Source organism: Orcinus orca, chromosome 5 (genome assembly GCF_937001465.1).
Source record: "Orcinus orca chromosome 5, mOrcOrc1.1, whole genome shotgun sequence".
Lineage (NCBI taxonomy): Eukaryota > Metazoa > Chordata > Mammalia > Artiodactyla > Delphinidae > Orcinus > Orcinus orca.
In genome coordinates, this window is record NC_064563.1 from 53,360,534 (window position 1) to 53,648,891 (window position 288,358).

Below are 288,358 nucleotides of genomic sequence, written 5' to 3' on the forward strand. Positions count from 1 at the left end.
TGTCACCTTTGGTAAAGTGAACTCAGTTTAAGATTAAGAAACTATTTTCAAACTGACCCTTCGGGCTCTGGAGCAAATTCAAATGTAACTCTCCCCTAACCCCCTTCTCTTCCAGATTAATTAAAAGAAGAATGAACAGTAATCCTGAAGATAACTGGGCAGTTTTTCTTTAGGTTTCATTTTTAATTGTAGAAGTTCAAGTGGAGTCAGAGACTCTTCTTAACTGGTGTGAGGATTTATACAAGCCTTCATTTTGTCCACACAGACCAACAGATCATCATTTTTAGAGAAGATACTTTTTTCCCTCCTTTTTTGGTGTCCTTGGTGCCAAATACTAAATTTGGGTGCATAATTTTGACTCAAGTAATTGCATAAACTTTTTGCGTGTTGTGCTTAAAACCAAACCAAACTATTGCGTTGAACTTGGACATCTTGAATTGAGAGAACTGGTAACTTTATTTTAATACGTATATCTGAAGAACTTAAGAAAACAAAGGCTTCCTTGGAAGTGTGCCTCTTAAAATTATTTTCTGTGTTATTAGACAATAAGAAATTTTATAGCACTTGAAGTGAAATTATACTTGGAGTATAAGCAGAACCAAAACAAAGTTGCAAAATCTATTGAGTAGTTTAGGGAGATCTCTTTGGAAATTTAAATTTTCTGTTTGAATAAGTTACCATAAGTATTGGTATACATTGTGTTTCTTCAAATAAGCAACTAGTTAACAATGCAAATCTCAGACTTACTTATTTAACACAATAGTTTTTAGCAATGGAAAACCTACAGACAAATTTTTCCTTGGTTCAGGGCTCAAATAAAAAACTGAACGGGATGGGAGATGATGGCAGCCCTCCAGTGAAAAAAATGATGACAGACATTCATGCAAATGGAAAAATGATGGTAAACAAGATGCCAACTGTAAAGAAGGAACACTTGGACGACTATGAAGCGCCAATGGAAACTGATGAAGAGCATGTCAAGAGAACCTGTGCCTCTGTGCCTGAACCTTTACATTTAAATCCCAGTTTGAAACACACTTTGGCACAATTCCATTTAAGTAGCCAGAGCTCTCTGGGTGGACCAGCAGCATTTTCCGCTCGGTATTCCCAAGAAAGCATGTCACCTACTGTGTTTCTGCCTCTTCCATCTCCTCAAGTTCTTCCTGGTCCACTGCTCATCCCTTCTGATAGCTCGACAGAACTCACCCAGACTGTGTTGGAAGGGGAGTCTATTTCTTGTTTTCAGGTTGGAGGAGAAAAGAGACTCTGTTTGCCCCAAGTCCTAAATTCTGTTCTCAGAGAATTTTCACTCCAACAGATAAATACAGTATGTGATGAATTGTACATCTATTGTTCAAGGTGTACATCAGACCAGCTTCATATCTTAAAGGTCCTGGGAATACTTCCATTCAATGCCCCGTCCTGTGGGCTGATCACATTAACTGATGCACAAAGACTGTGTAATGCTTTATTGCGGCCACGCACTTTTCCTCAAAATGGTAGTATACTTCCTGCTAAGAACTCATTGGCCCAGTTGAAGGAAACTGGCAGTGCCTTTGAAGTGGAACATGAATGCTTAGGCAAATGTCAGGGTTTATTTGCACCCCAATTTTATGTTCAGCCAGATGCCCCGTGTATTCAGTGTCTGGAGTGCTGTGGAATGTTTGCGCCTCAGACATTTGTGATGCATTCTCACAGATCACCCGACAAAAGGACTTGCCACTGGGGCTTTGAATCAGCCAAATGGCATTGCTATCTTCACGTGAACCAAAAATACTTAGGGACACCTGAAGAAAAGAAACTGAAGGTAATTTTAGAAGAAATGAAGGAGAAATTTAGCATGAGAAATGGGAAGAGGACTCAATCCAAGGCAAGTTTTTTTTTTTAAATAGCAATTTTGAATAACGGTAATGGTTTACTTTGAAATTAAAAGTCTATTTAGAATATAACTGTTAAACTATTACTGCTCATGCAACAACAGGAAAAACTCATCTAAATAATATGTTATGTTTGTATTACACGTTTTAGGCTATAAAGTGCTTTCCTGTATGTGTTCTCATTTGATCTTCCAAACAACCTACTGAGAGAAGTGGGATTATTCCCATTTTACAGATAAAGAGAATGAGGCTCAGAGAGATCAAGTGGCTTTCCCAAGATTATATAGCCAGGGAGTGGAGGATCTGGGGCTTCTTTTTCAAGCCATGTCCTTGTTTTCACACATCTTGCTTTTTGATGACTAAATCAGTTGTTTTCCTAGGACTCAAGATAATTTACACTTTGGTGTTATCTCTATTTGCAAATGATATAATAGGTAGCCCATACAACTCTGGTGGTGGGCTCCAAACAGCGTTTTTTCAAAGGTGTATTTAGGATTTCTGACATTGTTTCTGTAATTGAATATTCAGACTTGATCAGTACTGGAGACAAATGCAAATGACAGATTTATCTGAAAATTTCGTGATTCTAGTCACCAAGAATTTTTTTTAAAGAGAGGAATAATTAAAAAAATTATGGCAGCTAGAATAAAGATGATTTTATTTTTTAAATTAAAAAAAATTATTTTATTTATTTATTTTTGGCTGCATTGGGTCTTCATTGCTGCACTCAGGCTTTCTCTAGTTGCAGCGAGCGGAGGCTACTCTTCCTTGCGGTGCACAGGCTTATCATTGCAGTTGATTCTCTTGTTGCAGAGTGCGGGCTCTAGGTGCCCGGACTTCAGTAGTTGTGGTGCGCGGGCTCAGTAGTTGCGGTTCATGGGCTCTAGCGCGCAGGCTCAGTAGTTGTGGCGCACGGGCTTAGCTGCTCGGCGGCATGTAGGATCTTCCCGGACCAGGGCTCGAATCTGTATCCCTGCATTGGCAGGCGGATTCTTAACCACTGCACCACCAGGGAAGCCCAACATTATTTTAGATTAAATAAACATTAATATAAAAACGTCTCAGCAAAGAGATTTTAAACTTATTTTCCCACTGCATTATCTGGTAGGCTACACTAGTTCATTCTAAGAGTTTGAATGGCTGGCTAATAGATAAGATTTAGGCTATTAAATATTCAGTTTGTTGATCTGGTTTTTAAATATTTGCCTACTCGATTAAAATCAGTATAATAGCTAACACTAAGTGTTTAAAATGTGGCAAGCATTGCTTTTGAACAGTTTTACACGTACAATTTTATTTGATTGGTACCACAAAAGATTGGCCGTGCTTCATCTTAAGAATCTAATATTTCCACTATTAATTAGTTTTTATTCCTTGAAATATCTCTGCCCTTTCTGCTTCACAGAAGTATTAAATGACTGAAGTTTATTTACAGCAAGATTAGAGCTTGGGCAAGAAACTTAAGGTTTCATGGCCTGTGCTTTAAACCTTTCAGGTTTTGAGGGAAATTTAGTTACAGTGTAGTTTTAAGACAGTGATTTGCTTCAGAAGCCCAATGAAGATAATTTCAGACTTGAATTCAGGGTAGTTTGCTACTTGCTGATTCCAAACCGGTCAGTACTTCTTGGAAATTCCTTGCCTGTGGCTACTAGGTAAGTTTATATTGTTTAACTGATTTTAAAGCAGAATTGAGTTCAAGCCAGTTCTCACATGGTTGGACACGCTTACAGCTGGCTTGGTCCCATGCTGAAAATAGTGTTTAGAATTGTCTGTATTCTCAAAATGTGGAATGCCCCTTTTGACATTTATGATATCTTGCCCTAACGTAACTAGGACTCTCACATGTCCATAAGTGGCCACATTATTTGCCAGATATTCTTGGTCCAATCTTGGTTGCTCTGACGTAAGCATTTTGGGGATAAATTACTTTGCCTAATATTCCTGCTCTGTGTTTGTGAGAAAAAATATCTGAGAACCATGATAAAGGTTAAAAAAAAAAAGGTGATGAATTTACTTAACTGAAACTGAATTTGTTAGGGTTTGGTTAAAATTGAAACTGTCCTTCATCAGGATGTAGTCATTTATTGTCTCAGAATTTATTAATTTGAATTCAGTTTTTATTTGGGGAAGCCGTGAGATTTTTTTCCCCATATTTTTACTATGTTATGTTTTGCAGTATTTGCCAGTGTTTCTGGTGTGTTCTGTTATTTTTTCCAATTTTATGTGAATTTTAAGCAATTTAAGGGAATTTGAAAATTTCCAGTAATCAAACCTTTAAGAAAGAAGTGTTTGGGGAGTTCATGTGTAGTAATACATGCTTGCCACTTCACATTTTGAAAATTTACTCCTCAAAACTTGGCGAAGTAGTTCTCTTTTGAAGTTGAGATGAGAAACCGGTGGGTTCAGATGGGTCACATGCTTCTGGTTGTATAACTGGTAAGTGGTAGAATCAGGAGTTGAATGCAGTTCTTCTGACTTCAAGTCTAGTAATTTTCACTACTTTTCCCAGAAGCAAACTCAGTAGCAGAAACTGAATTTTGAGAAACATTAACTTTTCTTATCAACTTACCTTAGTATAATGGTTCCTAAGCTCTCTGTTAACTTGTATGTAGACTAAGGTATTTTACTGGGAAGGGGGCACGGAGATAGTCCTTGGCTGGGGAACATTTTTCATTATCTTCTGTGAGTCACTGAATTGGTTGCCCAACAAACCAAATACATCCAGAGGAAGCTCATTTAAAAAACTCAAAACAGGATTTTTTTAAAAAAATTAAAGCATATGCTAAATATATTAACCTCTTATCTAAAGGTCCTTATGTTTAGTGTGAACACTGATGTAATTGGGTATGTTTAGTTAATGTAGTCAGAGTAGGTTTTTGAATTTTAAAAATCCCCTCAAACTCAGTAGGCAATTGTTTGAAATGTAGCAACTGTTGAATTATTTCTAAGGATGGAAATTATATTAGTGATGGTCACCAAACTATTTGCATAACTAAAAACTATATTTACTTTGCATAATTAGGAGCTATATTTAGATGGGAGAAATAAGTGGTAGAAGGTCAGTGTTCTAAGTGAAGAGCTGACTATTCTTTGCAGACACCAGAGGTATAGTATTTTGAACTCTTTCTCACTCAGGTCACCACAAGAAATAATACTTGATTTTTAGATTTGCCTAGGTTGCTTTGCAAAATGGTGTTATCAAAACTGTCTCTTCATATCATTTGAGTTTTTTATGTTTTTATTAGAAAAATGATTATTGTATTTTATAGTGCACAAACATATGGAAGAATATCATATTCTTGATTCTTTTCCATATCTCCAGTGGGTATTGTTTATTTGATCTAATTCTGATTTTGTTGAATCTTAGTTCCTATCTGTGGAAAAAAGATTTGCCAAGCAAACTGATCATTTGTAAGTAAAATTTGAAGGGTGATGTTTCCTTGAGATTATTTTCAAGCACATTAGAAAAACCTATTTGTAGTCAACTGATAAGATCATTATAGGTGATTCTTTGCTGTTACAGCATGTGGCTGACATTCTCCAGTTCACTAAGTAAAGATGGTTTATGCCTTTATAAATTTTTAGGGGTTAAAATTTAGATTTCTAACATTTAGACTTGAGTACTGTTAGGTAAGTAAAATAATACAGTTCTTACTTTGCTTAGGGAAAAAATCCTATGGATTATCTGTGATGCAAATAGATTACCTAAAGATATCAACTTAAAAGTTTTCCTCTTAAAGCCTATTAATTAAACATTTCACTTTTTTTAGTTTTGCATTTTTCTTACAGTTCATTTCTGCGAGGTCATTGGCAATAATGATAATCCTCCAAAAAATTTCTCCCCTCTTGTAAGCTATTATACTTCTGTTTAGGAAGTGTGTTTCTTAGTACCAACCTAAGTGAGGTAAAGAAATACACTAGAGAGGATGGGTAACTTGCAGAGTAGTGTTGGGACAAAATGTGTACCAGTAATAATTGTGATAGATTTGATGGTAATTTGTTACATCAGAGGCAGAGTTTGCATTTTATGATTAGCATAAATTTTTATTAAGTGGCTATAAGGTCAGAATCAAATGAAGTATTTGTGCTCATATAAAGGACGAGTATGAATATTTTTTTCTAACTTTATAAAATTAACAACTGTCTTAATGAGTTTTGAGACGATCTTTTTCCTGGTTTCCCAGAATTTAGTTTACTGCTTGGCAGGTCAAAGTTACTCAGTGAAAAAGAAAAAATTTTTTAAACTGAATAAATTTTGGGGAGACAATGCTCCATTGTATTTTAGAATATTGGGGATTTTTTTGGAAAAATTATGGTTTAACCCTTAATAAACTTATATAATTTGCAAATAAACTGTTGAATAAGACAACTGGTCAAATGAGAGAATGGATTTAAAAGTACTTTGGAAGTTGAGTCTAGAAATATCAGATGGTACTTCAAACTATTATTGAAATATTTACTAATATGTATTTCGGGATTTTTCCTTTCCCCAAACATTTTCTTGATTTATCTAGAATTATCTGAAGATATTTCAAAGTAAGATAACTGAGTGTTGGGCTCAGCTGTATCTCACTTTTAGTTGTTTGTACACAGTAATTATACTAGTTGGATATTTGTTTATTTATCAGAATGAAGTATGCAAGAAGAAAGTACAAAACACGTTTGTTATAAAATATAAGAAGGAAATTTCAGTGAAAACACATTTGTTATAAAAAATAAGGAAATTTCAGTGAAATCTTTAGAATGGCTTTGGGAATAGTGCCCCCTTATGGTTTAGGAAATATAGAGTCTATATTCATTTTATCATTAAAAAATTTTAATTTTTTAAACATTTTAAAATGTTAATATTTTAAAAAAGGCTTCTGATAAAACGCTTTATCCTTTTGGTCTGAGAAATGGGAAAAAATTAAGAAACTTCAAGGAAGAAAAGAAAAAGGATAGGCCTGAATCGGTACATAGTTAGCCAGTAGTGTTCTCATACCTATGCATATGTTATAATTTATACCACTTGGAGAACAAGGAAGAAAGCAAGAATTGGATTAATTTCAATGCCTTTAGAATTCTGGTAGTAGAGAGTGTGGAGCCAGAACTCAATTTGTTCAAGTAAAGAGGTAGAACTAGTTTGGGAATAGTTTTAGTAATGGCTTGAACCTTTATTTTGTCAATGCATAAAATTTGGTCTGTTGAGGTTTCATATACGTTACATGTACATTAAAATAATGTAAGGATTTTATTTGACTAAAAAGGCATGAAGAATATATAATTTAAGGTGTGGTTTGGTTCCATCACTAAATAAAGTATTACAGCACCATGCTAGGCAGAAAGAGAAATGAATAGGAAAGATTTAAAGTTAGTTTAAAACTCATTTTGATTCCTAGACTTAGAAATGGGTCACAGAAATATGTATGTAAAGACTAGTTGGAGGCTCCCTAGGGCAGGAATTCATCTCGTAGTTTCTAAACCTAGAATGTGATGTATGCTTAACAAAAGTTTGGATGCAACTGAATGAAAAGTCTTAGTAGCCCTAGAAAGCTACCAGTGATTTTCAAGGAGGAAAAGAGTTTCGTTTTAAAGCGAAACAGCATTTTGTTTTTATTTGTGGTATTGAATTTATTTTGAGATTTCTAATAGCCTTAAAAGTGCCTATTTTGTTTATCTTATGGGGACAAGGAATACAAAAGTTAAAATTACTAAAGACCATTTTGGTACATAATACTACGGCTTTCCATTTTGAAAAAAAAAAATTTTTTTTTTTTGAAAGCAATATAGGCCCATTAGAGTAAATCCTAAAAAAAGTACAAAGAAGAAAACAGAATTTCCTCATAATTTCACCATGGAGTGATAACCACCGTTGGAATTTATTCCTTTACGTACATAATGCTTTGTAAATCTGTGCAAAAGCATCTGTAGAGTGCACAGGTTATTAACTTAAGACCTAATTGTTGAAATAATACATTTGGACAAACTTTAGGACATGTACTTAGAGCAGTGTTTATCAAATTGCAATTTGTCACCCATGCAGCCTTTCTCATCTGGGGTTCTATGAGAGGAGAATTAAGCCATAGAAAGGATGGTATATAGTACCTTTCTAAGTCCTTTGGAGAGAAGTTAATTTAATGCATACAGTGGAAGCTTTGCAGAGTTTTGGCTTAATTTTCTTGAGAACCTCAGTTGAGAAGGGTGAGGGGGATATCAAAAAAGTCAATTTACTGGGTCACCAGCATTTTAAAAATACATGAAATAGAGTAAAATTTAAAAAAATGCAATATATTGCACATAGTAAAATTAACTAATTTACATTTTGATATTGTCAATTGACATTATTTGAAGGCCAAAATCTGAGATAATTTTTAAAAAGCATCTATGCTGAAATGGGATAGAAAAGCAAAGCCTAACATGTATATAGATTAAAACTTTTTTAAAAAATTAATTTATTTTTGGCTGCATTGGATCTTTGTTGCTGGGCACAGGCATTCTCTAGTTGCGGTGAGCGTGGGCTACTCTTCGTTGCAGTGTGCGGGCTTCTCATTGTGGTGGCTTCTCTTGTTGCAGAGGACGGGCTCTAGGCGTGCAGGCTTCAGTAGCTGTGGCTCGTGGGCTCTAGAGCACAGGCTCAGTAGTTGTGGCGCACGGGCTTAGTTGCTCCACGGCACGTGGGATCCTCCTGGACCAGGGCTTGAACCCGTGTGTCCTGCGTTGGCAGGCGGATTCTTAACCACTGCACCACCAGGGAAGCCCTAGATTAAAACTTTTTATAACAGATATTTTAGTGAAAAGATGTATATGACATGGAAATTTTCAAATAATTGCAATATTAAGTGGATTGGACACCATAGAATTCCAGTGTAAAGAAATTATTTTTCAAGTTCAAGAAATTAACAGGATTTTTATCAGTTTGTTTCCTTTAAGTTTTTTTTAAAATAAATTTATTTATTTTTGGCTTCATTGGGTCTTCGTTGCTGCACACGGGCTTTCTCTAGTTGCGGCGAGTTCACAGTGTGCGGGCTTCTCATTGCAGTGGCTTGTCCTTGCGGAGCACGGGCTCTAGGCATGCGGGCTTCAGTAGTTGTGGCACACGGGCTCAGTAGTTGTGGCTTGCGGGCTCTAGAGTGCAGACTCAGTAGTTGTGGCTCATGGGCTTAGTTGCTCTACAGCATATGGGATCTTCCCGGACCAGGGCTCCAACCCTTGTCCCCTACATTGGCAGATGGATTCCTAACCACTGTGCCACCAGGGAAGCCCTGTTTCCTTTAAGTTTAAGGGAGGAATATCGTACTACTGACTTTTACATGGCTTTGTTTCCATGAAGGATTTAAGAAGAGAGTTGCACATTATAAGAATGTGACCTTGCTTTTCCTTTGAGAGTTTTTAAGCACTTTAAACCTAAAATTGGCTTTATGAGGTAGATATGATTCTGTAGTGTGGAGGAGCAACAGACATTGTGATTTCTGCAGATCCATCTTTGATAAGTTAGTGGAAGTGCTTAGACCTTATTGTTCCGGTTTTGCATTAGGTTGATTAATTCTAATAATTACAATGAAATGAGGCACAAAACTAAGCCTTAAAATCTCTTAAGTAGCTATTTGCTACCTTGTAACACTATTCCTGTTTCAGTTGTTGAAACACTCATTCACAGCCTGTTGGAAGTATTGAGAAAACCTGATCCTATTCTGAGAGATTCAGTTTCTTTCAGTAGGAGTTGTTGGCAGCTGTCTGGTAGGGTGTCTTTTGTGTCCTTCTGAAATCATTTATGGACCACTTGAATGTCTTAGTATTATACACAGTAAAAGGAACCTGGCAGGTATATTGGCTTTATAGCTAAGGAGTTGTTGCTTAACTATGTGTTTGGTCATGTGTTTACTAAGGTTGCTAACGATTTATGTTTGGCTTGTACAAAGTAATGTGTATTTAATATGCATTATCTTTTACTTTTTATGTAAGCACACCATTATAGGAGGATAGACTATGAAATTTATCAGTCTACTAGTCCTTCATATGCTTACTGGCTTATAAATACCAAACTGTAAACATTAATCTTTGTCTTTCTAAATTCTATTTTAAAAAATATTTTCCACATATTTTAAAAAGATTTAATTCTGATTTTTTGAGGGGAATTTTTGAAATCCCATCAATACTTTGAGATATTGTCTTGATTTCTTTAGTTCATCAGTGTTTGTCATTAGGACTTAAAGATCATAATATTAATCTGACACTGTAATTAGAAACTAAAGTGCCACCTCAAATCAAAGTTTATTATTGAAGATAAATCTGGGAATTTTAAAGCATTTTGATTTTTGTTTTTTGGGGTTTTTTTTTAGTGCAAATTGGAATGTTAGTATACAAAGGGTGCTGAGTGGGTGGAATTGCTTTTGTAACTAGAAAGTGGTGACAAATGCTTATTGGTCTTTTTGTAAATGAAATCAAGTTCTCTAAACTATTTGTCATTGTGAGGCTAATAAGCATGGTACCAAAATACAATGATTCTTTATTAGGAAACCTGATTATTAAAGGGTCATGTGTACATAACACAGTAAGTTGAAATTTAGAGAAACTTGCATAAAGCATTTCCTAATTTTTACTTATTTAAAGTTAACTTCTATACATTTTGGGCTTATTTAAATTTTGCTTTCATAGACGTTATTTGTTGTTTTACGACTTAGAGAAAGAACTTTTGGAATGAAATCATATGTCTGAAATTTTTCTTATATGTTTCAGATGAGGATGCCATCTGTTCATTTTGTGGTAGATAATTATGGGGAAGTTGGGCAATAGAAGTATTTTAAAATCTTAAGGCTCTAACTTAAGCTACTAAGTGATCTACTTCTCTTCTTTGCCAAGTAATGTAATGTATTCTATTTTAATGTTTAAGTACACGATGGGAATGAAATTATTCTCATATTGAAAGGTAAAAGGAAAGGCAATAGATGTGTGTATCTTGGTGTCTCATTTTTATTCCTGATCAGTAGTAGCATTATTGCTGTGCCATTTAATTATATTGTTATTTTTTTTGAAGACCTAATTTGTATGTTGCCACAAATGCATAATAGATGAGAAAATCTGGCATGCCCGTGAATGTTCTGTTGTATAATATGTGCTTTTCATAATTGTTTTTAACATGCAGTTAGGATAATTTGTTATAAATGTGTTTATGGCTTACCACAGCATATTAGGTAAAATTAACTCCCAACATTTTATCATGGTTAGTGTTGTGCATTTCCCCATCATTTATATTATTTAATTTGTAGATCTGATCTCTCAAAATACAACCCAGAGACTTAGGATTGTTGGTACTTCATTGAACAGAAGGGTATTAAATGTGAAAGAGACTATCTTGTGAGTTTCCTGGTAGCAGATTAACCTTAAAAAAGGCTACCCTGGGAATTAATGAGCTACACTGTCATTCAGAATTCATTCAACAAATATTTATTGAGTCCCTACTACATGCCATGCATGGTGCTAGGAACTGAAAATACAAAAGTGATTAAGACAGTACTTGACCTCAAGCTGCTGTTTAAGCAGAGGCGGAATAGCCACTCATCAGGGATTTTGTATAGGGAGTTCAGACATTACCTAGAGGACTGCACTAGGTGATCTTTAAGGAAGGTTTTTTTTAGTAACCCCTCCTCTGTGACTCTCTTCATGTGTTGGTGCAAGAATAGGAAACAAAATAAAGGTCAGAAACTAGAGAGGGATGGATGTTTAAATAGAAAGAATGTGCTAGCAGTTATTTAAGGTGGCATTTGAAGTTTAGAGACATCATGGAAACAAAGCTATACTGAGTTTGGATCATGAATAAAGGTAAAACTTATACAAATCAAGCTGTAGAGTTTTAAAATGAACTTGATCAAAATTGAATCAGATTTGAAGTCAAGATCTCTGGCTGAAGAAGTTTAGAATTTGTTATTCTGAAATTTGACATTCCAGTTATCTGTAATAGAGGGAAAACTTTAAAATATATAAATCAATTTTAGTAATTTTAATTTAAAACATCTGGAAACAGTTGATTTCTTGGGCAGTACATCCAGAATTGTCTCAGATATAAAACTGATTTAAAGTGGAGCTTTCCATATTTTCTAAATAATGAGTTTAACAGATAACTTCTAAAAATGAAATTCTCATTTAATTTGAGCCAATCTTATACGTCACTGATTTGTTAGAGTGAGCTTACCCCTGCTCATTAACACCTTTTTTATCACAGTGTTGGGGTGAAAAATGTTCTGCCTAAGTGAGTTTTCTAGATGATGAAACTACTCTTCTCAGCACTGTGTCTTTTTAAAAACTTTAACCTTTTTTTAAATGAATTCTAAAATGTCTTAAATAGTTTTCAGTCTTTCTAAATGGTATGTGTATGGTATATATATATGTATATGGTATACTATAAATGTAAGTATAAATATCGACTATAAGCATGTCATGTTGACTCAAGACTTCTTAAACATCAGTTACTCTGTTGTGATAAGGGTAGGGAACAATTGAGATACATTAAATTATTTGCCCTGGCCTATGTGTGATAAAGCCCTCAGATTGTGTTGCTTTTTGAATCAGTTTTTGTGTTTGTGTCTTGTAATTTTCCTCTCTCCCTAGGTTGTCAGCTGGCACCTGGTATCTATCATTTAGTATTTCTGTTGCCAGCAGTCAGTTCCCTTTCTAATTTATGGTAGAACTAAGCTATAGGCTGAGAAACTGTGTAAACAAATGATTGATTTATTTTATAAATAAGCAGTTGCTTTTGCCCCAGATTCTGAACTTTAGAATACTTGATCAGGATTGTGAGGTTTAGAAACAAATTCTACTCTTACAGAGTCTAGAGGCCCTCACTGAATACTCACCTCTTAAATCCTTTCGAAATGCTCTTCTTTTCGCTATAACCTTGTGCTCTTGTTAGTCTTTCAAATTCCTTGCCCAGTAATTCTTAACAAAACATTGATCTCCTACCAATATGTGTGTGTGTCGGGGGAGGGGAGACAAAATATAAAACAAACCAAATGAGGAAGTTAGTAACCACAGGTTATTTATTCTTTTCTATCTAAGTTTCTGAACCTCAGTTTTCTTAGCTGTAAAATGGAGATAAGTATACCTACTTAATCAGGTATTCGTTAGAAATAAGCAGGATATAAAGTTCTTATCGTGAACTTTGAGGTGGCCAGTTACCTTCTCCTCTTACTTTATTTACAGGTAGAGTTCATCCTTCAGGGCTAAAAAGAACTTTTCATATTTATGAGAAAATGTGGTTTACTGATAAGTGTTAGCAGACACAGTGGTTTTAAAGTTTGGCAAAATATTGCTGTAGAATGTTATCTAATATAATATGCTAAGAAATACTATAGGGATGGGGGGGTATATTCTAGGTAATTGTAACAATGAGAAGAATCAGAACTTAGCAATGCTGCACATTTGCAGAGTACTATTATTTAAAATGGATTTTTAAAATAGATTCCATAAGTATGATATTTGATGAAATCATTCTGGTAGTCCATGTTAACATACATGCTAAAACTGTTCTTGTGATGGGACAGTTCATGTCTCTTTCGGTTTTAAGTGACTATACATGGTACTTTAAGGAAAGACTGCCTTATTAGAAGATGATTCTTAAATAACATAATTCTTTACTAGTCAGTGTTTTCCGGAGGCAGCCTATGGCTCTGTCAAGTAGATACATAAAATTACCCATCACATCCTCTTTCAATAAACTTTTCCCCTTCCACATTTTTCTACAGATAGATACACCACCAGGAATGGAATTACAGTCATGGTATCCAGTTATAAAGCAGGAAGGTGACCATGTTTCTCAGACACATTCATTTCTACACCCCAGGTGAGTGGGTATTGGCTCATTCATTCATTCATTCAACATCTATACATCAGGTACTATTCTAGGCCCTGGGAATTCATTTTATAGTTTCAGGGTTTTTTGCTAATCAATGAAATGAATTATAAATAGTGTTGAATATTTGAATTAACCTTTCCTGTGTGTTTCTATGTTTTTTTTTTTCCCCTAGAAATAGGTCATTTCTTTTTTGCCGTAAAGTGAAAAAAATGGAAGTTTTCTTTTTATTTCCTTACTTCCCTTCAACAAGTAAACCAACTCTTCAAGAGTGTGGTGTGCAACTTTGATATTTTATTTTATTTTTATTTATTATTATTATTTTTTTACATCTTTATTGGAGTGTAATTGCTTTACAATGGTGTGTTAGTTTCTGCTTTATAACAAAGTGAATCAGTTATACATATACATATGTTCCCATATCTCTTCCCTCTTGCGTCTCCCTCCCTCCCACCCTCCCTATCCCACCCCTCCAGGCGGTCACAAAGCACCAAGCTGATCTCCCTGTGCTATGTGGCTGCTTCCCACTAGCTATCTACCTTACGTTTGGTAGTGTATATATGTCCATGCCTCTCTCTCGCTTTGTCACAGCTCACCCTTCCCTCTCCCCATATCCTCAAGTCCGTTCTCTAGTATGTCTGTGTCTTTATTCCTGTCTTACCCCTAGGTTCTTCATGACATTTTAAAATTTTTCTTAAATTCCATATATATGTGTTAGCATACGGTATTTGTCTTTCTCTTTCTGACTTACTTCACTCTGTATGACAGACTCTAGGTCTATCCACCTCATTACAAGTAGCTCAATTTCGTTTCTTTTTATGGCTGAGTAATATCCCATTGTACATATGTGCCACATCTTCTTTATCCATTCATCCAATGATGGACACTTAGGTTGTTTCCACCTCTGGGCTATTGTAAATAGAGCTGCAATGAACATTTTGGTACATGACTCTTTTTGAATTATGGTTTTCTCAGGGTATATGCCCAGTAGTGGGATTGCTGGGTCATATGGTAGTTCTGTTTGTAGTTTTTTAAGGAACCTCCATACTGTTCTCCATAGTGGCTGTACCAATTCACATTCCCACCAGCAGTGCAAGAGTGTTCCCTTTTCTCCACACCCTCTCCAGCATTTATTGTTTCTAGATTTTTTGATGATGGCCATTCTGACTGGTGTGAGATAATATCTCATTGTAGTTTTGATTTGCATTTCTCTAATGATTAATGATGTTGAGCATTCTTTCATGTGTTTGTTGGCAGTCTGTATATCTTCTTTGGAGAAATGTCTATTTAGGTCTTCTGCCCATTTTTGGTTTGGGTTGTTTCTTTTTTTGTTATTGAGCTCCATGAGCTGCTTGTAAATTTTGGAAATTAATCCTTTGTCAGTTGCTTCATTTGCAAATATTTTCTCCCATTCTGAGGGTTGTCTTTCGGTCTTGTTTATGGTTTCCTTTGCTGTGCAAAAGCTTTGAAGTTTCATTAGGTCCCATTTGTTTATTTTTATTTCCATTTCTCTAGGAGGTGGGTCAAAAAGGATCTTGCTGTGATTTATGTCATAGAGTGTTCTGCCTGTGTTTTCCTCTAAGAGTTTTATAGTTTCTGGCCTTACATTTAGGTCTTTAATCCATTTTGAGCTTATTTTTGTATATGGTGTTAGGGAGTGATCTACTATTACATGTACCTGTCCAGTTTTCCCAGCACCACTTATTGAAGAGGCTGTCCTTCCTCCACTGTACATTCCTGCCTCCTTTATCAAAGATAAGGTGACCACATGTGCGTGGGTTTATCTCTGGGCTTTCTATCCTGTTCCATCGATCTATATTTCTGTTTTTGTGCCGGTACCATACTGTCTTGATTACTGTAGCTTTGTAGTATAGTCTGAAGTCAGGGAGCCTGATTCCTCCAGCTCCGTTTTTTGTTCTCAAGATTGCTTTGGCTATTCAGAGTCTTTTGTGTTTCCATACAAATTGTGAAATTTTTTGTTCTAGTTCTGTGAAAAATGCCGGTGGTAGTTTGATAGGGATTGCATTGAATCTGTAGATTGCTTTGGGCAGTAGAGTCATTTGCACAGCGTTGATTCTTCCAATCCAAGAACATGGTATATCTCTCCATCTATCTGTATCATCCTTAATTTCTTTCATCAGTGTCTTATAATTTTCTGCATACAGGTCTTTTGTCTCCTTAGGTAGGTTTATTCCTAGGTATTTTATTCTTTTTGTTGCAATGGTAAATGGGAGTGTTTTCTTCATTTCACTTTCAGATTTTTCATCATTAGTGTATAGGAATGCCAGAGATTTCTGAGCATTAATTTTGTATCCGGCTACTTTACCAAATTCATTGATTAGCTCTAGTAGTTTTCTGGTTGCATCTTTAGGATTCTCTATGTATAGTATCATGTCATCTGCAAACAGTGACAGCTTTACTTGTTCTTTTCCGATTTGGATTTCTTTTATTTTCCTTTTCTTCTCTGATTGCTGTGGCTAAAACTTCCAAAACTATGTTGAATAAGAGTGGTGAGAGTGGGCAACCTTGTCTTGTTCCTGATCTTAGTGGAAATGCTTTCAGTTTTTCACCATTGAGGATGATATTGGCTGTGGGTTTGTCATATATGGCCTTTATTATGTTGAGGAAAGTTCCCTCTATGCCTACTTTCTGGAGGGTTTTTATCATAAATGGGTGTTGAATTTGTTTTTGCGGTACACGGGCCTCTCACTGTTGTGGCCTCTCCCGTTGCGGAGCACAGGCTCCGGATGCGCAGGCTCAGTGGCCATGGCTCATGGGCCCCAGCCTCTACGCGGCACGTGGGATCCTCCCAGATCGGGGCACAAACCCGTGTTCCCTGCATCGGCAGGTGGACTCTCAACCACTGTGCCACCAGGGAAGCCCATGGGTGTTGTATTTTGTCGAAAGCTTTCTCTGCTTCTATTGAGATGACAGTATGGTTTTTTCCTTCAATTTGTTAATATGGTGTATCACACTGATTGATTTGTGTGTATTGAAGAATCCTTGCATTCCTGGAATAAACCCCACTTGGTCATGGTGAATGATCCTTTTAATGTGCTGTTGGATTCTGTTTGCTAGTATTTTGTTAAGGATTTTTGCATCTATGTTCATCAGTGATACTGGCCTGTAGTTTTCTTTCTTTGTGACATCCTTGTCTGGTTTTGGTATCAGGGTGATGGTGGCCTCGTAGAATGAGTTTGGGAGTGTTCCTCCCTCTGCTATATTTTGGAAGAGTTTGAGAAGGATAGGTGTTAGCGCTCTCTAAATGTTTGATAGAATTCACCTGTGAAGCCAACTGGTCCTGGGCTTTTGTTTGTTGGAAGATTTTTAATCACATTTTCAATTTGAGTGCTTGTGACTGGTCTGTTCATGTTTTCTATTTCTTCCTGATTCATTCTTGGCAGGTTGTGCCTTTCTAAGAATTTGTCCATTTCTTCCACGTTGTCCATTTTATTGGCATAGAGTTGCTTGTAGTAATCTCTCATGATCTTTGTATTTCTGCAGTGTCAGTTGTTACTTCTCCTTTTTCATTTCTAATTCCATTGATTTGAGTCTTCTCACTTTTTTTCTTGATGAGTCTGGCTAATGGTTTATCAATTTTGTTTATCTTCTCAAAGAACCAATTTTTAGTTTTATTGATCTTTGCTATCATTTCCTTCACTTCTTTTTCATTTATTTATGATTTCTTTCCTTCTGCTAACTTTGGGGTGTTTTTGTTCTTCTTTCTCTAGTTGCTTTAGGTGCAAGGTTAGGTTGTTTATTCAAAATGTTTCCTGTTTCTTAAGGTAGGATTGTATTGCTATAAACTTCCATCTTAGAACTGCTTTTGCTGCATCCCATAGGTATTGGGTTGTCGTGTCTCCATTGTCATTAGTTTCTAGGTATTTTTTGATTTCCTCTTTGATTTCTTCAGTGATTGCTTCGTTATTAAGTACTGTATTGTTTAGCCTCCATGTGTTTGTAGTTTTTACAGATCTTTTCCTGTAATTGATATCTAGTCTCATAGCGTTGTGGTCGGAAAAGATACTTGATACAATTTCAATTTTCTTAAATTTACCAAGGCTTGATTTGTGACCCAAGATATGATCTATCCTGGTGAATGTCCCATGAGCACTTGAGAAAAATGTGTATTCTGTTGTTTCTGGATGGAATGTCCTATAAATATCAATTAAGTCCATCTTGTTTAATGTATCATTTAAAGCTTGTGTTTCCTTATTTATTTTCATTTTGGATGATCTGTCCGTTGGTGAAAGTGGGGTGTTAAAGTCCCCTACTATGAATGTGTTACTGTCAATTTCCCCTTTTACGGCTGTTAGTATTTGCCTTATTTATTGAGGTGCTCCTATGTTGGGTGCATAAATATTTACAATTGTTATATCTTCTTGGATCGATCCCTTGATCATTATGTAATGTCCTTCTTTGTCTCTTCTAATAGTCTTTATTTTAAAGTCTATTTTGTCTGATACGAGCATTGCTACTCCAGCTTTCTTTTGGTTTCCATTTACATGGAATATCTTTTTCCATCCCCTCACTTTCAGTCTGTAGGTGTCTCTAGGTCTGAAGTGGGTCTCTTGTAGACAGCATATATATGGGTCTTGTTTTGGTATCCATTCAGCCAGTCTGTGTCTTTTGGTGGGAGCATTTAATCCATTTACATTTAAGGTAATTATCGATATGTATGTTCCTATTCCCATTTTCTTAATTGTTTTGGGTTTGTTATTATAGGTCTTTTCCTTCTCTTGTGTTTCTTGCCTAGAGAAGATCCTTTAGCATTTGTTGTAAAGCTGGTTTGGTGGTGCTGAACTCTCTCAGCTTTTGCTTGTCTGTAAAGGTTTTAATTTCTCCATCAAATCTGAATGAGATCCTTGCTGGGTAGAGTAATCTTGGTTGTAGGTTTTTCTCCTTCATCACTTTAAATATGTCCTGCCAGTCCCTTCTGGCTTGCAGAGTTTCTGTTGAAAGATCAGCTGTTAACCTTATGGGGATTCCCTTGTGTGTTATTTGTTGTTTTTCCCTTGCTGCTTTTAATATGTTTTCTTTGTATTTAATTTTTGACAGTTTGATTAATATGTGTCTTGGCATGTTTCTCCTTGGATTTATCCTGTATGGGACTCTCTGTGCTTCCTGGACTTGATTAACTATTTCCTTTACCATATTAGGGAAGTTTTCAACTATAATCTCTTCAAATATTTTCTCAGTCCCTTTCTTTTTCTCTTCTTCTTCTGGAACCCCTATAATTCGAACGTTGGTGCGTTTAATGCTGTCCGACAGGTCTCTGAGACTTTCCTCAGTTCTTCTCATTCTTTTTTCTTTATTCCGCTCTGCAGTAGTTATTTCCACTATTTTATCTTCCAGGTCACTTATCCGTTCTTCTGCCTCAGTTATTCTGCTATTGATCCCTTCTAGAGTATTTTTAATTTCATTTATTGTGTTGTTCATCATTGCTTGTTTCATCTTTAGTTCTTCTAGATCCTTGTTAAATGTTTCTTGCATTTTCTCTATTCTATTTCCAAGATTTTGGATCATCTTTACTATCATTATTCTGAATTCTTTTTCAGGTAGACTGCCTATTTCCTCTTCATTTGTTAGGTCTGGTGGGTTTTTATCTTGCTCCTTCATCTGCTGTGTGTTTTTCTGTCTTCTCATTTTGCTTATCTTACTGTGTTTCGGGTCTCCTTTTTGCAGGCTGAAGGTTCGTAGTTCCTGTTGTTTTTTGTGTCTGTTCCCAGTGGCTAAGGTTGGTTCAGTGGGTTGTGTAGGCTTCCTGGTGGAGGGTACTAGTGCCTGTGTTCTGGTGGATGAGGCTGGATCTTGTCTTTCTGGTGGGCAGGTCCACGTCTGGTGGTGTGTTTTGGGGGGTCTGTGGCCTTATGATTTTAGGCAGCCTCTCTGCTAATGGGTGGGGTTGTGTTCCTGTCTTGCTAGTTGTTTGGCATAGGGTGTCCAGCACTGTAGCTTGCTGGTCGTTGAGTGAAGCTGGGTGTTGGTGTTGAGATGGAGATCTCTGGGAGATTTTCTCCGTTTGATATTATGTGGAGCTGGGAGGTCTCTTGTGGACCAGGGTCCTGAAGTTGGCTCTCCCACCTCAGAGGCACAGCAATGACTGCTGGCCGCAGCACCAAGAACCTTTCATCCACACGGCTCAGAATAAAAGGGAGAAAAAGTAAAAAGAAAGAGGATAAAAGAAAATAAAATAAAGTAAGGTAAAATAAAATAAAAGTATTAAAATAAAAAAATAATTATTAAGAAAAGAAAAATTTTTTAAAGTAAAAAACAAAAGCAACAACAAAAAAAACGGACGGCTAGAACCCTAGGGCAAATGGTGAAAGCAAAGCTATACAGACAAAATTCACACAGAAACATACACACTCACAAAAAGGAAAAGCGGAAAAAATAATAAATCTTGCTCTCAGAGTCCACCTCCTCAATTTGGGATGATTCGTTGTCTATTCAGGTATTCCACAGACACAGGGTACATCAAGTTGATTGTGGAGATTTAATCCGCTGCTCGTGAGGCTGCTGGGAGAGATTTCCATTTCTCTTCTTTGTTCTCACAACTCCCGGGGTGTAGGTCCTCTGCGTGTAGGTCACCGGAGGGTGTCTGTTCTTCACTCAGACAGGACGGGGTTAAAGGAGCCGCTGATTCCGGGGCTCCGGCTCCCTGAGGCCGGGGGGAGGGAGGGGCTCGGAGTGTGGGGCAAGCCGCTCGGCAGAGGCCAGCGTGACATTGCAGCAGCCTGAGGTGTGCTGTGCGTTCTCCCGGGGAAGTTGTCCCTGGATCCTGGGACCCTGGCAGTGGCGGGCTGCACAGGCTCCCCGGAAGGGAGGTGTGGATAGTGACCTGTGCTCACACACAGGCTTCTTGGTGGCGGCAGCAGCAGCCTTAGCGTCTCATGCCCGTCTCTGGGGTTCATGCTTTTAGCCGCGGCTCGCGCCCGTCTCTGGAGCTCCTTTAAGCAACGCTCTTAATCCCCTCTCCTCGCGCACCAGGAAACAAAGAGGGAAGAAAAAGTCTCTTGCCTCTTCGGCAGGTCCAGACTTTTCCCCGGACTCCCTCCCGGCTACCCGTGGCGCACTAGCCCCCTTTAGGCTGTGTTCACACCGCCAGTCCTCTCCCTGCGATCCGACAGAAGCCCGAGCCTCCGCTCCCAGCCCCCGCCCGCCCTGGCGGGTGAGCAGACAAGCCTCTCGGGCTGGTGAGTGGCGGTCGGCACCGATCCTCTGTGGGGGAACCTCTCCGCTTTGCCCTCCACACCCCTGTTTGCTGTGCTCTCCTCCGTGTCTCCGAAGCTCCCCGCCTCGCCACCTGCAGTCTCCGCCCGCGAAGGAAGGGGCTGCTAGTGTGTGGAAGCCTTTCCTCAACACGGCTCCCTCCCACTGGTGCAGGTCCCGTCCCTATTCTTTTGTCTCTGTTTGTTCTTTTTTCTTTTGCCCTACCCAGGTACATGGGGAGTTTCTTGTCTTTTGGGAGGTCTGAGGCCTTCTGTCAGTGTTCAGTAGGTGTTCTGTAGGAGTTGTTCCACGTGTAGATGTATTTCTGATGTATCTGTGGGGAGGAGGGTGATCTCTGCATCTTACTCTTCCTCCATCTTCCCCTCTCTGTCAACTTTGATATTTTAAAACGAAACTTTTTTGAAAGTTAGAGGATTTCATAGTAGCCACACCCTCAAAATCAATTTTCATATTTTCAATAAAAATGCACCTTAGATTACAGTTTATATTTATAAAACCTAGATTTTTATCTGCTACTGTACATATTTATCTCCCCAAGCACAGTGATAAAGAATCTCAATCTTACTTACATTTATATAGTTCCTTCTATTCCTATTACATTTGAAGTAAGTTTTTGGGCAGTAATAAACCTGTCAGTTTTCTTAGCAGAATACTGAGTTTTCATTCTCAGAATTCATGTGATTGGTAAAGAGGGACTACATAGATGTCCTGTACAAGGAAAATGATATGAGACGAGATTATTTAGAGTTCAGAAGATGAAGTGTTTGGTCAGTTAAATGGTTGCATCTAGAGGTTTTTTTGGCTAGAGGTTAAGCAGATTATAGTTAATCATGTGGCACTTAAATATGTAGCTCAAATTTTGTTCCATGAGTCTCTCAGATAATCTCCTGAACAATTTTATATGAGCTTTGAGTAAAATTGGTAGTTATCCCTTTGATCTTAGTTTTGCACAATTTATTATTGCTGTTTTATCAAATAAGTAAGAAATGCTAAAGTATTTTCAGAAGATTGCTCTGTGGGGTTTGATCCAAGGAGGACTGCCCAGTAGCTGGGCAGCATTCAGAATGCTGGTTCTCTCCCTGAGAAGGGAGAAGGACCCTGGGAGCTCTTTGTTGGGGCTGTGATGAGTCAGGCCATAGCCTTGCAGTGTGGGACTGAATCAGTCTCACCACAATAAAGAGCAAGGATTCCTTGCTTTGGAGGGGTGGCAGGCACGGAAATAGTCCTCCAGAGTAGTGTATAGTCTGTTTTCTTTCGGCATAAACCTTACCTACTCAGGGCTGTTGAACTGCTCTGTAAAGTACTTCATGGTTTTAGTTCTCGTGATTTTGAGGGAAGGAGAAGAGACTGATTTTCCATTATCTTTTTAAGTGCTTAGAAGCTACTTTTTGTAAAATAACAAAAATAACCTGATAATTTTACTCTTTCTGCCTCAACTACTTACTTTTTCAAGAATTCCTTTCTATGACCCTTATTTTCTGAGTTGTTCTGTTATCTGTTTTGATTTAAAGAAAATTGTTTAACCATAGAAATTGATGTAATATATTTTGCTTTTTACCTAAATGTAATATGTATCTTCTTTTGCCATTCTTTGTTTTCAGCTACTACTTATACATGTGTGATAAAGTGGTTGCCCCAAATGTGTCACTTACTTCGGCTGTATCCCAGCCTAAAGAGGTCACAAAGACAGAGGCAAGTAGATCTATACCAAGACACTCAGAGAAGCCTCACAGTAGTGGGAAACATCAAAAAATAGTGTCTTATCCAGATGTTTCACTGGAGGAACAGGAGAAAATGGATCTAAAAACAAGTCGAGAATTATATAGCCGCTTAGGTAAGTATTCAGAAATTATCTTTTTAAAATCAAATATCTAATAAACATATTCAGCATTTTCAAAGAGGATTTCTATTTAAGAGAATTTTCCGGATAATGGAAACTTTTATCTTAAAAAAAAATACCACCTTTCAAAACTCTTGAGTGACTACATAGACCCTCAGTTGTTCTGCTTATCTAGAATGGTGATATATATAGAGAGGCTAATGAGCTAGAAAATAGACTATATGGCTGCATATTGCAAGTGACTTTTGTCTAATTATTTTTCCTTCTTCCTGCCTTTTCTTTACTGTCAGATTTCTTAAAAGGTCCTTATTTTTCTTTCTAATTTGCTGTGAACTGAGAAACCTTTTAACTAATAATGTGAAAAGTATATGATAATCTATAAAAATATTGAATCAACTTTGTTTACACCTGAAACTAATATAATATGGTAAATCAACTATAATTTTTTTAAAAAGTGTATGTAAGAGTAGTTAGGTATAGGACTCAGAGACACTTAGTCATGGAATAAGCAAGGTTTGAAAACTCATAGCTGTGGGGGCCAGGCAGATGGCATAAATGCAGAATGCCGGCTGGACATTAAAAAAATACTGCATAGTTACAGTGCCTTTTAAAATACTGTGGACCAGACAAGACATGTCTGCTCACATGCTGCCTGTGTTACCCTCTTCATAGATGCAGAGCTTTGCTAACAGCTTAGGCAAGTGCAACAGTTCTTTTCAGCTTTCTCAGAGCAGTCTAAGAGTCCTCTAGTTACCTGTTTTCATAGATAATTGAGATTCTTCAGGAGTTTTTTTACTTTAATTTTGAGATTTTTAAAACTCAGTTTTCCTTGGATTTAAAGATGGCAAACAATAATTAGTAATGTATTAATACCATTATACCATGTTTGCATTATATTTCCTAAATTATTTAATTCTAGAGACTTTAAAAAAATTGTTGAGATGTAATTCATATTGCTTAAAATGTACGCTTTTAGAGTATATGATTCAGTGGCTTTTAGTAAATTCACAAAGTTGTGCAATGATTACAACTATTTAATTTCAGGACATTTCATCACCCTAAAAAGGAACCCTGTCATCCAGTAGAAGTTACTCTTCCTTCTTCCCTTTTACCAGGCTCTGTCAGCCATAAATCTATTTTCTGTTTTTATGGATTTGCCTATTCTGGACATTTCATATAAAAGGGATCCTACAACATATGGCCTTTCGTTGTCTAGCTTCTTCCACCAAGGATATTTTCTCAGTCCATATTATAGCATGTATTAGTACTTCTTCCTTTTTTATGGCTTAATAACATTCTATCATATGGATGGATAATACCCCATTTTGTTTATTCATTCATCTGTTGATGGACATTTGGATGTGTCCACTTTTTGGCTATTATGACTAACGCTGTTATGAACGCTTATGCACAAGTTTTAATGTGAACGTACGTTTTCATTTCTCTTGGCTATATATTTTGGAGTGGAATTGCTGGGTCAAATGGTAACTCTACGTTTAATATCTTGAGGGACTGCCAAACTTTTCAAAGCAGCTGCACCATTTTCATTTCCTGCAGCGGCTTCTGAGGACTCCGATTTCTGCACATCTTTGCCAACACTTGTTATTGTTTGTCTTTTGATTATAGCCATCCTAGTGGTTGTGAAATGATATCTCATAGTTTTGATTTGTAATTCTCCAATGACTAATGATACTGAGTATCTTTTCATGTTTTTATTGGACATTGCAAATCTTTGGAGAAGTGCCTGTTGAGATCCTTTGCCTATTTTTAAATTGGGTTGTCTCTTTACAACTGAATTGTAAGAGTTCTTTGTACATTATGGTACTAGAATTTGCCATTCTGTCATTTGTCTTTTTACTTTCTTGGTAGTGTCCTTTGAAACACAAGTTTTAAATTCTGATGAAGTCCAATTTATTGTTTCTTTCGTTGCTTACTTTAGGTGTCATGTCTAAGAAACCATTGCCTAATCCAGTTAAGAATTTTAGCTCTTACATTTAAGTCCATGATCCATTTTGAGTTAATTTTTATGTAAGGTGTGACGTTCAACCTCATTCTTTGTATATGGATACAGTTGTCCCAACACTGTTGAAAAGAATACTCTTTCCTGATTGAATTGTTTTGGCACCCTTGTTGAAAACCAGTTGCCCGTAAAAGTACGGGTTTGTTTCTGGGCTCAGTCTTTATGCCAGTACTACACACAATTTTGATTTCTGTAGCTTTGTAATAAGCTTTGAAATTGGGGATTGTGAGTCCTCCAACTTTGTTATTCTTTTTCAAGATTGTTTTGGCTATTTTGGTTTCCTTTTATTTCCACATGAATTTTAGAATCAGCTTGTCAGTTTCTGCCACAAAGCCAGTTGAAGTTTTGATAGGGGTTGCATTGAAAAAATAGATCATTTGGGGAAGTATTATCGTTTATTGTAGTCCATTTGGGCTGCTGTAACAAAAATAACATAGACTGGGTGGCTTATACCACAAACATTTACTTTTCAACGTTCTAGAGGCTGGGAAATCCAAGATCAAGGCACTAGCAGATTTGGTCTGGCAAGGGCTTGCTTGCTTCCTGGTTCATAGATGGCCATTTTCTCATGTGTACTCAAATGGTGGGAGAGCTCTCCGGAGTCTCTTTTATAAGGGCATAAATCCCATCAATGGGGGCTCTACCGTTATGACCTAATTACCTCCTGAAAGCCCCATTTCCCAATACCATTGCATTGGGGGGCTAGGATTTCAACATATGAATTTTGGAGGTCACTGACATTCAGATCATGATATCATCTTAACAATATTAAGTCTTCAATCCATAAACATGGGATGGCTTTCCATTTATTTGGGTCTTTTATTTCTTTCAATAATGTTTTGTAGTTTTCATTTTACAAGTTTTATACTATTTTGTTAAGTTTATCCCTAAGTATCTTGTTATTTTTTATTTCATTTGTAAATGAAATTGTTTTCTTAATTTCATTTATGGATTGTTCTAGTGACATTTTAACAGAGTGATATTCATACTCTGTTACTTCATTTTTGCCTTTCAAAGATCCATCAGTCTCGAATAATTCTACAAGCAAAAAGAAACCTGAGCCTACCACTTGCAACTTAGCCAGAGACACAGGCAAGGCAGGAATTGACCGTGATGCTGCAGCTTCGTCTCCACTTCTTGTCAAAGATGTTATTTGTGAGGATGATAAGGGAAAAATCATGGAAGAAGTAATGAGAACTTATGTAAAACAACAGGAAAAACTGAACTCAATTTTGCAGAAGAAGCAACAACTTCAGATGGTAAAATTGTTATCTAAATGATAGTCCATTGTGAAAAGATACTTTTGCATATTCTTAAGGAAAGTCAAGATGAGATGCTATAAATGTATTTAAGATTATTCAGTTTTACATTTATAAGAAAGATTAATATACTTTAAAATTCTTAGAGAAGATAGTTTTCAAGATAATTACTTATGTATAGAATTGATATGACAGCTGAATTTTAGATATTTTCTGTCCTGTTTTTTCCTGAATTGAAAATTCTAATGTGATGGAAATAAAGTAAAAATTATATTGTGATTCTTTAAATTACAGGAAGTTGAAATGTTGAGTAGTTCAAAAGCTATGAAGGAACTCACTGAAGAACAGCAGAATTTACAGAAAGAGCTTGAATCTTTGCAGAATGAACATGCTCAAAGAATGGAAGAATTTTATGTTGAACAGAAAGACTTAGAGAAAAAATTAGAGCAGGTAATGAAGCAAAAATGTACCTGTGACTCAAATTTAGAGAAAGATAAAGAGGCTGAATATGCAGCACAGGTAAGAATTACAGTTTGTATAGTGTTGCCCTTTCAATGTGGAAATTGAAGCCGTTATTTTAATTTCATTAAAGAAATTACTTTATGTTAAGCTCATTTCATTTAGACTAGATTTCAAAATAGACAGTTCTGTTAAACACAACTTTATATCATCCAAGATGATTTTTTGACCTTGATTACTTTATTACTTTAAACTTGTCAGGTTTCTGTAGTTTAGTTGTCCAAATTGCTAATCTCTAGCTATCTGAATATCAGAGGTTGTGTTATTTTAATGTAGTATATGGGCTTTCAAATCAATGAATTAACAAACATGAACTGTTGCCCACTATGTTCGCAGCACTCGGGCAAAAATGAATAGTAGCTCACAACTTGGGGAAGATGAACAAATAACTCTTAACCTGAGCCAGCTGTGATGAGAGGTATACTGAAGTGTAGGGCATAATGAAAGTGTTCTAGGTGTTCAGTTCTCTTGACCTTTTGTTTCACCCTCATTTCAACGTCATGTCAAAGTCTGATTAATAGTATTAGGTATTCAAGAGATGCATGCATGAAATAGTTCATTTTTGTAATAAGTAATTTGAAAGTAGGTCTTTGCCATGATGTGAGGAGTAAGTGGAAAAACAACACTGAATGAAAACTGACACAGTCTTCTAAATCACACAGCTGGCAGAACTGAGACAGAGATTGGACCATGCCGAGGCTGATAGGCAAGAACTCCAGGATGAACTCAGACAGGAACGAGAGGCAAGACAGAAGTTAGAGATGATGATAAAAGAGCTAAAGCTGCAAATTTTGAAATCATCGAAGACTGCTAAAGAATAGAAACCTTTAAATAGATTCATCTGTGTGTTCCCAACAGGGTTTATTTTTGTTTGTTTATTTGCTTTGGTAATTGAATTCTGAACAATTTATCTGCATGAAAATAACTAGGCATTGTATCCATTTGTAGATCAGAGAAAGTGAAGAGATTATATATTAGTATATAAATTTTTACATTTTCCAAATGAATGAAAATGTATGTTTCTTTGTACTTTTTTTTCAACCAGCTTAGTAACAATACTTTACGGTTTCAACTATTACATAATCTGCCTATATTTCTAATGCAATTTAGCAGTTGCATACTTTTTAAAAGCTGCATTGTGTGATGGAAAATAGTTTTGATCAATTTTGTTATCCATATTTTAGATTCAATTTTAGATACAATGGTGGCTTCATATTTCATATATAGAGCTACTCAAGGGGTTGAATCTCCATTTTTTTTCATGAACACAATCTCCTTTCTAAGTTAATATAGTATACTCATTATTATAATCAAAATTTGCTTTTATTTTGTTCATATTGTTGAATTTCCACCAGTTCTCCTCTATTTAATATCTCCTAAGAGACATTTTGTCAATAGAGGAATTTCATTGTTGAGGTTATAGCACACCCCATGGGGAAGGATAACATGCTTTCTTATACACTGCTGCTAAACACAAGAAGCGGTTATAATTAGATTTTCTGTTTAAATGTGGTTATATTTAGAAAAAAAATTTTATGCAGCAACTTTAGAAGAGGGAATAAAATGTAATAATTTTTGAACTTTTGTTTATGTTGTTAATAGTGGTGTGAAAATATTAATGTACTTGAGAAAAATTGATGTACATCAGTTCCCATACAATCCATAATCCTCCTGTACAGTTTTTATATGTAGTTGTGGGTCTTCCTGAAACTTATATAATGGATTTGTCTTCCTTTAAATTGTAAAATATTAAACACTTTGAAGGTTATTTTGGACTTTTGTATGTTTAAATGTTAAGTCTTACCAAAATGTGCACGAATGGACCATTTTCAGTTACTATTTAATATCAAAATCAGGAATTTACAGTCAACTGGTAGTGTGTGATAGGTTAATATAGGGAAGTTTAGTTATCTGCTACTAAAAGGTTTTTAGATAATTTTTAGAAGACAGGAATTCCATAGTTTGGGGGAGGGGCAACTTCTTCTGCACTTTTCTTTTTTTTTTTTGCACAGAAAATCCTGTCATTCTTTAATGGCAAATTTCATATTAGTTAATTCTTGGCTTAAAAGATACTAGGTAAAATTCTTAGTATGCATTTTTTAAAGAAAGTTTCCTGAAGCTACCATTAATTGACATTATTATCCCATGAGTTTTATGTTTATGTTCTCGTGTAAGGTACTGTATGAAATTAACTTGAGAGCTAAGTTTATTTTTTAAATATATCAGCTAAGGTTAAGGTTATTTACTATTCCCATCTTAGATGATAGATCCTTGGTATAGAACTTCAAAAAAATAAGTAGGTTATCATTTAACCAGTTATTTTCATATTTTGCTTAATGGTACTTATATATCCTAAAAGAATTTTTGTACTTCCCAAATACTAGAGTATGGTCTAAATGTGTATTTTCTATTTTCCATTTAACTTCGACTATATTAGACCTGCAATTAATTTGTTGATTCTTGTTCCTCCTTAAGGAGGAACACATGTTAAAATGACATATAGGAACAAATATTAAAAATGACATACCCTCCTAATACCTTTTCTTTATCTGGAGAAAGAAAAATCACAAATACATTTTATGATACCGTTTCATTTTAGTTGTGTGTTAGTTGTGTCACAGCTAAGCTTTTTGGGACATATAATTCAGGCCCCTATAATTTCATTTATTTTTCTAATTCACTCAATCTACTTATGTTACTTAGTTAAATGGTAAGCTTACTTAACGTTTCAACTCAAAACTTCTAAAACAAATTGCTTAATCTTTGAAATATGTTATTTAAAAATTCTAAGCAATGCTGAATCACCTTTAAATTATCATAAACTCTTAATGTAGAGTTGAGTAAACAACTATTTTTTCTAGTTCTTCACATAAGGGAAACTTGCCACATGAAATTGTAGTCTTCATTTTCCAGAAGATACACTGATGTGCCATCAGTTTCTGTCTAACTTCTTTGAAAACATTTTTTTTAGTCAATTGTAAATAGTATGCCTATTATAGTTAAAAGTAATTTCAAGTTAAACTGTACAACGTAGCTTGAAAATATAGAGACTTTGTAATACTCTACAAGTGGCCTCTGCTAAAATATCCATATAATTATTCTATTTTTGCATGCTCATTTTGTGTGTTGGTTGCTAGCTTAAAGTTTGTTTCAGTGTTAGTTTTTGTGTGCCAATTCATCAGGCAAGCGGATTTTCCCTCAGACGTCATAATATTTTTCTTTTTAGGAAAAATATAAAAATATTTACTTTAAAAAGCTGCATTAAAGGAACAGCCTATCAAAAGTGCTAGAGCATCTTTAAAAGGAAGAAAAGATAGAATGTTAGTTTACTGGGTGATGAGTAATGTTTAATTTGGGTGATGATAGTTTCTATACTCTAAACTTTGTGAGAAAAAGGTACCAAATCTATAGTAAATGTAAAACCTGCTGTCATTGAGGAAGCTCTAAACAACCCTTATTTCACAAATGCAACTTTTAACACTAGGAAAGGCTTTGACCAACAATGTAAGTTTGGCTTGTGCTTTAGTTTTGTAAAGCATATTCTTTTGCTTGAATTTCTGTGTCCAGGAGAGTCAGGATGTTTTATGGTTCTTGAACTAATTTTATAACATATTTAATATATTACCAGTTGAGCTATAAAATCATTTGTACATATTGAATTGAAAACCAGTTACTAAAGTAGGTGTAATAGACTGAGTACAATGATACTTGCAGGTTATCCATATATTTTAGAAGACATGACAGAACAACCATTTTATTTGCACATCTATGGCTTCTGTTTGAAGGAAAGTAAAATGATAAAGAAACTTGAGTAATATGAAACATGCTCAAGGTTATTTCCCTAAATGTAATACGAAAGCTGGTGCTGAAGGTTTTTGATCAGTTTCTAAAATTTTCTTCTCAATGACTTATTTTTGATTGCTTAGGGAAGAATCCTCATTTTTATTTGCTCTTACACATTTAATCTGCACGACAGGATATTAAAAATTAATGGAATGAAAAGTTGTGCTCATACTGTACATCTGTTTCTGTGCTTGAAACTACTTGTTAGTTTTTATTGAGCTGCCAGCAATAAGGGACACATTACTGCTGTATTATACATTGTGGGGTTGAATAACTTAAACAGCTTAAAATTTTTTTCTAGTGTAAGACACTTAAGAATTTCCATTATTGGAAGAAATTTGTATGGGTATTCAATATTGCGTCTTGTTTAAAAGGACAGTCTTTTTTTTTATTTTGTAAAATCTTTCCATTTTAATTGGCTTCTAAACTATAATACATAATGCAATTTTGAGCCTGTTTTTTAGTGATAGAATTAAATGTCTTATATAGTGCTACTGTGTTTGAATTAAAGTGAACAAATGTAAAAACCGAAATTTTAAAAATTAAGCCCAGAAAACAAAATAGTGTATTAAGTTAGTTGAATGTAAGAGAAATTCGTAAGATTTTTTTTTCTTCAATATAAATACCTCACTTGAAAATAAAGCACAGCATACTTAAAGTAGTTCTAGTAAAAAAAAAAAAATCCTACTAAAAGAATTGCTAAATCTTGAATAACTCTTGGGGAATTATAGTTTGGGAGAAATAAAATATACTTGCTTTTAACCACCCTGTTAGAAGTATTTATTTGTCCTGATAATTTTAAGCCAACACAGTAGTCTTAAAGTATTTCTGAAGTTCTAATCTGTGAAGGCAGTAAATGAAAGATCTGTTGTGCAACTGTTGAAACAAATTGTTGACTACATTGACCATAATTCAATTTAAAATCTTGCCAATGATGTACAGTTTTATGGTTAAAATTGCTGTGGTTGGTTGTATTACATGACACACAAAACTGTCCTCTACCTCACGTGAAATAAATATTTTATATGGTTTTACTATAAAACAAGACTCATCTATCTGGTCACTTAGTTTACAAATTTTGAATTATATTTATTGAAACATGACATACTGTGCTCTTAGCTTATACCTCAACTGTATTTTGTGCTGTTCTCCATTTTCATGCCTTGTAAATAACTTGTATAGATTGTGGATTAAATTCCAAATAAAAACTTTTAATGCCAATGAAATTGATCCAAGCTTTCTTGGTATCCTGTGTGAGTTCAATGTTCTTGTTTCTTAAAATTGACATTTTCTCCTTTTGTTTCTTTAAAGTCTATTCATTACATAGCAAATAACTAACTTGAGAAACTTTTTTTTTAAAATTGTAAAATGTGAAATTTTATGTAATATGTGATGAACATAGCATTTTGTGATTATTCTCTTTCAAGATACTTGGACTCTTGCTTTAACATCTTTTCCTCACCTCCATTTCTGGTATTAGTTGTCAATTACTGCATAACAAACTATTCTAAAATCTAGCAGCTTAAAACAACATATCTCACACAGTATCTGAGGGTCAGAAATCCAAGAGCAATTTAGTTGAATGTGATGGCTCGAGAGCTGTTAGAAAGGTGCTTTTATGATGTTACCTGTGGGTGAAGTCATATGAGAGCTTGACAGCTGTTGGATCTGCTTCCCAGCTCACTCAGGGCTATTGACAGGCAGTCAGTTCCCCACTTCATGGAGCTCTTCACAGCATGGTGGATGGCTTCCCCCAGATGAGTGATCCAAAGGAGAGAGTGATGCCACAATTTGTTTGATGACCTGCATGGCTTCCCCCAAATGAGTGATCCAAAGGAGAGAGAGATGCCACAATTTGTTTGATGACCTGCATGGCTTCCCCCAAATGAGTGATCCAAAGGAGAGAGTGATGTCACAATTTGTTTGATGACCTGGACTCTAAGTCATATACTGTTACTTTTGCCTTGTACTATTGGTTAGAAGTCAGTCACTAAGTCCAGCCCATACTCAGTCGGAGGAGATTATACAAGGGAATGAATCCCAGGAGGCAAGGATTACTGGGGGATATCTTAGAGTCTGGTTACCATATCCTCCAAACTTTTTTTGTGTGTGGCAAAATGTACATATAAAATTAACCATTTTAACCATTTAAGGTGTGTGTATAATTCAGTGGCATTAAGTATATTCAAAATGTTGTGTAATTATCACCACTAGATCCAGAACTTTTTCACTATCCCAAACAGAAGCTCTGTGCCTATTAAACAATAACTCCCTATTCCCCCTCCCTTCCTCCCTCCCTCCCTCCAGCCTTTGATATCTTCTATTCTACTTCCTATCTCTATGAATTTGCCTATTCTAGGTACCTCATATAAGTGGAATCAAAATATTTGTCCTGTGTCTGATTTAGCATTGTATTTCAATTAGCATAATGTTTTCAAGGTACATCCATGTTGTAGCATGTATCAATTTCATTCCTTTTTATGGCTGAATAATATGCCATTTGGTATGTATAAAACTGGAGAAATGCCTATCCAAGTTCTTTGCCCATTTTTAAATTGGGTTGTTTGTTTTTTGTTGTTGAGTGGTAGTGTTCTAGATATTAATCCCTTATCAGGTATATGATTTGCAAATATTTTCTCCCATTCTTTAGGTTGTCTTTACACTCTTAATAATGTCCTTTGATACACAAAAGTTTTAAGTTTTGATCAAGTCCAGCTTTTCTATTTTTTCTTTTGTTGTCTGTACTTTTAGTGTTATATCCAAGAAATGATTGCCAAATCCAATGTCATGAAGATTTCCCCCTGTATTTTCTTCTACGAGTTTTATAGTTTTAGCTCTTACTGGAATTGTTTTCTTAGTTTCCATTTCAGATTGTTCATTGCCAGTGTGTAGAAAATGCAGTTGATTTTTGGTGTTGATTTTGTATCCTGGGACTTTGCTAAATTTATTTATTAGCTCTAACAGTTTTTGTGCGTGGAATCTAGGGTTTTCTGTGTATAAGATCACATCACTTGTGAATAGAGATAATTTTACTTCTTCCTTTCCAATTTGGATGCCTTTGTTTCTTTTTCTTGCCTAATTGCTCTAGCTAGAACCTCCAATGCTATGCTGAATAGAAGTGGTTAAAGCAGGCGTCCTTGTTTTGTTCTCAGAGGGAAAGCTTTCAGTCTTTTATCTTTGAGTATGATATTAGCTGTGGTTTTTTCATATATGGCCTATTTATTATGTTTAAGAAGTTCTCTTTTATACCTAGTTTACCGAGTGTTTTTTTTTTTATCATGAAAGGGTGTTGAATTTTGTCAGATGCCTTTTCTGTATCAGTTGAGATGATAATGTAGTTTTTTCCCTTCATTTTATTGCTGTGATATATTACATTGCTTAGTTTTCATAAGTTGAAATTTCTTTTGCATTCCAAGAATAAATCTCACTTGCTCATGGTGTATAATCCTTTTCATATGCTGTTGTTTATTTATTTGAAATAATTTGACATATAACATTCTATAAATTTAAGGTGTACGTGTTCATTTCATACATTTATATATAGTCTAATATGCTGAATTTGATTTGCTAGGGTTTTGTTGAGGATGTTTGCAGCAATATTCATAAGGGATACTGGTCTGTAGTTTTTTGTTTTTTGTTATTTTGTAGTGTCTTTGTTGTTGTTATTAGGTTAATCCTGCTTCTTAGAATGAGCTAGAAAGTGTTCTTTCTTGGTTTGATTGTTTTGGAAGAGTTTGAGAAGGATTGGTGTTAATTCTTTCAACATTTGGTAGAATTCACCACTGAAACCATCTAGTTCTGGGCTTTGCTCTGTTGGGAGGTTTTTGATTGCTGATTTAATCTCCGTACTAGTTATAGGTTTACCTATTCCCTATTTCTTCATGAGTTGCTTTTCGTAGATTGTATATTTCTAGGAATTTATCAATTTCATGTAGGTTATCTAATTTGATGGCATACAATTGTTCACAGTATTCTCAAAATCCTTTTTATTTCTTTTTTTTTTTTTTTTTTTTTTTTGCTGTACACGGGCCTCTCACTGTTGTGGCCTCTCACTGTTGTGGCCTCTCCTGTTGCGGAACACAGGCTCCAGACGCACAGGCTCAGCGGCCATGGCTCACGGGCCCAGCCGCTCTGCGGCATGTGGGATCCTCCCAGACTGGGACACGAACCCGTGTCCCTTGCATCGGCAGGCGGACCCTCAACCACTGCGCCACCAGGGAAGCCCGAGATCTTTTTTAATGGATGCCTTTAAAGCTATAAATTTCCATCTTAGAAAATAAAAAGTAGTTACAAACCAAAACTGCAATAATTCTGGCTTTTATATTTGCCTATGTATTCACCTTTACTGGAGATCTTTATTTCTTCTTACTTCTTCAAGTTATTGTCTAGTGTCCTTTTGTTTCAATCTAAAGGATTCCTTTTAACATTTCTTGTAGGGCTGGTCTAGCGGTAGTCAGCTTTTGTTGATCTGGGAATGTCCTAACTTCTCCCTCATTTTGGAAGGACAGATTTGCCAGATATAAATTTGTTGGTTGAAAGTTTTTTCTTCTGACATTTTACATCATTCCACTGACTTCTAGTGTCCAAGGTTTCTTCTGAGTAGTCAGCTAGTAAATCTTATTGAGGATTCCTTATTTGTGGTGTCACTTTTCTCTTGCTGCTTTCAAGATTCTCTCTTTGATTTTGTCTCTCAACAGTTTGATTATAATGTGTCAGTTTATCTTATGTGCAATACATTAAGCTTCTTAGATTTGTAGATTTAAGCATTTCATCATATCTGCAAGGTTTTCAGACATTATTTCTTCAAATAATCTCTTTTCCCCTTTCTTTCTCCTTCTAGGACACCCCCATAATGCTTCAGAATTTCTTTGGTTTATTTTTATAATTTCTATCTCTTTATTAATATTCTTATTTTGTTCATAAAATGTTTTCCTGATTTCTTTGTCCAGATTTTCCTTTAGCTTTTTGAGTATATTTAATACAGTTGTTTTGAAGTTTTTCTCTAGCAAGTCCAATGTCTGCTTTTTCAACGGTGGTTTCTATCAATTTGATCTTTGGATGGATTATATTTTTCACTTTTTTTTGTATGCCTTGTGATTTTTTTGTTGTTGAAAGTTGAGCATCTGGCAATTATAATGCGGTAATTCTGGAAATCAGATTTTCCTTCTTCCCCAAGGTTTGCTTTTTCTTTTTTTAAATTATTACTGCTGTAGGCTGTGGTAGTCCACGTGCTTTGAGATTTTTCCACACTATTTTGCAAAGACTATTCCTTATTGTGTGTGGTCATGGACGTGTCTGTTCCTTTAGCTCATGTTCAGCTAATGTTTTGACAGATTTCCTTGAATGTCAGGAGTTAAAAAACAAGACAATAACAAAAACTCACAAAAAATTTTAAAAAGCAGAAAAACAAAAAAATCCAACTACTTCTCACAGTCTCTGCATCTTGACTCTATGTTAAAACACTCCTTCAAATACTCCAGTAGGCTTTCTCTGATCCTAGGAATCAGCCCAAAGTGAAAACTTAAGGCCTTTTCAGGTCTTCCAGGGTATGCAGCTTGCCTGGGCATGTGTGTAGCTTTCTAAATTCCCCCTATAGACAGCTGCTTTTGAATGTCCTAATTTCCCAAAGAATCTCATCCTAACTCATCCTCCAGTTCTTAGACAATCTATCAGTTGTTTACACCTGTAATCTTTTTTCTTCTTCTTCTATTTTTTTGGCCATGTGGCATGTGGGATCTTAGTTCCCTGACCAGGGATGAACCCACACTCCCCGCAATGGAAGTGCATTTTCTTAACCACTGGACCGCCAGGAAAGTTCCTATACCTGTAATCTTTTGTCCCAGGCATCTGTGAGTCTGTAGTCCACCTGGCATCTTTTACAAGCAGTGCCCACTGCTTTTTCCAAGTTCCAAGTTAGGCAAATTGAAGATGAGAGTCTTGTGTCGGTAGTTCATGTATACTCCAGAGATGTCAGAATAGATGTACATGATGCTTTTCAAATAAAGTCTCCTCTGTTCCCTGTTCAAGGGAGGGAACTGGGAACTGGGCTGCTGCTGCTTCAAGATGAAGACTGCTGCTGCACTGGGGTGGGAAGGCGAAAGGGTGAATAAAAATGCCCCCAAACTTTCCTATCATTTTGAAGACGGCTTTTTCTTGATTGGGTATTTGTTTTGTTGCTATAAACCTTTGACTATTTTTCAGAGCATCAACAAAGTTGGTCCTGACATTTTCTTCTCTCTCTCTCTTTTTGGATGTTTCTGTGGAAACATTATCAGTGTTTATCCAATATCAAACATAATGGAGGTTCCTAGTTCATCATTTGTCTTACCACTCTTTTATTTAGCCCCAGTCTTTTTATAACCTGACCTTGCAAGTGATATACCGTCACTTCTGTCATGTGCTATTGCTCATTCAGACTCACCCTGGAACAATATGGGAGGAACTACACAAGAGTGTGAATACCAGGAGGTGGGGATCACTGGGAGTCACCTTAGAGATTGCTTACCACAGCATAGGACAAGAACTTTCCTCTAAAGTGATGTTGGTTGAAACCACAGTGTTTATTTTATTTATTTTTTCCCTTTTTTTTTGGCCATGCAGCTTGTGGGATCTTAGTTCCCCGACCAGGGATTGAACCCAGGACCCGGCAGTGAAAATTCAGAGTCCTAACCACTGAACTGATAGGGAATTCCCTACCACAGCATTTTAGACATTAAGCTAGAACTTTAGTTTGGAAAGCATTAAGAGAAGGTGTTTAGCTCAGATAACAATGATTACTGTTTGCCCTGGCCTGACACTGATACTCTACTAGATATTGGACTTAGGGGAATGAGTCAGACACAGCTTCTGCCTTTGAGGAACTCCCAGACAGCTGAACAGCTAATCTGAAAGCAGCATGACTCAGTCCTATACAGAGGGCTAGGGGAACCTGAGGGGTAGACTTCGCTCACCCTGGAGGGTGAGGGATGTTCCTGTTCCAAATGACACCTGGATGGAACTTAGAGAGATGTGAGCTGTGGCTGTGCTGGAAGGCATTCTAGGTAGAAGGATCTGCATGAGGATAAGTTGGAGGCTAGTAATGAATGCAATATTATTCTTGCTGAGAAAACAATCCACATGGTTAAATTAGAAACTAGACAGCATAGTATGGGTAATTTATGTTTTGATAAAAGCATGCACAAGGTCTTATGGGACCCTTCAGAACTTCATAGGAAGAGGTAGGAAAGTCCTGTCGTAGGAGGTTCTTGGGCTAATTTTGGGTGACTGCTAAGTAGCTGGGTGGAGAGGTCACTTCTTGCAGAATGAAGGTGTAAAGCATAGGGGACCAGAAGGTGTGGTGTTCCGCTACGAGGAAAGTCCAAGGAGTTCATTATGATTGGTGTGGACATAGCGTGGGGTAGGGAGCTGCACAGTGGAGGGGATTTCACTTAATTGAAATGTAAGGGTTGTTGAGGGGTTTGTGTCATAAAGGGCCTGTGTGAGCCTATATCCTAAAGGGCTTGAACTACGTTCTGAAGGTAAAGAGGACTGCTGGTGAGGTAGTCACATAATTATCAGGAGGGTCACATAGTGTATAGGGACTTGAGTACTCTTCGTAGACCCTTATAATAATGAATATTTAAAATTTTAAAAATATTTTATTTTATTTATTTATTTTTTGGCTATGCTGTGTGGCTTGTGGGATCTTAGTTCCCAGACCAGGGATTGAACCCGTGCCCTGCTGCAGTGCAATGTGGAGTCCTAATCACTGGACCACCAGGGAATTCTCCCAAAATATTTTAAATTAAAAAATTAAACATTTTTTTCTCATCATAAAATCAACTCATGTTCATTATGGAAAATTGGAAAATGCCTAAAGAATAAAAGAGAGTAAAACCCCTCAATCTCACTACTCCAAGGAACGCTTGTTAATATTTCAGTGTATATTTTCCAAATATATTTATTTATATTTAAAAACTAGTCTCCAACTGTACAGGTATTTTGAAATAAAATTTAGCCATTTCCATTTTGAAATTAATATTTTATAACGTTATCATCTAGTTCTTAGTTGAACACTTAATTGAAATGTAAATTGAAAAAGTTAATTGAACACTTTCATAATAATTATTTTATTTTTTGTAGGTAACTAATACTGAATTTTATTTTTTAAAATTTTATTGAAGTATAGTTGATTTACAGTGTTTTGTTAGTTTCTGCTGTATAGCAAAGTGACTCAGTTAATACATATATATATTCTTTTCCATTATGGTTTATCACAGGATATTGAATATAGTTCCCTGTGCCATACAGTAGGACCTTGTTGTTAATTCATCCTATATATACTAGTTTGCATCTGCTAATCCCAAACTCCCAACCCGTTCCTCTCCTAATACCCTCCCCCTTGGCAACCACAAGTCTGTTCTCTATGTCTGAGAGTCTGTTTCTCTTTTGTAGACAGGTTCATTTGTGTTGTATTTTAGATTCCACGTATAAGTGATATCATCATCATAATTTTTTAGATAGACTTTTAGAAGCTGGATCAAAGAACATGCATATTTTATTCTATTTGATATATATTGCTGAATTACTTTTGAAACGGGATTTATCAGTTGTGTTATTGGTATTTGGTGATGTTCATTCTTTGTGTTAGTTATTTTTATTGAATCACTTTTAAATAGCATTAATGAGAGCCTGTGAGAGCCCCCCAGTGGCCAAGCTAATTTCTGCAAAAATATTATCAGTTGATTAAAAAGGAATTGTATCTAGTTGTTAAATCTTAATGGCAAAAAGAGGGGAGTGGCTAGAAATATCTTAGCTGTTTTAAAAGCCTTATCCTATAGTTAGAGAAGAGGTGCAATTTGCTTTCCTTTCAAATTCTTGTTCATCAGACTACGAAATGTTTTGAATTTCACTGCTGTGTAATATGAAGGGTAAGATTATGTTAATTTCAGGGTTTCCCTGGTAGTGCAGTGGTTAAGAATCCGCCTGCCAATGCAGGGGACACGGGCTTGAGCCCCAGTCTGGGAAGATCCCATATGTCGTGGAGCAACTACTTAGCGCCACAGTTACTAAGCCTGTGATCTAGAGCCCATGAGCCACAACTACTGAACCTGAGTGCCACAACTACTGAAGCCCGCACCCCTAGAGCCTGTGCTCCACAACAAGAGAAGCCGCCACAATGAGAAGCTTGCGCACCTCAACGAAGAGTGGCCCCCCTCTCTGCAACTAGAGAAAAGTCCGTGAGCAGCAATGAAGACCCAATGCAGCAAAAAATAAAATAAAAAATTTAAAGAAGATTATGCAATTTCAAACAGGTTTAATATCAACTGATTATTTTTTGGTGTTAAAGCTAATATTTATTGAGTACTTACTATGTGTTAGTGCTCCAAGCATTTTACATGTAGCAATGCATTTAATTCTCATGGCTATTATGAAATAATTACTATTTTAAATACCATTTTACTGGCAGGAAATAGAATATTAGTTTCTAACCAGAGTTACTTATCAGAAAGTTTAAATAACTTGCCCAAGGCCACACAGCTAGTAAGTATTGGAGCCAAGATTCCAACCAGGGCCCTTAACCTCCCTGCTCTAATGTCTCCCTGGGACTTTGGTGTCCAAGAATGTTCCCATTCAGAATAATTTCATAAAATAGGATCTTTATTTATGTAAGAAACAAACAACAAAAACTATTAGTAAGATTGAGACATAAGCTTCTCTTCTAGCCATTTTTTTAATTGGAACAGTATAGTATTGATAACATAATCGATGACTTTATATTATATATTAAATGAGTAATGACACATGATAGTTTTGATCACTTTATAGTTCATACATTTTCAGTAAAAGACAAAGTTTGACAAATTGCTCTGTACTTTGTTGCCTTAGGTAGCTAAATGCAAACACCTGCTCTTTTTTTTTTTTTCTTTTTTTCTTTTTTTTTTTTTTTTTGCAGTACGCAGGCCTCTCACTGTTGTGGCCTCTCCCGTTGCGGAGCACAAGTCGGACACGCAGGCTCAGTGGCCATGGCTCACGGGCCCAGCCACTCCGCGGCATGTGGGATCTTCGCAGACCGGGGCACAAACCCGTGTACCCTGCATCGGCAGGCGGACTCTCAACCACTGCACCACCAGGGAAGTCCCCTGCTCTTAATTTCTAAGCAAATTTAATAGTGTGGCTTTCTAGTTAATTTTCTTATTTTCCCTTTCCATACTTCCATACTTTATTACTATTATATTTTAGTAAGTGTGATCCCCAGTTAGAGCTAAAACAAAGGACTTTCACTGCTCTTCAGGAAGTATGATCTCATTGGTTGAATTAGAAGTGATTTCATCCAATGTATTCTGAAACTTCTGGTAGAGAAGCAGATAAATAGAATTGGCTGTTAGAAAGCAGAAGAGAGAAAACATTTTGGAAAGGACTCAAACCTTATACTCCAGGTACAAGCTTTTCATTATTTTGCTTTATCTCCAAGTGGACAAAGGGGAAATTTGGAATAAAATGGCTTCTGAAGGAACAGTATTTTAATTGCACCACGAAGGCCAAGAAATGGGACCCTGAAAATGCAAATTTTTCCTTAGTTGAATTTGAAATTCTAGATGGAAGTAATTTGTGAAGGTGCTGCTCTTCTCTTGATGGAGAAACCTTGACTGAGGCCAGCATCTCTCGATAATCAGAGATTTTCCTGCTTGAGACATGAGTAGCACACATCCCGTCCTCCTATTGGAGAGAGTTCCACTTTAGGCCTTCACTCTGCCTCTTGCCCACTCCCTAGACCAGTTATAATCCCCATCTCCTGATTTCTTCTGCGCTGTCTTCAGATTCCCATCTGTCATGGACTGCATATTTGTGTCCTACCAAAATTCATATGTTGAAACCTAATCTCCAATGTGATGATGTTTGGAGTTGGGGTCTTTGGGAGGTGATTAAGTCATGAGGACGGAGCCTTCATTAATGGGATTAGTGCCCTTATAAAAAGAGACCCCAGAGAACTCCCTTGTGCCTTCCACCTTAAGAGGACACAGTGAGAAGACTGCTATCGGTGAACCAGGAGGAGGACTCTCACCTGACACGAATCTGCTAGTTGGTGTCCTGATCTTGGATTTATATAAGTTTCATGTGTATGACATCATATTTCTATTTCTGTATACCCTACAGCATGCTCCCCACCAAAAATTTAGTTTCTATCCGTCACTACACAGTTGATTCCCTTTACCCATTTTGCCTTCCTTCTGCTTCTTCCCCTCTGATAATCACTATTCTCTACATGTTTGTTTTTGTTTGGTTTGTTCATTTATTTTGTTTGTTTGTTATATTCCACATATGAGGGAAATAATACAGTATTTTTCTCTCTGTCTGACGTATTTCACTTAGCATAATACCCTCAAGGTCCATTCATGTCACAAATGGCAAGGTGTCATCTTCTTTTATGGCTGAGTAGTATTTCACTGTATATATATCACATCTTTATCCATTCACCTGCTGATGGACACTTAGCTTGTTTCCATATCTTAGCTATTGTAAATGGCATTTCATTTTTTAAAGCTTATGTCTGACACATTATTTTACACTATGAATTGGTACTACAGTGTTTCTAAAAATGTGTGTGTATGTGGAATTTTTGCATTACCAAATAGCGAAATCCACCAGAGAAATTTCTCCTTTTAAAAAGGGGTCTTATTAAAAGTATTTTTAAATGAATAATCTCACTTAAGTAATTTCATATATGTCCTATGTTTTCATGTTTGGTTTCCTAAAGAGATACATTTTAATATATGAGGAAAGCTTTCACAAATAAGTGTACATTCCACTTGGATCTAATGATCACACATTTGGAATTTGCGGTTAATCATGTTTCCCTACGAGTCATAGGCTCCTTTACACAGAAAATGTTTTTACCAGCTATGCAATGATAAAAGACAACCACTAGTAGGCGCCGCGAGCCCACTCCTTTGGCCCAAGCTTTGCTTTCAATGTGGGCTTTCGATGCTTGTCAACAAATACATTTGCCAGTACGATATGCATTTGTACTCTAACTGAATCACACTTAGTTTGATTAACTACTTTTAGGTATAAATGACAGAAGAACAGTTAACCAGGCTGCTTCCTTTGTTCAGTACACATCTGGGGTTTAGGGCACTGACCGTCTCTTCAATCCTCCCCTTTAAATATCTTCGAATAAGTTGAGGAACTTATGCTCAGACCATAGGAAAGACTCTTACGTTTTTCATAATGGATAGAATATTGGACTTAGGGTCAGAAGACCTGGAATCAGATTTCAGCTATACCTTACCAGTTCTGTTACATACTATAGAAATGTGAAGAGATGGCATGGCAAAATTTTCTGGGAGAAAATTAACTGGAAAAACCTCCATCTGGGAGGTCTGGGGATCCATTGTTCTCACTTATCTGGGGTGACTGGACCCTGAGAGACTGCTTCTCACAACTCAAAGGGTACCTGGGACTGTGGTAGACCTGGAATGTCAGTTTATTAAGTTATGCTATGTAGGAAGGCAGATTCTAATGAAGAGGAGGGCTTGGGGAGTAGAGTCACAGCCAAAGAATGCAGATGATTTTAGGAAAAGTACCTTGGCCAAGATAGCTTGAGGGACTTCCCCACTTTACAGAGAGCCTTGCCAAAGGGACTGTACCCTCGGATTCTGCGGCCACCATGCCATTTCCATCTCCTGTGGATAGTGGAGGATTCTCACGGCCCTCTCTCTGCCTCTTGGTTCCCAGGTCTCTATTCTTCCATGGCTGCCCAACTTTCTTTTCAAGGGACACACTCTTTATTTATGGCTAATTCGTTCAAATAGGTTATATTTTGCTGGCCTCCCTTGAGTGGCCTTTTGTACATCTGTGCTGTGATCATTTAAACATTCATTTTAAGATTTTTTTCTCCCATTAATAGATAACAATAGCAATAACCTAATTATTTTAGTTTTAGTCTTTATCAAAGGCAACTCATATTTCCAATCGATCAATATTGCCTGTGAATAATACCAAAAGTAGCTAACATTTATGAGTGCCCATCAGTGCCGGGCACTGTGCTATGTACTTCGTAAAAGTTATCTCACTTAATCCTCACAATAACTGTATCGGGGCATCTGCTGGTCTCACTTTATAGATGAAAAACCTGAGAGTCGCATAGGATAAGGGACAGCTCAAGTAATCAAGTTGGAATATGAACTCAGGAAGTTCCATTCCAAGATCTTAACTTCACAACTCCGTCTACCAGTTAGAGCCTGAGTTCTGAAATCTGCCTTTACAGGTGCCTCTGTGTGTCTGTGAGAACTTTGGGTGATCTGGGCATTGTTGAATTATGATTGGTTGAATTTTTATTGTTAGAATGTCAAATGCTCATGGAGTCGCAAGAGTGCAGATTGCATAACTTCTTTTTTAATGAATTGATGTTGCTTGGGTTTTATGTTTTACTTCTTACAAAAGCTCTTTTTTATGTTATAAGGAAATATCTGAAAACATCCAGGTCAGTAGACCCTGGTGATGAAATGCCCCAAACACAATGACTCACTCAAAAAACGGACATATTCCTATAATATAGTATTTCCTACAAACAAAACTTGTATGAGTTCAAGGAGAACACATAAGAGTACAAAAGCAAGGGTTCTGAATTATATATAAATATATGTGTATGTATGTATATATATATAAAATCATATTATGTATATCATATATAATAGCAGCCCAGGTTCCCTGAGGCCTTACCTTGTACCAGACATTGGTTAAAGCTCAGTATGTATATTAACTCACATAATCATCAAGAAACCTATGAGTTAGGCACTATTTTAACCCTCATTTTACACATGAGAAAACTGAGGCCCGGAGAAGTGAGGTAACTTGAATCCACAGCTAGGAAATGGTGGAGACAGGATTCGAGGCCAGGCAGCCTGCATTCTTACCCACTGTGCTCTCCTGGGTGGTTATTGCAGCTTTTTAATTGACACTCATCTCTTACAGAGCCTTTTCTGTCTTGCAGTTGATTCCTTTGGGGTCTCCTTGAGGCAAGTCTTCTCTAGAAGACATGGTGATTTGCCCAGCAGAGATATGGGAAAGCTTACTACCTGTGACTTATGATCTATATCTTGGAGTGTTGAGTAGGAAGTCTTGTGCTTACTGAAATCCTTCTCATCTTTAAATCTCATGATTGTTGATAGAGGAATATAATAAGCCAAATGTATCAAAGGGAGTTAAAACTGTTTAATGTAAATATAGCCCAAGGACAACTTCTCTACATGATAGAAAAGTACATATAATAGGTCTTACTTGAATGCATGGAGAGAAGGTGGCTTGATGATGTTGATGACGGTGGTGATGATGATGATGATGATGATGACAGCTTACACTTGCAGAACACTCACTCTAGGCTAGGCAGTGTTCTCAGTGGAGTGCAGATACTAACTTATCTACAGTGAGCAGGAGCTGTCAGCCTAGCTTTTAATGTCAAAAATGAGACACGAGGGCTTCCCTGGTGGCGCAGTGGTTGAGAGTCCGCCTGCCGATGCAGGGGACACGGGTTCGTGCCCTGGTCTGGGAGGATCCCACATGCCGCGGAGCGGCTGGGCCCGTGAGCCATGGCCGCTGAGCCTGCGTGTCTGGAGCCTGTGCTCCGCAACGGGAGAGGCCACAACAGTGAGACGCCTGCGTACCGCAAAAAAAAAAAAAAAGAGAGAGAGACACGAGCCCTTTAGGAATTTTCAGAAAGTGACAATCAGGACAGGTTCCCAGGAATGGTTAGTGAGGTGGGATGCAGGCTACCCCTTCCTTGTTATGTGAACTTGGGCAACTTAGCCTCTCTCATGCTGTTTCTTCGTGAGTATTATGTGTAAAGAATCATTCCTACCATAAAGGGCTGCTAAGAGAATTAAATGAGATAATTTATAAAATATAAACGTATGCACATGGTACATGACAGCTGCATAAATGTGAGTTGCTACTGGTGTTGTTATCATTACTCTGGCCATGGCCACCTCTGATGATTTTTGACCACTGGCAAAGGATCATTTTCTTTCTACCAGTAACTATGGTATGCTGAATGCTTCAAGTCTGTTTCTTAGGGCAATTCTCAGCTCATCAGTTGCCATCCTGGGCTGACAATGGAATATTACTCAGCCATAGAAAGAAACGAAATTGAGTTATTTGTAGTGAGGTAGATGGACCTAGAGTCTGTCATACAGAGTGAAGTAAGTCCGAAAGAGAAAAACAAATACCGTATGCTAACACATATATATGGAATCTAAAAAAAAAAAAAAAGGTACTGATGAACCTAGTGGCAGGGCAGGAATAAAGACACAGACATAGAGAATGGACTTGGGGGGGGAGGGGGAAGCTGGGGTGAAGTGAGAGTAGCATCGACACACACACACACACACACATATATATATATATAGCTAGTGGGAAGCAGCCGCATAGCACAGGGAGATCAGCTCCGTGCTTTGGGAAACCTAGAGGGGTGGGATAGGGAGGGCGGAGGGAGGCTAAAGAGGGAGGGGATATGGGGATTTATGTATGCGTGTGGCTGATTCACTTTGTTGTACAACAGAAACTAACACAGTACTGTGAAGCAGTTATACTCCAATAAAGATGTATTAAAACACAAAAACAAAAAACAATCCTGGGCCAAGGAGGAACTGTACTGGGCACTCTTGGGAGTACCACGGTCCTTGCTCTCAGCTGGGAAGGAACAGGGAGAAGCTGAGGAGGGATGGAGCGAGAGACCCAGAGATAGGATGAGAGAGGGGCAGCAAGAAGAGAAAGAATTCGCAGCAAAATAGAACTCGCGCCTGACGCAGGCCCTCTTGTCACTGTCCATTACTTGGACCTGGATCGAATTATTTTCTTTCGAAATTTTATTATTTCCAACACTAACCGTGCGACGCTCGCCGGCGGGGCGGCGGGATCACCCCCTCCCTAACTCTGCTTCCCTCCACATCCCACTCCTGACCCCGCCCGGCGATTGGTCTGCTGGACCCGGGGCCGTCGCGGATTGGAGCTCGCCGGCCGGGTCTGCGGGGTTTAAAGAGGGGGGCGGGGGCGCGCTGCCCAGCCGCGCTGCTGTCCTCGCCGCGCGCCCGTCGTGCAGCTGGGCTCGCTGCGTCTCGTGGCTTCCCGCCTCCTCCAGCATCCCGCATCTCGCCGTCGCAGGCCAACGGCTCGCCAGCGCGGGAGAAGGAGGACCGGGTCAGGCGCCGTCGAGCCCGGGCGCGGGCCCAGCTAGTGAGGGGAGAGGCGCAGGGACTCCAGGGCGGCCACGATGGTGGCCACATTCCTGCAGATAGTGGGTTTCGTCACGAGCTTCGTGGGTTGGATCGGCATCATCGTCACCACGTCCACCAATGACTGGGTGGTGACCTGCGGCTACACTATCCCCACCTGCCGCAAGCTGGACGAGCTGGGCTCCAAGGGGCTGTGGGCCGACTGCGTCCTGGCCACGGGGCTGTACCACTGCAAGCCCCTGGTGGACATCCTCATCCTGCCGGGTAAGGACCCTGCCTTGCAAGTGGCTGTCCTAAATAAACCCTTTCCTTCCGGGCAGACGGGGGAGGGGAGCATTAGGCAGCGTTCACAGAATCATCTGGGGGCTTGAAGACTTTGGGGCATCTTTTGACACCTTCAGTCCTACTTTGTTGAGGAGGAATTAGGTAGCCCTGAACTTAACCTCTCTCAGCCTCAGTTTTCTTATCTGGAATTTGGGATGACAGTGGTGTCCACTGGCCGAGTCACCCTGAGAAGGTAATGAACTGAGACATAGACACATAGTTGGAACTCCCTACATATTAATTACCGTAGCCTCACCTGCCGCGTGCTCCCACTGTGGGTGGATCAGAAGTACTTCATCCCCTGGCCTCCTCCTTCAGGCGCCCCGCTTTCCCTGTTAGAATCCACCCGCAGAGGCTGGAGGAGGAAAGAGAGAAACAAAAGCATTCCAGCTATCCGAACAGGCGCAGGCTGAGTTTCCCAGTCCTTGTGGGACGGCCGAGGTGACCTGGCCAAGTTAGGGCCCTCCTACCTGCGCCCAGTCTGTTCCCACAGGCCCCGGGGCCTGTCCCATTTCCCCTACCCCTTGCCCCCGCAGTGAAGGGCGTCGGTCCTCGGGCCTGCCGAGATTCCCCTCCCAGTCTTCGCACCCTGGGGTCAGAGAGGGAAGAACGGGCGCCCCTGGGAGGGCCCACTCACCTTGGGAAAAGAAGCAACTCCGCGGGTCGCCCCCTCCCCTACGGCTGTGCCTCAGAGTGGGGAGGGGAGGGAAGAGTTGCCTAGTTTCCACCTTCCCCGATGCCAGCCGGTGCCGAATCTTAACTTGCTGCCCTGTTGAAAAATTCTGGGCAAGTTTCAATTCAGATTTAAACCTCGAGCCAGTTGGATGATTGACAAGGTCTTCGGAGACCCTTCAGGTTTTCTGCTCGGAATCTTGGCTTATCCCGGCCCAGGCCTAAGCACGACTGTCTCGCTAGCCTTTGAGGATGGTGCGCCTTTAAAGGCCTATCCCGGTTTCCTTAACAAGTGGAGTAACTGGGCGGTAGGCCGGAGTAACTGGCCCCCGAGGCCGCCAGTCTGGGAGACTTTGGCTTTGGCCTTCTCCTGGATGAGCTTTTCTCTCCCGAAGACTGTCCCTCTTTAAGCCTCACCTCAAGTGCTTCCTATTTCCAGGTCCTTGTAGTCGGAATCTATCGCCCTTCCTCCTTGCCACCCTGGTATTTGACCCCTATCCCCGTCAGTGCACGTTTTGACTTTTCTGTTCCTTGTTTGTGAGTCAAGTTCTCCTAGCACATTTTAAATTCCTCAGAGATATAGATAGCATCCTACCCTCTTTGCATCTTCCCCTGCACCTGGCACTGCCCCTGACACACAGCAGGTACGCACAGTGCGTGCCAGTCCTGCCCTCCATTTTGGACTTTCAGAATGACAGAGGTCTGGGGAACCCAGATGTGGACCCACCTCCAGTTAAAGCTGCCGTTGGTCGACCTGGATCAGACTCTGGGATGCAGTGCTTACAATCCGAGTGCTTTGCGACAAGTTCCTAACCTCTATGAACCCCGGTCATCTTCTTTTAAAAATTAAAATGAAACCAACCCCCTATCTTTCAGAGTTGTTTTGGGGATTAAATGAGATGAGAAATGTAAGCCTCCTTAGATGGAGTAGAGGCTCCGTAAATGGTAGCTATATTTTTTATTAAAAGCCGGGCATGGTATTTTTAAGAATCTGACTTGAAGCATAAAATTACTCTCTGCTTCCTTCCTCCTGAAATTAAATTTGCTGAGCATTCGGTGACAAGTGGTTTATTTTTAGAGAACATAGACCATCCTACAGACGGAGTACACTTTAGGGAGGGCCTAATCCTTCCTGTGGTCCCCTCCCTCACACTGTAGGTGGGGACAGGGACAGATCTCAGTCTCCATCTTTAGATTCTCAAATGTGGCCTGGACACCTAGCATGTTCACAGACCGTGCCATGAATTTCAGAATCCGGGTGGCTAGCTGACTCTCCTTTATGTCAGCCCTGGTTCTCTGACCAGTCTCAGGGGCTTAGGGCTGAGGTCAGAGGTCTTGCCTCAGACGTCCTGTGGCTCCTATCTGGGGGTCTTCAAGTCAACAGATACTTGATTGATTTATTACCCTTAATTCAGAAGAAACTGAGTTGGGCAATTGTTGGGAGCGTGCCCTTGTGGAGTCTGAATTCTCGCAAAACACAACTTGCTAAGAGGCAATCTTGCAGTCGGGTCTTGGTGCACGGGTAGGCTGGCCACATTTGGTGTGAGGGTCCTGCCACAGGAGGCAGAAGCTGGGGCTTGTTTTTGGGTTTGCCATTAACTCTGCTTCCCCCAGGTCATTAGCTCTACTTTCCTCTGAGTCAAGAGGGAGAGTTACAACTCCCCGACCCCCTTTTTTGAAGGAGGGAGAGTGTTTTAGTGAGAAACGATACATTTAAGTGTGTCATATTCTCCCAGCATCTTGTCAGATTTATTTTACATAAATATTGCACATATTATAATCTGTTTCTTAATAAAGTAGCTACCTGGCATTTTATTTGACAGTATAAAGTTCAGGTAGCTTTGCTCCACTCTTATTATTCAACTCGTTAATTCCTTCATTCATAATTGTATGTTTACATCATCTGTTGTGGGCACTGTGTTAACTCCATGAAGACCAAGGCAGGTGTCTGTCTTCTAGGAATCCATGGGGCTGGAGAGATGCCTTTATGGAAAATGGACCATTGTGGAAGCATGCCCAGGGCACAGTCGGGGAGGCAGGAGATGGAGCCTGACCATCTATAGGGGACAGGATTCATGAGCAAGCAGTATCTGGGGAGATATCAAGAGAGGAAGCCTGAGTCTTAGTTTAGTCTAGTTAGGGCCACATACTGTTTATATACAATGTGAATTAAAAGCACATGATTAAGGGACAAAATCACCTAGTACACCTGGAGATAAAAGTACTGCCTTGACACAGAGTAAAATTAGGAATACCAGTAATAATAGCTGACCCTTTTTGCAGTACTTAGCATGCGCTAGGCACTGTTCTGAGCACTTCATGAATTAATGAATTTAATCTTAGTTGAGTTCCATTGGAGAGATGTAGGTACTATTATTATTTTTACTCTGTAGGTGAGGAAAGTGTCAAGACACTTGCCCAAGGTCACACAGGTAGAACATATCAACAGCAGGCTGGGATCAACACAGACCATCACAGAAGAATTCTTCAAAAATTTGAATTTTAATCTGAATTTTTCACAAGGTGATGTAACAGTGTAATTGTACTCTTGGCCTCTTCATCTCGGAAGCTTGGATGAGTGGTCTAAACCAGGGATCCCCATTCAGTCTCTCCAGCCCCCAACCTTCCTTTTTTTTTGTCACTGAGTCACGTTAAAAATTGAACATGCAAAGTGATCTTGGACAATATTTAACATATTATAAGTCCTGGAGTGGGACAAGAGGGAGGGAGAGGTAGATGGTGCTGGATTCCCGTGAGGCAGGATTGAGGATCCACGGGGACCCATGGCCTAACCCACCCTGTCTGCACTCTTGTTCCCAGGCTACGTGCAGGCTTGCCGAGCCCTGATGATCGCTGCCTCGGTCCTGGGTCTGCCGGCCATTCTCCTGCTGCTGACCGTTCTCCCCTGCATCCGAACGGGCCATGAGCCTGGCGTGGCCAAGTACAGGCGGGCCCAGCTGGCTGGCGTCATGCTCATTCTTGTGGGTAAGACAGCTTTCTGTAGAGCACCCCAACTCCCAGCGAACCTGAAGAATCTCGGGTCTTGCTGCTGCTTCATTGAGTTCAAGAGACGTGTGCAAGGAAGGCATGTGAATCCACTGGGGGAAAAGCCCCCCACAATGTGTATCCCTTTATGTTTCTTGGGCGGTTGATGCAGAGGGATAAGTAATGTCTGTGGGAATCACTGAACATAAAAGTAAGTTAAGGGACTTCCTTGGCTGTCCAGTGTTTAGGGCTCTGCACGTCCACTGCAGGGAGTGCAGGTTCGATCCCTGGTCCGGGAACTGAGATCCCACAGGCCGTTCGGCGCTGCCAAGGAAAAAAAAAGTTAAAGAAAACAAACAAAAAGGATTTTGAGGGTGTGCCTAAGAGAGAGAACAGAAGGCAGAAGAGTTACAGGGCAGCTCTCCACTCAGGCCTCATGATAAAAATCCCTTTTTGGAAACACCTGTGTCCAGGTCCCACTGCAGGTCCATTGAGTCAGAATTTCTGGGCGTTAGACCAGGCAAAGATATTTTTTGAAAGCTTCCCAGGTGACTCTTGAGTGCAACCAGGGTTGAGAACTTCAGTTAACATATAAAGAAAGACCAGAGAAAGAGGAGGGCAAGATAAAAGTAAGATGCTGAGGGTGGTAGATCACCAGGTGATGATTCCGTCTTTTATTCAGTAAGCATTCACTGAGCACCCGCTGAGTGCTGGGCAGTATGGTAGGCACTGGGGATACTGGAGAAAAGAAGGTAGTCTGTGCTTTGAGTGTACTTGGACATCTTGATGTACTTGGTATACTTGCTCATCTAAAAAAGGTACACAGGCTGTGCACACACATAGGAAGGCACCTGATCCAGACTGGAGGAGTTTTCCAGAGCAGAGGACCCTAGCGATGAATTTTGAGAGCTGGATAGAAGGTGATCAGGTCATGGATTGGAGAGAGGGACAGCTCAGGCCGAGGACACGACATGTGCTTGTTCAGTGTTCCTGATTACACCTGCACACGGGGGTCTTGATTTAACAGCCTAGGGAGGGTCCTTCTAGCTCTACTCTCTGACATGCATTTTAAGAACAGCAGCTCTTGTTGCCAAGTGTCCCGAGACATTGTGAGGAGACATTGGTTTGGATATGAGTTTGATATAAATCATGTTCTCCTGGGACAGGAAATTCCCATCCCCAAACTGGTATCAGACCACGTGTTTGAGGGGGAAAGGTAAGGAGCCAGGGTTCTGTGTGGATCAGTGCCACTTAGTGATGGTCACCCACAGTGACACCGGTGAGGTGAGGAGTCATGAGGCATAGGGGTGAGGTTTCCCTTGATTGCAAAGGGTTGGAGGTTTTTAGAGGCTTGTGAAGGCACGGAGAATGCAGAGGAGGGGCTTGCGTGTGCATGTGTGTGTGTGTGTGTGTGTGTGCGTGTGCGTGGGTGTGTGTTAATAGGAGTGAAAAGACCAGAAACCCTCTGTCATTTCCAGAGAAGAATTTGGGCATGGCCATTTTGGTTCCCGCCACAAAGAATTTGTGTGGGAGTGCCACACGGAACACAAAATCAGCATCATGTGCTTCAGTCAACTCACAGGGTCCTTCCTTGTAGTGCTTTTCGATGGCCAGATCTTTGCATCTGAACTCCCTTTCCAGTAGGTTGACAAAAGCTCTACAATTAAACTGGTTTGCAGAATCCAGGTGAAACCCTTCTCATCCTAGATATTTGCGGTTGTTTGTAACTTTCCTCACATTCTTACAGAAGCCCCAGAAGGCTTTCTCGTTAGCTCTGAGGATCCCCAAACCAAAGGATGGGTCCGTTGTGTTGAGTGTTCATCTTTAGAAATCCTAGCCTTCCATATGAGAGTCACAGAATATCCACAAGTAAGAGAATACATGAGAAAACCCCAAACCCAAACCCTGTAGAAAATAAAGATACAAAAGCAAAGTCACAGAGACAAATTGGTATTTTAAAAACCCCTGAAAACAACTTAATTGTCCAGTTGAATATAATGATTATTAAAAAATAACAGCCCGTCGTTTGAAACTTCCTAGACGAATTAAATACTGTTTTTCTTCATCTTTTTCAAGTGGGTTGGTGGATGCAGACAGAATCATAGAGAGGAGAGTGAGAGGGGTGGGCAGGTATGGGTGTGAGCTCCTCAGTCCTTGTTTGCTGCCCAGAGGGAGACGATGGAGGGGGCATTGGGTGATCTGACACCCCTTCCCCCAGGGAGGCTGCCCCTTGCCCTCTTGTAGCCTTGCATCTCCAGTGGTACTTGCGTCCTCTTTGATGGCTCCTGTCCGGATTTGTTTCTCAGTGGGTCGCGGCTTGCCTTTGGGTTGGATGTTGTTTAGACTGGAACAAGCTCCCTTGCTTGCTAGATCTGGAAATGTAAAGCTCATTGTCTCAAGTGTGGCACCTGCTGGCCTCCCCTAGGTCTTCTCGGCAGGGAGCCCGTGTGCCTTGTTTCCCCTGCCTTGTTTCCCCTGCTGGGCAGTGGGTGGGAGGAACAAGAGAGAGTGAAGCCTCCCTTTGTGTGGCTCAGGATGGGCTTCTGTCCTAGGGGTCACCAGAGGTGCTCCAGTTGAGGTGTGGTCCCCTTCCAACGGGGGCCAGGCACACTGGGGTGTGGGAGCCTGGGAACCGGAAACAGTGTCAAAGCTAATCTTGGGATGAAAACTGTAAGCACTTTTAATGAAAATCAGTTCTTCCTGACTCTGAAAACCTTTATTTTTCAGAAAGCTTAAAAAAAATTATGTCTGTGGTACAACAGCTTATCTTCTCAGGAGTCTGAGTTCAGTGTTGTAAGGATTTGGTTCCTGCTGTGGGGGAAGGAATGGGAGCCTGAAGCTGCCGACTTCTTAAGCTAGATGAGTAGTTCAAGGCGCAGTGGGCGCCTCAGATCCAGGATGGAGCAGAGGCAAATCTAATTCTAACCTATGGCTTTTCAAGAACCCCCGCTGAGGCAGGAGGTATCTATGCCCTGAGATGCTTCATCCTATCATGTGGAGTCAGACCAACTGTATTAAATCTTGGACCTACCGCTTTCTAGCTGTGTGAATGGGGCCAGTTACTTAATGTCTCTGAGGCTTTATATAAAATGGGGACAATACTGCCTACTTCTGAGGTTGGTAAGAATAGTGAAATGATGTATGCAAGTTATTTAACGTGCACGGTGTCTGGCGCCCAGTAGGTGCTCAACAACTGGTTGCTACCTTATAGATGTTGTTGTTTAGAGGAAATAGAGAGCTAACCTAGAAGGTAACTGGGTATTCCTTCCATCACATCTAATTTCTGCAGGGTCATCTCCACACGTGAAACTGGTAAGGAGAGATGATGAGCTGTTCCTGGAAACACCAGGTCACATCCTGGTCTAATGGAAATATTTTCTTTGCTTACTTTGTAAAAACCAGAGTGTAGGGATCAATAGTTTGAGTTTTGGACTTATTCCATTATGAAAAGTCATGATAAGCTACCCAACTGAAAATGCTCAAGCTTAGTTCTGATTCAGTCTACTTCTCATCTCACTGTAAGTTACAAAGTCCTTGATTTGGGTGTTTCTTGGGGAGATGGGGTAGGGAATGGAAGGAAAGGAAATGTATTTTCCTTCCTAAGTGGAATCCTTCGTCTTCTCTCCTCCTTTTCAAAAGTATGGCCTCAGGAATCCAATATTTGTATTGGAAAAAAGGTTTCAAAAGTATGGCCTCAGGAATCCAATATTTGTATTGGAAAAAAGTTTGCAACTTGGAACTTATAGGCTAATAATGAAAATGCCGTAAAATAAAGGGTATATGCAAATGTGGGAAAAATTGAGCTTGTCACACACAGAGAATCGGATGTCCTAGGGGGATTGGGAATCCTTGGGTGTGAAATAAACAGTGATGCCCTTAATCCCGGAGTACTGAGATAATAGAAAAAGTCTTCTTTCAAACTCATTGACTTTACACAAAGTTCCTAATCTAAATCAAATTTCATGTGGGTAGAAGAAAGGATGTAGCATCTTAGTATGGTTGTGGCTTAAAATGACCTTATTAGTAAAATTGGAGGAATTAACTGCTTTATGGGGTCTTTCCTGTCTCTAACTTCAGTGTTTTTTAAAAACTTAACAAATAACCACGAAGCTGGCTTTTAAAAAAGGTTGTAGGAAAAAAGAGATAACGATGTGTGGAATAGAAATAAAGGCGAAAAAGGGCTGAAAGCAGGCCAGGAAAATAATGTACTCAGATATTCCATTGACTTGATGATTGTTGTAAACATTAGATCTTCATAAAAGTCATTGCACAGAGGCCTGTGTCCTCTGGCGGCTGTTTTCTTAAGTCAAACTTTAGACAGTGACAAATGGAAAAAGGAAAGACGAAACATTTTGTGGTTTCAAATTATAAGGAAACAACAAATACGTATGACTCCAACCAACAGCTGGTTAGAAATCTGATTACTTGCTGTCTTGAGTTAACCGGCTTCTTTGTGAAAAGCTAAAGTGAATTGCTAGTTAGATCATATGAGATAATAGCATCAATTGCGGAAGATGGCGTTCGGTGCACTGTAAAATGTTAAATGGAAGGGGATTTTAAAAAAAGGTGTTGTGGAAAATTTGAAGCATACGCAAAAGTAGAGGCTAGTGTAATGAACCCAAACTCATTCCCAATAATGATCAACTCACCTTCAATCTGCTTCGTCTCTGTACGTCTACTTTTCTCCCAGTCCCCAGATTTTTTTGAAGCAAATCTCAGATATCAGATCAAGGGAGATTTTTTCCAGTATTACTAATGTAAGTCAGAGTAATTTAAGTTATTTTAATGAAAATATTGCTTTGTGCTGGAAACGATGCCTTTAAAAGTTGTTTCAATGCTTAGTACTGAAAGTGACGAAGCCTGAAAACAGAGGTGCTCATTGGAGGAAGGAAGAAATGTCAGGGTCTGCTGCTCTTCTGTCTTTCTGGGCTTCTTTGTCTGTCTGTCCTTCTCTCTCTGTCTCTAAGTTGTTACCTCCAAAGCCAAACACACCTGTACCAATTTTATTTAACTTCATCACATTTATTTAACTCCATGTATTACCCTGTGTCATCTAATCCCTAAAGAGATGAAAAGCTACACTTACATTTCATTTTTGCTCTTAAACTGCCTTCCCAAGTATTTTCTGTGTTTGGCTACATCAAGATCATTGCTAACTTTTAATAAGGGTATTTCCTATCAACTAAAGAACTGATTGTATTAAATTATTTGAAATTTATCCAAAAGGGCACACAATTTTATTCTATGAGGAGCAAGGATTTCTGCTTGTGAGAGGACCAAGTCCAGATGAATCTATATCTATACAGTGAAGCTTTCTTCTCCCCTTCTCCTTCTTTTGTTTTTTCAGATGAAGATATCCCTAATTTTCACTTTCTAGTCCCCCACAAGTGGCAGAATTTTTTTCCTCTTGTGCAGTTAGTTATTGCATCTTCTGAAGTTAGAAGAGGAGGAACAAATTGAAAAATCTAAGTGTTAAAATTCCCCGTCCTGGGCTTCCCTGGTGGTGCAGTGGTTGAGAGTTCGCCTGCCGATGCAGGGGACGCGGGCTCGTGCCTGGTCCGGGAGGATCCCACATGCCACGGAGCGGCTGGGCCCGTGAGCCATGGCCGCTGGGCCTGCGCGTCCGGAGCCTGTGCTCCGCAACGGGAGAGGCCACAACAGTGAGAGGCCCGCGTACCGAAAAAAAAAAAAAAAAAAAAAAAAAAAAAAAAAAAAAATTCCCCCGTCCTATTTTTAAGACTTAATTTAAAAATGAATTCTGATGACATAAAAAGAAATGAAAATTCCCTTTACCTTCCTTCAATGTTCTTTACCTTATGGGTAACTGTGACTTTTTAAGAAAAACATTTTCTTTATTTTCCCCAAATATGGAGAGAATCATTACAAACTCTTTGTATGTGTGTGTGTGTCTGCAAATAGCAATAATTCTAGCAGGCCTCCTATGTCTTTAAGAAAGCCAAAAATTACTGCCAGTTCTATTAATGTGTCACATCTTTCAGCTGAGTATGATATGACTTGCATTTTTAACTTTACTGATTAAAACTAGTAAATCAGTAAATCTCCTTTCCCTTCAAACCATGCTGAAATTGAGTAAACTCCTTTTTTTAGTTTTTAAACATTCTTCGTTGTGAGTTCAGTTGAAGGTCACAGTGAACCTCTCATTCCCTTTATGTTGTGTGGCAGTCTGTCATCTTCTAGTGGTTTTTGATGTGGTCCATCTTTGAGAGCCACAGGAATTCCACCCAGGGTTCAATTATCTACTAGGAAATAAAGAGCCTGCTGGTGCTCATTTGCTTTGTTTTGCATGGACTGTAAAAGAAGGACATCTTTAATGAGGTAAATCATGAGCTTGTAGCTTTGAGTGTGTTAAAGTCACATTCAAGTTTTATAATTTTAGAAGTCAGTTTTGGTGTGGATGAGGTGGAGAATAGACTGGAAATGAATCTACCTCTCATCTCTCCATCTGTCTGTCCATCCATCCACCCATTCACTCACCCAGTCCTATAAGTTCATTATTTAAATGTTCAGACATTTTAATGATTTTTCCTTTTTCTGGTGAATTATATAGGAATGAAATCTAACAAAATCTCTAAAACATTCAAAATCAAGAGTGATAATTACTTTTGAATAGCGAGGCTGATTCTTTCCCTACGTGAAGATAACCTTTGCTTAGGAAAAGGGAAAGAATTCAGTGAAATTAGAGGCAAACTTTAAATCTTATTCTATAAAATCTAAACCAACCTGCAAGTTAAGTGAGGTTTAAATGAAATGTGGAGAATGCTTTTGTTTGTGTGTGTGTGTGTGTGTGTGTGGTATATATAAATACAAAGTAATTGAAAAACATAAAACTTAATTTGAACCATAACCTGTTTTGAATCCAGTTAATAGTTTATAGGAAAGATCAATTGGATTGAACCAAATCAACTGGGAATCAAATCTTTTTTTTTTCCCTATGGAATTCGGCTTTTCCCTCCCCACCTTTCCCTCTGATCAAGCTTGGGTGTTTGGAAGCCCTTGCTAGGTTGCTGTTTTTGCCCATATCAGAACGAATGCCCCTTTTTGGCATCTAGGGGTGTGTAGCTGGATCGTGTCTTTATATGAAGAATCTAGAGCAATTCTTTCCGGCTCAAACACTCTAGAAAAAGCTTGTGCCCCTTTCATGATAGAGAAAAGGCTTTTCTCTGTGCCTCACTGAGAGTATAACTATGACAATAGCCAAGCAGTTCTCCAAGAGTGCCAGATTTGGAATCTGTGGCCAGAGGAAGAGAAAGAAAAAAATTGTATCTTAAGTATTCAAAGCCCTGCATTGGAAAGGGAAGGTTCCATCAACCAGATCAACTGGTGTTCTTGAGAATACTCTATTCACAGAAGGAAAATACATCTTCTTATGGTATCGCATATAAAACTATTACAGAAGCTGGCATGATGGTGCTTTACTCTTTAAGTGAAGCTATTAACATATGGACAGATTTTAGCTTCTTAGATAATCTATCAATATATAAACTGCTTAAATATATGAATAGTTCACAGTTAACGGAATGAATTTAGGCTGTTAGAAAGCCAGTTGGAGCAATTCAAAGCCCCCAAGTTCACTTTCTTACTTCTGACTTCCACTTGGGATCTATACTTTTTTAGGACAGGAATCACATCTATTTATATATATCTATACACACCTTGTGGGGATGGGCTTACAGTGTTGTCAACAAAACCCTATGTTACAATCTACACAAGTGCAATGAGATAGTCTAAAAGGTCTTTCAAAACGCGTAAGACTTAAATCTTTTCTTCAGTTTAGAACTAATGTACAGGGCTGTTAGATTTGAGTGCTATGTTAAAGAAAAATTACATTGTTTTCTCTGTGGGCATAGAAGTAAGTTAGAAAATTACTCTGTATAAGCAGGAAAAAGCTTGCTGAGTTGAAAGTGACAAGGGTACCCCTTGTAGCAAACAGTGCAATGCCCTGCCGTGAACGTATCAAAGGCTTTATGACTAACAATTAGAAACATTATTATTATTATTACTTTTTGGTCTGTCAACTTTCATGTGCCATCTCAACCTACATCTTTAACTAAAATTTCTGTGCTGCTGTAGTTGTGAGAGATCAGATGATACCAAAAGAAGAATGGAGTTACTTTGTCTAGAGCATTGTTATGTAGTACATTAGCCACTAGCTACATGTGTTCATTTAAACTAATTAAAATTCAAAATTTGGTTTTCAGTCTCACTACCCTCATAAGAAATGTTCAATAGCCCATGTAGCTTGTAGCTACCCTATTTGACTTGCTAGTGTAGAGGTTTAAAATGTTTTTTCAAGTCTTTATAGGCTCCTGCCTGCCCTGTTTTGTTACTTGGCTTGGGAGGAGGGGAAGCACTAAATGATGTAGAGGCTATTTCTTATGGTGATGACATTTGTTGTGATGGGTCACAACCCTTGAATGGGTAGCTTCTTTTACTCTGAGAAGTGTTCATGTGTGTATGGAGATTTTGTGACTGTGAAACAGCACAATACAAACTCAGACTCTTAGCCGATACTCCACTGAGGTCTGGCAGTATTCACCACAGCAAGAGAATTTTCATAGCTTCTTCCGGTCTTTGTACTATGAATTGACCAAACTGAAAGAACAGAGTGGAAATTGGAGTGGGCACTGTCTTGTTTCTCATTTTTGAATAGCTCAGGTCATCCAGTCATTCAACTGGTATACACTGAGCACATACTCTGTGCTTTGTACTGAGCTAAACTCTGACTTTACAAACATAAGACATGGGCCCTGCCTTCAAGGAACTCAGAACCTGGAATGGGAAGTAGACATGTAAAGAGATAATTATAATGCAATTAGGCAAGTGTAAGAGTAGAATTATAATTATAGGTATATAAAGTCAAGATATATAAATAAATACAAATACATATTTTTTGGACTTAAATGATTTATTTCTAGGTTTTTACATCAGAGTTCTTTTGTCTCCACCACCTGTTGAAAAAATTAGGACCTAGCAGTTTGGTACAAGCTTTTGATCAGCTTATTCCATAGATTCAAACCTTTAAGTTCTGATTGCCCCTGCGGGAGCAGAGCTGAGTGTATTGAGTTTTTGGAGTTGGTTGGAAGCCAGGGGGGTGTGTATGTGGAGTGAAGGGGAGCCTGCCCGCTGCTGGTGTGTGATGGGGATGCCCAGTCACAGCTCTCTCCATGTCTCCCCAGCTCTCTGTGCCATGGTCGCCACCATCTGGTTTCCTGTGTGCGCCCACCGTGAGACCACCATCGTGAGCTTTGGCTACTCCCTGTACGCGGGCTGGATCGGTGCTGTGCTGTGCCTTGTGGGTGGCTGTGTCATCATCTGCTGCGCCGGAGATGCCCAGTCGTTTGGTGAAAACCGTTTCTACTACTCTTCGGGCTCCAGTTCCCCCACTCATGCCAAGAGCGCCCATGTATAAGAGAGCTACCAGCCTGCCCATGGAGGTGCTATAGATGCTGGGCCCATGCCCTAGGTTTGCTTGCCAGAGTGAGGGGGTGGGAAGCCCACTCCTCTGCCAGGCTCCAAAGCCAACGGTCTAGAAAAGCATCCTGTCTGGCATTTTGTAGTCTTAACACCTCCTCTCCTTTTGTTGCCTTAAGAGAAATCTTTAGCTCAGATGCGACACATTTTTTCCATGGTTTTGCCCACTATTAGCTCTTTTCTGGGCATTCCTTTGTCATATATATATATATATATATATATATATATATATATACACACACACACACACACACATATATATGGGAAAAAAATTTCCCCCTCTCTTTAACTTTTAAATGTCTTGCAAACATTGCTGAGTTGGGTGTGGGGAGAGAAATAAAAGACACTTTCAAACTGTTACAGATGACAATGGGAGCCTCATAAACATGCCTCTGTTCCCTCCCTCCTCTCTCAGCTCCAAGGTCACTTAGTTATAACCAATAGAAAAAGATAGAATTGGGAACATGGGGTGGGGAAGGGAGGGGAATTGTGGCACTTTCCCTCCATGGGAAAGTTTCCCTTTTGTAAGTTGAGGGCAAGGGGTGGAGATATTTTTTAGTTTGTGATTTTACATTTATCTGTACATACTTTTTCAAGATTGCTCATTTTTATAACCATGGTTTTCCTGAAATTCTCAATTCATCAGTATGAAGGAAATGAACCAGGTAGACTTTAATGATACCATAAATAACAGTACAAGTGAGTATAACTCGAACTGACATTCCACAAAACGTTTTTGATTTCCAGGTTTGTATGATGTAGTTTTGAATCCTACACCTGCATGTGCTTCCATTTAACACATTTTAGAAGCTTTTCCCCATTTCTCTCTATTTTCATTCTGTTAGCTGCCTTGAAGCAATATTGTTTAACATAAATTGTACTGTTGAATTTGGCTTTATGGGTGCAAATACTGATGGTGTATCAGTATCTGGACCCCAAACTCTCCAAACATTGATGGTGCATTTTATTCTTTAAATGAAATCTGTGCAATAAAATAATGGACTGTCTGCAAAACTGGCCTTTAATATTCTGTTGTATCCAGAGGTATTCATCCATCAATTGAAAAATTTTTCATTAATCTCTGCTAGTAGTTTATAGGGAACCTGGTCAGGGATTCAAGAACCAGTCATTCTGCACTGCCATGAATAATTGAAAAGTTATATTTTATTCACTGTATCGTGGTGGTAATGTGTGGTAGTAAAAATGTAACCTAGATGATCTCTAGGTCTCTTAAGTGGGGATGTTATGGCTTCTTTAAGTCATATATAAATAGGCAGCCATCAGATATCAAGTGCCAAGTATCACACAGTTAAACTCCTTTATCTACGTTGAGTGCTTAGTAAAGGAATTGGCTAGGTATAAAGGGAACTATAAAACAATCCCATTTTATTGGATCTCTAGGTCATAATATCTAAATGTATTTCATTCAAACATATGAATGTATATATTTGGTAATTTTGAACAAAGACAAATACATTGAATTGATTTATGTGTGTTTTCTATACCAGAAACTCTGTCAAGTTACAAGTCTGCTCTAAAAAAACAGATTACAGTCTATTTTGGCCGTATTTTTCCAAAAATACTAATTTCATTAGCTGATAGTATAATGATTGGCAAACATTTCCTCTTTGGAAATATCCACTTGGGCTATTCATTTTTGTAGAGATCTGTGTACATCAGATTATAACCTGGTGGAAACTATTTCTAAATTACCTATGGAGAAAAGATTATCTTCTTGTTGACCAAAATATTTGCTTAGTTATGATACAGTCTTTTTTTTTTTTTTTGTGGTACGTGGGCCTCTCACTGTTGTGGCCTCTCCCGTTGCGGAGCACAGGCTCCGGACGTGCAGGCTCAGCGGCCATGGCTCACGGGCCCAGCCGCTCCGCGGCATGTGGGATCTTCCCGGACCGGGGCACGAACCCGTGTCCCCTGCATCAGCAGATGGACTCTCAACCACTGCGCCACCAGGGAAGCCCTGTGATACAGTCTCGTAAGGACACAAGTGGTGTGATTGTATTGGAGGATGCTCCCTACCTCATGAAAACTTGCCAGGGAGTAATGATTGGGAACATGGATAGAGCAGGATGCTCTCAGGGGGCGTGGACAAGGAAGGCCCTTGTCCCCCTCGCCACAACCACCGGCTTGAGTCAGAAGTGTCCTCTTATGGGTGCATGCGCTCACTGACCCACACCCCTCCCTGAGACTGCTGCTTGCTTTCTCTCGTGAGGGGGTATGCTTTAGGAGCCCCCCTTTTCCCTACAGCAGGAGAAGAGATACCCCAGTCTCTCCAAGGTGATCGTTGCCCGCCTAGTTAGGGAATCCCATATTGTAGGTCATAACTCCGGTGTTGGGTTTTATTATCAGTGTGAGGGAGGGGGGGGGGTATAGCTGTTCCTCCAGAACAACACTGTCCAGTAGAAATGTAATATGAGCCACGTGTGTAATTTAAAATTTTCTAGGGGCCACATTAAAAAGCTAAAAGTAAACAAGCAAAATTAATTTTAATATATTCTATTTTAATCCAATGCCTCAAAAATATTATCATTTCATTATGTAATCCATTATTATTATTATTATTATCCGTGGCTGTGCCACACGGCTGGTGGGATCTTAGTTCCCCGACAAGGGATTGAACCCGGGCCCTTGGCAGTGTGAGAGCACGGAGTCCTAACTACTGGACCACCAGGGGATTCCCTGTAATCAGTTATTAATGGGATATCTTATGCTCTTCTTTTTGTGTTAAGTCTTGGATTCCAGTGTGGCTTTTATACTTACAGCACCTCTCCATTTGTCCCGGCCATACTGCAAGTGCTAATTATGGCTAATGGCTATTGGATTGGACAGCACAGCTAGAGAACAGCAGTTCTCCCTTAGCAACAAAAGGGGATTCAGTCTTGATGATTTTAGCTGCCTTCGTTAGAGCTCTGTTAGAACCTGGCACATGTAGTAATTGTCACTCAGGGGAAGACAGTGACCCCTGTTCACAGGTAAAAAGGCAGACCCAAAGAGCTCTACCTGAATAACAGGGAAAAGGGGAGTCCTGCTCCTGAGACCTGTTTGTGCCAGGAACTTCACACACTCAATCCTTCCCTGTTGTATAGATGAGTAAAAGAACATGTAGAGAGTTTAGGTTATTTGTCAAGGTCAGATCGCCCCTGTAGAGCACTGAAATTGGATTAAGTCTAGCTCTAAAGCCCTTGTTCTCCAAGATAAGGATCACTACAGGAGGTCAGGTAAATTGCACTCACCTTGGACACCGACTCAATAGATACGGGTTGTTTCCCAAGAAGCTGCATTTTTATTGTACATCCCCAGTGATTCTGAAGAGGTGGTTCCCACGCCACACTTTGTTAACAGTGAAGGGAAGGACCTGTTCCTCATGCCTTTTTGTAGTGCAGCTAATCCCATCCTTCATCCCTCTTAGATGGTCCTTGGAGGCAACATTACTCTAACAGTTATATGCAGCTTCCCTCCAACTCTTTGGCCTGTTCTGAAGGGACCACATGCAGGGGACCTTTGGTTTGAAATGAACCAGTTCTGCTCAAGCTTTCCAAGAATTTGATAGAAACCACATTAGAGAAAGAATGTTTCAAGGAAATCTCTGAATCTACAGATGCTAGTTACAATGACAGAAAAAAAAAGAAAAGAGAGAGAGAGAGAAGATTGTCTACTTTAAGAATACAAGTTACATATTTGTGCTGAACTGGTGGTTAGGGATAACAATAGAACAAGGTTTGGTTGTATCTTGCCCTGTAGTTTTGTTTTTGTTTAATTTCAGATCTGCGTTTCAGTGTTTCTCTATACAATGTACACAATGTGAACTGCAACATCTTAAATGTTTGGCAGGACATTCATGCTCATGACATCACATGCTGGGAGGACAGGGAGGCCACTGTAGGGCTGGCTTTGGGCAAAGGCAGCATCAGTGCTGCCATTGAGATGTCCCCACAAAAGAGTGTGTGACAGCCAGATGTGCAGCTTAAAGGAGACTAAACGAGAATTGTGGGTGGAACATTGGCACATGCTGCTTATGGCTTGAATAGCAGCTCTTGAGGAATCTATATTTCTTTACCTCACGCAGAATCTCAGAGCTCAGGCTTTGTGGCCCTGGGGCTGGGGGAGGGTGTGGAGATGGAGGGACTTGTCACTGCTCCATGCCACATTGTTGAAATGAAAAACATGGAAACCGTAAGCCATTTCTAGAGGATTGTGGAAGGTAAGAATTGCTTCTGCTTTATAGCAAAATTACCTTCCAAATGGCAAAGAGCACCTAGTTGTCACAGTCTCGGGCTTTCTTTAATTAAAACGTTATGTCAAGTTACGTTCAACTTTGCTTTTCAAACTGTGGTGTTCATACCTATCACCTAGGGGTCTGGTTAAAATGCAGCTTCTGATTCAGCAGGTCTGGGGTGGGGCCTGGGACTCTGCATCTCTAACCAGCTCTCAGGGGATGCTGATGCTTTTGGTCTAGACTCACACCTGGAGTCGTATACACTCATTAAAGAAAATTTGAACACTAGAAAAAGACAAGTCACAAGCTCTTAGAACTTTAGTCATTCTAAAATGGATTTTAAGAGCATCTGTTAAAAGTATTTATTTATTCATTAATTGATTCATTTGTTAATTAATTAAGCAAACATTTGATGAGTACTTGTTATGTGCCAGCCATGCATTAGCCACCAGATATGAAAAAGAATCTCAAAGTCAATCCCAGCCCTCAGTTAACTCACAACCTAGTGGTGTAGTCAGGAACGTCATGATGCCATTGGCTTCTTATCATTGCCATCTTTGATCTACTTTGGAAATTTACACCCTGACTGAGAGGAGAAAATAAAATACCAGCAGAAGCACATTAGTGCACAGATTAAAGATAAGAGTTTACAGAATATTTGATATATAAAGGCATATTGACTAGATCTTCTCCCAACTTTGCACCTTTTTTATGGGTGTTGAAAGTCAGCCAATCCCCAAACTCTGTTGATTTAATTACGCACAGAAGACTGAGGAATGGGCAGAGAAGGCCTTCTCCAGGTTTCTGCGCCGTGTCCTGCTGAGACCTTCCACAGAGGAGCGTGCTGTTTTTTAGGGGTGGAATTTAGTTGAAGGTGTCAATCTTTTCTTGTTTGAATGATATATGAACTTCCTCTCCAGGTGCCAGAGCTCAGCTTTTATTACGATAGGTGCAACAAGAACAGTGAAGTCAGCTGCCACTGACTTGTCGTAGAAGGCTTGGCCAGGTATAGTGAGCAAAGTGGAAACTTGAAGCAGTGACCCCTTGCTGGGGATTGTAGATGATCCAAGGGTGCTGAACTGTTCCCAAGAAAAATATGAAGAATAATATTTCTTTTTTTAGCTGACTAGAAAACAAACAATAAGAATAAAAATCTAGGCATTCACCGAGTGACTAATACAGGCACACACTATTACCAAGTCATTTCATGAAATCCATTCTACACACGGTAAAAGTTGAGCAACTCACAGTCTTGGCCTATTAGATGGTTCTTCTTCACAAAGCCCTCAGGAACCCTGGCTCCTTCCAACTCACTGCTTTGCTAGCCCCAGGGGGTGACTCTTGAACTCATGGTGCAAGATGGCAGCATCTACATTGCAGCTGGAGAAAGGATCAAAGAGAAGGGCCAAAGGCTCATGCCCACCATCTCCTAAGATAGTTCCCTGAAGCTGCTGCAGGAATCTGCTTGCAGTAAGTCACACGGCCACATGTAGCTGCAAGAGAGGCTGGGAAGTATGGTCTTTATCAAGATTGGCTACATAATCTGCAGTGCCCAGGATAAAATGGAAATATGTAGCTCCTTTTACAAAAAGCAGGGAAAAAGTGTGGTTAAAAATACTTAAAACATAAAGCTTTTTCCTTTTTTTTGTGGTCTCTCTCTTGAGTTGTCATGGTGGATTTTTTTTTTTTTTTTTTTTTTTTTTTTTTTGCTATTTAATGTTGTTCTAAGTAAAGAAAAATTAAAATTTTAAATTAAAAGCCTGAATTTTACCATTCTTATTTCTGTTGTGCAACGTCTGTTTTAAATGCAAATAAAAGAACAGGTCACTTTTACATGGAAACACTAAAATTCCACAATTTCTATTTGGTAGCATGTACACATATTAATATTTCTTATTAGAACGGTGGAAACATTGCACAGAAGTAACTCATTTTTAACTTTACTTTTTGATATGCACACATTCTGCCAACATGCTCTACCTTCAGCTTACTGATGAGTAAGGAAGGATTGAAATGAATATGACCCATAAGTTGCCCTATCTTTCCCTTTCCTTCTTTTTTTTTTTTTTTCTCCCTTTCCTTCTATGTCATCATTTTCAGTGTAAAGTGGTTGGTGAATACAGGGAATTAATACAAAGATAATGTTCCTTGGTCATTCATGTTTCTTAGAATTTCATTGTCTTCTTTCTCTATTTGAAGAAAGTTGTTGTTTGAATGGTAAGTGTGGCCTCTGGGGACTGTCCGTGTACCTGTTTACCTAGTTTTAGTCTGTTCAGGCTGCTATAATAAAATACCACAGACTGGAAGCTTATAAACAACAGAAATTTATTTCTCACAGTTCTGGGAAGTCCAAGATCAAGACACCAGCATGGTCACCTAATGAGGACCCTCTTCCTGCTTCATAGCTAGCACCCTCTCCCTGTGTCCTCACATGGTAGAAGGGGTGAGGGTGCTCTGTGGGGCCTCCTTTATAAAATCACTAATCCCATTCATGAGTGCTCCACTCTCATGACCTAAGTACCTCCCAAAGGCCCCACCTCCTAATACCATCATTTGTGGGTGTTGGGATTTCAACATATGAATTTTGGGAGGATACAAACATTCAAACCATGGCACTCAGTCATAGGCATAACAAACACTTACCTCTGAACTTGCTTTGAGTCCTGCTGAGCTCCCATACATCATGGGTCCATCAGAAATCTGTGCTCGTGGGAATCACGAACACAGATAAGGTGGCAAGAAGTGATGCACACATGCATTGCACATATTTTCTCAGCTCACACGCATGCTCCATGGTCCCATTAGACTTCACTTACAAAACACAAGTTCAATGATAAAATTATTAAGAATCCGAGATGCCAACAGCAGAGAATTAAGCCAGGGTTTAATGGTCCTTCTGCTTGTGGGGCTTGTGAGACTATACAGGTGGCATGTCCGTGAAGCTGGACGTGGCCTTTGTTCTATCTGGCTGTGTGCCTGGCTAATTGTTTAAGTCTGTAAGAAGAAAAGAGTGGATTTTGAGGGAAACTTGTAGCCTATGTCATACCTTCTGACATTCTATGAAGAGGGCATCTGTTTTAGTCAGTTCAGACTGCTATAACAAAATACCATAGATTGGGTGGCTTAAACAGTCAACATTTATTTGTCATGGTTCTGGAGGCTGGGAAGTCCAAGATCAAGGTGTCGGCAGAGCTGGTGTCTGGGGAGGACTCTTCCTGGTTTGCAGACAGCTGCCTTCTTGTGTCCTCACTTGGTGGGGAGAGAAAGAGCGGGGGGGAGCTCTAGTCTTTCTTCTTCCTCTTACAAGGAACCAAATTCCATCACAGGGGCTCCCACCCTCATGACCTCATCTAAACTTATTACTTCCTAAAGGGCCCACCTCCAAATATCATCACATTGAGGATTAGGGCTTCAGCATATGAATTTTGGGGAGCACACAAGCATTCAGTCCATTCAGCCGTCAGTATCATCCCTTTTATCTATGTGAAGAAACTGGGGCTCAGGGAGGTGAAGTAATGAGTCTAGGCCACAAGCTAGTAAGTATCAGGTCAAGATTTGAACCCATGTCTTTCAATGCTAAGGCCAGTTCTCATACTGCTACAGCATACTTGCAATTTATGAAATGAAACTAAATTACGTTTAACAAAATACAGTAGAATAAAAATGTCAGAAGTATGCCTCTTTCTCATAGGCTATTAAAGATAAGCATAAATTTTACTTGAAATGTCGATAGTAGCATAGAGTGCACCATACATGTATTTGTTCATTTAATTCTTACAACAATTTCATGAGTTAATGGCTATCGTATACCCATTTTACAGATGAGAAAACAGAGGCATGGAGAGGTTAAGTAGATTGCCTAAGGTTCCACAGCCTTGCAAGCCTGACTGTAAAGCCTGAAGTACTGACCACTGCTCTAGCCTTCAAGTGGAATTTATTCCCTAAGAAAGGGGAATGGGACTTCCCTGGCGGTGCAGTAGTTAAGAATCTGGCTGCCACTGCAGGGGACACGGGTTCGAGCCCCGGTCCAGGAAGATCCCACATGCCACAGAGCAACTAAACCATGCGCCCCAACTACTGAAGCCTGCGTGCCTAAAGGCCATGTTCTGCAACAAGAGAAGCCACTGCAATGAGCCCATGCACTGCAATGAAGAGTAACCCCCGCTTGCCGCAGCTAGATAAAGCCCGCTCTCAGCAACGAAAACCCAATGCAGCCAAAAACAAATAAAAATAAGTAAATTAAAAAAAAAAAAAGAAAGGGGAATGAATTACTACAGAAAGCCATTTAATGAAAGGACAGATTCAAAATTAGCTTAAGATTCTTTAACATAAATATTCTCCCAATTGAAAATGTTAGTTTAGGGGTAGGTTTAAATTCTGGACCTGTTAGTCTTCAAAACAAATGTTCTTAGAAATGGATCATTTATCTGTGGACACCTGGAAAGTAGAGGAAGCTCAAATTTCTCTATAGTATAAGGGCTAGTGAATATTTATATCTGTGAAAGAGGAAATGTAGACTCATATTCTCCGCAAACAGATTTTCAGGACATAAGGGGAATTAGCTATTGAAGGGAGTATAGTCTCTCGTAGGCTTTGAAGTTCCAATGAAGGACAGAGATTATAATCTGTATGTAAAAAGCAAAGTCACAGGGGAGCACCTTTTGCTAGGCATGGGCCACTGTGATCACTACTTGTTAGCAGCTCCAGTGTTGGGGGTTGATAAACAGAGTTCAGACTGTGGGTTTTGTTTGCAAACAAATGCCGAGATGAGTCAGTACATGCTGTTTTTAGCAAAGAGATCATTGGGCTGGAAAACCCTAAAAATATCAATCATTCAATAAGGCCTCCTTAGGAAAACAATGCTGCGATTTGTGCACAGAGCCTCTTTGAAGTTAACCAATTTTGGCTTAAAATTTGAAAATAAAATTAAAAAAAGAGCACTGTTGGTCAGGAGGTCTTTCTGAGCTACTTTCAATTCCAAAAGGCCCCTTGAAGGGAAGTAGGGCCTTGATTTTGCTTAAAAAGTGTATTTGGCTTCAGGATGGGAAAAAGAGAGCAACAGTTCTGATTTCTTAGTCACGTACTTTCCTCCCCAGCCCAAGGAGGGTGGGCAGTGCCAAGACCTGGGAGGCTATCAAAGACGCCCTCTGTGTAATAGGATCTGGGATTTATTTCTGATGTCATGGTAAGAACAAAAGAACTTTGCTCTGTGTCAGGCCGGAGTAGCCGCAGTGCTTTTGATGGACAGAGGAGCGGGATTCATGTTCTCCTTGAGGTCCATCTCCAGAGCATGGAGTTCTCCCCGAACAAACTTAATTTTCATTTAATAACCCTTTGGAGAGTTATTCTCTCAGAATGCATCTGAACCCTCCTTGAACCCATTTATGCTTGAGTTAGCACTGTCACTTGGAGTTAACAAGTTCCATATGTTTACCACCCATGGTGAAAGTAGTCATTCCTTTTATTTGTCCTCAAATTGTCTCCAGTAAGCTGGCTGCTTTTGTCTCAACAAGAGTTCATTTGGTTGCCACTAAGTTTGCTCACCTCCTTTCATAGATCAATAAGCTGATCTCAGCAACTGAGCAGCTTTTGAGATGCAACTTTGGGGAGGAAGAGGGGGTAAATATTCTGTAGCAATTGAAGATCTGGGCACAGCAATAAGTGAATTAGCTTCAAATGCAGGCATCTTCTAATCTGTTAAATGGAACCAAAACTCCACAGAGTTTAAGAAAAGAAAACAAAACATGTTTGAATCTCATTTTCAAAGCACTATATTGCTATATAATGATAAGTGATAAAAATGCCTCTTATTTCCCTCTGGGCATTTTCTGGAAACAGACTTTCATTATATTCATGAATTCAAATTAGTGTGCTCTGAGGAAAGATACTAGAATGTGTCTTTGTTTGGTCAAGTGAATTTATTTAATGATGAGATCTTGAGAGTTTGTCAGAAAATGCCACTAAACTTCAATATTTAATTCCTCTCTGATACATTTTCTTAGCTGAATATACGGTTTCACATTCTTGTACACAGTGCTGTAGTTTACATTCTAATCTTTTACTCAGTGCTATAGTTTAAATTCTAGGACACCCAAATTTTCAGAGAGGATTTCTCTCCTCTTGATCATTACAAAGTAAATAGACCATGGCCTACCTAAAAGTATTCCCCCCCCATTTTATGTTTTTTTCACATTTTATGCACAGGCTCCATGGGCACTTTTTATGTCTCTGCTATTAAATCTTAGAAGATTTGCACTCTGCAAACTTTTATTAACTATCTCTTCTGTCTCTAGGTATACCTATGTATGTTTATTTACTTATCTCTATAGATGAACAACTGTATTAATGTATTATGTACAGTACAAAATGTACAAAAAGTTGAAAGAATGGGAAAAATGAAACATTTTAATTTGATTTCACATTATTTATTAATTTATTAATGATACAAACTCTTTTTCTTTTTACTAGTAATAATATTTTAATGAGAGCCATGAGTTTGAAGCTACTTCATTATTTAATACTGGGATAAAAATATTCAGAAGTCTGATTCTTAGTTCAGTTAATTATACTACTTGGTTTTAATAGCTGCTTTGGCTGAAAAAAGATACTTCATATGAATACATAGAACCATATAGAAGAAGTACATCATTGACTGTCTTCCTCAATCATTATACTCTCGTGTCAACCTCCTCCACAAAGTTTGCAAAGATTTGTATTAAAATTCGGCTGTTCTCCATCTTCCTTGATGCCTTTCAGTTGTTTTTTCAAACTAATCAGGTAGGTTGCATGTTTTTATTTCTAAAAAATTGTTTGAAAACCCATAGAGACTCTCCGTAAAATTTCTTAATCAGATTTTAAAATTAAAAATTTTCTGTACATACAGTAGACCTGTTTTTATATTTGTTACATATTATTTTCAGTAAGAAAATCACACACATGTCCAAACATCTTTTTTCAAAATGACTTCTCCATTGCACTCATTTCCTTCAAAAAGAAATTGCTTTCTCATGAATTGTATAAGATCATAGATTAACAATGTCTATTTTGTTTTAAATCCTTGTCAGATAGCAAACTTTTGTACTTTTTAGCTTCACTGTTTTTGCTGCAAAGGCTGTTTTATGGTTTCTTGGCAGGAGTCTTTTTAGATGACTAGCTCTTTTTGTGAGGTTAGTTTGGTAAAAACAGATAATGCAATCTATAAATCCACTTAAATAGGTATTTGTATGATACAAACTATAATAACTTGAATGAAATAGTAAGGCTGGTGCTGTCTACCCTCCCTCTTTTTTTTTTTTTTGCTGTACGCGGGCCTCTCACTGCTGTGGCCTCTCCTGTTGCGGAGCACAGGCTCCGGACGCGCAGGCTCAGCGGCCATGGCTCACGGGCCCAGCCGCTCCGCGGCATGTGGGATCTTCCCGGACTGGGGCACGAACCCGTGTCCGCTGCATCGGCAGGCGGACTCTCAACCACTGCGCCACCGGGGAAGCCCTACCCTCCCTCACTAAAGAGTGTCCTCTGGCCTCAGGAGCTCTTGAAGACCCAGATGATCATTAGACCCTCAGAGGAATGGTCTGATGAATATGTGGCTCAATAGATCCATAATAAACTCCATAATACAATACAATACAATACAAATCAAATTATGCATTGTACTTAACACTGAAAATATTATTATAACAATGTTAATATATTTTAATGAACATATTATATTAATACTTTAATATATACTATAATCAATACATTATACTATATATTAATATTATATAATATACTGAATATAAGGCTTAACTTTGTTCTTAATTTTTAGACTAAAAATATTTTAGAAAAATAGTTCTAATATTTTTTTTTTGTATTTTTTGGAGGCTTCTGATCTATAGCAGGAGAGAGACATATAAACAAATAACTGTATTCAACACGTAAATGAAATAATAAAAATGCTATGGGATCATGTGGTCGGGGCGGAGAGGGTAGGGCAGAGGTTAAATTCCAGAAACTCAGAGAGGAGATACATTTGAGAGGAACTTGAAGGATGAATGGGAGATTGCTGAGTGGACAAGGGGGTAAAGGACATTCAAGAAGATACACGAAGACAGGAGAGTGTGCCCAGGAAACCCCGAGGAGTCTGCTGTGGTCTGAAAATCGGACGTGGGGGAGAGTTAGACATGCGACTGGAGAGATGGACGGGGCTCAGGCAGCGAAGGGTTTCGTTCTGTTGGCGAGTGGGAGCCACTGGAGATTTGAAGTAGAGGAATGACCTCAGTGAAGGATGTGTTTCATTTATAAATCATGAACAATATGCACATTTTGAAAATAATTACACTTTTGGCAGATGTGGGTGAAATTCTGTTCAATCTAATTTAACAAATACTTATTGACCATATTCTGTGTGACAGGCAGTATCCCCAAGGCAACACAAAGGTATAATGGTGCATAGTTTACTTGGTAGAAGGATTAAACTGAATATTTACAACTAAATACACACGTATCTGCATTTATCCTTTAGCATGGTGATGTCTCTTTGATACCCTTGACCTTTGGAACCAAATAACACTGGTATTTAAAACTTAACAATGCATATGTGAGCCAAGTATCCAAGCTTATGAGCTCCACTTGAGTATGGATTCCTTCTGCTGAAGAAATGTAAGCATCCTACATTTACACGTGCCAATATAGAGAGAGAAATCTGTCTACGGTATGGCTTTGAGATTCTATTTTTTGTGTCGTTGGTTGGGAAGACATGCCAAGGTGCCTTGTTGGTTTGCCATTTAGGATGTGGAAAATATTTGACAAGGCCCTTATGTCATAAGGAATAAACATTAATTACATTGTATCTTTGAAAATAAAAGTAAATATATTTTGAAGAACATTTGCAAAAAACAGAAAATCATAAAGAAGAATATGCAAAGCCACCCCAAGTCAGACTTCTCAGAGGTAACAATGGTTAATACTTTATATAATCTCCTAAATATTTTTTCTATGCATATATAAAATATATACATTCTCAAAACGAAAGACATTGTATGTAATCTTTGCATCTTACTTTAAAAATTTAATGTAATTAGTGAATATTTTCATGGCATGAAACATTCTTTGAAGACATTTTTATATGACTGCGCAGTACTGAGTTCTAAAGTTACACTATAATTTATTTAAACAACTTGCCGTTTGAGACATGAGGTTGATTCCAATTTTTTGTTATTTTTTCTTGTAATTACAGAGGTATTCTTTGGCATAGATCTTTGACCGTATCTCTGATTATTTATTTTTGTGGGCTCAATTTCTGAAAAGATCTGAAATCTGTCAGAGAAGTGAACTGTCGAATATTTAAACAGGGTGATTGAAATTGTTTTCTACTTTGGCAAAATCATAGGGAGGGCCTCTGAATGATGAGAGAATACTTCTATTCATCCATTCCTTCAACAAGTATTCATTGAATGCCTCCTAATCCCAGGCTCTGCACTAGGTGCCAAGGTGCAGCAGGAAGCAAGAAAGATGTGTTCACTGCGCTCATGGCAGCGATCTGGAAAGTTAGAAATCGCGGGTCAACTTCTTGTTTTACGGATGAGGAAACAGGGGAAGCAGCTTGCCCAGTTTTACCTAGCCGGCTGTGGAGAGCCAGGATTGGAATATAGGTTTCTCTCTTGAAGTTCAAGCCTCTTTGCCCCACACCAGCCATCTCTCCCCTCAGTGTGATCTTGAGGGCATCAGATCAGGGCTGGTTTATGGTATCTTCTGTATTTAGATCTAACTCTTGGCAAGGTTGTCAAGTGAATGGGGCCATGTGTGTCTTTGGGGCCCTGGCCTCCCCCTTCTGTGCCATTTCCCTTCCCTGCCCTTTCTCAGGCATCCAGAGACCTCATAATCTTTTCTTATGACTTGTGAAAACCTGCTTTCTGGGAAGGAACGGATATCAGTCACTCATATGTCAATGTGGATGAATTAAGACACTGTGTTTTTTCTTGCAAGGGGCGTTAACTCTGAAGGCATCTGAAGATCTCTTTCTTCTTGAGGAATGCCAGACTTGGTTTCCAGTGGAGCATTTTGGGCAATCAGGGAGCACACAGGGTCCTCCGCTGGTCCTCAAAGCTCACAGCGCACCTTCCTGCACACCATTTCCTCCATAGCTGCTTAGCCCAATCTCCTCCTCCTTAAGTACAAGGTCAACGGGGCTGGGCAAGAAAGCTGAGGACATTGTATCCACACCTTGAATTTATTTCCAGCATATTAGAGGGGCTGCTTCGAACACAGAGCTTCAGAGAACAGGGAAACTCATTGCTAGGAAACCCCCTTCCCCCTCCCCACCTGCCCTGTGAGGAGTGTCTCCTCTAGGAAGGAAATTCAATTACAGTCTTCCAGTCACCAGAATTGAATTTGGATGGACTATTTCCTCTTTGGATTCTGTTCCAAATTGTATTCCTGTTGCTGGGTTTGAAGTTAATTAGTGGCACAAATCATCTGTATTTCCCTTCTCTGGAGGAAAGCCTGCCACAGTGCTTATCCTGTCCAGTTAATTGACTTCCAGAGGGCTCATCCCTTCCTGAAAGCACCCTAAATGGCTCTGATGGGTAAGCATCAGGCTTACACATATATGAAATAAAAGCTTGGAGAATTCAAATTTCTAGGTCATAGAAATGTGGATGTGCGTTTTTTTTTTCTCTCTGAGCATCATAGCTTAGAGTTTTTCTCAATTTGATTGAGGTCAATATGAGAATGCAAGGAACTTATCCTCAGGTAGATGCATGTGGGCTAAGGGGAGGAAGATACTCTCATTGCCAGTCAGTGAACTGCTAATAGTTGGAAATAACATGTGGAAAATCTGTCAATTTAATGTTTGTCAACTTAATGTTTGGGATATAGGGATTTCTTAAATTTCTAATGGGGTATTTAATTTTTAAAATGGTTTTGAGTTACAGACTAAGGAGAAGATGCCTCTAGAATAACCTTTTAATTTTTTTTTCAATTTTTAGAATTATGGTAAAATATACATAACATAAAATTTACTGTATTAGCCATTTTTAGGAGTACAGTTCAGTGGTATTAAGTACGTTCATATTGTTGTGCAAATATCAACCCCCTCCTCTCCCAAACTCAAACAGAAACTCTATATCCATTAAACAATAACTTTGCACTCTCCCCTCCCCCAGCCCCTGGCAACCTCCATTCTTCTTACTGTCTCTATGATTTTGGCTACTCTAGGTACCTCATATAAGTGGAGTCATATAGTATCTGTCTCTTTGTGACCGGTTCACTTCACTTAGCATAATGTCCTCCATGTTGCAGCATGTGTCAGAACTGTATTCCTTTTTAAGGCTGAATAATATTCTATAGTATGTAGAGACCACATTTTCTTTATTCATTCATTCATTGATGGACATTTGGGTTCCCTTCATGTTTTAGCCATGGTGAGTAATGCTGCTATGAACAAATACCTTCGAGAATCTACTTTCATTATTTTTGGATATATGCCTAGAAGTGGAATTGTTGGATCATATGGTAGTTCTATCTTTAATACTTTGGGGAATTGCCAAGCTGTTTTCCACAGCAGCTGCATCATTTTACTTTCTCACTAACAGTACACAAGTGTTCCGTTTTCCCCACATAGTCGCCAGTAGTTGTTATTAAATAACATTTCAACTTTAAGACCCATGTAATGAGGTTGTATTTTGGTATATCAACTCAATTATTTTTTTTTTTTGCGGTACGCGGGCCTCTCGCTGTCGTGGCCTCTCCCGTTGCGGAGCACAGGTTCCGGACGCGTAGGCTCAGCGGCCATGGCTCACGGGCCCAGCCGCTCCGCAGCATGTGGGATCTTCCCGGACTGGGACACGAACCCGCGTCCCCTGCATCGGCAGGCGGACTCTCAACCACTGCGCCACCAGGGAAGCCCAACTCAATTATTTTTGATCCTGATAATCCCTAGTTCCGGGTTGCCCTGTGGCTCTTCTTGGATACTATTTGTAAACAGGCAAATGAACAACCCTCCCACGGGTAAGAGTAAATTACAAGGCTTATTCCCCCCAGGAAGGAGGATAATATGTAGGGGAATCCTTGTCAGATGGAAAAAAGAGTGGAAAGCCAGCCCCTGAGGGTCTTGCTGGATGGTGGAGAGAGGAGGAGAAATAGAGATAAGACAGAGAGGGAAAAATACCTGTGCAGGCTTTCCCCGCTCTGTGTGCAGGGGTGTGATAGGAGTGAGAACACCTGAAAACATCAGAAGGGTTATGGTATACTTAGCTGGAAAGGATATAAGCCATGGTGTGCTTATAAATGTTTAACAGCTCTCTGGAAAAACAAAAACAAAAACAAAACCAACCCTGATTTTGCAGCATGTGCCAATTTGCACAGTGTAAGTACTTCCACCGTGGCTGATTTCAATCTATCAATGTGAACTCATTGAACATGGAGCTGGGAAGAAATGTGTAATAGCATATCATTATATAGTCTTTCCCCCATACACATGTAACAGTTGTAAATAACCTCAAGAGCATAGATAATGGTTACATGTAATAAAATAATTAGTTTTGAGTATTTATCACATTTATTTTTAATATAACTAATTGTAAGTTTGTAGAAGTTAAGTGTTAATAATGGTTGTTTCAGAGAGGAAAACATAGGAAGAACACTTTTTGACATAAATCACAGCAAGATCTTTTTTGACCCACTTCCTAGAGTAATGGAAATAAAAACAAAAATAAACAAATGGGACATAATGAAACTTAAAAGCTTTTGCACAGCAAAGGAAACTACAAACAAGATGAAAAGACAACCCACAGAATGGGAGAAAATATTTGTAAACGAATCAACAAAGGATTAATCTCCAAAATATATAAACAGCTCATGCAGCTCAATATTAAAAAAGCAAACAACCCAATCCAAAAATGGGCAGAAGACCTAAATAGACATTTCTCCAAAGAACACATACAGATGGCCAAGAGGCACATGAAAAGCTGCTCAGCATCACTAATTATTAGAGAAATGCAAATCAAAACTACAGTGAGGTATCACCTCACACCGGTTAGAATGGGCATCATCAAAAAATCTGCAAACAATAAATGCTGGAGAGGGTGTGGAGAAAAGGGAACACTCTTGCACTGCTGGTGGGAATGTAAATTGATACAGCCACTATGGAGAACAGTATGGAGGTTTCTTAAAAAACTAAAAATAGAATTACCATACGACCCAGCAATCCCACTACTGGGCATATACCCAGAGAAACCCATAATTCAAGAAGACACATGCACCCCAATGTTCATTGCAGCACTATTTACAATAGCCAGGACATGGAAGCAACCTAAATGCCCATCAACAGGTGAATGGATAAAGAAGATGTGGCACATATATATACAATGAAATATTACATATATATACAATGGAATATTACTCAGCCATATAAAGGAATGAAATTGAGACATTTGTAGAGACGTGGATGGATCTAGAGACCGTCATACAGAGTGAAGTAAGTCAGAAAGAGAAAAACAAATATCGTATATTAATGCATATACGTGGAACCTAGAAAAATGGTACAGATGAACCGGTTTTCAGGGCAGCAATAGAGACACAGATGTAGAGAACAAACGTATGGACACCAAGGGGGAAAGCGCAGGCGGGGCTGGGGTGGTGGTGGTGGGATGAATTGGGAGATTGGGATTGACATATATACACTAATATGTATAAAATGGATAACTAATAAGAACCTGCTGTATAAAAAAATAAATAAAATAAAATTCAAAATAAAAAAATAATGGTTGTTTCAGGAACTGACTCACAAAAGTCATGGAAAGTTAATCATTCGTATGTGCAGGCTGCTGCTGTAAGCCTCCGTGAACACAGCCCAGAAATGATAGTGCGTCATTAGTGAAGGGAGTGGCTGCTACTTGAGCCCCAGGTCGTGCTCCTGGTTCCCCAGGCCCAGAGGGTATGTGGAGTGCGATGCAGCGGGTTCTAATGTGGAAATGCTGAGGCTTCAGTGGACCAGCAAAGGCCTGGAGTCCGTATGAAGAGGCATCAATGTGCAGGAACTTTTCTGGAGTTAAACGCCAGGCCTATGGACTTTGGAAATGAATGCCATCATGAACCCCCCCTGGCCAGTCGTTCTTCAGTGGTCATCTGTCCAGGGAGCCATCCTGGTAACCATTCTTCAGCAGCGTCCATTAAGGGTCCAGAACACCCTAGTTCTCATCTGTACCCCAACTCCCCCCCTCTTAGGAGATCTCATAAGCTCTGTTCCCAGATGCCATTTTGGAGAGAAGCAAGGGGGAGGAAGGGAGGGAATCCAGAAGATGGAGAATTTATCCCAAAGAGACTAGGTCATCTAAAAAGAGGCCAAACTGGAAGGCAACTGTGATTCCATAAATTAATATATTTAAAGTTTGTTTTTCTCTCCCTTGCCACCCAGGGGGGTGAACCTTTGCAAGGGAGATTAAGGAGTTGTAGGATAAAGACATGGCAGGTTCTTCGCATCTCATGTGGTGTGGGCAATATGTGACCCTGATACGCCCCTCTACCTTTTCTCCAGGTGTCACTACCTGTACCAGCAAAAAGTAAAATAAATGAATGCTACTGTCATGAATTGGGTTTGAGACTATAGGCAGGTAATGTTCCTGCAATTTGTCCAAAAAATGAAGGAGGGCAATGACTCGAATGTTCCATGGTGCTGAGGGTGGAGTGGTGTGCGGCTGTGACTGGGAGTTGGAACTGGGAATGGGGTAACTCATGAGGCAGCGTAGTGAGCAGGGTCCCAGGGAGAGAGCCCTGTACCTTGTTGGAGGAAAACGGTGAGAGGGAGATGGAATCACGTCACGTTCTCCCAAGAGTCTGCTAAAGCGGAATTTTAGTTTCTTCACAGAAGTAAAGTGAACTTTATAAGGTAGGATGGCATTTTCTTCTAATTTAAGTTTTAATAGTCGATTAGCTGTAATTTTTAAAATATTTTTATTCTGAAAACGAATTTTCCACAATAATGCAATTAGTTCCAAAAAATGAGCTCATTTATCTGGCTTTTCTACAAAGGACAATTGAAACATTTAAGGCAAGATTCACTTATTCATCTCCATTTTAGGATGGAAAGAAAGTAGCAGACTTCAGATACTGGTCAAGGTAACAAACTATGGGAAAGCTCCTTTTTCTTTTCTTTTTTCTATTGGTCATCTCCTGTGTAAGAGCTTTACATTATTATGAATATTTTATAGTAAGACACTTGTTTCTGACTTTCTTTATAAATGCATTTTTAAATTTAAAGGCACACAATAAAGCTTTATGCATTTATTAAAATATACACATTTTGGTAAATTTAGAATTTTCCCTTAGTGTCTTGATAAATCAATATATTGTCAACATCACAGTCATTTAAAAATAAAACACACTTCATAACATAGCTGCATATTATTTCTTTCTTCATGACACTACACACCCCATTGTACAGTGCACCAATGGGAATTAGAAACCACAAGACAAACTTTAACAAATACAGCAAGTTCATACCAGAAAAAAAAAAAAAAAAAAAAGCAGAGAACAACACCAGAAGTTACCATCTGCAAAAAAGCAAGTTGTAGCTCTCAAGGACCAAACAAAAATGAAACACGTTAGTAAAATTTACAAGCTGTATGTATAACTTTGGATATGAATTAAACAGTAACGTTTCTTTTCCACAGTGAGAAAAGCTAGAATGGGAGTCCTGGTTAGATGGTGTGCCTATATGGGATGAGGACTATAGCTGCTCTTTAAAAGACCTGCAGCCCCTTCTATCAGCCCAGATGGTTGAGGTATTTATGCGCCATCATAGCATTAACTGTGTTTTTGCTTTGGAAGGTGGGTGTTTGATTTCCAGGGTAGAGTCTAGCCTCTGGAAGCGTGAGTGAGTGAGACAAAGTAACTGCAACTGCCACGACCAATTAGTAGGAGATGTACAAGGAGCAGCCTTCTCAGAATGAATACAGTCCTTCATAGTCTGCACTTCCTGGGAAATTCACATGACACACAATTCCTGTTACTCAATGCCACCAATGTCAATGTCAGGAAAAAGGGAAAACAGAGCACAGAGGGAGTCCCTAATGAAAAAATCCAGGCTGCCCCTGTTTCCTAGTTCTAATATCAAGCCATTTTCTTTCCTTATTGTATCAAAATGCACTAAACGTTCTCACAGAATAAGAAATTACAGCTACCTGCCTTCAGAAGACTTCAAGCCCAAAGCTGTCTTTGTGAAGGTCCTATGTGAATTTTGTAACTCCATGCACGTAGCATACTGTTTAATGATTTCTAACACTATTTTAGTTGATGCTACAGAATATATGTTCACTTTTGATGGTCTTCAAAACTTCCACTAATCCTTTTTGGGCGTTAAGTCCTAAAAAACGAAAACATTTTCTCAGAGAAGTAGTTATGGCACAAGGCAAGTGCCTAGGTATTTCAGAACGACGAGTGAGTTACTCAAGCCGGGCAAGAAAAGGAAAGCCTTTAAGAAAGAAAGTTGCTCCTGAGGGGGGAAAAATTACAAGAGCCTCTCCTCAAAAGTCTTAGAGACAATAAAAGTAGACACAGGACTAACAAATTTGTACACGAAAGGGGCTTTCTGCTAGCCATCACCACTCCAGTTGAGAAACGCAAACTCCTTTGCGGAAACAGCATCCAAGTTCCCGCTTGCGGCGGGACCTGCGGGTTGGGACGCTGTCCTGCGCTTGCGCGTTGTTTACTTACACATTATTGGCTGTCTCAAGGCGGCGCCATCACTGGTTACCAGTTGGCGCCTGTCTTTGCCAGTAGGCCAGGGGGTCCTCAGCGTGCGGGAGGTGCGTGCATATGGGAGAAACTGAGGCTCCGTGGAAATCTGAGATAGAAAAACCTTCCTGGACAAGTCTTGTTCTAAACACCATGGAGTGCGAATTCGACGTGGCGAATTTGGAGGGCGGCGAATTTGCTCCGCCCTTTCCTCCAGCATAAGAAATTAAGCTGGCCTTCGGAGTGCGCACTAGCCCGAGGGCTTAAATCCCAGCGTGGACTGTTAACCGCCGCCAGGACTCGGTGAGTTGACCCCAACTGTGGCTTCAGACACATTCTGACATCTCCACCCAGCAAGACATTTTAATCTGAGACACAGAATTAGTAAACGTGCGGCTGACCCTCAGTGGGCTTCCACTGACAATTCGGCCCTCCTAAAATCTAGTGCGAAAGGGGACAGCAATTTCCTCCAGTGTTTTAGACAGATTCTCAAACTCCTGTGGCTTCTCTTTATAATGCGGAGAAGAGGTAGCCCCTTGTAAAGTAGATTCACAAGTGGGATGTAAAGGAGTTCAGGTTCATCAACTCTTTTCAGAATGGGGGAAAGACATTTCTTTGAAGGAGTTTGTGCTTTGTTTCCCCGATATTACTAGGTTTATATCCTGACCAACCACAGGTTCTAGAGAAAGATGGATCATTAAATTCAACAACCTTTCCCCCCCTTTTTATTAAACAGGCACATCATGACCATTATGTTGACATTTGATTAGCTATTAGTTTGTTACTAAGAAGGAGAACTGGATTCTTGACCTAATTCTGTCATTCCTTTCCTTTCACAAAGTGGCTTTACACTCGAGTAAAATCTTGAGCTGCACTTTTACTGTTCAGGTTAGATAGATATAAAATGTTGTTAGGTTTGGTTGTTTAAATTTACTGTTGAAAATTTTAAAGTGGCTGGGAAATAACTTTGTGTTGTCTGTCCACATGTTAAATGACTATACGTCTCCTAAGTTGATGAAATCAGACAGGATTTCAAAGGAAGAATCATACGTTGTTTTAAGTATGGGTATTTTCCCCCTTTAGGTATGTTAAATCAACTTGGAGTGTGTATGTAATTTCTCAGCCCCTTGCTAGGCAGATGAAGCCACTGCCCCAGCTTCTTGAAGTCCAGCCTTCCCTGATTCATACTTTCATCATTTCCTCATTGCCGCCCCACCCAAGGAGAGCCAGCCAGCTCAGTTCAACATTCACATCTATCTGTGCGTGAGCCCTGACTTGCCTTCTCAGCATTATTTTCTACAGTTCTAAATACAAATCATGTGCTCCTGTCAAACTAGCTTCTTGCTTTCCTTGAAGGAGGCACGGTACAAATGATTAGTCAGGAGACAGCTGTTAGCCACAGTCTACACCTTACTCATGCTGATCCCCCAGCTGGCGAGCATCTCCTTCATTTCTACCTGGCAAAAGTCTCCCCACCCCACAAGCCTCAACACAAGGGCTGCATTCTCTATGATCTTTCCGATGGAGGGAGGTCTTTTCGATATTTGAACCCCTACAGCACATAATAAGCTCTCCACAAAAAATTGTTGAATAAATGATATTTCCTTTTCCCTTCATTCATCCATCCACCCATCCATCTGATCAGATATTTATTGAACATCCACTATATGCCAAGCACATGCAGTTGGTAAAATCTGGCTCTGAAGCTTATTATGGTATTGCAGTTCTCTGCCCTCGTGGGGAAGGATATATTCTTATCATCCAGGAACACTTCTTGTTGTCATTACCAACAATTCCATTATGTCTTAAGTTGCCTCCTCATTGGCAAATCTAGCAGTGCATGTCAAAGTTCTGCATTTGTGCACTAAATACACGTCTAGCCTTGTCTTATCCTTTCTATTTCTATTTTTATTTGCCTCAGTTCCTCACTTAATCTTTCTGTATTGTATGTATTTTTATAGCCACCTGAAGTCCTCTTGAAATGAAGCAGAGTGCTAATAAAGAGCATACAATTAAAAAAAATCAAGTACTTGCCTCCAAATCATAAATCCACATGATGAAATCTCACTGAAAGAGCTCTTGCTACAGAGGAGTCAGTAAAATAGAGGTCTTTCTTGGACTCTGTTCAAGGGGCTAAGTTTCTGAGGTAACTATAGGGTGATCTTACTTATAACGTGGTCCCACAAATATGGTCTTAAGAAAATTAATTAGGAAACGCTACTATAATCATTCTGGTGGCTTCTGGTATTTGAAAACTGCATTGTGAAATCTAGGAGTGTTTCACAGAGGCTGGGAAACATGAGGGAAAAACATGTCTATTTATCTTGAAAAACTTTTTCTATCATATTGACTAACTTTTTTTAAAAGCCAAGGTCACTGGTGAAATGACTAATCAACTTTAGAGCAATAAGGAGAGCAAAGCTTAAAAAAATATAGAGGTGCTACTGGTGAGAAATGACTCCTGAAATGAGAATGATTTAGAGAAGGCCTTCAAGAAATCAGTACCAACGGGGTTTACCAAAGCATGCCTTCTCTCTTCTCATGCTGCAGAAACTGCATACATCTGCCACCAGACAATGGTTACGCTAGTACCTACACCTTACTAGCAAAAGGAAGCTCTTTCACTCACGTTAGGATTTTGTTATTTTTGTATTCATATTTCTCTTTGAACGCTTTTAAGGAATACAGCCCCATCCCATCTGTCTGGATGTGTCTCAGGTTTAACAGGTTATGTTTAAATTAGGCAGATTTGTTGAGTCCTAAGACCAGTTCGAAACTTTGTTTTCACAAAAATTACTGATAGCGAATTTAATCCCCAAGGATGTATTTCACACACCAGGCACTGTATCTTTATGGTTAATCTTAGGCGAGAGAAAAATGGCATTGCCAAGCCTTAAATTAAAATGAAAAAATGACCTCAGGAAACCAGAGCTCTAAACACTTAATATAGAGGAATGAAAAAGAAGATCTGGAAACAGTAATTATTTGAATTTAAATGGCATACATTGGCTATGGGTGGGATATGCAGTTTATTTAAAAAAAAAAAACTAGTTTCAGTTGATCTTTTAAAAAATATTCTGTTAAAGCCCAGGGCATCAACCAAGAGGACTTGTCAGGTTCGGTTGTTTTATCTACATTTATCAGGCTCTGGTGCTGCTTGTTCCCTGGGCTGTGAGCCTCCAAGGACAGATGTTACATTTCTTTTTATTCGCATTGCTTAAGACTTGATACATTCTTGATCAGTGTTAGTTTTGCATAAAAATGTGCTTTTGCCTCCTGTTTATAATCCTGAAACATGCCAAGGTGGCACAAACCTCAACCTTTAAGAAAGAATAGACTTAAACATTAGTTGATGTTCTGGAAAACTTTTGGCATAACTCTAGATCCAGGAGACAGAGAGAGCAAAGAATTTGCTATTGCGCCTCCCTTTCGGGAAATTCTCACAAAGATTTTAGCTTGATCCAAATTGTGCCTTCACATACATGCGTGCACATCTCAAGGCAGTGTTGGAATCCCTGTAACCCAGGACTAGAATGCATAGACCATGTGTTTTTTTTCTTGTTGCAAATGTTCTCTTCCAGCTTGTTTCAGAGAAAATACCTTTAAGAGCCCCCTCTATGGCCCAGATTTAGACCTTACCAGATTTTTCTCTGGGCCTCAGTGAAACTACTTTGGGAAATAACAGGAAAAATACACATCTAAAAGTGAGCTACTCCAGAGGAATAAGGTTCAGAAGTGAAATGTGACCTCATGGAATGCAGTTACTAAGTAGCTGTGCTTCAATATTTTTGTTTTCAGAGCAGCACCCACCAATCAAGTGGTTGCATATCTCACAAAACTACAGAATTTATAATTTTAGAAATCTGAAGTAGAGTTTGCAATGTGATCTCAGTGGCTGGGTCACTTTGCCTTGTAAAGCTTTTTTATCTGATCGTAAGACAAACAGCCTACTTCTTCAAGGCATACTAGTGCCATGAAATCATGCTCCTACTTTGCCCTCTTTCATCATATCACCAGGAGCTTAGAGTCTGGTATAAGAGAAGGCATGACAGAGAGTTAATTTTTGCCAATGCCCTTCTGGCCTTCACTGCAAGAGATGGTTATTCAGTTTTTTTTTTTTTCCCTGGGCATTTAAGTAGAGCTTTGATGGTGCTTCTCACCATATTATTGGGTCTGCATGACTGCTTTATGGTGCGTCTGAAATCTTTGGGGTCATGGTCTCAGAGTCCCTGACCTTTGCTGTGTCCTAAAGTTCTAGTTGGGAGATTGTGAGAACCTTGGCGAAGGACAAGAGGCATGCATCTCCATGAATTTGTTTTTGTGAGATTGCAGGACACAATGTGGCTTGCTGAGGAAGTGCCACGTGCCACCTGGCCTCAGGGAGCAGCTCTCAGCCCAGCACGCTGAAACAGAGCTTTGCCCTTGTGGTCTCAGGTGGTTGAAATGCTGCCTTGTGCCCACCCCTGCCTGCTTTGGCACATCTCCAGGAGGAGCTGCAGCCTCAGTGTGGTCCAAGAAGTTTACTCCCTGCTTCCTGGGGCCTTAGTAAGAAGCGAAAAGATTCAACCAGCAAAGCGAAGGCCTGGGAAACGTTTGCTGCCATCAGCTCTGATGGTTGCACCTAAGGTAGAACTTCTTGTAGCTTCTTGTTTAGCTTTTTTGTTTTTGTTTCTTACAAGGGGACCAGCTATGGGACCTGGGTTAAGCCCTTCGACAGAACCATCCTGAAGAGCAGAAGTGGCAAATGACAGGCTATGACTGGGGACTGACTTTGGGGAAGGCTGGGTTTTTGCAATGAGAGCCAAAGACGTTTCCACCTTCTAGCCCACAGGTTAAGTTACTGAAAATAAATCACCATCATTTCTACACATTTCTTGCGTGTTTGCTCCTACTCTGGAGAGTAATCTAACTCATCATTGGCAATCAGGGCCTCTGAGTTCTGTTTGTGTTTGCTTTTGCTCTTCGCCTTGCTGCTCGTCTGGGTGTTTGCCTGTGCATCTGACATCTGCTGGTAATAGAAGCCTTTGTCTTCGGCAGGCCCGCCCCAGTTCTCCTGGCTCTCGCCCTCTGTGGCATAGGAGAAACCTTCTTCCACCGAGAAGGGGTCGTCCACGTCGTAACGCTGGTACGTGCTTTGGTGCAGGGCTTCTTCTCGGGCGCTGATTTCCAGGGTGCTGTTCCAGATGCCGTACCCAAAATAAATGAGCATACCTGTAGGTGGGAGGTGGGGGGAAGCACAAGTGGGATAAGCAGTTGCTTTGGGATCTGTGGGTCAAGCAGGGAGCTCACTCTCAATCGTGAAAGCAGAGCTGGTGCTGGTTGTGTTTTCTTTGGTCTGTACAGTGTACTGAAAAGACTCGAATTAGATGCTGTTTAAAAATTGGGAGATCTTGCATTAAGCAACCCATATTTACAGCTTCCCCTAAAAAAGTCAGAAGGACTGACAACACTGTACCCACATTCCGATATGGAAACGTTTGGCTGAGGTGAGAACTGGCTGCCTCTTTAGTTAGGATATGGGCTCTTGAGGTCACCTCAGTCCCCCCTCCCCTGTTGACATCTAGCTCACTGTACTCATGTAGGTGCTCGCCAGGAAATGTGCATTTTCTACTCTGGATTAAATAGTTATAGATCACCAGCAGTGTATTCCCAACCTTCTCATAGCATCTTATTATCCCATACCTGCACTTAGGGACTCCATCTTTTATTTCACCACGTAGCAACATGCATATATGATCCTACGATTTACTTTGCCATTTTTCACTCACCAAAGTCATAATACATTACTGCCACTCAGCTGTCCACTTTCATCTGTGGACTCTCACAGTGTCTAGTGCATGCCACTGTTTCGGCCCTTAGGGTATCTGTTGTGTGCTTATCTGCACAGGGTGGTTCTGTTTTATAGACTCTGCAGAAAACTGGCACTTAATGTTTGTTGAAGGAATGAATGAGAACTCCTGATACGCATGCAGTGTCCAGTGCAACCTTCTCATTCCAAGCGAAGGAAAGAAACCTGCCTTCCTAGTTAATACGTAGCATTAATATGGGCTAATGTTTCATTTCTATTAGAATTTTTAGGAAAAGATATATGAAAATAGTTTGAGAGACCCCATTTTCTACCTTGAAAAGCCCATGAAGGCTCAGGGCCTGGAGCGCTGAGAACTGTAGCCTTGGAGGCCATGGGGCATGATGGTTAAGCGTGCGAGGTCTGGGTTCAAATCATGCCTCTATCACTATTAGCTGTGTAACCCTGGACCAGTTACTGAGCCTCTTTGCGCCTCAGCTTTCTCTTCTAGGAAACCATGAGAGTACTGTACCTATACCTTGGGGTTGCTGTGAGGAGGAAACGAGATAAGCAGTGGTTCTCAACCCTGGCTGCACCTGGAGGGTCACCTGGGGAGTTTTTGCATAATCCTGATACCTGAGCCTCATCCTCTATAGAGATTCTGATTTAATTGGTCTGCAGTGTGACCCAAGCATAGGTGTTTTTAAAGCTTCACAGGTGATTCCAGTGGTCAGCCAAGGCTGAGAACCCCTGAGATCAGGAACATTAAAGCTCGTGACGTGGGAATTCCCTGGCGGTCCAGTGGTTAGGACTCGTCACTTTCACTGTCATGGGCCCGGGTTCGATCCCTGGTCAGGGAACTAAGATCCCACAAACTGCATGGTGTGGCCAGAAAACGAACAAACAAAAAAACAACTCCTGATGCACATGCTTCACTGCCAACTTTGGCCATTTTGTGGCCTGGCCGCTGGGGGCCCCTCGGTTATGCACCCTCCTTCCAGGCCCCAACACCCTCTTCTCAGTGGCACTAGCCTCTTTGACTTTGCTAACCCTGTGGGCATCTGCTGGGCTGTTTGCTTAGAACCACAAGGTGAGGCCTGCTTTCCGCTCTGGTGCTTGAGGTATCCTGCTTCCTTTTGAATTTGCAGTGTGTATTTTTAAGCTTGGATCCCCCCCTCCACCCCCCCCCCCCCCCCCCCCCCCGCCATCCCCCAGTGAAATCAACTTTCCAGGAGCCAAAGTAAGCAGAGATTTATAGTCCTAATTGGTAATAAATCCTGGAGTTAATCATTTGCAGACGTAGCTATTCTGAAATAGCCACTTCATTTGTTCTGAGCATGGCTCTTTACTCTTTCTTGTCTGGGGTGGGTGTGGCCATGGGGGATAGTTATTATCCTTGTGTAGAACAAGGCACCAAACTGAGGCCTCTCTTAAAAGGACCAGCATGCTGCTTCTTGGAGAATGCCTCTGTTGGAAGCATGTTTGTTTCAGGAGACTAGGTTTATCGTCAGGCACACACCTCCTTATGCCCAGTTTTTTTTTCTTGCTACCTTTTCTCTTAGACATACAGACAGGTGCCAAAGCTTGTCTTCTCCTTCAGCTTGGTATCTATTACATCAATTCTTTCCTCTTTGATCCCCTTCTCGGATCCTATTTATAAGCATGTTATTTCCCTACTAAACTTAATACCATTTTTTCTTTCCCCCTTTGCCCCTAGCTTCTCTCTTCTGTACTATACGGGTCATCATTTGAGCACTGGTTTGACATCTATTCTGACAAACCTTCCCCTGTCCCCACCAAGTATTGGGGTGTCAGGTAGATCGGTTAATGGGAATTCTCTGGGAGCCTTGGCGTGATTACTCATAGGATCATAGATATTTAGAGCTGGAAAAGAGTCTATGTCATTTACCTATTTGAATACCTTCATTTTACAGACGAAGAAATGGAGGCTGGGAAAGACTGAGTCACAGCAGTAGCATTCCATGAGGATAGAGAGAAGGCTCTAGCTTATTCAGCCCTTCACACCCCCTCCACTGCTGCGTTATAGACTGTGCCTAGCGCAAAAATATTTGGTACAAGTTAGGTTCTATCTGGGGAGTGGCTGGGTCTGGAAGGAACATGAGTGTGTGTGTGTGTGTGTGTGTGTGTGTGTGTGTCTGTACACAAATGTGTCGACTGTGATTACTTTGGGAAAGCAATGCATGGACACCTACCACATAAATATTTATGGGCCTTCTAATGTTTGCTCTGAGCCCCCTACAGTTTCAAAGGTGTGTCACTCTGTCTTCAAAAATACATTTCAAATATGAGTGCTGTGAACCAAGAATCGACTGTGTGTATCGGCCTGACAGCATGAACAGCCGGCTTGGGCACATGCGTTCTCCTAGGGCTTGGCGTTCTGTCTGCCTTTATCCTTCTCCCTGGCCCTTGAATCAGTTCAGGAAAAGTGGTGTGAGGCAGAGAAGGACTGGAGAAAAGGAAGAATGGAGGAGGACAAAGGAACAGAGGGGAACAAATGAGCGGGGGCGGAGAGAAGAGAGAAACATGTATTACCATCTGTCACACATAAACAAGGGCTTTGTGTTGGAGGAGTAAACAGAGCTGCTAAAAGCCTCCTGTGTAGAAGCAGGGTGTTTTGTTTCTGCTCCTTTTTTCAGTTGGCCTAGAGAGGGAAGCATGAGGTCGTTTCTGAAAAATCTGTGGGGAGCTTCTGGGAATCCTGAATCATCTGAACAAAACTTCACACAACCCCTCTGGGTGCTGAGGTCCTACAGTGATGCATCCTTTATGTCACACCTTTCTCCCAAGGAACACAAAATGTTTTACAAATGTTGTCTTGTTTAGACTCCTCCTGGCCTGTTTCAGAATGGTGTGTGTGTGTGTGGGGGGTTAAGGTTATGTGCGTTTCACAGGCTGGAAACTGCGGCCCAAGGCGAAATACAGGACTTTCCACAGCTACACAGTCAGTGTTTAGGTAGTGTTCAGACTGTGGATCCTTCCGGGTCCTCCATGTCATAATCCAGGCTGCTTTCAATTGTTATTTCTCCCACCTACCAGGGGTGGCTGGGAGGTATAGACTAATTGGAAGCAATTTTGCTGAACTTTACTTTTGAAGAATTTAAAACATACAGAAGTGGAGAGAATAGTATAAAAAAGCCTATGTATTCATTGCTAGCCCGCTCCCTCCCCCCTACTACTTTGTCTTTAGATTATTTTGAAACAAATCCCTTTCATCCTGTTTCATCTGTAAATGTTTCAGTATGTATCTGTAAAATAGACTCCTTTAAAAACCTTAACTTAGTATCATTATCACATCTAAAAACTGATAATAATTTCTTAATATGGAGCTTCCCTGGTGGTGCAGTGGTTGAGAATCTGCCTACCAATTCAGGGGACACGGGGCCCTGGTCTGGGAAAATCCCACACGCTGTGGAGCAACTAAGCACGTACGCCACAGCTACTGAGCCTGCGCTCTAGAGCCCGCGAGCCACAGCTACTGAAGCCCTCGCGCCACAACTACTGAAGCCCGTGTGCCTAGAGCCCATGCTCTGCAACGAGAAGCCACCGCAATGTGAAGCCCATGCACCACAGCAAAGAGTGGCCCCCGCTCGCCACAACTAAAAAGAAAGCCCGCGTGCAGCAACGAAGACCCAATGCAGCCAAAAATACATAAAGAAATAAATTTATTAAAAAAAAAGAAATTTATTTTAAAAATTCCTTAATATCATCTGATATCCAGCAGCATTAAAATTTCCCCAAATTATTATGTTTGGATAAACTCTTCACTTATTGAAACTATACACTTACTTCAATGATGCCATCATTGCTTGAAATAGTTTTTGGGTCCTGTCATTTAGGTTGTCACTGGGATTGGGTTTACTCTTTTGTAAACCCTTACAGATGGCAAAGTTTTATCTTTTGAAAGTAGGTTTGCTTTTAGCGTAAGCCAGAAGTCATTTGGAACCAAGCCTCAAGAAGAAGATGGCTGATTGATAAATAATATTACTTATTCTATTTGGGTACTTAATTCTCCAGTTCCATAAAAACTTAGATCCACTGCTTTGTAGTTATACATCTGATACCTGAATGAATGAAAGGCAGGCGTGATGTTAAAAATCAGAAGGGAATCAGCTTTTGTGTTGCAGCAGGGTCTTGGAGGCCCCCCTGCTGGGCTGGAGTTATTTTTTTAGTTGCTGGATCGTGGAGGGGAGGGACCACTCAAGGCAGTGACTAGTTAGCAGCAGGCACAGACGTGTTTCAGTATTTTAACAGCAGACACGGCTGTACTGGGCACCCAGTAATGGCAGTGAGTCCCGTGAGAGGCTGTTTGCGCTGAAGGGACATATTCAAAGGGAGGCTCTGGCTTCTTTTCTGGACAGAAGTTCCCGGGTGGAGAATACGCCTGCCATGTTGTGTTCATCTTGTCTAGCCTGAGAGGTTCGGGCTAGATAAGATGAGGAATCATGCCTTCAGCAATTGAACGGGCTTTCTTTATGTAACAGTACCTTGTGATCAGAAGGCCCTTTATACAAACACACTTCCTTGTCCATCATCCAGAGGAGCTAAGAAGTGTGCAATATGCAGGGATTGAACTGGCACCAGAACTCACATCTCTTGCGTCTAAATGGAGGGCCGCCCCCATCCTACCCCGGGGCCTCCAGAGAGCTTTTCGGGATGCCAGGTTGCCTTCACGAGATCGGGGCACCTCAGTGTCAGCTGGCGAAACACCTACTTACTCCACTAGTCTCAGTCCATCCTGTGCAAATTAAGCAAATGACCTCAAACCTACAAGTGAGAGGGGTAGGGGTAGGGGGTCCTCTGAATCATATGGGAGAAATCCAGAACAAAAGCTCAATGCTGAAAAGAGCCCGGGTGACCTGGGTCTAGACAGATTTCCAGTCCTGCAGGAACAAGCTCAGGTTATGAAGAAGGTCCCTGACCTCTGGGGTCCCCCAGGAGCTGCCTGTCCTCTGAACATGGCTCCACGCTCAGGGCCAAAAGAGGCGGGCCACCTGACCTCAGGCTGGGTGGAACAGCCTCTTCCTGGGGCACGTTTTCCAGCAGGAAGCCCTGCCCGCTGAAGGTAACGAGGCGCTTTGTTATGCCAGGAGGCTTTTTTATTTTTACTACTCTGGGATCAACTTTCCAAAACAGACACTTGCCAATGCAGAAATGAAGATGGTAATGAGAAGGTGGCCTCCCATCCAGCACAGTCCCCGCCAGCTCCCACTTTGCTGGTTATTTTTTAAATACTCACAAGCCCTGTTGATTATAATAACAGTAAGGTTTGTTTAACATGGTGTGGCCAGGAAGAGCAGGCTCAGGATGGAATGGGGACCGGGGGAGCTTCTCTTCTGGCCCTGCAGCTGATCTAACGTAAAGTCACATTCTTTATGCCTCAGTTTCCCACCTGCAAAATGGAGCTGGAGACCCTCATGTTATTTGTTGAGTATAATGGCTGTGAGACAGAATGCAATCTTGTCTAAAGACATATTAAGAAGCCCAGTAATCCAAGCCAACAGTTCCACCTCTAACTCAACAGAAGCCCAAGGGAAACGTGTCTGAGTGTCCACTGAAAACATGTACAAGAATGTTCGTAGCAGCTCTGCTCCTAATGGCCCTGACTGGAAACACGCTAAATATCCATGGACACCAGGATGGATAAATACATTGTGGTGTATCAACACAGTGGAATGCTAGACAGCAAGGAGCATGAACAAACTAAAACTAGAAGCACGAGTCGGATGCATCTCACAAATGGAATGCTGAGGGAAAGAAGCCCATCACCACTCTTTCACAGCGCTGTCTGTTAAGGGTGCACGGCACACACCCGCTCCAGGGCCTTCCACTGCCATGGTCTCCTCTGCCTTCATTCTCAGCCAGGTGTCTCCCTGTGTATCCCAGCACCTCTGCCAGCAGGCAGCGTCAGCTGCTGAACGATTCACCTCCTCCCTCCCTCCCTCTTGGAATCGCCCTGGCCTTGTGGCCATCCTCACTCTGGCCTCCGTGATTTTTCTTGCTCTTCTGAGCATGATTTTGATGTTGAAGCTGCCAGTTGTTTTCTTGTTTCCTTCAAGGAGAATGTCAAACTTATTTATGGGACATATCATCAGGAATTTGTTTATCTTGGTGCCCTGTCAGGTCGAATTCATGGCCCCCTTCTCTCCCTCCTCTTCCCTTCATCACAGTGGCTGCTTTGGATCAGTTTCCAATAGGATTTCAGATGAGAGCTCAGGCGAAGACCGTAAAGTATGCCTTCTCTTTGGGATAGTGATGGTTTAGTACAGGATTTATGAAGGCCATTGCGCAAATCACAAGTCCTATCTGTTCTCTAAAGCTATAGACGGTAATTTGTTTTCCTCAGAGGGACTGAAAAAATTCCAGATGAAAACTTGACAGACTCCAGAGTAAGGGCGCCCACAGCTGGTCTAACAGATGATTCATTTACAGTAAAGGCCCACAGGGACCAGTAGACCTGACACATGCCTGGAAAATACCATTGTATAGTGTTCTTACTGGTCCCTCCTAGTTTCATATTCCCTGAGCCCCTGCCCAACCCCTGAGGTATTCCTTTACAAAACTGCATCATCGAAGAGAAAAGGTATATGAAGGCCGCTTTGTGGTCATTTTGTTGGGGATTATTAAACATTTGCTATTTGTGTTATTTCTCTTGTCAAAAGGAAAATAAACAAGTGCTGGGTGTCTAGTTAGGACCGTGCCTCGTTTCTCGCTGTGAGTTGTGCTCTCAAAAGCTTAGCAAAACGTTGTTACAAAAATGCTGTAATTAAGATTCATTTAGAGAAATTTGGGTAAAAAAAATGTGTTTAAGAAGATTATCAAGTTATGACTCAGCCTAACCATGTAAATCTTTTAAAAAAGTATCAGAAGTTTCATAAGAAGCTCCATTTAGAAACCTCTCTACTGTTCTCCCCAGGAAACTTATATTATGAATAGAGAGATTAAGAAGAATAATCTGACATTTTGGAGGCTCAGATGTTTAGAGATAGGATATTTATCCTACAAGATAGGATATTTATTCTACAAGATAGTTAAAAATTTTACAAGCCAATTTGGGGTTGTGGTATGGATATATTTTATATATCCCAAAATAGGGAGTTTTGTAATTAAATTATCTGCCCTTCTTGCTAATATCTTCTTATTCTTCTCTCTAGATCAGTGGCTCTCAAATTTGAGCATGCATCAGAATTACCTGGGGGGCTTGTTAAAATCTAAATTGCCCTCAGAGATTCTGATTCTATCTGTAGGTCTGGGATGGGCTCTGAAATCGCATTTCTAACTAGTTTCCACATAATATTGATGCTGCTGGTCTGGGACCACACTTTGAGAACCACTGTTCTAGATCATTGTAAACCTGGCTGCACATTAAAATTACCTAAGAGAGTTTTAAAAATACCCAATAGTTGGCCATACCAGACCAATTGAATCAGAACATCTCTGTGAGGGGATCCTGGTCATAGAATGTTTCAGAAGCAACTCTCACGATTCTGTTGTGTAGTCAAGGTTGAGAATCATTGTTCTAGGCGAAACTTACTTATATTCCAGCCTTCAAAGATCATGATACCAAAGCAGTTAATAGCTAGCAGTTGGGTGCTTCTTAAACTGCAGGCTTCATTGCCCTCTGTCTGGCCAGCCCAAGCTGCAGGGTGGCATCCTCCCATGCCAAGGAGTATCAGTTCCTGGAGCTAGTTTGAAGTTTGTGCTATCAGCAAGATTACAGAAGGTTCTCTGGGAGTTTTCTTCTGCTTGATAACTGGGAAGGCAGCCTGAGTCAGAACACGTTCATGTTGTACTTTGGCATGTGATAGCTAGTCTGGGAGACAATGAATCATTCTAGCTTTTTAAAAGAAAGGCAGCAAAACAATATTTCTTACTGCTTTCTCTGATATTTTCTTATTTAAGCCCCAAACAGCAACTAGATCAAGGCTAAAAGAATTATCTGCATTTTTACAGATGAGAAAACTGAGGCCCAAAGGAGTTAAGTGAACTTCCCAAGGTCACAAGGAAGTGGCAGAGCTGTGAGTGAACTTGGGGCTGTCTGACTCCAAAGGCAATATACACAAATCAATAGATGTGATACACCATATTAACAAATTGAAGAATAAAAGCCATAAGATCATCTCAATAGATGCAGAACAAGCTTTTGATAAAATTCAACACCAATTTACGATAAAAACTCTCCAGAAAGTGGGCATAGAGGGAACCTACCTCAACATAATATAGGCCATGTATGACGAACCTACAGCAAACATTACTCTCAATGGTGAAAAACTGAAAGCATTTCCTCTAAAATTAGGAACAAGACAAGGATATCCACTCTCACCACTATTATTCAACATAGTTTTGGAAGTCCTAGCCATGGCAGTCAGAGAAGAAAAAGAAATAAAAGGAATCCAAACTGGCAAAGAAGAAGTAAAACTGTCACTGTTTGCAGATGACGTTATACTATACATAGAAAATCCTAAAGATGCCACCAGAAAACTACTAGAGCTAATCAATGAACTTAGTAAACTCACAGGATACAAAATTAACACACAGAAATCCTCTTGCACTCCTATACATTAAAAATGAAAATTCAGAAGGAGAAATTAAGGAAACAATCCCATTTACCACTGCAACAAAAGAATAAAATACCTAGGAATAAACCTACCTAAGGAAGCAAAAGACCTGTATGCAGAAAACTATGATACTGATGAAAGAAATCAAAGATGACACAAACAGATGGAGAGATATACCATGTTCTAGGACTGGAAGAATCAACATTGTGAAAGTGACTGTAGTACCCAAAGCAATCTACGGATTCAATGCAATTGCTATCAAATTACCAATGGCATTTTTCACAGAACTAGAGCAAAAATTTTTACAATTTGAATGGAAACACAAAAGACCTCAAATAGCAAAAGCAATCTTGAGGAAAAAAAGAAAAAAAAACAGAGCTGGAGGAATCAGGCTCCCTGATTTCAGACTCTACTACAGGGCTACAGTAATCAAGACAGTATGGTACTGGCACAAAAACAGAAATATAGATCAGTGGAACAAGCTAGAAAGCCCAGAGATAAACCCACACACATATGGTTACCTTATCTTTGACAAAGGAGGCTAGAATATACAATGGAGCAAAGACAGCCTCTTCAATAAGTGGAGCTGGGAAAACTGGACAGCTACATGTAAAAGAATGAAATTAGAACACTTCCTAACACCATTCACAAAAATAAACTCAAAATGGATTAAAGACCTAAACGTAAGGCCAGACACTATAAAACTCTTCGAGGAAAACATAGGCAGAACACTCTTTGACATAAATCGCAGCAAGATCTTTTTTGACCCACCTCCTAGAGTAATGGGAATAAAATCAAAAATAAACAAATGGGACCTAATGAAATTTGAAAGCTTTTGCACAGCAAAGGAAACCATAAATGAGACGAAAAGACAACCCTCAGAATGGGACAAAATATTTGCAAATGAAGCAATGGACAAAGGATTAATCTCCAAAATATATAAGCAGCTCATGCAGCTCAATATCAAAAAAATAACCCAATCCCAAAATGGGCAGAAGACCTAAATAGACACTTCTCCAAAGAAGACATACAGATTGCCAACAAACACATGAAAAGATGCTCAACGTCACTAATTAGTAGAGAAATGCAAATCAAAACTACCATGAAGCATCACCTCACACCAGTCAGAAAGGCCATCATCACAAAATCTACAAACAATAAATGATGGAGAGGGTGTGGAGAAAAGGGAACCCTCTTGCACCGCTGGTGGGAATGTAAATTGATACAGCCACTGTGGAAAACAGTACGGAGGTTCCTTAAAAAACTAAAAATAGAAGTACCATATGACCCAGCAATCCCACTACTGGGCATATACCCTGAGAAAACCATAATTCAAAAAGATACATGTACCACAATGTTCACTGCAGCACTTTTTACAATTTCCAGGACATGGAGGCAACCTAAATGTCCAAAGACAGATGAATGGATAAAGAAGATATTGCACATATATACAATGGAATATTACTCAGCCATAAAAAGGAACGAAATTGGGTCATTTATAGAGATGTGGGTGGACCTAGAGACTGTCATTCAGAGTGAAGTAAGAAGGAAAAACAAGTATGGTATATTAATGCATATGTGTGGAATCTGAAAAAATTGGCATAAATGATCTTATTTACAAAGCAGAAATAGAGACACAGATGTAGAGAGCAAACATGCATACCAAGGGGGAAAGGGGGAGGTGGGATGAATTGTAAGATTGGTATTGACATATATACACTATTGATACTATGTATAAATTAGATAACTAATGAAGCTACTGTATAGTACAGGGAACTCTACTCAGTGCTCTGTGGTGACCTAAATGGGAAGGAAATCCAAAAAAGAGGGGATATATGTATACATATAGCTGATTCACTTTGCTGTACAGTAGAAACTAATACAACATTGTAAAGCAACTATGCTTTAATAAAAATTAAAACAAAAACTGTAAACCAATTACATATATGAATTTAGATATGCTAACATTAAAAAAATTTTCAAGTAAAATCTAGCTTTGTATCAAAAAAACAAAACCATAAGCAGGGGGTTCCTGTCACCTCATCACTTTTGCAAAATTCCTCTGGTTGTCCAGAAACATAGATATTATGCAGGACTGGCTACATAATTTGTAGGTCCCAGTGCAAAATGAAACCATGGAGCCTCTTGTTAAAAAATTGTTAAGAATTCAAGAAGACAGCAGCAGAGCATTAAGCCAAGTGCAGAGCCCTGTGTGACTGCACAGAGCATCCACCCATGGAGCCACCCCTGATGTTATGTGTTAATCTGCACAGACTACATATCAAACATTCGGAGCAAATAAGGTCTGTTCAGAGGCACCCTGGTGGGGAGGTAGGAGCCCCAGATCTGAGCATGGAGATTCTGGATCGTAGTAATAGCTCTATGAATAACTTCCTGTTATTCCTGTTGACCTTGAGCATGTTATTTAACCTCATGGAGGTTCAGTTTGCTTATCTGTAAGGTTGAGAGAGGGAGAAGTGGGGAAGTGGTGGACCATGTCAGTGTTTCTCAAACTTTATTTATATGTTATTTATATTCATATACTACATTTTTAGTATAGTGGTTATGATCATGGACTCTGGACCCACACACCTGAGTTCTAATTTGGCTTTGCTGTATTCTAACTGTGTGACCTCAGTCAAGTGCCCCAGTTTCCTCATCTGTGAAATGCAGGTGGCTGTGCAGATTAAATAAGTTAACATAAGTAAAGTCCTTGGAATGATGGCTAATATGTAGCAAGAGCTATATAAGTGTTAATTATTACTTTGAATCATATGGCACATGTACTAGTACTAATTTTTTCTTCAATTTGACTCTTTAAAAAACTTTTATTGCAGTATAATTGCTTTACAAGGTTGTGTTAGTTTCTGTTGTACAACAAGTGAATCAGCTATATGTATACATATATCCCCATATCCCCTCCCTCATGAGCCCCCCTCCCATCCTCCCTATCCCACCCCTCTAGATCGTCACAAAGCATGGAGCTGATCGCCCTGTGCTATGCTGCAGCTTCCCACTAGCCATCCATTTTACATGTGGTAGTGTATATATGTCACTGCTACTCTCTCACTTCGTCCCAGCTTCCCCTTCCCTGCCTGTGTCCTCATGTCTGTTCTCTATGTCTGCGTCTTTATTCCTGCCCTGCCACTAGGTTCATCAGTACCGTTTTTTAGATTACATATATGTGCGTTAGCATGGTACTTGTTTTTCTCTTTCTGACTTACTTCACTCTGTATGATAGACTCTAGGTCCATCCACCTCATTATAAATAACTCAATTTTGTTCTTTTTTACGGCTGAGTAATATTCCATTGTATATATAGACCACATATTCTTTACCATTCATCTGTCGATGGACATTTAGGTTGCTTTCATGTCCTGGAAATTGTAAATAGTGCTGCAGTGAACATTGTGGTACATGTATCTTTTTGAATTATAGTTGCCTCAGGGTATATGCCCAGTAGTGGGATTGCTGGATCATATGGTAGTTCTATTTTTAGTTTTTTAAGGAACCTCCATACTGTTTTCCATAGTGGCTGTATCAATTTACATTCCCACCAGCGGTACAAGAGGGTTCCCTTTTCTCCACACCCTCTCCATCATTTATTGTTTGTAGATTTTGTGATGATGGCCATTCTGACCGGTGTGAGGTGATACCTCACTGTGGTTTTGATTTGCATTTCTCTAATGATTAGTGACGTTGAGCATCTTTTCATGTGTTTGTTGGCAATCTGTATGTCTTCCTTGGAGAAATGTCTATTTAGGTCTTCTGCCCATTTTTGGATTGGGTTGTTTGTTTTTTTTGATATTGAGCTACATGAGCTGCTTGTATATTTTGGAGGTTAATCCTTTGTCCGTTGCTTCATTTGCAAATACTTTGTCCCATTCTGAGGGTTGTCTTTTCATCTCATTTATGGTTTCCTTTGCTGTGCAAAAGCTTTTAAGTTTCATTAGGTCCCATTTGTTTATTTTTGATTTTATTCCCATTACTCTAGGAGGTGGGTCAAAAAAGATCTTGCTGCGATTTATGTCAAAGAGTGTTCTGCCTATGTTTTCCTCGAAGAGTTTTATAGTGTCTGGCCTTACGTTTAGGTCTTTAATCCATTTTGAGTTTATTTTTGTGAATGGTGTTAGGAAGTGTTCTAATTTCATTCTTTTACATGTAGCTGTCCAGTTTTCCCAGCTCCACTTATTGAAGAGGCTGTCTTTGCTCCATTGTATATTCTAGCCTCCTTTGTCAAAGATAAGGTAACCATATGTGTGTGGGTTTATCTCTGGGCTTTCTAGCTTGTTCCACTGATCTATATTTCTGTTTTTGTGCCAGTACTATACTGTCTTGATTACTGTAGCTTTGTAGTATAGTCTGAAGTCACGGAGCCTGATTCCTCCAGCTCCGTTTTTCGTTCTCAAGATTGCTTTGGCTATTCGGGGTCTTCTGTGTTCCATACAAATTGTCAATTTTTTTGTTCTAGTTCTGTGAAAATGCCATTGGTATTTTGATAGGGATTGCATTGAATCTGTAGATTGCTTTGGGTAGTATAGTCACTTTCACAATGTTGATTCTTCCAGTCCTAGAACATGGTATATCTTTCCATGTGTTTGTATCGTCTTTGATTTCTTTTGTAAGTGTCTTATAGTTTTCTGCATACAGGTCTTTTGCCTCCTTAGGTAGGTTTATTCCTAGATATTTTATTCTTTTTGTTGCAGTGGTAAATGGGAGTGTTTCCTTGATTTCTCTTTCTGAGTTTTCATTGTTAGTGTATAGGAATGCAAGAGATTTCTGTGCACAAATTTTGTATCCTGCTACTTTACCAAGTTCACTGATTAGCTCTAGTAGTTTTCTGGTGGCATCTTTAGGGTTATATATGTAGAGTATCATGTCATCTCCAAACAGTGACAGTTTTACTTCTTCTTTTCCAATTTGGATTCATTTTATTTCTTTTTCTTCTCCAATTGCCATGGCTAAAACTTCCAAACTATGTTGAATAATAGTGCTGAGAGTGGGTACCCTTGTCTTGTTCCTGATCTTAGAGGAAATGCTTTCAGTTTTTTACCATTGAGAATGATGTTGGCTGTGGGTTTGTCATATATGGAGTTTATTATATTGAGGTAGGTTTCCTCTATTCCCTGTTTCTGGAGAGTTTTTATCATAAATGTGTGTTGAAGTTTATCAAAAGCTTGTTCTGCATCTATTGAGATTATCATATAGTTTTTATTCTTCAGTTTGTTAATGTGGTGTGTCACATTGATTGATTTGCATATATTGAAGAATCCTTGCATTCCTGGGATAAACCCCACTTGATCATGGTGTATGATCCTTTTAATGTGCTGTTGGATTCTGTTTGCTAGTATTTGTTGAGGATTTTTTCATCTATGTTCATCAGTGATATTGGCCTGTAATTTTCTTTTTTTGGTGACATCCTCATCTGGTTTTGGTATCAGGGTGATGGTGGCCTCGTAGGATGAGTTTGGGAGTGTTTTTCCTTCTGCTATATTTTGGAAGAGTTTGAGAAGGAAAGATGTTAGCTCTTTTCTAAATGTTTGATAGAATTCACCTGTGAAGCCATCTGGCCCTGGGCTTTTATTTGTTGGAAGATATTTATTCACAGTTTCAATTTCAGACTTGTGATTGGTCTGTTCATGTTTTCTATTTCCTCCTGGTTCAGTCTTGGAAGGTTGTAGTTTTCTAAGAATTTGTCCATTTCTTCCAGGTTGTCCATTTTATTGGCATAGAGTTGCTTGTAGTAATCTCTCATGACCCTTTGTATTTCTGCGGTGTCAGTTGTTACTTCTCCTTTTTCATTTCTAATTCTGTTGCTTTGAGTCTTCTCCCTTTTTCTCCTGATGAGTCTGGAAAAATGTTTTATCAATTTTATCTTCCCAAAGAATCAGCTTTTAGTTTTATTGATCTTTGGTATTGTTTCTTTCATTTCTTTTTCATTTATTTCTGATCTGATCTTTATGATTTCTTTCCTTCTGCTGACTTTGGGGTTTTTTGTTCTTTCTCTAATTGCTTTCGGTGTCAGGTTAGGTTGTTTATTTGAGTTTTTTCTTGAGGTAGGATTGTATTGCTATAAACTTCCTTTTTAGAACTGCTTTTGCTGCATCCCATAGGTTTTGGGTCGTCGTGTTTTCATTGTCATTTGTTTCTAGGTATTTTTTGATTTCCTCTGTGATTTCCTCTGTGATCCCTTGGTTGTTTAGTAGTGTATTGTTTAGCCTCCATGTGTTGTAATTTTTACAGTTTTTTTTCCTGTAATTGATATCTAGTCTCATAGTGTTGTGGTTGGAAAAGATGCTTGATACAATTTCAATTTTCTTAAATTTACGGAGGCTTGATTTGTGACCCAAGGTGTGATCTATCCTGGAGAATGTTCCGTGTGCACTTGAGAAGAAAGTGTATTCTGTTGTTTTTGGATGGAATGTCCTAGAAATATCAATTAAGTCCATCTGGTCTAATGTGTCATTTAAAGCTTGTGTTTTCTTATTTATTTTCTCTTTGGATGATCTGTCCATTGGTGTAAGTGGAGTGTTAAAGTCACCTACTATTATTGTGTTACTGTTCATTTCCCTGTTTATGGCTGTTAGCATTTGCCTTATGTATTGAGGTGCTCCTGTGTTGGGTGAATAGATATTTACAATTGTTATATCTTCTTGGATTGATCCCTTGATCATTATATAGTGTCCTTCCTTGTCTCTTGTAATAGTCTTTATTTTATTTTATTTTATTTATTTTATTTTATTTTGCGGTACGTGGGCCTCTCACTGTCGTGGCCTCTCCCGTTGCGGAGCACAGGCTCTGGACATGCAAGCTCAGCGGCCATGGCTCACGGGCCCAGCCACTCCGCGGCATGTGGGATCCTCCCAGACCGGGCCATGAACCCGTGTCCCCTGCATCGGCAGGCAGACTCTCAACCACTGCGCCACCAGGGAAGCCCTAGTCTTTATTTTAAAGTGTATTTTATCTGATATGCATATTGCTACTCCAGCTTTCTTTTGATTTCCATTTGCATGGAATTTCTTTCTCCATCCCCTCACTTTCAGTCTGTATGTGTCCCTAGGTCTGAAGGTGGTCTCTTGTAGACAACATATATATGGGTCTTGTTTTTGTATCCATTCAGCCAGTCTGTGTCTTTTGGCTGGGGCATTTAATCCATTTTCATTTGAGGAAATTATTGATATGTATGTTTCTGTTACTGTTTTCTTAACTGTTTTGGATTTGTTTTTGTAAGTCTTTTCCTTCTCTTGCATTTCCTGCCTAGAGAAGTTCCTTTAGCATTTTTTTGTAAAGCTGGTGTGGTGGTGCTGAATTCTCTTAACTTTTGCTTGTCTGTAAAACTTTTGATTTCTCCATCAAATCTGAATGAGATCCTTGCTGGGTAGAGTAATCTTGGTTGTAGGTTTTTCCCTTTCATCAGTTTAAATATATCTTGCCACTCCCTTCTGGCCTGTAGAGTTTCTGCTGAAAGATCAGCTGTTAACCTTATGGGAATTCCCTTGTATGTTATTTGTTGTTTTTCCCTTGCTGCTTTTAATATTTTTTCATTGTGTTTAATTTCTATTAGTTTGATTAATATGTGTCTCGGCATGTTTCTCCTTGGGTTTATCCTGTATGGGACTCTCTGCATGTCTTGGACTTGATTGACTATTTCCTTTCCCATGTTGGGGAAGTTTTCAACTATAATCTCTTCAAATATTTTCTCCGACCCTTTCTTTTTTCTTCTTCTTCTGGGATGCCTATAATTCATTGTTCGTACGCTTAATGTTGTTCCAGAGGTCTCTGAGACTGTCCTTAATTCTTTTCATTCTTTTTTCTGTATTCTTCTCCCTGGAAGTTATTTCCACCTTTCTATCTTCCAGCTCACTTATCCATTCTTCTGCCTCAGTTTTCCGCTATTTTTTATTTAATTAAAAAAATTAAAGTATTTTTAATTTCAGTTATTGTGTTGTTCATTACTGTTTGTTGGCTCTTTAGTCCTTCTAAGTCCTTGTTAAACGTTTCTTGTATTTTCTCTATTCTCTTTCCAAGATTTTTGATCATCTTTACTATCATTACTCTGAATTCTTTTTCAGGTAGTTTGCCTATTTCCTCTTCATTTATTTGGCCTTGTGGGTTTTTATCTTGCTCCTTTGCCTATAAGATATTTCTCTGTCTTCTCATTTTGTCTAATTTACAGTATTTGAGGTCTTCTTTCCCTCGGCTGCAGGCTCATAGTTCCTCTTGCTTCTGTTCTCTGCCCCCGGTGGTGGGGTTGGTCCAGTGCCTTGTGTAGGCTTCCTGATGGGAGGGACTGGTGCCTGCATTCTGGTGGGTGGAACTGAGTATTTTCCCTCTGATGAGCAGGGCCATGTCATGTGGTATGTTTTGGGGTGTCTGTGAGCTTACTATCACTTTAAGTAGTCTGTGTGCTGATGAATGGGTTTTTGTTCTTGTCTTGTTTGTTGTTTAGTGTGAGGCGTCCAGCGTTGTTAGCTGCTGGCAGTTGGGTGGAGCTGGGTCTTGGATTCAGATAGAGGCCTCCAAGAGAGCCCTTGGTGATTAATCTTCCCCGGGGCCAGGAATTCTCTAGTGGTCCAGCATCCCGGGCTCAGTGCTCCCACTCCAGAGCCTCAGGCTTGACTTCTGGTTGAGGGACCATGACCCCGCAAGTCGCTCGTCCCAGACAAATGGTAAAAAGTAAAATCATACAAACAGAAACAAGGAAACATGCACACACACAAAGAAACAAAAACAGAACAAAATAAATCAAATAGCAAAACAACCAGACAAACAAAAGAACCCAAGAAGAAAATCAAACAATTAAGAAGAAAGCTGACAAAAACCCCGAACCAAAAAACAAAACCAAAGCAGAGTGCCAGCTGGAGAATGAAGCAAAGAAACAAAGCAAACCAACAAAAATCATATTAAAGAAAAGAGAAAAAGAGAAAGGGGAAAGAAGACAGAAGAGCAGAAAAGCAACATAAAACAAATATTTAAAAAAATAGAAAATATATTAAAGAAAAAAAAGACAAACAAAATCCCAGAGAAATGGTGAAAACAAAATCAAACAGAAACAGAAACAAGGAAACACACACACACATAAAAGAAACAAAAACAGAGCCAAATAAAACAAAAAGCCAGAGAACAACAAGACAAATAGAATTCAAAAATGAAATCAAACAATTAGGATTAAAAGTAACAAAAACACATAACCTAAAAACAAAACCAAAGCAGTGTGCCAACTGAAGAAGAAAGCAAGGAGACAACAAAGTGATAAAAATGATTAGAAAGATAATAAAATAAAATAAAAAGGGAAAAAACACAGGACAACAGAAAAGCAAAGTATAAATAGAAATGTATAAAAAAATTTTTAAAAAGTTATACAGCAGAGATCCCAAAAGACTAAATAAACAAAACAAGAAAACCCCCCAAAACAACAAGAAACAAAAAAAGAAAAAGAAACCAAAAAAAAAGCTAGAACCAACAACAGAATGAATCAAAACATAATAAAGTCGATAGTAATAATTATGTTTCCATGGGGTGTCTGCTGTAAGTGTCCTTGCACACGCCGTGAGCCACAGCCCCCCTCTGCCTCCCCAGGAGGCTCTCCTCTGCCTCTGGGCTGGTCTCTGGACCTGCTGTGAGCACTGTGGGGACCACTCAGGCTCTGATCTGGCCCAGTTCCTGCATGTGCTGCCCCCAAAGTCCACAGCTGCCAGAGCTAGACTGTTTTTTTTTTTTAAATAAATTTATTTATTTATTTTTGGCTGTGTTGGGTCTTCGTTTCTGTGTGAGGGCTTTCTCTAGTTGCGGCGAGCGGGGGCCACTCTTCATCATGGTGCACGGGCCTCTCACTGTCGCGGCCTTCTCTTGTTGCGGAGCACAGGCTCCAGACGTGCAGGCTCAGTAGCTGTGGCGCACGGGCTTAGTTGCTCCACGGCATGTGGGATCTTCCCAGACCAGGGCTCGAACCCGTGTCCCCTGCATTGGCAGGCAGATTCTCAACTACTGTGCCACCAGGGAAGCCCTAGACTGTTTTCATTTGTGGGAACACTCAGTGTCTACTCAGATATTCCATAGATGCAGGGTCTACCTAACTGATTGTGGGGATTTAATCTGCAGCTTGTACAGCTGGTGGAAAGATTTTCCATCTTCTTCCTTAGTCACCCCATCCCTGGGGTTCAGCTTTGGTTTTATCCCCACCTCTACATGTGGTCCACCCACAGGAGTCTTGTCCTGAGTCTGCCTTGGAGCTCTTGGGTCTGCCCCTGTGAGGACCAGGCGCAGAGGTGGTATGACTGCTTGGATCATGGGAGCCCCAGGGGCGCCAAATGTGCAGGGAAGCCGGCGGCCACGGGTGCAAGAGATATGGCCCTAGCGAGGGCCTTTTCTGCCTCCCGGCGTAAGGCACATGAGGGCCAGCCCTGAGGGGGCTTTTTTTATTGTCACTGGCAGGTGCTGGCATGTAGGTAGAGAGAGGCTACAGTAATGGCTTCTCCCCCTGTGTGTGACTGATCAATAGCACCCTGCTTCCATGGCAGTCCAGTCTTCCTCCCTAGGCATTCCCTGCTGCAGATTTCCTCCCTCCCATCCCCTCAGTCCGTCTCCCCACAGCCAACAGCATTTCTCGCTCTGAGCCTGTTCTCCAGTCCTCATGCACCAGCTCCCAGCCCCTTTGCACACCTGTGAATACATGTCCCAGTCCCAGGCACGTATGTCCACAGTATGGACCGTCTGTGTGTTTCTCACTCGGCCCTGTCTGCCACAGACTGGCCACTTCACCGTCTTCCGACAGCCTCTAATGCTTCCCCTCTGTCCCAGTCTATTTCCCCGTCAGAGAGGGGTTTTCCCCCAATTCAGGTCTCTCTCCTCTGTTTCAGCTTCCTCTCCTTGGGGTGCAGGTCCTGTCCTGCTTCCTCTCCTCCTCCTTCTCCCTTCTTTTTTTCCATCCTACCCAGTTATGCAGGGATCTTTATAGTCCTTTCCAGTGTCCAAGGTCTTCTGCTAGTTTTCAGCTGGTGTTCTGTGAGAATTGTTGCATCTACAGATGTATTCCTGATGCATCCGTGGAGAGAGATGAACTCCATGTCCACCTACTCTCCACCATCTTGAATCTCCTTGACTCACTGTTAGAATTTAAAAATAATCACCAGATTCATGGGAATGTATATATTTTTCTAGTATTTGTGAAAGTGAATCATAATCATATAATATTTTTTAAAGTTCATTCATATACTCTCTAAAATCGGTCCAAATATTAACAATGGAATAGTCACCACATTGTGGGTAACACTGTACTAGATGTTGGAGGCTTCTTCTAGCTTAAATAGTCCAGGAAAAGATGAATAAATTCATGTGTATTTGTGTTTGTGCCTTCATTCACTTGACAAATACATGACTCTAATACTCTACCCACTGCATTCATTTCTACCCATAATAGCATCTTTCCATTGGTTAGCTTCTTGTTCCAGTGGAAAAATGTTTAAACAGAAAAGAGAGATTGTGAATGAATCATATAAATGCTTAGAATTTTCATGAGTCGGTGGGGTCCTCTCAAGAGATCCCTTAAAGTCTAACAAGGGATGAGGCTTAGGGTAGTGAAAAATTGGTACAAAATGCTTACAGGAAGGCATAGGATGGCCTTCGGATGTGAGGAGTCTTCTGGGAGACATATGTTCTTTCCTTTGAATCCTGTGTTTTCCCCCCACTTCCCTCTACCGAAATCCTATCTTATAGGCCCAGTTCAAATTCTATCTCCTAAGTCCTTTCCAGCTATTCTGACTGGAAGTTTCCTTTTTCTCATCTGAAGAGTGCTTTACAATCATAGGTATTTATTAAGCACGAACTATGTTCCGGCACAGAGGTCACCGGGTTGAACACCCATATCCCTGACCTCAAGGAGTGGATGGGCTACAACTCAATGACTCTCTATGCTGCCTTGCCCAGGCTGGTTGATTCACACATATTTGTCTTGCCTCCCTTAAGGCTGAGTTACTTATTCTTTACTTTCCTATTCCTCAGAGCACCTAAGGACTCTCCTTAGCTAAGTATTTGTTGCCAGAGACCCCAGGGTTACCAAGTTGTATAGGAAATATAAAAATAATAACTAAGGAACTTTAAAATTAGTCTTCACTTAAACATCCCTCTCAAGTTATCATGAGCACCAATCCCCAGCAATTTCGTAAACATCGGTGATGGTCATATAGGATAAACATGTAATGTGAATATAATATAAATTGATCCCAAAGGAAAACTAGAAATCTTAGGAATGATACAGGACTTCCTGAAGGCAGTGAAAGTGAGTTTAGAGAGAGCAATAGTAATTCACTCAAAGCTGTGGACGTTGATGACCCAGCAGAGTCCTATCAGTTATCAATAGAAGGAGAGAAAGCAACAAGGATGATGGTATGATGGGTACTTCCCAAGAGAATGATCGGAATATCAAAGGATGAAGAAAGATCTTGGGGAAAAAATGAAAAACTTGAATATTTTGCAAAGTCAACAAAAAGTGAGGGCTGTTAAATGGTGCCATGATACAATTTTGTCAAAAAACTGCCTAAAACCCCATACTTAATTCATAGTTTGCTCATTTAAAAAACATGGCATGATTGATTGCCATTTTAATTTTGTTGAACGTAAGGTAAATAAAATTTTTCATAATTTTTAGTTTCTAAGAATTCCAATCAGCCTTTCCCACCCTCATTTTTATATGTTATTTTTGTCCTTTTTAAAAATGTGGATTCATTTTAAGTGGACTTTCTATGATACTAATTATCCACCAGAAGAACATCCAGTAATAGGATTCAGTGAAGTGATGGATTGATCAGTATCTTTCTTCAAAACTCACAACCAAGATCATAACAGGCAGAAAGGGCACAACTGGCTTTTTTGACTCTAAAGCAGGAAGTAGGGATCCACAGAACCAGCCAGATTTCTCTGGAATAGTGATGCCCAGCCCAGCTAGGAGGTAATTTTGAGATAAGCCTGATCAAGGTCTTAGAAGGGAACTCTCAAGGCTTCAAAGGAAGTTGCTTACCCACAAAGCACCAGACCGCAAACCGGATCCACGTGATGGTGGAGAGCTTTAGCATGAGATAGATGTTCACCAGCATGGCAAAGGCAGGCACAAAGGGGAGACAGGGAGCCATATAGGGCAGCTTCTTGGGGTTCTCTGGCTGCTGCAGGATCACAAACACCAGGATGCTGATCAGCAGCACCATCAGAATGACCAGAAGGATGGCCCACCAGCTCTGCTTTGAGATGTAGTCGGAACCAAAGATGATGAAGGAGCAGAAGATGAACATGAGGATGAAGAGCAGAAGCACGCAGATGGTCACCGTGTGCCCTGTAGCTGCTGTGGGCCGGTCCATTTTGCCTGGAAGGCCCAGCCGGATCCTCATGGTGTAGTAACGGGGCCCAATCAGCTTCTTTAACTTGATGAGATAAATGTTTTCAGTTTCATCAGCTTCTATGCCTGTGGTCATGTCCACGGTGCCGTAGTTTGGGTGGTTGACGTTGTAGGTCGACTTGTCTGATTTCCCTATGAGCATCTCGTTGTCTCCCAAGGATGGTAAGTTCTTAGCCCCACATGTGTTGGTGGTTGGGCCGGAAAACTCTTCCCCTTCACTCACAGGAGAGCCAACTTCCTTCTCACAGTCAGCCAGAATGCCCTCCTTCTTCTTTGTGTGCTCCTGAGACAAAAACTTGACAAACCCGTCGATGTCACTTTCTGGTTGGTATCGAAGGAGCAAGACGCAGACAGAGACCAAGGTGTAGGCGAGGAGGGTGCCGATGGACATCATCTCAATCAGATCTCTCAGGCTGACTAATAGGGAGAGGAGAGCCGCCAGGAACCCCGACACAATGCAGGCCACCACTGGGGTCTCTGTGTAGGAGCTCACGTGAGCCAGGAACCTGAAGGGAGGGGCAAGCAGAGGGTTCACGGTGAGCTACACGTGGGGATTGATTCAGCATGGTTTAACACCTCCTGGTCCTGTTTCTCCAGCTTCTGGATTCACTGCTTTAAATACAGCTGCTATTCCCTACCCCAGGATTTGGTTCCCGGAGTAGAATTTAAACAGAATTTACTTTAATTCCTTGAGTTTGAGCCGAACTTCTCTATTAAAGTTCCTACTTCATTATGTGATGTGATGGGTTGATTGAATCTAGGGGATTCTCAGAAATCCAAATTGAAGCATAGGCTTTGCTATGAAGAAGGGATACTTGGCAAAGTCATACATCTGCTTGGGGGTCCTCTACACCTGTGTTACCCAAAGTGTGGTCCATGGATCAACAGCATCAGCATCACCTTGGAACTCGTTAGAAATATGTATTCTGAGGTTTTACCTGAGACCTACCATGTCAGACTCTCTGGGAGTGGGGCCCAACAAAGTCTACACTTTAAAAAACCTCCAGAGGATTCGGATTTATGCCAGAGCTTGAGAAGCACTTGCTCTACAACAGAAGTACAGGGATTTGGTTGGCAAAGTAGTACAGTCGTTGAGAACATGTGCTCCTGAATGAAACCTAAATCCGGCCACTTACTAACTGGAGAAGATAGAGAAGACCAACAAGGGTGACTGAGTGGCACCCTTCTTTAGCAGTTCCTGGAGGCTTAGGTAGGTTCCCGCCTTCCTCCTCTCTCATTCTGGCACTCCCTGCTCCCTCCTCTTCCATTCCTCCCTTATTTCCATGTTTCAGTCCATGAAACAGGAATATAAACTGTGCTTGGAGCGCCAGCATCTTTCCTCTCGGTTTTCTTTGACAGCTGAAAAACGTTTTGGGTGTGTGAAGTTGTCACACCTCCACTATGGTCAGCCTTTTCTTTTTTTTTAACATCTTTTTTTACATCTTTATTGGAGCATAATTGCTTTACAATGGTGTGTTAGTTTCTGCTTTAAAACAAAGTGAATCAGTTATACATATACATATATCCCCATATCAACTCCCTCTTGCGTCTCCCTCCCTCCCACCCTACCTATCCCACCGCTCTAGGTGGTCACAAAGCATGGAGCTGATCTCCCTGTGCTATGCGGCTGCGGGGAGGGGAAGGGTAAGCTGGGATGAAGTGAGAGAGCGGCATGGACATATGTACACTACCAAATATAAAATAGATAGCTAGTCAGCCTTTTCTTGATCTTTCCAGCTCCCCCAAGGTCACAGCTCGGTGGTGACCTCAGGGGGTATGCGGAGGAAAGGGTGCAGAATGTGACAGCCGATGGCAGGGATAAAGTCCCTGAGCTGGATCCCTCTGCACTCCTGAGAGATCCTTGGAGGTTTACTCCTTGTTTTGTGCGCTTGAAGAATGCCTTCCCTGCAAGCTCTTCACACAGTAGACGCTAGGAACCAAGAGATGGGGCCACATCCCCTTTGTACCATGGGCAGATAGGCTACTTCATAGCCAGCTTAGGGGGCTGGAAGTGTCAGTGTACTGGTGTGGTTAAAAGTCTGGTTGTCGGGATCAGACAGTCCTGGGTTCAAATCCTGACCCCGCCACCCAGCAGCTGGGGGATTTGGGGCAAGTTTTTTTTTTTAACCTCTCTGAGTATATTCATCTAGTATACTCTTCTGTAAAATAGAGTTATTGTGCTGACTAAATGGGATACTATATACCTGGGATACACAAATGTTCAATAAGTGGTAGCGATTGTTGCTACTATTATTAGGCTCTGTTCAGAGGGTCTTATCCTCTCTTTGATTGTAACTGTGAACTTTTTCAGCTTCAGAGAGGGCAGTCATCAGGCCTCAATGTGAGGGCAAGCCTCAGATGCCCCTGGGATGGGTTCTTCCTTCTGGAGGCCACCCAGTGTAGCATTTTGGCACTCATCATCTTTATACAATGTCAAATAAGAGGGGAGTGGGCCATTGGGGGGACATATTAGTTTGTTGCTAGATTGAACATGTGGACCCAGAGTCAAACGGAGGGGCTGTTTTAGGACCTAAACTAATTTCACTCAAACCCTTTGCCAAGATACATGAAAAGTTCCATTGTCTATGTGACAGGCACTCACATCAGAATTACAGTCAGGCTGACAGTGGGTGACAGTCTCCCTGGGTAGGCATGGAAGAATAGAATAAATGCCACCGAGCATAGCCCTTACCTGAAAAGGAGCCCGTCGCCAGCCATGGCATAAATGATCCTCGGCATTGGGAAGAGGGAGCCCAGCAAGCTGACTGTCAGTCCTGCAACCGACCCGATGGCCACTATGAATTTTGCAGCATAGAACCCACGAGCCACAAACATCTCCATGAGCGGGGATTCCGTGTCAATCGCATAATATGGCACCATCAGAGTTAAGATCATGCTCACCTGTTAAAACAAGAGGAAACATGGCTGGAGGTAGAGGGGTCTGTCTGAAGCATGGATGGAGGTCCCATAGGAGAGGAAAGAGGCCTGGTCCTGCATGGGAGCTGGGATCTGCCACTTCGTGGCATGTGCCTTTACTGTAGACCAGTTATTTGGCCTTTGGAACGCTCGGTCTCAGTATTTTCTCCCCACATGTGAATTTAGTGGACTAGACCAAATCATTTGGATCAGGATTCAGGATCCTCCAGTGAAGCCATGCGCCACTAGGGAGGACAGCAGGATGAATGACCACAGCCCAGCAATTTGACTTTTTCCTGGTGGTAGAATGGGTGCCTGCTGACCAACACAAGACCAAACAACCCCTGAGGCATGGTTAGGGCCCACACATTCTAAAAGGGAATCTTTCCCAGCAACATTGGGGTAGACCTGAGGAGAGAGGGATAGATTCTTACAGCAACTCTCAGAGTGTGTCCTGCCCACATTAGATTAGGATAGGCAAAAGTTGGTAGATGCGTAGACATATTCTGTAGTCTATAAAGCACTCTTCTAAGGAAGGAGCTGTGATTATTAACTTTACTGCGTGTGCTACAACGGTTGACTACTGGAAGAGGGGAGGTATGAGGGAGGGGGAATGCAGAGCAGAGTGTCTCTGCTGCTACCCCTGCCTGCTTCCCCCACCCCCAGCTACTCCTGAACATTCTGTCTGCAGGGCTAATCAGGGTTGGATAAGATGAAGCCAGTTGCATGTGTGTGCATGGGGCGGGGCGGGGGGGTTGATAACTGACCTATCCATAAAGGTTTGGGTGGGCAAACCACATCCAGTGCTGCTCTCATGTTTTCCTTTGGCTTCCAGGACAGTCCTGTTTTGCAGCTTGCCTTAATGATCCCTTGGCCTGGTTTCTTCAGGTTGTTGCTAAAGGTGTCTTTCTGGTTTTTTTGGTAGGGGTTGTGAAGAGGTTCTTGTCGCATGCCGTGGCAGCAGGAGCAGCAGGGCTGACGCATGCACCCTGGCTGCTGGCTCTTTCTATGATAATTGTGGTGGCTGAAGTGAGTTGGACCTCCAGGACTTGGGGGGATTTGTGTAATCACACATCTGTCGGCTTACCAGCTGGTCCTCTCCACTGCCAGGGGCTGAGGGGGATGTTGCATGTGGCTGAACTATTTCTGTGATAGAAATTCTGGGATGGGAGCTGAGAGATGACGCATCAGAAGTGTGAGGAGTGTCTGAGGGACGTGATCCTCAGGAGACAGCCTGAAGGCTTCATTCTAAGGACTTCCCTTGGCAGGGAAACCTGAAGAGGCGAACTTGAGCCAGTGTAAAAAGAGGGAGCAACTGGCAGAAAGAAATTACCTCTCCTCCCACTCTGCACCCCCCAACCCCCCAGATTTAAGGGAGAAGCATTTCTAGAGGATGATGAATTCTCTTTCCCCACCCTTGGAGAGCCTTGTCTCTTTGCTGCCGGGAAGCTCCCAGAAGACAGAAGGGCATTGAGGAGGGAGCGCAGAGGCCCACAGTGCCTCTGCTTGCACACCCACCCGTTACTGCCAGCCTGTGATCTGAGCTCCTTGGACGGCAGCCCACTCCCTGCACACTATCCCCTGGGCAGCAGCGGACACCAAGAGCCTGTGCATAGGACGGAGCAGGGATGGGGGCCATGGCTGAAGTGAGGACCTGGGGCTTCTCCCGGCTCCAGTTTGGAGCCCTGATTTTCTCCTTGTCATTGGTGGGTGGGGTGAGCTTGAGCCAGTGTAAAAAGAGGGAGCAACATGAAACATATGTGTACAAACACCTAGAAGGCACAAGTGAAGGATTACTTCCTGACAGAAGGACACCCAGTCCCAGAGCCACATTTTAAGGTCAAATATGAAAAGGCCATGAGGAGGGTCACATAAGCATTTGGTACTTACGGATACATATGCTGTCAGGCAGATGACCAGGGAGGCAGTGATAGCATAAGGGATGGATGTGTTGGGATTCTTGGCTTCCTCTCCAGTGGTGGCGATGATGTCAAAGCCAATGAACGCATAGAAACATGTGGCTGCTCCTTGCAGCACCTGTAGGGATGAAGACATTTATCAGACTCAAAGTGTCAGGGCAGCACCAGGACCTGACGTGGTCCCCAGAGTTGCCTGGTGCCCGGCAAACAGTACTGAGTGGTAGAAGGAGTAACGTGGTAGAACTTGTGCTCAACGCTTGAGTTCTGATCTCTACTTTCTAGCTGTGTGACACTGGGAAATTCCCCCATGTGTAACATGAAGATAAGAAGGATTATATCCAAATAAAAACGAGGTCATTCAACACATTCAAATAATTTTTGGAAGTAAGTGGGGTTACAAATAAATCAGTGAGTTGGCTATCCCTATGTCTTGGGGAACTCATTAACTTCTTTGTGCTCTGTTTTCATTCAGTGGCTCTCAATCACAACCAGGGTCCGTATGACTGCCCTTAGGAGATGTTTGGAAATGTAGGGAGGTACTTGTGACCGACAGAGACATGGGGCGGGCGCTTCTGGCATTTAGTGTAGGGGCGCAGATGCTTTTGCACATATTGTCCTGCGCAGATTACCATTAGTGACCCTGGCAGATCATTTCCAGGGCATCTTCCAGATGTGAAACGATATAAAAGATTTTAAGATCTTCAAATCGTGTAGTGTCTTTCATGGGAAGACAGGTAGAGACAATTTGATTTTACTGTTCCTTTTGGGGGCTTGAGTGGCCTTGTTGGGCTACAGGGCAGGGGCAGGAGGAGGAGGGAGGCAGTGTGAAGCTGAGGAGGTGGTACCCAGTGACATCTGCTGGATGCCTGTCTGACAGGGGCCTGTGTGATCCCAAGGATGGCTGTGACTTGATGAGTCAAGCAGTGAAAATCTTCCATTGAGGAGTGTGTGACTTTCTTCCAAAGAACCTCTCGAAGTTTAAATTATGTTTTCCCACCTTAGCATTCTCATTATCAGCTGAAAGTAAGAAATGTGCCTCTTTGAATGCTTGGGGGTGTCCCATTTGGGGAAGATGAAAGAGATTTTTCTGGGCTTTTGTGTATGGGGTGAGGGCATTTGGCAACCTGCAAGCTCTAGCCAGGGGGCCAGGAGTGAGGCTCATTGTGGACTGACCATTTTTTCCTTTTCTCCATATTCGGTTTATAAATGATGAAATTCTAAACACGTGCCAGGCAGACACCTGTCCCTAAATTTTCACTCTTACCTTTCCTACTGACTTCTCAATAGGTAAAAGACAAAATACTGAGACCTGGAACCCACAAGGAACATCACAAAATAGAAGATTGTGTCAAACTTTCAAAAGCAACCTTTGCTCATCTGTAAAATGAGTTGGTCTCTTCTACAGTCTCTCCTGTCAGGACTTTAATGCTTCAGTTCTCTAACTGGAAGTTCTTATTCTGGGGTCCATGCAATTCGCATGGGGGAGGGTCTGAGAATTTTTCAGAGAAAAAAATACATCTTTCTTTTCACTACCCTTCAACTGAATGTTATCATTTCTTTCAATTATGAGTGTAGGTGACTAACAGTACCTGTGACTTTGTCACCAATAGCAATCAGCTGTTTTCCCATCGTATTAGTTGTTGCAGAGATCTTGAAATACCACTTGTGCTCATTGTGACTTCCAATTTATGTCAGTTATTAGACATAGATATTAATATTTAAAGCACTGATAACAAAGCACATTGTTATATCACAATTTAAAAATATTTTTATAACTATATTTCAATATACAATTGACCCTTGAACAACATGGGGGTTCGGGGTGCCAACCACAGCACAGCTGAAAATTTGAGTATAACTTACACTGGCCCTCTGTATCTGTGGCTCCCCCATGTACTCGGTTCCTTCATATCTGTGGTTCTGTATCTGCAGATTCAACTGACCACTGACCAGCGTAGTACTGTAGTATTTACTTTTGAAAAAAAATCCACCTAAGTGGAACCGCTTGGTTCAAACTCGTGTTGTTCATAGGTTAACTGTAATTGATTTCTTTCGAACTCCTATGTAATTAGGTTATTCATTTATAAACACAATTTATACATAGTATAAACATAATTCAAAAGGGGTCCATCGGCTTCACCAGACTGCCAAGGAGTCCACTGCACACAAAAAAATCTAAGAACTCCTGATCTATTCTAATAGAAAGAACTTCTCAAACAAGCAGTTGTCACCAGAGGGGTACTTTCTGAGAGAGGAGATAACTCCCAATTTCACACCAGCGAAGTCCTCCATTTGAGGACGTGGAAAGTGTCTTTGGCATTCAGACAAGAAGGTCAAACAGATCTCACCTCATCGTACGTGGAGGTTCACAGGTTTGGAAACGTGCTTGTTTTCATTTGTCTAAAAAATGTCTCTGGTGTTCAGGGATGAATGATTACTGGGACTGTAGGCTCGCTAAGCTGCTCCAATCAAGGAAAGCCTTGCTTTAAGACAGCTTCCAGAAAACAGTCCTGTCTTCTCTTCCTTTAACATCTTTCTTCCCGTACACACACACACACACACACACACACGCACGCACATACACACACACACCCCTCTTGTAAATCATACAGTGACCTTCTCTGACAATCAGTCTAAAGATGCATTGCTCCCGATTAGGATGTCCCACGGCTATGGTGCTATGCCCACTTGGTGTGATCAGTGCTGGATGGAAAGGTCATAGATACTGCAAGAGCTCCCTGCTGAGGATAGGTGGGTAGGAAGGTCCTAAATAAGAACTATAGGGCCAATCTACCCTGGAAAAGGTGAGAGGTCTGTAAACCATGCCATATGAAGATTAACTGAGGACCAGGGGATGTCTAACTGAAAAATGGAAGATACCTCCAGACAGAATTGGAGGGACACCTTCCAATTTTGAAGGCTTCAGAGGGAATCACAGAGCCATGCAAATGGGTGGCATAGGACTTGGTTAGGAGTGCAGATTCTGTAGACTGTCAGACCTAGGTTGATTCTGCCAGGTACTAGCTTGGTGACCTAGAACAAGTTCCTAACCCCTTGGGGTCTCATTTTCTTTATCACTTAAATGGAAATAAAAATTGTGTTTAGCTCGTTGGATTGTTCCAGGGATTAAATGAGATAATACAGTCAACCACAGTCATAGAATACAATAGGTACTTAATAAATATTCCTCTTATCAGTAGTATTTTTATTACTTTTATAAGTTTTTCTAGAACAGATGAAACCAAGGGCACAAATTCCTCCTCCTCTTCCTCGTCCTCCTTATTTTTTCTTTTAGAACTTGACACATTTTATTAACTGCTCCCAAGAACCAGGAACTGTGCTTGGTGATGTGGATGCAGTTATGTGCAGAAAGCACTCTGAGCTTGACTTCCTGGGGCTTGGAGTCTAGAGGACACTGCACGACCCGAAATGCTACCTTGACTGTGGTAACAAACTGAACAAGATTAATAAATATCTATATTGTTTGTAAAACACGGATGCTACTATTTCCCAGATGAATGAAAGAATGGATGGCAATTACTGATAATGATTAGATACCAGAAAATTAACTATGATCAAGCTGGGAAGAGAGAGAATAAGTTTGCAAAGAGAATATCTGTTAGCCTGAACTTGCATGTGTAGAACTAGAAAGAAATTATGGTTGAAGAAAGACTAAACAGATCAAAGGTAGGACATCTGGAGGTTCTACTGCGATAGGCAGGACATGGAATTTAACTCAGATGGTTCAAATGAATGATTTCAGTGAAGGCACTCTAGGGGTCAGGGCTGGGAAGAAGTGAGGAAGAAATACCCTGGCCTTGTTCTCTTCTCACCTTCTGATCTGATGATATCTCCCATTGGCTAAACCCAACAGGAAGCAACCAGCAGGGGGTCTTCTGGAGCACAGAACAGAGCATGAGGGGTAGAGAATGGATCTGGGGACTGTGGGCAAATAGGGAAAAATCAGCGCACCTGCCAAGATCAAACAGACTCTGGCCTAACAAGATATAGATTAAATAACAGATTATGTAAGAAAAGATAACACAATTAGCAAATAGGGTCACCTTTTTACCTGAGTTAGTTTGAATAAGTTTTTCTTCCTTGTAAGCAAATAATTTCTGGTAAATACAAAAGAACCACGAAATGAAACTGTGTATGGGTGTCTCTACCCAAATACCCACTAAAACTGCTTTCCACTTCACTCTACCCAGATCTCAGATCCGGCCTCTAGTATTTACGATTAGGATACACTTCCATGCATGAAAGAATGTGTGTGGTACCTAGGGGTGAGCATCTGTGAATTAAATGTGTGTGTTAATTAAGTGTGTGTGTGTGTGTGTGTGTGTGTTTCTGGGTTCATCTGTACTTTATCCTAACTTTCCTTTAATGTTTTATATAAATAAAAAAAACCAATATTGATTTTTATTTGATGACATTAATGGAAATTGTCTTCCAAAGTCCACCTGGTGTAGCTGCTCAGCCAGGCGATCCAGATGGCTCCTTCCCTCTACAGAGGTTTGTGGGGAAACAGCACGTCCCTCAGTTGCTGGTGGGCCGCTGCTTAATTAGTTGACAAAAGAATGTCATTGCTGGCCTGCTACTCAGCGTCTGGGATCCCTAAACGCTGGCCCTCGTGCCTTGCTGATATTTGAGAGGCATTAGGATGCGGCAGCTCTCTGTATTCTGCCTTGGCGTGTCTGCCAGATGTGCCTAGGAGATAATTAGGCACATTTTTATAATTCACTCTCAAGGTCACAAGACAAAACTCCAACTTTAACAGCATTTCCTTCCACCCTCATGCTCCAGATCTATTAGCAGCCTGTCCACAGCGACAGTGGAATGTGCTAATACGTTCCAACAAGTGGATTCAGATGTGGAGACATGGGAAACAGGTTTTCCTTTGTTTGGAGGCTGTCAGCATTCCCCACAAATACTTGCTCTTAACCATTTTCCTGGGAGCTATTTGTGCTGGTAGAGTGTCTTATTTGGTTAAAGAGAAACCATAAGATAGCATCGAGAACAAATAACACATAGCGAATACGCATCCAACAATGTTCAAGAGCTGAGGAATTGCAGATGGAAGCAGGGGTTCAGCTGAGGGCCAGCAGTTACTTGATATAGGGAAAAAAAGTGTTTGTTGTTCTTAAACTCTTCAAGACCAAAGAAGCATTTGACCCAGAACCTGTAAGTGAGTAAACCATTCCTTATGCTATTTTCTTTGGAAGGAAGTGGTTGGAGCAGGGAAAGAGGAGGCTTCTGAGGGGTCCATGGCCAGAGGATGGATTGCTCTTTAACTCTTTCAGAGTCCTTGAAAATTGTGTTTCAAGTCATGTAATGGTATCCTTATAAACCACTCTGTCCACAGTGGTTTCCTCCATCCCGTCCTACCTAAAAGGATTGAAGAAGAAAGTGGACTGGAACTCTGCACTAGTTCCCTTGTCGGGGTGGGTCAGAATTTCCTTAAGGAGTGAAGAAGTTCATGAAGCTGCCAAGTAGGCAGCTCGATTTTGTTGACAATTGTCAGATGACAGAGTAGGGAGTGTGTTTATTCACTTGGTAGATGACATGCTCATGAGAAGGTGTCAGATCTTAAAAAATAGCCTCCATATTCAGACTGGCCTTGCTGGACTGGAAAAGCAACCTGAAACCAAAGTCAAGAAAGAACAGGTCTAGGCAGTCGGCTGTGGAGGAAATGTACAACGCAGAAATCCAAGGCCAGGCAGACAGCAGAGAGGATGAGTCAGCATCATCTTCACACTGGGCTGTCCTTTGTGCTCAGATGATGTTTTTAGGCACAGCCACTAGGACATACATTTGAATTTCTTGCAGGGAATATGGATTTGCAGTGAAAAATCCAAAATCCCAGCCAAGCTTTTTTGGTGACCAATGACAAGGCTACTCCAGGTAGCACGTTTGGGTTGGAGTGAGGTCAGTGGCCAAAGGTGCCAAAAAAGACAGTTGGTTAGATGCGCGCAAACCTGGGTGTAATGGAGTAAATAAGGGCTTTGGCTCATCTAGGACTGGGATTGAATTTCAACTCTATAACAGTCTAGATCTGTGATCTTAACTTTTCTAAACTTCAGTTATTTTGATGTAAACGTGGAGATCATTGTACTTATCTTGCAAGGCTGTGGTGAAGATTAAATGAAAAGTGTGTATGAAAGAGTATGTCATAAGGAAAGAATTGTTAGGGATGGCATCCTTCCTTTCTTTTTTATGCCTTGATTTCCAATTTTCTTTTCTTGCTGTAGAAGCTAGTGAGACCTGGGATTGGGTAAATGGGAAGCCCCTAAGCCTAGCTTGCTTAGCTCCTTCCGTGATGAGGCAGCTCCTGACTGAGGAAGGATGTGGAGCCCCTGAGCAGGGAGAGGAGATCCCCCCAAAAAGAATAAAGACTCCAGAACAAAGCACAAAAGGAAGAACTAAAAGACTGGTTCATCTTCTTCAGCATGGGCAAAGGGTATTTACACAGAAGATATTGACTATTTCCAGTCTTCACATGGGGCCTAGACTACAGTGTGTGCCGTTTAGATAAGTTCTTAGGGAGATTTTGAAAATTAAACATGATCTGAGTAATTAAGAAGAGTTTTCAAATTGCTTTGATATGATGTCTTAGTAAAAATGCACATTTGGCCTGGGCCGGCTTAACTATACCTCCATCTTAATGCTCCTTCTAGCTCCAAGACCCCAGGACTTTGTGAAGGCTTAAAGGAAATGAAAATGTGACATGTCAGATTAATTACATTCTTACTTTTTTTTTAAAGAAGGCTCAGAAGGGAGGGGTCATCATACATAAGGCACTCAGTGTAGTGGAAGGGACTTTGGAGCCACACACCTGGGTGGGAATTTCAGTCCTGGCACCGACTAGCTAAATGACTTTAGGCAAGTTACCCAGCTTCTCTGAGCCTTGAATTCTCTATTTGTAAGTTGGGGATAGCAGCACCTGCTTTAAAGTTTTGTTTTAAGAGTGAGATAATATTCATAGAGCAGAATGCTGGGCACCCAGCAGGTAGTGGGTAAATTCTAACTCCTTCCTCCTGTCATGATCGCTGTTGCTAACCACACAATGTGCACATAAAAACATCTAAGATTTTATTCTTTTTTGGCAAACATTTGGTTGTCATTAGTTTTACCACTTGATAGATGAGAAAACCTGAAAGCACAGAAGTTAACTGTTGGCCAAAGTCTTGTAGTAGGTCCATGACCCAGTAATTTCTTACATTGTTAAGAAAATGGTGAGAACACTTTCATGTGCTATGATGAAAATGCAATTGAGTTCTGGGAAAACATTCTTTCTTTTTCATTATTACAATTTGTTGTTTTCTTATTTGATAGGAAGGGAACGATTTGTATCATAAGAAAATATAGACTTGGGAATCCAGAATGGGGTTAACAGTGTTTCTTTGTCTCTTCTTCTGGTTTTAAGCAGTTTTAGGATTCATTCACTTCAAGAGGGAGGGATGAACTCCGCAGAATTCTTACTGATAAGCAGAAGGCTAGAAGTCTCGGCTTGGATCGCTTCCTTGCTTGTTTCTCTGCACTGAACAGCGTGGCATGGTTTAGAATACACACAAGTTATTTTGAGTGTTCTCCAAGAGCTGTTTCTGGTCCCTGGACCTCTTGGAGGAAAACCAGTGTAAGCAAAATCTACAAAAGCAAAACTGGTGGAATCCCGGACTCGCTTCTGTCACTGATTCTGGGTGGGTGTGCCTCTCCCAGCCTCAGTTTATTTACCTGTTAAGTGAGGGGATGGGACCAGGTGACCTCTGTGATCCCTTCTAACTCAAAATTCTCTGATTTATATTCTACTATTTGAAAAAAAGAAGAATGAGCTGGTGAATTTTACCAGTAAATCCATAAAGTAAGCATTTTTAGTCGTGCTAGAGAAAGAATCCAGGTGCGACTTAGAACTAGTACTTCTCAGTATAAAGAATTTGCCACTCGGACCGTCCCATCTTTCTTTAGCATAAACCACACCATCAGGTCACAGGGATGAGATCTGAAAATGTCCTTTTGGTCCAGCGCACTCTCTTGCCAACCCACAGACCACACCAGGTGGGCTTCTCTGCTCTCAGACCCCAGCAGAACTCTCCACCTTGGGTCAAATGTTGGGATTAGATTTGAAAACTGTTCTTTTCTTTTTCCATACCCAGGCAACACTCATGCTTTCCTCACCTGCCCACTCTCCCGGCCTCCTTTACTGCCTTGTGTATTTACGGACTGTCTGAATAGACTGTAGAGAGATTCTGTAGGACTGAGCTGTTCATGTACAGGCTATGGAGTCAGACAGTCCTGGCTTTGGGTCCTGACTTGGGCACTTACACTGTGTGCTTAATAGCAAGTCATTTGACCTCTCTGAGTGTGAGTTTTTTTCATCTGTAAGACCAGAATGTAAATATCCTCCTTGCAAGGTTATTAGGAAGGTTAAATGAGATATTACATGCAGAGCACTTAGCGTAATATTAGGTATATTGCAAGTGACCAAAACTTCAAGTCTATTATTGTTTTCCACATAAAATAGGATCTCAAATGTTTGTGAAACAAATAAATAAAAAAGAACCTCTTCTTCAGAGCATTCCAATTAAATTCAGATAAAAGGTGATGAAAAGAGTGCCATGAAGGTTATGAGACAAGCAGCATTTTCTTGAAAGTATGTCTCAGACTGTCACAGGGTGGAAGGCAGAGCGTGCAACAGGTACACTGGGATTTAGGAATGAACTCACCCCTGACCAGCCGTGGGGCAAGAACTGGCCCTCAGACCAGTATTTCCCATTGATGAAGAAGAAGCCTGCAATCATGATGAACACCCACACTGCCAGGTTCAGCACATTGAGTACGTTGTTGAAGCCCACAGAATTCTTCACCCCCAGTGCGACAATGATGGTGACGATGACTGCGATCACCAAAGCCAGAAGGTCCGGGTATGATTGTTTTCCTTTCCCTAGAGTGGAAAGACATGAGCTAATATTGTCCAGGGAGAAAAAATCCCAGGCCTACCCCGGTGCATCTGCACTCAGCTCAGAGAAAGGTGGTCAGTTTGTTACGGAGGGAGAAGGAACTCTGTGTGTGTGTGTGTGTGTTTGTGTGTGTGTGTTCACGTCCACTGTGGTCCACAGGTGTCTATTTGCGAATGGGAAGGTTTTGGTATATAGGTGAGGCGGCCTAATATCCTGGACCAAAAATTGGGACACATGATACGACAATTACAGCAGTGCCTATGGAACCATCGCATGAAACATCCAAAGTCAGGACTGTCCCAGGACATTCAGATGTATATATGGATCTGACATGTTATTTGAACTGTTTTATCTTCATTGTTGTTTAGTTTATAGTCCATAAATTTCTCTTTGTTAGCAAATTTAGAAATACGTGTCTTTGAAAATTATTGGAAGAAGGGTGTTCTTTCCATTTGAGTGAATGTGGTTGCGGAGAAGATGGCCGGGGAACATGCCCCGCCTTTTTTGGTCTTGTCTGTTGGCCAGTGGACTCCTGCCCTCTATAGAATGGAGACGGCACTGCCTCCGCAGTCACGCTCCTGGATTTCAGCTGAACTCTTGCCTGTGACCAGCTGTGTGGCCTTGGGCAAGTGCCTCCTTTCTCCGGACCTCATCTGTAAAGTGAAAGGGCGGGCTACCTGATTTTGGAGGACACTTTCAGACCTAAGATTCTATGAAATCATTATACTGAGAAAATGTGGTCTTCATATTTTTTATCTTCTCATGGTATCTAGGTGCTCAGCATTTTGGTCAGTTCTTCTGAGATAGGGGCGCCAAAGTCAAATGACTTGCGTGCAGCCCCTGAATTAGTCCCTGGAAGTTCTGGGGCAAGACCCCAAAGCCTCCTCAACTACTGTTTAGCTTCCCTTGAATGTAAAGGGATAGTCAGACATCAGGATGGAAAGTGGGTGGTAAGTGAGGCTCAGAGCCTGAAGTGTCAAGGTATTTGTTACATGAGCTTCTGATTATTTAGTATTCACTCATTTCGGTTACTCATCCATTCTGTTTCTTTTAGAAATATATTTTCTTATTTAAAAATTAATGCCTGCTTATTTATGAAAAATTTTTTAAATGTTCTAAGGAAACCACTGGAGAAGTTCCTTATAGTTCTTTTTCCTGTATTAGTTTTATTTTTATATAGTTATCAACATGATGCATGTCCAGTTTGTATCCTTTGTCATACAGCATCGCATCAAAAACATACTCCATGCTATTACAGCAGTCTTCCTGGTCTTCCTTTTAATTGCTAGCTCTATAATATGCTGCCCTAGTTTATGTAATCACTGTAGAATATTTAAGCTATTTCTAATGTTTTGTTATTATAAATAAGGCTGTGATGAACATCTTTTCATATAAAGCTTTTATGGAAACTAGAATAATTTCCTTAGGATAGATTCAGAGGGGAATTACTTGGCAAAAGATGTATTAAGGCCCTGGATACATTTTGCCAAATTGCATCCTGAAAGAGGAACCCATTTATTTGGCTCAGCAAGTTTGCATGTTGGGGTTAGAGTCTGTGGCAGTCTCACCCAGGCCGTTGAGGGTCCCCACGCTGTCCGCCATCCGGCGGCTGACCGTGTGGTTGGCCAGTGAGTCAAACATGCTGCTCAGAGCACTGGCGCCGGCCGCGGTGCCAATCAGGTACTCCAGGATCAGGTTCCAGCCGATGAAAAACGCCACAAACTCCCCGACGGTGACATAGCTGTAGGTGTAGGCCGACCCGGTGGTCTTGGGGACGCGGACTCCAAACTCTGCATAGCAGACACCTGCATGGGACACACACATGGATGATGGATTTCAGGAGATGAGCTAAACTTCTGGTGGTTAACCATCTTGGGTAGAGAATACTGGAAATCTCTGGGATCTTAGAACAAATAGGCAAAGTTTTATATAAATGAATCAATTCAAAGTTCTAATGTGTTCCAGCTTCACTTCTGGAAAACTTTTTAACCTGAATGAATGCCAGAACTAATTCTAAGGAACTATTAGAAGCTGATCTTTTTCATTAGGAAAACTCCCGGTTATTGTATGTGTTCTGTCACTGTTCCTTAGGTGTCAAGATATCCCGAGTGAACATGGATCTAACTCATTATGACCCCACAATTGATGGCAGCAGGGTTAGGTTATGCTCGCATTCTTCTCTTTTATTTTTACCTGTTACAAAAGGTGTTCCTCATTTGAGAGTGATGCCTCAAGCGACCCTCGAAAATCCTGTACTATACTGGCGGGTGGGTGGGTGATAACAATGCAAATATAAATAACTGACTAGTTATTAGCTAGGAAATTTAGCACATACAAAAGATAATTTAATGAACACTTTTAGAGTGCCTGCTGTGTGCTTGGGAAGGTGCCAAGTGCTGGGACTAAAAAAGGACAAGTAAGGCAGGGCCCTGCCTTCAAGGGGAGCTATACCAGGAAATCAGCTCACGTCGTAGGCTGTATAAGCTCAATAATCCAGAGACGTACAGGAACAAGGGGAGCAGAGATACATGTGCCTCAGCTGTTCTTGAGGTATACGGAGGAATTAACTGCACTCAGAAGGTGGAACATGAGGCAAAGACATGGTGGGGAGAGACAGTATGAAGCTTTGGGTGGAGTGGGATGTGCCTGGGGGGACTGGGAGGGTCCGAGGCTGGAGAGGCAAGCAGAAGTCATGTGTTTTCCAAAGTGGGTCAGGGCCGCCTTCCACCAGAGTCATCTGTTGAATTGTAGTTTCGGGAGATGGAGACCAGGAATCTGCATTTTAACAAGCTCCCCACTTACATTTGAGAAACACTGGTATATTGCCTCATTTTTTTGTTTTATAGAATTAGAGATCAAATTAGAAAGAGACAGGGAATACACCAAACTTCTGGAAGTTGGGAGAATATTCTACACTGTACTAGGAATTCTGGATTTGGGGCCAGTGGGTGGGGTACCAAGTGGAAGGACAGACATAAGACAGCTTGGAGGAAACACACCAGGAATGGGATATAGGAGGAGGTAGAAGGGAACTCAAAGTAAACTTTACTTTCAGTCCCAAATTTGTTAAGAGCCAACCTTGAGGTTCTCTCATCACAAATCAGGGAAAAGTTGTTCACTCTTTTGTGACTTAAGAGAACAAGTTTCTTCTCCTTTTTTTTTTTTTTTTTGGCGGCACGCGGGCCTCTCACTGCTGTGGCCTCTCCCGTTGCAGAGCACAGGCTCCGGACGCGCAGGCTCAGCGGCCATGGCTTACGGGCCCAGCCGCTGCGTGGCATGTGGGATCTTCCCGGACCGGGGCACGAACCCGCGTCCCCTGCATCGGCAGGCGGACTCTCAACCACTGCGCCACCAGGGAAGCCCTCTTCTCCTTTTGAAGGGAGTAAAATCAATGCAAGGAAGCAAAAAGAGAGATGTCAAAAACATGGACACGATGAATGATTAAATGTGATGCACTGTCTCTTTTCCTTCCACTCAGTGGCATCAGTGTCAGGGCGTCCATGTGGAAGGAGCACTGGACCAGCTGGGCTGCCCTCTTGTCTTGACTCTACCTTGGACCTGTGTACCCCTGTACGTTGTTTCCTTCCTTGTAAAGTAAAGGAATTAGGCTGGGATGCTGTCTTAAGTGTCTTTCTACTCTGACAATCTAAGATTCTATTGTTATATGGAATTTTGCTACAAAATATATTGAACATAATTTTCTTTTACATTAGTTACTGTATTGTCCTGTATTATGGAGATGCTCTCAAGGCTAGCAAAGCTGTTTGTCCCTACCTTGAATGGCCTAGGCTGCTACTTATTTTGAGTTTCTATGTCATCCCCCTTCCCTCCACTTTGTAAAATAGTTTTCATCCACTTCCTGGAGGTCAGACTGTCAGTTGTTTCTTCTTGTTGCTGTCACAAGGCTTACATGGAGCAGTCTGACCTCCTCCTATTCTAAATTGCTGCCTCCAACACCTGATGTTTAAATTGTTAGGGTGAGTCTAAAATTAAGAGGAAGTGGTGTCAGAAGGAAGGCTTGGGGAACTCTATAAGGAAAGTATAGAGTGTGTAAGTGCTGAGTGTGAGACCTGGTGATATTTTCTTGGATGCTTGGCGGACTTGTGTAACTTAAGTGTTCTTTTCTCCTGAAGGGAGTTGAGTTTGCACATAGAGTAGGTTTCTTTTTAAGTGCAGTGTAAGGAAGGGCTTAGGAGGTAACTAAGTTATTCTCTGTAGTGCAGGATCCACATCTTTACCCAATAATTCTTTTTCTTATGTTTATTTATTTTTTTCTTATTAGTCATCCATTTTATACACATCAGTGTATACATGTCAATCCCAATCTCCCATTCAGCACACCCCCCCACCCCCCCACCCCCGCCACATTCCCCCCTTGGTGTCCATACGTTTGTTCTCTACATCTCTGTCTCTATTTCTGCCCTGCAAACCGGTTCATCTGTACCATTTTCTAGGTTCCACATATATGCGTTAATATACGATATTTATTTTTCTCTTTCTCACTTACTTCACTCTGTATGACAGTCTCTAGATCCATCCACATCTCTACAAATGACCCAATTTTGTTCCTTTTTATGGCTGAGTAATATTCCATTGTATATATGTAGCACATCTTCTTTATCCATTCGTCTGTCGATGGGCATTTAGGTTGCTTCCACGACCTGGCTATTGTAAATAGTGCTGCAATGAACATTGGGGTGCATATGTCTTTTTGAATTATGGTTTTCTCTGGGTATATGCCCAGTAGTGGGATTGCTGGGTCATATGGTAATTCTATTTTTAGTTCTTTAAGGAACCTCCATGCTGTTCTCCATAGTGGCTGTATCAATTTACATTCCCACCAACAGTGCAAGAGGGTTCCCTTTTCTCCACACCCTCTCCAGCATTTGTTGTTTGTAGATTTTCCGATGATGCCCATTCTAACTGGTGTGAGGTGATACCTCACTGTAGTTTTGATTTGCATTCCTCTAATAATTAGTGATGTTTAGCAGCTTTTCATGTGCCTCTTGGCCATCTGTATGTCTTCTTTGGAGACATGTCTGTTTAGGTCTTCTGCCCATTTTTGGATTGGGTTGTTTGCTTTTTTAATATTGAGCTGCATGAGCTGTTTATATATTTTGGAGATTAATTCTTTGTCCATTGATTCGTTTGCAAATATTTTCTCCCATTCTGAGGGTTGTCTTTTCGTCTTGTTTGCAGTTTCCTTTGCTTTGCAAAAGCTTTTAAATTTCATTAGGTCCCATTTGTTTATTTTTGTTTTTATTTCCATTACTCTAGGAGGTGGATCAAAAAATATCTTGCTGTGATTTATGTCAAAGGGTGTTCTTCCTATGTCTTCCTCTAATAGTTTTATAGTGCCCAGTCTTACATTTAGGTCTCTAATCCATTTTGAGTTTATTTTTGTGTATGGTGTTAGGGAGTGTTCTAATTTCATTCTTTTACATGTAGCCCTCCAGTTTTCCCAGCACAACTTATTGAAGAGACTGTCTTTTCTCCATTGTATATCCTTGCCTCCTTTGTCATAGATTAGTTGACCATAGGTGCATGGGTTTATCTCTGGGCTTTCTATCCTGTTCCATTGATCTATATTTCTGTTTTTGTGCCAGTACCATATTGTCTTGATTACTGTAGCTCTGTAGTATAGTCTGAAGTCAGGGAGTCTGATTCCTCCCGCTCCGTTTTTTTTCCCTCAAGACTGCTTTGGCTATTCGGGGTCTTTTGTGTCTCCATACAAATTTTAAGATTTTTTGTTCTAGTTCCATAAAAAATGCCATTGGTAATTTGATAGGGATTGCATTGACTCTGTAGATTGCTTTGGGTAGTATAGTCAGTTCACAATATTGATTCTTCCAATCCAAAAACATGGTATATCTCTCCATTTGTTGGTATCATCTTTAATTTCTTTCACCAGTGTCCTATAGTTTTCTGCATACAGGTCTTTTGTCTCCCTAGGTAGGTTTATTCCTAGGTATTTTATTTTGGTTTCAGTGGTAAATGGGAGTGTTTCCTTGATTTCTCTTTCTGAGTTTTCATTGTTAGTGTATAGGAATGCAAGTGATTTCTGTGCATTAATTTTGTATCCTGAAACTTTACCATATTCATTGATTAGCTCTAGTAGTTTTCTGGTGACATCTTTAGGATTCTCTATGTATAGTATCATGTGATCTGCAAACAGTGACAGTTTTACTTCTTCTTTTCCAATTTGTATTCCTTTTATTTCTTTTTCTTCTCTGATTGCTGTGGCTAGGACTTCCAAAACTATGTTGAATAACGGTGGTGAGAGTGAACAGCCTTGTCTTGTTCCTGATCTTAGAGGAAATGCTTTCAGTTTTTCACCATTGAGAATGATGTTTGCTGTGGGTTTGTTGTATATGGCCTTTATTATGTTGAAGTAGGTTCCTTCTATGCCCACTTTCTGGAGAGTGTTTATCATAAATCGGTGTTGAATTTTGTCAAAAGCTTTTTCTGCATCTATTGAGATGATCATATGGTTTTCCTTCTTCAATTTGTTAATATGGTGTATCACATTGTTTGATTTGCGTATATTGAAGAATCCTTGCATCTCTGGGATAAATCCCACTTGATCATGGTGTATGATCCTTTTAATGTGTTGTTGGATTCTGTTTGATAGTAGTTTGTTGAGGATTTTTGCATCTATATTCATCAGTGATATTGGTCTGTAATTTTCTTTTTTTGTAGTATCTTTGTCTTGTTTTGGTATCAGGGTGATGGTGGCCTCATAGAATGAGTTTGGGAGTGTTCCTTCCGCCGCAGTTTTTTGGAAGAGTTTGAGAAGGATGGGTGTTAGCTCTTCTCTAAATGTTTGATAGAATTCACCTGTGAAGCCATCTGGTCCTGGACTTTTGTTTGTTAGAAGATTTTCAATCACGGTTTCAATTTCATTACTTGTGATGGGTCTGTTCATATTTTCTGTTTCTTCCTGGTTCAGTCTTGGAAGGTTGTAGTTTTCTAAGAATTTGTCCATTTCTTCCAGGTTGTCCATTTTATTGGCATAGAGTTGCTTGTAGTAGTCTCTTAGGATGCTTTATATTTCTGTGGTGTCTGTTGTCACTTCTCCTTTTTCATTTCTAATTTTATTGATTTGAGTCCTCTCCCTCTTTTTCTTGATGAGTCTGGCTAATGGTTTATCAATTTTGTTTGTCTTCTCAAAGAACCAGCTTTTAGTTTTATTGTTCTTGCTATTGTTTTCTTTGTTTCTATTTCATTTATTTCTGCTGTGATCTTTATGATTTCTTTCCTTCTACTAACTTTGGGTTTTGTTTGTTCTTGTTTCTCTAGTTCCTTTAGGTGTAAGGTTAGATTGTTTATTTGAGATTTTTCTTATTTCTTGAGGTAGACTTGTATAGCTATAAACTTCCCTCTTAGAACTGCTTTTGCTGCATGTCATAGGTTTTGGATCATTGTGTTTTCATTGTCATTTGTCTCTAGGTATTTTTTGATTTCTTCTCTGATTTCTTCAGTGATGTCTTGGTTATTTAGTAACGTGTTGTTTAGCCTCCACGTGCTTGCGTTTTTTACAGTTTTTTCCCTGTAATTGATTTCTAATCTCATAGCGTTTTGGTCAGAAAAGATGATTGATATGATTTCAATTTTCTTATATTTACTGTGGCTTGATTTGTGACCCAAGATGTGATCTGTTCTGGAGAATGTTCTGTGCGCACTTGAGAAGAAAGTGTAATCTGCTGTTTTGGATGGAATGTCCTATAAATAGCAATTAAACCTATCTGGTCTATTGTGTCATTTAAAGCTTGTGTTTCCTTATTTTCCATTGGTGTAAGTGAGGTGTTAAAGTCCCCCACTATTATTGTGTTACTGTCGATTTCCTCTTTTATAGCTGTTAGCAGTTGCCTTCTGTATTGAGGTGCTCCTATGTTGGATGCATATATATTTATAATTGTTATATCTTCTTCCTGGATTGATCCCTTGATCATTACGTAGTGTCCTTCCTTGTCTCTTGTAACATTCTTTATTTTAAAGTCTATTTTATTGGATAGGAGAATTGCTACTCCAGCTTTCTTTTGATTTCCATTTGCATGGAATATCTTTTTCCATCCCTTCACTTTCAGTCTGTATGTGTCCCTAGGTCTGAAATGGGTCTCTGTAGACAGCATATATATGGGTCTTGTTTTTGTATCCATCCAGCAAGCCTGTGTCTTTTGGTTGGAGCATTTAATCTCTTCACATTTAAGGTAATTATCGATATGTATGTTCCTATTACCATTTTCTTAATTTGGGTTGTTTTTTTTTTGTAGGTCCTTTTCTTCTCTTGTGTTTCCCACTTAGAGAAGTTCCTTTAGCGTTTGTTGTAGAGCTGGTTTGGTGGTGCTGAATTCTCTTAGCTTTTGCTTGTCTGTAAAGCTTTTGATTTCTCCATCAAATCTGAATGAGATCCTTGCTGGATAGAGTAATCTTGGTTGTAGGTTCTTCCCTTTCATCACTTTAAGCATATCATGTCAATCTCTTCTGGTTTGTAGAGCTTCTGCTGAGAAATCAGCTGTTAACCTTATGGGAGTTCCCTTGTATGTTATTTGTCGTTTTTCCCTTGCTGCTTTCAATAATTTTTCTTTGTCTTTAATTTTTGCCAGTTTGATTACTATGTGTCTCGACATGTTTCTCTTTGGGTTTGTCCTGTATGGGACTCTCTGCGCTTCCTGGACTTGGGTGGCTATTTCCTTTCCCATGTTAGGGAAGTTTTTGACTATAATGTTTTCAAATATTTTCTCGGGTCCTTTCTCTCTCTCTTCTCCTTCTGGGACCCCTATAATGTGAATGTTGTTGTGTTTAATGTTGTCCCAGAGGTCTCTTAGGCTGTCTTCATTTCTTTTCATTCTTTTTTCTTTATTCTGTTCTGCAGCAGTGAATTCCACCATTCTGTCTTCCAGGTCACTTATCTGTTCTTCTGCCTGAGTTATTCTGCAGTTGATTCCTTCTAGTGTATTTTTCTTTTCAGTTATTGTATTGTTCATCTCTGTTTGTTTCTTCTTTAATTCTTCTAGATCTTTGTTAAAGAATTCTTGCATCTTCTCAATCTTTGCCTCCATTCTTTTTCCGAGGTCCTGGATCATCTTCACTATCATTATTCTGAATTCTTTTTCTGGAAGGTTGCCTACTTCCATTTCATTTAGTTCTTTTTCTGGGGTTTTATCTTGTCCTTTCATCTGGTACATAGCCCTCTGCCTTTTCATCTTGTCTGTCTTTCTGTGAATGTGATTTTTGTTCCACAGGCTGCAGGATTGTAGTTCTTCTTGCTTCTGCTGTCTGCCCTCTGGTGGATGAGGCTATCTAAGAAGCTTGTGCAAGTTTCCTTGGGAGGGACTTGTGGTGGGTAGAGCTGGCTGTTGCTCTGGTGGGCAGAGCTCAGTAAAACTTTAATCCGCTTGTCTGCTGATGGGTGGGGCTGGGTTCCCTCCCTGTTGGTTGTTTGGCCTGAGGCGACCCAACACTGGAGCCTACCCGGCTCTTTGGTGGGGCTAATGGTGGACTCTGGGAGGGCTCACGCTAAGGAGTACTTCCCAGAACTTCTGCTGCCAGTGTCCTTGTCCCTTGGTGAGCCACAGCTGCCCCCTGCCTCTGCAGGAGACCCTCCAACACTAGCAGGTAGGTCTGGTTCAGTCTCCTTTGGGGTCACTGCTCCTTCCTCTGGGTCCCGATATGCACGCTACTTTGTGTGTGCCCTCCAAGAGTAGAGTCTCTGTTTGCACCAGTCCTGCCGAAGTCCCACAGTCAAATCCCAGTAGCCTTCAAAGTCTGATTCTCTAGGAATTTCTCCTCCCGTTGCCAGGCCCCCAGGTTGGGAAGCCTGACGTGTGGCTCAGAACCTTCACTCTAGTGGGTGGACTTCTGTGGTATAAGTGTTCTCCAGTTTGTGAGTCACCCACCCGGCGGTTATGGGATTTGATTTTATTGTGATAGTGCCCCTCCTACTGTCTCATTGCAGCTTCTCCTTTGTCTTTGCATGTAGGGTATCTTCTCTGGTGAGTTCCAGTGTCTTCCTGTCGATGATTGTTCAGCAGTTAGTTGTGATTCCGGTGTTCTCGATAGAGGGAGTGAGAGCATGGTCTTCTACTCTGCCATCTTGAACCGATCTCTGTATACCTAATAATTCTTATATTCTATGGGCTTCTTCTCTCCATCCTTCTTTACCACCTGATAATGTACAAGGCTTATAAGTAGAATTTGTGCAAGGAATGCTTTTGAAATGGGCATCAGTTTGATTGCAAATTTAATTTGGAGAGCCAGTATTATGAAGTTTGGGTAGTCAAAGTTCTCTCCTTAATATTTGATCTGACAAATTAAATTAAAAAGCATCCAATTAGCCATCAGAACCCACTGACCAAGGGTAATTAGCAAAGAGTCAAGTCTTCTTTAGGTCTTGTGAAGGGACCTGCCCCTTGATCTCCTGGATTGGAGGAAGAGGCCCTATGCTGTGCACGGTGCAGGAACATATAGAATCTTAGTCACTCATTTCCCCAAACCTGATTGGATCCTGATGACTAGAGTTTGGGGAGAACAGTGGGACAATCAATTAGCCACTAACGATGTAAGACAATTTCTGCTACCATAAATCATTCTTTGGGACACATTCTCATTTTGAACACATTGTGAGGGGTTTTATTTTTGAAACCTTCTGATTTATTTGTATGCAGGAATCCAAGCTTTTGGTGGACACTAGAAAGTTTACAGCTTGTCACTGAAGCTCAGTGGTGAGGAGTGAGTGATTTCAACCCGAAGTATCCTGGAAAAAAAACTGGAAAATGTTGTCGGTCATTCAACATTTGTTTCAACTATCTCATGTGTAAGAGAGACACATTCAAGGGTATCTTTCTAATTTCTATGAGAAATAAAAACCACGGAAAGGGAAGCCTTGTTTTTCATCCTAGATTATGTGGTAACCGAGTGTCCAAAGGCAAGTTACTTACCTCACACGGGTAAGACGAGGGGGTCAACTAGATGAGCTTCAGGCTACCTTCTCATGCTATTGTTCTTTGGTTTTACAGCTAGAAGCAACTCTTAATCATTTGGGTCAATGGGGGAAACCCTGTAGGAAATACTGCAAGCCAGTAGTTTCGGGAAAGGTAGTACTGCCTCCTAGGGGAAATTTTGGAAATCTGTGAGGGTGTCTGTGGTTCACATGATTATTGTGGGCACTCATGGCATTAAATGGGTGGGAGCCTGGGCTGTTAGACATTCTGCAGTGTGTGGGACTGTCCCACCGAATGAGGCATTGTCCTGTGTCTTACATGATTCCAAAGGTCCCAGTGGACATTCGTGTAAGACAAAACCTGTTTATGATTTCTAAGCTTGAATCTATCTTCATTTTACATATTAACACAAAGCATTTTTTTGGTATGGTTTTATGTACATTGAATTTTCCTGGGATGCAACAACTGGGTAAATTGAGGGACAGTTGTAATTTGTTTTGTCTCAGAATTTACCAGGAGCTGCTCATCATTTGGGAAAACCACATCAGCAGCAGCTCAAGACTCATGGTCTTTGAGCACCAAACAGCACACCTATGTGAAGGTACATTTGTAGCAGTTGCATTCATAGTGGTTCTACAAATGACGGCAGGCAACTGACGACTCTGTTGTGTCCCCTAATGTACTTATGCCCCAGCATTCACATGCTGATATATTATTTTTATCAGAAATTACTCTTCTTTCATTTATCTTCTATACAGAGGGCATGGTGATTTTTTTTTAAAAAAAGTTAGTGTTTAGGAAGGTAACATTATCTCTAGTTTGCTTTGCAGAATAGTAGAAAAAGAATTGCAGTGTATTTATTATCTAAAGTTGATTTGGTGTACTAGGATGGAGAATCACTATTCTAAATGTGAGAGAAGTCTATAAACAATCTCTACTCAATTCAGTAAGGCATTTCAAAAATTCCTTGCCCCAGAGTTACCTTCCCAGTCATGTTTGCCTTATGCTGTTATCAAAGTGACTTTGCATTCCTTGGCTATTCATCAAGTGGTTGGAGAGGGAGAGGCATATTGATTCCAAAAGTATAACCGTGTAGGTGGAGAAAATCAATAGAGAGTACAATGTCGGGGTGCAAATGGCCATCAGCGAGCGGCAGCGTGCTGCAGAGAACATGATGGAAGTTCTTCCATTAGGGTTGTTCAGAGATGGCAAGTCCTCGAGCAGTATGGAGGATTCATTTCTGCAGGACTAGAGAGAATAGGAATGGTTCCTCATAGCCTGCAACTCTGATATCCTTTTCGGTTATCTACCTTTTAAGTATATTGTAAACATACCCCTGTTCTCATTTTGTAATATCCCTAGTGTTCTGTTTTATTTCCATACCTAGAACTACTTTTGCTTAAATTGAGTAATTCCCAGCCTGAAGAGCAGTCAAACTTAGGATTTACACATTGAAAAGTGGGTTGGGACAAGATACCAGAAGATTCCATATTTGAAACATTCTCGATCAGTCCCTTTGTGAGTACCCCAAATGTGTGATTTGAGGTTCAGAAAAGTTTGGTTCCTTTCAGTGTGAATTTCTTTTTAACTCCAAGAGTCTATGGTCCTATCATATATAGGTATAATAGGCCAGGCTTTAGTTAGATACTCCCAGGGAGCCTACGAACAATATTGAACTTTCTAAGCTTGTACCTAAGACAGCGCTGCCCAAGTGTTAAGATGATCACTACATGTTCCTCCCTGTCTAATGTCATCCTGTCATTCACAGCCTGCCCACCCTGGTTCTTTAGTACCTTCTCAGGACCAGGAAGCAAAGATTCTCCACCCTAAGAGGGTATAAAGGAGAGAGATCCCGCTGGCGGTAGGTGAAAGGTAGAGAAGGGTTTCTCCACTCGAGAAATACATTTCCCTCTTCCTTCCACCAAAGAAAGCCATCAGACAAATAAGTACTTTTTAAAAGTGTACTTGGGCCTGGGAAGATTAAATCTAGTGGTTATTTACACCTGAACACCAATTACTCTACTCAGATAAAGAGAGGTTTTCCCATTACCATGTAGTTTAACATATTGACTAATTCCCTAACCTACTTATCAGTGTATTTACTGATTTCCTGAATAACTTCGGACTTCCTAAATTTCCTTCCTTTAGTGCCTACTAAATCAGACGTTGTGGTGAGTATCAGAGACTTAAACGGAAAGTAAGGCAGGTCTCCTGACGTTGAAGCGTCTATATTCTAATCGGGAAAGAGCTTAATAACCGGAAGATTCCACACGGCTGGTACGTAACGTTGTAGGTTATTTATGAGGTGCTCTGGGAGCCCCGTGGGGCGAGTGTGGTTCTGAGGGAGCATGGTTCTCTGGTTGCCGGGGAAGTGGGGAAACGAAGTGGGGAGGCTATTGAGTTGCATCTTGAAGGGTGAGCTGGGCTTTCCCAGGCAGAACAAAATGGGAAAGGGGGGTCTCAGGCAGATGAAAGGACACAGCTGGAATGACGTATAGGCTGCTTTGGGGATTGAAGATGATGAGTCTGCAGAGATGGACTGGGGTCAAGTGTTGAGGGAGCAGGACCTGGTTAATAGGTTGGGGGAATCTAGCAGAAAAGGACCGTATGGTTCATCTACTATAGTCGTAAAGCTTTCTCTTGGTTGTAAAACCCACTCTGCCCACAAAGTCTTATTTGAGAGCTTAATACATAAATAAGTGAAAGCAGGGTGCTCTGTCTGAGGAGAGAGTAGGAGACCTGAGGCTGCTCTGCCCGGGATCTCCCGCATCCCACGCCTCCCCAGAGCTTTTGACTATCCTCTGAGGACCCGCAGGCTGTACTGAGCGCGGGGTCGGGGAGGGGTATCAGCTGCTCATCTGGGTGATTTTCTTACTTGATAGAGGATGCAGCCGAGCCCCAGACCTGAAGCTGCATATTCAGGTAATGACAGAGCAGGGGCTAGAATGGAAGTCTCCTGATAGCCAGTTCTAGGAGCTTTCCAATTCATTCATTCATTTATCTGAAACATTTATAAGGTGCCATCTTGATGCATCTACGTTAGATTTTAGGGACTTAAAGGTGAATAGGAAGAATACAGTTCCTTTTCCATGGGTCTTATAGTCTAGTGGCGAGGACAGACCAGAAGAGCAACAATTACAAGAAAACAAGAAAGGAGATATTAGTTGTAGGGAGTGGGGGAAAGTGCATGGGCTGCTTTAAAGAACTGCAACCCTGAGTTCTGAAGTGAGGTGTTCAGAGAGCCAGAAGGACTGTCCATAGAGAAAAGGGCGTCAGGAGGTACGAGAAGGCGTGGAGAGGAGCGTCCAGGAAAACAATTAGCCAGCTCTGCAGTTTCATACAGGTCTCTGGGATCAGTCCCAGCCTGTGTGTTGCTCAGAGGAGCCTGCCTGGGGTGACTGGCCACAGGCCACAGATAACAGGCCTGATAGGTTGTTTTGAACGTGTTGTATCGGTCAGCGATGCCTTGTCCATGAAGTCAGTTCCTCCTGAGTGCCAATTATCCTCTGTCTCATAGACCCAGGAAGGAATCAGCTGTTGGATGACACCAGTGCAACTCACCACTTAGACCCAAACATGTCTTTAAGGAAGTCCTCACCAAAGACGGCATTTTGCTGAGATCATTGTTACCCATTTCCTTCTCATTTTCTTAGTCTTCTTAAAATATCTCTGTTCCATTAATCAATTCACAGCAGGGCTATACGTGTTGTGTATACTGATATGGTTGCTAGTACTGCTAGTAGGTTGGGAGTGGGGTATAAGGAGAAATCACAGGACCCTAGAGAGAAGTAGAGTGTGAGTTCTCTTGGAAACATTTGTGTTCTCTGCAGCACTGAATTCCAGATGGTGGTAATGAAGTATCCCCATCATCACTGTCCCCCTTGAGAAGCACGTTGCTGGATTCTGAGAAACATCTATTCAGCCCCCTGCGCCCCTGCACCAATGTCCTCTTCCCAATGCTCTTGATCAGCCAAGAAAATTGTGGGTTTCTTTTTCAGGCAGTAATCCATCAGGCTCTCTCTCCCTCCCACTTCGACCGTCTCTTCTGCCTGAGTAACCTTGGTCACTCCATCACCTGTCAGTGAAGCCCAGGCAATGTTTACAAATGCATCTGGAAGAAAAGCAGTCTGTCTGGGGATGCCATAATTTTTCTGCCAAAGCGGGTCCCAGGTGGACAGTAAGAGCCTGTGTTTAGGGAATGGGTGGCATCTTCAATCAGGGTGTGTGTGACACTATTACTTACTGAACCTGACAGGCCTCCAATTAAAGTTGGGTAGGAAGCAGAGAACTGGAAAGTTCCCCAACCTGCTGCACCAATATATCAACATACAAACAGGAAGGAAAGAAGCTGTCCTCATAGTCAGAGAAGTGACTCCCAAAATAGGTCAAGGAAGTTAATTAATTTACTTACGAAATAAGACCAGACTATGTGTTTACTCTCTTGTCTAGATCTCCCGTTTGAAAATATTTTAGAGGTTATTGGAAGGCACAGTTTTCATAACATGATGAATTCCAGTATCATATTGTCTGGTCATGCTATTGTTAATATCATCATTAGTGTACATTAATTGTATTGCTTTATCAGTGATAATGAAGATGGTAATAATAATAATAAAGATCATATGGTTGCTTTCAACTGAAAAATCCACAGGGTTAGCTTTTCCTGAGTCCATCTTCTGGCCCAGATTGGTCCCTCTTCATTGCTAGGATGGCAGGTGGGCTAGAACTGCCCTTTTTTCTGCTCATAACATTTTTATATAGGTGACCTTGGGTTAACATCAAAGAGAGCCTTGCAGGGGAAAAGATGTTACAAAAGGGAAAGACACATGTGTTGGAGCATCTACCTATGGTAGGCCCATTGTACATGGTTCCTCATCTGATGCTCAGGTAAGCTGCGAGGGAATGTTGGGGCCTCCATCAGCAGCCCCTCTTTGCTTTAGGAGAAGCTGTGAGGTGTCATAGAAGACACACAGCCTCTGGAGAGAGACCCAGGGAGTGCTTATAACAATTAAATGAGATAATGCACACAGATCACTTTGCCCAGTGCATCGCACAAAGTGAGTGCTTGGTAAATGGCAACTAGAACTATTACTAACTGTGGCTTTGAGCAACTCACCCAATTCACTGACCCTTAGTTTCTCCATCTGGAAACTGGCGATGGCGATGCCTACTGTGCAGGTTGTCACGGGCAGGCACTCCTCCAGTGGGAGTTATGGCTGTTACTACAGTTGAGGAAAAGGATATCAGAGAGCTTTACTTAGCAGTAGCTTCTGGAGTGTCTGTGCAGGAGCCTTTGCCTCGTAGATGGGATAAAAGAGATTAGAAACAAGTATTGTTGGCTGATGGTTTTAGAGACTCAGCATTGGCAGAGAAGTTATCTAGAATCTGGACCAAGCCCTATGTGTGCTTGATTCACTTCTAAGTCAAAACCTGGAAAATTTTCTTTTTAGGTTCTTAATCTTTAATCTAGAAACATCTGTTCTTTTCCACAAATCCTGTTAGAAATTGTGAGGGTGAAGAGAAAGTTCCCAGTTTCTTGTTCAACCTTTCTTTATGAGACCTACTGCCCCACGTCCAGATGACTCTGATGACTGAGCCATAAAGGCTTTGTGCGGAAAGGCAAGGAGGGCAGGCACTGAAGTGACAGCCAGTCAAAGATTTTCCAGCTCATCTCTCCAGGAGTACGCAGTGCCCCCGCTGACAGAGATGACAGTCCTAAGAAGCTTCTGTGAGGGGACCAGGCCATCACCCCCTTGCCCTGAGAATTCAGTGGGCAGGACTAAAAGAGAGTGCTAAGAGAACACACCTGAGCCCTTGCGTGGCCTCCTCAGCCCATCTGACAATCACGTTGGGACCAGGTTCCCCCGGGACAGGCTGCGTTCTTGGCAGACGCCCAGGAGGGTGAGACCCAGAGAATCTCTCGTGGGCCTGGATCTGCTCTCAGTGGAGGACCTTCCCAGAGACATGAGAAGCCCCTCCGAAAAGGGGTGCCATCTTGACTTTTTTCCAAAGTGGGCCACATGCAGAGAGGGAGGACCAGAGACTCAGGACTCAGGAAGTTGTTAGAGAGAATCTTCTGGGTGTGGGCATTTGGTTACAGCTCCTAATTCTTTCTAGTATAGTTCTCCCTCCTGGGGTACAAACACATACCACTTTCACCTCCCTCCCTCTCCTTCGCCCTTTCTACTCTCCAGCCCACAAACTCTAGAAGAATTTGGCCTTCTGTAGGGCATAAGTATGAAGTTTGTATTTTAAGGAGTGAGTGTTGCTGCCTGCTGGTCCATGAGGATGGAAGGATGGAGTGCATGGTAAACAGTACTGGGGCACAGCTGACCAGGATCTGGGGTAACTGTTTTTCCTAGATTCTCACCTAGATAGTCCTAATGGATTGCTTCCAACTGGACAGCCCCTACCAAATGCAATAGCAATGGTGGGATTTTAGCTGACTTTTCTACAAGACAACTCCGGTGAATGGAACAGTGAATCGCTTGGATATGTTGGTGGCTTCTTGACAGAGGCATGCCCTCCAAGGAAAACACTGAGTGCTTTTGACATGATTTATTGTGTCGAGTGCTCTCATAATTAAAACATGCTTAGAGGTGTTTGCAAAGGAGCAGGCATTTGTATCTAAGTTTTATACGTAAGAGAAATTCATTGCATTGTTTATTTTCTTTAAAAAGCCTCAGAAGTTATAAACTGGGGTATTTGTAAATAAAGTCTCAAGATAAATAACCAAGGACTATTGAATTTATTACAGAATAGGAAATTCCTGAAGAGTTGATAGGATATAAAGATATATTTATGTGTGCATGTGTATACATACATATTTATGTAAATGTATACATATATTTATATGTTTTCAACTACTTTGCAAGGGACTTTGAGGACCAGGTCTATGTAAATGGCCAGTGGTGAAGTAGAGTATGAAATGTTTGTGATGCGTGCTAGCAAATCATTGCTTTTCACGCACATACAGCTACCCGTGGACACTCAATAAAGCACAGGCACAGACTGTGTCTAGGATGAATGCATTTCTTGGGTTGTTAAATCAAAGTTTCACTGTACTGCTTGCTGTTCTGTCTTCTCCATGCCAGCTCTACCCTTTGTATTACGGTGTTTGTCTATGCTGTACCCCAGAAATTGGCAGCTCCAATCCTCAGGCTGTCAACTGGAAAGGCCGTTTACCAGCGTCCCTGCAGCTTGGGATGCCAGTGCTTACACCTTCTTCAGTTCCATGTGGAAGAATATATTCTTCCTTCAGTTTCACTCCTCCACCTCTGCCTACATTTTTCTTTCTCCATTATTGCTTTTGATCTCTCCATCTCCATCTGATTGTAGCCATTTAACAAAGTTCTGCCCTGTGTTCTTTTCTCTTCATACCCCCTTTGCTTTGGTGATCTCACCCCCTTGCCAGGGCTGGTGGAATTTGCAGGGGTCGGGGCAGTGACCTCCCTGATTCACTCGGCTGGCCATGGGCCCTTAGCACCAGCCTCTGTGACCCGGCAGTGTGAGGAGGGGCACCGAGTGGGGCAGGGTGTTCAGAGCTGATGGCTGGCACATGCAGAGCTCCTGAGCTGCTGTGCCCAGCCAGTTAGACTCTGCACGTAGTCTGCCTTTCCCCAGAGCCCCAAGGGCAGGAGCTGGTGCTAGGAGTAACTCCTCTATGAGTTTCCATGAGCACTCCTGTCTCAGGTGCTTATCCTTGCTTGTTGTTCCTGACTCACGTCTAGCCCCTGTTTTAGTGCACAGAATGGAGGCTGCTTAAGTATCACTTGTTCAGAGAGAGAGAGTACTTTGCGCTGGTACCCTGTTAGTTTCCATGGAGCCCTCACCACAATTTGTAATTCTCTTATGCACTTATTTACTTGTTTTCTGAGGCACAGCTTTTTTGTATGTTTTGCAGCACAGCTTGTTTGAAGGGGACTGTCCCTGTAGAGATGAGAGTTCCTCTTGGGCAAATACCTTCAGGAACAAAAGTATGCTTTTTGCCCAAGGTTTATCTGGAGAAAGGCTGAGTAGGAGGCGGGTCTGAGTCTTTTACCAGGTGTGCGCTGAGGGGCTTCAGAGTCTGAACCAAGGCCTGCTCATTTGCACTAAGAACGAACCTAGCCTTGTTAGGTTGGAGATCTGGCCAGCAGTAGTGGTAGTAGGGATAAAAATAAGAGCAAACATTACTAAACATTTACTGTGTGCACCAGCTCTACTGAGCACTTTACATACTCGATCTTAATCTCACAAGATAGAAAGGATGCTGAGGCCATCATTATTCCATTTACAGAGAACGAGTCCAGGATCTAGACAGGTTCTCAGGACTTCCCAGTATTTTCCACTTGACAGAATACACCTAGAAAATGACGTTTGTACGGATGTGGGAAGGTCGTCATGTGTAAAGGGACGAGGCTGTTCACAGGTAGCAGTGAGTAGCCTTGGGCCTCTCCCACCTCCTGCTGCCCTGAGGGCTGAGGGAGCAATACCTTGGCACACCTATAATTTTTGGCAACCTGCTTGGGAAGCTCTAGGTTAAGTACATTTTTCAAGTTGCACAAGTAGTAAATGGCTGAGCAGGGCTTGAAGTGAGGTAGATCAGCTCTGGGACTAATTGCTCTGATGCTTCCCGGTGCTCCTCTGCTACGTGGTGTTGGGATGTGTGTGTGGGGAGTTGAGGCATTGGACCTTTCTTTACAAATCTTTCTGCTCCCTAAGTTCTCTTTTTCACCCTAACTCACACAGGCAATCTAATCTGAACTCTTCATTGTGCATAGGAGGAAATTGAGGTCGAGAGACGTGAATGACTTGTTCCAGGGTCCTGAGCTGCTGAGGGACAGAGCTGGAACTAGATCCCAGGTGTCCTGACTCCTGACCCAGGCCCTTTGTCTCTTGCAGCTCTCATGACTATTTCACGTGTGCCTGTCTTGTTTTTTTGCATCGATTGATGCCAAGCCCTTTGTCTCGGAGTTCTTTCCTGTCTTCTGCGGCACCCTGCCATGCTGAGCCCAGAGCCGGCGGCCAGTCCCTCTCACAGCCGTGCTAGGGGCTCTCGGTATGCACTGTCCGCCCCAGCAAGTGCTGGAGAAGATGTCAAAGAAACCCAGTTTCTCTTGTGTGTGCTGGAGGAAACTCATTTTCACAATCAGCAATTTGAGAAACTTGCATATTTCTATTAAATTGTGCTCACCTTTTCTGAACTGGTAACTGACATCCTTCCTACAGGGCTGTCAATCCAGCCCCACATAGAAGAGCTACATGCACTTCACAACACCCTTCTCACGGCTGACAGGTGACAGAAAGCCGCTGAGCTTAGAAGTCATTTTCATGACCTGGGTTACAGAAGTTTTGAGCTAGAAAAGTGCTCTCCTAATCAATGGAATAGAATGAGCTACAGGCTCTTTTGAAACCCTAATAAGAATGAGGGTTTCCTTGATTCGCTTGATTCTCTCTGGCGAGTTTTTAAATTTTTTGAGGGGGTGTGTCTGCATGGAGCAACATGGTGGTAACAGTCTCTGGAGCAGGCAGAATCAAATTTAGACTTGCCTTTTGCCGCTGACTGCTTCGTTGCCCCGGACAAGTCACCCATCCCCCGCAAGCCTCAGTTTTGTCATCTGCAAAATGGATCTGACAATGGTACTTATTTTGTAGGATTTGTTGAGAAGATTGTGCAGCTGGTGTTCAGCTAGTGCCAGGCATGTTATCAGTGCTCAGTGGCTTAGCTATTATGATCGGGCATACTACAGGAAAGCTACTATCACCTACCAGGGAGGCTGAGAGGATTAAATGAGGTAGTATATGCATGGTGCCCAGGGCACAGAATTTGCCTAATGATAATAAAAACAATAGTAATAATAATAGAAATGACTAACATTTACTGAGTGTTTACTAACTTCTGTCTTAGAGACTTTAAAACATCAGGGGCAGCTGCTATCATTATTAAGATTTCAACCTACAGCTGTGTATTTAGACAGTATTTTGGAGAGCTAGTCTTCAATAAGCTTGGAGACTGCCCTGGATTTGTTCATCTTTGCATTTCCTCTCTACCCTCTCACCCACTTTGCATTTCTGCCTCTCCCACCCCCCAGTGTGGTTAAGAGCAGTTCTCAGATATGTTTGGGGGAACAAATAAATGCAAGTTTGTGGAATGAATGAGTGATCTTAGGTCATTGAAAATAGGTTGCAGAAGGGCCAACCCTTCTGGTGGTCACCTCTCAGGTCTGGCTTCGATTTGGGGAGGGGAAAATGGTCTGTTCTGAAAAACAAAACAAAGAAACTCACTAGGCTATCTAAATAGATCCTAAATATTTAGCAATCTTCCTCGGCATGAAAATCCAACCTGAGATGAACACTAGAACGAGGAGACTCTGCTTAAACTTTGCGAAGGTCTGCAGAACGAGCCCAGGGAGGCGGTTGGAAGCCTCGTCTATGGGAAAGAGCTCTGTTCCCCTTACCGCCTCTCCAGGGATTCAGTTACCAGGGTTCACCTAATGTTGGTTGAGAAGATGCTAAAGAACAAGTGAGGGTGGCAGGAAATACAATGATCAACCCTAGTGCTGAACCATAAGCTTAGAGTGCCAAGAAACGTACTACTCGGTGTGACGGGCCTTTATTGCCTTTTAGACCGTTTCATCCATTGCAATTTATTAATCCCCATCTAATGCGAAAAGTGTTTTGCTTTAAAGATATCAGAGGCAGCTTGCTGAAATGGAGGACCGTGCGTTTTGGAGTCCTGCAATCTTAGATTTGAGTTCTGGCTCTGCCAGTAAATATCTGCCTGCTTCTCAGGAAGTTACTTTAACCTCTGACCCCCTGGCTTCTCATCTGAGGGCAGAACTAAAATCACCCCTCCCTGCACTGGCTTGGTGGGGATGGAGAGGAGGCGCTACACTAGAGCACCGTATGCAGTGTTCTGAACACAAAGATTAGTTTACTGTACCTCGTGGTGTTCTGTGGCGGGGCTGTTTACTAGAGTTTTCTGTTTCTGCCTTCACTTTCTTTCACCAGGATGGTATTGTAAATCCATTGTTCAAATGACATTATCTCAAAAACGTTCTCATTTGTTATGTGCCTTTTCTCAGCTAGAAAGAGCATTTATCCTTCTCCCTCACCCTCCCTCATCCAGCCATGGCCAAATCCTCTTCTCCATCCCAGGCTTCCTGTCAGCCTCCACTTCAGGGCCTAGAGCCCCGTGGTCTCTTGCCTGTTCTGTACAATATGCACACAGCCAGATTCCCACCTCTGTTCTCTCCCCACCGTGTTACTAAAATACAGATCTGGTCACGCCACCGAACTTCTCAATGACTACAGAATGATGTCTAACCTTCCTGCCCTGGCCCCCAAATCCCTCCTTCTAGAACTCACTTTGTTTAAATGAATGATCCTGATGGACCATTTTGATTAGGGGATGATAGTCTTTGGAGAATGGCCAGGATGAACTTGGAGGGCGATAGAAAGATATGTAGACTGCTCTGGATAAGATACGAACAAGAGTTTTAGGGCTTGACAGTGAGCAGGTGAGGGAGTAGAAGGTCAGTTTAAAGGAGGAAGGCTGCCCATCAATGGGGCTGGAGGCTGAAGTCAAGAACAGAGGGTTTGTGGACATTCTCTAAAGCCAGGGAGAATTGGAGTAGCCTATATTCCATCGTAAGCTTGCTGTCTCCTGGGACGGACTGCATTATATCTCCTATCTCTGGCCCAAACTTTCCATAAAGTTCACTGCACATACAGCTTTACCTTGCTGTTACTTGGAGGACAGGAGGGACTGGGGTATCATCTAGTTGGATGATGAAGTGAAGAAAAGGGAAGAAGCCAATGAAACATGGAGTGGAGACAGAGACTCTATGGAAGCAGAGATTCAGAGCTGGAGGAAGTAAGCTTCGCTACTCTCTAGGTTTATTGAGGGAGACTCTAGATTTTCTGATTGTGCATTACTGGGAATCAGAACAAATTTTACTTAAATGTTTCAGAACAACTTGACCTCAGCAAACTGGAGGACTTAGGGGCTATGCATCGATTATAAATGTGGCAGTGACAGCTAGTTTTCCTTTTCTTGACCACCAATAGAACCCCTGTAATACTTGGGTTGGCAATGTACCCAGTCAGAAGACTACATTTCTCAATCTCACTTGCTGTATCTTAAGTGTTCAGGTTTTAAGCAATATAAATGGAAGTTATAGGAAAGGATTTATGAGAAAGCTTCTTTAAAAAGGGGCAGAAATGTGGGAAATGACCTGCCTCAACTTCCTGTTTCCTTCCTCCTTCCAAAACTCAGACAAATTGACTGGAGCTACAGCAGCCATCGTGGGTCTTGCAGGCACCTTGAGGATGGAAGCCAAGTATCCAGATGGTAGACCAGAAAGATCAAGGGGCCTGATTACCCATGACTGCAGAGCCACAGTAGCAGCCTCCCTCCAGACTTCTGTTATACAAGAGAGAAGTGAAATTATCTTTCATTTTTAGTTTTCTGCTGTATCAACTGAACCTAATCCTAGTCTGCTAATACAGTAGCAGAATAACAGTGATTATGAGAGGGCTCTGGAGTCAGACTGCTTTCACTCTGTTCCTTGCTCTGTCACCTCTTAAACAAGAGCCTGAAACCAATTACCAAAGGTTTCAGAAGCCTCCTTTTTCTCATCTGTAATATGAGGAAAATAACACCACTTACACATGGGGTTGTTGTGAAGATTGAGTAAAATAATGTGTAAAGCAGTTAGAACTCTTTAGGTACACAGTAAGTGCTCAATAAATGGTAGCTGCTGCTATCATTATTATTATCATGACTATTATTGCCATAATTACTTACCAGGTTTAGCATTCAGCTCCATTAATGGAGATGATGGGTACTTTAGGGTAGAGACAATTTCTTATTTATTTTTGGTATTGCTCCAGGACTGGCATATGGTAGGTACCCAATACAGCTTTCCCAAACCATATCTTATTAGATTTTTGCTACTATTTCTCATGAGCAGATGATAAAAATTACTGGTATAGTGTACCGGGCAGGGGACTGATACTATGCATGCTTACTGTCATTTAATCCTTACCAAAACCACCTGAGAAATGGGCTGAAAGGGTAGTTGTAGACAGTGCAAGAGCTTAGGAGTCATTCAGACCTACACTCTGTTTGTGGTTCAATTTCATTAATATTAAAAGAACTGGAAAATAGTTTTATTTCTCCACTCACGTTCCATGCATAGGAGCCTCTTGGGGCAGATTATTTTTAATGGCCAGGTGTTGCTGACACGGAGGCTTTACTTTGTGTTTCATCCCAAGCCAGTGAACTAGAGAACCTCTATAAACTACCCTCCTTCCATCCCTCATCTTGCAACAAAGCTGTCAGTGGGAACCAGGAAGAAAAACTGTTTCCCCTATCTGGTTTATACAGTCTGGTATATACAAAAGGGTTTTAAGGTTTGGCATGGGCGCGGGGTCTGGTTGTGGGCTGCTGAGCTATTCAAGAGTAGATAAGACCTTTTGGACAAGGGTAAAGGTTACAGCACAAGCTGCTTCCTCTGATAAATTTCCCTCTACCTGTGATAGGGCTGTGGGCAGTTATGGTGTTGGGGCAGGAACCGTAGGAGGAGCCTGGGAAGTTTTTTTTCTTTTTTAAATTTTATATATTTTTGGCTGCGTTGGGTCTTTGTTGCTACACGCAAGCTTTTCTCTAGTTGTGGCGAGCGGGGGCTACTCTTGGTTGCAGTGTGCGGGCTTCTCATTGCGGTGGCTCCTCTTGTCGTGGAGCACAGGCTCTAGGCGCGTGGGCTTCAGTAGTTGTGGCGCACGGGCTCTAGAGCACAGAGCTCAGTTTTTGTGGTGCATGGGGCTTAGTTGCTTCGCGGCATGTGGCATCTTCCCGGACCAGGGATTGAACCCGTGTTCCCTGCATTGGTAGGCGGATTCTTAACCATTGCGCCACCAGGGAAGTCCCTGGGAAGTTTTTGTAACTTTGGGTCTTGTCAAATTATAGAGAAAGTGGCTCTCTCTCTTAGATTTGCTTCATGTTATAAGCTGGTTTGCATCTCATGGGAGATGATGCCACAAGGGCAAAAGTCTCTTAAGAATCTGCTGGCCAAGTAGTTCCTATCTTAACATACAATTCCTCTTCTTGTAGGTCATGGCTATTCCAGAGGTAGCTCCTGGTTGCTATAGTGGAGTAGTCCTTAACCCTGGCTGCACATTAGAATTCCCTGGGGAATTTTTTTTAAATGCCAGTTCCTGGGCTCTACCCCAGTCTAACTGAATTAGAATCTCTAGGGCGTAGAGCCTGAGCATCGGTATTTTAAAAAAGGAATAAACAGAAGTTAAAAGAAAATTTTAAAATGAGTCACAAACTGAGAGAAAATATTTGCAAAACCATATATCTAATAAAGAACTTGTATCCAAAATATATAAAGAAGTCTTAAAAGTTAATAAGAAAATGAAGACTCCAATTAAATAATGAAAAAAATATGTGAACACTTTACCAAAGAATATATTTGCATGGCAAATAAATACATAAAAAGATGCTCAAAATATTCGTAATTAGGGAAATGCAAATTTCAACTGTACTGAAATATCACTATACCCCGTCCAAAATGGCAAACAAACAAAACAACCACAAAAAAACACACCTGACAATTCTTAGTGCTGGCAAAGAACAGAGCAGCTGGAACTCTCATGTATAGCTGGTGAGAATCAAAAATAAGATAGCTACTTTGGGAAAATGTCTGGCAGTTCATTATAAAGTTAAACATATACTTGCCACAAAACCCAGCAATTCCACTCCTAGGTATTTACTCAAGAGAAATGACAACTTGTGTTCACACAAAAACCTGTACAAAGATATTTATAATGGCTTAATTCATAATGGTCCCAGACTGGATCAACCCAGTTGTCCTTCAACTAGTAAATGAATAAACTGTGTGGGGCTTTCCCTGGTGGCGCAGTGGTTAAGAATCCACCTGCCAATGCAGGGGACACGGGTTTGATCCCTGGTGTGGGAAGATCCCACATGCCGTGGAGCAACTAAGCCTGTGCGCCGCAACTACTGAGCCTGTGCTCTAGAGCCCGCCAGCCACAACTACTGAGCCCGCCTGCCACAACTACTGAAACCCTCATGCCTAGAGCCCCTGCTCTGCAACAAGAGAAGCCACCGCAATGAGAAGCCCGCGCACAGCAACAAAGAGTAGCCGTCGCTCACCGCAACTAGAAAAAGCCTGTGCGCAGCAACGAAGACCCAACACAGCCAGAAAATAAAAATAAAAAATAAAATAAATTGAAAAGAAAAAAAACAAACTGTGGAATATCCATATGGTGGGATACTACTCAGAAATAAAGCGTAATGTCTCATTGATAACACACAACATGAATGAATCTTAGATGCATCATACTAAGTGAAAGAAACTAAACTCAAAAGGTTACATACTGAATGAGTCCATTTATATAACATTCTGGAAAAGACGAAAGTATAGAGACAGAAAACGTCTCTGGTTGCCTGGGGTTGGGGGTGGCAGGAGGGGAAAATCACAAAGAGGTAACATGAAGGAATTATTTGGGGGGTGATGGAACTCTTCTGTATCTTGATTGTAGTGGAGGTTACACAATTGTATGTATTGGTCAAAACTCATAGAATTGTATATTTAAAAGGGTCAACTTTACTGTATGTACTTATAACTCAGTAAAGCTGAGCCTCCCTTCCCCAATCCATTATTCAGAAGCAAATTCCCCAATTTAAGTTCATAGTCAGGGTTGAGAGATATTGCTGGCGTAATACATTCAAATCTAGTTTCTGTTATTTAAACTTCAGTTTCCTCATATGTAAAACTGGAGATAATAAAACCTACTTTGAAGAGATATTATGAATCTTAAACGTGATGATGTATGGCAAACTCCTAATATAGGGTTTGGCACAAAATAATAATAACCACTTAATAGGTGCTACGTGCCAGGTGTTGTATGGGCATTTTACAGATACCTCATTTAGTCTTTACAACAGCTCTATGAAGTAGGTATTATTGTCACCATTTTCAGGGTGGAGAAACTGAGGCTCAGAGAAGTTATGGAACTTGCTCAGAGTCTCACAGCTGGTCAGTGGCTGAGGCAGGTTCCAAGTCTAAAGTTATCGTTACTGATTACTTTACCACTCTGAAATCTTAATTTCAAGCATCCTACTCTTCAACTTCACTTCTGTCTTCTAATTCACTTTCTTGGTGTTTTTACTTCAGTGATTTCCTGACCTCATTGAGAACACCAGTCTTCATCGATCCTACCACTTCTCGAAAATCACCACTACCTTCATGTTCTCACTTCCCTTCTCATCCAACCTAAGTTGTGTGGTCCAGCAGTAGTTCCTCTTCCTTTTCTAGTATTCCTAGCCCCATGGCTTTTTTCCCCCTCTCTCTCTGCCTAGGAAAAGCTAAATCTAGTCAATCCCAACGTTTTCTTTATTCTACTCTTGCAACCAAGCAGCAGTTATTGCTGAAGATAGATGCAGATATGGAGAAGCAGTGGGAAGTTTGGTCCAGAGAGAAGCTATATGGAGATGATGGTGGGGGAGTGGAAAGAAGAGGGTGGAGGGAGACTTTCCTTGGTTTAATGGCAAAGGATCATAGAGTGAGAGGCCTGGTTGAAGAAACCTGATATAAAAATGCTAACTTTGGCACAGTTATTTTGGTCCTGTCCCTGGCTGGGGGCTCTAGGAGGATTCTGGCTGGCCTCAGCTGGGAGATGTCAGTTACAAAGTGTAGAGAAGTGTTATGGACGAGACCATGTGCAGAGAGGGGCATCCCTACTGGGACAGAAGCAGGGCTTTCTTTTGGTGCCTGGTGCCGTGGTGAAGGCACCAATTACTGGCCAGTACTGGAGCCTTCGGTGGAGCTGGTTCAGTGATGTGCTGGTAAAAGTTTAACAACTCACTCTCTGAAAACAAACAGCAAACAAACAAACTCTGATTTGTAGCATTTGCAAATTTCTGTGGTGTAAATACTCCCTCCATAGCCCCAGTCTAGGTTACACAGCGCCCATGAGCACGCTGTCAGGGGGACAGGCTACTAGAATGTGACTGGGCCTTGTTCTAATTTCTAAATGTAGTGAAGCACCTTGAAGGATAGGAAGGAAGGATTCATTTGTGGGAATTGTCATGGTTTGGGGGACTGGGCCTTAATAGGATGGGATCTAGAGGAGACTGTGCAGTCTGCATTGACCAGGCAGGACTCTGAACCGTCTGCCCTACGTCCTCTGTAGGACTCCCTGGTTACATGCCTGCCTTTTGTCTTACCACTGCTCTTCTGTTCTATGTGCTAACATTTTTAGATTTATAAATTTATGGTGTGTAAGAATCTGGCACCTTCCCCCAAATAATTTCCTTGCCAAACAAGTTTGAAAATGATTGCAATCAGGTTAATATTAATAGAATTTCAAGCATCCACAGAATTTATTCATGTATAAGGAAAAACTCCTCTATTCTGCAGGAATCTCAAATATTAGGATATTCATGCATATTAGAGAATGACTTCAGGAAAAGATAGTGGTAAGACCAACAAGGATATAAGGCATGACAGGAGATAAATCAAATCGGTCCTGGAAATATTTTCCTCATCACATTAAAACGATGTCAGATATAAACAGTGCACTTTCTGATGGCGTTTCCCTAGTCTGTGCATCCCACATGGATGGAGACTGTTTAGTCTGGATGTACGATACTAACGTAGACCCTTCTTGTGATGGTGTGCATTAGTACACAGAACTCCCAGTGTAGGTTAGCATCTTTACTTCTCCAGAAACATTTGAAGAGGCCACAACATTCACTGCCAAGACATGAGTTGACCCACGTGATCTGCCAATCCCAAACCCCGCAAAGCCTCATGCTTTTGCAGTATAACCATCAAGAAGCAGTAAGTTTTCCTTTTCTTTCTTTTTCAAGGTATCCATTGACCCATCCCCAGCATCTGGGAAGATACTGTGGATTCCAACTCAAGAGAAGAGGAGGAAGGAGAAAAAGGAAATAGAGCTATTTCACAAACTATCAACGTGTAAGTCCTGGTACTTCATTAAAAAAAGCAAACGCGTTTTATGATTCTTTCTCAAGGAGAGAGAAGGCGCTGGCTGAGCTACCTCTGCAGAACATCAGTCTGTTGCAGTGCTGTGGCAGATGGTGCTTTGTGATTCTCACGATGGCTTTATTTCCTAGCTTGCTTTCCTCCTGCTTGGAGATCACAGTGCCAGTTTGAGGCTCATAAAATCCCAATCATATCAGATTTACTGACTTGTCATTTTGCTACTCTGCCGATCCAGTATTTATTATTTATATCCTGGCTCTATCCACCCCCCACGAAAGAACTGACCTTTCTTCTCCTGAAAGGGAGACAGAATAAAAATAGAGCCATTAGGACATGACAGGGAATGAGAAGTTGGGCAATGGCTAGGCACCAGAATATTTATTTGGATCGAAAAACCAAAGAAAAAGGAAGCTACTACAATGAGCCCAAACCTAGCGCTGAACTCCCTGATAGTCAAGGCAAAAAGGGGGCATGATGACCACTTTGCTCATCTCACCACTAAATACTCTAGGAGAGCGGGACGAACAGTAACAGGCCTGCAGGCACACTCTCCACAGGCCTGCGCCTGCACAAGATGCTTACCCGACAATATGGATGCAACGGCTGCAATGATGAAGGACACGATGACGCCGGGTCCTGCCATTTCCTTGGCCACCAGGCCAGATACCACGTACATCCCAGTGCCCACGCAGCTGCCAACTCCGAGTGAGATGAGGTCCACGGTGGTGAGCACCTGGGCTAGCTTGGTGCCATGTGCTGTGGTGGCCCCAGTTCCCTCTAGCATGGACTCCACCGGTTTGGTGCGCAGGATCCTGGAGTGCATGGCGTACCAGGCAGCCCCCCACTGCACTCGCCGGGGGTCCAGGGAGGCGAGGAAGCCACTCATCCTGAGCGAGATGGGTTGTGGTGAAGATCAACTGATGGCAGAGGGCTGCAGAAGCCTTAGTGGATGCTTCTGGAACTCATCTAGTGACCAGGGATCTCCCTTTTAGGAAAGGTCGAGAGGTCCCCAGGGCAGACTTCTCCTGGGAATGAATGTCTGCAGGAAAAACACAAGAAAAAGGAAGATGAGACCAAGTGGGAAACAAACTATGGCTTGAAGGCATTGATGGAGGTCAGTGTACTGAACTGGTAGAACTGATCTAACCTGTGTTTTTATAATGCAGGAGGGTTGCATTTCCCCCTTTGTCTTGCCTCCAGTCCTAAATGACAGTCCGTAGTTTGCACTGTGTGGCATAGTGGTTATGAAGAGGGTGGTCTGAGTCAGGGCTCTGCTACTTACGGTTCTGGGAACTTAGAAATGTTACTTCATGTCTCTGTGCTTCAGTTTCTACTGCATAGTGGGGATAATCAAGCCTCCTGCCTTGTGTCGATGTGAGAATTAAATTAGTGTTTGTCTAAAAAGAGCTTAAGACAATGCCTGGCCTGTGGAGAATGCTCTTCTGTCAGACTCTAAGTGCTTCTTACCTGGCTGTGCCAAGACTTGGTCTGTGATCCTTGGGCATAATCTCTGGGGACACAAATCCTCATTTTCTATATAAGGATGTAAAATTGGATCTGTGACTCTCAAGAGGGGCAGTGCCACCCCACGGGATTGTCTTCGAACTTTGTTCTCAAATGAAATGAAAATGTTTTGAGAAATTTTTTGCTCTCAGAGGTTGGGGTAGGGGGAGTGTTCATGGCATTTGGTTGGTGGGCCCCAGAGATGTTAAACGCGTGGGATGGTGTCATACCATTTTCAGATATCGGACATTTTTTTTTTAATTAATTAATTTTATTTTTGGCTGCGTTGGGTCTTCGTTGCTGCGCACAGGCTTTTCTCTGGTTGTGGTGAGCGGGGGCTACTCTTCATTGCGGTGCGTGGGCTTCTCATTGCAGTGGCTTCTCTTGTTGCGGAGCACGGGCTCTAGGCACGCAGGCTTCAGTAGTTGTGGCGCACGCGCTTAGTTGCTCCGCGGCATGTGGGATCTTTCCGGACCAGGGATCAAACCCATGTCCCCTGCATTGGCAGGCAGATTCTTAACCACTGCGCCACCAGGGAAGCCCCGGACATTCTTGTAGGTGAAAATTCTGGTTATGATGATCTGAAGCTAAAACCTAACTCTGTTTTACATATAAGCACATGAGATTATTTTGGATGGTTTTAATAGACAAGTACCTTGACTTTTCCAGGAAGGCAATTATAGAATAAATTGAAGGAAGATTGTAAATTCTTTAGTTTTGAACTTAAGTGGAGTTCATCACTGTTTTAGAAAACCAAGACACCCTTTCAGTGCAACCCATGGTGCTGCATCACCCATTCAGCACACCTGTACCAGCCTGCCATTTGAAACTGGCACGTTTACAGTACTTTTTCATATAGTGCAAGCATCTCATGATGACAGCTGTACTTGCCTGAGCGTTTAAATACTGAAATATGTTATATACAAGCAGGTTACCCATCAATTTTGCTTTAGGATATTAAAGAGGGGTGTATCAAGACATGTATTACAAAAAAGAGGTGCTGGGTCTGATAGACTTGAGAATTATCGTACTAGATGATTTCTAAAGTTTTGTCAATTAGAAAATGCCAAGATTATATGAAGTTACTTTCTTTGGAAGCCAGAAGCTTCATAAAATTCTATAAAGAATTTTTAAAGTATATCTGGAACATTGATTCCAAGTACTGTGCTGATAAGCCTAGGACATTTACATTTACAGCAAGTTCCAGCCCGTGTAATCTACCCATATTATTAATTAATATGACTTAACACTTAATGTAACACTTGTCCACTTCTAAAAGCTTTGTAGATACAACCTAATTAGAAGAATCAGGTGAAATGTAGCAGTTTGGCTCACAGGGGTTGGGTGATGGACCTACTGGTTTAATTTCCTCCTAAATTTGGCAGCCTTGCTTCCTGCTGTGTGTTAATTCTTGACATCTTAGATATCAGTACATTTAGATAGTGCCACTGTATATACCAGAGTCATTCAAAAGCCTAGAGTGCCAGCATTTTTTTTTTTTAAGATTTCCAGATTTGTGAGAAAATGTATACCAGGAAGGCTGCAAGAACAACTGCTCTACTGGAGCTCTTGAGCTCTTGTGGGGAAATCAATGTACATATCTATTTAATTTCAACCCAGCCAGCATGTACTGAGCATCCGTTATGTGCCAGGCATGATGTTAGGCTCAGGGATGCAAAGACACGGTCCCTGTTCTCGTGGAGTTTCCAGTCTAGAACTGGAGATGATGGTCACCCAAATCACAATGCAAGGGAGAAGGTTTTTTTTTTTTTTTTTTTTTCTGAAAACCTTGTCTTTACTTATTTTTCATATTACAAATGTATATAGCATGGCCATTGCAGAAAAATCAGACAGTATCAACAATAACATTCAGTGAAGATAGATAAGACAATTCAACACACAGATAGAAAAATAAAAACCAGATCATTCTAGAGAGGGATAAGGGGTATGTTGTAGTGTCCCCCCAAAATTTATATGTTGAAGCTCTAATCCTCAGTACCTCAGAACGTGACCTTATTTGGAAATAGAGTCGTTGCAGATGTCCTGAATAATTAACTAAGATGAAGTCACATTGCAGTAGGATGGGGCCCTAACCCAATACAACTGGTGTCCTTATAAAAAGAGGAAATTTGGACACAGAGCCACACACACAGGGAGAACGAGCTGTGAAGATGAAGGCAGAGATCAGGGTGATGCATCTGCAAGCTAGGGAACACCAAGGATTGCCAGCAAACCACCAGAAGCTAGGAAAGAGCCCTGCAACAGATCCTTCCTCACAGCCCTCAGAAGGGACCAACCCTGCTGACACCTTGATCTCAGACTTCCAGAACTGTGAGACAATAAATTTCTGTTATTTAAGCCTTGCAGTTTGTGATACTTTGTTATAGCAGCCCTAGCAAATGAATACAGGCTATAAAGGAAGTCAGACAGGGTGATGAAGGGGCGAGAGGGTCTCTGTGGTCACAGCATTGGCTCCTGAGTGACGGGAAGCAGCTGGTCATGCCAGGTGTCAGGGGAGAGGGTCTTGCAGAGCTGGGCCAGAGGGGAGACGGGGTGGCCTGCTCTGGGAACTGAGTGACACTGGGACAGTGTGACGAGGAGGATTCAGGTACCACGTGAGAGCTTTACATGTGTCAACTTGTTAAATCTGCATTTACAAGTGAGGCAGAGAAGGCCGGGGAGGTCCAGTAACTTCTCCAAAGTCATGGAGCCCATAAGTGCAGAGCTGGGCCTTGGCTCCACTTGCCAAGCTGTTATTCCTGGCTTTCCTGCCTGAGGGGCACAGGGTCAGACTGCTGAGCGTCTCTCAAGCCAAGACAAGGGGTTTGTGTTTACTCTAAGAGCCATGAGAAGCCATGGGAGGGTTTTATTCAGGTGGGCACCATGATATGATTTACATTTTTAAAGGCTCATTGCAGCTGCTGCGCAGTTAACTGAAGACTCATGCCCGATGATGAGTCAGTGCCAGGACAGATGTGTCAGTACAGAGGGGAGTGAGGTGTGGACCTGCTGCTGAGGGCAGCCATGGTTCTCCAACTTGGCTGCACAGGGGAATTACCTGGGGATCTTTCAGGAACAATGGTGCCTGGCCTCAGCCCCAGAAATCCCAATTTGATTGGTCTGAGGTGTGGCCTAAATATAGGGATTCCTTAGATCCTTAGAGCTCCCCAGGTGATTCTAGCACAGCAGGGTTAGGGTCCACTGCTCTGTGAGTAATGACTAACGTGCTGGTGTAGAAAACCAGATACTGCCTGTGATGGTTAATTTTACTTGTCAACCTGACTGGGCTAAGTGATGCTAAATAGCTGGTGAAACATTATTTCTGGGTGTGTCTGTGAGAGTGTCTCTGGAAGAGATTAGCATCTGAATCGGTGGACTGAGTAGAGAAGATCCCCTCGTCAGCATGGGTGGGCATCATCTGATCCGTTGAGGGCCTGAATAGAACAAAAAGGCAGAGGAAGAGTGAATTCACTGATTCTGCTTGAGCTGAGATACCCATCTTCCCCTCTCCTCGGACACTGGTGCTTCTGGTTCTTGAGCTTTCAGACTCAAACCGGGACTCACACCACCTGCCCCTCCCGATTTTCAGGCCTTCCGACTCAGACTGAATGATACCACCAGCTTTCCTGGTTCTCCGGGTTGCAGACAGCTGATCATGGGACTTCTTAGCCTCCATAACATGTGAGCCAATTCCTCATGTAAGAAATCCCCTCATATGTATCTGTATAAATCCTATTGGTTCTCTTTCTCTGGACAACTTTGACTGACCCATTGCCATTTTCCACGTGGGGTCCCAAGGCCAACAGGTACTTCCTGTTTCTCTTCCTGGGCAGGTAACTGGGCCTTTCAGCAGCAGTCTTCTGCAGGTGGTGACTGTGGATCTGGAGATACCCTTTGGGATATTTGTCCTGATCAGCCCTTCATCAGAAACTGTCACAGAGACACTGAGAAAAGAACCAGGCTGGTTAGGGACGTGACAGTTTCACTTTGGTAGATAATTAGAAATCATGGTGAAAACACAGAGAATCAACTAGAATAAAAGTTGAAGGTGGTAGAATTCCTTCCTGGCTCCATTCCCTCCATGTAATTCCTCTGAGTGCTTGCTTTATTGATGCAAACAGGGGCTTGGGGCATTTCCTTTCTTGGTTGGAAATTTACTGGAGAGAACAAAATGTACAAAAGAAAACATGCTTCTAAGTGACTATTGACAATATCCATATTCATTACCCCCAGATTATGTTAATCAAAGAGAGTTTTGGAAGCTTATTGCTGTTGTCTTTCCAAGATGAGCAATAAATGTGTGTTGTGCTTTCTCTAGCACTTTAATTCAAGTTTCTCAAAATACTTCACAGCTATAGCTAAGGAAGGCTTGCAGGGCCCCTGGGAGAAGGGAGTCATCATTGTGGTGTTTGCCGACATGCTTGAGGGTTCTGTGGGCTCCAAGTATAATGACAGAAAGAACAGGTTTGTGTGAGGATGAAAATAATTATGGCTTGGAAGTTCACCGTCTAGGTAGGATTGTTGAATTAGGTTGGAGCCTGCGTTCGGAGGCGAAGACAGGAAGGAAACGAAGGCTAACAAAACAGTAAACAGCCTCAAATCATTCCTGCCTGATTTTGCAAATACGCTAAGGGATTACAAAAATCCCTTCCTGACACTTCCCATGAGCTGGTGTCCAGCCTTTGCTGGAACATCTGGAGCAGCAGGAACATTGGCTGGTGGAAGCTGCCCCTTCACGTGGTTGAACAGTTAGGATTGCAACAAACTTCTTCTAATCGATGTCCCTAGGCAAAAGGAGGTTGCAGTTGAGAGTGCCAGGTTTGATGAGCCCTTCCAGGTGACTGCAGGATCTGAAGGAGCCTTCTGAGGCCCCGCCCCCAACTCCTGTACCTTGTGTCGTGTGCTAGCCCTCCTCCCCACCAGCCCCGCTGCTTCTCCTCTGGGCTGAGCTCCTGGCTCCTGGTTAAGAACCTAATTCAGGAGCCAGGTCCCCTGGGTTCAAAGTCTGGCTCTGCCCTTACTCGCTAAGAGCCTCTCCATGCTTCAGTTTTGCCATCTATAAAATGGGAAAATAAGGGCGCTAACTAGCTCACAGGGCTAGTTAGGAGTGAAGGAGTTAATGTGTGTGGAGCTTTTAGCACAGTGTCTGGCATACATGACTGCCAGGAAGTGGCAGCCTGCTAGCATCAGCCTCCTCTGGCCGATGACCAGGTCTTTTTGTCCCTGACTGCTGACACCCCCTCCCACCTCCCTAGGCAGCTCTAAGAGGGTCCTTGGCCTGCTGCCCAGCCCTTAACCAGGGCTCTTCTCTGCTGAAGCTCCCCTGGATTCTGTGGCTGCAGACTGTACACCCTGGTATTTCACTCCTAGGTGTCCATGCTTGCCTTTTTCATGCTTTTAGGGAAGGGCTTTCTCCTTTCCCGTGTTTTGTTATCTAAAGGGGTATCCTCAGCCGATTTGCTTGGACCTTTGGATGTTATATCTGCTCTCATTCCTTTACACCCTTGACTTTTCTGCCCCAAATGCACACACACAAAGGTGGCTAGGGCACGGTGGATTCACCTGTAGTCACCACCCTACCCCTGAAAGCACGACCTCCTTTTGACTTTCTTGCTTGTGGCTTACGGTGGCTCACTTAGCCGGAGCCTTTGATGGCAGATTCTCTGCTGAGGTCCTGGCTTCTGTTGCTCTTCTGTTTCTTCCAAACTTGCCACTTATGGCTCTAAGTTCGTATCCCAACTGTGGAGTCACTTGCCTATCAGTCACTATGATTTTACACGGGGTGGCCAGACACAGGTCAGATATATGTGAATCCCAGGGTCTGCGGCGTCCGAACAGAACACCCTAGTAAATTGAATTGAGATCTATGTCCTGGTAAATTTCTCCTGTTGTCCCCAGTTTTGTTCTCTGTATCTGTACTGATTAACAGGGCTAATCTGTTTATAGGAAAGTCTTCAAGTTTTTGAAGGCAACTAACATGTCTCTTGGAGTCTTATCTTCCCCAGACTAAACATCTTCAATTTCTTCAGTGATCAGCAGTGTCTCACATGGTATGGCTTCTAGATCAATCACATTCTGATTTGTACTTCTTGGGCAGGCTGCCGTTTATCATGGTGACATTTTTGAACCATAAAAGAGTGGTAAGGGAGATGTTTTTGATCAGTCTGGCCGTGTGTGTGTGTGTGTGTGTGTGTGTGTGTGTGTGTGTGTGTGTGAGAGAGAGTGTGCGCGCGCACACGCATGAACCTCCTAAATCATACAATGCTGGTGCCTGACAAATTCACTCAGATGTACAACTGGCTTTAAAACCAGGGTTCCTGATTTTCAGATTGCCAACCTTCCCAATTATGTCTTTGCTAAGTGTTTGATTGAGATCTCAGACACAGCTGGCTTTGTTTTGCTTGGAATGTTTTTTAAAGGAGAGTTTGAATCTATGACAACTGAATAGCTATGCAAAAGAGGTGGTACCATTTTGGCTTCCTTTACAAAGCTTGCTATTTCTTTTTCTGTTTCTAAAAAGTTATTGACTGTGTTAATCAGCTTTTGCTGCAGTAATAAGCAGTCTTAAATTTCAATATGTTAAAACAATGACATCTATCTTTTTTCTGATACATATTTTAAAATATACATTTATTCTTTTAAATTGATTTACAACGTTGTCTTAGTTTCAGGTGTACAGCAAAGTGATTCAGTTGTGTGTACATACATATATATATATATATATATATATATATATATATATATATATATATATATATATATATGTCACTTTCTCCTCCAACACCCAGGCAGGGAGGATATCCCCACCTGACATCATCTTCCCCTCCTTCCTCCCCCTGACGTCACGCCAGTGCTCTTCCTACTGCTCCATATTTAAGAAGGTGGACAGAGCTACCTCCATTTTCTTTGTATGATATCACAGTCATGCCAGGCTTGGGGTGATCCCCAAAGGAAAACAAGGCATTTACCTAGTTGTCTATGTGGTAATGTTCCTTTAAAGGAGCTGAGGGTGTTTAATGTTCCTCAAAACTTTTCCTATTGACTTGGCTTCAGTGGGAATTCCTTCATCCTAATTTGGAGAAGCAAGAGTCTTGTAGGAGTCTAATCAACACTTTTCATTATTAACCAGCTGGCTTCCTCAGTATCGCCCAGGAAAATCCTTAAGTAGATACATCCCTGCAGCTTCTCTCCCTGCATATGCTAAATAGAGTTGCCCACATGAGAAGCTCCCTCACAAATCCATAACTGCAATTTGGATACCTTTGTGCCTTTGGGGTTGGAGCCCATATTTGAAACTCCTTTTGTGTTCCCTATTCACTGTGTCTTAACCCATAGCCAGGCCTCTTTGTACTTTGATTCAGTTATTCTGTAGATTCTTGTCTCTGAGATTCCTTCCAGTGCCCCCAAAGGAAATTTCTACTATTCTAAAGAGTCTGCATTTTAAGTCAGATAATTTCAAGCAGATCCTTCAAATCTTGATAATGGCCGCTTGTATGTGATAGAACAATAAACAGACAAGTGGACAGATCTTAATTTTATCGATGTAGGTTATTATACACGCCTCATGAACTTTCGGTTCTCAGCAAAGCCTGACGCCACATACCCAACGCCTCTTTACTCTGGGTTTGTACTGTTTTCAATACACATCATCTGCTTTAATGGGTTCAGAGCACCTACTAAATGTCTGGCATCGTGTGTGCAAGATGCAGAGACAGAAAGAGGAGGAAGATGCCCCCCTTGTTCTCGGAGCTCCCAGGCTGGCCAGGAAGACAGGCCTGACGACGAAGTAAACACTGACTACCAAGATTTTACTTCTTAGCCTTTGCTTCTTGCTTCTTTGCCTCCCCAAATCTATCCATATTTTCATGTTCTTTTGGCTCTCAGCTCATATCTCATCTGTCATTAAATGTATGTTAACCACTTGGGGCTCCTCTTCTCTGATTTCCCCCAACTCAGCATATGTTAAGTTGTGTCTTGCCACAGATTGTTATACACCTGAAGGCCTGGATCTCTTTAAAGCCCCCCAGATGGTTTTGTCTTGGAAAGAAAATAAAATCCAAGTTCCTTACAATGGCCTATAGGGCCGTAAGCGGCCTGGTGTCTACTTCCTCTCAGAGTTCATTGCCTGCCACCCTCCCTTTTGGTCCACTGACCTCCTCTCCGTTCTTGAAACACACTAAATTCTCTGTTGCTTCAGGGCCTTTGCACTTATTTCCCCTACCTGGAATTTCCTATCTCAGGTCTTTGCATGGCTTTCTTTTTCTCCTGATTCCAGTCTTAGCTGAAATGTCACCTCTGCAGAGAGAAGCCCTCCAGGATCATCTGGGCTAAAAGTAGCCCTGGTCTTTCAGACTCTTTCTCTCAAGTTCTGTCGTCTATCTCTCTATCTGTCTTTCTGTCCTCTACTTATGTATTTATCCATCCATTTATTTTTGAGTAATTTATCCCTACTTGACATTTATTTAGTTATGTTTTCATTGTCTGTATCCTTTCTCTAGACTGTAAACCTCTTGAAGGTATGGATTTGTCTGTGTCGGTCTTTCTCGAATCCCCAGGGACCATAGCAGGGACTGGCAAACAGTAGGTAATCAACAGTTGTTTGTAGAATGAAGATTTTTCCACAGCTAAAAAGAATATTTGGCATAAAATATTTCTTTATAAAAGATATAATTTACAATAGGAGTTTGTAATAATCCGTGTTCTCTTGAGACATCTATTACAGTGTAAGATGACTTCCTTTGTTGAGTACCCTTTGTGCATAACATCAAAGAACACAAAACCTCAGAAACCATTAATTCAAGTCTCAGATTTTACAAATGATTAAACTCGTTGACTGCCTTCACAAATCCCTTTGGAAAACCAAATTATCTATATTACCTAGTTATAAATAAATTATATTTCTGTGTTTTTGATCCTTTAATATTAATTAAGTCAAGGGAAGACTGAATTAAAAATCCACAATATTAAAATATTTAACATGGGCTTCCCTGGTGGCGCAGTGGTTGAGAGTCCGCCTGCCAATGCAGGGGACACGGGTTCGTGCCCCGGTCCGGGAAGATCCCACATGCCGCGGAGAGGCTGGGCCCGTGAGCCATGGCCGCTGAGCCTGCGCATCCGGAGCCTGTGCTCCGCAACGGGAGAGGCCACAACAGTGAGAGGCCTGCGTACCGCAAAAAAAAAGAAAAATTTAACATTAAAACATTAACATCTAATTAAGGTTACAGGTGTACTTTTTGGTATAGATGGTTCATGTACAATAGCTCCTTGGAGACTTCAAACAGCCTTTTACCCAATCAGAGCAGTAAATATCTCATACATTATAGAGTATGCACCATAGAAGAGAAGGTATAATTTTTAGTTTGCTTCATTGCTTTTTTTTTTTTTTCCTTCATCTGGGAGGAAAATAGTTGAGCACTTTGACAGCCTGGAATTTAATATGTTTTTGAAAAATGGAGATAACTTCGCCCTGTGGGTATACTGTTCATTTCTAGCTTCTGAGTCTACTTGGAAGATAGCACCCACTCAGGGTTCGTGGATCTGCAGGCCCTTGGGGTATACTCTGGATCCACAGCCCAGAGACCTCCTCTCTGGAGGCAGGTTTCTTTCCTGACTATCCGCATGTCTGTTCATTAGGAAATCTGAAAACTGGGAGAGCACATTTCAATGCCAACAGCACTTAACTCACAGAGGAGTGCCAGATTCCATTTGGGGACTTTTAAATGAATTTACAACCTACAAGCTATTTGACTTAAAAGTGCTTGCTTCCAAGCTGTTGAGTTAAAATTTTTGTAAACTGCAAGTTCTTGAATTCAAATGTATTGCTCATAGAGCACATTAAATAGCAACTGTTAATGCAAATACAAATATTCAATAATATGGATCAAAGAAATGGGTCAAAGAAATGATACTTCAGTACACTGACGGTGGGAGTGTGAACTGACATAAATGTTTTTGGAAAATAAATCTATCATGTGAAAATAATCAGGTGCAAAAAAGTTCTTTTTTTTTTTTCAAGGGCCATTGCAGTATCATTTATAGTGGTAAAAATTGGAAACAATGTAAATGCCAAAAATAGGGACAGAGTTAAATGGATTATGAGGCATTCAGAGAATAAAATTTTAAGCATCCAATAAAATATTGTTCTAAAATAATACTTAATGACATAACAAATTACTCAGAATATATTAATTTAAAACAACTATAACAATAATAAAGGATATAAACTGTACAGTGTACGATTTAATTTCATTCTCTTCTGAAGGCAGAGTGTTAAAATGTTAAAAGGAGGGATCAGTAGGTGGTAGAATTAGGAATGATTTCTATTTTCATCTTTTCTGTGGTCAGCATGTATCTTTTTTTTAAATCAGGAAAAAATGTTTAATTGAAAATCAAAACAGCCTGCTCCTGTTCCTGGCAATGAAGATATATCCTTGGTTTTTGTAGTTATGTCTCCATGCATCTCCATTATGGGGAACTGTTTTAGGATCTGTTTCCCTCATGGAATTAGATTAGCCAATATTATCATTATCACTCTTTTCACTTTGGAGATAGAATTTTCAGAGAATTTCCAAGGAAAGCTCCGACTTGGTTACAGAATCATCCTTATACAGCAGATTGGAATTACCAGGAGCCTGGAGTCAGGGTTCTCCCAGTTGCCACACAAAGCTCAGGCCAATACAGGAAGATAGGATCTGCCCCCAAAGCAAATACCTCAGTCCTATGACCCTGGCTTCTCTTAGATTGGTTTTCTTTCTTTCCAGGTTGACTATCCCCCATCCCCCAAAGGCAGCTAATTCTGATAATTTCTTGGACTGTTCTAAGAATTCGAATTATTCTCGATAGTTTCATCTTACAAAAGAAACAAGTAAAAACACCCCTCCTCCCCCAAACTGCCGTGCCCTCTTTAGGTATTGCCACACTTTAGCTATTGTCCTCCAGGCTGTCTCCACTTCTTCATATCTTGTCAGTCGTTGGCCTCCTCTGTTCTGCCTTCTGTATGTTCCCTGCCACCAAAAGTGCATTGCTGAAATAATCAGTGGCTTCTGTGTTGCTAAATCCAATGGACACATTCTAGCCCTCATCTCCCTCCCTTGGCCTGTCAGAGGCATTCAACACTGTTGTTCACGTCCTCCTCAAACACTCTTATTTCATCTTACAGCAGTGAGAGCCATGGGTTGAGCGTAGTAGTGTGCAAGCTTGATGGTGACCTCCTATTAGGAATAAGCTATTGTGATTTTCTTCTTCTTTAGTGTAATGGGATTTTAAAAGGAAGAACGCATCCTCGAGAAGATCTTCACTGCTGGTACATTTTTAGTCCTTAATATGGGGTCTACTGTTAAATGGAATCATAGAATGATATTTACAAGTAACCATGTATTGGTCAGTGTGAGTCAACATCAAGAAACCATTATGCCACGAAGCTGGAATGTCTTGGCTGAAAGAATGATTTAGAAGGGGAAAAGACACCCTTTCATTCAACATGACAAAGAAATGGGAGAATCTACTTAACAAATATAAACAAGAATAAAAATATTCCTTGAGGTAGAGGATTAGATGGTTTACAAACTTTCAGGTCCATCTGGGCTATTGGTCATCCATGCACCTTGACCTGTACTTGGAACTGATGTGTCTGAGACTGTTGCCCTCTCTGAGATCTGAAGCTTGGTAGAAAGTGTAAAGTCCCTTTTCCAAGCTAGGCTGGTGGACCTGCTGCCCTGGAGCCTTTGACCTCTCCCCTTTCCCCGGAAGACGCCAGCCCAGATGTGACCTACTCTCTTCTCTGTCTGCCCCAGAAGAGAAGACCATGGTGTCTGGTGTTCAGACCCAGCCCCAGAAGACCCATTTCACTATATTCTGCATCAGTGAGATACATAAAGAAGTACAGTCTCTCTAGCACCAAGCCGGGTAGGGTGGGTCAAACTCTGTGTCATATTTTGACAACTGATGAGTATCCCAACAAATGAGCCTCTGTGTTCAGAGCCAGGTATTGAGAACACTTAATTGGTCTCACCTGTCATAGGCAAGGGCTGAGAGTGTAATTCCTTCCTGTCTGTGGTTTGCATCTGACTAGGACCCCATCCTATTTAGTTAGTGAAAATCTCCAAGTAAAAAGGGGTGAGCTCCCCTTGGGACACATAAAAGGATTAAAACAGCCCCCTTGTTATTTGGAACTCTGGATTTCATTCTGTTGCAAATGGATATAGGGTAAAATAGACAAAAAAGAGAGTCTTTTATTGTGAGGCTAAAAACGGGGAGGTCATATGGTTATATGTCTAAAATGCAAGTCATAGTGCTTAAAAAAGAGGGTCTTCCCTCTCTGCTTTTTCTGTTCATCACATGTCAGGTAGAAATATTTGCCCATCTCCTTCTATGTGCCAGATGCTGCCCATATCCTATCTTGGGTAACAATTCACTTATAGAATAGCACCACTTATATGATGCTTACTATGTACCAGGCACAATTGTAACTGATTTTTATATATATATATATGTAATTCTTACAACAGCCCTGTGAGGGAGATTTATTTTTAACCATCTCTAAATGAAAGATGAGGAAACTGAGGTACAGAACAGTTAAGGCATTTATTCAAAGTGGCACAGCTACTAAGTGGCAGTTATGGGATTTGAACCCAGGATTTGTATCTCCAGAGCAGTGGCCCATCTAGAGCAGCAATGTCCAGCAGAGTCCTGTGGTGGTGAAGTGTTCTTTGTGATGTCTGGTATGGTAGCTATAACCTCACGTGGCTGTTGGGCGTTTGAAATGTGGCTAGTACAGCTGAAGAACTGAATTTAAAGTTTTATTTCATTTTAATGATTTAAATTTAGATAGCCACATGTGGTTAGTGGCTATCATACTGGAAAACATAGCTGTAGAACCTGTGTTTAATAACTTCCAAAAAACATCAGAAAGGTGGTGGTATCCTTTCCAGAAAAGGACAGTGAGTGTCAGTAAAGCTGAGGATTTATCCGAGGTTCTGAAGCCGGAACGTGGAAGAGCCAGGCCGCCAGCCTCTAAAACCACGTGCTGCGGTCACCAGAGATACACCCCCGCCTCTGACCCCCATCCACTCTCCTGGCTCTTCATCTCTTTCCAGACCGGATCAGAAAGCCTATCTTTCTTCCTCCACCCTTATCAAAGAGTCTCTCTTTCCCTTCCTTCATTATTAATGCCGTAACAGTAGAACGGCACTTTGAGACAGAACATCATGCTACGTGTTTGGGGGGTGTGGCATGGCCCTGCAGAGTTTCACTGACTAAACTGGAGCAGCTTGGTAATAAGTAGTGTACTCCTTCTTAACATTCGTAAGGACTTACCTCAAATTATTATTTTGTTGTCTCTTTCTTCTTGGTTATTCCTCCTTTCAACCCCCCCTAATTCTTTTACCATTGGTAACAAAATATATGCCCCTAAATCAAAACAGCCTTTGGTTAAAAGTACTAAAGTTATATTAACCTCCAGCTTTGCTCTTTAATTTGAACTCCTCACCCACCCACGAAGAAAAACACCCCAAAACAAAACAGAACAAAAACTTCTTTCGATTAGGTTCCCATTAGCTAATAGTATTATTAAAGAAAAGATAGACAATCATGTATGATTTGGGAGACAGTCATGTTTCTAAAGCATAGTTTTGAATAAACCAACTTTATGTTGACCCATGGTGAGCCAAGCACCGTGTCTTGTACCCAGTAACCTCTCAATAACTAATAACATTTCATTGATTTGCCTTCCTCTACGTTACCTTAGTGACTTAAGACTTATGTGAATAGGAAACCCCACTTTAACTATTGGGCATGAACAGAGAAAACAGAACTCTATTCAATAAAGAAAGCCCAAATTCAAATACTAGTGCACCCAGGTCTCAAGCACCCAGGCAATCCTTTCTGGCACCAGAAGAGAAGAAATGCTGTGACTTCTTCAGATAACAGTCTGCCCATCTGATCACAAAATGCGATCGCTGTCTTATCTGGAGACAAGACTCATCCAACTCCCAGACAGGAGGCAGAATCTAATGTTTCCTGGTGGGGAGGGGCAAGCCAGTATTTCCAATGACCTGGAAAGTAGGAGTTCGTTGGAAAGCAGCTTGAGAAGAGACTGAGGAGGACTCTTTTAGGACATTGAGGTACGGGGAGGAAGGGCATCTGTGTTTGAGTCTCCTTGCTGCTTCCTGTTCCCCTGTGACATACCCTGGACTCGGTGGATCTCAAATGATGACTGAGTTATGCAACTACAGCCAACCTGATGGTACTTAAAAATTCAGAGCGATGACGTCAATTAGTGTCCTCATTTCCACTGACTTCTTTAGAGGGAACAAATTCACGTGGTAGTGCAAATAGAGAAGGAGAAAGGGATAAGGCATTTTATAACTTCTCAAGATATGAAATCTAGCATTGTCCTTTGAAACAGAAGCTTTTTCTATTCCCAGTCAGACCTCCAAGCCACCTCCGGGAGCAATTCCACTGTCAAACCATGCTGTTTCCTGGTGTGTCCACCAATAAAGCAATCAGAGGGGGGCCCCCTCACACTGATACTCAGCTGGCTCTAGAAGGTGATTTGGTTCAGGCTTTTACTTGTCAAATCATTTTTTTCTGCCTAAAGGCTGGACTTGAACTAGTATTGTTGGTGAGAGCTGTAGCACCATGAATAAAACCACATGCAGGTGGATGATACACAGATCTCCCTGGCCTTTCATGTTAGACCCCCAGACATTCTCAGCCTTAGAATCTTTTAGAACAATTTGAGTCACCTGGGGAGCTTCAAAAACTAACAATAGCCAGTTCCACTCCCAAGAGATTTCTATTTAATTGGTCGAGTTGGGAACCTGGCATCAGTGATATGGGGGGATCCCTGGTGATTCCAATGCACTAAGACCCTGGATGGAGCAACTAGCAACCTCAGGACATCAGAACCCTGTCCTGCTCCTTCTTCTATCTCCTGCGGTGCCTCAACAAGCCAGATAGAGTCGGTTCCACTTTCTGAAGTGGAGGGTTTTGTTTTCTTTTATGAATGTGATAATATTTTCCATCTCCTGGAAACAAAACAATATATACCTATTATAATTTCAATTTAGAGAGATCTAAAAAAGAAAGTTAAAACTACTACTATTTCTTTTTAACCACACACACATGCATGCACACATATGTATATATTTTTACAAAATTGAGACACTATTTTATGATCTTCTTTCACTTAGTGTATCAGAGATATCGAGACGGTTAATGTAGATGTACATCATTTTAAAGAGCTGCAAAGATTTGCTCATTTTATGTGTACAGACATTCCCCAACTTACAATGGTTTGACTTATGATGGTGTGAAAGCGATACACGTTCAGTAGAAATCATACTTCAACTTTTGAATTTTGATCTTTTCCTGGGTTAGCGGTATGTGGTACAACACTGTCTCTTGATGCTGGGCAGTGGCAGTCAGCCGCTGTGTAAACAACTGATACACTTACAACCATTCTGAACCCACATAACCATTCTATTTTTCACTTTTAGTACAGTACTCAATAAATTACATGAGATATTCAGCACTTTATAACAAACTAGGCTTTGTGTTAGATGATTTTGCCCAACTGTGGGCTAATATAAGGGTTCTGAGCACTTTTTTTTTTTTGGCTGTGTTGGGTCTTCGTTGCTGCACACGGGCTTTCCCTAGTTGTGGTGAGTGGGGGTTACTCTTCGTTGAGGTGCACGGGCTTCTCATTGTGGTGGCTCCTCTTGTTGCAGAGCATGGGCTCTAGGTGCACGGGCTTCAGTAGTTGTGGCACACGGGCTTCAGTAGTTGTGGCTCGCGGGCTCTAGAGCGCAGGCTCAGTAGTTGTGGCGCACAGGCTTAGTTGCTCTGCGGCATGTGGGATCTTCCCGGACCAGGGCACGAACCCGTGTTCCCTGCACTGGCAGGCGGATTCTTAACCACCGTGCCACCAGGGAAGTCTAGTGTTCTGAGCACATTTAAGCTACGCTAGGCTAAGCTGTGATTTTTGGTAGGTTAGGTGTATTAAATGCATTTTTGACTATGATGGGTTTCTTGGGATGTAATTCCATCATAGAGGAACATCTATATTCAACAATTAGTTTAATCTTCTTTTAATAGAAATTGAAGCTCTTCTCATTATTTTCCTCTCATAAGCAATGCCACAGTGGACATATATTTTGCAGACATTTCCATATAATCCCTTACCCTAAGTTCCTAGAAGTGGAGTTGCCAAGTTAATTAGGTATGCATCTTTTACGTTCTGGTGCCTTTGCCAGATTGTCCTTTCAAAAGATTGTGGCACTTTACACACTCCTCAGTATCATATGCCTGTACCCATTTCCCGCCAGTATTAACAGCTTCTGAAATTGGCAGTTCCCATAAAATAAAAATTTGCATCAGTAAAACTTGATTCAGGCTGCATTTACAGAGTGTCTAATGTGTACTGGGTGCTAACAATACCAAGATATATAAGCCAGAGTTCTTGCCTTCTCCTACCCAGTGCTCCTGGGTACATACATGTATGTAAATATCACCTGGGCATCTTGTTAAAATGCAGTTTGTGCCTCGGTAGGTCTGAGATGGGGCCCGAGATTCTGCATTTCTTAGAAGCTTTCAGAAAATGCCTCTGCCTGTGCAGTTGGTCTGCATCTAGCAGCAAGACTCAATCCCACCTCTGGGCCTTTGCAGTAGCTGTTCTATTTACCTGCTTTGATCCTCCCCACTCTTTGCTGAGGTCAGTTGTTCCCACATCTGGCTGCACATGAGAAATCACCCAGGAAACTCAAAAAACCAAAAGCACAAACACAGCTCCTCAGGCTTTTCCACATCTCTGGGAGTGGGGTCTAAGAATCCGTATTTTAAACAAAATCACAGACCAGACTCTTGAAACTTCTGGTTAGGTTGCTCCTACTGACCCCCAGGCCTCACCTGAGCATCATTTCTGATCTATGAATGAGTTTGGTCCTATCCCTCACCTCTATAAGCTGTTATAGCACCCCACACTTCTCCTTTTGAACACTCCATGGAGTAAATGAATTAATTGTGTCATTATTCATTAGAGTTTGTCCCTTTTAGTCTCTGAGTTCCATGAAGGCAGAGCTGTGTCTGTCTTGGGCACTGTAGTGTCCCCAGCACCAAGCCAGGACTTCTGGCAACACAGGAATGGATACATGAGTTGACATTCCTTGCAAAACACTTTGTAAATATTTTCACATTCAATTGTCGTAAGTCCGTAAGGCAGGAAGTAAGCCATTAATATCCCTAAACTAAAAATGAAAAAAAGAGGTTTAGAGACATAAAGTGACTTGTTAATGATGACACAGCTTAGGTCCAGATTTGGACATTGGCTTTCTGTCCCTTCTCTGCCTCTCCAGGCTGTTCCTCTACAGGTTTTATACTCAGCCAGAGCTGAGGAAATTTGTTTAAATGTCCCCAATGTGACACTTATTTAGGATCTCAGAAATTAAGAATACTAACAGTTATCCCCACCTGTCCATCCTACAGAGGGGCACTTGGCTTGAACAGTGACATGAAGATTGCATCCTTTGAGAATAAACAATGGTGCCTGTGGTCACTTCCACACTATACTTTAAAACATGAGCAGGGGAGAAAGCATATGTAGATCAATCAGGAAAAATCACCTTACCCCAAACCCACATGGGGAGTCTGAATGAGAGCAAAGATAGAAAAGCAATTTAAGCTTTTTGCAGGAAATCTTTTAATTGCAAGGGCAGAGGCCTAATGGGTGAAGGCTTCAATGAAGAAAAGAGGAAGATCTTGGGTTATAATTAAATGATGGTTGTGACTGGGTATGTGTGTAATGAGGGGTTGATTTGAAAATAGGTCAAGGTCCTCAATTCTGTTAGCCTCAGTGCCAGCTTTTTTATAGCACACATTACATTATTAATGTGATGGGGAATCATACCCATTCCTATACTGACATGAAATTCATAGGTAATATAATTAACCCACAAACATTATTTAAGAAAAATCAATATAATGCCCTCATAGTATGAAGAACTAGAAGGCAATTAATTTATAATAAAAATGCTCTTCAAACTGTAAATGCTCAAGCACAGTATAATGAAGCACACTTGCATCTGTGCCCAGGGTGATCTCAGCAGCCACAGGTAACAAAGTTGTGGGCTGTTGGTGATCCAGATACTACCGATGAGGGTTTGTGAGTGAAGCGATTTTCTGAAAACTTCCAAATTAAACCTAATACCACTTGCCCTTGATTTGTATGTTAGTTGCCTTTCTGAAAAATTCAGCACATATAAATTTTTTAAATTGAGGTATAACTCACCTGTCATACAATTCATTTTTAAAATGTATGATTCAGTGGTTTTAGTTGCATACCCATCACAGTTGTCTAATTTCAGAACATTTTATCACCCCCAAAAGAAACACATACCCATGAGCAGTAACTCCTCATTGCCTCTTCCCCCAACTCCTGGAAACCACGAATCTACCTTCTGTCTCTATGGATTTGCCTTTTTCAAGTATTTCATATAAATGCAATAATATATGTGGCCTTTTGTGTCATAAATTTCACTTATAATGTTTTCAGAGTTCATCCATGTTGTATCATGTATCAGAACTTCATTTATTTTTGTGGTTGAATGATAGTCCATGGTATGGATATACCACATTTTGTTTATCCACTCATTGGTTGATGCCATTTTGGTTGTTTACACTTTTTGGCTATTATGAATAATGTTGCTGTGAACATTTGTGCACAAATTTTTGTCTGGACATATGCTTTCAAGTCTGTTGGGTATATACTAGGAGTGGAATTGCTGGGTCATATGGCAACTCTATGTTTAACATTTTGAGGAACTGCCAGACTGTGTTTCAAGGCAGCAGCAGCATTCTACTTTCCCACCAGCACATAGGAAGTTTCCAGTTTCTCCACATCTTCATCAGTACTTGTTATAGTCCATCTTTTTTTTTTTTTTTTTTGCGGTACACGGGCCTCTCATTGTTGTGGCCTCTCCTGTTGCGGAGCACAGTCTCCGGACACGCAGGCTTAGCGGCCATGGCTCACGGGCCCAGGTGCTCCGCGGCATGTGGGACCTTCCCGGACCGGGGCACGAACCTATGTCCCCTGCATCAGCAGACGGACTCTCAACCACTGAGCCACCAGGGAAGAAGACCCTGTCCATCTTTTTTACTACCACCATCCTAGCGAGTATAAATTGATATTTCATTGTGGTTTTGATTTGCATTTCCTTAATAACTAATGCACATCTTTTCATGTGCTTATTATCTGTTTGCATATCTCCTTTAGAGAAATGTCTACTCAAATCCTTTGTCCATTTTAAAATTGAATATTTGTCTTTTTATTATTGAGACCTAAGAATTCTTTATATATTCGGAATACTAGATCTTTATCAGATATATAATTTGCAAATATTTCCTCCTATCCTGTGGACTGTCCTTTTACTTTCTTGATGGTATCATTTACAATGCAAAAATTTTGGGTTTGATGTAGTCTAATTTATTTTTTCTTTTATTCCTTATGCTTTTGGTGTCATATCTAAGAAACTATTGCCTAATCCAAGGTCATGAACATTTATACTTATGTTTTTGTCTAAGACTTTTATAGTCTTAACTCTTACATTTAGGTCTTTTTTTGATCCATTCTGAGTTAATTTTTGTATATGGTTTGAGATAAGATTCTTTTATATACGGATATCCAGCTGCCCTGGCACCATTTGTTGAAAAGACTATACTTTCCTCATTGAGTTGTCTTGATACCCTTGTCAAAATCATTTGCCCATAAATGTAAGGGTTTAATTCTGGGCTCTCAATTCTGTTCCATTGATCTGTATGCCTGTCTTTATGGCATATATAAAATTTATGCATAGTATTTCCATGTAAAATGGTATTATGTTCTGGGCTCAGACAATTGTCAACAGGTTTTTCACCTGTATGTTTGTCCAGTGGGGCATTTGTAAGTCATGTGAGAGGCAGGGCAATTCTTCCTTCTGTGAGACTATGCTGCCCATTGCAGTACATCTAGCATTATTAGCCCCTGCCAACTACATGCCAGTGCACCCTCCAGTCATTTTGACAGTTAAAATGTCTCATAACTTTCTAGAGTATCCCTCAGGAAGCAATATTCCCATTGAGAACCACTTCTCTAAAGGCACCTTCTGTACCTTCAGCCTTTTTCCTTCTCTGCCTCTCCAGCCCATCTCCCACATGGCTAAAATATGAGTCTTTCCAGGTTATTCCTTGCTCAAAAGCTTTTAATAGCTTCTTATGCTCTGTGAAATGAAGTTCAAGCCTTCCAGCATAGCTCATCAGCTCGATTACCCTCCAGATCCCTGTCCTGCATGCCACCTGGCCTACGGAACTGCCTTGCCACTACTCGCTGCCCCTCCATTGCGCACACTGACAGCTCTTAGGAAATCACATTCATTTTCCAGAACCAGCTCTATCAGCTCCTCTGGAAGCCTTGTGGGTCCCCTCTCCAGCTGGCGGTGCCCTTCCTTGAGTTCCCAAGGAACATGCTTAGACTTTGGGCTTTGTTCATCTTGGCATCTTTGGTTCCATTTCAGTCCGAAGCACACTGCCTGGTACACTGTTGGGATCAGTGAATTTTGTTGCAAGAGTGAATCCTCAGTACTCCCGTAAGTTCTTTTTTTTTTTTTTTACATCTTTATTCGAGTATGATTGCTTTACAATGGTGTGTTAGTTTCTGCTTTATAACAAAGTGAATCAGTTATACATATACATATGTCCCCATATCTCCACCCTCTTGTATCTCCCTCCCACCCTCCCGCCCCCCAATCCCACCCTTCTAGGTGGTCACAGAGCACCGAGCTGATCTCCCTGTGCTATGCAGCTGCTTCCCACTAGCTATCTATTTTATATTTGGTAGTGTATATATGTCCATGCCACTCTCTCACTTCATCCCAGCTTACCCTTCCCTCTCCCTGTGTCCTCAAGGCCATTCTCTAGTAGGTCTGTGTCTTGCGCCTAGGTTCTTCATGACCTTTTTTTTTTTTTTGAGTTACTTCACTCTGTATGACAGACTCTAGGTCCATCCACCTCACTACAAATAACTCAATTTCATTTCTTTTTATGGCTGAGTAATATTCCATTGTATATATGTGCCACATCTTCTTTATCCATTCATCTGTTGATGGACACTTAGGTTGCTTCCATGTCCTGGCTATTGTAAATAGAGCTGCAATGAACATTTTGGTACATGACTCTTTTTGAATTATGGTTTTCTCAGGGTACTCCCCTAAGTTCTTATTCCTCAGGAAACTAACTGCTCTGTTTCTCCTGAGGCATTGATTAGCTTTGCAGCTCATAAAGATTTATTATCACTTATTTACACATATACTTGAGAAGTATATTTATATTTGAGAAGACAGACAGGGGTCTGTATGTGTAATTCAAGAGAGTAAGGAAAGGAAGCTTCCAGGTAAAAATATCAACTTCATCATCATCATCATCATCATCAACAACAACAACAACAATAGAAAGTCTTCCAAATGCTAGAAATTCTATGATGGGGCAAAGCCTTTTTGTTCCATTAGGAAAGAGGCGGTTTAATACCCAAATGCCCCATGTGATATATTCAAGGAAAGTGGAAATGTCTGATAGAAAATGATTAGAAGCTATGGAGAGATGAGGAAGCTCTGGGGAACTAAAAGCAGCCAGAGTGCAGGGAACAGTTGGAAGAATAAGTTTGTCTGAAGTGGCAGCTGCTGTGTTTAAATTACTTATTTGCAAACATTGGCACTAGAGTCAACCCTGGACACCAATTCACCTGCTACTGCTCTGATGCCCAAGCCACTGATAAAAGTTTTTTTTTTTTTTGCATGATTTGACATTTTTAAATGATTTTTTTCATTCCAAAATTAACACACACTAGTTGGAAAAATCATAAGAAATATGGTTAAGTAAAAAGAAACAACATCCATCACCATGAATTCCACTGCCTACAGACGGCACTGTGAACATTCTGGTGCACATGCTTCCAGTAACTTTCCCTCCGGTGTTTTTAACCCCTCTGTGGTGTGACTTTGATAGTCAGTCATTGGGGAAAACTGCAGATTTCAGAGCTAAAAAAGAAAAAAAAAGAGGACAAGAGCAAGAAGAGGATAAACTCTTCTCCTCTGTCCAAGGATTGTGCTGGGCATGGCTAGGAGTGATTAGAGTATTGATTGTATTACATGTTGCACTGCACAGCCGTGATGTCAGCAACACAATTCAGAATGACCAGAACGAAATTAACCATGAGTCAGATGGCAGCTCCTGGCTTTTTAAGCTAAGGAGAAATGATTTTTGTCGGGGTTTATTGATTGGGTATTTTCTCTTCTATGCCTATGTTTCATTTGTTTAGTACGAAGTCCAAAGGACCATGTTGAAACCGCATTTTAACTGACATTCAGCATTTTCCTCTCCACAAACAGGCAGCACTAAGCCTGTGCAATGTCTCTGGCACAGCTCCCCTCCTTCCCACAATCCTCATGCACTTCAGCCTTCATGAGCTACGGCTGCCCTAACCACTTCTGACAGCCAGCTGGCTTCTGCTTTCAATTCCTTCCTCTCTATCTTCTGCCCCACGGCGGATGCTGCTCCTAAAGCCCAGCCCTAGTTATTACATTTTTGCTCAGAAACCTTTAACAGGGTCCTGATGCAGAAGGAATGAAGTTCAGGCCCTTAGCAGGTTATTTGCCCAAGTCTGCCTTTCCAGCCTACTATTCTGTGACTCTCAGATGGCTCCAGTGGAAAGTAATCTTGGAAAAGGCTGCCAAGCACTTTGAAAAAATATTGCTTGTTTAGCTAATTATGAAAGTAATAACTGCTCATTGTAGACAATTTTGAAAATGTAAGGAATAAAGAGGAAAATAATCATTGCCCATATCCCACTGCCTAGAATTAGCCACTGTTAACATTTTGGTGCAAAATGTTCCAAGTTATGCTCAAACTGTACATACAATGTAGGATTCTGCTGTTTTCACCTCTTATTATGTTATGGACATTTGCTCAGATCATTAAATAGTCTTATAAAATATGATTTGAATGGTTATTCAGTGTTTCATGATATAGTTGTGCCATAATTAACATAATCATTCATCTGTTGTTGGTGCTGTTAGGCATTTAGGTTTCTGTCAAGTTTTTACTCTTATAAATAATGCAAAATGAACTTGCTTGCATATACATTATTGACCACATTTTTTATATTTGCTTAGAAGAGATTCCTAGAGGATGGCAACTTATAACTTTTCTGCCTATTATTTTAATAATTGGCATATTTGTTTTATCTCCTTTACTAACATGTGTCTACCCTGTGCGAGCTGGCACAAAGTTCTGCCTGAAGTGGGTGTACTATAACTGTTGGTTGAATTAAAAGACAGTTAACCTCCCTGGGATCTCAGTTTCTTCATTTGTAAAATGGAAGCATTGAATTATATTATTTTAAGGCATGCCATTCGAAAGTTTTTGTACCTTCAGACTTTAGCTAATAACATATATTTAAGATATGATATTCATAAATAGTTGGGATCACAGCCCATTTCTCATATAGATAACTAATGTCCCATGGGGCTCAGGACAGCCTGCAGCCTGTATAAGGACTGGGGTTAGATGCCGGGAGGCAGTATGGCAAGTTGGGAAGTCCGCAGGATTGCATTCCCTTAGTTCTGGCTTCCATTGCTCATCTGGGTGCCCTTGGGCAAAGAAAGCACCTTTGCCTCTCTGGATTTCAGATCTTCTTTTGTAAACACTATTAATCATCCCTACTTGGATGTGAGGACCAAAAGGGATAATGTATGTAGGGCTCCTTGTAGGGGTGGGTTTTAATTGTCATGCTATTTTTGTAATACACATATCAGTGAATCACTTAGTGCCCTGGATGATGCCACACAAGTTTGATATAACAGGGTTGCTCTTCAAGGAAGACATTAACCCTCTTTTTCAACATCAGCGCAGTAAATGGTGAGTCACCACATGGGAAAAAATAGTCAAAATGGCTGGATTAACACATATTTTATATTTATAGTAGAAAAGTGCACACTTTGGAATGAAACATTTCTGTGTTAAAAGTTTGTCTCTACCCCATACTAGTGCATGGTCTTGGGCAAGTTACTCCAGCCCGCCACGCTGTGCAAACTGGGGATAATCACAGCACCTACGTTACAGGGTTGTTGTGAGCAATTCTATAAAATGATGTACGTGAAGTGCTTAGTACAGTCCAGGCACATTGGAAGTACTAAAGAAACAAACCCAGGGACTTCCCTGGTGGCGCAGTGGTTAAGAATGCACCTGCCAATGCGGGGGACACAGGTTCGAGCCCTCCTCTGGGAAGATCCCACATGCCGCGGAGCAATTCCCCACAACTAGAGAAAGCCCGCACGCAGCAACGAAAATCCAATGCAGCCAAAAATAAATAAATAAATAAATTAAAAAAGAAAAAAAAAAAGAAACAAACCCACAAACCAAACCTTTTATGATTTATCATATCATGGCTTCAGGCCAGGAAGTTTTTAATCAGCCTTAATTTGTCACTGTTCCTGAGTTATGTAATTCCATATTGATTTTAAGAACAGTGCCTCTGGGGCTTCCTTGGTGGCGCAGTGGTTGAGAATCCGCCTGCCGATGCAGGGCACATGGGTTTGTGCCCTGATCCGGGAGGATCCCACGTGCCGCGGAGCGGCTGGGCCCGTGAGCCATGGCCGCTGAGCCTGCGCGTCTGGAGCCTGTGCTCCGCAACGGGAGAGGCCACAACACTGAGAGGACTGCGTACCGCAAAAAAAAAAAAAAGAACAGTGCCTCTGGAGTTGCCTAATTTTGTTACCTAGAATAGTTCAATCCTATTTATCAAACTCTAACCAAGCTCCGATTCTGTGTCAGACTCCGTGCTGGGTGCTGAGGCCGGAAATGAAGCGGTGGGACCCTTTGAGCCCGTGTAGTGGAAGTGGCCTTGGGTTGGGAGACATAGGTGGGAAGGAAGTAGTAAGACCTAGTGGATACGAGTGGAGACCTGGCATCTGACCACCTCCATTCAAATCCCAGCTCTGTCGCTGATCAGCTGTGTGACCTTGTAACTTGAGCTCTCCACATCTCGGTTTGAGTTTTTCCTTTTGTAATATGGGGGTAATAATAGCATCTTCCCTAAAAGTGCTATTGTAGGGATTAGATGAGATGCTCCATGGAACTTGCTTAGAAAATGCAGGACTTACAGTAAGCATCAGTAAATGTTGTTTAATTACTATCTGTTGAGAGACAAGAGTGAATTCTGAATTCTTGTCCTCTCTTTCCCACTGAATAGTTTTATAATCTTGGGTAATATTCATGTCTCTGAATCAAAAGGGAAGGAAGGGGGTTACTGTGTTGGCTGGGCTGATTGGTCCTGACAGCCAAGGGGAAATTGGGTTGTACTACACAATGGGGGCAAGAAGGATAAGTCTGGAATACAGGGAGGAGCTCCCCTAGGGCATCTCATATTACCTTGTCCTGTGCTCAAGTCACTGGGAAACTGCACCAACCCAATTCAGGCAGAACTGCTGGGAACCTTGGTATTCTCAATTTAGAAAATAAAAAGGCAGGGTGGGAGGGATTAACTGCTTACATTCCCTTTCAGGTTTACAATTCTCAAGTTCTAAATCCCCATTCTACTTCTAACTTGCTGTGTTTTGTACACTGAGGTATCTGGGCAAATAGCCAGTTTTATTTTCAGATCACCATGGTAGATGTGAGTAGCTCAGTAATAAGACTGTGTGGCTGAAATTCATATAGGGAACACACCCACTTGGTATGGAAAATGTCAAATGACAGAGTTAAACATGATGTTTTTCTTATAATGTCATTCTCAATGGAGAATTACAAAGTTGGATTTCGATGACTGGGCTTGTTCACTGGCTATAAATATAAGGTTATAGTATAAGAATTGCTTGTTTAATCTTCTCCTTACACCTAAGCAGAAGGGGTGGCAATTCCTTCCTGTTATAATAGTGCTTAGTCCTGATATAAATAGTTCTCCCTGTGTGTGGCCCTGTTCGGCTAAAGGATGTGAGCTTTGATTTTCTTTTTTATTGGGGTATAGTTGTTTTACAGTGCTGTGTTAGTTTCTACTGTACAGCGAAGTGAACTAGAGTTCCCTGTGCTATACAGCAGGTTCTCATTAGTTATCTATTTTATACACATTAGTATATATATGTCAATCCCAATCTCCCAATTCATCCCACTCCCCCTTTGCCCCCTTGGTGTCCATATGTTTGTTCTCTACGTCTGTATCTCTATTTCTGCCTTGCAAACAGGTTCATCTGTACCATTTTTCTAGATTCCACATATATGCATTAATATGTGATATTTGTTTTTCTCTTTCTGACTGACTTCATTCTGTATGACAGTCTCTAGGTCCATCCACATCTCTACAAATGACCCAATTTTGTTCCTTTTTATGGCTGAGTAATATTCCGTTGTATATATGTACCACATCTTCTTTATCCATTCATCTGTCAATGGGCATTTGGGTTGCTTCCATGACCTGGCTATTGTAAATAGTGCTGCAGTGAACATTGGGGTGCATGTGTTTTTTTGAATTATGTTTTTCTCTGGGGAACTGTTGATTTTCATGCTAGTAACTGCCTGGCTAAATGACGGCCCTGGGAGGTTTATATAGGAGTCTAGTTGCATGAAAGTCTGTTTCATAAAAACCACAAGTGACATATAGTGCTTTCTAAACTTGTACCTCACAAAATTACTAATTAATGTGTTCCTACCAATTGCTAGTATTAATGCTGATAAAGGGCCTGTTGAAACAGAACATTAGTGATTTCACAGGGTTGTTTCAATTTTTAAATTTGTTCAGGGGGAGAAGATAGAATGCAATTCTTTTCTCTTTTAGAAAGGTGGAATGTCATTAATTCAAATTGATTTCTTAAGTGATTGTAAGATTCTCTTCCAGGTACCAGAAAAGATCTATTTCTCTCAATCAGTAGAAATACAGTAGAACTGTATTTCTGATTTCAGAAATACAATGTTACTCTTTTTTTCTTAAAAACTTTGTTACTATAAAATTGATAACTATCATTGTGAAGAATTTAGAAAGTAGGAAGATTATAGTCTACCACCTTAACATGCCTACCATTAGACCAGTTTAAAAATTGTTTTCATGTAAGGGATGTAGCATTCACAGAGTAATTTTTTGTTCCTTCCTTTTCTCTAGCAAAAAAATTTTCACCCCTGAACACTCATTAGGTTGCTTGACTCAAGAATGGGATATTGATTAATCCCTGTTCTAGCTGAATGCCACAGATTTTTTTTTTTTTAAATTACTAATTCTAATACCTGGGCTATAAAACAAGCAAATAGTTTCAACTGACACATGCGGAGTTTCTCCCCCCATCCCCCCTCCCCTCTTGAATTTGGGAGGCCAGACTATGGTTGGCTTTATTAGGTGAGATTCCAGTCTCACACAGTGTGTAATTAACAACCAAATCGAACTGAACCCTTTCAGTCCACTGGCATTTCAGAGGTGACAAGGACCAGCTCAGTCTCTGCCAACTTTCTGGCCAGGCTGAGTCATTCACTGGGACCAGGAGCTTCCTTCCATGACACAGCACCTGTGGCTGTAGCTGCTGGGATCTCCAGTCTCTGAAGAAACAAACACGGATCGGACTGGGCTAGTCAAGGTGTGCGAGAGCCTTGCCTGGGGTACCTGATGGTCTCATCCCTCATTTCTCTCTGTAGGACTGTGACCTCCAAAATTCCACTCTCTCTTTTTTTAAAAATTATTTTCTCTTGGGACTTGAGAATTCTTTTCTTTGACAATGGCCGCACTGCGGGACATGCAGGATCTTACTTCCCCGACCAGGGATCGAACCTGTACCCCCTGAATTGGAAGTGCAGAGTCCTAACCACTGGACCTCCAGGGAATTCCCCCTCCACTCTCTCATGAATTGTTAGGAAGACTTTTCGCAAAGTCCCCAACCTCAGTGAGGCCATCTTGCTGCTCTGATATGGGACTAGGCACAGTGCCTCAAATTTTAAAACAAAACATAAAAATTTTAAATTATGAAATATTTCAGACATATGTAAAAGTACAGAAAGCAATATGATAGCCACTCCTATTTAACAGATTTTACCAATTTTGCTATAGATCTCTCTTTCTGAAAATAAATCAAAGGTACCAGTTAATAGCTAAGACTCTCCTATTTCATCTCTTCCCTCTTTTTCCATAGAGGTAACTACTATCCTGGAGATAGTACACATCATTCCCATGGATGTTTTAAACATTTTTTTTTTAACCACGTAAGTTGTATTCTTATAGATTATTGTGTTGACTGTGTTCGAAATGTTTAAAAATCGTATCAACTGGCTTTTTCACTTAAATTTTTAATTTTGAGGTTGATCTGTCTCTAGGTCTAGGCAATCTATTTTCACTCAGGTGTAATAATCTTACTGTACAAATCTACTAATTTATTTACTCATTCTCCTAATGCTGGCAGTTTAGTTGCTCCTCTTTTTTCACGAATGCAAACCATGCTGCAGGGAACATCCTTTCAGTGTGTGTCTCCTTCCATGTGTGTGGTTGGGTTGCTGGGTATAAAGTGGGGGGACCTTTAACTTTACTAGATACTAGCGAGCCACCAAACTGCTCTCTGGAATGGTTGCAGAAATTGGTACTTCCATCAGAAACGTGCAAGACTTCTTGTTTCTGCACATCCTCACCAACATCTAGTGTTATCAGGCTTTAAAATTGTTGCTTGTGTGATAGGTTTGAAAAGCCTTCAGTGGGTTTAATGTGTTCAGCATTTCTCTGATTATTCAATTTGTTAAGTAGGTCTTTTCATGGTTTTTGTTTTTTTGTTTGTTTTACCGCATGGGTTTCCTTTTCTGTGAATTGCTTGTTCCTGATCATTGCCCATTTTCTACTGTGCTGTTGTTTCTTTTCTTACACATCTGTAGGAATTTTAAAACACATGTGATTTTATACTAATTCTTTGATAGTTAAATGCATTGACTGTATCTTCTGTAGGTCTGTGGCTTTCCTTTCTTTTCTTTTTTGTTAAAAGTTCATTTTATCCTGGTGTCAAGGAGACTTACAGCTCTTGCATTTCTTTTGCTGACAGAATCCTCAAATTAAACAGAGATTTTTCTTTCCAGTGAAGCATGGTTTTCAGAATCTAAAATGGAAGGTGCTAAAATATCATGGCAAATGTAGACCTCCTGTGATGTTTCTCTTCACCTCTGATAGCTAACGTAAAATTTGCTTCAAAAGAGAATTTAGTTGGAATAATGCTTTAAGTCTCCCAATTCTTGTGAAAATACTGAGGAGAGAAATTTTACCCAAAAAAAAGGAGCAATGGGGATTGGGTTTTCTTTATCCAGTACTGCTGTGCTCTTCAAGAATTTTTTGGTTAAAACAACTTCTATGTTAGAAAACCAAAAGAAGTCAACTAACTGGGAGATGAGCCTCTTCCCTGAGAAACAAAACAAGCATTGCCTCTCCACAGAGCCCCTCATAATCTGCACATGATGGACCAAAGTTTTGGTTTATGGAAAACCATACCAAGAGCAGGGAGTGGCCTAGCATTTGCAGCTCTTCTCCATAACAGAAGGAAATCCTGAGCATAGCTGGATGGTGTTTTTAATTTCCAGTGAAATATTATATTCAGTTAATCTGTTTGACTTATTTTATTTAGCCTATACATTGATATTGCCTGAGTCACATACATAACCACTTTCACCATGTGTCTAGAACAATACATAACAGAAAAGACACACACACATACCCATACACATTTAACTGTGTAGTATTGACCTGTAAAAAACAGTACCAGCCAGTTCCCTAAGACTTAACATCTTTTCTATCTTAACATTCACTCTGCATTCTAATATGTCATATGTAGCTCATAATGCTATAATGACTCTGTGACTTGTCTTTTTTTAAATAGTGTCTTTTGTATAGAAGTCTTTAATGTTAATGTAGTCAGTTTATCAGTATTTTCCCTTATGATCTGCTGTGTGTGTGTGTGATTTATGTAAGAAATCTTTCCTTACTCTGACACAATAAAGATTTTATTTTATATGTTTATCTAAACATTATTTTTCAAAACAAATAATTTTTTATGGAAGTACTGTTGATTTACTATGTTACATCTAAAAATTTTTAATAGCTTTTCCCATTTGGGAATTTTATGTATTTGATAACTTTTGCTTTATATATTTTGAAGTTATATTGTTAGGGGTATACAGGTTCAGAATTATTATATATTCCTGATAAGTTTTTCCTTTTATCATTATGTTACTATCATTTTTGTTTATATTTTATACTAAAATTATTTTGTATGATACTAACAGAGCTATATAATATCCTCTTTTGGTTAGTATTTGAAAAATATTGATTATATTTTTCTATCCCTAAATGTTAGACCTTTCTATGTCTTTAGTTTTTCAAGTATATCCCTTAAATAAAATATTAAAAATCCACCCTAGAACCTTAAAGTTACTCACTTAATATGTTGATATTTTTGGATTACTAGAATATTTAGATTTATTTCCCCTATATTATTTTGTCTTATGTATTTACCATGTCTTTTTTTTTTGCTGTCCACTTTACCCCTTTTTTAATCAAATGAATAAAAAATACATTTTCCTTTTTATTCATTTGATTATATACCATCTATTATTTTTGTTAGTTACCCTTAATTTATTGACCTGAAATATGAAGCTAGTCAATATCTTTCCCTACTTTCTACATGAAACAAGTGCCTTTAACTCCTTTTGCTCTTATTAATTTCCTTCACTCTTCAGTGTTATTGTTGGCTACTATTATATTCCTACCTTGTTTTTAAGTCCGCACTGCCTTGGCCATTATCCTTTATTTTTGTTTATTTATTTATTTATTTATTTATTTTGCGGTATGTGAGCCTCTCAGTGGTGTGGAGGTGTTTCTTTAGGTTTACCCAAGTTTCCAATTTCTTTCTTTGCTCATTATTCCTCTGGTCTCAATATTCTTCCTCTAGAAGAATATTCTTTTTTTAATTAATTAATTAATTAATTTTATTTTTGGCTGCGTTGGGTCTTCGTTGCTGCACACAGGCTTTCTCTAGTTGCGGTGAGCGGGGGCTACTCTTGGTTGTGGTGCGCAGGCTTCTCATTGCGATGGCTTCTCTTGTTGAAGAGTATGGGCTCTAGGCACGCGGGCTTCATTAGTTCTGGCTCACAGGCTCTAGAGCACAGGCTCAGTAATTGTGGCACACGGGCTTAGTCGCTCCACGGCATGTAGGGTCTTCCCAGACCAGGGCTCAAACCCGAGTCCCCTGCATTGGCAGGCGGATTCTTAACCACTGTACCATCAGGGAAGCCCTAGAAGAATATTCTTTAGTTGTTCTTTTATTGAAGGTCTGAGTGACTAAGTATCCTAATATTTGTTGGAAAATGTCTTTATTTCAGCGTATAGAATACTAATTGACAGTTATTTTCCCTCAGCATTTTGAACATATTATTCTGCTGTCTTCTGGTCTCTATTGTTGCTATTGAAAAGTATGCTTAGATTCCACTGTTTTCTTTTCTATGTAATCTTTTTATGCTTGCTGTGTACATTTAGGTTTTTTTGTCTTGTCTTTGGCATTCTGAAGTTTATTACATGTATCTAGGTTTGGGTTTATTTTTATTTGCCCTGCGCAGAACTGGTGGCTATCCTTATACCTGAGAATTCATATCTTTATGAAATTCTGGAAAATTCCCAGGCATTATATTTTGAAACATTGTTGCCTACACATTTTTGTTTTCTGATTTCTCTTTCTGAAATGCCTACTTGATAAATGCTTGGCCTTCTCATTTCATTCTTCTTATCTCTAATGGTGTTTTCGTATATCCAGCTCTTTTATCTTTCTCTACTGCATCCTGTGCAGTTGCCTAAAATCTTTCAATTCACCGATTCTCTCTCCAGCTATGTGTTATCTCTTCGTTAGGCTTTAAATTTCAGTGACCATATTTTCACTTCTAAAAATTCAATTGGTTCTTTTCAAAGTCATTTATTTTTTTTCTCATGACATCTTGTTCTTTCTTTGTGGTCCCCTCCCCACTTTCTTTTGGTTTTAAAATTATTTTAAACACATTTATTTCAGTCTCCTTCAGATTTTCTATTATCTTAGGTTCTTGGGATAACCTCCAGTTCTCTGTGTTTACTCATTCTGACTCATGGGGGAGTATTTATCTGTTTTTAAATTTTTGATTGTGAGCAAACTTCAGTGGAGCTTGTTTTATCTAGGATATCCTGTCTGGCCTGGGTTGTGGGAGTATCCTTCCAGAGTTGTTTTGCATTTTGCTTCTTCCAGGTGCCTCATGGGTATTTGTGGCCCAATTTTTATGTTAAATTCCCAGCCTTGGGATTCTCATACTGAGTGAGCAGTGAGAATCTGGCCTCCACCCTTGTGTGGAAAGGCTGAGGTTTTGATTTCTCAGGCAAGACTTTTTTTGTTCTCTGTTCAGAGCTCTGGGCAGAGACAAGCTCCCTTGATGATCATTGATGGAGTGGGTAGGATTTTTCTTGTCTCTCCTTTCACTGAGAATGAGGTACTTTGAAGGTCCTAGATCTGTTTAGGGGTCTCAGTTTCAAGTCCCCTCTTCCAGAGGGCCTAAATCTACAGTCCTTCCTGCGTGTGACTTCAAAGCCAAGTCCTTAAGCGTTAGTGCCCTGTCTTGGGTCTTATAACCCTTCTTCCCCTCACTCTCTTTTTTTCTTCTGACTCACCTCTTCATTCTCTGAGCCTTAATTGATGCTAATATTACTTCTGATAATACATCTTGTGGCTTCAAATCCCTTCACAGTCTAGGCGCCACAGCTGTCAGCTCACTGAGGACATGACCTATGTTTTAGTCTTTTTCAGGGTTAATATACAACCTAGCAAACTTCTTGCCACAAATATTTGTTAATTGATTCACAAACTTCCCAGTGTGAGAAGTTGCTATGTCTGCACCTTCACACAAAATATATAAGCTGTTTTCCACTTAAACTGATATAGTTGGGGGTGCCCCAAGCCTCGGATCTTGTTGGGGTATTGTGGAGAGAGCCCTGGACTGAGTCAGAAGTCTAGGGTGTTAGACTAATCTGTTGCAGAAAACTTGCGTGTCTTTAGACAAGTCATTCTACCTTTCTGAACCTCAGTGTCTTTGTCTACAAAATGAAGATAGTATATTCATGCTGTGTACCCTGCAGGGTTGTGAAGAGGATTAAATAAGAAATGCCATGTGGAAAAGTGATATAAACTTTAAAAGGCTGTCCACGGTGTGTTGTTGATAATGTATTGTTTGTAGGTCAGGACATGGTAAACCACAGAGGCAGTAATAAGATTTCCTGATTCCTCCTGGGAAATATTGTTTATTTTGGCATTGTCTGGTTGCTGTCCTTGCTACAAGAAATATTGTTTTTGCTTGGCAGACTCTCTTTAATGGTTAACATGTTGACCAAAGGAGCCCTATTAATATTCTCGATGGCTTAGATGAAGCTTCACTTTTGGTTGTTTAACTCAAACAATTGCACCATATATCATCCTCTCTTCTAGCAACATCCTTCCAGTTTTTTTAAAAGTCAGCGCAATATTTACTGCCATGATGCCTTTCTAAGCAGAAAAATGGGGCTCTGTCACATCTTACCTCCACTTTCCATTCTCCTTTCCTCACCCCGCTGCATAGATTCATACCTGTGGGGCTCCTGCCATACAAAATGTACTCTCACATCAGTTCAGCAAATACTGGTTCCTAATGGCTGTGTGTAAAGCAAAGTTTTGCAAACAGGATATCTTATTTTCACATTAAATAACACACGTTCCCACTTTGGTTTTGATCTGCATTCAGTCAGCATTGGATTTAGTATCTATCACTCCATCAAGTTCAGTCTCTGACAGACTGTAAACATACACTATTTAGGAATCCTGGTGATTCCTTTTATTAAATGAAGACTCCTTGCTAGTAAATAACCCCAGCTCTACCTGCCATTAACGTGTTCTCGTAATGGGTTTTCACATAAGAGGTACGTGTGGGTTGTAATATGGATCTTTTACCCTGTTTCATTTTTGAGTCACTATCCCCTTTAACACATGGGTGACAAAAAACGGAGCACAGATCCTCTCTCCAATGTCACCAGAATGCCGTGGAGTGGAATGCTGGTGGAATAAACAGCGCTGAGTGTTACCTAGGCTGGCCCTGACCAGTGGGTAATCACAGTCATATAAATTATAGGTTCTCTTTGGAGAACGGAATGATTTTCTGAGTCATTTCCAGAGCCTCTGAAGTGGCACTTCCTGTTGTTAGAGATCTATTGTGCTGAGATGATTTTAGCTGCTGGCTCCTGTGAAAGAGACACGCAGGGACTAGAAAGCACACTCCCAGGTGCTGGAGCTGGAAGAAATAATTGGATCCGAAACTCATTTCATAGACAAGGAAAGTGTAACCTAAAAGATGTGCCCAGGGTCACACTGCTGGTTACAGGCAGTAGTCCCAGGACCCAGGAGGTCTGTCTCCAGTTCACTGGCTTTGGTTTTATTTCATCAAGTTTAAGTTTTAGCAGTTTATCCTTTTGCAAAAGTAATAGGCTATAGTCTTTGAAGTCAGACAGATTTGTGTTAGAGTCTTTGCCTCACCTGTTAAAGTTTATAGTCTTTCTGAGCCTTGGTTTCTTTTTCTCTTCTTTCTTTCTTTCTTTCTTTTTTTTGCTGCACTGTTCGGCATGAGGGATCTTAGTTCCCCGACCAGGGACAGGGCCCGTGCCCCCTGCATTGGGAGTGCGGAGTCTTAACCACTGGACCGCCAGGGAAGTCCCTGAGCCTTGGTTTCTTTATCTAAAAAATGCACATAGAAATGCCTACCTTATAGGATTATTGTGCTAATTCATGTTAATGTAGTCAATATATGAAGTGCCTGGTACGTACTGGATTAAAATACAGATATTATTGTTATTACTCTAGGAGACAGGGCTGGACCAGCTGCCTCCTCTAATTCTAATAGTAACTTATACTTCCCATAAAACTTTTTTGGCAACTAAATCTTTCCTTATCTCTCCAGCTTTGGGCCCTATGTAGATCCACATAGGCCTTTCTTGGGTATCAAGTTTTTATTTTTAAAGTATTTCTAGCCACCCAATAATCTGGTTCTCATTGCAGACTCCTGGGTTGTTAGGAGGAAATCTCTAGTCTCCTTAGCCTATGAGGAGCAGAACCATCCTGGTTCTCTTTCTTTTGAGATAACGAAGTTGCCCTTGGAATATCAACCAGACTGGTGTAGGAAGTGAGACACCGAAGTAGTGGGTTGGAAGCCCTGGGCTGGGGGTGGGAGTGAGGTAGAGGAGCAAAACAGGGGAGACCCTAGCTGAGCTCAGCTTCAGCTGAGCTGAGCAAGACAAGGAGCTGATGCCTCTCAAATGCAATAGTAGCTCAAGCGACTAAAAGACAAGTGACCAATTTAGTGTCCGGTCCTTTGGAAGTGAGGCCTCCATGGCCCTGCTGACTGGCTGGATTTGAGGAAGCCAAGCTTAAACAGAGGCAGTTGCAGATAGGAGGCTGGACGGTGTGTGTACACGTGCGTGTGCATAAGACTTGTAAAAAACGCCTCTCTCTTTATTACTTTTCCTAGGGTAAAGGGGCTGACAACCATCACCTTGCTTGGCTTGCAGGCAGTGAGGGAGAGAGTTGCCTAGAACATCTGGAAGCCTGCAGCTTGGCGGAGAAAGCAGTGATAAAAAATAAGTCAGAAGGGAGGGTGAGTTCAACTTCCCCTTCTTGCTGGTGCTGTGCTGAGGGTCACCAGCGGAATGATGTGGAAAAGAGCTGGCTGGTTAGGCCCTGGCTTCTCCTTGTCTTGTCAATACACAGATGATCTCAGTTTCTTGTCTCATTGAAACAGCCCCTTCCCTGCTGCCACCAGAAAATGAAGTAACAAATGGAACAGGGGAAAAATACTCTATCAGAAAAATAATGGAAAAATACAAGAAACAGAGGGAGAAAAAATAAACAGAGGAAATCAAGCCCTTTGGAGCTTTGGCATTTTGTACAGTGGTCCACGCTGGAATTGAATTGAATGTGGTCTGTGAAATGCATCTTTAATAATATGCTGCTGGTGTTATAAATTTTCAAGCTGGAAAGAACCATGATAATCATCCATGGTAGCCTTTCTGTCTTACAGATGAGGCATCTCAGGCCCAGAAAAGCACAGAGACCTGTGCAAGGTGATGCACAGGCAGCTGGAGAGAGGCAGACTTGAAACCACCGACCCTGCTTCACTTCCTCATGGTGCCTCCTTGGCGCCATTTTGGTTCCCGGCAGGCAAAGCTTATCTGGTGTTCCCCCTCTTTGTACTTCTGCCCATTCCCACCAACCCTTTCACCACAAGTGTAGAGGGGCTCCTGTCAGCTGAGAGAAAGGGGGGCCCCAAGTCAGGTGTGGCGCCTAGGAGAGAGGGTGCTCTCTCTCCCTAGTCCTGGGAGCTGTGCTCATCTCAAGGTCCAGGTGACATAGTTCCACACCAGCCGAGAAGTAGCAAGAATGGCCCCTGATTCTACAGCTATGAAATGCGCTGTTTCTTGTACGTTCTTCACAGCTTAATCTCCTGACTTGACTTTTCTATTTCCACCCTCTCTCTGGCTCACTCATCTGTCCCACTCACTGTTGCCAGAACCTTCTGTCACTCTTCTGGTCACAACTTCACTGTACGAAAACCTTGGGGGGCTCCCACTGCTTGTGACTTAAAGCCTAATCTTAGCTCAGCATTCAAGGTCCGGGACAGATGAGTTTTACTAATCTTATAGCCATCGAGCTTGTAATGAAACACTTCTCCAAAAAACTCCAAGCAGCTGAGCAACAAATTCTGGTGAGGACCACCTTATAGTTCACTAAAAAAAAAAACAGCAAAAAGCTAACCCTGAAACCTTTGCTTTAACATTTAAAGCAAAGTTAAAATGGATCACCCTTAGTGTTGTGATGCAGTCAAGCCATAAGTTACATTTTAACATTCCACTCACAAACCGGTATTGCCCTACTTTTTTGTAGACACGCTAAGCTGTGAGATTAGGTTGGCAAATTTACTTTATTTTCTTTTCTTTCTTAAATTAATTAATTAATTAATATTTATTTTTTGGTTGCATTGGGTCTTCGTTGCTGCGTGCGGGCTTTCTCTAGTTGCGGAGAGCGGGGGCTACTCTTCGTTGCGGTGCGTGGGCTTCACATCGCGGTGGCTTCTCTTGTTGCGAAGCATGGGCTCTAGGCGCGTGGGCTTCAGTAGTTGTGGCACGCGGGCTCAGTAGTTGTGGCGCACAGGCTTAGTTGCTCCGCAGCATGTGGGATCATCCGGGACCAGGGCTTGAACGTGTGTCCCCTGCGTTGGCACGTGGATTCTTAACCACTGTGCCACCAGGGAAGTCCAAATTTACTTCATTTTCTAATGACTGTGATTCTCCCTTGAGTTTTGAGTTTGTGTTTGTTTTGTTTTGGTTATGTGCTGGGAAAGGCTTGATGTCCCTTGTTTTAAGAGGAGAAAATTACCTTAAAAGTCCAAATAGTTTCCTGTATATAAATTAGGCTTCTAAGCTTAGTGAATTGGGGATCATTAGTTAATGGCTTCATGACGATGCCTTTTGCAAGTGACTTCTGAAAACTGGGGGCAAATTGAGTGATTCAGAACTGAGAAAGACCCATCTGCTTACTTGTGTGAGATATACCTCTTACTCTCAAGCCTGGGACACTGGTAAAGACTTTGATTGGGGGAAGGGAAATGCATCTCACTTCTTACTGCCCAGCAAATGCCCCTGTGCCTCCGAGCCCAATTTTTCCTTTGAAGGGAAAGTACTTTAGGAAGAATGCGATTTCTTTCCCCTCCATTTTTTTGGGTTGACTTAAGTTTCTTTTTTACTCTCTCATTTAACATTTTCTTAATATCCTCTAGTCCATCAGCAAGATTAAACTTTAGAATTTTCTTAAACTGAACAACAAAATGGCCTTTCAAATTACTTCCCTTTCTTTCAAACCCCCCATCCTGTTTTGCTTAATAAATATCCCTTTTGCCATCAGTTCTCCCATTACAGCTTATTAGTCTTCCTGTTTTGGGGTAATCACATAATCTCAGCCTTCACTGAAAGAAATGAGTTCCTGTAGGCAAATGAAAATGCACTTTGAAGTTCTACAGTATTAATTTCTTTTAAGTCTAGAGATGTATTGTGCATCACTGACCGTTTAGGACAAATTGGTCTTCAGAAACCATTTACAGGAACCTTGAGAATGCAGGCCATTGTTTTTGTAAGTAGAAACTTGCATTACATTGGTCAGTTGGGCCTGTAATTTTGTTTAGTTGACAGTTACATGAGAAGAATTCAAATCACTTTGCTGATTAAGAAACAAACCCCAAACAATCAATCCTGAATGCAATCCTCTACATACCCTAGGTACTTGGGACTTAGTATTGTTTTAATTTTAGCAACAGTAGTCTGAACAGGGGTTCCTATTTTTTTTTTGCGGTACGCGGGCCTCTCACTGTTGTGGCCTCTCCTGTTGTGGAGCCCAGGCTCCGGACACGCAGGCTCAGCGGCCATGGCTCATGGGCCCAGCCGCTCCGCGGCATGTGGGATCTTCCCGGACCGGGGCACGAACCCATGTCTCCTGCATCGGCAGGCGGACTCTCAACCATTGCACTACCAGGGAAGCCCAGGGGTTCCTATTTTTATTAACAGCTCCTAGTCTGTGTTTTTCTCCTTTGTAGCTTCAGTTTTTAGTATATTTTGTTGAATGAGTGAATAACTAAATGAATAAAGAGCCATTATTTTTCTCTTTCTTAGATGGAGTGACTGAGGCCTAGAAAAGGTATGACTTGCCCAAGGTTCCACACTAAGTCTTTGGACCTCTGGGTCTAATCCTCTGATAAGGCCATGAAGTTACACCTGCAAAGTCATTCTTATCATCCATGCACTCATGTAAGCTATATTAGGATTAGTCTGTTTCAGAGAGAATTTTAAAATTGTGGATGAGTAATGCGAATGGGGAAGATCTTGGTGTCAGAGGGCACAGTGTTTGAATCTGGCTGTGAGACCTTGGGCAAGTCATTTAAATTCAGTAATTCTCATATGTAGAATTGGGACAATAATGCTTATATCATAGGATTAAATGAGTAAATGTGAGCAGTTATTACTATTACCAGCAGTATTATGATGTAGCCATGTAATTATCCTTGACTTTAAGAAGAACACTCAGTAACTGGCCATATTGGAATCACATGTATAAAGAGATAACATCACAAAGCTCAACTGACAGGTTCTCCCCAGATTCCTAATGTACTGTGTTGGCACCATAGTATTTATTTACAACTGTAGTTTGGAATAGTCTTGGGAGCAGCAAAGAAGAACACAGGCTAGTCACGAAGACATTATTGAGATAGAGAAGTCTTGTTTCTATTTTGACATTATGTTCTACGGTGGCATGTTTTAGTCGTCTATATTAGGAATTTATTTTGGCACGACAGTCTATACTCATTCAGATATTGTCTTCCTCTGTGTTCTGATGCTGGAATAGAAAGTGTGTCAAAAGTCTGTGTGACTAGAAAAGAACTTAAGATGAATCCCAAACAGTCTGCTGTAGTTTGTGCCTGCTTGGAACCAGGATAACTAGTCTGCTCAAGGGGAGAATAAAAATAGTTAAAATGGTTGTTGGACCTCTGTCAGAGGTAGCCATGGTGTCTGATTTTTAAAAAAACATTTTGAGAGTTGATTCCTTTGGCATTTTGTGGATGAGTCATAGTCACCCCATGAATGTTTTCTGTGTTGAGAGTGACTAATGAGTACAGTTTCAAATGTCAGGGTCCACACATGAAGATTACTGACAAGGATAAACCAGATCTGGTGCTCTCAGAGCAAGGTCAGATCATGGCACCCTCTGGAGAGGAATAAACAGAATCAGCACAAAGTACAAGGGTTTTGCCCGTTACAGAAATAACCCAACCACTAGTATGGCTTATTCATGACTGGTGGTTAAACTGGGGCACCTACCAGAACTCCCTAAGGAAGACTAGCCTGTAACAAATATAAGATAGACTGTGAGTTAGGAAGTTATAACGTGTATGAAATAATATCCTAACAGAAGATGGGGGATGCATGGAGACTAGATAAAGTCTCTACCTTCTGCTGAAATAATTTCCCCAAGTTTCTCTAACACTAGGGAAAGGGGAAACAAGACCCTTTATTTGAAGGGCCCAACATTCCAGTAACCTGAAAGGTGTTCTTGGGTGGAATTTGGAAGAATTCTCTAGTCCTTGTTGCAGCCTGGATGGCAAATTTCATGAGACTGCCTGTCCAACTCCATTGATCCTGATGTGCTCACAAGTCAGCTCATTCGGGTGTTTTGCTATCCTAATACCAGGATGGGAATGGCCTGGGTAACACTCACAAGCATCCTGCATTGCAAGTGACTTGTATTGGCATCTAGTTAACACATCAGCCTCTTGGGATTTGGGGATTATGGCTTGATTCTTCAGAGCTAGAAGACTTTTGATGGAACTGATAAAATCAAGTTTCTATACGTAATAAGGCTGGTCAGCCTGTGAGACAATCATGACCCTATGAAACCCTACCTGAGAAGCCAGTTCTTAGATTTCTTCCCTCATTCTCTTTTCAACACAATTTTTACTGAAACACCACCTGTTTTTGTCTTTAAATTATTTCTCAGAATGAATTTATATAGAAAATATGAGTTTCATTGATTTTCTAAAAAAGAAAAACCCTATCATTGTAAGCCTTGTATACATTAAATTAAATGTACCGTGCTGATCCATTTGGGCAAAACACCTTGCCCCTGAAGCAGAAATGGTTTGGGAGTTCTCTTTTTTTACTTTCTTACTCCTTTTTAACCAATCTTGCTTAAATCTATCCATTTACCCAATTACCTGGTCCCTGGGATTATGAATCTAATAACCCGCCATTTACAATGAATTTGGGATGAACTTTGCTCCATTATCAAATGATGGGAGCCATGGACCCTGCCCTCTTTTTTCTTGGGCACACTGTTTTCTGTGGTGATCTCTACCTTAATGGCATTAATCGTATATAGCCTCTAGACTAGAAAGTGTCCTGCCTCCATAACCAGCTTCTTAATATGATAGATGGATCAATACAATGTGGGCGATAATAAGTTGTGGGTATTCTAAACAAGGTCTTGGAATGAGCATCTGAGGACAGTGCAATCAGTCATTTCCATCCATCCTTATGGGGTTGGTCAACGAATGGGGGGTGTGGAGAGTGGGAAGATACTCTGTTACCTACTGTTGGAAAGCAGCGGCTTGGTGTGGAGGGAAAAGCCTGGGACTGGGAGCCAGAGAATCTAGTCTGTTCACAGTGCTGCTTTTAGCTTTGCAACCTTGAGCAAGTGGCTTCACCTCCCTGGCTCTCAGAGAGAGTTTCGTCTCTTGTAAATTGAGTGGATTGGTTTAGATGATCTCTACTGGATGTATATTGGATGACAGGTGGCCAGAGAAAGGAACGTGGGAAATAAGCAATCTCAGAACCTAAATATGCACAGACTAACTTGACTGTGAGGTGAAATGTAAGACCATAAGCCTGGATAAATTATTAGGAGTGTGCAGATGGGTGAAAAATTTAACCCTGCTACAAAGAGGGATGGTGCTCTAGAGCCTGAAATCCTCTCTCTGACATGCTCTGTGTGCAGGCCACTTCATCTTTCTGAAGGCTCCCTCATCTAGAAAATAGAGAGGCTGTGATCATTTATATGCAAGCATGAGCAGCATATTATTTACAGAATCACCAGAGATTAAGATGCCTTCTGTTCAGGCTGTGCCTCTATAATCTCTGGCAGTTTGAAATGAAGAGGCGGGGAGTGTGTGTGAGGCGGGGGAAGAATGCCATGCCCATGTGTTGGCTATGCTGCTCGTCTGCATTTCTGAAGAGAATATTCTCATGTAGAAGCAGCCCAGGATCTGATCTCTCACCTGGTTGTTATGAAGGAACCATATCTTAGTAGTGAGCTATGGAAAACTTGGAGCTTCATAAGTACTTAATAACCACATTGTGTGTTACATTGGATTATGCACCAGTGATGAATAAAATTCCTGAAGGCAGTACAGAGCAGGGCAAAATGTTATGAACTCAGAGGATAGACTAGGCTCTAGTCTTTATCCTGTCTCCTGTCACTAATTTGCTGGCTGACCTTGAGCAAGTCATTTAATGTCTCTGGGTTTTAATTACTTCAACTGTAAAACATAGGGAAGGGAGAAAGCTGGCTGGGATGATTTCTGAGGTTCCTTCCAGCTGTGAGATTAGATTTCATGATTCTGATATCTGCCATGAACCAGCCCTGAATTCAATGATATTCGCAAAATATTCATAAAAACCCTGTTCAAAGGATAAACTCCAGGCTGGATAAATACATCCACTCAGCTGTATTAAAGTTTCTTCAGAGTCTTTCTAGTATGACCTTTCACCATTCTTAGCCAGGTCTCTACTTAACCACATCAGTCTGCACATATATCATTTTCATTCATACTTCTAGAATTTGCTTATGCTGTTCCCATTTCTACAATAGCCTTTCCTCTCATTTATCCACATGAGAAAATATTATATATCATTCAAAGTATGGTTCAATTGTAATTTCTCTATGGAAGTGAATCGTTCCCTTGTCTCTTTTTGGAGGCTCCTTCATAACATGTTATAGCATATGTCACATTGCATAGATAATTAGTGGAGTTTACATGTCTGACTGCTGGAGTGTTGGTGACTTGAGGGCAGGGATTGTGCCAGTGCTTAGCTAGATCCATGCTTCTCATAAAGTAAGAGCATAACCCTGTGTTTCTCCAGTGAACCGCAAAGGTGGTGTTTTTCAGAACTGTATTCACTAATTTTGGGTCCTCAAATGCCAACCTTTAGTCTGGGCCTTGCAATATGGGCATATTACCCTACTGGGACTTCTTGCACCTGCAGAAGTTGGAAGGGGCTTCTTATATAAACTTCTGAGGGCCAGTTTGAAAACCACTGATCTCTGACCTTATATTTTACTTCTCGATAAAATTACTGGAATCCCAGTAATGCTTCTGAGCTGTTGTAGACTTCACATGAGTATGGCTGGATTTCACCTGGGGAAGGATACCAAAAGTAAATTCTCTCTATATCAATTGGGGAACTAGGAAGCACGAACAGCATCTCCCCTTGAGCACTATTTCTCAGTGGAAGACAAGTGCTATGGGCATTCAAGGTAGGATTCTTTCTTAACTGTGCGGGGTTGTCCTGTCTAGTGCAGGATATTCAGCATTCCTGATCCCGGTCCACCAAAGGCAGTAGTAACACCCACCCCCAGTGTATGTAACAATAAACAAAATACCCTTTAGTGAGATAGCACCTGAGGTTGAGAACCCTTGATTTTAGAAGTAAACCAGGAGGCCTCCCATATTGTAAATGCCATTTTCTAGACATGCAGCTTAGATCTAAGATCTTCTTAACCCTAAAGACTTTGATTTAGCCGTCAACTCTAGTTCAGGACCGTATATCAGCAACTTGAGAGTTATTTTTGACTGAGAAGAACTGAAAGGACGAAAACTCTGTTCCTTTCTTTTGTAAAGACTTTATGGTTTATAAGGAGTTTTAAAAAGTGCTGTCTCATTGGCCCTTCTTGTAATATGAGGAGCAGACTTAGTGCACATTAAAATCCACAGTGAGATAGGTAGATACTGTGATATATTCTGTTTGACTAGTTTGGTAAGGTAGGGTTAATGAGAAGAAAATGAATTTCACACATGATTTTGAAAATTTTAGTCTTACTTTTGACCGAAGCCCACCACCAGGAAATGGCACTCGGGAAACTCTCCATCTCTGTCTTAAAAGCTGTCTAGATCATCACTCTGAGTACAAAACCTAGAGGCAAATCCAGAAAACTCTACCAAACAGTGAAGATGTGGCAGGCTGACATTTGTAACCATAGAAGGTGCTGAATCCTACACCAACATTCATTCATTTCTGGCAATGCAGGCAATTCATACATTCTGGGGAAAGCATCATGCAAAGCCCAACATTCAGTACTGAACCACTGAAACAATGGATTAACTTGAAAAAGGACAAGAGCCGTCTTGCAGAAAGACAACGCAGATCCCTATATAGTTTCATCAGAACCAGAGACCTGAAGTTCTATTTACCCTCTTGATTGCTATTCTAGCCAGAAAATGTAGGTAAAGTAGAAATTCCCCAGAGAAGGGGCTTGTGTGTTAAGTGGCCTAAAAATGATGCACATCAGTTATCTGAGAGACCGGTTATCTGGTTTTCAAAGACGCAGTGTCGCATGGTGCTTAAAAGCACAAACTTGTTAGCTGGATGAATTTGGGCAGGTTATTTAACTACTTGGGGATCCAGTTTTCTCATCTGTAAAAAGGGATAATAACATTACCAACATTTAGGGTCAGAGTAAGTGTAAATGAGTATTAGCTATCATGATCATCATCATTGTTATTATTGTTGTTACTTTGTGAAGTACTGGCATGAAATGTCAGAGCTTCCAATAAATAATGATGTAAAAATAAGAATCTTCATTTATTTTTGATTATTTGGGCTGAATGAGGTAGTATATTCAAGTCTTTGGACTCATTTCATAGAACCATAGAATGTTATAGCTGGAAGGACCTGAAACACTATTTAATTCAAAACTTGGTTTAGAGATGGAGACGATGAAGGTAAGAGGAGTTAAATCCTTGCTCAAATTCTTGCAACAAAGATTCTGAGGTTTTGAATGCTTTTCTTCTCGTTCATAGTTCTACCCATGAAATTTCTACCTGTTGATTATCCTTGACCAGTAGTTCACCTGGGGGTGCAAGGAAAATAATCTGAAATCCAAATACCTTCACTTTCCTACTCTTAGCAGCTCTGGTAAAAGTTTGGTGGCTAAACTCATTGATTAAAAAAAAAATTTTCATGACTAATGAAAAGATGCATGATGTTAAAAGATGCAAAGAGCAGTGGATTGAGAGAGAAGGCTCAAGTCTTGCTTCTGCCTCTGCTATTAACTTGGATGACCATTCTCAGCCTCGATTTCTCTGTTTGCAAAATAAGAAAGTTGGGCTGTGTGATTGTTACAAAATATTGGCCCAATAATACATTGTATAAATATTTTCTCTAATGAACATTCAAATCTTTACAATTATGAGAAACATTTTGTCATCAGAATGTTCAAACACCTAGATGCAATTGTTTTTTAATTTGCTAATCATTTGAAAAACAAACAAAGGGAAAAAAACAATTTAAAAAATGAACAGGCCATGGAAACCAGCTTGCTCATTTGTAGGACAGTTTATTGGGCTGGAATATTTTGCCTTTGGCAAATGAGAATCAGTTAATTCCAGGCATTTGCTTATTGGCTTGCTAGAATAGAATGATCTATTTTTATTTCATTTTTGTCAGTAATCACCAGTTAAAACTTTTAAAAGGGAGGCCCAGTTATTCCTGGAAAAGGGTAATATTCTGTGACCTGCCAGACTGTGATGTCATCAGCTCTCCTTTGATCAATATATGTGTGTTCATTTTAAGCTAAGCTCCCTGTGAATTTAGTAATAAGAGTAATTGCCTGCAACAATCATGAAGGCCAGTCAAATACTTTCTCAAGGAAATAAATATCTCTTTAAGGTAAAAGTGAAAAATAACATATACAATTCCATTGAAGCATTAAGTTTCTGAAATTGTCTCATCATAGTGAAATGCAAGGCCTTTGGGCTGATGTGTCCCTTGTTCCCTGGAAGAGGACAGCAAGGCACAATTCTCAGTAGCAGTCTGTCTTGGCCATCACTACCTGTGCCCCTAGAGGGGCTAGGAGGGTGGTTGTCAGGGTAAGATTTGATGTTCTGTGTTTGTCTCCTGTTTTATTTGCTGAAGGAAAATGCTGCAGGGAATACTCATTTCTTGGCTAGATGAGTGTATGGCATGAACAGACCTGGAACAATGGTCTGAATTCAACAAATATTTACTGAGCACCCATGTGCCAGGCTATAGGAGTTGCAACACCTTTGACCACAGCATTTCTATGCTAATATAGGACACTCCTCAATTACTTTATTGATTAAGTGAATGATTGTATACTACCAGCATGAGTTTCAAAGCTACATTGTCAGTTCTATTTACTTCTTGGGTTGTAAAATCAGTTAAATCCCTCAAGCTAAAAACAGTGAAAATTAAACTCTTTTCAGCTCCGAGGTAAAATATTTTCTCCCTTGCAAAATCCAAGCCCTTTCAAGAGATACACAGTTCCCATGAAAAGAATAAGCCATGGTTCCTCCCAAAATGGTATTTACAATTAAAGCCAGCATGATCTGCTAGAGACCAGAGTTGACAATCTCCCTACGTTCCCCTTTAGTGATAAAATTACATACGCAACAACTGGCTGAGAGTGGCATGCTTGACCAGCATCAGGCTAAGAGTATATCTCAGCTACTTCTCTGGCAGAGTATCTTACAAGTTACCATTCCTTTGTTAAGACTTTGTTGAGATCTATTTATCTATCTATCTTAAGACAAATATATACATATATCATATATAAGATATATATATATATAAAGTTTATATAAATTTGAATTTTGAATAAGAACCACTAGGTTATTTCTAAGTTGGAATTCAGGAAACCAGTAAGACAGTAAAATGGAACGTTTTACTTTACTTTATGGTAAAATGGAATCTATGTGAAGCAAACTCCAGAGGTCACCAGCTCCTTCAGTGAGATGTGTTCGCCTTGCTAGCCTTATTGTCTTGAGCATCTTTGGGCTTTGAGGGATGTCCTGGGCACAAGTAGCTTTTTCTCCTCTCATGGCAAATGTTTCAAAACAGAGTCCCAAATCCTTATTCCCAATTTCACGTTCTCAGTTGCTGTGAGGATGTTTTTAGCACTTTCCAAAGCAACACTGTCCAACAGAACTCTGCAGTTTTCTGTATCTGCACTGTCCAATAAGGCAGTCATTAGCCACATATGGTTTTACTGAGCACTTGAAATACGGCTGTTATGATTAAGGAACTGAATTTTTAATGTGTAAATTTTAACTAACTAAAATGTAAATAACTTCATGTGGCTAATGACTACCATACTGGATAGAGTGGTTCTAGACAGTGTAAGCTTATGGTTCATGGGGCCGAGCAACCCAGCAACAGCACCCTTGCAGGATCGCCCAGTGAGGGTATCATAGAAGTTATGCATTTAATTATGAGTTATGCCTTACTTGCTTCTATGGGGGTTTGAAGCAGAATGTCAGTAATAGCACTAGGAAGACATAAAGGGATCTCTAAGTAAAGGATAACAAATGGGAGGAATGTGTTGTGGTAAATAGTAAGAGATTGAACAGCAGAACAGTGCCATTTGAATTGAATTTGAAGTTCTAAATTCTACATATTGGAGCAGGATAGAACTATCCAATTCAATATAAGAATTACATTTTGCCGGTGTGATTACTAGGGCTATAAAAATCCAATTAATGAAGGTGAGATTTTACTGTGGGCTGAAAGAGAAGCAAGCAAAAATGAATCGAGTATCAGGCCCACTGTATGTTAGAGTAGACTAGAACTCTAGGACCATCTCTAATGAAATTATCTACTTGACTGAATTGTGAAAATTCAATGAAATGATTTATGAAAGGACTTAGCTAGCATTTGATAGATATCAGCACTTATGATGATCAGTTATTTCTGCCTAGGTCTTTTTGAGGCCTCTTCCAAGTACCTTTGAGAACATAGGAAGATGCTAAGGGTAACTGATTTTGGCAGAATTATTTGTTGAGAATAGATCATAGAAGAGGAAATATAGACAACATAAAGGCAAGCAAAGAAATGCCACACCATCTTCCCCATTTGCAATTTGTTGCTATAGGGAGAACAGTTACTGAGGAAGGTGGGTCAGGTATCTCAGTTATGTTGGGTCAGACAACACTGGAATAGTGAGACCAAAGGGGAAAGAATAGGTGGAAAAAGTAGGAATGAGGACTGCTTGTATTTTAAGTGTTTATAATTACTGAATATAGTTCACTCATGCTGATGTTCTTGTCAAAGATAATCAAGGAAGGCATGGAAGAATATTTGAGGCACCATGGGGGTAGTGGAAAGGGCACCGGCCTCGGAGTCAGGTCAACTGGATTCCAATCCTAACCTTTCAGTTTTCTGACTTAGACTAATAACCATCTTGTGGTTCCCAAATTCTCCTTTTTGTAAAACAATGATGCTTAATGATTTTGAAGATTATTCCAGCCCTCTAAGTCAAGGGTGTAATTCTAAATATGAAAGCACAAGTGGGCTCTAATCCTCCAGATTCCCCAAAGCCCTGCTGTTCTTTCAGGAAAGCCTGCTGTTTTAGTCCTCTAACGTGTTTCTGTTATCCTGAAGCCCGAGTTGTGTGAACAGTGGTGTCTCAAGCAGCATGCACAAAAGCAGTTGGTATGGTGGGAGTGAGTGACAGTGGGTGGGTGAACAGATTAAAGAGGAAAGGGTTGGAAGAGAGAGTAGTGTGTGTGAAAAAAAAAAAAAAAAAAAAGCAGGCCCTCTACCTTTGACAGACTCTCACTGTATTCTCCAGTAACAGCTATCCAAAGCCAAATGCCAAAATGAAGGCATGAAAATAGCTTGCACTTCAGAGTTAAGCAGACTTGAATTTGAATCCAAGCTCTGGATTTGAGATACGTAACTTCAGTTTTCTTAACTTGGTGAAACTTATGGTTAGCAGCTATTGTAAAGCTTAAATGAGATAATATGATTCAGCAGATAGTAGGTTTTTAGTAAATATTCTCTTATCGTGGCCTCCCTAAATTGGCTTAGTTCCTTCCTCATCTAGCCCATAATGTAAAAGACTCATCAAAGAAACACACTGGGCTGCTTAGAGATCTGTATCTAGAAGCTGTAAATAACGTGTGGTGGGGAGAGAAGGGTGCTGAAGACAGAAAAATCTTTTGGCCAGGAATAGAAAGTCCGGTCTCTCCATTGATGAAGCCTCTTCCTTTGTGCTGCCTCACAGTTCTCTGGTTCTTGAAAGCCACAGAAGTGTTTACCAGAACAGCAACCCTAACTGTGTTTCCAACGCTTTACCAACAGGAAGATTCACAGCGCAGGCAGAGAAAACAGAACGAGGCGCCACATTCTTTCCCATTCGAAGACAGCAAAGCTGGATCCTGGAGTGACAGCCGCTCCTTGCTCCTCTAGCCAGGAGTGGGGAAAATCTCCTTGCAAGCGGAGTCCGGGGGAAGGCAGAGAACCAGGGAATGCATAGCACCTTTACCCATCTCTCTAGGTCGCTTGCCCCACCTGCCCCCCTTTACGTGGTTCTAACGCAGTTTCTGCTTTGGAGAAATGTTGGCAAGCGGTGAGCCGCCAGTCCCCTGGCAGGATTATCTCCCTGTCTCGGGAACTTTCAGCACCGCGGACAGCGCCCCTCCCCGCCATCCTCTCTGTGGTCCAGGCTCCTGACTGGTGCTATCCTGCCGCTTGGCGTTCTCCCGGACCCCTTCCTGGAGGGGGCTCTGGTCGGAGTGCGTGGAGCAGGGAGAGGCGGTGGCTTATCATTCTGTGTTTCTTGGTCAACTCTGGCCAGTGACCGGCCCCGCCACTTCGGTGAGAATCCCTCCCAAGAGCCGGTTCCTTTGCGCCTCTCAGTTCAAGACCTCAATGAACCGAGTCTGGCACAGGTGGTGGGGTGGGGAGTGCCAGGAACAGGCGAGAGCTCTACTGTTCCAGCATTCCCGCATCTTTCCTCCGCCTTCACTTCGCTTCTAGTCATTTGGCGACTTCTATCCTACTGTTCAATCACAAAACAAAATACCTGTGTGTGGGGGGCGGGGGAGGGAGGGGGTGACTCAAGAGCGAGAAGGAGGTTGGGGGCTGCGTCCCGCAAGGCCACACTGCCCTACTCTGGCCCTCTGGATTCGTAGGACACTGATGTGCTTTGGCATGGGGGAAGAGAGGAGTCTTACGTGCAGGTGACAGTCCTCTCCCCAGGGTTGCCCCCTCTGGCCAGGGAGCTTCCCTGGACACTTCACCCATCACGTCCTCCTCGTCGCCCCTGGCGTGTCACCGCTCTCTGGGGACAGATGCTCCTGAGAGCGCGCTGGCCTGGTCAGGTCACCGGGCTCAGCTAGAGTCCCTGTGAAGAGTTTGCTCTCTGGTAAAAGGGCAGACGTTGTTTGTCCCCGCTCTCCCCTCGGGCTTCGGCCGGAAAAGCGTCTCTTCTTCTCCATGGACTCTTTCCGAGGCCGAGAACCGAACGGTGCGAGCCCGGTGTGTGCAAGGCATGGGGGGACAGGACGAGCCCGGCGTCGGTGGAGACCCGGGGGGCCCGGACGCAGCTCGCGGCTCCCTCCTTCGCCTCTATCTCCCGCCGCGCCGGAGCTGCATTCGTCCCAGCCCCGCCTGGTAGCCCTGCGAGTTGGAGCCCGGCGTCCCCCTACCCTGCATGCTGTCCAGGCCACATTCCGGGCCAGAGCCGGAGAGACCCCGACTCGCCTCCTTCCTTCTTACAAGAGACCCCTTCCCGGAGGGCGCGCCTCAGCCTCCGCGCCATGTTCCTGCTTCCCCCCTCCCGGTGGCTCCGGCTCCCTGGTTCATTCAACCAGAGGCAATCATTCCCATGCGCGGGGGTCCAGCTGGGATGCAGAGGGCACGGAGGCGGACAGACCGCGGCGAAGGGGGACGTTCACTCACCGGAGGGCTGGAGGCGATGACCTGGCTGCCGGGGTTGATGGCTGGCCGTCCGCACTTACAGCGCCCGGCCCTGCCTCCTGTGATGCTGGCTGGTGGCGCCAAAGGAAGGCAGCAGGCAGCCGCTGCTGCGGAACAGCTCCTCGGTTATGCAGATTGCCCCGTCTACCCCGCACCCTCCCCGCGGCCTGTCAGTCCTCCCTCCAGCTAGCTGGTCTCCGCCCTCCTAGAGTCACGTGGGCTGCCCAACCCCTTACGTTATTGAGCCGAAGCCTCTCACCAGACGGCCCCCCACCCCGCAAACACACACACACACACACACACACACACACACACACACACGCACACGCGCGCGCTCTCTCTCTGTCAACTCCTGCCTGGCCTACTGAGCCTCCAGGTGCCGCTTCCAGTATCTCAGGCTATATGAGGCCGAGGGGCAAGAGATGCAAGCAGCTCTCTGTCCGGGAAAGGACCAGGCAGGACTCTGCAGTATCGGTGTGTTGCGAATGCACAGACTCTGCCAGAAGCTCCACCTCTGCTGGACTTGGCATTGGACAAAGCCGGCTACCCAGCCCCGCTTCCTGCCCTCTGAAAGCTTCCCGCCTTCTTCACGGAGCCCTTGCTGCTCTTAAACTTCTTCCACCTCCCTTAGCATTACTGAAAAGAAAGGATGGGAGAGATTGATTTCCCCTCCCTTCCTAAAAAAGGCAAGACCTTCCTCCTTCTCCAAAGTTCAAGTAGGCCAAGTTTATCTTTGGATTCTCAACATCTTATGAGTAGAAAGATCGAGGATTTGAGGTTTGAAGACTGACCAGGAATTTCGGTCTATGTGACCTTGGGGGTATCTAACTTCTATTAACCTTTCTTCTCTCATCTGTGAAATGACCTCCTCACAGAACTATTATGAGAATTTAAAAATGATCATATTCTTAAAATTGCCTATCTCAGGGCTAGACACATATTTAGAAGTCAATAAATGAGAGTCCTTCCCCTGTCTCTGTTAAGAAATAAATTTCAGAAAACAAGGAGATTGTGATTTGTGCCAGTAGAAAGGAAGTATCTTTTGTAAGCTTAGAAGGGAGTATCTGTGCATTCAGGCTAGACAGATAACGTGTGAGTGGGGACAAGATATACACGGGGCTTATATTTTTTCATTGGCTCTGTTAGGATGAGAACTATGTTATGTCTCAAAAGGATGAGGTATAGATGGTACAAACCCAGGCATGTTTGGCCTCATCAGAGAATGAATTATTTAACATGCATTGAATAGACTGATTTAGATGGAAAGTACCTACATGAATTCTTGCATCTTTGGTCCAAGCCCTCAAAATACATGGGATCTAATGAGATGTAACTCTCCATCCTTGGAAACAAATTCACTGGGCTTCTGTTTGGAAAGAATACTGGCTGTCTGACACTTCCCTCCTAGGATGGAGCAGTTCAAGTGTACCTTTAGGTTGTGTGTTCTAGCTCAGAGGACCTGGGTTCTCTCCAGAAATATGACTAATCAATGCCAGGACAGTCTGGGAAAGTCCACCTAGCTTAAGCTTATTATTGCCTTGGACCAGCATCCAGGTCTGAAGTCTTGAGACATTCCCATAATTTGAGCTTATGAGAGTTCTGCAGGGTATATCAGATCTTCTGGGATACCCAAGAAGCTATGAAACATTTCAGGACAGGCATAGAGTTAAAGAATCAGAAGTTTGAAGCCTTAATGCAGTCTCTGCCAGTTGCTTATTGTATGATCTTTGACAAGTCACTCAAACTCTCAGAGTCTTAGCTTTACAATGGGAATAGAACATCTGTCTGCCTTCTCCGTGAGCTTGTTGTAATGTTCAAATGGGATAAAGTATGAGAAGCCATACTGTGAAAGGTAAAGAGCGAATAAATGCAAGCTATTAACATTATAGACTGAAGAAAACCCTGAATTTATTCTAGTCCAGATGCATTACAGTCATGAAGAGATAGGAAGTTGGGATTTGTCATGGAATGGGCAGCTACTAAAGTGTCAGTGTTTTTCTGTAAGTCTGTGTGTGTGCATGTAATTCAAGGGGTGTGGTGTTTCAAGCGCTGTATTTTCATTTTTGCTGTCTTCTTTGATGGATTTCTGGATTAAATCTCATTTTTTCCTGGCTTTTCATTATTAGGACAACACCAGCCACAATCACAGTGGTTATGAGTATTTAATATCTGAGATAAGTTTGTGCCTGTATTTCAGGACAGAGGGTTTACATTTTTCTGACTTTCGCAGGTAAAACTGATTTGGGTTAGAAATTCAGAATGGGTTTGATTTCAAAGAAAACAATATTTAACATCCAGGAGCAATTTCTGGTTAATCGTCAGCACCTTGAATGGTGATATGAGTCTCCAGTCTACTGCCAATAAACCCAATGAAATCTTCACACAAACCAGGAACTCCTGAGGAGCTCTCCCACCTGTAAGCAGATTCACTTTCCTGTTTACTTCCTTTTAATATTCTTCAGAAAGTGTCAGTTTGGACCTCTTTATATTTAGGGACACCAAAAGACCAGAAGGTGCCAACTCATGCTCCTATACCTATCATTAAAAAAAAATTGTCCAGGGTTGGTAAAATGCTAACGCTGACTCCTACCTACCTCTGTGTTGTCATGAGGAAACATGAGAAATGGAAGAATAAGCATGAAATAATTTAATTTTGCCTCAAAAACTGTGCCTTTATGAGCAGTTACTTGGATGAGCATAAATTTCAGAAAAATTTGGACAGTTTCACCAGAAGTTGCTCTGGGACTCTGAATAATTTTTTCAAACAAGTTTTCAATGTCCAATTCACCTCTCCCAGCACAGGGCAGAAAAAGGAGCTTAGGGAACAGATCTTGCATAGATTGCAATAGAAAGTTACACCTTAACAATGATTTCTTGATAAGGTTTCCCTTGGGTCCTACTCCTTTACTTACAAGCGCTTATCTTTTGCCTGTTGACTGCCTCCTTTATAAGACATTGCAGACACTTTCCAGCTGTAGACAGAGCATAAATGAACCAATGAATAGAAATGCAGTAGATAAAAATGTAGTGGAGCATTTAGAGCCACACACAGCAGGAGCAATTAATGTGTATCTCAGTTCCAGGGTTGAGCAATGATACTGCAGAGTGATTGCTAATTAGATCTTGAAAGTACACACCCTAGTTTTCTTTTTCCAACAGTTGGAATGTGGGACTTTTGATTCATTTATTCAGTGTATTCTAGACACATGAGATATAGCCATGAACAACCCAGAAATGGTTCCTGCTCTCCTTGAGCTTACAGTCTAGTGGAGGGAGTCAGACCCTAATCAAGTAAACAGAAAAGTGGAGATAAGTACCATGATGAAAACAGAATAGAGCGATATAGGGGCTTCCCGGGTGGCGCAAGTGGTTGAGGGTCCGCCTGCCGATGCAGGGGACACGGGTTCGTGCCCCGGTCTGGGAAGATCCCACATGCCGCAGAGCGGCTGGGCCCGTGAGCCATGGCCGCTGAGCCTGCGCGTCAGGAGCCTGTGCTCCACAACGGGAGAGGCCACAACAGTGAGAGGCCCGCATACCACACACACAAAAAAAAGAATAGAGCGATATAACAAGGAGCAAAGGGCGCCACTTCAGTTGAGTGGTAGAGAACTGACAAAAGCAAATGCAGGGGCCGAGACACACAAGTTATTACTTTCCAAGGAAGGGGCAGTGCCCTCTTACCCAAGGCCTTTTGCCAAAAGTCTACATTATTAGCAGGGTAATCATAAAATCCTTCATGATTGACCCACATGGATGGATTATGGTTAGGCCACCAGGAGATTGGCCAGATGCCTTAACGACCATTACCTGTTTTTCTCTCATGATCCATGACGATGAATACCTGATGCTTTCTTCTAGAAGGAACCCAAGCTCATCAATGCCCCTGACTTTTGCCTGTAAGCAGATTCAGAAGCTGAGAAACCAAAAACACCACTGTGACAGCCTGGCCAGAGGCTGGTCAAGAGCCCTCTAAGTGGAGAGGTTGCTTCTGGGCAGCAAAAGGAGAAGAAAAGACAGAACCAGAACCCAGTATATCACAGGCACACAGTAAAGATACGGTAAATAAATAACCTGCTGCTAGGATTCTAACAATTGGGCTGGGAATTTATAAGCAAATTATCTATGAGTAACTATCCTCTGGGTATTTAAATTCCAAGAGGAAGAAGGGGGATGCTGACCTGAGCATGTTCTTTTCATTCCTCCCAAATTTACAGAGAGGTATAGCAACTCCCCTCACCCCCACACCCCGCAGCATGAGTAAAGTTCCTTAATGACGAAGCTGTGGAAAGAAGTCAGGAGTGTCAAACCAATGGAGTTCCCTGACATGAAAGGAAACACTAAAGCAAACAGTTCTTCCCACTTTTTATACATTTTCTTTAAATACACTCACTTTTCCACTTAATTTATTTTAAAGATGTTGCTATCACTACTTTAAAGAGAAAACTGGCAACAGTTGCCATATAGACAAGATCATCATTTAAATAACAGTGAAAATAAAACACTGCTCCTGTGATTAAGCCAAATACTATTGCCTGCCCAGGAACCTGAGGCTTGCTTTCTTTTTATGAAAAGAAGAAAATTAGGGGACTTCCCTGGTGGCTCAGTGGATAAGACTCCGCACTCCCAGTGCAGGGTCCCGGGTTCGATCCCTGGTCAGGGAGCTATATCTCACGTGCATGCCGCAACTAAGGAGCCCACGTGCTGCAGCTAAGACCCCGTGTAACCAAATAAATAAATAAATGAATATTAAAAAAAAAGAAGAAAATTAGCAACTGTTAAAGAGGTGTTAAAATATATTCGCATCAAACTGAGACTTTCTCCATGAAGGAATCAGAAACGTTGAAAGACAAGTGGAAAAGGATAACTTTTTCACTGTGTGATTATAGGTCATTTAGTGCTGAATCCTAGTACTATTTATTTTATTTTATTTTATTTTATTTTATTTTATGTTTTTTGCGGTACGCGGGCTTCTCACTGTTGTGGCCTCTCCCGTTGCGCAGGCTCAGCGGCCATGTCTCACGGGTCCAGCCGCTCCGCAGCATGTGGGATCTTCCCGGACCAGGGCACGAACCCGTGTCCCCTGCATCGGCAGCCGGACTCTCAACCACTGCGCCACCAGGGAAGCCCTCTAGTACTATTTAAATCAGTATTTCTCCCAATTTTAAAGTGCTGGGGATCTTGTTAAAAATGCAGAATTGGATTCAGTAGGTCTGGGGTGGGACCCAAGGAGTTGCATTTCTAACACAATCTCAGTGATGCTGGTGTTGCCGGTTGTTGGATCACTTCTTGAGTAGCAAGGATCCAAAGTACCAGTGATGGTATGTGTCCCACATTTGGGAGTATGCCAACTCTTATTTTACAGATGAGAAAAGTGAGGACTTGGGGGTTGTAAATAACCTAAAGTTATTTAGGTTCTCTTCCAAAAGATCTGTATGGTCACTGCCTTGCTGCTAGGGCCCTCAGAAACCGTTTTTCAAGGGGCTATGACATGAAAGTCAAGGTTCAGACTGTTGTGTTCTACAGGTTATTCTGTGGTAACAGACACACCCAAACTCTCAGTAGCTTAAAATAACAATACTTATTGTTCACATTATGTCTCCACTGTGGATGACTCTGGGTTCTGCTCCATGTAAGTCACTTTATACCATGTTATGATGCCCCATCTCAACATGATACTTCAGAGTGGACCTTGGCAGGCAGGACCAAAGCTGGAGGACCTTGTACCATCAACTAAATGCTCTGGCTTGGAAGTGATGCATGTCACTATTGCCCACAGCCCATTGGCCAGAACATGGCACCACTCAGCGGTAGTTACAAGCAGGGAGTGGGGAAGAAGAATACTTCCATCTTCCTGGAATAAGAGTAGAATCAGTTACAGTGAACACGAAAAACCTCTACCAAATAAATAGTTTTTCTGTCACTAACAATCCTTGATTCTGTTATCACAGTCTTTTCTGTCTTCTCAGGATCTCCCATATCCAATGTTCCCAGGCCATGGGGCCACTGTTAGCCCACCTCCGCCCACCCCCTAGTCCTTCTGTATCATACAGAAGGAAAAGGCAGTATAATGGCAGAGGGAATGCAGGATGCCAGGAGACTTTGGTGATAGCAGGGGCATCAAAAGAGGCCAAGTCAGGGAAAGTGGCCATGGTGACTGGGAGAGAGAGAGAGGAGTAGAGAAAAAGGGGAGCAAGGGAAAGGAGATGAAACAACCATTTCTTTAGGACCTACTGAATGTTAGGCCCTGTATTAGGATATTTACATAATTTTGCCCTCATAACATTCAGGTTGTTATTGGCCTGTTTTACACTCAAGGAAACAGAGGCTCAGAGGGCTTATATAACTTGTCAAGGTCAACACAGAGTGTAAACTAGGATCGATGCCAGACTGTAAGCCTAGAATCTCCCAGGAAGTCTAAGAAAGTCACTCTCACAGAGCAAGGCAGGACTGGTCCTGAAGAATGGACTCTACCTATTCACACTGACATTGGAATTCCTCGGTTGTAGGGGGCACATGCACACACACAGCCGAGACATCCTGCTTCCATAGTGGCTACTATGTGCGGTTATACAGTACGCCTGGGAGACCAAGCTTCTGAAGCCCTGGAGGGGAGGATGTAATAGTTAAGGTCAGTGTGGGTGTTGGGAGGTCTTGCTCTGGAGCCTGAGAGCGATGGGGCCTAGAATTGTCCCCTGTACTGTTCAAATCAAGGTAGGAAGGAGCAGAGGCTCTGGAGTCAGACAGACCTAGGTTTGTATCCAAACTCAACCGCTTATTAGTGATGTGGTATTTGGCAAATCGTTCAAGTTCTGAGACTTGGTATTCCAACCTGTAAAAGGGGATAATAATGCCTAACTGCAGAGTTGTGGTGAAAACTGGAAATAGCATACATAAAGTGCCCACCACATGTAGTTGCTCAATGTAAATGTCTAGTCTTAGTGTTATTAGCGATGAGAAGATCCCTCTACCTACCTGAGTGAGTTCAGCCATGGCAGGTTCCTGTTCTGAGCCTCCATTTGTTCTTCAGAAACATGAGGGAATGGGAGCATATTTCCCCTAAGAGCTCTTCCAGAGACTCAAGTCAATGCACCAGGAGTCATGGGGTTCTCCTGGGGACAGCTGGGGAACGGGCCCACTGAACCACCCAGTGCAGCACTGAGAAGGGAAACAGCTTATGCTGAATGAAGAGTCCCTGGGCCCACCGGCAGGGTTCCCAAGCCCCAGACAGTAGCAGACTTCATTTTGTTGCCATTGCCACCAACCAATGACCCATTAAAACAATAGGCAATGTAGGGATGACTATGGGTCCAGGGGTGGTCTTTTTAGCCACCCTTGCGCATAGGAAGGGCCACGTTGCTAACAGAAGCAGTGCCTGCCAAGGCAGCAGCTCCAGCAGCAGCTTTGAATACAGAACAGAAATGTCAATAAGCACCAGAGAGAATTGGAGGGAGAGGAATGGCGCTCACACTAATGGGATTGTTAGCTTACTCCAGTCTCAACAGCTCATGCTATTGCCACCAAGTGGAGAATGGATTATACTGGTAGTGTATAATCAATTATGTCCACAGCAGATTCCCTTCATGAGATGGGCAGGCAAATCACTACCCTCTGAGTAAGCATCCCTCATGTACAACAGTGATTATTTTATTGTCAGCCTTTTAAAGATACGTATTCACCTGCTGTGTATAAGCTTTCTCCTGTTTAATTCAATGACTTTTAGAAAATGAGAATATTTCCTTCCATTAACTCATTTCTTAAAGCTCTTAAGAAGACCAGAGACTCTATAAAGCACTCCAATACATTAGATGAAGGTGACAAGACAATTTAGAAATGGGAATGAAGCTCCAGTTTCTGTCTATTCCCAGTCCCAGCTGGGGAAAGCTTAAATCCTCAACCACAGATGTCTGTTTCCAGAATCCCAGGGAGGGAGAGTTCACTGGCTCCCACCTCCCCCTCCTTCCACAAAATGTGATTGTGTTTAATTATCCTTTTGCAATAAGGTTTTTGTCTCATTGTCCATGTCAGGTACCAGGAGGGCCTTTAAGATGATTCAAGGCAAGAACCAGTATGTCCTGCTTGGAGGATTCAGTCATCCCAGGCCCTGCAGCCCTCTGTCTTCAGATGGGCCAGTCACTCTGGCACTGGCGGTTGGGTCTGTGTGCAGCTTGGTCTGGGACACCTTCTCCATGTGGTTTGGAGCAACTACCAGTGAACTTCCAGATCTTGAAACATGACTCGGCCTCTTGGATCTAGTCCTGAACCAGACACCAGCTCGCTGCTTTCTAGGTTCTGACCCTACAGGCCCCACTTTTAATTGTCTAGCCAAGCCCTGTGTTATTGCAGAGGATATACACTGAATTGTTTTCCTAATTTGATCTCTGTTTATATATCCGCGTTCAGTAGAGGCTTGGGTATCTGTTAAAATGGTGACCAAACAGGAGGCACTGATCTAATGTATAAAAACACTGTTGTGAGAAATAAGGCTGGCTCCCTTTATTCTTACCCTGTCCTGATGAGTAACTGCATAGGTTTGCTTCATTCATGAGGTCTGCTCCAGGCTTGAGCTTTTCTTTCTGTTCTCTGGGCTCTCCATCTTCTGACGTGGAGATATGGTGATGCAGATGATGACGGCTGTGCAGGAACACTGCTGATGCCTTCCCACCTGCTCCCTGCACCTCAAGCCCCCTACCCTGGCTGAATCAGCTGCTGCTCTTCTCACTATGGTTAGTCTAGGAGACACTTGCACCAGTTAACATATCATCAGAAGAAATACTTTAAGCTATAATGGGAAATGAGGTAAACTTAATCCCATCTCACAATAGCTTAAAGACTTTAATTGTTTTGTCCAGAATAGATGCTGACAATGGCTGGTTTAAAAAGCGGGTGCCCATCTCCTTTGAATTCTCTAAGTGGCTTTAACGTCACTGGTTCTTTACTAAATGAACTCTGCATAAAACTTGTGCCATCTCACACATGCCAGTGCTTTTGGCTGGTTAGGAATCTTCATAAAACAAGAGAAAAAGTGTCAATGTGAAGGAGAGCAAGAGAATGTCTGCCCTATTCAGGAAGGTGATGTGACCTCTGGCTTTGAGAAAGTTCTGTGTCTAGCCAAGAGAATAGCATGAAATCTTTCAAGAATTAGGCTTTCTTCCATGTCAGGTAAGTGAATTACAAGATAAAGAAGTCTCCAGCTGTACATATTGTGTTTATGTGGCGGGGGGCATAAAATAACCTTAGTGATGTGAGACGTGGAAATGATTGCTATGCCCTGACGCCTCCCGTGATGAGACTTAGGTGGGTTTAGGAGAGATGTTGGAGGAACTATTTATTTGAACTAAATGGAGAAGGTGCAAGTAAAAAAGCATCTTTTTTTGCGGGGAGGGGGGAGCGGTGATTTCAGCCTGATCAAGAAGGCCAGATGTTTAAAAATTAAAATTATAATGGCTAACATTTATTGAGTGCTGACTAGATAGGGTTCAAGGAGGTCATAGATACCAGTCATTTGTTGACTAAGTCAAATAAACTCTGAATAACCAAATTAGTGGTAGAATCTGATGTGTAAGTTTTCAAGGAGAATTTCAGAATAGCTGCCCTGAGGAGAATTTATTTTTATTTATTTATTTATTTTTTGCAGTACGCGGGCCTCTCACTGTTGTGGCCTCTCCCGTTGCGGAGCACAGGCTCCGGACGCGCAGGCTCAGCGGCCATCGCTCACAGGCCCAGCCGCTCCGCGGCATGTGGGATCTTCCCGGACTGGGGCACGAACCCGCGTCCCCTGCATCGGCAGGCAGACTCTCAACCACTGCGCCACCAGGGAACCCCGAGGAGAATTTATTAAATGAACATCAAATAAATATTTCCCTAGAGCTGACTATGTGCGTGGTGACCAAGCTGGGCCTTTGTGATAAAGGAAAAGAGGAAAAACAGAACTGCCTAAAACTGAGTTGCTGAGTAGAACTGTAGAGGTTTTTTTTGGATGCTGTGTGTGTAATGAATACTAGGTAGAGGTGAGGGGGAGTTGGCGTCCAGCAGTTTGGCTAGCTTGCTGTGATCTGACATTGAGTGGGCAATAAGGAGAATGTGGCTGTGATGTGGCCTTTTCAGTCTTCCCTGTGAATGACTTTCTAAATGAAAAGTTAGGGACTTCAGGCACAGCTGGGTCCGGGTGCTGAGAGAACATCACGAGGTGTCTGTCATCATCTCTCAGTTCTGTTTGTATCTGAGTTAGCTTCATCCTCAGCCAAACTCTCTCCTCAAGGGTGGCAAATGGCTACCAGTGGCCCCAGGCTCACTTTTTTTTTTTAAAGTCTTGACTGAATGTGTTACAATATTGCTTCTGTTTTATGTTTTGGATTTTTGGCCGCAAGGCATGTGGGATCTTAGCTCCCCAACAAGGGATTGAATCCACGCCCCCTGCATTGGAAGCGTGGAGTCTTAACCACTGGACTGCCAGGGAAGTCCCCCCAGATTCACTTTTTTACCAGGTTAACAACCCCAGTAGAAGGAGAGTATCTCTTTTCTAATAGTTCCCGCACAAGTCCCAGGGCTGACTCTCACTGGACTGACTGAGGTCATTTACTCACTTATTAATTAATTAGTAAGTTCAGGGAAATGGAATGTGATAATTGACTGGTCTATGCCCTGTGCTCACCATAGTTCTGGGAGGTGAGGTTAGTGCCACATAAGCCACATGGACTGGGAATGGGGATAAGACACTGTTATTAGGAGAAAAATAGATTCTAGGCAGGTGAAAACAGTGGAGCATTTCCCAAAATTTATTGCTCAAAGAATCCTTTTTTCTTGAAGTTACTTTTTTCTTGAAGTAGGACATACTTGGGGAAATGCAGTCTTCAGTGATCAGATCCCTAAATATGTCTCATAATATTCATGGTCTTGTGCCTAGAAATTTTTATCTGACCCCATTAACGTTGTTTTTAAATGAAGACGAAAAATGCACTGCCTAATTTTTTATACCCTTAAGAACTGCCATATTGACAATGATAATAGTGATTAAATTTGTTCTTAAAAGTACCTCTTTGCATCTGTTCAGTGCTGTACACCTTATCAAGTTTTTCCCCCAACATACTATCTCATTAGCTCTGAGATGCTATCAACAGTAGTTAATTACTCAATGACCTCAGCTACCAGACATCAGTCTTCTTGTCATTAGTTGCCAAAATATCATACCTGATTCCCAGCTCCCTTTAGCTCCACCTGTCACCTTGCTGGACTCAAAAACTCTTAATGAAGATGTTAAATGTACTAATTAACTTTGCCTTGGTGAAAATATCTTTTATTTTAGTGCCATAAGAAACTAGCAGAGGAAAGGGCTGCTTGAAGGAAGAAGACTGGCAAATTGCCTCCAGCTGTCAATCTGAACAGTGACAGAAGGCAGTTGTCCAGGCTCCAAATTATTTATGTTCAAAAGCGTTGGAGTTGGGATGGCTAAGTTGGAGCTGCCACTGAGCACTGGGTACTTCATTTTTACCCAAGAATGTATAAATGTATGCATGTATGTATCAGTGAGGATGCATTTGGTTGCAAGTAAAGGAAAGCCCAACTCAAACTGACTTGAAAATAAAGGAAATTTATGGCTCTTATAACTCTTATGTCTGCCTTAGATCCTTTTTAGGACAAGGATGGATAGATAGATAGCTTGATTGATCTATCATATTATATGTATGGCTGAAGAGTTCAAGATTTGTTTGATTCAGTGGCTTAACACAGTCATCAGAAAGGGCTACTTTTCATGGTGTCAAAATGGCTGCAATGGCTCCAGGCTCCACCTCTGCATCATATGCTCTCCAGAAGGAGAGAGCAAGCCTTTCTTTCCTATGAGCCCTTTCATATGACCCCTTCTGATCAAAAGCTTTAACCAGATGTTTGGATTATGCCAATTAATATTCTACCCCTGAAGCCAGACTTGAAATTATTTTCCCCTCAGTTATATGGGGGAATTGGGTGGTTACCAAGGAAGGAGAGCTGGATATGGGGGAGGCAACTTCAACAAAGCCCATTAGAGTAGGAATATATTATTGTATTCCCTGTCACTCCCTCTCTACCTCTCTCTCCTTTGAAATACTATCTATTTATCCTCATTCTACAAAGGATTTCAGTCAGATGTGGATCATCTATAGGAGGAGTTTGGGGATAACAGAAAGAGCACTGGATTTGGAATTCAGTAATGCCATACACTATCTCTATGACCTTGGGCAAGTCCCTGTATCTAATATCTAAAATTCAACCTCTCTTATTGGATAAATGAGAATAATATTTACCCTATTCCCCTCACAAGGTTGTTGTGATCAAAGAAGAGATCATGAATTTAGTAGCATTTTCTAATTTACATTTCAAATGTAAATTATTACTGTTTTTTTCTCATGGGTGGCATCATATAATGAGGAATAGAGATTTCAGAGCAATCACTCAGAGAAGCAGATTTGCTTCGGAAAATGTTCTATCCCAAACCTCCAGTTGCAGAAAAAAGCAGCAGCAGTGGCTTTTAGATATATGGTGCTGAGCACAGAAAACAATGACTTTGGAATAGCTGGAGAAAGACCAGATGGATGCCTCTATGATCAAAGGAGTTATTTTTAGAAATATGTTCAGTATCCTAGGACAGCGTCATGGGGGGAGAAATTATGCTCTGCAGTATAAAGTACTGTACTAGTATTCCCCCTGGAATATCCAGAGGTAAAAAAACATGGGTTTTGAAGCAGACAGACACCAAATTATCATGTAACCTTGAGCCAATCATTAACCTTTTTGATCTTCAGCATTCTCATATGACAAAGGAGATAATAACTCTGACCTTATAGTATGTATCTGGGGGATGGTTATACAAGTTGGTGACATACAGTGCCAAATAGTGCCTGGCACATAGTAGCTGCTTACTAAATAATAACACCTCTGGCTGCCTGCAGTAATCAGTAAATGTATAAGTGTATAATAACAGGAGGACCTTATCTCTGAAGCTTTCTTCCTAAGCCTCAAAAGTCCATAAACATTTTGAATAGAATTCTTTATATTCTTACTCCTAGGAAAAATGACTTAGAGATGATGCTAAGATATTTAAAGCCAGACAGTGATTTCTGAACTGCTTAAAATGTCTTAGCATGGTTGGCTCTGTGTTTCCAGGTCGGTTTCTATTACCAGAGTGATTTGGATATAAAGTACAAACAGGTAGCCATCCATTTAGTTATCAATATGTCAATTTATAGACTTAATTATCACCTTTTGAAAAGTTTATAGGGTTTCTTTTTTAAAAATTTTAATTTATTTATTTAACATCTTTATTGGAATATAATTGCTTTACAATGGTGTGTTAGTTTCTGCTGTGTAACAAAGTGAATCAGCTATATGTATACATATCACCTCCTTCTTGCATCTCCCTCCCATCCTACCTATCCCACCCCTGTAGGTAGTCACAAAGCACCAAGCTGATCTCCCTGTGCTATGAGGCTGCTTCCCACTAGCTATCTATTTTACATTTGGTAGTGTATATATGTCAATGCCACTCTCTCCCTTCGTCTCAGCTTCCCCTTCACCCTCCCTGTGTCCTCAAGTCCATTTTCTACATATGTGTCTTTATTCCTATCCTGCACCTAGGTTCCTCAGAACCATTTTTTTTTTTTTTTTTTTTTAGATTCCACATATATGTGTTAGTATACGGTATTTGTTTTGCTCTTTCTGACTTACTTCACTCTGTATGACAGTCTCTGGGTCCATCCACCTCACTACAAATAACTCAATTTCATTTCTTTTTATGGCTGAGTAATATTCCATTGTATATATGTGCCACATATTCTTTATCCATTATTCTGTCAATGGACACTTAGGTTGCTTCCAAGTCCTGGCTATTCTAAATAAAGCTGCAAAGAACATTTTGGTACATGACTCTTTTTGAATTATGGTTTTCTCAGGGTATATGCCCAGTATTGGGATTGCTGGGTCATATGGTAGTTCTATTTTTAGTTTTTTAAGGAACCTCCATACTGTTCTCCATAGTGGCTGTACCAATTCACATTCCCACCAGCAGTGCAAGAAGGTTCCCTTTTCTCCACACCCTCTCCAGCATTTATTGTTTGTAGATTTTTTGATGATGGCCATTCTGACCAGTGTGAGGTGATACCTCACTGTGGTTTTGATTTGCATTTCTCTAATGATTAGTGATGTTGAGCATCCTTTCATGTGTTTGTGGCCAATCTGTATTTCTTCTTTGGAGAAATGTCTATTTAGGTCTTCTGCCCATTTTTCGATTAGGTTATTTGTTTTTTTGATATTGAGCTGAATGAGCTGCTTGTAAATTTTGGAGATTAATCCTTTGTCCATTGCTTCATCTGCAAATACTTTCTCCCATTCTGAGGGTTGTCTTTTCTCTCGTTTATGGTTTCCTTTGCTGTGCAAAAGCTTTTAAATTTCATTAGGTCCCATTTGCTTATTTTTTATTTTATTTCCATTACTCTTGGTGGTGGGTCAGAAAAGAACTTGCTGTGATTTATGTCAAAGAGTGTTCTGTCCATGTTTTCCTCTAAGAGTTTTATAGTGTCTGATCTTACATTTAGGTCTTTAATTCATTTTGAGTTTATTTTTGTGTATGGTGTTAGGGAGTGTTCTAATTTCCTTCTTTTACATGTAGCTGTCCAGTTTTCCCATCACCACTTATTGAAGAGGCTGTCTTTTCTACATTGTATATTCTTGCCTCCTTTATCAAAGAAAAGGTGACCATATGTGTGTGGGTTTATCTCTGGGCTTTCTATCCTGTTCCATTGATCTATATTTCTGTTTTTGTGCCAGTACCATACTGTCTTGATTACTGTAGCTTTGTAGTATAGTCTGAAGTCTGGGAGCCTGGTTCCTCCAGCTCCGTTTTTCTTTCTCAGGATTGCTTTGGCTATTTGGGGTATTTTGTGTTTCCATACAAATTGTGAAATTTTTTGTTCTAGTTCTGTGAAAAATGCCATTGGTAGTTTGATAGGGATTGCATTGAATCTGTAGATTGCTTTGGGGAGTATAGTCATTTTCACAATGTTGATTCTTCCAATCCAAGAACATGCCATATCTCTCCATCTGTTTGTATCATCTTTAATTTCTTTCATCAGTGTCTTATAGTTTTCTGCATACAGGTCTTTTGTCTCCTTAGGTAGGTTTACTCCTAGGTATTTTATTCTTTTTTTTGCAATAGTAAATGGGAGTGTTTCCTTAATTTCTCTTTCAGATTTTTCATCCTTAGTGTATAGGAATGCAAGAGATTTCTATGCATTAATTTTGTATCCTGCTACTTTACCAAATTCATTGATTAGCTCTAATAGTTTTTTGGTAGTCTCTTTAGGATTTCCTATGTATAGTATCATGTCATCTGCAAACAGTGACAGTTTTACTTCTTTTTTTCCAATTTGGATTCCTTTTATTTCTTTTTCTTCTTTGATTGCTGTGGCTAAAACTTCCAAAACTATGTTGATTAATAGTGTTGAGAGTGGGCAACCTTGTTTTGTTCCTGATCTTAGAGGAAATGCTTTCAGTTTTTCACCATTGAGAATGATGTTGGCTGTGGGTTTGTCATATATGTCCTTTATTATGTTGAGGTAGTTTCCCTATATGCCTACTTTCTGGAGAGTTTTTATCATAAATGGGTGTTGAATTTTGTCAAAAGGTTTTTCTGCATCTATTGAGATGATCATATGGTTTTTCTCCTTCAATTTGTTAATATGGTGTATCACATTGATTGATTTCCGTATATTGAAGAATCCTTGCATTCCTGGGATAACCCCCACTTGATCATGGTGTATGATCCTTTTAATGTGCTGTTGGATTCTGTCTGCTAGTATTTTGTTGAGGATTTTTGCATCTATGTTCATCAGTGATATTGGCCTGTAGTTTTCTCCTTTTGTGACATCTTTGTCTGGTTTCGGTATCAGGGAGATGGTGGCCTCGTAGAATGAGTTTGGGAGTGTTCCTCCCTGTGCTATATTTTGGAAGAGTTTGCAAAGGATAGGTGTTAGCTCTTCTCTAATTGTTTGGTAGAATTCGCCTGTGAAGCCATCTGGTCCTGGGCTTTTGTTTGTTGGAAGAGTTTTAATCACAGTTTCAATTTCAGTGCTTGTGATTGTTCTGTTTGTATTTTCTACTTCATCCTGGTTCATTCTCAGAAGTTGTGCTTTTCTAAGAATTTGTCCATTTCTTCCAGGGTGTCCATTTTTTGGGCATATAGTTGCTTGTAGTAATCTGTCATGATCCTTTGTATTTCTGCAGTGTCAGTTGTTACTTCTCCTTTTTCATTTCTAATTCTGTTGATTAGAATCTTCTCCCTTTTTTTCTTGATGTGCCTGGCTAATGGTTTATCAGTTTTGTTCACCTTCTCAAAGAATGAGCTTTTAGTTTTATTGATCTTTGGTATCGTTTTCTTCATTTCTTTTTCATTTATTTCTGATCTGATCTTTATGATTTCTTTCCTTCTGCTAACTTTGGGAGGGTTTTGTTCTTCTTTCTCTATTTGCTTTAGGTGTAAGGTTAGGTTGTTTATTTGAGATTTTTCTTGTTTCTTGAGATAGGATTGTATTGCTATAAACTTCCCTCTTAGAACAGCTTTGCTGCATCCCATAGATTTTGCGTCATCGTGTTTTCATTGTCATTTGTTTTTAGGTATTTTTTGATTTCTTCAGTGATGTCTTGGTTACTTAGTAGATTGTTTAGCCTCCATGTGTTTGTATTTTTTACAGTCTTTTTCCTGTAAATGATATCTAGTCTCATAGTATTGTGGTCGGAAAAGATACTTGATATGATTTCAATTTTCTTAAATTTATCAAGGCTTGGTTTATCCTGGAGAATGTTCCATGAGCAATTGAGAAGAAAGTCTATTCTGTTGCTGTTGGATGGAATGTCCTATAAATATCAGTTAAGTCCATCCTGTTTAATGTGCCCTTTAAAGCTTATGTTTCCTTATTTATTTTCATTTTGGATGATCTGTCCATTGGGGGAAGTGGGGTGTTAAAGTCTCCTAATATGATTGTGTTACTGTTGATTTCCCCTTTTATGGCTGTTAGCATTTGCCTTATGTATTGAGGTGCTCCTATGTTGGGTGCATATATATGTACCATTGCTCTATCTTCTTTTTGGATTGATCCCTTGATCATTATGTAGTGTCCTTTTTTATTTATTTATTTATTTTTTGCGGTACATGGGCCTCTCACTGTTGTGGCCTCTCCCGCTGCGGAGCACAGGCTCCGGATGCGCAGGCTCAGCGGCCATGGCTCACGGGCCTAGCGGCTCCACGGCATGTGGGATCCTCCCGGACCGGGGCACGAACCCATGTCCCCTGCATCGGCAGGCGGACCCTCAACCACTGCACCACCAGGGAAGCACTGTAGTGTCCTTCTTTGTCTCTTGTAATAGTCTTTATTTTAAAGTCTATTTTGTCTCATATGAGAATTGCTACTCCTGCTTTCTTTTGATTTCCATTTGCATGGAATATCTTTTTCCATCCCCTCACTTTCAGTCTGTATGTGTTCCTGGGTCTGAAGTGGATCTCTTGTAGACAGCATATATACGGGTCTTGTTTTTGTATCCATTCAGCCGGTCTATGTCTTTTGGTTGGGGCATTTAATCCTTTTACATTTAAGGTAATTATTGATATGTATGCTCCTATTACCATTTTCTTAATAGTTTTGGGTTTGTTTTTGTAGGTCTTTTCTTTGTGTTTCCTACCTAGAGAAGTTCCTTTAGCCTTTGTTTTAAAGCTGTTTTGGTGGTGCTGAATTCTCTTAACTTTTGCTTCTCTGTAAAGGTTTTAATCTCTCTATCGAGTCTGAATGAGATCCTTGCTGGGTCGAGTAATCTTGCTTGTAGGTGTTTCCCTTTCATCACTTTAAATATGTCCTGTCACTCCCTTCTGGCTGTCAGAGTTTCTGCTGAAAGATCAGCTGTTAACCTTATGGGGATTCCCTTGTGTGTTATTTGTTGTTTTTCCCTTGCTGCTTTTAATATGCTTTCTTTGTATTTAATTTTTGATAGTTTGATTAATATGTGTCTTGGCATATTACTCCTTGGATTTATCTTGTATGGGACTCTCTGTGCTTCCTGGACTTAACTATTTCCTTTCCCATATTAGGGAAGTTTTCAACTATAATCTCTTCAAATATTTTCTCAGTGCCTTTCTTTTTTTCTTCTGGAACCCCTATAATTCAAATGGTGGTGTGTGTAATGTTGTCCCAGAGGTCTCTGAGACCATCCACAGTTCTTTTCATTTCTTTTTCTTTATTCTGCTCCCTGGCAGTTATTTCCACTATTTTATCTTCCAGCTCACTTACTGTTCTTCTGCCTCAGTTATTCTTCTATTGATTCATTCTAGAGTATTTTTAATTTTCTGTTATTATGTTGTTCATCACTGTTTGTTTGCTCTTTAGTTCTTCTAGATCCTTGTTAAATGTTTCTTGTATTTTCTCCATTCTGTCTCCAAGATTTTGGATCATCTTTACTATCATTACTCTGAATTCTTTTTCAGGTAGGTTGCCTATTCTGCCTTCATTTATTTGGTCTTGTAGATTTTTACCATGCTCCTTCATCTGTAACATATTTTTTTGTCATTTCATTTTTTTTTAATGGGTGGGGCTATAGTCCTGTCTTACTGGTTGTTTGGCCTCAGGCGTCCAGCACTGGAGTTTGCAGGCAGTTGGATAGAGCTGGGTCTTGGTGCTGAGATGAGGACCTCTGGGAGGCTTCACTCCGATTAATATTCCCTGGGGTCTGAGGTTCTCTGTTAGTCCAGTGGTTTGGATTTGGAGCTCCCACCGCAGGAGCTTGGGCCGGACCTCCAGCGTGGGAACCAAGATCCCTCAAGCTGCGTGGCATGGCAAAAAAAATAAAAGAGAAAAGAAGAAAGAAAATGAGGAGCAGTACAATATCAAAGAATAGAAAAGAAAAATTAGAAAGATTAAAAAATATATTAGGGGCTTCCCTGGTGGTGCAGTGGTTGAGAGTCCGCCTGCCGATGCAGGGGACACGGGTTCGTGCCCTGGTCCGCGAAGATCCCACATGCTGCGGAGCGGCTAGACCCGTGAGCCATGGCCGCTGAGCCTGTGTGTCCGGAGCCTGCAACGACAACCCGTGTCCCCTGCATCGGCAGGCGGACTCTCAACCACTGCACCACCAGGGAAGCCCATGGCATCTTTTGACGAATAGAAGTTTTTGACTTTAATCCAATTTTTCAATCATTTCCTTTGTTATTAGTGCCTTTTTTGTGTCTGTCTATCTTTCTCTATGCCTAATATGAAAATATTAGTCTATATTATCTTAATTAAATTTTAATGTTTTACCTGCTTCAGATAGATCCTCAATCAATTTGGCATTGATTTCTGTGTAAGGTGAAGTAGAGGTCATTTCATTTTGTAAAACATTCACATAAATAATTGACTCAGCATTGAAAAGATTGTCCTTTCTCACCACTCTGCATTGCCACCTGTGTTATACTTCAAGTGTCCGTGTGTGTAGGTCTGTTTCTGGACTGTTTTATTTCACTGATCTATTTATCCCCACATCAACACTACACTCTATTAAAAACCATATCTTCATATGTCTTGAATTTATTTAAGTACTTCCTTTTTTAATTATTTAATATTTTTGCCCATTCTTGACACTTTGCACTTGTTAATTAATTTTGGAATCAACTTGCTTAAATATCTCTTAAATATTGAGATCAATATTGAGATCAATTGATCTGTTAAATATTGAGATCAGTTTTGGGGAGGATCAGTTGATTTACAACATGGAGTATTCTAATCCACAACACGCTAGAACCTTCCATTTATTTAGATATTCTTTTATTTATCTCGGTAATTTTTTAGAGTTTTTGGTAGAGGTCTTATGTATCTTTTATTAAATTTATTCCTAAGCAATTGGGATATTTTCTACTATTTTTGCTTATATATAGAAATGCTACTGATTTTTTTTTTAATATTGACTTGGTACCCAGTAACTTTGCTAAATTAAATTATTAATTCTAAAAGTTTATCTTTAGTGCCTGTGGATTGTCTACAGTACCATGTCATTTACAAATAATGATAATTTTATTTATTTGTTTGTTTATTTATTTATTCATTCATTTATGCATTGCACTGGCTATGACTTCCAGTACAATGTTGAATAGGAGGGATGGTAGCAAGCATTCTTGTTCTATTTCTAACCTCAGAATTTGAAATCTCTGCCTACTTTTTATATTTACCTTTATATTCAGATATTCGATCCACACGGAGCATTTTTTAAAGTATAGTTAAGAGGTAGGAATTCCACTCAGTTTGTTCTACATACTGATATTTTTTTTCCAATACCATATTCTAAGTAATACATTCATTTGTTGTTGATTTGGCTTGTCACTTTGATTATATACCAGATAAGCAATGAAGGTCACTTATATCAGTATGGGAGTGATAGATTTGGTGAGACATGGCCAGAATCTGGGTATTTTTTGAAAGACCTGTTTTCTGATTTAAACGTTAATACAACCCATGAATACAGAAAAGAGTGCACATACTCTGGGTGTGTCATGAGAATGATGAAGGTTTCTGATTGTTTGTTTAGCTTAAGAGTATATAATTCTTGCCATAGATAGTCTTTATGAGGAAGGGCAGCAGTTCGCTATAAATCTGCTTGACACCAAGGGTCAAGGCAATAATGAATAACCTCTTGACACTATCATATGAAGTTGTTTTTGTGGCATCTGGCCTGTTGGCAAAGAAAGGCAGAGGAAATGTATATCTATGAATGCAGGTAGCTCCAAAAGGAAGTTAAATAAGTTCTTTTCCTAAAAGCTTTTTTAAAAAAATCATAAATAGGTGTTGGACTTCAGTGAATGCCTTTTATGTACCTACTGAGATATTTGTGTGGGTTTTCACTTGCAGTGCTGTAATGTGGTATAAATCGTTATATTTAATATGCTATTCAATTCAGTTAGCTAAGGTAGTAGATGCCGTGTGTGCCCTGGTCATATCCACTTGGGATGAACCATTTCTGTGCATGCTGAGCCCACTACCAGTAGTGGCCTGTGATTCTTGGCCTGAGAGTTTTCTCTAGTCACTGGAACCTCTTCTGTTTGTGTGCAGTTCAGGCTGCAAGTACCAGAGAATGAACACTTCTCCCATCCCAGGGGCAGCCCTCAGCCAATAACTGATGAAATTGAGAGGATAAAGGACCTAGTTTCCATGCCCCTTGGGAAGGATAAAACTGAGACATGTGTTCTACATTGGCTCCCAGTCTAACCTAATGGATTAAACACAAGTTGCTCATAATGATAACTTGCTTGAAAATGCACTTGTTTCCTTCTTTCATTCTCTTACTTCACTCACTTACTGGTGTTTCCTAGAGTCACCTTCCAAATAAATCATTGCCCATCAATCCTTATCTTAGGGTCTGTTTCTGGGGTATCCCAAAATAAGATAGCTAACAGTTTTTTTTTTTTGCATTTTGTATCTATGTTCAAAAGTAAAATCAGTCTGAAATTTTTTAATCTTATGTTTCCCTTTTCCAATTTTATTATGAAGATTACACAATCCTAATAATGTTAGTTTGATAGCTTTACTTTTTTTCCTTCTTAAACAATTTATATTAGAGAGTGATTGTTCTTCAAAGTTCGATAAAACTCACACAAAACCATATGGGTGTGATGCTTCTTGGGGAGGAAAGAGGTAGCTTTGATTGCAATTATAATGTCTTTAATAGCAATTGGTTTATACAAATTTTCTATTTCTTTTTGTGTAAATTTTGCCATATTTCATACATTGCAAGAAAGTTACTCATTTAACTAGGATTTCAAATATACTGGTTTATAGTTATTCATCATAGTCATGTAAATTGTATGGTGGAGCTGGCTCATACTCGTTCATGAGAGTTGATGATTGTTAAATTTTCAGTAACTTTATGAGTGGTTAATGTCACATTGGTAACTGGTCACAATTGGAAATTGGCCATGGTGGGAGTACTTACACCATAGAAATTGGCAAACACTACATATTAGGAATTTTTTTTCTTGGTGAACTGGTTGTTATACTTACCAGCACACCATTGGTTACTCTCATACTTCACTGGTCCCTCCTCCTCCATCTCCTTTATTGATTTCTCCTCTTTTCCTTGACTCTTAACATTTCAGTGTCCCATTAGACAATCTTTGGTCCCATGTTCATCTTTGTCTTCACTGACAGCTCCTGGTGATCTCATCTAGTCTCATCTAGTCCCAGGGTTTTAAAACCTACCCATATTCCCATGAGTCCCAGATTTCTACCTCCAGCTTGGACCTTTCTCCTAAATGCCAGACTCACATGGCCAGTTGTCATCTCTTCCTTGATGTCCAATAGACATCTCAGATTTAACATGATCAAAACTGACTTCCTGATATACTCCCTCAAGCCTGCTCCCCTGGCAATCTTCCCCACCTCAGTTGTTGGCAACTCCATATTCCAGTTACTCTGGCAGAAAGTCTTATAGTCATGCACGATTTCTGTCTTTCTCTCATACCCTACATACACTCTATTAGAAAATCATATTAGCTGTACATTAAAATGTAAACAAATCTGGCAATTTCTCACTCTTCTGCCCTAAGTTCCCACTATCTCTTAACTGAATTATTGCCATAGCCTTGTAATGGGTTTCCTCCTCACACCCACCCTTACCCTCCCTAGAATCCGTCATCAAATCCTTCAAGTAGCAAGAATGATCCTTTTTTTTTTTTTTGGCCACAATGCACGGCTTGGGGGATCTTAGTTCCCTTGCCAGGGATTGAACCCTGGCCCCCTGCCGTGGAAGCGCAGAGTCCTGACCGCTGGACCGCCAGGAAATTCCCCAGAATGATCTTTTTTTAAGCATCAGATCATGTTACTCCTCTGCTCAAAACTTCCTGATGACTCCCAGTGTCACTCAGAATACAAGCCAGAGTCCATGTGATGGGCCTCACCTTTACTTCTCTGACCACATCTCCTACTATATTTCCCTCCCCTCAAAGTCTACTCCAGTCACATTGATCTTTTCACTGATCTCCAAAAAAACGAACAACCCCCCCGCAAAAACCTCAAAACCAACAGAACAACACAGGCAAACTCCTGCCTCAGAGCCTCTGTCTGGTATGTTCTTCCCCCAGATAACTGCACAGCCTACTTCCTCATTTGATTCAAAACCCATATATTGTATGATTGCTGTTTATTATGTCTCTCTGAGCCCTACAAGGGTAAGAAGTTTTCTATTTGTTTACTGATATATCCCCACAGTGAGGCAGAAGATTGCCTGACACGCTGTGATGCTCAGTACATATCTGCTGAATGAATGTATCAGCTCAATCACAGAAGATGTGGCCTTGCTCTTCTTGTTAAGTAAGATTCAGAGCTCTGCCTAGTCTCCCCAGGATAGTCTCAGGTAATGGGACACACCAGTTTGTGCTTTCATATCACACCTTCTGAGAGCAGCTCCCATGCTGTCCTCTGACTGGAGGAAGCAGACCTAGTTTTCTTAGGAAATTACAGCGGGAACCACTCCACCCCTTCTTTACCATATCTGTAAGTGTGAAGTCCTGCTTGGAATGAGAAGAAACTTTACCCTTCTCTGGCTGAGAGCCTCACTCTCTTTTGTGATCCCCCAAATTGGGATTGAGATTGGAAGGCAGACTTAAAGTTTGGTTAAGCTTTACCTCTGCTTACCAGCCTATGTTCCCTGAATTAATGCCCTTTAAAGAAAGAGCATTAACTCCACCCCTGAAATTAGACAGTTAGTCGTTAATCAGCTAAAGACAAACAGGTAATGACTCAGAAATGGGTTTAGCAATTTATTGAGGAGATTCAACTCAGTGGAGTACAACAGTTTTATTTTTTCCAATTACCTCTTTAAACTATGCTCTGATAAGTCCTCCATTTCCTGTCTTTTAGCAGTATCTTCAGCTGATTCCATAACTTTCTTGTCACTCTTGCTAATTAAAAGTCCAGTTCAGTTGCAAAGTCTATTAAAGCTCATCCTCTCCCCTCCCTGCAGCATAGGTCTGAGCGATGACCTCTGGATTTTGGAAGCAGAAAAGTGGAGATGAACACATCCTGCCCTCTCTTCCTCTAGGCCTCCATCCTCTTGGGCAATAGGGAGCTGGAAGGAGAGATGGTGCAGTCAGGGGTCATCGTACAAAACTGGCCACATGTGTGGCAGGGAGATATCCCTGGACAAGCCCTGTTTTGATATGGTTTTGTTTGATGCTAGTGGCCTCTGCTGATGGAGTGGTTCTGCACAGATACTATTCAAGGTTTTTTTGAGGGTGGCATCAAATTTTGTCTGATTCCCTCCCCTCTCCACCCTTGGTACTAAGAATCCCTCAGTGAAAAACAATTGGGTCTCTTCTAGGTCTGGCAAGTGGTCCAGGTCTCCACCCTCCTCTCCTGATGGGGTATCACCTCACCTGGCCTGGTGGCTGCCTTGACAACCCTATAACTCATCCCTCCTGCTATAGCATCTATGCTCTTTGCATGATGTCATCGAAACCACTGAGGTATGTTCCACACCCTCTGAGAGTTCTGGGGGCTTGGACTGAGGCTGTCTCAACTGTCATTTCCTTACACGGTATAATACATTATAGTTCCTTCTCATTCTGACGGCCCTTCTTTAGAAATAGGCAGACAAGAAGGAAGCACCAGTCTCTAGATTCAGGAGCATTTCCTCTCCCCATCAGTGACTGCATGTCAGGATATCCTAAGAATTCTGTCATCACACTCTGACCCTCCCTGGAAGGCAATGGCAGAGCAGGATTTAGATGCCATTGCTCAGCAAGCGTCCATCCAGGGATGAGGTGATGGGCACCGCTTCTTGTGAGCACCTCCCATCTCTACAAAAGATTCCCTTGGAGCCTCCTCTACATCGTGTGGCACTAGGTGATGTGTGGTTGTGGGTAGGTGTCTGCTCCAATTTGTGTTCCCCTTCCACAGTAGAGAGAAGTCCCTGGGAAAGAGCTGCCCAACCAGGAACGATAATTCTCAGCCCCCTTTGTGTCTAGTTCTGCCCACGTGACTTGCTATCACCAACGGAATGTGAGCAGAAGTGATGGGACACTTCCGGGCTGAAGCATTTAAGAAGTAGACATGCCCCCTCCAGGCACTCTTTCCACTTGCAGTGGTTGGTTGCAGATGATGAGGACTCAGGAAATGATGGCAAAGCCACAAGATGGGGGAAGCCAGAATCCCTGAATCACTTATAGATGAAAGCTCTCTGCTGAACAGGAACATCTGCTTTGAACTGTTATGTGAGAAATAAACTACTGTGTTTGAGCTACTATGTAGAGTTTGGGCTCATCGGTTATGGCAGCTAATGTTACACTAACTATTACATATGAGAAGGAAGCTGCTGTCCTCTCCCCTGGTTAAGGGAGAAAGAAGCCTTTCACAATGAACACTGAACTCCCTACATGAGACACATCACAGTCTTTCCCAACTTCCAATCTTCTTGTATAAACTGGAGGCTGGAGTGAAGCTAGGGAGTAAGGGGGGATGTTTTGTTGGCTCTTATTTTGCTGTGGACGCGGTGTGTGGTCCAGCTATGGCTGTAGTAGAAAGTAAAGCTATCTGGTTACCAATTCTAGGGCAATAGAAAATGTTCCATTCAGCATGTTGTGACAGGAATTTTTGAAAATATGAAAACGTGTTCATGGACTCATTATCATCATCACACAGCCTTGAAAGAGCCAGAAGCCCCAGACTGGTAACAGACGTGGACTCCCTGCTTTTGTTTACTGTTGCCTCTGTTCCCTGTCACTGGCCTGCTAATGTTGAGACTTCACGGAGGTGCAGCTGTGGTGAGCCCAATGGCTGAAGAAGACGTCTTATGGTTTGACGCCTGGAGGAACTATTTAGGGAATATTAGTCAGGCCTGGCTTTGGTGACAGTGACTACATGACTCCACAAAATGCCTCCTCTGCCTCCTGCTCCTGGGCTGAAGTGTGGTTGGTCCTGGGACCATCAGAATGTGGTTACTTGGTGCCAAGATATCAGTGGGGTTACAGGAGGTACAGTCAGCTGGCAAGAGGTAGCAATACAGACAGGCGGATAGTGAGTATCAGAGAGGCCCTGGGGAAGGCAAGAATGAATGCCTGGCAGGTGGGAGAACTGTGGCGTTGTTTAATTTGTATAAGAAGATGGGACCATAAGAAATCCCAGGCTGGAGGTCGGCAGGAGGACTCTGGTTTCCAGAGGTGGGGACCAGTGTGCTAGTAAGGCAGGCTTTAGGAGAAACTGGTGCAGTGTAGGGAATCAAGATGGGGCCTCAGGCACTGGAACCTATAGGAAACACAGGAAAAGTGTGCATGGAACTCTTTTTAAGGTTGCCTTGGTACCGAGTCACCGAGTATCTATTATAGGGTTATGTAATCTTTTCTGGTGAAACAGATGAATTGTCCCAGAGCCTGGCCAAAGGTTGAATCTACAGCTAAAGATTAAGTGGTCCAATCAGATGATATCACTCATATGCGGAATGTAATTTTAAAATAATGATACAAATAAACTTATTTACAAGACAGAAACAGACTTACAGATATAGAAAACAAACTTATGGTTACCAAAAGGGAAACGTGGGTGGGGAAGGATAAATCAGGAACTTGGGATGAACATACACACACTTCATATATATATATATATATATATATATATATATATATGATAGATAACAAACAAGGACCTACTGTCTAGCACAGGGAACTCTACTCAATATTCTGTGATTACCTATATGAGAAAAGAATCTTAAAAAGAATGAATATATGTATATGTATAACTGAATCACTTTGCTGTACCCCTGAAACTAACACAACATTGTAAATCAAATATACTCCAATAAAATTTTTTTAAAAAAAGATTAAGTGGTCCAAGAGGACCATAGGTGCAGGGACATAAGTGTTCAGGCAGATCAACACCTTCTGGTGTCTAAAATTTCCACCATTAGAGTTAAGACTTTAGGTTAAAATAGAATGTAAGGCCGTTATTAAAATGCAGTTATTTCCCAAGAGAAGTAATTAACATTGGCATGTCTGCATATTAGAGTTTCACCTCACAGTAATTTGCCAAAGGACACACAATTCATAAGTAGCCGTGGTAAGTTGTATTATTGTTGAAGATATTTGCTGTCCCTCCTTGGGGATGGGTTAAACCTCCCTCCTCTGTTGGTGTTGGACTTGGCCATATGACTAGTTTGGTCAGTAAAGTATGAATGGAAGTGATGAGAGCAGAAACTTTAAAAGCCAGCATAGGATTTCATGGTATCTTGTCTTTCTTCCATGAGATCAGTTTCCCAGATAGAGGCTGCTCCTTTAACCTGGGTCTTGAGATGAAGACAACATGAAACAGAGCTGCAGCTGACCCATGATTGATATGTAGACTGAGTGAGAAATAAACCTTTGCTATTGCAGCCACTGAGATTCTGGATTTGTTTGTTACTACAGCATAATTGAGCCTAAGCTGATTAATACAGTGACTGAAACCGGATTCGAACCCAGGCCTGTCTGACTCCAAGGCGCATGCCCTTTCCTTCATAGCATGCTACCCCTCGTGCCCGCCCCCCACCAGCAGAAAGGACACAGAGGCTTAATCACCTGTCTGTGCAGCTGGCAGCCTCTCCTCCCACCTCCTTACACAAATGCCTAGTGGAAGCTCGAGAAAGTTTCAGGAGAGCACAGCCACCCCCATTCGCCTAGATGGGAATATAGTGCTACCACAGAGCAGATCTGATTCCCCAGTTTCCTGTCAGCTTCCTCCTTCCTGGAGACACTAAAGCAGGAAATGGAAGAACAAGCGATGACAGCGATGAGTTCCGTGCTGCCCAAGCACGTTGCAGATGCTTTCTCTAGCTTGGAGTTGGTGCGATCTGGTGGATGGGCACTGGCTGGAGTGATGGGCCAGCATTCCATTCCCAGCTTCCTCCCGCCTCTGGAGTAACTGGGAAATCCGTCTTCCCAGATTGGATGTGGGCGCTTCCCTGTGTGTGGGGGGAATGGGCCCAGTGCCTTTCATTCAAAACAAATAGGTGTCTAATGAAAATCAGGCTGAGCCTTCAGGCAGAATGGAATTTTGCTGCTTAGACTGACAGATTAAGTCAGGTCAGCAGGGAGAAATAAACAGACAGACAAACTAATCTACGGGAAGAGCTCAGCTAATCCGAAAAGGGGTCTGATGTTGCTGCTTTTTATTTTTCAAACACCTGTGACATTTTTCCTCCAGAGATTTAAACTGAGAGAATGGAGTTGGCAACCCCTCTCTTTGTTTGAATTTTCCCTTAGGATTCTGTGTTGCAGGGAAAAACCAGCCTGGGTCAATGACCTGGAGAACCGTCCTGAAGAATCACCTGTCCTGGCATCTGTCACAGGGACCAGCAGTCAAGGAGCAGCTGAGGCTGCCTGGGCAGAGAGTAGGGCAGACCGAGTCTGCCGTTAACCTGTGACCACGGAAAGGAGATCTGTGTAGTCAACCCACAGGACACCAGCCATCATTTATTTTGCTTTTTTTTTTTTTTTTTTTGCGGTACACGGGCCTCTCACTGTTGTGGCCTCTCCCGTTGTGGAGCACAGGCCCCGGACACGCAGGCCCAGTGGCCATGGCTCACGGGCCCAGCCGCTTCACGGCTTGTGGGATCTTCCCGGACCGGGGCACAAACCCGCGTCCCCTGCATCGGCAGGTGGACTCTCAACCACTGCGCCACCAGGGAAGCCCCTGTTTTGCTTTTAAACTGTGTTTGAGCCACTATGTAATCTGCCCCAAGTGATGGATCATTTTGAGGAACTGATTGGCACTTGAATCTCTTAGGTCTCTTTTTGTGTTCCTGGAATTCAGAGCAGCAAAAATATCATTTTGCTCTGTTTCACGATATATCCTTTCCTTAAAAAAAATTAATATATTTATTTATTTTTGGCTGCGTGGGGTCTTCACTGCTGCGCGTGGGCTTTCTCTAGTTGCAGTGAGCGGGGGCTACTCTTTGTTATGGTGCACGGGCTTCTCATTGTGGTGGCTTCTCTTGTTGTGGAGCACAGGCTCTAGGCACACAGGCTTCAGTAGTTGTGGCACACAGGCTTAGTTGCTCCGTGGTGTGTGGGATCTTCCCGGACCAGAGCTCGAACTCGTGTCCCCTGCATTGGCAGGCGGATTCTTAACCACTGTACCACCAGGGAAGTCCATGATATATCCTTCTGATATGCCTACAAAAGAGGCATTTTGTAGAAAACCTAAGGGTCAACACTGATATATAACTGATTTACAAAAAGCAAGAAGATACCAAAACTCCCACTGTTCCACAATATGTATATTTGCTCCCGCTGTATTTACCAGTGAGGCTTTCCCTCATTATAAGTCACCATTTGAGGGAAGAAACGCATCTTCTTGGTTCTAGTGTTCTCAAGATACATGATGGCTATAGTGGACTGGCCAGTTGACCAGCTCCAATGAACCTGGCTTTTGATTCAGTTCTCCATTTTGTTTAGTTCTGTACTGTAGTTAATAATAGCGTTTGAAGAGGGCTTCACTGCTCCTACAATGCTTTTACATGCATTGCCTAATCAAACCCTCACAATATCTGCAGGGTAAGTTGAGCAGAATATCATTAGAAGCCCCTGTATATAGTGGGTCATATAATGGTTTCACCATTAAATAGTGTGGATCTAGAAAGTTAGGGACCAAGTTGCCTTGGTATGGTTCTGGATCATGTGCTCTTTTACCTCTAAAAAAAGGTGCACAAAATGAGACAAAAATAAGGAAAGAAAGAAGAGGAGGAGAAATTGGCTAAGAGGAAGCAAAGAAAGAAGATGGGTCAGCGTGCTAAAATAACAGTTGAGCATTAAACCAACTGGAAGCCCTCGTTGGCTGGATTGAGCACCCCATCACCAGGCAGACTTGGTGGTTCCCTTCTCTGATCTATCACAAGTCCTGAAATGGCACCCGTGGGGCACTTCCTTCAGTATTTACCGCCTGAATTGATTAACAGGGATGATTTATAACGCTTACACCGATGGAGGAATTCTTGTATTTTTATGTATATGAGACCCACTCGCCTGTTCTTGTCATAAAATAACTGGTAACAAGTAAAGCATTCCAACAATCTAATTTTCTCTTGCTTGGATAATTTCAAATAGCACGAGGGTAGTATCTTTCCACTAAATTGATTGAGTTAGCGAGTTGTTGCGGTAATGTGCCTGCTGTACAATAATTTAGTGAACTAATTGTTCCCCCAAACTCAGTGTGGGCAGACCCTTGCCCTGTGCACAGAGCCTGTGGCAAAGGCTGGCTGTCGCCCTCCTCCTGGTGTGCCCTGATTTTCATTCTCTTAAATAAGAGATTGTGTCTGGGAATCTCTCGAAAATTGCACTAACTCTTAGCTTCTATAGTGTCGTTCACTTTGATATTTAATTGTTTTCTCCCTTGAACATTGTTTCAAGCATATGGGGCTTAGCTCACGGACTCAATTGAAAACTCCTCGAGGACAGTGCTGTCGACAGAATTATGCCCCCCCAAGTCCATGTGCTGAAGCCTTCCAAATGTCACTGTATTTGGAAAGAGGGCCTTTAAAAGAATAAAATTAAAATGAGGCTCTTAGGGTGCCCTAATCCAGGCTGACTGTGTCCTTATAAAAAGAGATTAGCTCACATAAGGAGACACAGGGATGAACACAGAGAAAAAGACCATGTGAGGACATGACAAGAAGGCAGCCATCTGCAAGCCAAGGAGAGAGGCCTCAGGAGGAACCAAACCTGCTGGCATCTCAGTCTTCCAGACTCCAGAACCGTGAGAGAAATCTGTTGGTTAAGCCACCCAGCTGGTGGTATTTTGTTACGGCAGCCCAAGCACGCTAATACGGAGAGTGACACCTTGTATTTCTCTGATGCATCTCTGCCCCATTGTGCCTCACAAAATGCTCAGCACACGATTTAGATGGCATTTAATAATACCACTTGCATTTATTTTAATTTTTTATGTATTTAAGGAAATCTATTCATGAAATATTTAACATAGTTTATTTCATATGAAGTTCTTCGGGTTTGTTGGCCGTCAGCTCTCTATCTTCATTAACGAAAGCTAAGTCATCTGTTTGAATAGATAGTAATGTGTCCATGGTAAATATTTTAAACAGTGTGAAAGACTATATAGTGAAAGGTAAACCTCACTCACACCTCAGTCCCTCGTTCTCTTTCCTGGAGGTAGCCATCATTACCAGTGTGAGATCTGTCTATCTTTCCAGATACCTTTGCTTAAAAACGTCTGTGTGTGGGGGACACATATTTATATTATAAATATATAACATATATATTTATGCAAATACATGCTTTATGTAACTGTCTCTCTATAGATATAAATATATGTCCTCCTCTCCGATTTTCTTTTCCATTTTATTTTGTTTTTAACAAATGATAGCATAATGTACATGTTTCTCCTTTTTAAAGAGAATAAGTTTAACAGTGTATCTTGGGAGTGGTTCCACATTGGACATACAAATCCATCTCATTCTTTGTAACTTATTTCGTTGCACTTATTTTAAATGCATCGTCCTCCCTGCTTCCTCTTTAATTAACCCACATACTTTCACACAGATAGCCACATGGAGCACATAGGAAATATAACTTTGAAAGAGGCTCATTCTTGCTGCTGTTTCCTGATAGGAATATTTGAATGAAGGATTTAATCAGGCACTAAAGCCGTAGGCATTAAACGGGGCACAGTTTTTAGGCAGTCCAAATAAGTAGGAATAGTCACAGCGAGACTTTCGCAGACAAACCTCATGTGTTTCTAGTCAGTACAGTAACTGCAGGTACACACCAGCAATCATATTTATAGCCCATGTTCCCTCTGACTTTATTATGCAATTAATATTGCACCAAGAAATAATAATAATTTTTAAAAGAATCATACATAAATTTACTATGCTGGAAAACCAAGGTGTTTTTCCCTGTTGCCTACTAGTACTTGTTCATTTGTATACATAGTTTGATAGTTTTAATTACAAATCAGAGCAATTATGCATTCTGCTTTGTCTCTTAAAGTGAGTCATAAACAGTGCCATTTGTTACTCTAGTGCTATTTGTTTACATAATAATGATTTTACATGGTTGCAGTTGATGTATTGTTTCCTCTAATTAAAAAACGGACAACTGTATTATCTGAGCTATAATTAAATAAACCTTACAAGAAAATCAATCTGACACATATTAATGATATACATAAATGTTATGAACTACAATGTAATTGACTCTAAAATGGAAAGCAGCTCACATAAATTATAATAATTATTTTCTATACCCTTTGAAATCAGAACTTTTTAGGGGAGAAGCTATAGAAAAGGAAACTGTTCAGATGCCGTCCTGAAAAAGGAACAGACCTTTCTATTCCTTTAAGAGTTGGTTTCAGGAGATGAGGCTGCATTTTTTGTCCCTTTCCTGCAGCTGGACCTCTACTTGCACAGAGGTGGAGCGAGCAAATTTGTGTGTCTCAAATCAGATTAGGTTAATTAGATTGATTTCCTAACAACTAGCCATCAAGTATGAATAACTAATGGTCTTCTTTAATTCACTAACTTAATCCACAAATATTTATTGAGCACCTATCATATGATGGATGTGAAATACATAGGAAAGAAGATAACCTCTGCTCCCTTAGCGTTTACAATCCAGGCAAGGTGTAGAACCGTAATCAAATAAATAATAAAATAATTACAAGTTTTAATACATGCTAAGAAAGAAATAAAGAGGACACAATCACACGTAGAAATGAAAGCGGGGCATCCTATAGATAGCTGATCAGAGAAGGCCTCTCTGAGTAAGTCGTATCGATGCTGAAACTTGGAGAAGAAAGCATCAGCCATGCAAAGAGGGGAAAGAGGGAACAGTGGGGCAGAGGCTCTAAGGCGTGATCAAAGCAGGCAGGCTCACTACTGCCAGTGAGAGTGCAGCACGCTGAGCAAAAGGAAGTATGGCCCTGGGTGCGGTGGAGAGGAGGGCAGGGGCCCCATGGTGCACGGGCCAGGGCACCATGGTAAGAACCTAGATATCATTATAAATACAATGGGAAGCCAGATGAAAGTTTTAAGCAGGTGCATAGAGTAATACAAACCATGTTTTAAGAAGAACATTTGGCTCCTGTGTGGAAAATAGATTGGAGGGGGCGGGGAAGAGTGGCAGTAGAGTGAGTAATTAGGAGGTGGTTGGTGTCGCCCCCGTGAGAGATGACAGTGGCTGGAACCTCAGTGCTGGCAGTGGCAATGGAGACTGATGGATGGGTAGATCTCCATCAGAGATAGAGCTGACAGCTGAAATGGCTATGAAGGATGAGGGAAAGGGAAGATGTCTATAATGACTCTGGGGAAAGCCCCAAGTTTAGAAGTGGAAGGCAGGAACTCAAGAGTTCTCTTTGGACCTTCAACTTGGAGAAGCCTTATGAAGCATCCGGGTGGAGTTGTCAGCTAGGTGGTTAGATACAGGAGTCTAAGATCAATCTGGGAGTTGTCAGCAGCCCGATGATACTTGAAGCCTGAAGACTGGATGAGGCTCTGAAGGAGAGTGTGTAGTTGGGGAAGAGAAGGGGGCCCAGGACTGAACCTGTAACCTTCCCAAAGATGCCCGGTCATGACCAGAAGTAAATCCCCACGTGGTGGGACCTCAAGCTCTCTGGGGATTCATTATGTAGTCATTATTAACTGCTCCCTCCGTGTCTGGGAAATTGTCCAGGGACGTTTTTTTTCCTTTCAGATCTCTTAGTTTCTTTCCTGCCTATCTCTCTTAACTCTGGTATCTTCTGAACCCTGGGAACCCTCCTATGAGAAAAAGAGAAGGCGAGTGCTGGTGAGGTTGTTCATGCTCAGTGACCCTGTGGGCTGTCACCTTAAGCAGTTGGACACTGGAAGCTCTGCACAGCTGCCAGAGTATTTTGCCATTTGTCTCTCTGTTTTCATGGGTGTAAGCAACTGTTGTGGCTCTTCCCTGAGAGCCGGAACCCCACGAGCTCTTACTTCTGCAGCTACCAGTAGCTTGTGGGTCAGCACTTCACAGCTTAGATGCCCCATAGTGAGACCGTAAAGAGCCAGAGGGACCTTTGAAAACATAAAGCCCAAGCCTCCTGTTTTACAAATGAGGGAACTGATTCACCCACTGCCCCCCAGGAAATGAAAGATATTTCAGGTTTCATTTCACCAACAACTAATAACTTCTCTGATCAAGTGAACCCATCAGCCTTCATTCAATCCAAGAGATGACTTCACTGTGGCTCCTAAGAAAAGACCAATGCAATGTTTAAAACCTCTCTAATTGGAAAAAGAAGTTGGGAGTATTTCCAGGCCTGAAACATGGATATGCTAAGAAATACCTGACTCGTGCTGCACTTTACCCCAGCCTGAAGAAATGAGGTAGATTCTGTTACCCAGGATCATCTTCAGTTTGAGACACTGCGTCTGCAGAGGCTCAGAGTATACTGTACTATAAGTGACCATAAAAAAATGGCAAGAGGTTCTATAAATTAGAAAGATGGGTTTTGCGTTGGCCTAAGGAAACCCAAAGCCTACATAAAAGGCATTGTCTCCACAAGCAAGGTGAATAACAATAGGCTGACATGTATTAAGTAATTGATAAAACTTCCCTCTTCCATAAAGACTTCTGTAAAAGCAACAACCAGAGGATGTAATGAATTCAGTGGGAAAAGACCCTGTTTAATCTTTTCTGAGACGTGTCTGTTGAGAAAAACACGCGTTATTTTCTGATTCTCTCTCTTCTCCACCTGATGTTTTACACCTGACTTATGTGAAGAGGTGTCTCAATGCCTGTTCATGATTTCAGTGAGTTGAGGCACATACTTTTCCTTCTAGGATGTTGAGATTCATAGATTTTGGGGGACAGCAAGAGCTTTAGAAATAATTCAGCGCATCTCTCTTACTTTCCAAAGACAAAACGAGGGAGGTAAGAGGCTTGGTCAAAATGACACAGTGATTAGAGAGCTAGGCCTACCGTCAAGAACTCATGGTGGACAGCCCGGCTTTTCCCATTGTTTGAATTCAAACTAGTAGAGAACTGCTCGACATGAGTAAGGTTTTATTTTCTTTGTTAACTATTCATTTTATACGAGTTTGACTTTTCATTCTATTAAAAAATTGGGGGGACATAGGAAAAAGAAAAACTACTATGCGTGTAACCACTGTTAGCATTTTAATGTATCGCTTCCCAATGCATTTTTTTCCTTCTGTATATTTTAAAATAACTGTTATTTAGTGTGTACGTAATTTTCAATTTTTCAGTTAATATATTGGAAACATTTCTAAGGAATGCAAAATAGTCAGGCAAATGGATATACCGTAATTCACTGAATGTTTCTGTGGTCGTTGGGCATTTAGGATGATGTCAATTTTTTGCTACTGCATATAACAACATTTTTATATGATATATAAAATTCTTATGGCATATAACTTTCTTGATAGATTATACCCTTAATATGGAACTCCAGAAATGGAATTAAAGAACCATGGTTATTAACGTCATCCTGATTCACTCTTGCTTTACAACATTAAGTATCATCACAAAAAATATTTGCTAATTTTCTTATTGAAAATGGCACTTGTTTGAGCTCTCACTTCTTTTACGGCTGCTGAGTCCTCCTCTGGACTTTTTTACCCATCCTACCTTAAGCATTTTAGCTTCTTAACTGCTTACGTTTCCCTGAGCAAAACAGCCTGCTCCATAGATTTCGTTTTCAGGTCTCTCTCGACAAAATAGGAATCCTTTGAGGATAAGGTCTGTGTTTTATTTACCTATAGGTTCCCGGGATTTTGTGTAGTGCGTGGCACACAGTGGGTGCTCAATAAATATTTATTTAACAAATGGATGAATGAATGAATCAGTAAATGAGGCTGAACACCCCCCCCCCGCCACCATATTTGTTCAGTAGCTGTGATTTCTGAATGCGTTGTTTGGTTGTGTCCTTTGTCCATTTACTTATCAGTGTCAGATGTTTATTGATTTTTACTAGTGTTTGAATATGAGAACTCTTTGCCTGTCACACTTGGGCTAATATTTTTTCCAGCAAATATGGTTTGCTTCATATTTTCAAGCAGAGAGTAGAAGTTGGGCTAATAAATGTGTCATCTCCTGCTGCACTTTGTCCACTTAAAAGGAGCTCAGAAGGGAGGGGGATGAAGAGAGAGAGAGAGGGAGGAAGAGAGAGAGAGGGAGGGGGGAGAGAAGAGAAGAGAAGAGAAGAGAATTCTAGGGCAATGAGTTCTAAATTCTGAGAAAAGTCAGGTAATTTGGTTAGTCTATTTAGGCAGATTTCATGCGTTGTTGATGTGAAAAGAGTGACTGTGTCGACCACATTTCAGGCCCTCTGAAGCTGAAAGGGTCAACCAGCCCCTGCCTGCAGTGAAAAACAAATTCTGCTTGTGCATGCAGAGAGGTAGGTTTCAATTAAAAGACACAGAGATATTCCATTTGTAAATGAGAAGTGAGAACACTCATTAGTAATCGTTAAATCGTTGGTGAATCTGCACTGTCCATAGAAAACAAACCCTTACTACCCTGTTTACATTGAAAGGAGAAAAAAGACTCCACTTGCTTTTTTTCCCCCTTTGTTGTTAGTTATGCTTCTCGTGTGTTTTTTTGTTTTTTTTTTTAAGCATAGTGAAAATTGTATCATCACCTTGTCCCTCTGGGTCTGTTGCTGGATTTGCGAACTTTAATATTTTTCTGGTTAATATTTTATAAAGCAGACAAACTCACAAAATGCAAGCTGTCAGGAGCCTTCAGGATAACATCAGTCCCCTCTAATCAACATGGATGGAAATAAAGAGAAACAAATTCCGATTTCCCAAGATTGTTGGATCTGTTCTTTGGAAGAGGAGATTTCTGATTCACAGGCAAGAGAAACAAACAAAACCCCAAAACAAATAGCAACAGTAAAAACCCATCTCCCCTACCAGAAAAAAGCTTCTTGAGGTGAGGGATCCATTATAGACATGTCAGTGTGTCCTCAGAACCTGGTGCGACGCCTAGGAGATGGCTCTGAACGCTTGTTTGAAAGATGAATAAACGATTGGGGTGGCCCTGCCTTGGATGGTGGGTCCCTCCTGTGTGCACCCCCAGACCCACTCTCCATCCTCTACCTGCTTCTCCGCCTGGGAGGCTGTCCCACACAGCCCACATCAATGGACTCCCTTCACCTGTGGCTTTCCAGGTGAGTTCAGCCAATGTGGAGTCCCAGAAGGAGTTTGGAGGGCTGGAGCAGAGTGAGGTTGGGGTATTTATTTCCTGGGCATCCTCCATGCGAGATTGTCTTTGAACAGCTGCTCTCCAGAGGTCACAGCACCTGTCAGGTGACCCTCGCCTGATCCAGGTTCCAGTGGCCCCCTGACCCTCATCCTTTCAGCCTAGGAGTTCTGCGCTGTCCCTTGTGGTTCCTTCCCTACACTCTGCCCATACCTTAGTGGATGCCCCTTTATTAAACGCTCCTCGAAGTACCCTAATTTGAATGTGCCACTATTTCCTGCTGGAACATGACTGATATGGAAAGTTATGGGGTGTGTGCATGTTGGTTTAGTGGCTGCACCCTAAAATTCAGCCTGCCATCTGCTCACCAAGCTGTGTGCCCTGGAGAAAGAGGTGCCTTTTCCTAATGCTCATACTGGAGAGTATGGGCTAGTGCCACCTTGGGCTGAGTGTATGTATATAAGCCTCAACTTATTAGAGAGGAAAATCTGCTGATAGATCCGTTTTCTCTGTCGTCTCTCCCTCCCACCCCCCTTATCCTGTGAGTTGCAGCTTTGTCTGCAGCCTGAGTGAGTCATGTCTCTCTACAGCTGCAGCCACAAAAGCAGTAACATGGTTGGGGGCAGGGGGAGGTCCCATTGCTCTCCAAGTGTTGACTGATTTGGCTGTTTCTGCAGAAGCAGAAAGACCACACAAACCAATAACACCTCTGGTTGTTTAATGTTTTGTAGGCAAAACAGCCTCGGGTGGCTGTTTCCCCCTGTTCCTTCAGTTGTATTTTCCTGCAGACTTACCCTCTCTCATCTCCCCCTCCCCCTTGCGTCATGCAAGGCCGGCAGAACCTGTTCTTATCATTCCCATCTTAGCAGATGCAAAGGACAAAGGATACCTCAGTGCCTTGAACCGATCTGCCCTCTCCTCACACCCCCTCCCTTGTGGGACGTGAGGCCCATTCCCATGGGGGTGACGGGGGTACTTAGACTTCCAGCCCCTTTATTGTTCAAGTTTCCTTGCCAGTCATCGCTGATGATTTTAACTACTTGACAACATCTGCCTCAGAGCCTGAATGCTCCCAAGTGAGGGTATTGTGAACTGCATGTTAGAAATGGGATGTGTCACTCCATTCCATTTATCTGTCTCCAGTGACCGAGGGTGTGCTGGCTGAGGGGAGTGAAGGAGACATTCATTTCTCCTCATCCACACAAAGGAAGTGACGGTTACCTGGGTTACTAGACTGGGCTAAGGCCCCTAAATCCGACTCGATTGTTCGGTTCAGATATTGCTTTCTAGTTTTCTCTTCCCTGTGCATTTTGAAGCTCATCTGACCCTCTGACTATTCAGCTCCTTGTACAGCACCGGCTTCTCCCTATAATGCTAGTGTTGAGCTGATTTTAGATCAGAATCCAACAGATCCTTTCAGCAGCGCTCAAAGAGATGAAATCTCTAGCTGCAGACTGTTCTTGCTGCTGAAAGAGACTGGCAAGGTTTCACCAGCAATAATTAATTTCAGAGAAATTTTCCATCTCCAGGCCTTTACATCTCACTAATTATTTTCAAGGTAAATTGGATTTGCTTTGCAGTATCTTCCCACCCCACCTTGCAATAAGCAATTTAACGTGAAATTGCTGAGCTGTGCTCAGTCCAGCCATGGATTCCTAATCCTTTTACAATTTAGAGTTATATCATCTTAGAGCTGCAACTGAGTTTTCCACCAGCATGATGATCGCCTTCTTTATTTTTACCTGTAACAAGCAGCGGTATTACTGAAGCGCGCAGGAAAGCTTCAGTTGGTCACTGAAAATTACGGAATATCAATCGTCAACGTCTATGCTGTCGGCTGGTGGCAGCGTATTAGAAAATGAAGTAGGTCATTTGGGGGAAATACTTCAGTGAAATCCATCAACCTGGGTGATGTGCTGAATCTTAAACCAGAAGGCAAGAAAGCCAAACCAAACAAAAAATGGTTGTTTTTCCCTTTGAAGGAACAGATAACAACAACTTTAAATGCTAAATGACGTCATCCCACCCTGGGGGGTGCCCCTCAGAGACTGTTGTCTGAACTCCAGTCAGATCACTTGGTTTTCTGCCCTCTGTGCTTCCTTCCTCTCCCAGCTTTCATTCAAATGTTCTGCAGTGATTAACAGAGAGTAGTCAGCCTTGTATTTCACAAGGCTTCCCTGTAATATTAGAACGGTATTAGAGTTATTTACAGATCATTCTGCATAATGGCTTAACATTGTCACACCTGTATGGCAGCCAGTGATAGGCAGAATCTCTAGACTTTTGACTTATTTCTGCTTGGCCTCAAATCAGGTCATTTCTCCTTCAAAGTTTGCCAGGTGCTTTAGAAACCAGTTCCCCTGGAGGACCCTTGACCTTGTGTGTGAGGAAACAGGCACCATCTAAGGAAAGAGGGTGCACAGGGAGTTGGGAAGATGGTGGATGAAGAGCCCACAGTTCAGCTGGAGAGAGCTGTGCACGTCCAGGGGCGCCCCTGACCCCGAGATGAAGCCCAGACCTCTGAGAAGGGTTCACCAGGGTGGGGCTGACGTTCCCAGGAAGGAGGGGTAGACCCCCAGTGGTTCTCAACCAGGGCAGTTTTGTCCCCCTGGGGACATTTGCCAATGTCTGGAGACGTTTTGGTTGGCACAACTGAGGGGCAGGTGTTTTGTTCTAAGTGTGAGAGGGGAACCTTTGGGAAGTTTTGAGTAAAACACGTGGGTTGGAGGAGTGTCTTCCGTGGCTGAGACTCTGCTGGCCGAGAAAGGGTTGAAGTCAGTCATTCTGAGCCCTGGCTGCGCATCGGGGTCACCTGGACCCTTCCATGCACAGGTTCCCCCCAAGACCAACAAAAATCAGGGTCTTTGGGGGTGAAGCCATCAATATTTTATAAAAGCTCACCAGGTGATGCTATTGTATTGCCAGAGTTGAGGGCCTCCGGATTAGGTGAACTCAGTGGCAAAAATGAATATCTTTGTAGAAATAGGGTTAGAAGGAATGTAGCCGCTTCTTCCTGGGGAGAGAAAGGCGTTGCTTTTGAGCTATTAGTTGAGGAGGACTTGGACATAGAGAACTGGGCACAGTGGAGGGAGGCATGTTCCCACTGATGAGGGAGCAGGCTGACCCCTGAGGCCTGGTGTGGGCCCCCTGCACAGCAATGCTGCAGAGCCCGGGCTGGGGCAGGGCTCACCCTGGGAAGCTGGGCTTCCGTCTGGGCTTTCTTCAGTGTCAAAGTTCCCTCTGTCTGCTGTTGTTGCCTTGATTGTTCCACTTGCACCTACCTCCTGCCTTGTCCCTGGCTTGCTCCCCGACTTCAGCCTCCTGATAGGCAGCTGGCTTTGATTCTCTGCAAACCTCCCGGCCTAGAGCACACTCCCGGTAAGCATTCCCAGCCTGTACCAAGATCTCCTGGTTCAAGCTTCTAGGTTTAAAATTAGGAGGCAACTAATACCTTCTTTGGGGTCCACTGGTTAGTAGACTTTTAGTGATGTACAGTTCGTGATTATGTGCCTGTACGTATTCACACACACACACACACACACACACACACTCACACGCACACACACACACACCTGTTTTTCCTGGCTTTATAACCATGAATGACAATTACTAGGACCAGGTACCATCAATCAATTCTCTTTCTCATACCCATGCCAGATCACATTTCCATGACTGATGATTATGACTGTCCTAGTAGCCAGTAGTGATTGCCAGGAAGATGAAACCCTGGCTTAAAGGTGCCATGTCTTGCTTCACACAGCAGCCTGTTGTGGACACGTGCCGGAAGAGTGGTCTACCAGGAATGGAGAAACCTCCTAGCCACAATCCGAGAGGCAGATGTCAACTTTACAACCATAAGAAAATGGGAAATTTCTCTTGCCACATAGAGTTTCAAAGTAAGTTCATCACTCAGGAGTTTAGACATCATTCTGTAACTCACATAGGAAGCCATCACAGGTTTTTGGCAGGTGAGTGACAAGACGAGAGCTGTTCTTTAGGGAGACTGATCTTGCAACTGCATGTAGGGTGAATGGGGGTGGGGTGGGGAGCTTACACATCAGATAAGGTAGGAGGTGCACAGACTTGAAGGGGCTTGAGGGTATATGGTCCCAGATAGCTTCTCTGTTCTTGGGCAAGGCAAGCTGTGGGACTGAGAAAAAGGGTTGGCATCCCCAGAGGCTCTGAACCCCGCCTTCTTTACACAGGTCCAACACCCACAGACCTCGGGAGAGGATTCCCTGGAGACCAGGCAGGTCACCACATAACATATGCAGTTAGAGCAGCAGTTTACATGGAAAAGGAATTCATTACCATCTGCTTTAACCGGCCCACTGTTTGTGCACATGGCCAAGAGTCCAGGGCAAAGCTCCTTAGCTGATAGCTGGCGATACTTCCCCACTTGCTCTGGGAGAACATGAGTCCAAGATCAGGGTTGCTTTACTAAACCATAACCACTCAAGCCAATGGCAACAAGGGAAGAGGCCAGGGCATTTCTCACCCTCTATCCTCCAGCCCCAGGCTCCCACTCTGTGAAGATGTCCAGACTTGGCCAGACATCTGTGTGCAAATTATATTTATTTATGAGGCTGAATATATACTTGAGCTAAAGTTGAAATATATATTAAGTATCAAGTATCTTGGTATGAAAAGGAAATATTTTTACTGCAGATATATAAGGATTCTGAAATCCGATAACAATCCGTGGAATGTACTCATTCTAATCAAAGCCATTCGTAATGAAGGGAAACAAAATAAATAAACACAAGCCTGTCCAATGTTCAGCCTCAGGAGTAACTTCATTGCTATTACTGACGGACACCACTGTCATGTTGCAGCCAAAAGTAGCAGATGTCTGCAGAGAGACATACGGGACTTGGAGATGCAGCGTTGACAAGCTGGCATCTCATCTCCCTGCTCAATTAGATCTGGGCCTTCTCTTCCTAAAGAGCTTAGGTCTTGGCCTGGCTTCAGAAAAGACAACTATCAACAAGCTGGCTGCTGGTAGATAGTGGGGGCCAGCTATCACCTGACCTTAGTGTAGCGAATCTAGTTTCTTCATGTCTTCACAAGAAAGTCTTTAGTTTTATTGAGTGAAATGTGGAAATGTTTGGCTACCAGCTGGATGCCAAAACCTACGGAAAACAAACGTCCCTTGGAGCAACATGGTAGCCCAAGCCAGATCCCTTGTGGGCCACATCCAAGCAGTGGGTCTGAACCAGAGAGAATTTTGAAGATTTCTTGGGGGAAGTGGCTGAGCCTAGATCACATGGGTGGTCTATGGAGTCAGAGAGGCTCAGCCTTACAGAGTCTTCCTAGAAATAGTCTGGTCTCTAGGGTTGCACCACAGTGCAAGGAGTCTAACAATGCCAGTCCACTCTCCCGGGACCGGTATTGGACAAAGTACTGACAATTTACGGCTCAAATGAAGCTCGAAAAATCATGGGGTAAGAATGGGCTTTGTTGTAGGATGGGGTAAAACCTAGAATGGGGGGATGTTATTGAGGTGATGGAGTTAGTTTCACAGTTAAGACCACCCTGTGTCACGCTTGAAAGTTGCTAGGTGTCCTTCTCTCCACTTAGTTCACAATCACTCTGCATCATATTACCAGCCAATGCTTCCTGCTCCTTTCCACATTTATTCATGAATGAAATTGTTCCAATGACGATTTTTATTAGAAGAAAATATTACAATCAAAAGAAGGTATAATAGCCACAGAGGTGACACCTGGGTCTGCATTCCCTGCCCATGGCCCTGTGATGGAGCCCGTTCTCTCCTTCCCGCCCTGCTGTGACAGAGGAAATGCACCTTCCCAAGACCTGTGAGACACCGTTGGGGAGGGCTGTGTGAGCTTCCCCTCTCAGACTACCTGGTCCACCTTCTAGAGGCCCACACCTGTGCTGAGAGCCAACCCCAGCCTGCTCTCAGCAGCTGCAGCACTAACCTGGAGTGGAAGGGTCTGGGAGACCACAACTCCCTCTGTGCCCAGCTGGTTCGGCCCAGGTGCTTTGCCCCTGAGGACTCGTCCACTGAAGGATCACTGTGTCACGTCTGCACTTGTTATTAGTTGTTAGTCTGATGGGATTTCCTACATCAGACTAACAACTTCTTTGATGCCTCTTCCCCTCTTTCTGATGGTACAGTGACCAAGGCAGGCCATTTGAAACTCTGGTGTTGTTTCCCCTCCGAAGTGAGGGATTTTGTTGCCACCAGTAAGGCCAGTGCCTCAGGTCCTGTGGCTCCGTTTTGGCCGGTGGGAGCCAGGCTGCAGTGGGACTTCAGGGCAGCCACACAGCACCTCCAGGGTTACCCTGGGACCCCTCAGCCTCAGCACTCAGACGCGGCTTTGAGTGCAAAGCGGGAACTGGGCCGTGGGAGGGCAGAGGTCTTTTTGAAGTTCTCACCGTGTTTGTGTTAGCTTGTCTAAACAGAAGCAGAAAGTTGCTTCTGTACTTTACGAATGAGACAAAGAAGACCGAACAAAACAGCCAGGATCCCAAAGGGCGAGTGGAGGGCAGGCATTGGGACCCGTGCTTTAGCTTTTCGGGAACTGTAGCTTCACTCCCCATCACGAGAGAGGGCCTGTCTTGCCCACGCCTTTTCCCTTCTGCCCTGAGAAGGTCAGAGCTGAGGAGGGAGACTACTTAAAATGGTGCTCTGGGGCTTCCCTGGTGGCACGGTGGTTGAGAGTCTGCCTGCTAATGCAGGGGACACGGGTTCGAGCCCTGGTCTGGGAAGATCCCACATGCCGCGGAGCAACTAGGCCCGTGAGCCACAACTACTGAGCCTGCGCGTCAGGAGCTTCTGCTCCGCAACAAGACAGGCCGCGACAGTGAGAGGCCTGCGCACCGCGATGAAGAGTGGCCCCTGCTTGCCGCCACTAGAGAAAGCCCTTGCACAGAAACGAAGACCCAACACAGCCAAAAATAAATAAAAATAAATAAGAAGACCCCAAGATCACTATTTAAAAAAAAAAAAAAAAATGGTGCTCTGACAGAGCAGCTCTCTTACTGTAAGGCAGGTTGAGAAGATGGAAGAATGAATGGCTGACTCAGCGGGAGCCCCTGCCCAGGGCGAGGCTGGCCCCGGTCACTGCCTTCAGAAGATTCTGCCAGAACTCTGGTGCAGAAACAAGGGCCTTCAGGAGGCTGGAGAGATTGAGGCACAGCCCCTTGGAGAGGCCATGGTGCTGCTGGGCCTCGCACAGCCCGGGGGAGGGTGCCGTCGCGCTGACAGTGTCTATGCTGTGGGATTAGAGTTGAGGCGGGTTGATCCCAGGGCACGTGGGTGGAGCGGGGTCTTGGGGTGCACACGGTCTGGTGTGTTTGGTGACCCTTTCTCACATGCTCGTTGTTGCCACTTAGCAGACAAGCCCTGGCAACAGAGACTGCTGAACTCCAGCCACGTCCAGGCTGTGAGGGGCACTGGCTCAAGTCCTCCATCAGCTCTCGCAGGGCTTCTGCTCACCCTGTCCTCCACCTCCCACTCTCCTCCCTGCCTCCCTTTCCCTCTCCCCCTTGTCTTCTCCCTCCCCCTAATTCCATTCGGTTCCCCCCCCAACCCCCTGCCCCGACCCCATTTTCAAATTCTTTTCCTCCTCTTCTGAATTGACCACTTTTCTCTTTGTATACTTCAAGTTTTGGAAAATTTTTATTTACGTGTAGGTCAAGAGTAAGAGGCTTGGGTTTCCCTGGTGGCACAGTGGTTGGGAATCCACCTGCCAATGCAGGGGATGCGGGTTCGAGCCCTGGTCTGGGAGGATCCCACATGCCGCGGAGCAACTAGGCCCGTGCACCACAACTACTGAAGCTAACATGCCTAGAGCCCACGAGCCACAACTGCTGAGCCCGTGCACCACAACTACTGAGCCTGCTCTCTAGAGCCCCTGTGCCACAACTACTGAAGTCCGCACGCCTAGAGCCCATGCTCCGCAAAAAGAGAAGCCACTGCAGTGAGAAGCCTGTGCACTGCAACGGAGAGTAGCCCCCACTCGCCGCAACTACAGAAAGCCCGTGCAGCAACAAGGACCCGATGCAGCCAAAATTAAATAAAATAAATAAATTTTAAAAAAATTTTTCTTAAATAGTAAAAAAAAAAATAAGGAGGCCTGAAGACATACAGATGGCCAACAGACATGTGAAAAGGTGCTCAGCACGACTAACCATCAGGGAAATGCAAATCAAAACCACAATGAGATATCACTTCACACCTGTCAGAATGACTGTTATCAAAAAGACCACAAATAGCAGGTGTTGGCTAGGCTATGGAGAAAAAGGAACCCTCGTGCACTTTTGGTAAGATTATAAATTGGTGCAGCCACTATGGAAAACAGTGTAGAGGTTCCTCAAAACATTAAAAATGGAATGGGGGCTTCCCTGGTGGCGCAGTGGTTGAGAGTCTGCCTGCCGATGCAGTGGACATGGGTTCGTGCCCCGGTCCGGGAGGATCCCACATGCCGCAGAGCGGCTGGGCCCGTGAGCCATGGCCGCTGAGCCTGCGCGTCCGGAGCCTGTTGCTCCGCAACGGGAGAGGCCACAACAGTGAGAGGCCCGCGTACCGCCAAAAAAAAAAAAAAAAAGAATAAGGGGGCCTTGGTCGTAGGAGCAGCTCTGCCATTTAGCGAGCTGTATCACCTTGGATAAGCTACTGGCCTCCAGTCTGCCACGTGGCCTGAATATTTATTTAAGTTTTAAAATATGTAATAATGTGGTTCAAAAACTTTTAAACTTTACCGCAAAAATCCTGCCTCTCATCTCCAGCCGTGCAGTTCCCTCTCTATAGGCAAACAAGGTCATAGTGTTACCTCCCAGAAAGATAAGCAAATACACACACACACACAGATTAGTGCTCTTTCCTTCATTTTCATACAATAGGAACACACCATGGACACAGTTCAGCACCTTGCCTTCTTCATTTAACCTATTTCAGGGACCTTTCCACATCAGCACATGGACGGCTGCCTCATCCTTTCTTCCAGGTGCTTAGTATTCCACTGAAGAGCTGGTCCTCTATTGGTGGACACCGAGGCTGTTTCCAGTCTTTTCTGTGAGGCGTGCTGCGGTGAATAACCTTGCTTGTACATCCTGGTGCCTGTGTGAGCAGATCTGTGATATAAGGTCCGTGAAGTGGAATTTCTGGGTCAGACAGAAAGAGCGCAGACAAACACACCCTAATTAGACATGTGGCCTCAGAGGAGGCACTTGATGTTTCTGAGCCTGTTTTTTCTTTTTTTTTAATTTGTAAAATAGGAGGGTTAGCCTATGTGACTCGCAGGTCCTTTCCACCTTTGGAGTTCCTGGCATTCAGAACCTCCCACCTGGGAGGAGTTTGACAAGGAAGACTGTGGTGGCCCTTGTAATCTGCCCATAGACACAGTGTCCCTGGGTCTAGGCCACCACAGCCAGCTGGGAGCCAAAATTCATTCTGTGCACAGCCAGCAGAACAGAACTTGAAGAGACAAATCCAAGGGTCAGGCCTGACCTCATTTGTCCCCAAGTGGCGTGTCTCTTCTGTTTTGACGTCTTTAAAAGTAGCTGCTTTGGTAGGCTCTCTGGATATCAGACGGGGCATGGAGGTATTTTGCCTCCGTTAACAGAATTGAGGGAAATGAAAGGGATAAATACACTTCAGACGAACAGAGTGAAGTATTAGCCAGAATACTGGGGGACAGGAGGACATTAATGAGATATTTAGCAGAAGATTATTCAACAAGGCCATCAACCAACCAATGCATACTTTGTTGGCACACTGACTGCAGACAAGCCTGTCTGATGCCTTGCCCTCACTGAATATTGAAATTGCGTGCTTGCGAGGCTAAGTCTTAGGACAGCCACGGCCAAGGTATGGGCCTCTGCATGTGCCCTGATGCTCACTGTTCTCACCAGTCAGATCTGAGAATCAGACAGTGTTTGACCTGCCAGATGTCCTAGGGTCACACAAGCAAGCCTCTTGCTTCTGCACACGGAGATGAGGAAATGGAAAGCAGAAACGGGGAAGTGCACAAGGGCTGTGGTCACTGAAAGGGAAAGGGCCCTGGAAGCAGACCCAGGCATTCGATGGTGTGGTGAGTGGGTCGGGCAGTGGAACGTCCGTTACAGCAGGTAGAGCGAGGCATACAAAAGACACTGCAACAGATAGTCAGTCCCCAATAGCACAGCCAGTATGCTCAAGGCACCTACTGGTGCATAGAAAGTGGAGTGGTGGAGCTTGGAGATTCAGGCAAAAGACTTTAGGAACCTCTGATAAAGGGAGGAGGATTAGCGGGGGCTCCAACCTTGGAAGGCTTGTGTGTCCCTGGGCGGGCTGTTGAGATGCAGACTTAGGCCCAAGGGCAGGAACAAGGCAAGGCCCCAGATTCCAAGACTGAGGCGCGCCATGGGGACAGGGCAGAAGCGCAGCTGTCAGAGTTGGGACCCTAGCAAGAGTGGTTTGATTTGAGCAGTAGCTCCTTGCAGCACCCTGTCTGGGCTCATGATTAGCTCTAGAGACTTGGAGAAGTAAGCTTGCAGATGGGAACACTCCAGTCCAGAGTGGGGAGAAGGGAACCAGGAACCAGGTGGTTCTGATTACTTCTTAAACGAATTCCCCTCAAATCCTTCTCTCCTCCCTCTGCAGACCCACCACTGCCCTTATTCAGACTCTCATGCCCCTCTTAGGACTAATGCAACAACTGGTGACACCTTCCCCATCATTTCATCCCTCAACCTGTTCTCTACTTGGCATCCAGGTCTGACCATGTCCCTCCTCTGCCTAAAATGGTTCAGAAAAAAGTATGTATGTGTGTATCTATCTATCTATCTACTATATATTTATCTGTCTTTTATCTATCATAATTAAATACCTATCTAAATATTGATACTTATATAAATGTTTATTGTGCAGTTATTCTACCTTCTTGGTGTTTGAAATTTTTCAAAATAAAAACTTGAGGAAAAATTATTGTTCCATCCAGATTGGCTGGACCTTCTGTCTTTTCACAGGTTCCTGAGTGGTGCGGCTGCCCAGAGCTGGTGAGGGCCGTGGCATTCATCACTTACCACATTATTTGACAGTCTCTTTGTTGTGACTCTGACTCCCCTAGAAGACAACCAGATCTTTGAGATTCTGTCTTTCAGAACTTTGCATCCCCCTGTCCTCCAGCCCTAGCAAGTGCCTGGTATGTAGTGGGTATTTAATATGTGTTAGTTGAGTGTAACCGAAAAGAAGTTATATCCAAGGCAGATAGGTGATTATAATATTTATTATTCTTTCATTCAATGGTTCTTTCATCATGTATTGGGTACTTACTATTTCATGCATGTCTGAACCACAATGGGTCATATAATGATCTCAGCACCATTGATATTTTGAGCAGATAATACTTTGTTGTGGCGGGCTGTTCTGACCTTTACCCACTGGGTGCCAGTAGCACCCTTCCCCCCTGCCCCCGCCAAGTTGTGACAATCAAAAATGTCTCTAGTCATTTCCAAATGTCCTCTGGGGGGCAAAATCACCTCCTGTTGAGAAGCACTAATCTTCAAGACAACTTGGCTTTAAGAAACTTGAACTGTAATGAAGGAACAGACATGTGCATGCAGTGAAAGACAAGGTGTGTGAGGGACTGTGATGTATCACAGAGCGCTATGGAGCACAGGAAGAGGAAACAATGCCATTTGGGGAGACACTGTATGAAAGAACTGGGTCTGAATTTTAATGGTCTTACAGACGGGAAGCTCCTTCTGTAATTTCCTTTCTTAAGCTTCTGCCGCCTTACACGTCTACTGTCTCCGGTCACCCATGTCATCTTCTGGCCCTCGTTACAATCCTATAAGGTAGACAGAGTAGCTATGAACTCTATTTTATAGATAAAGAAACTGAATTTAAACTAGTTTGGATAACTTGAGAGGCAATAACGTGGTCCACAGCACAGACCCTGGAACCTGCCTGCCTGGGTTTGAACTCTAGTTCCACCACTTTCCATCCGTGAGCTCTGGGCTTGTTTCTTAACCTCTTCACGCCTCAGCATCTTCATGTGGAAAATGGAACTCATAATAGCTCCCATCTCACAAGACTGTGGAGAGACACCGACAAGTGTCAAATGCTTAGAGAGGTGCCTGAATTATTAAATATATTATAGAAGTGTTTGCTACTATTTATTGTCATCAAGGCCATGCAGCAACTTGATGACCAGTGTGAAATAATAATCTGGATCTGCGATATCTTGGTCCCGTGTTCTCTCCATCTCAAAGTCTTCTTGCTGTTTGAGAAAGAAGAATCATTTATGGCTCAACCAGCACTGCTGGGAAAAGCAGACCCCCTCACAACCATCCTCTATTTAAACTTCACTGTCCAATAGAAATACCATCTCAACCACATATGTAATGGTAGATTTTCTAGTAGCCACATTAAAAAAAGTAAAAAGAAACAGGTGGAATTAATTTTGATAATATATTTTATTTAGCTCAATATATCCAAAGTATTAGCATTTCAATATGTAATTAATACAAAATTATTAAAGAGATATTTACACTTTTTTTTCATACTAAGTCTTGGAAGTCCAGGGGGGTACTCATACAGCACATCTAACTGGGATTAGCCACATTTCAAGTGCTCCATAGCTGCATATGGCTTGTGGCTACCATACTGGACAGTGCAGGTATTCTAAACACAGCAGAGGGCATTGTTTTTGGTGGCTGGACACTCATATTTTCAGACTATGTCCTGGAGATGGCAAATCAGAGCAAATAGTGAGAGTGTCCCTGAGTTTTATTTGCAGGACACTGAATCCTCTCCTTGCTTGTTCCTATCCCAACTTCATCGAAATAAGCCAATTATATATTTTTAAAACTAATGTACTCAGTAATTAACCTTTTCACTTTTGATTTAACTTGAGTACAGCTTTCAATAAATCATGTCAAGACAATGTCAGACGCTACCCTTCAAGCAATTCCGAAGTGCATACAACCTTAGAAGCCCCAAGCTCCCAACCAGATGAAGCCCCTCTGTGATCAGGCTGCCTCGCCTTTTCTTTCCATGGCAAACCCAGGACCACTTGCCCTGACTCTGGTGAAGCTGGCCTCATATCGCCTCTCAGTACCTCTTGAGCAAAATGCCATTACCCCTCCTCTGCCATCCCCAGATGTGGGAATGGAATGGAGGCTGAGAACAATTAGTGACCCGACCTGTCTGAGGCCAGGCAGCAATTTGTTACCAGCAATGGAACACAAGCTCTCAGGCCCCTGGGTGGCCTCTTTAAGATGCTCTGTAGTGCAAGCATTGCATGATCCCAGCATTTTTATAAGAGCAGTGTTCGGGATGATAATAAATACATTCTCACCATGCTTAGTGCTTTACTCAATTGATTTGATCTTCACAGCAGCCCTCTGAGGCTGTTGCTCTTATTAGCCCCACTTTACAGATGCTGAGACTGAGGCACGGAGAGTTACATGGCTTTCCTAAGGTCAGAGAGGTAAGAGGCAGGGTCAAATCCAGACAGAACCCAAGCTGCCCACCACACCATGGTGCCCCTTTTGACTGGGGTTGGCCTACTAGCATCTTCTTCTCAGTAGGGAATGTAGGCTCTTGCTCTGTCCTCCGTACCTACAAGGCAGCATGACACTTACCGGGTGCTCAGTAAATATCCATTGACTGACTGTCACCTGTTTGCTGCTGGTGATGTCCAACCTTAGCTCGAGACCACATGGAAGCAGAGGGTTGCTCCACTTGATGCCTTTTGTCCTGTACTTGAACTGACTTTGACTTCATGCCTTGTCTCCTGGATTGCACTTGACTTTTGTCTGTGGCCTCTGTAACTCAGGCTAAAGACAGGCCTAATCTTGGCATAAGCACCATTGAGTCCCATTTTCCCACCTGCTGAGTGAGGACTCTGGGCCAGATGATCTTGAAGGAGCATCAGGCTTCCCACCCCTTCACTCTTGACAGGTTGGGATTGGCGGGTGGAGGAGTTGGGAGGTGGGGATAGGGTAGAGGCTGATGTGCCAGGATTTCTGGGAGCAAGAGAATATGCCCTGAGCCAGCCTTCATGGTTGATTGCAGGGAGGAGAGCCTGGCACCAGCTACCCATCCACAGACCTTCAAAACCCAGCCTGGGTGTAGCAGGTTCTCATTTTCCTTCTTCGTCCTACCCCGGGCCCTAACTCAGGACTGCCTGACTCCAGGGTTCATTTTGTTTCCACACTGGCTGGTGGCTGCAGGCCTGTCCTGAAAGAAACCATCCTGTACTCCCTTTCTACTCACCCACAAACACCTCTGAATAACTGCATCTGAATCCCTCCTGATTTTTCTGCATCTGAATCCCAGGCATAAAGACCACTAAGAGCTTCCTTGAATGGGAGAGTGTCAGAGGTGCAGCCTCAGGAGGGCCCTGGGGAGTGCAGGAGGTCCCTTGTTGTCTGGGAACCTGCAGCCTGGTGGCTCCACCTCTTGCCCTGTACAGGCTCAGGTCCCCGTCCCAGGAGGTATGCAGGCCCTTACGGACCAGGTCTGGGGCCTTCACGCTCATGTATCCTGCTCCTGGTAGAGGGGTTCCTGAGAGAGGATGCCTTGAACTTTGTGGAGAGAAGCTGGAGAGCTGGGCCATGAGTAGGGGTGGGATACAGGGCCAGCTAAACTAGGACTCAGGTTTTCCCCTTGAGTTTGGAATCCTTTGATTCTCAAATGGGGACGTTTCCATGATACCATAAGGCAATGTTTGACCAATTTTCTCTCTCTCTCTCTCTCTGTCTCACACCCACCCACCCCACACCAGGCTTCAGATCTGAGGTCCTCGGGAATATTATTCAGCCATAAAAAAGAAGGGATGACAACATAGGTGGACCCTGAGGGCATTATACTAAATGAGTTAAGTCAGACAGAGAAGGACAAATCCTGCATAGTATCACTTATACGTAAGCTCTAAGAAAAATAATGAAGAAAGAGAGTGAAGTCAAACTCATAGAAACAGAGAGTAGAAAAGAGGTTGCCAGGGGCTGGAGGAATTAGGCAGAGGTTGGTAAAAGGGTACAAACTTCAACTATAAGTGAAACCAAACAGGACCCTCCCAGGTACAGAAGCCACTCTGTATCCCCTGTTTCTTGTTTGTAGGAAAAAAAGGCTTTAGTCTCCGTGGCCTTCCCTGAGTTCCAAAGAGCAGGGTCAAGCAGTTAATAGGACAATAGAGTCACAGGACTGCTAGTGCCTCCTGAAGGGGTATAGATAACAATCTCATGCATGTCCTTGAGCTGTTCTGTAGAAACTAAGACCCCCATCAGGTGGCCACAAGCATGCAGACCCCAGACTGGTTGGAATCAGAAGGTTGAGATTCCAGAAACATCACCCTTATTTCCTCACCACAAACCAATCAGACGAAAGTCACAGACCCAGCAGCCCTCACCACAAATTTTGCCTATAAAACTCTTCCCCAAGTACCCCTGGCAAGTTCAGGTCTTCTGAGCATTAGCCACCCATTCTCCTTGCCTGACCCTTGCAATAAAGCTCTCTGTGCTCCAGATTCTGGTGGTTTGCTTGTTTGGCCTCACTGTGCATCAGAAACATGAACTTGGGTTCAACAACATAAGATGAATGAGATCTGAGGATCTGAAGTAAAACATGATGATAGTTGATTACACTGTGTTGTATAATCAAAATTTGTTAAGAGAGTAGAACTTAAATGTTCTTACCAAAAAAATAAATATATGATGAATGTGTTACTTAACTGGATGGTGGGAATCGTTTCACAATGTATATGTACATTAAATCGCCACAATGTACACTTTAAATATCTTACAATTTTATTGGTCAGTTATACCTCAATAAGCTGGGAGAAAAAGGGCATGAGGGCAAACCTCTCAGAGGATTTAATGTCACACTTCCAAACTTGATTAAACAAAGCCATCTGGAAACTCTCTTTCTCCCAGAGGCTGTTACTCTTTAACTCCTTCAAAAGCAGGGGTTAGTGGTGCTAAATGCAGAATGACATTTAGCCAACTGAGTAATACCAGCCCTGAGGGTCAAAGGCTTTGATGGAAAAGCCAACTTTTATCCCAAGCATTAGCAGACTAGATGTGGTTTGTGAAACCTTTGGAGCTTTAAATTGTCCGGTGCTGTCCGTCCCTTCCAGAGACAGCCTGGTCAATCAGGACACAGGTCTCAGACAGGTCTCTACCTCACCACCACCTGACCCTTGCAATAAAGCTTTCTGTTAGTTAGATTAGTTTCAATCTTCCAAAGGGCCTCAGTGCTTTCATTCTCTGCCCACAGAGACAACTAAAATCACGAGACTCCTGGATGGAGGAGATGTAGCACAAGTCACTCCAACAGGTTGTGAAAGTGGTGAGCTGGAGATGGAGCCTGGGCGAGGACCACCCACCACCGATGGGGAGGCATGGGCTGGGCTCCTGGAGAAAGTAACGTGGAGCCGAGTCTGGAGGGGCGAGTAGGAGTCAGCTGGGGCATCCCTAGCATAGCGGACAGCCAAGCGTGGGGATGTGGTCCGTGTTAACTGGAGGGTCAGGCAGGACACACTTGCGGCCTCAGGAAGAAGCCATTCATGGAAAGCCTTGTGTGCTGTGATAGGGAGCTTGAACTTTCATCCTGCAGGTAGTGAAGCACCAGCAGAGTTTTAACAAAGGCGGTAATGTGGACAAGTAATAGTAATAGCTGTACTTATTGAATGAATACTTTTTATACAGTCAGGCATTGTCCTAAGTACTTTGCATGTGATTAAGTCACTAAATCCTTAAAACCTACAGGGCACATACGAATATTATTCCCATTTCACAGCTGAGGACACTGAGGCATAGGGTGCCCCCACAGTCACAAACCTCCTAAGTTATACAGCTGGGATTTGAACCTAGGAAGTTTGGTTCCTGGGCCCACTCTCTTAGCCACTCTGCTATTACTTATAATTTTATAGTCATTTCTCTTCAAAAAGTATCTTAGGTGATTTATAATAAAACTACATATATAGAGAGTAAGCAAATTAAAAATAAAATTCAAAATGAAAGAGAGAACAGAAACATGGCAAAGCAAGGAGAAGTTGATAGCAAGAATCCAGGATGGATAATCACAGAACTTGAGCCCTAGCCTCCACCTGAGCTTTCTGACAAGAAAAGTGCAAAATGTGTCACGAATCAACAACCCTCTTACTTTTTGCTGGGTAAGGGGGAACGTACACATTTATCCGGATAGACTCTGCTTCCTTGTACGGAATTCTGGAAGGAAATTTGTTGTCTAATCCCTGATATTAAGTTCGATATAAGATACCAAGTGTATTAGTTTCTAGGACTGCTGTAACAAATTACTGCAAATTTGTGGCTTAAAACAACAGAAATTAATTTTCTTACAGTTCAGGAGGCTAGAGGTCCAAAATCAAGGTGGCAGCAGGATTGGTTCCTCCGGGAGGGTTTGAGGGAGAATCCATGCCTCTCTCCTCATGTCTGGTGGCTGCAGGCAAGCCTTGGAGTTCCTTGGCTTGGAGATGATCACTCAGATCTCTGCTTCTGTCTTCACGTGGCACTCTCCCTGTGTGTCTCTGATCCCTGTGACTTTGCATGGTCTTCCCCTCTGTGCCTTGAACCTACCTCTCTATTCTCTCATAAGGACACCAGTCATTGGATTAACGGCCCACCCTAAATCCAGGATGATCTTATCTCTATATCTTAATTACATCTGCCAAGACATTATTTCCAAGTAAGGTCACATTCACAGGTATCAGGGTTTGGATTCAGACATAGCATTTGGGGGAGCCACTATTCAATTTACTACACAAAGCATTCAATAGCAATTCTGCAAAATAGTTAGAAGTATTTTTTTAATGCCTGTCTCTCACAGTGGTAAAAAGGCAAGGATAGTGTTTTGATTGCAATTCAGCCCACTCGAGATAGGTAGCTTCATTTAATTGGGCCACCAAGGGGCTTGTGTGTCCTCCTGAAAGTGTTTCTGAATAAATGTCTTGCAAGCTACGTGTCTCTGGTGGAGAGAACTTCACTGTAGGTGAACTCAGTTGATAAAACAGGGCTCTCAGTAGGAAGGAGAGTTTTTGGCCAGGGCCTGTTTGTGGGAGGCTGCCCGATCAGTAAAGGAGTTCCTAAGTAGGGGCACATGTGAGCATCACCAGAGAGATTTTGCAAAATACACATGCCCCAGTTGCACCCAAAGCAAATGAAGCAGAACCTCTGACGTCTATTGTCCTTTCTCTTGTATGGGCTTTTTGATGGGAATTACCATCTGGGATGGAGCGGTTGGGACAGACCGTTCCAGGCTCCCATTGGTTTCCTTCCAGTCTAATGACACGGGGAGGGGGAGAGGGGGCACGTGTGCTAGGTGCTTTACATACTTTATTTGTTGTTCTGTTAAAACATGCATAATGTAAAATTGACCATTTTCAGTGTACAATTCAGTAGCATTTAAAACATTCACAGTCTTGTCCAACCATCACCACTATCTAGTTCCAGAACGTTTCCATCATCCCAAAAGGAAACCCAGTACTCATTTAGGAGCCACTGCCCATCCCTCCCTGTTGATCCCAATAAATGGACTCATTCCATATGTAGCCTTTTGTGTCTGACTTCTTCATTTCATGTGTTTTCATCCATGTTGTAGCATGTATCAGTGCTTCCTTCCTTTCTATGGGTGACTAATATTCCATTGTCACGGATATACTACATTGTGTTTATCCATTTATCACTTGATGGACGTTTGGATTCTTTGCACCTATTGGCAACTGTAAATAATGTTGTTATGAAGATTTGTTCACAAGTTTGTGTTTGAACACTTTCTTTTCAATTCTTTTTATATACTTTTTTTTTTTTTTTTTTGCGGTACGCGGGCCTCTCACTGTTGTGGCCTCTCCCGTTGCGGAGCACAGGCTCTGGACGTGCAGGCTCAGCGGCCATGGCTCATGGGCCCAGCCGCTCCGTGGCACATGGGATCTTCTCAGACCAGGGCATGAACCCGTGTCCCCTGCATCAGCAGGCGGACTCTCAACCACCGTGCCACCAGGGAAGCCCTTATATACTTTTAAAAGTAGATTTATTGATATCTTATTTTACAGATGAAGAAATTAGGTGATGGAAATCATATTTGTTGAAGTCATCTAGGTAGTAAGTCACAGAGCTGGAATACAATTGCTGGTTTCTGTCTCCAGATTCTGGGATCTTTTCACTGTACGGTGAGCTGTTTCTGAGAAGTCAGACCTGACTTGTCCCCTATGGTAACCTTGGAGTTACACTTTCTTACTTTCTATTCTCAACTCTCGATACTCTTTTTCAGGCATCCAAGACATGTTATGCCTGACATGAGCTTGTTCTTTCTTTGACGTCCCAGAAGAGCAGCCAGGACTTGGGTTTATCAAAGAAGGAGATTTGTGTGAAAAGCTCCTTGAACGCTTTATTATAAAGGATTACCCAAAGTATAGTGATTCTTTTAAAATGTGTAAATATACACCCTGAACTGACAGGCATGATAAATAGTCCCTCCCTCATCATGATAGATGTAGCTTATCCTCCTAGAATCAACTCTTTATTATGCTTATCGGTATGGATGTTGGATTTATAGGTGTTCACTTTCATAATCAGTCAAACATTAATGACAAAAGAAGACCTTGGAGTTACTGTCATCTTGAGACTTGAGGAAAATGATGGTGAATGATGAGAAAAGGAAGGAAATGTGAAGCCTCTCAAGAGAGAGCCAATGAGATAGGCTTTTTGAGACGCCTAGCAGTTACTGGAAGCAAAGGGAGAAAACGGTCCTTGCTGAAGAGGGATGAGGGTCAGCAAGTTTGGGGGCCAAGGCTAGAGTAATCCATGATGCTTTGGGCTTGAACTGTGGGAGCTGCAGCTTGTGTTTTGGCGTCCTGCCAGGAGGAAAATTCCCAGGTGGATTGGGGGAAGTGTGTTTGGATTCCTGCCAAAAAAGCGCCAACGTTCTCAAGGGCCAGATAGCCACTTGGGGCTTAAGGGAGGTGGGCCTGAATAAGCCAGACTTGGTTGTTATGCTTTGCCAAGCACTTTTCCCAGTTTATATACTGCTGCAGAAAAAAAAAATCATCCTAACACCATGCTTTAAAACAAAAATATTTATTATTTCTCATAGTTTCTGTGGGTCAGGAACTGGGGCACAACCCAGCTGGGTGCTTCCGGCTCAGGGTCTCTTATGCAGTTACGGTGAGTCACTTCTAGCTGGAGCTGGAATCGGGAGCAGGTGAGGGCTGGCCAGCACCTCTTTTTCTTCAGCGTCTCAGGGCTTTTCTGCAGGGTCTCTCCACATGGACTAGCTTGGACTTCCCCACAGCATGGCAGCTTTGGGCTTCTTACCTGGCTGTTCAGTGTCCCAAGTTGAGTATTTCAAGAGAGAGAGACCTGGTGGAGGCTGTACTGCTTTTTATGACCTAGCCTCGGAAGGTCACAAAGCGTCAGATTCACCATATTCTATTAGTCGAGGCAGTCAAAAGGCCTGCTTCTGTTCAAGCAGGGGGCACCTAGACTCCAACTCTTGGTGGGCAAGTGGCAGGGTTCTAGAAGAGTATGTGGGACTGAAAAGATTATTGCAGCCATTTTTGGAAAATGCAATCTGTAACTAAGTACCGCTTCTTCTGGTAATTTATGCAGTTTGTTACTCTCTCTTACTTCTTCTAGATTCTCTACGTGATAAGAATGATGATAGGAGGGTCTTCTCGTGCCCTCTCCTCTCATTGTGAGGAGAGGGCACGAGAAGACCCAAATGTAAACCCTGGTCATGAGGCTGTAGAGTCAGAATGTTTATTCACACATTTATTCTTTTTTTTTTTTGATAGGCTATATTTTTTAGAGCAGTTTTAGATTCACAACAAGATTGGGCAGAAAATACAGAGAGTTCTCATATACCCCCTTGCCCACTCACATGTATAGCATCCCCCATCCACATCCCCCACCAGAGTGGTACATCTTTTACAAACAATGAATCTACATTAACACATCATTATCACCCAAAGTCCATAGTTTACATTAGGGTTCACTCTTGGTGTTGTACCTTCTATGGCTTTGAACAAATGTATAATGACATATATCCACCATTATAGTATCATACAAATAGTTTCACTGCCCAAAAAATCCTCTGTGTTCTACCTGTTCATCCCACAGTTCTCCTCAACCCTTGACAACCACTGACACTTTTTACTCTCTAAATAGTTTTGTCTTTTCCAGAATGTCCTGTAGTATGTCATACAGTATGTAGCCTTTTTCAGATTTGCTCCTTTCACTTAATAATACGCATTTAAGGTTACCCCATGTCTTTTCATGGCTTGATAGTTTATTTCTTTCTAGTGCCGAATAATATTCTATTATCTGGATGTACCACAGCCTATTCATCCATTCACCCACTGAAGGACATCTTGGTTGTTTCCAAGTTTTGATGATTATGAATAAAACTGCTGTAAATATCCACATGCAGGTTTTTGTGTGGACCTAAACTTTCCACTACTTCAGGTAAATAAAGACATAAATTGATGAATCATATGGTAAGAGTATTTTTAGTTTTGTAAAAATCTGCCAAACTGTCTTCCAAAGTGGCTGTACCATTTTGCATTTCCACCAGCAATGAATGAGAGTTCCTGTTGCTCTACATCCTCACCAACATTTGGTGCTGTCAGTGTTCTAGATTTCAGCCATTCTAATAGGTGTGTAGTGGGTTCATTCATTCTTTCAAAAGATATTTACTCAGTGTCTACTATGTGTCAGATAATATCATCAGCACTTAGACCACATCAGTGATCAAAACACAGACATAGATCTCCACTCTCAAGTGGCTTCCGTTCTAGTAGAACACGTTTCAAGCGTACTCTGTGTGCCAGTTTCTCTTGTAAGCACACCACGTATGTGATCTCATTTAATCCTCACAGCAACTCTATGAAGTAGGTACCATTTTTATACCATTTTACTCTGGCACAGAAAGGATGAGTAATGTGCCCAAGGTCACACGACCAGCAGGAGGTAGAGTCACAGTGTGTATCCAGGTGTCCAGCTCCGGAGTCCCTATGCTGTGCTGCCTCTAGATCTGGAAGGGATCTTGGAATTCAGTTAGTTCATCCTTATTCCACAAATGTGGACTCACAGGTACCAGATAGTCAGGTGACTTGCCCAAGATCAAAGAGCTGGTTCATATCAAAACTGGGACTGGAGGGCTTCCCTGGTGGTCCAGTGGTTGAGAGTCCGCCTGCCGATGCAGGGGACACAGGTTCGTGCCCCGGTCCGGGAAGATCCCACATGCCGCGGAGCGGCTGGGCCCGTGGGCCATGGCCGCTGGGCCTGCGCATCCGGAGCCTGTGCTCCGCAACGGGAGAGGCCACAACAGTGAGAGGCCCGCGTACCGCAAAAAAAAACCAAAACAAACAAAAAAACTGGGACTGGAATCTTATCTTCTAGAACATGACTCTTTTCACTGTACCCTTAGATTATTTGGGCAAAGAATTCTGTGAAGGCTGAGGACTTAGCTATATCCTCCTTCCACCCCTCCTCCTGCCCCCCTCCCCCCACTTGAATGGTATTTCTTTCAATACTATTTTTTCTATATTGTCTACTCGCCTGTAGTCCTTGTTCTGTCCTCCACGAGTGGGTAGAAGATGCCCTGCTCAAGTTCCCAAATGGTGTTTTTCAGCCTAGAATAGCTCCCCCTCGTCTGAAGGCGCATTTTTCTTCCTCCTGATCATCATGGGATAAATGCTGTATGGGGGTCTCTGGGACCATCATCACCCTTGCCAGTTTTTGCCTCTCCTTTCCTCAGCCATCCGTGAGCCCACTATTCCCCATGGCAGTGCCACCACGGTGTGCCTACCCAGCGTTGGTAAAGAGAAAGAGCACAGGGATTAGTTGTTCCTTCTCAAGCAGCCGCCTCTGTTCATGAGAGGCCATGGAGGGAGGCACGACAAGGACGGTGCTCTGTGCGTCTCTCGTTTTCCGTCAGAACCATCTTAGTCACCAGTGGCCTCTCAACCGCAAGGAACCTGCTAGGCCTAGGGAGCAGAGTGGAGCGTGAATGTCCCATCACGGGGGACCAGACAGCAGAGCTGTAGAATTCCAGCTGGAAGTTAGAGTTTGGCAGCTATCCTTCTCAGATTTTCCAGAACAGTTCCAATTTCATGCAACATAATTATTTTTAATAAAGATGGCTCATTACATAAGTAACTAAATGTGATTTAATTTCTATGCCTCTTAGAGGAGTTTTCATTTAAATAAATCCTCTAATCAGAAAAACAAAAGCCTTTCTCAGTGCCAAGTTACGTATTCAGACTTTGGAAATATAGTCCCCTTATTTGTGGATCATCTTGACTAGAAAGGTGTCAAAGAGGAAGTTGGCTGGGCTTAGATCAGAGAGTGAGGGAGTTGGAATCACACGCCTCCCCTGACTAAAGGAGGGCCATCATGTATGAGTGTACAGGTTGTGCCTTGTACAAGGCTGCCACATATAAGGATTCTCTACTCACCTTGTAGACGTCATTGATGTGTAATTACGAATTACAACAATTGATGTGTATTACAACAATTTCATGACCGGTGGGCAGATTTTATTCTAGTATAATCAGTATACAATATTAAGACAATTTCAAACAGAATGAAGCAACATGTTTTAAGGGAGGGGTACCTGTTCTAATTTGCACAGTCATGTCCTATAGACCACAGACCAGTCCCTCACAAGTCATGGTCCTGGGATAGAGAAGCCAGGATTCAGAGCAATAAAAGGAAAGTGGAACACTGACTGTGCGACCTAACACATCATTCACACATCATTTTAGTGCTTCTCAAACTCGGCTGAACATTAGAATCTCTTGGGGAGACTTAGAAAATATTGATGTCAGGGTTCTACCCCTAGAGATTCTGATCTAGTTGGTCTGGAATGCAGTCTGGGCTTTGGGATAATTGCAGGTTCTTCATGTAATTCTAATGAGCTGCCACGGTTGAAAGCATTGCATTATTTTTCAGATGGGTGACAGATGAATAAATAAATGGATGGATTAGCGGATGACTGCATGGATGAGGTGCATAGATGGATGAATAAATGAATGAACCAGGAATTGGTCAATATGGTTGTCATGACGTGGCACCTGCTTACGTCTCCAGACACATTCTCTTTGATCATGCCCCAACTACTGCCATCCATACTCCAGCCATACTGAATTTCAATCAGTTCTAATGTGGCGACTCTTTTGCAACTCTGGGCCCTTATCTTCCCTGTTCTCCTTAATTAGAATGCATTTCCTGTTTCTGCTTGCCTCCTAGCTCCTACTCACATTTCAGGCCTCTACTTAAAGATAATTTTATCCTAGACTCCTCTTAACCCTGGGTCAGATGCCGGCCCTCTGTGTTCCCATGACCTTTTGTCCTTCTGCATCAGAGCATCTATCACCTGGAATTGCCAGCTGGGCTCAAAGGGGAGAAACAGGAAAGCCCAATGGTTTATTTCTCCTGGCCCCATGCTGTGTGGCCTCACCCCGATTCAAGCATTTGAAGACAAGTACTTACTTTGACAAAATCTGCACATCATCCTCTGAGGGCTTAATAAAGAATGTGATGCCTTTGGATGACGCCTCCTCTACCCCTGCCCTGCAGTTGTCATTTAAATCTGCCATGTGTCAACCTATAGAGTGAGAGTGGCTTTCTCTATGTCCATACAATACTAATCAGGATGAGAGAATCTTGACAATAAGAGCCAGAAGGGACGTTAGGAATACTTGCATCAGATTCTGCATTGTAAAGATGAGCAAGTGGCTATTTCACAGGCAATGACTTGCCCAGGGTCACACGGTGAACTAGTGACAGAACTAGGACTCAAACCCAATTTCCTGGCTCCAAGCCCGGCTGCCCCCACATTCAAGTAATCTTTGGAAAATTTCCCAGAACTCTAGAGTTTGGCCTCTTCTCCTGTATCCTTCCAGCGCCGAGGCAATCATACGTGAGCGCAGCCCTGCATTAAGGTCATACGAGGATGTGGTGGGAGCCGTTGGCATGTACTGTCTTTATGGGCATAGTTACTCTCTGGGCAGCTCTTAAAGATAAGACATGCCTATGAGGGTGTCAATATTTTATAATAACTTTAAATGGAGTATAATCTATAAAAATATTGAATCACTACGTTGTACACCTGCAACTAACATAATAGTGTAAATCCACTATACCTCAAAGAAAAAAAGTTGAGTTTTGCATAAAATAGGAAGATTTGGTGACACTGGCCCTCGTTCTTTTGAAGCATCCGTAGCAGGGAGGAGAGCAGTGGCTGCCCCTCGAGACAGGGCCCCAGCTCCCCTACGCCCGCTTGATGTGGTCCCACCTGGTTGATTTTTGATTTTGTTGCTTGTGCTTTAGGTGGTATATCCAAAAACTCATTACCAAAACCTTTGTCCAGGAGCTTTATTTCCATGTTTTCTTCTAGGAGTTTCGGGGTTTCAGGTATAGACCCCCTTTAAATCATTAGAAAGTAATACAGGTACACGGTACAAAATTCAAAAGGTCAGAGTAAAAGTAAATCTTCCCGATGCATCGCTGAAGCCTCTTAGCTTCCCTTACTGCCTCTGTTACCAGTTTCTTGTGTATCCTTCCAGAGATATCTTATAAATATATAAAATATATGCATATAAATAAATATATGAAAACTTTTTATACAACATTCACACTGTCCTGTAGCTTCTTTTTTCACTTAATATACCGTGGAGATTTTCCGCATCAGAAAGAGTGGCCTCTTTTTTAATGGTTGCACAATATTCTATAGGAGGGTGAGCCATAAATTGACTTAACTGGTCTGCTATCAATGAACATCGAGTTTGCTTCCATGCTCTTGCTATTTTTAACACTACTGAGATGAATACAACGTACATGCGCATTTTGCAGGCATGCATGTAACTGTAGGATAAATCCCAGGACATGGGATTGTCGTGTCATGGGATGTGTACAGTTACATTTTGATAGACATTGCCAAACCACCCTCCAAAGAAGTATAATTCAAACTAAAACAGACTTATTAAAGCTCTATTGCAAACCCAACCCATCTATTTTCCTATGACAGAGATGTACTAAGTGATCAGGGTCCTTTTGCTTTTCTCTGCCCTTATTCATTCATACCTGCCATGCCAATCTTGAAATGGAAATAGTTACAACCTCCAGAGTTGTTTTGAGGGTTTCTTTAGAGAGCTTGGCACTGCTTCATCCTTTTTCCCCTTCAGAAGGTTTCCGAGAGGATCTTCTTTGGTCATCCATGACAGGCAAACGCCTGGCCCTGACTGCAGCAGCAAGGTGCCCACGCCGCAGAATGACTCCCATGCTAAGTCACCATGTTCTTGAGCATATATCGCTCTAAGCTAAAGATTCTCCTAACACCTTTGCTTGAATGTTTTAGATTGTTAAACACTAATCAATGAAGAATTTCATTTAGGTCAAAGAAAAAGATGAAAGCCGTCATTCTTTGGAGTAAAAATATTGACTTATCACCAATGAAGTGGAAAATGACTTGTTTCTTAGCCTCAAAGAGGCTAATCAAAGAGCGAATGTCATCGTAAATTGAAAAACAGCTCTTCAGATGGTCTTATATTATGATTGCAGTGACTCCTGATCTCTTCTTTGTCATCTACCGTGCCACCCCATTTTTTTATCCTTCAGATTAACTTTCTTTGTTCTCCACGTAGGGGCAGAGACTATGACCAATGGCATTCCAATCGATTTTCTTTTTCAAATTCTCTTCTGGGTTACTTCCCAATGTCTCCCACAAATAGAAGAAGTATGGTCAGGCAAGGGCAGGGGACGCGGGCCCAGCAGCCAGTCTGTGGCACTAGCTGTCAGTATCTGGACTGAATTTCTGTGAGAGGTTTGAGAGCTCCCCTTGGGACTCTGCCTCCTCTGGCCTGAGGGTAGGTGATCAACGGAGAGGATTCCAGAGAGCTCAGTCCACACTGGGGGTGGAGGGGAGCTGAATACCTTCAGATTCATATGCAAAAGACCTCTCTGCAAAGGAAAAGACGAGTAATTGGGACGAATAAGTACTATAATTTTACAGTTTAAAATCTTTCTTAAGTATTTTTTAGTCTTGATACAAATTACTGCCTGGGATTGTGTTTTTTAAATAGTGGAATAGTTTAGGTATTTAAGTTCCAGGCCCTCACAGTAAGCTATTTTTATATTGATTTTTATCTTTGCCAAAGTGGTATTAATAGCAAGCAAGGTAACAGAGAGTGTATTGTGGACCCACCGACACTGCATTAAGTCCAGTTCACCGTTATTGTGTCTACAGTTGCAGCACAGATTTGCCCACAGCTGCTGAAAAAATACCCAGGGATGTCTTTCCCCTGAACGAAGTCTCAATGGCAGGACAGTTTGGGAAAAGTTGGCCTAAAACTAAAAACCTCTTCCTAGGCGGGGGTGGGAGGACGCAGTTGCTGTCAGAGCAGCGATTCTTGACCTTGGCTTCACCTTGGAATCATGTGGGAGCTTTCAAACTCCTGATGCCTAGACTGCACCCTAGCCTAGACCAGGGGAGTCAGAATCCCCAGTGGGGACGGTTCTGTGGGAGAAGGGGGGCAGACCTGGCTGAGAACTACTGTGTTACGGAGTAAAGATGCCTTTTTTTTTTTTTTTTTTTTTGCGGTACGCGGGCCTCTCACTGTTGTGGCCTCTCCCGTTGCGGAGCACAGGCTCAGCAGCCATGGCTCACGGGCCCAGCCGCTCCGCGGCATGTGGGATCCTCCCGGACCGGGGCACGAACCTGTGTCCCCTGCATCGGCAGGCGGACTCTCAACCACTGCGCCACCAGGGAAGCCCAAGATGCCATTTTTGAACGTCTCCATTTCCCCCTTGCTCTGAGCTTAGTGGGCAGGAGGAGAATGGGAGAAGTGAACAAGAGGATGGACTAGCGGCTTTAAACCACCTTGGAGAATAAACACCCCCCCCCGCCGGAAGCACGGGCTCTCCACTCCCCCTAGTGGCAGCTGAGAGAGGGAGCTGGAAGCTGGACATGGGGGCTCCTGTCTGGGTTGGGTGCATCTAGGTAGGCTGAGAGTCTTCTCCCGGCTTCCTTTGTATAAAATATATATAAATGGATGAGGATATGCTTATATATTTGTATACTTATTTAAATAGGATTTACTTATTTTTTATTATTTATAATAATGCTATAAACAATGTAAATATATACACAGGTGTCAGCCACAAAGAGCTCTAGCATATTCTTGGTTTAGAACAGGCAGGGGAGGGTGAGGCCAAGCAGTAAGCCCAGATGCTTTTCCCTGGGTCTCAGAGTGGATTCCAAATGGAATGGTAGGGCCTGATGCCTTATTCTGAACACGTGAGCTGGAGTGGCCTTCTGGATGGATTGGTGGACACACCTGTTTCCCCAGCCCTTCAACATAAGCATACACACACTCCTCCAGTTGCAGCAGACCAAAGACATGCCTGTTCCTTCCTAAAATTTCAGCATTGGACTTGGTCGTTTTCCCCACACAGCCCCCAACACTGACCCTTTTGCATCTTTCTCCTCACATTTAAAGCCAACCACATACATTCTGACATATGTACAGAAGCCACGATATTCTTTATCCCCACTTAGATAACATTTCCTGCCCCAGGAAAGGGTGTGGGAGTACAGGGATAATGATTTTTATCCTGAGACTGCTGTGCTCAGCCCATCTTCTGCTTATTAAATTGGGCTTCTGCCCCCTTTACATACTGCAGAGCAGAGATGAAGGGGCAATAAACCATGAGCACCATGTCTAGGGACCTCAGGGAGAGCGTCACAGAGACTGGCCCTTGTGCTTTCCCACTCAGGTGCACACAGGGCCCAGGGCAAGATACCAATGGACAGCCAATGCCATATGTCTGAATACTTAAAAGTTTGATGTCAAGATAAGAGACTGATAAATGAATATATTCCACCCTCCTACTCTCACAAATATATCTTTAGAAAGACCTGGGAGGCCAGGCTCAACTGTAGAATTCTTGTATTCCTCAGAGCTCCTCCCCAGAACATGATGGCATGAAACAGGTAGTCCCAGGCTCCCAATACCTGATGACAGCCTATCCACCTGCCTTTCCATCCCCTGGCTCCATCCTATCCCACAGGACCCCCCTGCGTGTAGGCACACTGGCTTCCCTGCCCAAGCTCTGTCCACACTACCCTGCCAACAGCCGGAGCCTAAGTGGTAACACAGCCCACCCTTTAGAAGATGGAGCCACGGGAGACAAGACTGAGGCTGGTCTTTCTGGGCAATAAAAGCTTTTGCTGGTGTTAGCCACTTTTGACCTTAATGCAGCTCTTCGACAAGGATTTCCTTGCAAGATCTAAAGGAGGAGAGCCTTCACTTGGAAGCCAAGAGCTCTGGATCCCGAAGTTGACTCACTGGTCAGAGCCAGTTCAGCTGACCTCACCTTACAGGCATGCAGTTATAGAGAGGACTGCATGACTCATCTCTTGGTCTTCTTGAAATGGCTTGTTGCCTGTTGTTTACCCATGCCTTGTATCAATCAGCATAGGCTAAGTTGTGCTGCAGTAAAAAACACCCCCCAAGCCTCAGTGGCTTAACACAAGTTTAGATCTTGCTAGGATGACCGTACATTTTGAATTGTGCCTGTTGACCCTTTCACTCTCAAAATTGTTCACTTTGGAATTCCAGTCCTCAATCACACTACAAAGCAAGTCAGAAGAAGGTTTAGTGCACTGTAAATGCTTAGAGACTCAAGCTGGAAGGGGCATCATCCTGACACAGGCTTTCATCATCATTTCAGCAATGGGAAGGGACTGAGGCAAACTGCCCATTGACTTGTAAAGCCACCACTCACAAATCATTGGCTGAAGATAATCATGTGACCACATCAAATCTCAAAGGGGAGGTGTAATGCAATGCCTGAATCTGTGAATAGCACTAATGACTGCCCTGATTAGGATCAAAGGTTTTATTCAGCATTCAGAAACCATCAATAAAGGTGAAGTGTATACATGCTTCATCTGATTTTGTTGTAAATGTTTAATTAAATAGATCTTGTCTAGCCTAATCTAATAAACCACGCTTCCTACTCCTCAGACAATCACAAGACATTGGGAAAAGAAGGTGCTCTGGGATACTCGATCTATTTGTGGCCTTAAGTTTGGTTCTCCTCTTCTCTGCCATATCTTACTCCTGATCCCACCTTGTATTCAAACCCCTCCACTATAGTTCTTACTACTCCTTAACCCATTTTTGCCTTCCCCTAATCCTTAAGAGTAGCAAACTGTCTCATCTGTGACCTCTCTCTCTGGCCATGACTCTGCAGGCAGAAACATTTCTTCAAATTTATCTCAGCCCCTGACACTTACGTCCTTCAACTTTCAGATTTTTCTCAATGCAGTATGATGATTTATATAAACCATTCTATAAAATGTGTTTTAATAAACAAAAAGTAGTTCACTCATAAAACAACTGCTATCAACGTCTATGCAGAAAAGAAATGCAGTATTCAGATGCCACAACTATAAGTCCTGTTGCTGTGCTCTGCTTAAATGTATTGATAGTTGGACCCCACGTTTAAAAGGGGCCCTGGAGAGGATCAGGAGGGGAATGTCTAAGATAAGAAAAGTATAGGAGGGGCTTCCCTGGTGGCGCAGTGGTTGAGAGTCCGCCTGCTGATGCAGGGGACATGGGTTTGTGCCCCGGTCTGGGAAGACCCCACATGCCCTGGAGCGGCTGGGCCCGTGAGCCATGGCCGCTGAGCCTGTGCATCCGGAGCCTATTGCTCCGCAACGGGAGAGGCCACAACAGTGAGAGGCCCGCGTACCGCAAAAAAAAAAAAAAAAAAAGAAAAGTATAGGAAATGTGGAATGTGACTATGAAGGAGACTGGTAAGGTATGTGAAGATTACAGTGCAAACCCCATAGGAGTTACCATGACCCCCATCACTAAATATCTGAAATGCCCAACTGAGTGTGGCACCGGTATCAGCACCCTGAGTATGATATTGGTATTGATACTCTGAGTATGATACTGGTATTGATACTCTGAGTATGATACTGGTATTGATACTCTGAGTATGATATTGGTATTGATACTCTGAGTATGATACTGGTATTGCTACTCTGAGTATGATACTGGTGTTGATACTCTGAGTATGATACTGGTGTTGATACTCTGAGTATGATACTGGTATTGATACTCTGAGTGTGGTACTGATGTTGATACTCTGAGTGTGGTACTGATATTGATGGCATCCATGGTGGTGCCACCACTGCTATGATTACTACTTCTACTTATTACGATTGTTGTTCTTTCTTTGGAAGGATTCTTCTGATTTCATTCAGTTGGATCATTGTCCAAAGTATTAAAATAAATGAATCTTTAAAGGGCACTGGAAATTTCCTTTATTGCTAACTTCAGAAGCTGTTGATGAATGGCTTTTGCAGAAAATTAGTATGAGCTGTTCATTAAAAACACATCATGAGACATGCACCCTGCCTGGCAAAGAACCATAATCTGACCCACAGAATTCGATTTCCAAAACCTTATGGAAGATTGTACATCACTAATGAGAAACTCCTTATCTAAATCATTTATGACCTCCAACAACTATGTTAATTTATGGTTACATCCTTTACAGTTGCTAGGCACGACCGTCTTAGACATACACTCAGAAGCTTAGAAATCGGCCAAAACAGTTAGGCAGTGGGTGCTGTTATGAACACAGACATACATTTTTCTTAGTAGAGTTGTTCATTTCCTACTACGGTTTAAATGCCAAGTGTGTCAATAAAAGGACAACAGGGTGACAGAAGAAGGGATATCCTATAGTGAAAGACCTTTCTAGAGAATAATAAGCAATCTTACATTCCTTGGTCTCCTAAACTTGGAAGTCTGTCACTTTGTTGCTTAGAATTCTAGCAACTATGGATTTGTGTAAAATTTAACTGTGTTATTGGGGATGAACAAAAATCCATAAATAAGAAAATAAAAATCTCTACTTTGCTCTTTAGTCATCCCCCTACCCACTCAATCCTTTTTATCAAGCCTAGTACTTGGAAGCAAAATGAGATTGCTCCATCTGCTTTCTCAGTCCCCTGAAGGTAGTGTTATCAAGAAGTGAAATAGAGAACCAGAAAAAGGAAATAGGGAGAAATCACGGACCTGAAAAGTCTCTACCATTGGATAGTTAAAAGATTTGCCTATAGCGTAACACAGCTGATCGTCTAAGTCAACCAAATACCCATTCTCTTTATCTTCTGTCTTTCTCTTGAAACTTTCTTATCTTTCAAATCACTTATCATTTTGAAAGAATTTGGTAGAGAGGGGAATCTGGATACAAGACTCTATGAAACAAACAGAAAAGTCAGATAACCAAGAGAAGGCTTCAAGTGAGTATAGGAGGCAAAGCATTTACCACGGTGAATAGGGTGGCTGTGAGGTTTCCTCTGGAGCTTCTGTGCTCTTACATGGATCTGCTCCCTCACCTTGATGATTTGATCAGAGCGGGGAACATGAATCAAGACGGCTCAGTGAGACTTTCCCAGCTCTTTCAGACTTGGAATCAACAAAGAACACAAATAGGGACTTCCCTGGAGGCACAGTGGTTAAGAATCCGCCTGCCAATGCAGGGGACACGGGTTCGATCCCTGGTCCAGGAAGATCCCATATGTCACGGAGCAACTAGGTCCATGTGCCACAATTACTGAAGCCCGCGCGCCTAGAGCCCGTGCTCCGCACCAAGAGAAGCCACCACAATGAGAAGCCCACGCACCGCAATGAAAAGTAGCCCCCCCCACCGCAACTAGAGAAAGCCTGCACGCAGCAATGAAGACCCAACACAGCCAAAAATAAATAATAAATAAATTTATTAAAAAAGAGAAAGGAAGAACACAAAGAGTCTCTCTCTAATAGCTGAATGCTATTGAATACTCTGCTAGAGAAGCAAGGATGGTCGACAGAGAAAGAGGAATAGAAAGATGCAGTTGCTTGAGATGGAGAAAGAATTCTTGGCAGTGTTCAAGCCCCTGGTTCCAGCTGACTTTGAGACTCCATTGCCCTTTTCGATACTTGGGTTTTCCATAATATAGCACCAATAAAATCCATTCTCACTTCAAGGCTAGTTCAAGTTCATTCTTGTAACCAGGAGTATTAATGAAGATAGTCACCAAATCCTGTTGAAACTCTGCAATACTGGGTCACACGTTCCTGCTTTTCCATTTCATCTACAGGATGATGCGTCCCTGGGGGCAGAATGGCACCTTGCTTATCTTTATTCCCCTTCCAACCTAGCACAATGCTTGGTACAAAGGAAGCACCAGGAAAGCTTGCTCTGAGATGATTTCCTGCAGCACACCCCAGTGGCCCATCTGTGTTTCTTCAGCACTCTGATTCAGAGATTACCTATGTGTGTCCCATCACCAGTGATTTGTAGCAGAGGCTTGACTGGGAAATAGGAGCAAGTGTGTGACCTAAGAGGCTGGGCTTGATTTTGGCTCTACCATCAAACAGCTTCCCATCATCACATTTGATCCACCACTCCTTGTCCATGTTAAAAGGATGAGGCTATTTCTTCTGAATCTGCTCTGTGCCTCTCTCCAACAGATTGTTTTCTTTTTTTGAATTATTTTATTATACAGCAGGTTCTTATTAGTTATCCATTTTATACATATTAGTGCATATATGTCAACCCCAGTCTTCCAATTCATCCTACCACCACAACTGCCCTCTCCCACCCCCAGCTTTCCCCCCTTGGTGTCCATACGACCAACAGATTGTTTTCTTAGACAAAGCAGTGAAAATAATTTTCAACACGCAACAACAGCCTAACATGTCCTCTCAGCATGCACCTTGTGAAGAAGACAGAAAATGTGGGGAAAACAGGAAGAGCAGAATGACACAGGAAGGGTGGGCTCTTGGAAAAACTGTCAGAAAGACATACATCTTCTACCAAGGTCTTCTGTCAGCCCCCTGCCTTCTGTTGACTAGAGTTCTGCCTTTTCGCTTCTCTGCCACTCCCTCCTCTTCTGTTTCATTCCAGGGCATTCAAGCCCAGTGATTTGTTTTGGAAATGCTATCATTTCTTAGCTTAGCTTTTATCTCAGTTGGGTGCCTTTCCTGTCTCACTGCTTTCCTTTCAAGGAGGCAGAACCAACACTTGACTCTGGGAGTTTTATTCAACACCCCACCCCCCCACCCCCGTGGTTAGATGAAGCTAAAGAAACTTTGATTAAAAAGCCTACCCAGGTTCCTGGGATGGCCTTGGGTGTGTTTCTGCCACCCTCTGAAGCCGGAAAGAGAGATGAAGTGAATGGAGCTTCTGTTTGGAATACTGGCCTTGTAAATAAATCCCGGCAGGGTGGAGCCCGAGGGTGATCTGCTTGTTGTCTGTGTGGAGCAGCCTCCACCATCATCAGAATTGTTACCGATGGTGACACTGGAGTCGTGACTAGAGTTCCAAGATTTCTGTGCTGCCCAGGCCAGTCTCTGCTGATGCAAAGTTGGCCTTCCCAGGCAATGCAGAATTCCTCACTGGGATTCTGGGGACTTCACAGATGAGGAGGGACCGAAAGGGAAGTCAGGCATACAGAGATGATCCCACCTCTAGATGGGAAGAAGTTCCTACAAATGACTGGCAAAGAGCTGTGGGAAATATTGATAATCATCATTGTCATCACCCTGAAATTTTATATTTGAGTAGTGTTTTCAAAATATTTTTTAAAATTTATTTTTACAGATTACTTTCATAATTGTTAATCCACTTGTTCTTCCAAAACCTTGAGGGCTAGAACTATTCAGACAGGGAGTGACCATGATATAGTGGCATTGCTAATCTATAAGTGCCTTAGAAGGCTGGGGTCATCAGCCCAGGCTCACTGTAGATGGAAAGGGGAGAATCTAAGAGCTAAAATGTATAAACTAAAGCATCATAAGAATTGAAAGAAAATATGAGAAACTAATTTCAGCATCTTGGTGGGAAAGAAGGACAAATTTTGCTTATCAGTTCACAAAATGCCAGAAGCCCTGTGGAGAAGATTAACAGACTGGGCTACATGAAGAGTTTAAAAAAAAAAAAAAAAGTTGTTTTATTCTCTTATCTTTCATTATGAGGGTTTCATCAGGTGTCTGGGGATCCTTGTCTATCTGCTCACAATTATGAATAGAGGGAAGAGCTGATTGGAAACTGACTGTGTGCCTAGGGCTTCTTGACACTGAACTTCTCTGTTGAGTGAACTGGGTGGGCCGTTTACTGAGGCATTCCTGAAGTCCATATATTAATTTCCTTTTTCTGCTGTAAATTAGCACACATTTAGTGGCTTCAAACACCACAAATTTATTATCTTACAGTTCTGGAGGCCAGATTCCTAAATAAGTCTCACTGGGCTACAGTGAAGATGTCAGGATGTCAGGTGTTGTGTTCCTTGCTGAAGACACTAGGGGAGAATTTGTTTTCTTAACATTTCCAGCTTCTAGAGGCTGTCTGCATTCCCGGCTCCTGACCTCCTTCCGTTCTCAAAGCCAGCAATGACCTGTTGTGCTTTTCTCATATTTCATTACTCGGATCCCTTCTGCCTCCCTCTTCCACATTTAAAGGCCCTCGTGGTTACACTGGCTCCACCCAGATAATCTAGAATAATCTCTCTTTTAAAGTCAGCTGAGGAGCAACCTTAGTTTCCCTTTGCTACATAACATAGCCACAGATGCCAGGGATTAGATTGTAAACGTCTTTGGGAAGGCCTTTATTCTGCCTATTACAAGGGTCTGTACACTCATGCATGTACATGCACAGTAAAAGCCTGGAAGGGCATATACCCAACTACACAGCAAATTAAAATACAGTGGTTGCTTCTGAAGAGGGAATGGGAGTTGGGTGAGAAATAAGGGAGAACTGTCATGTTTTGCCTGATGATTCTAACGTTTATTTTGGAGTAACAAACGTGAACTTAAAGATTTATAAGCATAATCATAAAATATTATTGAATTTTAATTTACTTATATGTTTCATTTGAACATAATGTATATAATATTATGATAGAATAAGAAATATATATTTTGGTGTTCATCCTGGACTCTTGGCCAGAGTTTCTAAAATCCTTATAAGTTCCTAAGGGGTAAGAGTAATAGGAGGGGCTTCCTCAGTGGCATAGTGGTTAAGAACCCGCCTGCCAATGCAGGGGACACGGGTTCGATCCCTGGTCTGGGAAGATCCCACATGCCGCGGAGCAAGTAAGCCCGTGCGCCACCACTACTGAGCCTGCGTGCCGCAACTAATGAAGCCCGCACGCCAGTGCACCACAACAAAGAGTAGCCCCCCGTTTGCCTCAACCTGTGCCCAGCAACGAAGACCCAACGCACCCCAAAATAATAAATAAATTAATTAATTAATTAAATAAAATAGAAAAAAAACCACAGACTCTTAAAAAAAAAAAAGAAAGAGTAATAAGAGCATCTTTTGGTAAAAGATTTGGTTTTTGTTCCCAGTTCTGAAATAGCTCCAGGTCAATAAAAGTGAAAGGAAACGTCTTTTGTTATTCACGGTAAGACCCTTTCAACCACACCTGAATTAATGTTAATGACGTGTTTGTTGGAAAGCCCCCAGGGAATACCAACAGTGTGATTAGAGGGTTGGAACTTTCTGCCCCACTCTGTAACCTCTGGAGCAGGGAAAGGCTGCAAGCTGAGTTAATCACTAATGGCCAATGATTTAATCAAGCATGCCTACTTAAAATAAAGCCTGCATAAACACCCTGAACAACGAAGGTTGGAGAGCTTCTGGGCTGATGAACAAGAACAAGTCCACGCACTGGGAGGAAGATGTGCCTCGCACTCCACTCCTTCTGTAACAGAAGGTCCAGTGCTCGGGACTCTTCCAGACCTTGCCCTGTGTATCTCTTCATCTGGCTGTTTGTTTTCATCCTTTAATAAATCGGTAGTAGTAGGTAAATTTTCCCTGGGTTCTGTGAGCTGTTCTAGCCGATTATTGAACCTGAGAGGCGGGGGTCATGGGAATCCCCAATTTACAGCTGGTCACTCAGAAGTACAGGTGACAACCGGCACTCGCAATGGCATCTGAAGTGGAGACGCACTCTCGTGGGATTGAGCCCTTACCTTGTAGGGTCTGGGCTAACTTCAGGTAGTTAGTGTCGGAAGTGATTTAAATGCAGGACTCCGACTTTGCTGAGAATTGGAGCGTTGCAGAAAAACCCACACAGTGAATGTTAGAAGTGTCATGAGGGTAGAGGAAACAGTTTTATTCTAATGTACAGTCTCAGTTTTAATATAAAATCTCAGTCTGTAGTAGGCAATACTATACTTAATGGGTTCAGTGGTAGAATTATTGAGAGGTCAGTGTAAAACTGTGGATAAAAACAGAGATATAAGCATTCTGTTAACAAAATCTGCCCATTTGTTTTGTTAATAGTCACTATAGAAGTATATAAAGAACTGTCTTATCTGCCTCTGGGAAGTACACTTGTGTCAGATGGAACGAAAGGCATGTGTGGTATGAGATCAATGTTGAAGTTTACAGAAAGCCTACACATTTCCTGTCACATTCTTGTACCTTGATTATAGGTTGTTGGCTATCTCAACAGGTGCTTCTATTTCACTAGTCTTCGGGAATTTCACTCCTTTTCATTTCTGACACACCTCCTTCTTCTGTCTTCTTTGTCTTCATGGTCTTTCCTTTTTTCAACTATTCTTATACTCCTTGAATCATTTAGACTTTTGATTAAATAAATACTCTAAAATACATGAAAGTATTTGCATAAATATACCCTCACAGATGCATATAATTATCAGAAATGCTTTTATGCCTTACTTTTTTTTTTTTTTTTTTTTTTTTTTGCGGTACGCGGGCCTCTCACTGCTGTGGCCTCTCCCGTTGCGGAGCACAGGCTCCGGACGTGCAGGCTCAGCGGCCATGGCTCACGGGCCCAGCCGCTCCGCGGCACGTGGGATCTTCCCGGACCGGGCACGAACCCATGTCCCCTGCATTGGCAGGCGGACTCTCAACCACTGCGCCACCAGGGAAGCCCCAATCTGCTCATTTACAAGAATGACATACTCTTTGACAGTCTTTGTGTTTTCACTATATTGTTTTCTATTTTTAGGTTGTCTTCTCCTTCAGGGATGAGCCTGTGTTTTTATAACTTCTTATGAATATGCAACACAGACCAAGCACAAAAGCTCTTTAATGGTGAGGATTAGAACTGGAGAAAGGGGGAGACTTCACATTCACATTCATTTGGATAAAAGAGAACTGAAATATTTGAAAAAAGATAGTGAGTGGAAAGGTTTTTGTTGTTCTTGTTGTCTTGCCCTTTTCCAATAAAGCGCAAGTCTTTTTTGTATCCAGTATCCTTCAGTAATTTATTTTAATTAAATAAATAAAAGGAGATAAGTCAATATATCCAGAAAAGATATAAAAAATCTAGTAAAATTCCAATTAGAGATACCAAATTGAACCTATGTATTTAATTCCATTTTTTCCCCCAAAATTCCCACTGAAATATCAGTAAGATGATTTTTTAAAGCATAAACTCTCAAGGAAAAGAAGACTATAGCAACCAAATTTTGGAAGCTGAGAAATTAAAGGAACGAGTGACAGTTGACCTTAGCAGACCAGAGAAAGTGGAATCCTGAGCTTGGCAGAAGGAAAAGGTGAAGGAAAAAGGAATCTAGCAGACCCCTCAAAGGGCTCAGGATTTGGTGGCACTGAGACCTCTAGAAGTGGGGTATGTGTGTGATCAAAGACAACAAGATGGACGAAAAGTGCATTAAAGAAGCAGTTGGATCCTGAGTTCCTGTCCTGAAACCCAAATGACTGGTATGTGCCTCTCCTTTATCTTGGATGAAGACTAGAGATTTAGTCTCTGGATATTGTAACCAAGGGTCTCTGGCCTGCAGGACTTGATACTGACTATTGTAGTTATTACTTGCTGTATAATTACTCCCACCTCCCACTCCCTCCCCCCCCCAAAAAAGAAAACCTTAGTAGGATAGAACAGCTATTTTATCATGCTCATAGATTCTGTGAGAGTCAATTAATTCAGACAGTGCACGACAGGGGCAACTGGTTTCTGCCCCACATGTCTTGGATGGTTAGGTGCTGGGCTCATCAGCTGAAGTGTCTCCACTCAACACGTCTGGCAGTCGATGCCGTGGGCCTCAGCTGGGCTCATTTGGCCGGAGCCAACAGAGCTCCCAGTGTGGTCTCTGTGGCTGGGCTTGTTTGGGCTCCCTCACAGCATGGCGGCTGGATTCTTAAAGCAAGTATCTATGAGAGAAGACAGGAGTATATGGCTTTCTTGTCATCTAACCCCTTCAAGATATGGTATTCCAAAAGGTGAATCCAACTTATGGTTTTGACCATCTGCTCATATCTCAGAACCACCAAAAAAATCACAGCATCACCCTCAGTGTTGGGGGATTATATTTTTTTCAGAGGCTGCGTTGGCTCTGATTCTAACTCTGACAATAAAACCCACAGTAAGCCCCCACTTGACTTCCAAAATCATTTTTGCAGAGACCTTTGTTCATGTCAACTGCCTTCAAAGGGAGTGGTTTTCCTTCAGAGCTTTAAGTTCAATCTTTAAGACGTTTTGGTCACTCTGAGTTTGACATATTATTATTCAGATAAGCATTTATTGAATACTTTTTGTCATTTTGTATTTAGGTTGCAAATTCATCACTTGAGAGTCTGCTAATCCCAACTCACTTCAAAGTGTTCCTGAAATGTGGATATCCTGATTTAAGGACACTTGAGGTATCTTAGTTTTAGTCAGAAGTCTACACGGCAGGCAAGTGAACTGAGAAAGAAACCCCGCTTTTTCTATCCAGCCATAATCATATAAAATATAATATTATTAAAAAATATATATAAGTACATTAAAGACCAGTATATTTAAACATGCTATTCTTACAGAGCAAGATTTTAAAAAATAAACACCTGTGTATATTTGTAGCATCTTGTTAGTAAGCCTCATTGATTATGGTTGCTAAAATTTCCTATATCTTTCTGTAGACAAAACCCTGGCATTTTTCTATCCCCTATTTGATTTGCCATTGAAGTTTCTCAGCTTGTTTGAAGCCTAGCTCTGCAATGGAGTAACATGATTGTTCTTAGAGCAATCCATATTTGCTGTCTGTCTGGGTCGAGCTGCCATTCATTAAACTGACAAAGAACTGTGAGTAGAATGCTCAAAACACAGCATCCCTCCTCTTCTCCTCCTTGGAGGGGGGCCTCTCTTTTCCTTCCACAGAGCAAAACCAGAAAAAGTAACACTGTGGTCACACTATAGTCACACAGCCGTGTAAAAACATTTTTCAATCAGAAAAAAAAAAATTGTTTTCTGAGAAAATGTCACTCCTCCCCTAAATTCATAAACAACTCCGCCTTAGAGCCTGAGGTGATGCTTCCAGCAACTCCCATGATTTGTAAATCAGTTTTCCTCCTTACCAAAAAAATTATAAACAGCTGTCAGTTTCAAAGCATGAAATACTTTAAGCTTGATTTCTATTTATTTTTAAATTTTATTTTAAGAACTTTATGAGTTTTTTTTTTTTTTTTTTTTTTAAAGCACTTTAAATCTCACCATCCTCTGTAGTTCCTCTGAGTGCTGAGCTCTGCCTGGCTGCTTCCTTCTGGCTTCTACATCTGCCCCACCGGGCCTGATCTCAGCTGCTGGTCCCTCTCTCCTCTCACATTCCCATTCTGCCACAGGTTACAGGACGTCTCCTGGATCTTTTCTCCCAAGCCTATTTCTGTCTCCAGCACCACAAGAGTCGGCTTCCTCCTTTGGACAGGGCAATGGTGGAACCCAAAAGAGTGAACATGCCACATCTCTTAGTTCTCTGAGTTGGAATCAGCTGAGAGCATCTCTTCAGGCCCTCAGCTCATCATCCCATTATGAGAATAAACAGACTCAGTGGATACACCTCTGAAAGGGAGAATTAGAGGAAACGAAGGCTTTCTACTTGATCGAATCCAGCTTGGGGGTGGTGACCCACAAGGAGGTAGCGATGAGTACCAACGGTTAGGAGGATACCAATGGGCCAAGTCTGGAAACCCAAGGGGATGAGCTTCCATTTAATGTGGACAAAGTTTCAAATCCAGACTCCATTGGGGGGGAGATTTGACGGTGCCATTGGCAGTCCTGCTGCTGCCACTTCCTGAGATGTCCTCAGGGACACAGAATACAGGGTCCAGGAGACTCCCAGATTGAAATCAGTATCTCAACCAGGTTTTACAGCTTTAGCAGGAAGAATGCAACTATTAAGACACACCACTTGCACCTCACTCAGGAGCCAAACTAGAATCAGGAAAAAGAACTTCGTATTCTCTGTGCCAGGATCTCTGTGTACTGCTCTTACAGTAATGGAGATTAACTGGCCAGGGGCAGACTGTGAGTGAGCAAATTTCTCCAAACTGATTGAGGTGCTTCTCCTCTGAATTCTAGAACTTCCCTGTGCCTGACTCTGCCATAGCCCTCACCGCACTCCCCTCTACTTGTCTGCGGCTTGCCTTTCTTCCCCACTTGGCCATGACCTCTGAGAGGGCAGGTACCATATTAAGCTCATCTTAACCCAGTGCCTGTACAGTGCCTGGTCCAAGACAGGCACTCTGTACATGTTTGTTAAATGAAAGCTTCGACGGGTGAATATGAAAGAGGGTGAGGAAAATAATGTTTGAATCTAAATTTTGATTAGGCAGGTATCTTTGCCACATATGGAGTCATTGCTTTCTTTTGCGTTTTTCTTTTTCTTTTTTTTTCCAATTTAGAGTCACTGCTTTTAAAAAACTATCTCCCTGTTCAAGTCAAGGGAAGATTCTCCTTCATTTAGAAAGCCTGTTCCAGGAATCTAGTAAACCTAACCATGGAGCTATTTGTCTTCTGCAGACAGGCCTCATTTATAAGGGCTGATCCCATTCATGGGATCAGGTGGCCTGAGGAAGAAGAAAGCGTATGGGGAGCCAGCCAGGTGAGAAGATCATTGTATAATGTATCAGGAAACTGTGGCATTAAATCTAGACAGGTGAGTGTCAGACTGACAGTGTGTCCAAGGTTTGTGTGCTTTCGCCCTCCCTAGACTGTCAGCTTCTTGGGGCAGGGATCGAGTCTTCTCTGCATTCCCAGCACCTGGGGCGGTGTAAGCAGAAACTTACAACAGTAATAACTGCAATAGTCAGTATCAAATATCTGAAGATATTTCATGTTTTGGAGGCAGACTAGGAATGGAAATGGGAAGGCTAATATACAAGAACAGTAAGGAGGTAGGGTTCTTTCCCAGACGACCCGTGGCCGTGAGGGGAGAGGGAGGAAGATGACTTTTGTTGCGCACTAACTGTATGCCAGACATTGCAGAAGGTGATTGCTTCCAAAATTTCTGAGACTTGATTTGTCCCAGATTAACAATGTTTCTGGTGTTTGAGTATTTTAACTCCAAAGAGCAAAATAATAGAAAAATAATTTTCCAGGTGTGGTTAAAAAAAATGAACAAATTTTGAAAGAATTATGTTTTTAAAACTCTTTTATATAACTACATCTTGCAAATCAATTGAAAAATGCAGTACATATCCATCATTACTATGCATTGCTTTGCATAGACTAAAAACATCTGGATGTATCTGAAAAGGAAAAAAAATGGCACGTTATGTAAAACCCTAAGTCTCTAGGCACATAAGCACGTATACAAAAATAATACATTCTATTTAGTATTTCTCATAATGAAAAATCAGAATTTGTAATACTCATTCATCCCCTTAGAACTGGTGATATATACACAAAGAATAAATTTCCAAAGGATAAAACATTTACATATATATGTAGACATTTTATTCTTTGGAAAAGCTTGCTGATCTATGGCAAATTCCCTCATCCTTGGGAGCTGGCATAATTGCATCTGCAGAATCAAAGGAGAGCATGACGCAGTGGCTCCTCTGAGAAGATTTTTGGTGCCATCTGTTTCCTCTAGCAGAGCTCTTTCCAAACTCCCCTCCCAGCTCGAGCATCTGGGCCGTCTCCATGAAGTCTAGGAGGTTTTCATAATGTCACAAGCTTGGGAGGAGCCATTCTGGCCCATCCATCAGAGTTTCTTCCCCTCTGTCCATGAGCCGTGGTGACATCACCTTGCAGCCCGAGAAGCCAGGGATGACAGCATCCCAGACAGTTCCTCTCTGGAAGGCTGCTCTGCTAAGCCTCCCCAGTAGATGATCCTGTATCTTGTCTTACTAATCCTCACAGAAACCACCATTTTGCAGGTGAGACAACTGACTCTCAAAGGGGTATAAAGGCTGTTAATTTGCCCGTAAGCACACATCCAGGGACTGGAATCAGGAGAGTTAGACCTTGAACCAAAGTCTGTCTGACTCCAAGAACTATGCCCTCCTTACCGCACTGCTCTGGGAGACTTGTCGAAGAGAACAACACGATATTAGGGGGATCATTGAGCAATGGGTACAGCTTTTGATCCACAAATTTGAGTACAGAAGAAATGTCCCTGCTTCATTTGTCTGAAACTCAATAGAATTTGTAGGACCAGATACCATTCTGCCAGACATAGAATTCCTAGTCAATCCAGGTTCCCTGTCTCCTGACTTCTTTGGTTCCCCCCAAGCTCTGGGAGGACTTTGGGGTGGGAGGGGAGGCATCTGGTTCTTAGTTGTCACCTGCTGGCACGGGGACGCAGTAAAGCCAGGCACCCTGCCCTCAGGTCATGTCCAGCATCCCTCAGTCTCATCACAAACACCTTTCATGCCTAAGAATTTTCTCTGCTGCTTTCATACCCCTCTTGGGCACATGATACTCATCCTGCAGGCTCTCTGGGGATCGCATGGGACCATTCTCCACTTCTGGGGCTAGGGAACTGTGTGAGGCTCTCTGAGGTCCTGTCTGCCTAGACATACCAAGTTTAGGAATTTCTTCTCGGGTATTGCTTCCTCCCAGGTTACCTGCCTGGATAGCAGGCCACAGGTCTCCTCTGCTCTCCGATCCCACCTTCTGCTCGTACACCAGAGTAAGCTCCTTACAGGCAGGGATTATGTCGAATGCACCTTTGTATTTTAGTGCTTCTCATCGAGACTGGCAGACTAAAAGACCCTCTATAAATGCTTGTTGAACTAATGATTCTCATCTTCCTAGCTGTGAAGCCCTACGTACTTTCTTCTGCTGTGTATGGTCTATTTACATAGCTTATCTAATATTCACTAGGTATATAATAGGATGGAAAACATGGATTTTAGACCATGAATGTCCTCTTTTATGCACATCACAACTTAAAGCAACAGCCGTATTCCAGGAGTACAGCTGCAGTGTTCCCGAGGGGTAGATTCTAGCAGACACTGTTGGCATCTCACCCATACGCCCTCACCCCACAACTTCAGTGCGTGGCAGCGGACTTCCAACTGCCAACACTTCTATTCCTCTGCTGAGGGCTCTCCCTGCCTGCAAAAGCCATGTTGCTTACCTGTGCCACAGGGAGTGCCAGGGTAATATCGCCTTCCAGCAGGGGCTTTCAGTTAGGGACTAACAAGAGTTGGTGAATAAATACCCTGGATCCCCCGTGCCTAGGGTGGGATATCTCAGAGGCATGTTTACACTGCTTCCAAATGGTTGTCTCCGGGGCCCAAGTTCCAGTTACCCACAGTGGTAACTGGCTCGATCGGCATTCTTTATTGGCTTTCTTATCTCACCTTTCCACCCCTTCACTTCCATATAAACTACTTGCCCTTGGATCTTTGTTTCATGGTGTTTCTTGGGGAACCTAACAGAAGAAACAGATTTACAAAGACACTGAGGTAACTTTTGGTTCTGGATCTACTGGATTGTTTTTGGAAGTTACATACAAAAATAATGGGAGAAGTATTGGGGGAGGGGAGAGTGACTCTAGATGATCACTGAGGGTTGACTGTGAAGAAAACTGTGTAGCTTTCCTCCGGTAAGGCTCGGAATGGCTTCAGAGGTGTTTCTTCAGGCCTGCATTTCCTGCTTGCTATATTTAAAAACATTGTAACATTTAGCAGATATAATCTGTTAAAGATATGATCTGAATGTAGGTAAGCATTTTTGCCCATAGATGTTCAATGAAGTATTTTTTGTAAGAGTGAAATGTTGAAAACAACCTGATTGAGGATCTAGTTAAGGAAATTATGACAAAGTATGGTGTGTCTACTAAAATGGAATATTATGCATGCACTTAAAATGCATATTTTAAAACATGAAAACTACTACTAATATAGGCATGATAAGGACGTTTTTCCCCTGCCTCCCCGCTTCTGTTTATATTTCCTGTTGCTCCTTAAGAGTAATGACTTCTGAGAGGGAGGCCAGAAGAAGGTGGAGTTGGAAGGAGGACAAGTGTGCAGTACAGCAAAGTGGATAAAACTGACGTAAACATCACGAAGTGAGGAAATGGGAAGGGAATCAAAAGGAACTGCACCGGCTGAGCTCCGCTCCCCACTCCATCTCCTTGGGCTGCATCCCTGCCACCAACAAAGGAGTGACCACATGTCTATCGTTTATTGTATGCCGACTACAGGCCACACACCATCCTAGGTGTTTTAAAACATCATTTATAATATTTCTGATAACCTTCTAGGAAAATATCACAATCTCTATTTTTTCAAATATGGAAGAGTAAGAATCAGGATGATGTAAGCAACCAGCCTGTAATCACTCAACAGAATTCAAACTCTAGTATTTCTGCTGCTTAGAAAATCAGGGCTAGGGACAGGAAAATGACCTTTCCCACATGCTGGGGAAGTGATTACCAAATGCCAGAAAAAGACCAGGGAATGTGTAACTGCAGGAACTTAGGAAGACAGTCTGTCTAATCCAAGCTGGGCTAGCTCTTGGTGTGGCCACCTGCAAGGTGACCTTGTTCTCATCTCGTTTCCTTTAATTTTATATTGAACTGACTGTAGACTTGCCACTGAATGTGGCACAGAGTGTTGGTCTTTTCCTACAGTTGAGCCGGTTCTCAGGGCAGCAGACAATCACCAAACAGGAATTCCAGCTGAGAGGTGTGCATCTAGCCATGTGCCATGGCCATCTGCCTCTCTGGAAGGATGTTCTTCCTGGCTCTAGAGAGGTGCAGCAAGTTGGCTGAGTCAGCTCCTTACTGGCTGTTGAGAGCAGATTGTGTACATCTCCACCCAACTCTGTTCAATGATATCCTGAGGGTAGCTTAAAAGCTGCCATGGTGTGGGTATTTGCACCCGTGGAAATCAGCAAACACTGCAGATTTCCCTGCAGAGGGCCTTCATCTTGGAGATCCAGTTGATTACTGGGCGTCTCCCTGGAGGAACAGAGGCTGTCCAGTAGACTGTGCCATCTCTTCTGCTGTGGCAAAGACAAGGTGGTAAAACAGTGGGTAATGTCAGCTGTGTCTTCAATCCTATTGGGGTTTTAGGGAGCCAGTAAGTACATTCCTTTTCCCTGACCCAGTTTGGAAGCAATTGGGATATACAGAACGGTCAGGCAGATGGAGTCCAATGTGTCACTCTTTTGCTGATAAAGGCTGGATGGTGAATATGGTTTAAGTGCAGCAAGAATGAGCTTCCGGTACTTCACTCCAGATTCAGGCAGACTTATCCACCTGGTCACAAGCTCACCTGGACAGCCAGCAGCATATGGAGTTCTCCTACTGAAAAACTTAGAGCACGGAGAATCAGAACACTTGCTGTCTAGGAGCAGCTGACTCTCCAGAGGAAGGAGAGAGGAAAGGACTGAGTTCTCGTTGCCTGATTCCTCTCCCAAAGGCTCTGGGCAGAGCAGTCACTCCACTCTGGGGGAGAATCAGTGAGGGAGCAGATAGGAGAAGCATTGACTTGCATCGAGTGCCCACCACATGGAAGAGAATGACCACTGTCCTCTGAAAACCTAAACAACCAAGTGGGAAAGTGATGAGAAATGTAAAAACTGGATTCTTTTTTGTGCAAATTGAGTGTCACACTGAGTTGACTGTAGCTTTTCCAGGCAGGGGAAATTAACAAATGAGGTACAGAGAATTTAGACTCCATAAGTTGCTTTCACAGCTGGAGTGTTTTAGACCTTATCTTGAAGTGTAAGACCATCAAAGCAACGCCTCCACATGTGGCCAGTACACAATTCAATCTACCTGTGAGAGTATAAGAGTTGAAGTATTTTTTAATATCAGTGAAATGGAATTGCGCATCAGTTTCTGGACCTGTCATGATTTCAGTCTTGCAAAAGGCATGCATTCTGTAACCTGTATACTTCAACATACACAGCTAGCCCTCAACCTGGCCAGAAGAAGCCCTGTAAACTGCATTCTGCAGGTCTCAGTCTGGACACACATTTCTGCCTTCCCAGTATAGATGTTTTTTTTTGTTGTTGTTGTTTTGTTTTGTTTTGCAGTACGTGGGCCTCTCACTGTTGTGGCCTCTCCCATTGCAGAGCACAGGCTCCAGACGCGCAGGCCCAGTGGCTGTGGCTCACAGGTCCAGCTGCTCCACGGCATGTGGGATCTTCCCAGACCGGGGCATGAACCCATGTCCCCTGCATCGGCAGGCG

The 288,358-nt window shown here is 41.9% G+C and overlaps 3 protein-coding genes and 1 pseudogene across 5 annotated transcripts; 2 read left to right on the forward strand and 2 right to left on the reverse strand.

The window, feature by feature from the left end:
• Window positions 1-237: 237 nt before the first annotated feature.
• On the forward strand, window positions 238-31,645 carry SKIL (SKI like proto-oncogene). 2 transcript variants are annotated; one of them, XM_049709784.1, is made up of 6 exons: window positions 238-1,874; window positions 13,599-13,692; window positions 22,536-22,768; window positions 25,812-26,053; window positions 26,348-26,572; window positions 27,235-31,645. In XM_049709784.1, the coding sequence occupies exons 1-6, from the start codon at window positions 773-775 to the stop codon at window positions 27,391-27,393; spliced, it is 2,055 nt and encodes a 684-aa protein (XP_049565741.1). In that variant the 5' UTR covers window positions 238-772; the 3' UTR covers window positions 27,394-31,645. The 2 variants fall into 2 exon arrangements, with proteins under 2 accessions (XP_049565741.1, XP_049565742.1); XM_049709785.1 differs by having other exon boundaries at window positions 26,348-26,503.
• A 14,798-nt stretch (window positions 31,646-46,443) lies between these two features.
• On the forward strand, window positions 46,444-61,113 carry CLDN11 (claudin 11). Its single transcript, XM_004270561.2, has 3 exons — window positions 46,444-46,890; window positions 50,443-50,607; window positions 59,805-61,113. The coding sequence occupies exons 1-3, from the start codon at window positions 46,665-46,667 to the stop codon at window positions 60,035-60,037; spliced, it is 624 nt and encodes a 207-aa protein (XP_004270609.1). The 5' UTR covers window positions 46,444-46,664; the 3' UTR covers window positions 60,038-61,113.
• Window positions 61,114-80,739: 19,626 nt separating this feature from the next.
• On the reverse strand, window positions 80,740-204,388 carry SLC7A14 (solute carrier family 7 member 14). 2 transcript variants are annotated; one of them, XM_004270559.3, is made up of 8 exons: window positions 203,688-204,388; window positions 152,135-152,591; window positions 124,155-124,391; window positions 122,353-122,570; window positions 113,601-113,747; window positions 111,487-111,695; window positions 108,423-109,300; window positions 80,740-86,257 (listed from the first exon to the last, which is right to left on the reverse strand). In XM_004270559.3, the coding sequence occupies exons 2-8, from the start codon at window positions 152,436-152,438 to the stop codon at window positions 85,935-85,937; spliced, it is 2,316 nt and encodes a 771-aa protein (XP_004270607.2). In that variant the 5' UTR covers window positions 152,439-152,591; window positions 203,688-204,388; the 3' UTR covers window positions 80,740-85,934. The 2 variants fall into 2 exon arrangements, with proteins under 2 accessions (XP_004270607.2, XP_049565738.1); XM_049709781.1 differs by lacking the exon at window positions 203,688-204,388 and having other exon boundaries at window positions 152,135-152,846.
• An 83,445-nt stretch (window positions 204,389-287,833) lies between these two features.
• On the reverse strand, window positions 287,834-288,018 carry LOC117201603 (ATP synthase membrane subunit K, mitochondrial-like; annotated as a pseudogene).
• Between the last annotated feature and the right edge of the window lie 340 nt (window positions 288,019-288,358).

Bases quoted from the DNA above. Each gene is read 5' to 3' on its own strand.
- SKIL (XM_049709784.1), top strand. From the start codon at position 773: ATGGAAAACCTACAGACAAATTTTTCCTTGGTTCAGGGCTCAAATAAA. The intron at 1,875-13,598 runs GTTTTTTTTTTT...TTCTACAGATAG, and splicing joins GAGGACTCAATCCAAGGCAA to ATACACCACCAGGAATGGAA. The intron at 13,693-22,535 runs GTGAGTGGGTAT...CTTTGTTTTCAG, and splicing joins CATTCATTTCTACACCCCAG to CTACTACTTATACATGTGTG.
- CLDN11 (XM_004270561.2), top strand. From the start codon at position 46,665: ATGGTGGCCACATTCCTGCAGATAGTGGGTTTCGTCACGAGCTTCGTG. The intron at 46,891-50,442 runs GTAAGGACCCTG...TCTTGTTCCCAG, and splicing joins GGACATCCTCATCCTGCCGG to GCTACGTGCAGGCTTGCCGA. The intron at 50,608-59,804 runs GTAAGACAGCTT...ATGTCTCCCCAG, and splicing joins CGTCATGCTCATTCTTGTGG to CTCTCTGTGCCATGGTCGCC.
- SLC7A14 (XM_004270559.3), bottom strand. From the start codon at position 152,438: ATGAGTGGCTTCCTCGCCTCCCTGGACCCCCGGCGAGTGCAGTGGGGG. The intron at 124,392-152,134 runs GTAAGCATCTTG...TGTCCCATGCAG, and splicing joins CGTTGCATCCATATTGTCGG to GTGTCTGCTATGCAGAGTTT. The intron at 86,258-108,422 runs GTAAGCAACTTC...TCCCACCTACAG, and splicing joins TGCGGTCTGGTGCTTTGTGG to GTATGCTCATTTATTTTGGG.